The following is a 288,358-nucleotide window of genomic DNA, read 5'->3' on the forward strand; positions in this document are numbered from 1 at the left end:
AAATCTAAGACTACGGGATGAGTGGAAGGGCCACATTTGAGCAAATGTGTGTTTACTTACAACTTGTCCTAATGCAGAGCTGATCTCAGATCTCTGCCAGTGATGGGAGAGAAGAGCTAACACACTCCAGATGAGATTCCGTTCAAACTGTCTGGCTCAAAGCCTTGTGATGGAAATGAAAAACAGGCTGATAATAGAGCGCAAGCGGATAGTTAATAGTGAAACATGAACCTCTGTGGATCTGTACCCACCCCAAGCTGAAAGAAAGGAAGGAAGGTGGTCTGTCTACAAAGACTCTCCAGGGCCCTTGGTTGCTGGCCAAATGCACCTTTTATCCAGAACGTTGGGTTTTGTTCATACAGCACACAGTCTGTCCTGTTAGATTTGCACCTGGACTCCTGGCACGCTCTGGAGTAATAATTGGATTAAGAACGCATCTATCGTTAGTTACAGACCACTATGTGCCAAGCCTGTCTACAGATAACCTCATCACTTCTCCCAACAACCCTGTGAGGCAGGAATGGTGATCTTCATTTCATGGAGGATGAAAATTAGCTAGTAAGTGGATTTGAACCCAAGGCAGTTGGGCTCTTTCTGCTCTGCCCAGCTGCCTCTCTGGGGACAGCTGCCCTGAAGCTACTCAGATAATAATCCAGAGACTTCTTAGTTCATGCCACACGAATTGGAGTGATGCCTGCCAGAGCTTCCCAGGTCCCTTTACAATGTGCTTTCATGTTGTTTCAAGCCAACAATGTGGACTATCACTCTCATCTTGCAGATGGGGACACTGAGACTCAGGATGGCAGGTGAAGTGACCCAGCCATGGTCACACAACTTATAAATGGTGGAAATGAGATTCCATCCCTGGGAACTGGAATCATAAGACAGAGCTCTCAACCAGTGAATTATTCTGCTCCCATATGGTAGTGTAGTAGACATCTGTTTTTTGCCTAAATATTCATTTTACCTACCTCTGGTAACAGTATCTGAATTTTATTTGGGGAATCATACCCCCTTCACCCCACCACCCACCTCCTCAGTCCATGTGATTGGGGAAAAACTGATATGCCCTGTACTCACTTTACCCCAAGAAGGGGTGAGCAGTTGATTCCCCTGACCATAGTGAATGCATGAGTCCAAAGATATCCAATGAGACTCAACCCCACAATGCTAAAAGGCACCCTCTTTCTTCTGCAATTCCTGAGCTGGTAACCAGGAGCTGCTGAAGCCACATGTGACATGGCAAAGGGAGAGCCTATAAAAGAGTGAAGCTAACACAGGGAAAAGCAAGGACAAGAGAAAAACAGTTTCCTAAGGACATATTTTGAGACCCTGGATCCAGCCATGCCTGAATATATTCCAGGTACACAAGCCAGTGAATTTCCTTTCCGCTTAAACCAGTCTGATTTGTCTTTCCCATGCATCTAATAGGTTCCCAGTCAACAGAACCACCTTGCCACACTGAATTATCACTTGTTTCCTCTTGAAGGCAGGGACTAGGTAAAAGCCACCACTATGTCTCAGTGCCTGACTCCTACTATGCTTGATGAATATTTGTTGAATGAATAAAAATCCAACTTGACTCAATGATCCTTTATGAAGCTACAGGTATATTAAGCCCAAGAGAAACCTGCATTCTCTGGCCCAGCCCACCTTCTCCTCCTTCTCCACTTATACTTCAAGGCCTAATTCAAAGTCCACTTCCTCTGAAACTGGCCAGAACTTCCTCTGAATGTTTCTGCCTTCTGCAGTTTTAAGTGCCCATGCTTGACCTCTCCTACCAGATTGAGAAGTCCTGGGGACAGCGTCTGAAATGGATTCATTTTTGTATAAAGACAGCACCTGGCACCCTCCAGAGCTCAGAAAATATTTTCTGAATCCAAGGGATCATTTCATTTAGTAAACATTAGCCAACCCCTAATATGTGCCAGGCACTGACAATACATATATGAATGCAGCATAACAGTTAAAATAACGATGATAATAGCTACCATTTGCTGAAGTATTACTTTGTGCGAGGTACTGATCTAAGCATTTTACAAGTATTAACACATTTAACCCTCAGAACAAACCAGCAAGGTAGCTTCTGTTATTATCCCCCACTTTACAAATGAGGACTCTATGGCTCAATCATCAAAGAATTTTTGCCCAAGGTCACAGAGGTGGTAAGGGGCAGAGCCAGGATTTGAATCCAGGTCCAAATCCATCTTTTTACTAGCACACTATGCTGTGGCACAGGCTCTTTCATCATAACCCTGGCCTTATCCTTCCTAATGTCTATATGCTCCACTTCTGGAAAGAGGTGGGCTAAAAATGGAATTGATCATGCCCAATATTTCTGAAGGAAAGAGCTTGGATTTTGGAGTCAAACACAGTGGTTTGAATTTCTAACAGCACCATTCTTTGGTCCTATATCTCTTACTGTAAACTCCCTGAGCCTCAGTTTCTTCAGGATTAATAATACCTCATGGGCAGTTATGAGGGTTAATATATGAAAATCACTTAGCACAGAACCTGGCCACAGGTTCACACAATCAGTAAGTGGAAGTTACTGTCATTGGTACCTTTTATTATTATTATCAAATAAGGTCGATATACAGGGCTTAGCACAATGTACACCATCAAATATTGTAAACACGATCCCAGTTTTTTCTTTCCCTCACCACATTCTATGACCTTGAAAGAGCACCTGCACTTCTCTGAAATGATTTAACCAACGATGTTTAGCAGGCCCCTAAAAAGCCCTGCTTCCAGCCAGCTTTCAAAATGGATTAAGGATTTGGAATTTCCTTTTTCCTCCACCCACAGGATCAAAGGGTGCAGGCAAGGGCTGGGAAGTGGGGGAGGAATGCAAGATGGAACAGGCCGAATTTTGAACTGGCAGAAGAGCAACTATGGTTCCTTCTAGGCTTTGCTGGGTGGCAGGGAGCAGGCCCCCATGTTCTGCACCGCCTGTGCCCTTGAGAAATAAAAACAACTGCCAGAAAGCGGCTTTCAGCCACCGCTAATCCCAGGCCACAAGACAAGCAGGAACTCTTGCTCAAGAGGTGCCCTGTGATGCGAAGTGGTTTCCAAAAACATCAGCAAGTACACAGAGCAGGGAGGGAGAGGGTGGCCCAACACAAATACACGATCGGGCTTCAGAAGAGGGAATAAAGGCTGAAAGCACAGACCAGTCCCAACCGACAGGACACATGGCATTCCATCCTCAGTCTTGGCTCCACTGCCCTCTAGTGGCCATGCAGGGACCAGCAGGCATGTTTTAACCCAGTTGCAACTGGGGGAAGGAGGTAAAAATGTTCTCCAATGACAGATCACGGGCTTTGAGCCTCTGAGAAACCAGATCCCCTTCTCTCCATCCCTCAGCCACTGGACTAGTTCAGCCCTCTCCTTCATCCCTCCCTTGGACTTCTACAAGAACCTCCTCACTGATATTAATAAAAGTAATAACACAACCTTGTACTGAATGCCGACTACATACTGAATGCTCATACATACGCTGTACTGAATGCTTACACACATTATCTCATGGAATTCGTTCAACATTCTTTGGAAGTGAGTAGTATCCCACTGAGGAAACTGAGGGTCACACAGGGCAGAGGACTTGACCAAGGCCATATGGCTAGCTACATGTAGAAGATCGAAAGTTTAAACCTAGCAGCACCCTGGGCAGGACCCATATACCTAACCAGTTCAGCACCACCACTACCATCTACTTGGGAATCTGTTAAATTCAAATTCTCAGACCTCTGACTCCAGGACAGGGAACTGAAAACTCTGGGGGTAAGACCTAGCAACATTTGCCTTAACAGGCCTCCCAAGGGATTCAGATGTGCCCTAGTGTGAGAAGATCTGCACTACACTGTACTGCTTCAAGGAACTCTCAACCTTGAATCATTAAGTCTCCATGCTGCCCCAGGCAGTCTTCCAAAAACACAACTCTCAACTGCTTAAAGGCTTTAAAACCCTACTGGAAGTCCCTGGGTCTAACTCCTTAGCACAGAAGTCAGGCCCCTTCGCAGCTACTCCAATCTGCTTTTCTAGCCCCCCATCACCCCTCTCTTAAATCCTTAGGAAGCAGGCGCTGGAGGGAGACAGAAACTAACCAACTGAGTGCCTTCTGTGTTGTGTGCAAACTCGCCTAGTACTGATCGTACGGGATGACACTTATTCCTCACCTATGAGAAAATCCTAGTCTAGAATGGGAAGCCTTAAGCTCACAGAAGTGACAAGACGTGCCCACATTCATGAAGCCAGCTAGCATAAAAGCCAAGATTAGAGTCTGGGAACATCTGACACGGTAGCCCAAATACTTCCAAGCCAAACAGGGCCAAATTGGTTAGGAAGCTGGGCCAAAGTCCCACAACTGTGGACTCTGATGTCCAAATAGGCATAGGTTTCCTAGTACAGGTCTTTAATGGAGAGATTCAGACAATATCCAGCTGATTTCATCCAAAAAGCCCTCATGGGCAAATTCCAGTCTTGACCTCCTTCTCTGAAACCCCAATAATTGTGGGACAAGAGCTGGAAGATGCCAAAGCCTTGAAAGGTACCTCAAGTAACCATTTAAGATGGGTTAGACCATCACAGACAAGGTAGAAAAGTCCAAAGCTTGGGTCAACATTCAATCCTCAATGCAAGGACTGCTGAAGGAAAGCCCATCCCTACCCACTGCCTGCCACTACTGCCCTGGCTCCTTGTCTGCCACACCAGATCAGGATGCTTCACATCCCCATGCCTTTGCCTAGACCAGCCCTTCTGCCTCAAAACTCCTCCAAGAGCTGCCTGCCAGATTCCTATCCACCCTTCTAGGACAAGCTCCAATGCCTCCTTCAAGAAGCTTCTTTCTCCACACTCCCAGGTACTCCTGTGCCATTTCTATGACAACACTCACTTTTCTATAGACCAAAGAAACAGCAGGGTCTAGGAGAGTGGTTCTCAACCAAGTTGGATGTTAGAATCCCCTAGGGAGCTTGGTTGGTGCAGGGACTGAACATCAGGTGGTTTGAGTGGATACCCAGTATCAAGAAAAACTGACCTAGTGGAAAGGAACTGGGCCTTGGAGGTACACACAGAGGTTTAGATTCTGCTCCTCTGCCTGACAGCTGTTATCGCTGGAGCAAGGAAACAAATAACTCTAAGCCCGCTTCACATGGTATTAATTGGGGATTATACCACCCACCTCTCTGGGACACTATGAGTTATATGGGAGCCTGACTTTTCTCAGCTCATTCTGCCCTGCCTCTTTCCCTCCTCCTCTCCCAATAGCCCCTGCCAAATCAAGTGTCCACAGCCTGGTTGGCATTCTGCCCTAACTGGTAACTCCTTTCCCATGCATTAATTTATTTAATGAATATTTATTGAACACCTACTTGATAGTACTGAACACCATTCTAGAGACTGGGGATACAGCAATGAATGCGTCAGACAAGGTCCCCAGGACACTGCACAAAACAAGCAAATGAGTAGATTCTCATGGTAAGTATTCTTAATAAAATTAAAGTGGGTGAAAAAAGATTGAGCAATGGGGCAAAAGGAGGTGATACTGAAATTAAGGTTAGAGAGCACCACTCAAAGACAAGGTTTCTAAATTAAAATCTAAATGCTGAGAACTCAGCCTGGGAAGATAGATCTTAGGAGGGTGCACTGAGAAGCCAATGAAGTGTTGTAAGCAAGGGAGAGATGTGATCTGACTTGCTTTTATGAAATCACTATCACAAGGAATTGTCAGCATCTCCACACTAGGCAGTGGGTTTTGGGGCACAGACTGGCTGATCTTCCCATCTGTACACTCAGAGCTCTGGTCAGGCCCAACACAGGATAGGTGCTGAGTGACTGCTTGAATGAATGAATGTTCTTCCCTTAATAAGTTATTTCCCTTCAGTTCACCAAGCTAAGCTTCCATCCTCTCCAATTTCTGTCCATCAGCAGCATGACACCTTTGCCACAAAGAACCAGATGAATCCCAGTGTTGACAGACTCCTAAGCCTTTACCTCTGTGATATTGTTTTGCCACATCTACCGGAGGCTGAATTTAAAGAGCTGTGATTTCGGACTCAAGTGGAGGACATAACACAGTGGAAGGAGCATGGACTTCGAACTCAGGTCTTGGTCATTTGACCCTGGGCAAGTTCCCGAATCTCTCTGAACCTCAGTTTTCATCCATAAAATGGGTCCAAGGTGCAGTGGTCTAATTTATCCCTCTCTCCCTCATACAGTGCATAGAAGAGAGAGCTCAATTTTTGGTCAACCCAAAAGAGGGTGGGAGGGCCTCCTCTCTGAGTTGAGTGAAGCACTTCAGCCATCATTTTGGTGAAGACACAGTCAAACATAAATGTTTGATAAACAACCACAGCCCTGATCATCTTCAACCTGAACTCCAGTTGACATTAATCCCCATTCAGGTAGTTGATGACAAGTTAAAAATTGACCTGTGCCCACCCAGGTTTCCTTTGGTCCTCAAGGACATCCTGAGATGTTCTGACAGATTCCTTGCTGTATCTGTGCTGTTCCCTGACCTGTATTCTAGTAACCTTATCAGGAAGGTAAAAGGAAATAAGCTGGGCTTAGCAACTTGTTCTTGGCAGATCCATGGTGGCCCAGTGATCCCCAACAACATTCCAGCCATGGCAAGTAACTTACCCAGTAACTTTGATACCGTGACCCTGCTGGTCAGGCAGACATGTTTTCACACTCAGGCCTGCTTCTCCTAATGGTAAGAGACTGAGGTGCTGTGTGTTTTAAAATTCAAAAACTATGGCTCCATGGTGGCAACAATTTTGACTTGTAAATTATTAGTAAATCTGTAATCATCAGCTAACTGGTTTTCAACTTAGTGTCCCTAGGAGTTAACAAAGTGCATTAGTTCTATAAATGGGTACAAAAAAATAAGTGTTAAATATTTTTTTTCTGCAAATCTCATTCCCTTTTTACTAAAGGCTAAACTACATTATTTACAGTCCCTCCTTTCTGCACAAAATGTGATAAACCCAAGGGACAGTGAAAGCCCCTTCCTCAGGAAGGAAGGTTTACACAGCACATGCAAATGGTATTAACACCTACATAACAGTAATAGCTGCTATTTACTGAACATCCACAATGCACCAGGAATTTTACATATGTCAACTCATTTAACCCTCAGGCCCTACTGTCAATATGAACATTATGAAGATTAGCAAGCTGGAGGTAAAGGCTTCCAGTTAGCAGTGGAAGAAAGGATTTGAACCCAGGTATATCTGTCTCCTCCCTGCTCACCCGGCCACACTACCAGCCAGTCCAAACTGAAATCATCCAGAGCTTGACACCCCTCCCTCCCTTTTCCCTCCAACCCTATCTCATACTCCACCAGACCATCATCTCCACATCCCAGGACACTGCCACCACCTCGGCTGTGCTGTAAGCTGTCACACCCCTTCTCATAGGTCCTCTGCCCTATATTCACATCTGCCACGTTCAAGACTTGCATGAGCCCCCTCTTCTCCATCGAATCCTTTCCCAGTGGACCCAGCTAACAAGAACTTTGCCCTCTTATTTCACCCATTAGTATGCACTTCTGAGTTATGCCCTACTTGTTGACATACACACATAATCCAGCAGGGGCCCAATCACACTGTAAGCACAAAGCAGATGTAGTACTTCTCTGAACCTCCCACCATGCCCAAGGACTGGTGGGTTAAGTCTCCTCTTTTCACAGCACTTACTCCTGGAATGATTAACGTGGCTCACTCAACTGTGGCATGTGGAGCCAAGAAAGCTGATGGACTGATGACATGTCTCTGCAGGCAGCCCCTGTGCTCTCACTGAGAGCCGCTCCACCTCAAGCAAGGGAAGGGATTTATTAGGCATCTCCCATGTGCCAGATGCCCTGCTGGGCACATTACAAATACTTTATCTCATTTGATTCTCCTAACAACCTAAGGAGGAGATTAATGATCCCCACTTTACGGACGAGGAGAGTCGGTTCAGATAAATCACTGCTGGAGCTGGGTGATTATACTTTACCCAAGTGTGAAGCCAGTGTTATTTCCACTGCACCACAGTGCTTTACAGAGAAAAGAAGACAACACCTCACCTGCATATAGGTATTTTGAGTTTGCAGTGCACTCTATATATATGATCTCTACTCCCTTCCTGAAGATAAGGCTTAACTTTTAACTCTGTCTATGGGCTTTTTTCCTTCCAAAGAGGGTAGACATTTCAAGATCCCCTTTGTGGCTAAAAGCCTTAGAGACTAGAATTCATCTTTAAAACATGAAAAGGCTCAAGAGCATATCTATCCCATTTCCGTCCACTCTCAACTGAGCCCATTCACATATATCATACCCCAACCAGCTCCTAACATATACACATACATACACATAAACACGCACACGCACGCATACACTCTCTCTCTCTCTCTCTCTCTCTCCCCCCCCCACCCCCCTCTGGGACCTCCCAGGATTGGCCTCTTCCTGATTCCTCTGGCACTCTACACCTCAGTCTCCTGCTGAGGAGAGCTTAGTTGCTCTGGGCTTAGCCTGTACCTTGGATCTACCTGCCTCTGGCCAGGACACTCTGCTCTAACCTCCCAATCCCCTCGGCCAGGATGCCAGCTGCACAGCCACACAGGTTATGATGGGGTGAACAACCCACAAGGCACACACATCTACCTCTCATGAGTTTAACATGTGTCATGGCTCATCCTCTCCTACCACAGAGATACCAGGATCTCAAGGGATATCTTAACTCCCGGTTTCTTAGCCTGACCTGTAAATCTAGTCAACACAGCAAATGAATCATTGGTACAGCAAATCCCAGGCTTGCCCTGCCAACTAAAGTCTAGCTCATAGCTGACCTCACCACCCACTTCTGGCTTGCAGTGTGTGGAGTAGCAACTGCATGAGACACCCGGACTGACCAAATAACAACTGGCCACATGTGACTCTGAATGGCATCCTTCCAGCTCTGCAGAACTAGAAAACTCGCTCAAACCATAGGGAGTAAACCACAGACCTAGACCCAACCCTCCGCATCTGGTTCCAATATTAAGGACAGCAAAAGCCACAAGAATGACAGATCACTGCAAAAACAAAAAATAATGCATCAAAGTTTACTCCCAATAACATGAACATTGAACTTCTGACATAATGAGATGGCAAGTTGATTTGCAACTGAAAAGACAATTCTTCAGGGAAGATGGGAGATATAGGCTGTTTTGGGGGCTGGTGGAAACACTATTGAGACTGAAGATCAGGCTCAGTGAATCATTCCCTAACTTGGGCCAACAGTGAACTTCTCAGAGCCAAGGTTTACTCACCTGTGAAATGCGAACAGCAATATTTGCAGAAGCAGAGTAGCCCAAATGCAATAGAAGGCATATGGGCCTTTAAGCAAACTAGATCTGAATAGTCACTTGATGAGTAATATTGAGTTAAACTCCCTGAGGTAGTAAAACAGTGATAATACCCACCTCAGAAGGCTGCTGTAAAAACTGAGTAACAGCTGATGGAAAGTGCTTATTATAGTACCAGACATGTAGGGAATGCCCAATAACTAAAAATGTCTATTAAGACTCACTGAATGCTGGCTGGAGCTCAGGGAAGAGGAGAGACCTACAGAGTTCATGAAGGCAGGAGAAGCCACGATGAGAGAAAGGAAGGACCATTTCAAGCCCCAACCACTTTGAGGCTGGCCCTGGTGAATGCACAGAGCAGGAGCTGGCAAAAGCTCCTGCTATGCCCTTCGTATGAAGATGTTTGGAGGCTGCAGAGGAGAAGAGGGCCTTGGTGGCCCCCAGGCCAGCAAGACCATTTAACAGGGTTCCATGGACCCACATAGGAGCAAGAGGCCACAAACAACTGAAAAAAGGAGCCATTCAGAGGCTGGTGAGTCATTGCAAGGGACTAGTGCATGGCCCACCTCATGGAAAGTGTTTGGAGTGCAGGGGGCGGAGGAGACTGGCCCACCAGGGGAACACTGGGACACAGCATGGACAACTGATCTGCCCTCAAATCAGCACAGGCCCACTCAGTAGAGACTGGTCAGGAATACAAAACTGCAGGGGGTACAGTTTGCTGAAAACACTCAGGCCCAGACCAGAGTTTCCACACAACCCAGGTGTACTGGACCTCGCAAGACCTAGAAGTGCTTACAAGGTCAACAATTAAAACCTGAGCTGCACAAAAAGCCTTCCCCAGAGTATCAGCAGCAAAACAACAATTTAGCTCAACCACAGGGCTCAAGTGCTGGTTCCCCACAGGAAGTTCCCTCATTTCAGAAGTAACCAAAGGACAACAAATTAGATTTAGTGCAGAGTTTAAGTGGTGGGAATAATGAATACTCCAACACAGAACTGGAAGAAAAAACAAAAAACCCACAGATCAGAGACAAAGTTCTAATATTAACCAGTAAAGGTCTAACACCACCAAAGAACATCTATAAAACCTAGAAGGATCAGAAGCCCCCCCAGGCTCCCAAGCCAGGGTCAGGGGAGGGCCAAGGGCCTCAGCCATGCCCCTTGACATCCACGTGATGACCATCAAGTCACTGCCAGAAGCAACCTGGGTTCACAAACTGAGGCACTGGGGGACCGAAGGCCTCAGCCACACTCCCCTGACATCCACATCCGGCCCAGCAATGACCACTGAGTTGCTGCCATAAGCACTCTGGCTCCTGAGCCAGGGTGGGAAGGCCAAGGGCCTCAGCCATGCCACCCAAACATCTGCATCCAGCCCCGCAACAACCACCAAGCCACCACTGGAAGTGCCCCAGGCTCCCGAGCCAGGGCAGTGGCGGGCAGAGGGTCTCAGCCACGCCCCCTCAACATCCGCAGCTATGACTGAGCTACCACCAGAAGCCCTCAGGCTCCCCTGCCAGAATGAGGGGGATGCCTCAGGCCCCAACCACATCCCCTTCCCTCCTTCCTCTTCCTCCCACCCTATTTCCCTCTTCTTTCCCCCTCCCCTGCAACTGCTCCACAACATCTTAGAATGTAAAATAACAAAAATAATTAATTAATTTAAAAAGAAAAACACTTATGGAAAGTTTATAATATCATCCAACATGGTCCTGGGCACCTTGCCTAATTTATCTTGTCGTACTTGATTTGCCTACCCTTCATTATGAAGATAAACATGTTTTAATATATAAATATAGGCACAGGAAGGATATACACCAAAATGCTAATAGTATTATCTCTTGGATCTAGGACAATGATTTTTCTTTTTGCTTACCTGCTTTTTCCAAAATTCTCTACAAACATCACTTACTGAGGTATATTTATACTTTATATAAAATACAATAAAAATCAAAATATTGCTCTTAGCTAACAATCCCCTACGTGAGCCATTTCTTTAAGAGATAAGAACTAATAAAGCTCTGCTTTCCACGAGGTGCCAGCTAGTTTAAACCTTTGTAGAATGAGGCCCAGCATACATACACACTCATATAAACAACTGATGACTTTCAAGGATTGCTGTTGCCCATGCGCTTCATGCTTTGTCCCTAGATTTCACAGTTTTGGTTAGCATATTAAATAACAGAATTATAACATTTAAACTCTGTTTCCAAGATTTTTTAAAAGTACAAAACTGCAACATCTCCCTGTAATAATATAAGAACATAATACTATAATTCTAAAAGTCCTAGAAGTACCATAATAAAAAGTCAGTTTTATTTAACGCTCAATTCTCAAAATTATATATATATTTCTTTCTTCATCATTAAAAAACCTCATTCCCATCCCACTCTTTTTTATCCCTCCCTCCAAATTAGGTATTGTCCAAGCATTACCAAGCTCAACAAAGTCTACCACATACCCCAAAGTAAGGAAGATACGAGGTCCCCAGAAGGACAAGGTATGCTGGGGTCATTACCTTTACTGCAGAGTTTGCATTAACTACCTCATGCTGGGGGGAAAGAAGAGAAACAGCTAACACACACAAAAAAAAAAACAGGAAGGGAATTTGAATGCGCAGCCTAACAAAAAGATTTTTATAATTTATACCAATTAACAAATATTTATGGTGCCCACCAACTCCAAGAGAACAGACCAAACTACACAAAGGAAGGCCTCTGCCAGGGCCTCCTCTCAGGAATCATTAGGAAGCCCAAACAGCTTCACAGTTCCAGCTTCCCGACTACTGTCATATTTGCCATCTTTGTCATCACAGGCAAATGCCAGCAAAGGCCTTTTGGGGTGCCAAGCCACAGTGAAGGTCGGAGACTCACACTGCACCTCCCATAGCTTGTCTCCTATAGAAATAAATATAGAAAAACCAATTAATATGTTAATAATAAGAGGCCACAATCACTACTTACCTATATTAACTCATTTAATCCACTTAATAACCCTACAGTATAGGTGCAATCATTACCTCATTTTACAGAGAACACTGAGGCACAGAGAGTTCACAAGCCAGTAGGTGGCACTGTAGGATCTGAACACTGGCAGGTTAAGAGCCTATCCTCTGAACTCCTGTTCTATACTCCTTGGAAAGACAGTAATAGCAGCTACCACTTACTAAGCATCCTTAAGTATCAGATAGTTTATATTTTATTGAATGCCAATGACAACCCAGCAATGCAGATAATAATTTTAAGTCCCATTTTATAAAGAAACAGGTGACTTAAAGTTCCACTTGAATAAAGTAGCAGAGATAGCACATAAAATCAGTCTGTTTACAAAGCCACAGATCTTTCTACTAAACCACAATGGCTTGCAAATAGATTTTTTTTTTCCAAAACTTTTCTTTCTCCTACTTGCAGAAATTATACACAACTTCTCCAAAGCTGTTAACAGTCACGCTTTGCTTAACAACAGGGATATGTTCTAAGAAATGCGTCATTAGGTGATTTTGTCATTGTGCAAACATCATACCATACTTCCACAAACCTAGACGGTATAGCCTACTACAAACGAAGGCAATATGGTATAGCCATTACAAGGTTACAAGACTATCGTACATACAGTCCATCACTGACCAAAACATTGTTATGTGGCACCTGACTATATTTAGTTATGCTTAACTTTCTTTCAATCTTAGAGGTAAGATTAATGTAGCAAAATGCCTATAGTGTTGTGCTAATGTAAAAATGTAGGATATACTGAATTGTATGCTTCAAACTGGTCAACTACATGGTATCTAAGTTAAATCTCAAAAAAGCTATTAAAATATACATTTATATTCATATGCACATGTGTATGTATACATACATAATTTTTTTTTAAGTAATTCTACCTCAGGGACTGTTCACATTTCTCCTAATAAAAACCACTCTTTGTGATGTTAGGACCTGGCAGTCTATAGCTACATGTCTGAGCAAACTCCTGAGTTATATGGACACAAAGAATGGTTTCTGAAGCTGCTATGCCTGTTTCATTTCTCTTTAGGCCCTTAACTCCATGTCATTTGTTATAAAGAGATTTAAGATTTAAAGATTCAAAGATAAAAGATTTATACAGTTCAAGAAAAACAGAGTAGACATGAAGAAGAGGCCTTCTAAAATGTTTCCCAAACAATGATGTGGCTTCATAAACTTTAACACCTTGATAATTTATTGGAAAGTTTACTCTCTGGATGGTACATATGGTGCTGTGTGAGACAAACATTACTATTCCAAACCATCAAAGTTTAAACAGACTGAAAAGCTGAAACAACTGCAATGTATTAAAATTAAGTTCTGTTGTATATGCCATTAGGAATAAAACTGAAATTATTTCTTACTTTGTTTAAAATTTAACTATAAAAAATATGCAGGACACAAAATTTTATCTACTATATGATTCCAATAATATAAAAAAATACATATATGGGGGAAAAGACTGGAAGGAAATATACCAAAATGTTAGCAATGGTAATCTCTACATTATGGACCTATGAGTGAGTATTAATTTCTTTTTTACATTTTTAGCATTTTCCAAATATTCTATAATGAGCATGCATTACACAAACTAATATATGAAGATATGCTACTGCACAAAATTCAAACAATACAAGGGTACAGAACCGTACAACAGAAATTTCTGCAATGGAAATGTCCTGTTCTGCACTCCTGTACAGTAGTCCCTAGCCACATGTGGCTAATAAGTCCTTGAAATGTGCATAGGGTGACTGAGGAATTGAATTTTTAGTTTTAACTGATTTCAGTAATAATTAATGATTAAATTAACAATTTATGTTAAAATTCATCCTAATTTTCCCTATTGCACAGCCTTCTCCCAATCTTCTAAGCCTGATATAAATTCTTCTAAAAGTTTTTCTAACAATTTAGCTTTAGTTTCTTTACCTAAATAGGAACACATCCCATGAACAGACTGGCTACTTGCTTTGCTCATTCAGCAATATGACTTGCAGATCTGCCATTTCAGCACATACAGGGCTAACTCTTTCTCTTGGCACGCTGTAATATGAATTTAATATGAATTTAATTCCTTAAATTATTTGAAAAAAAAATTTTTTTTTCAAGTTTACATACAGGCAAAAGATAGAAATATTTAACATTAAAAAGGTTGTAGTTATATAGTGGGACCACAAGGAATGCGTTTTTCTTCCTACTTAAGCTTGTCTTAAGGAGACAATTTCATTTGTGATAATGCTGGTACAATGATGAAGACACATGACAAGAGAAGTCCTGATGGCCAGGGATAAAAGAGAACATTCTCATTAAGTTACCTGTCTCTACTTCAGCTATGTCAATAAAATGATCTTCTGATGCTGATGCCAGCATTTTCCCATCATGGCTAAAACTGAGAGTCCTCACAGGCCAATCCAGCCTATAATACAGGGTAGACATAGGGGTCAATAGGATTACCCAATAAGAGGAGTGTACAATTGTACCAAAGATGAAATAAAATTAATTTACCCAACAGGGAAACTGCTGGCAGAATCTCTCACCTGGAAAAGCACCGAACACACACTAACTCGTCCACATCCCAGAGGCTGACCAAAGCATCTGCACTTCCTGTAGCAAAGTACTTGCCCGTGGGGTCAAATTTGATGCAGATGCAGTTAGAAGGATGGGCATTGATAGACTGCACAGGCTTCAATTCTGGGTAGCTGAGAAACAAGACAGAGAGCAATCAAACTGCAGAAGAGGACTGTGATGCTAAGACGATATTAGAAGACACTGAAGAAGAAAACCAAGTGAGACAATAAAGCAATACCAAAAACTGTAATTCAAGAAAACTTTCTTGGGGCTGGCCAGATAGCTCAGTCGGTTAGAGTGCCACCAAGGTCAAGGGTTCAGATCCCTGTACTGGCCAGCTGCCAAAAAAGGAAGAAAAAAACAAAACAAACAAAAGCCAGGATTGACTAAGAAAACTTTCCTGAAATAAAAAAGATTTCAAACTACCTGTTGAAGAGCACAACACATACTGAGAATATGAACCCAGACCAACATCAAGACATAGAATAGTAAAATTACATCCAGCAAAACTGAATTTCAAATATAACGAATACAAATAATATGCACAATAAAGAATTATAAGTTTTATAAGTGTATAAGTAAGTTATACAAGAACTCAGGGACTAAGGGACTAATATTCCCATAAATGCTTCCTAAGGAATCTTAACTAGAGAATGAGCTCTGACAACCAAAATGACTAGAGATTTATGAACATAAGAGCTAATGATGAACATTAAATATAGTTTCTTGTAGAAATCAAATATGGTTAAAAGAGAGGGTATAATATGTAACAGCTGTATACACTCATTATATATGATACTATTTTTTCTTTTTGGTAGCTGGCTGGTACGGGGATCCAAATCCTCTGACCTTGGTGTTATAAAACCGTGCTCTAACCAACTGACCCAACCGGCCAGCCTAACTATTTTTTTAAATGGGGAAGAATGGGGAAAGCATATGCAAAAAGCAAAACATTTTTACTATTTTAAATAATTGCATTAGTGGTAGTGGTAGGAGTACTGTTATTCTGAGACATCTGTATGTTTAACATGGGATAAAGGGATAAACCTCTTCTGTATTAGAAATATATCTCTTTCCTTCCAAACTGAATATTCAGGTTCTCAAGAGCACAGAGAATTACAGAATTAAAATATCCCACGGTTACCTTTATCCCATGTTAAACATACAGATGTCTCAGAATACTACTACTACTTACCACCACAATGTGTGAATTCACAAGTACTTTATCTTTAAAAATATATGCATATATTTTCTAGTTCTGTCCATTGGAAAATCCTAGAAACAATGACCAACCCAGCAGCAATGAGCGTTCCTAGCTTCAGTATCATTTTCTAAGAATCTAGGACTTCTTAGAGAATTTCTGATTAAAGGTCTGGGGCAGGAAATGCATAAGATAAGGTTGGAATATCTTAAGATTCCAGAGAGAGAAAAAAAAAAAAAAAAGGATTATATGTCAAAAAAGGACTCAGGAATAAACCCGATGAGGCTCTCATTCGCCAAAAATGGAATAACTTGAGCTTCAATAAGGATAATCATTACAACAGACTGAAACACAACTATGTCTAAATACAAGAGTCCATAATGATCCTTAAAAAATAACCTAACTTGTCATCTTTAGAAGTGATAGGGAACTATTTCATTATCTGATGACAAAAGGAAAGAATCAAGAATTTAACCTGCCTTTCTTAAATTAATTATATTACTGGATAAACAAATAGTAAATGAGAGGAAGTATCTCTTTATGAAAGTATTCCACCAAATAAACAAACATACAGAATCAGCAAACTCCAGACTGGAAGAATCTCCACAGGTTGACAGTCTGGTTTTTCAAAAGCTAATTTATAAGGAAAAGAAAGGGATGGAAGGAGACCCTGTAGTTTAACAGACTCAAAAGACATCAAATTTTTTTAAGTGAGTAAAACTAAAGTGTCTAGCAATGTACTTAGGTAGATAAAACTGTAAAGAAACTATAAAAGTCAAGATAGTGTTTACTTCTGAGGGAGGGAGTTGTGATTAGGACAACACATGGATGGACTTCTGGGGTGGCCAGAAAGTACTATTTCTCAACCTGGGTGGAATTACACAGGTATTAGGCATATAACAATTCATCAAGTTATACATTTTTTTGTAATTCTCAATATCCATGTTTTATAATAAAAAGGTTTTTAAAAAAAAGTTATAGAATGAATCCCCACTGCCTACAAAATAAAATCCAAGTTACTAAGCATAAAATTCAATGTTTTGTATAATCTGGTCCCAAAGTATATTTCAACTTTATCTTTTCATTATCAGGCCCTCTCATATACATTATCTACCACCACTCCCCAAATCCTGACCTACTTTCCAAATGAGTCACACTCATTCACACCTGTTTTGTCAATTGTGCAGTTCCCTGTTGCTGATTCTTAAAATTCTACTCATTTTTCAAGATCAAGCTCAGAAGCTGCCTTCTTCAACCCTACAGTCAGTATGATATGCTCTTTCCTTGGGATTCCACAGCAAACTCCTGGCCTCTCTTAACACAGTATCTATCTCACTCTGCATTACATTGCTCACCCAGGATAGCAGAATGAATAGAGTTGAACAGATCTGAATTTCATTTGCACAGTTTCATTCATTTAGAGAACTGAGATCCTACTATGTACAGCAGGTACTAGAGTAGGCATTAGGGATTCAACAGTAAAAAAGGCAAACACAGTCCCTACCATTATGTAATTTACAGTCTAATGGGAGATAAAGACAAGTAAACATGCAATTACAATACAGTATGAGAAGTGCTTCCAACAAGAAGTACATAAAATAAGCCTCTAACCTTATTAGAGGGGGAAATATGGAGATGGCTTCACTGGAGCTTCACTTCTAAGTTCAAACTTTAAAGGTATGAATTAAACACAATTCAGGGTGCATCCAGTTCTAGTGCCCACTAGCTGACTAGTGACTTAACCACTCTGAACCTCAAATCCTTATCTGTCAAATGAGAAGCATACATTCAACCCCCTGGGATTTCTGTGAGGACTCATAAAATATAAAGTGTCTGGCTAAAATGTGCTTAACAGAGGTTAGGATTCTTTATTCCTATTTGCCTTTTAAGCTCCTTCAGGATAAGCTCACACCCAGCTCATCTCTGTATCTGCCAAGCACCCAGCCCAAAAATATGACAGTCCCCTAAGCTCAAACCCCCGCACCTGAGAATGTTGATACAACCGTTGCCATTTGTCAGGAAGAACATGTTGTTGTCATTGTTCCAGGATATTTCATTGACCTCAAACTTGAACTGCTCCTCTGCTTTGGAACGGTGTGTCTTGGCATCAATAAAGGTCACCACATCATCCTTGTTGCCTACGGCAATAGTCTGCCCATCAGGACTCCAGCAGATATTAATGTTTTCCCCTGGGAACACAGATATATTCAGCAAGATAATCTGTTTGCCCACATTCCTCCAGAAGTTTATTTTGCTATCCTAGAAAGAAGACCAGAATTATCTTCAGAGCTCATTCATTAAGGTCCTAGTCAATGGAAGGGAATCACTTATCATCAACTATGAGTCCAGCACATTCTTGTGCAAATCTCCCCATTTGTCCTCACAATACTTGTCTAAGGAACACTTTATTATCCACATTTTACAGATGAAGAAATGGAAAATAAGATGAGCCAAAGCATCAAAGCTATGAAGTCAGAGTCAAGATTTAAACCCAGATTTGATTCCAAAGCCCCTTATTCTCACTTACACCTGCATTTCTCAAACTCCAGTCATCCACATGCCACCTTCACAATTTTTTGTCCTATCCATGTAACAGCTATACTTTTCTTTATTCAAGATTTTTCTTAAAATTGATTCAAAAAAAATTTACTTAAATTTACCTTCAATCAAGCAATAGATTCTATGAGCTAATTCTTTTTCTTCTAGTAGACATTAAAATATTCATAACTGGTTTTTAATGTTCATCCATGTACCACCTAAATCACACATGACACTGAACTGATCAATTAAAAATTTCTATTTATCTATTCTAAAATGCATATTTTTTTTCTCATTTTAGTATCATGCTTCTTAAAATGTATCAGAATGCACCTCGTAATTTTTGGTGTATCATGATTATCCAGCAACTTTCTTTTCTAATGGCACATAAAATATTAGTGTATCTTACAATCAATGACATGTTAGAGTCAATCATGATAAATGGCCTCAAGATTAATACTCAATAAGAACAGAGCGTATAAATGCACTTCACAACTTTCTGGTCATTTTCTTCCAGACCACTTTCAACCCATTCTAACATATCTGAATTTCCCAAATTCTCCATGCCTTTCCACATGGTGTCCCTTCCTAGTACTACCCCCATTCTCACCCACTGCACCCTGACCACTAATTCCTACGGCTACTCTAATGGTTTGCTCACATTCTGTGAGGCCTTCTCTGTTGCCCCCAGGTAGACATAGACATTTCCATTCTGGGTATCTACGTTGTACACATCCCCATGATAAAATGAACCCTGTCATATTATGTTATTTTTATACATTTGTCTCTCTCCTCACACTAAACCATGAGGTCCTTGGAGTCCTTGGAGCTGGAGACTGTCTTATTCAGCTCTGAATGTTTCATATCTAGCAGAGTACCAGACAATGAGAAGATGTTTGGTTAATGGTCGATGAATGAATACAAGTAGCTTATCCTCCTACTGCCCTCTCTCTGAATAGTCACCTTTAGTGTTCACAGTAGCAATGCATTTTGTAGTCCTCACGTCCCAAATGCGAATGGTTTTATCTCCAGAGGCAGTGACAAAGAGGTCAGGATTACTCGGATGCCAACAAAGCTGGTCCACACTATCTCCATGTCCCCGATAATTGTTTTCTTTGACCTGAAGGAACAGAATCCACATGTTACTTCACACAGAAGTACCTACCTCCATATGTAACTTCTTAACTTTATTCAAACCAAGGTATCTTGGGACCAACAAAGATTTGGATAATTAAAAAGAAACCCGTCCTTCCAAGCCCCTTTTCCAAAACTCTTTCCAATATCTTCCCTTCCCTCCTCCTCTTCCCCAATCACTCTGAACTGTTCTCAACTTCTACACTAGAAGTGCCCTTACTTCTTTTCCCTCCCTGGCCTTCCACCCTTACTGTACCACAACGTCCCAACCCACCTGCTCATTCCCAAGACACTGTATCACTTTCAAAGGGGCCCTCCGCACCACCACAGGGAGCCCAGGCCCCCACCTCACCTTCATCCGATGCGTCCTCCTCACGTCCACCCCCCCCACCACGTCCACCCCCCACCACCACACCCACCTCCTTACTACCACGCTCCCTACACACCCCACCTTCCCCCACCACCAGTCCTGCTCTCCTCACTTCCCATGCTCACCCTTCACGACCTCAGCACGTCCACACCCCTCGTCCCCCCACACTCCTCTTTCTCCTCATCTCTACACTCCCTCCTTCCCTCTGCCCTCAAGACCCTCCTCCTTTCCACCCCTTCGACCCCCCCCTTCTCTCCCTCATCACCACACCTCGCTTCACCACAGCCCCTCTCCCTGGCCTGGGCCAGGCCCCGGCAGCTCACCAGCCGGTCCTTCTCCAGCAAGAAGACACTAGCCGTCTTGTCAAAGGACCCCGAAGCTAAGCGACGCCCGTCGCAGCTCCAGGCCACCGAGTGCACCTTGGCACTGTGCGCCGGAAACTCGCGCGTCTTGCTGTGGCCCCGGAACAGCTCCTGCATCCCGAGCACGTAGCGCGAAGGGCCGCTGCTCACTGAGCACCAGGGGGCCATCGAGCCGGGACCACTCTGGCCCAGCGCCGGAGGCCCCATGGAGGTGGCGGGCACAGCCATAGTGCGCTCCCGGACAATGGCGCGGCCGCCGCTGCCTCCTGGGCACAATCGGTCCTGGCGCCGCCGCCACACGCATGCGCTCGGTAGAGCGCCCGCTCCCTTGCGCAGCCGCGTTGTGATCCCCCCAAAGACTACAAATCCCAGCCTGCCGCGCGCGCGCTCCTTGGCCCTTTCGAATACTGTAGTGACAATTTGCTTTAAGTTTGCTTCACTCTTCACGACTCCGAGCATTTTAGGGTCCTTATTTCTCCTTTGCCTTGGTAGGTTATTTGAATCCCTGTTTAATCGAGGAAGGGGACTGACGCTAACCTTCTAAACAGTTTACCCATCAGTAAATACCTTTCTTCTGGAGTTGTTCACCACCCCTCAGGCCCCTCCATTTCTTGCTGGAGAAGGGCCAGCTGGTGAGCTGATCGTTAGGGGCTTGAGCGGGGAGGTAGGAAGTATTGAAGAGGGATCTGGAATTTTTTTTTATAAAAACAAATCCTTTGTTTTTAAAAGATATCACATGCACATGATGGTAAATTAAAAAAATAGAGTGAAAATTAAATGTCCACCTGTGTTTCCCACATCCCAGGATTATTCCCCACCTCACGCATTTCCCTTAAACCAGACAAGTGTTATGGAGACCCCAAAGGTCCATTTGCTCGCTGCTCAATAGTCAATAATCAAGAGACAAGAGTTGGCATAAGGAAAGGTAGCCTTTAATCAGGAAGCCGGCAGCCTGGGGAAATGGTGGGCTTACGTCTTAAAGACCATCTCTGCCTCTCCCAGGTTTGCCAAAGGTTTTATAGGGGTCTGTGATGGAAAGTTGATTCATGGTGACCAAGCAGGGACGTGCAGACATGCTTGAGTGTTTCAGATAATCATCAAGGAACTTTCTGGGTGGGAGGTGACCAGCATCATACTTCATTCTCCATGGGTTCAGTTCCTGTTATTCTCAACTAAAATCAGGTTAGTAAGTTAGTAAAGAATGGCCATCTGGGTTAATAATTTTTCTTGAATTATTTTGTGTACAATGTGAGAGCGAGAGTCATTGTGTCCTGGCAATTAGCTGCAGACTCTGTGGTTTCAGTTACAAGAGAGAACAAGTTTTTTGATTCAAAGGTTTAACAAAACGGGGTCATTTCTGTTCAGGCATTGTTACACAAGCAACTTCTTGCTGGAGAAGAAACTGGTGGCGAGCTGCCAGCATCAGCCAAGGCCAGCTGTGGGCTCGGGGATGTTTTTGGTGGAAGCAGTCATAAGTTTGTTTAAAAACGAATCCTTTGTGAACCTGCAATTATCTCAAAAAGTTTTAAAACAAATCTTTTGTTTTTGAAAAAGATGCATTTGGTAACAAATATAAAAAGTACAAAGGGGAATAGAGTGAAAAGTTTCCCTCTGTCCTGTGTCCGAAATTCCCCTTCTGAAAAATGTTAAATTCTTGTGTGGTCTTTCAGAGATAGTGTAAGCAAGAACCTTGGTACAGGAAGGCAGGTGTATAAACTCCCCCCCCCAAAATGGCAGCATTCTTACATAACTTGTTTTCTATGATATATAGAGAAAATTATTTCTTATCAGAATATGCAGACATCTCATTCTTCTTAATGGATTTAGTCTTTAATCATATGGATGTATAATACTTTATTCACTGAATCCCTTAATGAACTTGCTTTTAGAACAATATTGCAGTAAACATACCTATACAAATTTCATTGTGCACATCTGCACTTTTTCACTTGGATAGATATTGCCAAAACACCTGTGAAGAGGTTCTAACAATCTAAACCTCCATCAGCAGCATAAAGGAGTGTTATAAGGTCCTATATACCAAATGAGTCCACATATAAAGAACATGGCTCTGTGAAGGGCCTTAAGAAATGAGGGACTTTTCTTTCCTCAATTCTCTTCCCTACCCTTGCAACCAGAAATTCTTGAAAACTACAGAGCTTTTCAGATTCCAAAGAATATCAATGAGTCACTAAAATCTTGGAATAAGAAACTATTGGTCTCTATTTATTATTTATTATCTATTTATTATTATTTACTATTTATCCTTCTTTTTCAGGAATCATCTTCATATGCTAGCATGCATTTTTTTCCTACATATACTGAGGATTTATATTTCCCTGTCCAAGGTAAGGAAACTGAAGAACAAAGAGGTAAAATGTCCTGCCCCGGGTCACATGACTGGTATATGACAGAGCAAAGATTAGAACTTGGATATTAATGACTCCAAAATCTACACTCTGAAGCCATGTTGTAAATACGATTCTTTGTATTTCAGTAATAGTTTTCTATTTTTGTATGTTATATGTATTTTTTGTTTCATTTTCCCTTGTGTTTCCTTTTCATATTCTGTAAACACAAATGATAAGAACCTCAATTGTGATACTCCCACTGCTCTTGCCTGAAACGGAACTGATGGAACTTTTTAAGTTGGAATAGCACATGTCTAGGAACAACTGTGAGACTGAAGTCAGAGAGAATCTTAAAGGGGAAATAAAATTCAGGGCAACAGAATCATAGGCTATTTTTTAAAACTTTTTACTTGGAAAAATTCAAATACAGAAAAGTTGCAAGAATAGTAAAAAACACTGCTATTCCTATGACCCAGTTTTAGCATTTTGTTTCATTTGCTCTCTCTATATATACATCTACATTACTAGCCTTTTGTCTAAACATTTGACAATGGTAAGTTGCATGCATCATTACCCTTTACCCCTAAATATTTCAATATTTCCTTTTTGTAATTAATTAATTTATTTATTTTTATTTTGCTTCTCAATATACATTGTAGTTGATTTTCATGCCCCTTTACCCGTTCCTCTCCACCCCCTCCCCTCCCCCCCCACACACCATATCTGTTCACTTGGCTTAAATAGTTCAAGGAATTTTTGTGGTTATTCTGTCTTCATTCCCCTGCAGTGAGTATTTCCTAAGAACACAGATATTCTGTTTTCTACCTCCAATATAGATATCAACTTTGGTAAATTGAACAGTATCATGGAATTTTATCTAATCTACTGCCTGTATTTCAATTGTTTCAATTTAGCCAGTAATGTCCTTTATAGCATACTCTTCCTCCAGTGCAGGACCTAATCTGGGACCTAGTTTGTATTTAGTCATCATGTCTCCTCAGTCTCCTTGAATCTATAAAAGTTCACCAACATTTCTGTGTCTACTATGACATTGACATATCTGAGTAATACAGTTGATGGACTATTTTTCATTCTCTCACTCAAAAATTCTCTTTTAGAGTCTGATCAAATTCCGAAGGATTTTTTTACATATGGAAGTCTTGGGACCTTTAGGGTATTCAAGGCAGAATCGGGTCATAAATAGGAGTACCAGAGATAACAGAATGTGTAGAGGGGAATTTTCAGGGGGCAGGGGGATACATCTTACAGTGAAGGAAGTAGAAAAGGAAAGTGGGGGGGAGGAGCGGGGGGGCAGTACTTAAACTATAAGTCCTTTGGGGTAAGGGGACTTTAGAGAAGCTGTTGTTGCAAAAGAAAACAGGCCTACCACCTCTGGCAAAGCCTCAATGTATGGGTGTGTATCAATCAGGGTTCAACCAGAAAAGCAGAACCAGTAGAAGATACATAGTAAGAGATTTATTGAAAGGAATTAGCTTACACAGCTGTGGGGGCTAGCTAGTTAAGTCTGAAATCCATAGAGCAGCCCTTCAGAGGGGGCATGTTGGAACTCCCAGGCATGAGCTAAAGACCATATCTACATGCAGGATTTCTTCTCTCAGGGAAGCCTCAAGCCTTGCTTTAAAGGACTTTCAAATGATTGAATCAGGACCACCCAGATTACATAAAATAATCTCCCTTACTTAAAGTCAACTGATTATAGACTTTAATCCATCTATGAAATATCTTCAGACACATCTAGACTAGTGTTTGATTGAATAACTGGGGACTGTAGCCTAGCCAAGGTGACACATCAAAATAGCCATCTCAGGGTAGGAAGAGTTAGGGTCTCCTCGACACGGTAGATTAATTAGAATTATGAGGGAAGTGAGTAAATCAAAGTAAGGAAAGGATACAGAGTTTGATTTCAGCAGCTTAAAATTTTAATTATGAAGCTGATAGTATTACAACTCTGTTATATACCAGGCTAACATTAGAAACTGTGTTCTAATGTTATTGTGTTCTAATGTTATATGTGTTATTTGTAAAAATATAAATATATACTTATTTATATATTCATGTATGGTAATAAAATATATATAAAATACATAAAAATATTTTATTGAAAAAAATACCTCATTACTTAAAGAATTATTTAGAGGCCAATAGGGATTTTGGTGAAAAAACTAGAAAGGGAAAAATTAGAAAACCGCTTTTAGAGGATAGCCATAGGTGTAATTATAGCCATAGGTGTAATTCAAAACAAACCAAAGACATTGCTCTACAGAATTCCAACTGCTCCCTTAAATGTTTGGATATACAAAACAGAGGTCTTACCCACTCTCCATGTCAAGATGTGTTTAGGTATGCAGATTGACTGTGGACATGCTAGAGCTTAGTAGCTCTGTAAAAAACAAAAAAAATTATTTAAAATATTGTAGGGAGAGACCTAGGACAGAGAAGAGAGAAACCAGCAAAGTAAGGTATTGTATAGGTAGAAAGAGGAGATTTTAGGTTCCTCGGGGCCAAAGAGGCCCAAAAGGGACCTTAGAAGAAAAACAAAAGAGATTTTGAAATGATTTACCAGAAGAGTGACATCAAGAACATGGCAGACTAGGAAGCTCTAGGCCCTCATTCTCCCACAGAAACATCAAATAGACAACAGACTGATTAAAATACTTTTGTGGAAATTCTGGAAACCACTCAAGAATATGCAGCAGCTAAGCAAAACTAAGTCAAGAAAAATCCACACTGGAAATGATAAAAAATTTTTTCATGGTGTTTTCATTTACTCTTATCCCACCCCCTCCCCAGCAGGGCACGTCAAGAGGAATCCCCCAATCCCTGATTCCTCCCTCAAGATGGAAGAAAAACAGTGAAACTTGTCTGAAACATTCTGACCTATATGGGAGCTGCCCAAAGGACTAATTTTTGTTTCACTTGGCTCAGAGATTAAAGGGGAATGGAAGCATAGTTTGCATATAAGGTTGGAGGGCACTAAAAGCAGTGGAGAATGTCACTGCACATGAGAACTGCAGGGAGACTTAAAACCCAGAGGAGCCTTGAAACAAGAGATTACAGGCAGAAAAATATATTAGAACACCGAAGACTCTGAGAAGAAGCAGGGATGAAACTCTTAGGGGAATTAAGACATTTCAAGGTGAATGTTTATGTGGGGGAATTGGGGCGGGGGGAAGCACACACAAAGACACATGCCCAGAAAAGTCCTGAAAGGATGCTGAACCTTCATACCAGGCTGATGAGTATCTTCCCCTGTTAAGAGGATAAGCTGATAAGGTCTTCCCCAGCATGAAGCCAGTAAGCAAAGACTGGGAGAAGTGAATACTTTTTCAAATGCCCACTTTTCAGCAAAAGATCACAAAGCATACAAAGAAACATGGCACTATCAAAGGTTTTAAACTAAACCTAAAGAAATATAGGTTTCAGATTTATTAAACAAAGACTTTAATAAGCTGTCTTATATATGCTCAAAGAGACAAAGAACTAAAGGAAATCAGAAAAGCAATAGATGAACAAAATGAGGATATCAACAAAGAGACAGAAATCATATATAAAGAAAGAACCAAACAGAAACTCTAGCTGAAAAAATGAACTGAACTGAAAAATTCACTAGGAAAAAAAAGAAAGAAAAATTCACTGGAGGGGCTCAACAGCACAGAAGAATGGGCAGAGGAATCACTGAACTTGGAGAAAACATGATTTGAAAGTATCAAATGTGAAAAGCAAAAAGAAAAAACAATGAAGAAAAGTGAACAGAGCCTAAGGGACTTATGAGACAACATCAAGTGGACCAATATATATATTACAGGAATTCCAGAAGGAGGAGAGAGGAAAAAAGGGAGTAGACAGCTTTTTTGAAGAAACAATGACCGAAAAATTTCCAAATTTGAGGAAAACCACGGATATATAAACACAAAAAGCTCAATAGTCTCCAAGTAGGATAAATCCATACAATACACAGTGAGACACATCATAATCAAACTGTTGAAAGCTAAAGATAAAGAGAATCTTGAAAGCACCATGAGAGAAACAACTTGCAACATACAAGGGATCTTCAACAAGATTAACAGTGAATTTTCAGCAGAAACCTTGTAGGGCAGAAGGATAATATATTTAAAATGCTGAAAGAAAAACTGTCAACCAAGAATTCTATTCCTTGCAAAACTGTCCTTCAAAAATGGGGGAGAAATTAAGGCATTCTCAGAAAAACAAAATCTGAGGGAACTCATTACCGCTAGACCTGCCCTACAAGAAATGCTAGGGAGTCCTCAAGTTGAAATGAATGGACACTAGACTGTAACTCAAAGCCATACCAAAATACAAAGATTTCTGTGAAGGTAAATACATGGACATATATTTAAAAAGCCAGAATTATTATAATTTTGGTTCATAACTCCATTTTTTATTCTTTTACAGGATTTAAGAGTCAAAAGCATAAAAATAATTATAAATCTATGTTAATGGGTACACAATTTATAAAAATGTAATTTGTAAAAATGAATGAAATCAAGTGGGGGGGTGAGAGCTGTAAAGAAGTATAGTTTTTGTGATTGAAGTTAAATTGGTATCCATTTAAAATAGATTGTTATGGGCTGGCCAGTTAGCTCAGTTGGTTAGAGAGCAGCCTTATAACACTGAGGTCATGGGTTCAGATCACTTACTGCCCAGCAGCAAAATAAACAAACAAAAAAAAACCCATTAAATAGATTGTTATAACTTAAAATAGATTTTTAAGTAGTATGTTTTACATAGGAAATATCTATAGATCACATATAAAGGGAAATAAAAAAGGGAATGAAAATGTGTCACTATAAAAAAATCAACTAAATACAAAGGGACGTAATAAGGGAGGAAATGAGGGACAAAAATATATAAGACATAGAAAACAAATAACAAAGTAGAAATAGTAAGTCCTTCTCTATCATTAATTACTTTAAATGTAAAGGATTAAATTCTTCAATTAAAAGATATGGGTTAGGTACCAGAAGGGAGGGAAAAATAAACAGGCAGAGCACAGAGGACTTTTAAGGGAGTGAAACTATTTTGTATGATACTACAATGGTGGATACATGCCATTATACATTTCTCAAAACCCGTAAAATGAAATGTACACTGAGAGTAAACCCTAATGTAAACTATGGCTTTTGGGTGATAATGATGGATCAGTTGTAAGTTCATCAATTATAACAAATGTACCACTCTGGTGGGAGAATCTTGATAATAGAGGAGGTTATAGATATATGGGAAACTTCTGTACCTCCTACTTAATTTTTCTGTGAAACTAAAACGTCTCTAAAAAAAAAGTCTATTTAAAAAAATACATAGATAGGCAAAACAGATTTTAAAAAACAGGATCCAACTATATGCTGTCTACAAAAGACTCATTATAGATGTAAAAATAAACATAGGTTGAAAGTGAAGGGATTGAAAAGATATTCCATGTAAATAGTAGCCAAAAGGGAGCAGGGGTGGCTATATTAATATCAGAAAAAAATAGACTTTAAGTCAAAAACTGTTACAAGAGACAAAGAAGAAAATTATATAGTGATAAAAGAGTCAATTCACTGAGAAGATATAACAATTATAAACATTTATGCAATAAATATCAGAGTTCCTAACATATATGAAGAAAACCTTGACAGAATTAAAGGAAGTAATAAACTGCTTGGAAATAATAGTAGGAGACTTCAATATCCCACTTTCAATAATGGCTATAACAACCAGACAGAAGGTCAATAAGGAAATTGAGGACTTGAACAACACTATAAACCAAATGGCCCTAACAGACATTTACAACGCACTCCACCCAACAATAGCAGAATACACATTTTTCTTAAGTTCATATGGAAAATTCTCCAGGATAGATCATGTATTAGGCCACAAAATAAATTTTAATAAATTTTAAAAGATTGAAATAATACAAAATATTGTTTCCAATCACAATGGAAAGAAACTAGAAGCCAATAGCAAAAGAACACCGGTAAAATCCACAAATATGTGGAAATTAAACAACACACTCTTAAACAACCAATGGATCAAAGAAGAAATCACAAGGGAAATTAGAAAATATCCTGAGACAAATGAAAATAAAGCACAACATATCAAAATGTGTGGAATGCAGCAAAAGTAGTGCTAAAAGAGAAATTTACAGCTGTAAATATTTATGTTAACAAATAACCAAAATCAATAACCTATCTTTACATCTTAAGGAACTAGAACAAGAACAAACTAAACCCAAAGCTAGCATAAGGAAGGAAATAATAAAGATTAGAACAGAGATCAACAAAACAGACAACAGAAAAACAATAAAGAAAATCAATAAAAACGGGTTGGTTACTCAGTAAGATCAGCAAAATTACCAAATCTTTGACTAGATTGACTAAGAAAAGAGAGCAGACTCAAATACCTAAAATCAGAAGTGAAAGGAACATTACTAACACTTTTACAAAAATAAAAAAGATAATAAGAGAGTGCTATGAACAACTGTTTGCCAGCAAATTGAATAACTAGATTAAATGAGTAAATTCCTAGAAATAAACAACCAGGACTGAATCATAAAGAAACAGAAAACCTGAACAGAATTATAACTAGTAAGGAGATAGAATCAGTAATCAAAAACCTCCCAACAAAAACAAAAAAACCCAGAACCAGATGGCTTTACTAGTAAATTCTATCAAACATTTAAAGAAAAATTAACACCAATCCTCCTTGTACTTTTCAAAAAAATTGAAAAGGAGAGAACTTCTCCAACTTATTCTGTGAGGCTAGCATTTCCCTGATACCAAAGCCAAGCAAAGACACTACAAGAAAAGAAAACTGTAGACCAGTATCTCTGATGAATACTGATGCAAAAATCCTGAACAAAATACTAGCAAACAGAATTCATCAGTACATTAAAAGGATTAGGCACCATGACCAAGTTTATTCCTAGAATGGGAGGAGGGTTCAATATACAAAAACCGACCAATGTAATTCTCCACATTAACACATTAACAGAATGAAATACAAAAACCACATGATCCATCTCAATTGATTCAGAAAAAGCATTTGACAAAATTCCACACCATTTCATGATAAAAAGCACTCAAAACTAGGAATAGAAGAAAACTACCTCAGCATAATTAAGGCCATATGTGAAAAGCCCATAGCTAACATATTAAATAGTTAAAGACTGAAAGCTAGTCCTGTAGTATCGTGAACAAGACAAGGAGTCCTGCTTTCACCACTTCTATTCAACATAGTACTGAGAGACCAAACAGAAGCAACTAGGCAAGAAAAAAAAAAAACAAAAAGCATCCACATTGAAAAGGAAGAAGTACAATTATCTCTGTTCTCAGATGGCATGGTATTTTATGCAGGAATCGTAAAAAGTCCACCAAAAAAAAAAAAAACTGTTAGAGCAATCTCCGATCATTAGGAAAATACAAATCAAAATGAGGAGATACTACCTCATACCCATTAGGATGGCTACTTTCAAAAAACAAACAAACAAAAAGTGTTGGCAAGGATGTGTAGGAATTGGAACCCTTGTGTACTATTGGTAGGAATGTAAAATGGTGCTGCTGCTATGGAATACAGTTTGGCAGTTTTTCAAAAAATTAAAAATACAATTACCATAATAAACCAATTCCAATTAAGGGGATATACTCAAAAGAATTGAAAGCAGGGTCTCACAGAGATATCTGTACACCCATGTTCATAGAAGCATTATTCACCATAGCCAGAAGGTGGAAGCAATCCAAGTATTACCAATACGTAAATGGGTAGCAAAATGTGGAATATACATATAATAGAATACTACTCAGCCTTAAAAGGGAAGGAAATTCTGGCACATACTACAACATGGTTGAACCTTGAGCACATTTTGCTAAGTGAAATAAGCCAGTTACAAGGAGAGAAATAATATGATTCCAATTATGTGAGATTTCTAGAGTAGTCAAACTCATAGAGACAGGAAGCAGAATGGTGGTTGCCAGAAACTGAGGGAGGGGAAGAATTGGGAAGTTATTGTTTAATGGATATTAAGTTTCAGTTTAGCAAGATAAAAAGTGTTCTGAGATAGATGGTGGTGATGGTTGCACAACAATATGAATGTACTTAATGCCTCTGAACTGTACACTTAAAATGGTTGAGCTGATAAATTTTATGTTGCGTATATTTAACCACAATTTTAAAACTCAAAACAAGGATACATACTAAATTGTTCATTCTGGCTACCACTAAAGAAAAAGACAAGAAGTGTGAGGGAAATACTTTCACTTTTTACAGTTCTGAATTGTTAGAATGGCTTTTACATTATGTATATCTTGTTTTAAGGAAATAATTTTAAGTATAGAAAAACTTTATGTACAAAATTGTTCCCTACCACATTACTTAACAGTGATCAATTAGAAGCAACCTAAAAGTCCTATTGCAAAGTAATGGTTGCATAAACTACAACATATCCAATTAATCAAATATCATATAGCTATCAAAATCCTCAAAACACATTAAGGGGGGATTCATATCACAAGACATAGAAATGTTACTTTTCATTTTGATTGTTAAAAACTATAGCAAACCAATTAAATGGAAAGACACCAAAATATAAAACACAACTGTGACTGGATAATGGATGTCGTAATTTTTCTTCTTCTGTTCTGCATTTCCAATTTTAAAAATACAGATAGGTGTTACTTTATTAACCACATTTTAAAAACCTGTTACAACTTAGAAACAAATTGAGCAAAGTTTCAGGATACAAATTCAAAACAGAAAAATCAGTTCTGTTTTTAAACACTAGTAATAAACAATTCAAAAAGAAAACAATTACATTTGCAATAGTATAAAAAAGATTAAAATATTTAGGAATAAAGTTAACCAAGAAGGCAAAAGACTTGTCTGCTGAACATAGCAAAACATGTTTTAAAGAAATTAATGAAGACACCAACAAATGGAAAGACATCTCATGTTTATGAATTGGATGACTTAATATTGTTAAGATGCCAATACTACCCAAAGTTAGCTACAGATTCAATGCAATCACAACCCAAACAACTGTTTTTGCAGAAATAGAAAAAAAAAATCCTAAGGGCCGACCCTGAGGCTCACTCGGGAGAGTGCGGTGCTGGAAGTGCAGCGGCACTGGGAGTGCCGAGGCCGCGGGTTCAGATCCTGTATAGGCATCGTCGGTGCACTCACTGGCTGAGCGCAGTGCGGGTGACACCAAGCCAAGGGTTCCAGTCCCCTTGCCGGTCACACACACACACAAAAAAATCCTAAAATTCATAGGGAATCTCAAGAGACCCCCAAATAGCCAAAACAATCTTGAAAAACAACAATATTAGGGGGTTCATACTTACTGATTTCAAACCTTATTACAAAGCTACAGTAATCAAAACAGTGTGGTACTAGCATAAAGACGTGTAGAACAATGGAATAGAATAGAGAGCCAGACATAAACCCTTATGTATATGGTGTAATAATTTTTGACAAGGGTGCCAAGACCATTCAAAGAGGAGAGGTCAGTCTTTTCAACAATGGTGGTAGGAAAAATGGACATCCACATGCGAAAGAATGAAGTTGGACCCACCATTTACAAAAAATGAACTCAAAATGAAACAAAGACCTAAATGTAGGAACTACAACTTTAAAACTCTTAGAAGAAAACTTAGAGGGGAAGCTTTACCACATTGAATTTCATAATGATTTCTTGAATATGATACCAAAAGCACAGGCAGCAAAAGAAAAAAATAAATTAGACTACATCAAAATAAACTTCTGTGTGTCAAAGAAGACAATAAACAGAGTTAAAAAGCAGTACATGAAATAGGAAAAAATATTTGCAAATCATATATCTGACAGGAGGTTAATATCCAGAATATGAAGGTACTTCAAAAAGTTCATGGGAAGGTTCATATTACCTTTCAATTCTATTTTTCCATAAACTTTTTGATGTACTCTCATATATAAAGAACTCCTACAACTCAACAACAATAACAAAGCCTGTGAAGTTTAATTCTAGGTATCGACTTGGTTAGATGAAGGAATGCTGAGAAACCTGGTAAAGCTATCTTTTTAGGTGTGTCCGTGAGGGTGTTTCCAGCAGAGATTAGTATGAGAGTCTGAGTGGACAGGGTGGGAAAGACCCACCCTCGATGTGGGTGGGAACCATTCAATCTGCTGGGGGTCCAGAAAGAACAAAAGACAGATGAAAGAGGTGAAACTCTCTTGACCCATTGGAGCTGGGATAGACTCTTCTCTCCTGTCCATGGACGTCAGAGCTCAAGACTCTTCAGCTTTTGGGTTCCAGGACTTACGCCAAGGACACCATCAGCTTCCCTGGTTTTGAGGCCTTTGGACTTGGACTGAGGCACACTACCAGCATCCGGTTTATAGATGGCCTATCATGGGACTTTGCTTCATAGTCACATGAGCTAATTCCCCTAATAAATCCCTCTCACATAATTATAACATATCCTATTGATTCTGTTTCTCTGGAGAACCCTGACGAATACAAAGCCTGATTAAAAGACGAGCAAAGGACTTGAACAGACATTCCTCCAAAGAAGATATATAAATGGACAATAAACACATAAAAAGAAGCTCAACATCATTAATCATTATGGAAATGCAAATAAAACCATAATGAGATACCACCTCACACCCATTAGAATGGCTACTATCAAAAAAATTAAATCCCCATTCCACCAGCCACCAAAACAAAACAAAGTAAATAAAATAAAAAGTGTTGTTGGCAAGGATGTGGAGAAATTGGAACCCTTGTGCACTGCTGGTGGGAATGTAAAATGGTGCTGCTGCTATGGAAAATGGTATGGGAGTTTTTTTAAAAATTAAAAATACAAATACCATATTATGAAGCAATTCCACTTAAAGGGATATACCCAAAAGAATTGAAAGGAAGGCTTCAAAGAGATATTTGTGCACCCATATTCACAGCTACATTATTCGCAATAGCCAAAAGGTGGAAGAAGTGTTCATTGAGAGATGAATGGATAAACGAAATGTGGTATATCCATACAATGGAATATTATTCAGCCTTAAAAGGGAAGGAAATTCTGACACATGCTACAACATGAATGAACCCTGAGGTCATTATGCTAAGTGAGTTAAGCCAGTCACAAAAAGACAAATACTGTATGATTCCACTTATAAGATACCTGGAATAGCCAAATATGTAGAGACAGAAAGTAAAATAGTGGTTGCCAGGCAGGGAGGAATTAAGGAGTTATTGTTTAATGTGTACTAAGTTTCATTTCTGCAATATATGAAAAGAGTTTTAGAAATGATTTGATATAATTAATGCCACTGAACTGTACACTTAAATGTTTAAGATAGTGAATAAGGAAAAACCAACTGCTTTTCCTCTTTCTATATTCACACTCACTCTCAATATTTCATTTCTGGCACCAGATATGTGGGGGGGGGTCCCCCAACAACCAATTCTCCAACACCAACCAATTCTTTGACACCTACAATTCAATTCAATTCTGACACTAACCAGACTTAGCACAGACCCCACAGTCCCACAAAACTGCCTCCCACTTCAGATGCCAATCACAAGTCCCAGATTTTCACCTGTACTTCTGACTAGCTGTTTATAAGTCAGGATTCCCACGTTCTCCTCCTCGGGTTCAATAATTTGCTTGAACAGCTCAAAGAACTCAGAGACACTTACATTTACCAGTGTATTTTATAATAAAGGATAGTACAAAGGACACCAATAAACAGCCAGATGAAGAGATACATAGGGCAAGGTCTGTAAGGGTCCCAAGTGCAAACGTTGAAAGTTTTAGGTCTTTTACCCTGAGAAACAGACAAAGGTGCAAACATAAAACATTTTGCAGACCTCAAGGAGCTCATGGACACTCTTTGCTGCCTTTCTTGAGCTTCCCAGACATGCATCTTTGGATGAGTCTTTTTGTCCCTCTGAGCTGTCCTGATTTGCCCTTCCCTATCTGTGGCAAGGTGGGAAACAGACTCACCCGGTCTGGGTCCCAGGCTTGCCTCTCCCTTGTCCCAGCTTGTATGACTCTCAGACCCTCATTTTCTGTGAGCCTTAGGCACCCCACCAGGAAAATAAGATTACTGCTCGTTTAATGGAATGAATCAAATGAGATAGTGAAAGCCCTCAGGAAATGCTAAAGCCCTAGAAAAGTTTCCCAAGACATTCCCTCTGCTGCTGCAAACTGCTTTACTGTTTCAATTTCAGCTACAAAAAAGAGCTCTGCAGGTCCAGGCCTAAGAGTTCAAGGATAATGCGGGTCAAATCCCATTTCTCCAAATCCTATTACAGTGCCCCTTTCCGTGTACAAGGTTCCTCTCAGCACTTGACTGCAGCCTCCCAGGGGAAGCCCTGCTGCCTGGCCTTTGTCTCTGACCAGCCTAGCACAGAGCCTGGCACTGGGGAAGCTCTGTTGCCAAAAACTCCTTTCACCTGCACTCAAGAACTGCATGTAAAGAACTGCAGTCAAGAACTACACCGTTTGTTCTACATGATTTTTTTTTAATTAGATGTCAACATTTAAAGGTTGGGACATTTACATAAAAATAGAACTTCTAGCTTCCCATAGGAAGGGAAGTTGTTATTGGGGTAGTCAAACAATACCAGTTGACTCAATGATATTTACTATGCAGAATGTTATATAGGCACCTAATACTGTGTTTGGCATGAGTCTTACATACCCTGTTCTCTTGCCTCATCCCTCTCAAAATCTATGAAGCTGAGGGTGGGCCCTTCATATGAGTTCTGTCTAAACAGAATTCTGGCCCCCCATGAACATCTCTCTCAAAAGAACAAAGCACAGGGTGCTTGTGTGAGCCACCAGCTGCCTGAGCCTCAAATTCTGCACCTGTAAAATGTAATTAAAAGTAATACTTACCTTATGTGGTAATTGTGAGGATGAAATATGTTGATGCATGCGAAATGGGTTCCAAGCATTCGACAGACACTTAATAAATAGTAGCTATTATGTTCCATTCCACTCTACACTTTAAAAAACCCAGTCAAAAGGAAACTCACTAAAAATTAATTCTCCAAGAACATTTCAAAGTCTCCTCCATGGCCAGGAAAAGATCACATTACCTTCTTCCCAGGGAACATCTGCCTCAGGTGTCACCCACCAGCACCCCCACCTGCGACTCTGCATGCCCAGGCTGAGCCCCCTCCACCAGTTTCTCAGAACTTGCATCTGCACATGTGCCTCCCACCACCACCTCCCTGCCCACCCGCCAGTCATCTGTGCTGCCCACCCTGGCAATCTGTCTCCCTAACACCTCACCTACTCACGGCTTCATTATTTCATTTTCCCACCTTTCTCACTCAGAGGAACGGGGAGGAGCATGGATAATCACACAAACCAGGAGATGGGTGGAGAGGGGTAGAGAGCTGCCTGCACCTATGCCCCACACCTCAGCACGCTCCTGCCACAGCTTCCACAAATCTACCCTCTAACCTCTGATGCTCTCTCCTCCCCTTCACCCCACACCCTGACACTAAGCAGCCAGTAACTCTCCATTATCCCTCGTATTTCAGGGGTTTCAGACTCCAAACTCCACAACTAAGGCAAAAAAAAGCCTGATTCTCCTGTCTGGCTGGATGCATTAGACAGAAGACACACTCCTCTTCTGAAGTGGGCTGAAGCAGGGGGTACAGTAGGAAAACTACTCACAGAGATCCCTGACATTCTTCAGGATCCCAGATTCATCAGCCCTGTGACCTCAGAAATATTACTCTCAGAGCCCAATTATTTACCCTTCCTTCAAAAAAAAAAAACACTTTTAAAAATAAAAATAACACCAACCATTATTCCATGTGGCTTTATTTCCCCTCCTGGGAACTACAAGAGCAGTAGTGGGGACATGGGCTTAATCCTGGCTGTGCCTTATAGACCATGTCACTTTGGACAAGTCCCTTCACCTCTCTGAGGCTCTGTTCCCCTATCAGCAAAATGGGTATGATATGACATTCACCTCACAGGCTTGCTTTGAGAAGCAAAGCAATCACAGGACAATGGGAACACCCTTTGTCAAGCTGTTGGTGGTTGTTACAGAGGAAGGTTCCTTCCAATGTGGTGTCTGAACAAAAAATGATGTAAGAAAAGGTAATGAACACTTCTGCTTCCAGCAAGAAGATTAACTGGGTGTGAATTTACCCTTCCACTTGACACAACCAAAAAGCTAGAAAAAATATATGGAATAACTATACTATACAGTAACTATACAGTTACTATAACTGTAGTTTTTCAAGATAGTGGACATCAGGCAATAAAAGATAATGATCCCTGTGAGACAGAAAACAAATGAGGTAGCCCTATGACTGCCCCAGCATACTGCCTTGAGCAAGTGTACAGGCTCAGGGAGAAGAAACAAGGAGGAGGGCAGGCTTCCTGAGTTGAAGAGCCAGAGCTGAGCAGCTGGGGAGACTAACACAGCTAGTGTTCACAAGATAGAGTAATAGGGAGGAGAAAGCAGAAAAGAAAACTCCAGATCTGTGGAGGGTCTGCCTTGAGTGTAATGACCAGTGCAAGCAGGTGAGAAAACCACCAGAGATCACAGAAGAAATTATCTGAAAGGAATAGCGAGAACAGCACCTGGGCTCACAGAGGACTGAGAAGAGCACCTGTTTCTATAAGCCAGACTAGAAAACCTGATAATTCACAGGACAGTGAGTAATAGAAGAAAAAAGGTCTTCCCTGAGTTATAGAGAATAATTAGCCATAGAAAAGTTGTTGCTCTGATCCAACATAACAAATCTAAGCAGCAAGAAAAGATCAAACTGGGATGCCACTAAGCTGAACAAAGGTCAAAAATACAGGAGTAATAAAATATCCAGCAACACAACAAGGTGAAATTCATACCATCTGGCATCCGGTTGGATTGGATGCACATAAGTATCAGGAAAAGATCACTAATAAGGAGAAAAATCAACTTGAAATGACCCAGAAATGACACAGATGTTAGATTAGGAGAAAAGAACATCAAAACAGTTACAGTAACTGTAGTCTATATGTCTAAAAAGTTAAAAAAACATGAATGATATCCTCAAAAGACACAAATCAAGCTTCTAAAGATGAAAACTGGTCTCTAAAATAGAAAATACAGTGGATGGAATGAATGGCAGATTAGACACTGCAAAAGAAAGATTAGTGAACTTGAAGACATAGCAACATATATTACCCAAAACGAAACAGAAAGAGAAAAAAATAATTTTAAAAAATAGCATCAGTGAGCAGGGACAAAGTCAAACAGTCTAATATATGTGTAAATGGAGTACCTGAAGGAGGCAGCAAGGGGGACAGAAAAAATAGGAATTGAATATTTTTCAGATTTTGTGAAACTTATAAACTCACAGATACAAGAAGATTAACAAAACCCAAGCACAAGTAATGAAGTAAACTGAACTAAAGCACATCATAATAAAATAACACAAAATCAATGATAGATAAAAACATAAAAGTAGCCAAAGGTGTATTGAAATCTTCAGTTATAATTGTGAATTTATCTATTCTCTGTGCTGTTCTATCAGATTTCTCTTCATATATTTTAAAGCTCCATTATTAGATGTGTAAATATTTAGAATCGCTACATTCTCTTGATTAATTGAACCCTTTTATCATCATCTAATGACCTTCTTTATCTCTGGTAATATTCCTTGCTGTAAAGTTTATGTTGTCTGATATCAAAATAGCCACTGATATTATGTTTATGTTGTTATATTTATTAAGTATATGTTGTCTGATATTAAAATAGGCAAATTCACAATTATAACTGAAGATTTCAATACCTTTCTGGCTACTTTTCTCTATGGTACATATAGAGAAACCAGAAAAGGGTGACAGAAGATTAGTCATCAGAAACAATGCAAGTGATAAGAGAGTGGAGCAATATCTTTAAAGTACTGGGGAAAAAATTGTCAATGCAGAATTCTATACCCAGTATAAATATCTTTCCAAATCCAAAGTGAAATAAAGAGAGAGAAATCAGACAGAGAAATGCTGAAAGAATTTACTACCAGCAGACCTGCACTATGAGAAATGGTAAAGGAAATCCTTCAGGCAGAAGAAAAATGACCCTACAGAGAAATGCAGATAAATATATAAGATTGTTTTCCTATTATTTAAAAATGTGTAAAGGATGGATAACTGTAAACAAATATAATAATAATGTACTGTGGAGCTTATAACATGTGTATAAATAAAATATATGACAATAAGGGCATGAAGTCTGAGAGGGAAGAAATGGTAATAAGCTTCTTAAACTACATATGAAGTCATATAATGAAGGTAGACTGATAAGTTAAATAAGTATAGTACAAACACTAAAGCAACCACTAAAAGAACAAGAGAAACTATTATAGGTAATAAGCCAACAAAGGAGATAAAAATAAAAACATTAAAAAAAACTCAATCCAAAAGAAGGCAGAGCAAACATGGAACAAACAACAAAAGGAACTAACAGAAAACAAGTAACAAAATGGTGACTCAATCTTAAATATATGAATAATCATATTAAATGTGCATAGTCTACACATCCCAATTAAAAGGCACAGATTGACTGTCAGATTGGATTTAAAAAGCAAGACTCATTTTTATATTGCCTCTGTGAAATGCACTTCAAATATACCTATCAAAATAAAAAGATGGAAAAAGATATACCATGCTAACACTAGTCAAAAAGAGTGGCTATTTTAATATCAGACAACATAAACTTTATAGCAAGGAATATTACCAGAGATAAAGAAGGTCATTTGATGATGATGAAAGGGTTCAATTAATCAAGAGAATGTAACAATCCTAAATATTTACACATCTAATAATGGAGCTTCAAAACATATAAAGAGAAATCTGATAGAACAGCACAGAGAATAGATAAATTCACAATTATAACTGAAGGCTTCAATACCCCTATCTCAATAACTGATAGAACAAATAGATGGAAAATGAGCACTATATAGGAGACTTGAACAACATTATCAACCAACTCGACCTAATTGACATTTATAGGACACTCCACACCAAAACAGCAGAATACACATTTTTCTTGACTGCATGAGTACATGAGGAACATTTACCAAAATATACCATATTCTGGGCCATGAAACAAATCTCAATAGGTTTAATGGGATGCAAGTTATATACAGTATATTCTCTGACCACAATGGAGTTAAATTAAAAATCAATATCAGGAAGATATAGGGAAATTCCCCAAATATTTGGACACTAAGTAACACAATTCTAAATAGCCCATGGGATTAAAGAAGGAATCAAAGTGGAAATTAAATAGTATTTTTAATGGTATGGAAATGGAAATACAACATATCCAAGTGTGTGGGATGCTGCTGAAACAATATTTAAGAAGAAATGTATAGCACTAAATGCCTACATTATTAAAAAATAAGGACTCAAGTCAATGACCTCAGATACTACCTAAGAAACTAGAAAAAAGAAGAGAACACTAAACCAAAGTAAGCAGAAAAAAAAAAAATACTGGATATCTAAGCAGAAATCAATGAAATAGAATGTCAATAGAGAAAATCAATGAAGGCAAGAGCTGGTTCTTTGAAAAGATCAATAAAACTTATAAACCTATAGCAAAACTAACCACGAAAAAGGAGAAGATACAAATTACTAATATCAGGAATGCTGGAGGTGATATCCCTAAAGACTACATCAATTAAATGGATAAAGAAACATTATGAACAATTTTATGCCAATAAATTCTACAACTTACATGAAAGACAAATTCACTGGAAGTCAAAACCTACCAAAGTTCACTCAAGAAGGAATAGATAATGAGAACAGCCTCCATCTAATAAATAAATTGAATTTTTGGTGAAAAGCCTTCCCACAAAGAAAACCCCTGGCCCAGATGACTTCCCTTGTGAATTCTATCAAATATTCAAGGAAGAAACAATACTAATTCCATGAAAACTCTTCCAGAAAACTGAAGAGGAGAGACTACTTCCAAACTCATCCTTTGAGGCCAGCATTACTCCAACATCAAACCACATTAAAGGACAACTGCACATCAATATCCCTTATGAGGAGATGCGAAAATTCTAAAAAATTTTTCAATGAATCCAACAATATATAAAAATGATAATATTTCATGACCAAGTGGTATATATCCCAGAAATTCAGGGTTGGTTTAATGTTTGAAATCAAGTCGGTATAATTCACTATATTAACAAACTAAAAATTAAAAAAAATGTAATCAACTCAATAAACACAGAAAAAGCATATGGCAAAATCCAACACACACTCCTAATACAAACTCTCAGCAAACGAGAAAATGAAGGGAAATTCTGAACCCAATAAAAAGCCTTCTAAACATGCCTACAGTTAATATCACACTTAATGGTAAAAGACTGGCTGCTTTTCCTCTAAAATCAGGAACAAGACAAAAATGTCTGCTCTTACTACTTCTATTCAACATTGTACTAAAAATTCTAGGCAATACAGTAAGGCTATAAAAAGAAGTAAAAGGCATACAGATTGGAAAGGAAAAAATAAAATTGTCTTGATTCATAGACAGTATGATTGTCAATGTTGAAAATTGAATGGAAGTTACAAAAAACTACTTGAAGTAACAACTGAGTTTAGCAAAAAAATCTGAATGGATGAAGACACAAACGGATAGATCAATGGGTGGACTGAGAAAGAAGTTAGACTAATAGAAAGGAGAACAGATGATAGACAGGTAGGTGGGTAAATGGACTGACAGAAAGATGAATAAATGTGTGGACAAATGGACTGTGAGATGAATGGACAGAAACAAATGTACAAAACAAAGATGAATGGATGAATGAAGAGATAGGTAGATGAATAAATGGGTGAATGAATGAAGGGATAGACATGCATTTAGATGGGTGAAAGCATAAATAGATTAAAAGTTTGGAAGCACTTCAAGGCAGAGATTGTTTCTTGCTTACCTCTGATTTCTCAATGCCAACAAAAGGGAAGGGCATAATGTAGGTTGATACTCAGTACACGCTTTTTGAGGAAATGAATGACTATTTGAAGTACTGTGTTAGACTAGAAAAAAGTTTGAATGAAGAGTCAGAGATCCTGATTTCCAGCTTTGTTTCTTCAATTACCTATATAAATATAAGCAACTTAATCCAACATTTTCAATTTATTCTTTCATAAAATGGGCAGGTTGAATTAAATGACTTATAAGGTCTTTTCCAAACACTCTTTGGTTCCCTAATTTGAAGCTGCCCAAATCTATGAAGGAGCTATGGAGTAGGAAGAAGAGACCATATTTGAGCAAATACGTGTTTACTTACAACTTGTTCTATTGCAAAGGTGATCCCAGATCCCTGCCAGTGATGAGGGAGAAAGGCTAACACACTCCAGATGAGATTCTGTTCAAACTGGTTGAAAGTCTTGTGGATGAAATAAAAGACAGGCTGACAATAGAGACTGAGGGGTATTTAGTAGTGAAACATGAACCTCTGCGGGACTGTATCCACCCCAAGTTTAAAGGAGGGAAGGTGATCTGTCTACACTAAGCCTTTCCAGGGCCCTTGGCTGCTGGCCAAATGCACCCTTTATCCAGAACATTGGGTTTTGTTCATACAGCACACAGTCTGTCCTGTTAGATTTGCACCTGGACTCTTGGCATGCTCTGGAGTAATAATTGGATTAAGAACGCATCTATGGTTAGTTACAGACCACTATGTGCCAAGCCTGTCTACAGATCACCTCATCACTTCTCCCAACGACCCTGTGAGGCAGGAATGGTGATCTTCATTTCATGGAGGATGAAAATTAGTTAAGTTGATTTGAACCCAAGGCAGTTTGGCTCTTTGTGCTCTGCCCAGCTGCCTCTCTGGGGACAGCTGCCTTGAAGCTGCTCAGATAACAATCCAGAGACTTCTTAGTTCATGCCAAATGAATTGCAGTGATGCCTGCCAGAGCTTCCCAGGTCCCTTTACAATGGTGCTTTCATGTTGTTTCAAGCCAACAATGTGGACTATCACTCTCATCTTTCAGATGGGGACACTGAGACTCAGGATGACAGGTGAAGTGACCCAGCCATGGTCACACAACTTATAAATGGTGGAAATGAGATTCCATCCCTGAGAACTGGAGTCATAATCCAGGGTTCTTAATTGGTGAATTATTCTGTTCCCACATGGTAGCTGTAGTGAACATCTGTGCTTTTTGCCTGGTGACAATATCCGAATTTTCTTTGGGGAATCAAACTCACCATACCCCACCACCTGCCACCACAATTCATGTGATTTCAGCAGAACTGATACACCCTAGGAAGCGAGGGAGGAATGCAAAACAGAACAGGTCCCAAGTTTTGAACTGCCAGAAGAGCAACTATGGTTCATCCTAGATTCTGATGAGCAGCAGGGAGCAGGCTTACATGTTCTGCAGCCACTTGTGCCCTGGAAAATAAACACAGCTGTCAGAAACCAGGAGGCGTTAGCCATGGCTAATCCCGGGCCACAAGATGCAACAGGAACTCAGAGGTTACCCTGGAACATAAGTGTTTTCTTAAAAATTTCAGCAAGTACATAGAGCAGAGAGGGAGGAGGTGGTCCAACGCAAGCACACAATCGGGGGATAAAGGCTGAAAGCACAGAGCAGCCCCAACCTACAGAGCACACAGCATTCCATTCGCAGCCTTGGCTCCACTGCCCTCTAGAGGCCACACAGGGACCAGCAGGCACGTTTTAACATTTGCAACTGCTGGAAGGAGGTAAAAGTGTTCTCTGATAAATCGCAGGGCTTTGAGCCTCTGAGAAACCAGATCCCCTTCTTTCCATCCCTCAGCCACTGCTTCAGCCCTCTCCTTCATCTCTCCCTTGGACTTCTGCAAGATCCTCCTCACTGATATTAATAAAAGTAATAAAATGACCTTTTACTGGATGCTGACTGAAGGCACTGTGCTGAGTGCTTACACACATTATCTCATGGAATTCTTTCAACATTCTTTAGAATTGGGTAGTATCTCATTTACACATGAGGAAACTGAGGCTCATTCACACAGGTTAGGAATCTTAAGGCTACATGGCTAACTACAAGTGGAAAAAATGAGTGAATGCTGATGGGTATGGGTTTTCTTTGGGGGCAGCGGGTGATAAAATGTTCTAAAACTGATTGTGATGATAGTTGCATGACTCTGTAAATATACTAAAATCCACTGAATTTCATGACTAATGCACTAGTTTCCTATTGCTGCTGCAACAAATTATCAACACCAACTTATTCTTTTACAGTGTGGACTTCAAAAGCCTAAAATCAAGGTATTGGCAGGGCTGTGTTTCTTCTAGAAGCCCAGAGGGAGAATTTGTTTCCTTGCTTTTTCCAGTTTTCTGGGGCTGCCTGCATTCCTTGACCCATGGCCCCTTCCTGCACCTTCAAAGTTCATCACTTAGACCCCCAGTTCCAATGTCACATTTCCTTTCTCTCACTGACTTTTATCCTCCTGCTTCCCCTCTTATAAAAACCCTTCTGATTACACTGGGACCACCTGAATTATCCATGCTAATCTCTACATATCCAGATCCCTAACTTAATCACATAAGCACACTCATTTTTACCAGGTAAAGTAACATATTTACAAGTTCTAGGGATTAGGATGTAGATATCTTTAGGGGTCATTATTTGCCATGCTACGGTATGTGCATTATATCTCAACAAAGATATTTTTTTTAAAGGGGGGGTGCCTTCTGAATTAAACTTGAGAGATGAGAAGGACACATCTGGGAAGGATTAGATTTATGAAAAGTTCAATATGAAGCCAATGAAGTGTTGTAAACAAGGGAGAGATGTGATCTGACTTGCTTTTATGAAATCACTATCACACAGAATTGTCACCATCTCCACACTAGGCAGTGGGTTCTGGGGCATAGACTGGCTAATCTTCCCATCTGTACACTCAGAGCTCCACTCAGGCCCAGCACAGGGTAGGTGCTGAGTGAACTGGTTGAATGAATGGACTCTGTTGCTCTTAATAAGTTATTTCCCTTCAGTTCACCAAGCTAAAGCTTCCCTCCTCTCTGATTTCTGTCCACCAGCAGCATGACACCTTTGCCACAAAAAACCAGATGAATCCCAATGTTGACAGACTCCTAAGCTTCCTACGCCTTTACATCTGTGATTGTTAAGCCACGTATAGAGAAGGCTGAATTTAAATAGTTGGGATTTTGGACCCAAGTGCAAGGCATAACACAGTGGAAGGAAGATGGACTTCAAACTCATGTCCTGACCATTTGACCCTGGGCAAGTTCCCTAAGCTCCCAAACCTCAGTTTTCATCTGTAAAATGGGTTCAAGGTACAGTGGTCTGATTTTTCCCCCTCTCTCATACAATTCTTAGCACTCAGAGGGAGCTCAGATGTTTGGTCAATCCAACAAAGATTTATTTCTACAAAGACACCAAGCTTCCTCTGTAGTACATATTGAGCAAAGCACTTCAGCCCACAATATTGGAGGAAATGAAATCCATCATAAATGTTTAATAAATAATCATAGGCCTGACCGTGTTCAACCTAAACTCCAGGGTGATATATTATTTCAGGAGAGATACTTTTCTCCAAGTTGATGTTAATCCCCATTCTGGGTACAGTTGATGACCAGCTGAAAATTGACCTGTGCCAGCCTAGATTTCCTTTGGTACTCAAGGGCATCCTGAGATGTTTTGACAGATTCCTTGCTGTATCTGTGCTGTTCCCTGACCTGTATTCCAGTAACCTTATCAGGAAGGTGAAAGGAAATAAGCTGGGCTTACCAACTTGTTCTTAGCAGATCCATGGTTACCCAGTGAACACTGTTCCCTTTAGATGTAACACCTCCCAAGAGTAATTAATAACCAGTAGAAGGACTTTAGGCCATTCCAGCTGGGCAAATTGTGTCCAGTGACTTTGTTACTATGACATTGCTGGTCAAATGGGCATGTTTTCATGCTCTGGCCTGCTTCTGATAAGGAATGGAAACTCAGATGCTGGATATCTTGAAGTTCAACAGCTAATGGATCATTTAAACAAAAATTCAAACATGTAAACAGCAAGTAAATTTGCAATCACTGGCTGAATATTTTCAATTTAGTGTCCCTAAATGCTAACAAAGGGCCTTAGTTCTATAAATGGATACTAAACAATAACTGTTAAGCATTCATTTTCTCTAAATCCTGCCCCCCCCCCTTTTAAAGTACACTATCACTTTACAATCCTATATTCTTCCCTTTTATACACATGACGAGCCCAGAGGACAGTGAAAGCTCCTTCTAAGGCAGGAAGATTTATGCTCATGTATAGCACACACATGTGGTATTAACAGCTACATAACATAATAGCTGCTATTTACTGAACATCCACAATATGCCAAGCATTTTACATATGTCAACTCACTTAACCCTCCTAAGTCACTCTATTATTATGCACATTTTAAAGATAAGCAAAATCATGGCAGTGAAGTAGTTTGGCCAAATTCTCCCAGAACAAGGATTTGAAACCAGGTATATCTGTCTCCTCCCTGCTCACCCGGCCACACTACCAGCCAGTCCAAACTGAAATCATCCAGAGCTTGACACCCCTCCCTCCCTTTCTCCTCCAACCCTATCTCATACTCCACCAGACCATCATCTCCACATCCCAGGACACTGCCACCACCTCGGCTGTGCTGTAAGCTGTCACACCCCTTCTCACAGGTCCTCTGCCCTACATTCACACCTGCCATGTTCAAGACTACGTGAGTCCACCTCCTCTCCATTGAATCCTTTCCCAGCAGCCTCAGCTTACAAGAGCTTTGCCCTCCTCTTATTTCACCCATTAGTATGCACTTCTGAGTTATGCCCTACTTGTTGACATACACACATAATCCAGCAGGGGCCCAATCACACTGTAAGCACAAAGCAGATCTAATACTTCTCTGAACCTCCCACCATGCCCAAGGACTGGTGGGTAAGTCTCCTCTTTTCACAGCACTTACTCCTGGAATGATTAACGTGGCTCACTCAACTGTGGCACGTGGAGCCAAGAAAGCTGATGGACTGATGACATGTCTCTGCAGGCAGCCCTTGTGCTCTCACTGAGAGCCGCTCCACCTCAAGCAAGGGAAGGGATTTATTAGACATCTCCCATGTGCCAGGTGCCATGCTAGACAAATTACAAATACTTTATCTCATTTGAGTCTCCTAACAACCCAAGGAGGAGATTAATTATCCCCACTTTACGGACGAGGAAAGTCAGTTCAGATAAATCACTGCTGGAGCTGGGTGATTATACTTTACCCAAGTGTGAAGCCAGTGTTATTTCCACTGCACCACAGTGCTTTACAGAGAAAAGAAGACAACACCTCACCTGCATATAGGTATTTTGAGTTTGCAGTGCACTCTATATATATGATCTCTACTCCCTTCCTGAAGATAAGGCTTAACTTTTAACTCTGTCTATGGGCTTTTTTCCTTCCAAAGAGGGTAGACATTTCAAAGTCCCCTTTGTAACTAAAAGCCTTAGAGACAAGAATTCATCTTTAAAACATGAAAGGGCTCAAGGGCATATCTACCCCATTTCCAGCCACTCTAAACTGAGCCCATCCACATATATCACACCCCAACCAGCTCCTAACATATACACATACACACACACATACACACACACTCTCCCTGGGACTTCCCAGGATTAGCCTCTTCCTGATTCCTCTGGCACTCCACACCTCAGTCTCCCACTGAAGAGAGTGTAGTTGCTTTCGGCTTAGCCTGTTCCTTGGATCTACCTGCCTCTGGCCAGGACTCTCTGCTCTAACCTCCCAATCCCCTCTGCCAGGACCCCAGCTGCATAGCCTTATAACCAGACAGGTTAGGGTGGTGGGAACAACCCACAAGACACACAAATCCACCTCACACAAGTTTAACATTTAGTATGATAAACAGGTTCATCCTGCCCTGGATCACAGGTATCAGCAAAAAAATTAGGAGCAACAATAACAGAAAAGGAACAGATTATACTAGATACCTTCTGTTCTTTGGATGACACTGTAATCTTAACTACCACTTACCCTGGCTTGTAATGGCAATCCACATAGCAATGCGGCATTGGCACAGCCCATCTGAGTTTTTCCATGCCAACTGAATTAGCCCATGGCTGACCTCACCATCCCGCCTAGCTAACTAGTATTTAGAGGAGGGACTATATGATATGCTTGGACTGAAAAATTAATAAATGGCCAGATATGATTCTGGAGGAGCTAGAGAACTGACCAAACAATAGAGTTCTGAGTCTCAGGTATTGTATGAGGGGTCTTCAAAAAGTTCTAAGGGCCGGCCCATGGCTCACTTGGGAGACTGTAGTGCTGATAACACCAAGTCCACAGGTTCAGATCCCTATATAGGGATGGCCGGTTAGCTCACTTCGGAGAGTACGGGGCTGACAACACCAAGTCAAGGGGTAAGATCCCCTTACCAGTCATCTTTAAAAAGAAAAAGTTCTAAAAAGATTCGTATTATCTTTTAATTCTATTTTTCCACAAACTTTTTGAAGTATCCTTGTATGTCACTTCCCTACCAGAGACCCAAGCTCAAAACCCTCTTTCTTGGCTGCTGTCTGCAGCTGTATATCTAGCTATCTTGGGCTTTGTTGCCAAGGAAAGAAGGTGGAGGAATGTGACCTTCACAGTCAGCTGGGGCTGCTGCAAGCTGGGTCTTTCTGCACTGATGTGTGCATTAATTATCTTCCTGCTGCTACATTTGCTCTTTTTTTTTTTTTTTTTAACCCTTCCAAGATTTTTTTTTAATTTTTTTTTTAATTTAATTTTATTTATTTTATTTTATTTTTTTTAATTTTATTTTGTCGATATACATTGTGGCTGATTATTGCTCCCCATCACCAAAACCTCCTCCCTCCTCCCTCCCCCCCAACAATGTCCTTTCTGTTTGCTTGTCGTATCAACTTCAAGTAATTGTGGTTGTTATATCTTCTTCCCCCCACCCCCGGTTTGTGTGTGTGTGTGTGTGTGTGTGTGTGTGTGTGTGTGTGTGTGTGAATTTATATATTAATTTTTAGCTCGCAGCAATAAGTGAGAACATGTGGTATTTCTCTTTCTGTGCCTGACTTGTTTCACTTAATTTAATTCTCTCAAGGTCCATCCATGTTGTTGCAAATGGCAGTATTTCATTCATTTTTATAGCTGAGTAGTATTCCATTGTGTAGATATACCACATTTTCCATATCCACTCATCTGATGATGGGCATTCGGGCTGGTTCCAACTCTTGGCTATTGTAAAGAGTGCTGCGATGAACATTGGGGAACAGGTATACCTTTGACTTGATGATTTCCATTCCTCTGGATATATTCCCAACAATGGGATAGCCGGGTCATATGGTAGATCTATCTGCAATTGTTTGAGGAACCTCCATACCATTTTCCATAGAGGCTGCACCATTTTGCAGTCCCACCAACAATGTATGAGAGTTCCTTTTTTTCCACAGCCTCGCCAGCATTTATCGTTCAGGATCTTTTGGATTTTAGCCATCCTAACTGGGGTTAGATGGTATCTCAGTGTGGTTTTGATTTGCATTTCCCGGATGCTGAGTGATGTTGAGCATTTTTTCATATGTCTGTTGGCCATTTGTATATCTTCCTTAGAGAAATGCCTACTTAGCTCTTTTGCCCATTTTTTAATTGGGTTGCTTGTTTTCTTCTTGTAAAGTTGTTTGAGTTCCTTATATATACTGGATATTAATCCTTTGTCAGATGTATATTTTGCAAATATTTTCTCCCACTCTGTTGGTTGTCTTTTAACTCTGTTAATTGTTTCTTTTGCTGTGCAGAAGCTTTTTAGTTTGATATAATCCCATTTGTTTATTTTTCCTTTGGTTGCTTGTGCTTTTGGGGTCGTATTCATGAAGTCTGTGCCCAGTCCTATTTCCTGAAGTGTTTCTCCTATTTTTTCTTTAAGAAGTTTTATTGTTTCAGGGTGTATATTTAAATCCTTAATCCATTTTGAGTTGATTTTAGTATATGGTGAGAGGTATGGGTCTAGTTTCATTCTCCTGCATATGGATATCCAGTTATCCCAGCACCATTTGCTGAAGAGGCAGTCCCTTCCCCAGTGAATAGGCTTGGTGCCTTTGTCAAAGATCAGATGGCAGTAAGTGTGTGGGTTGATTTCTGGATTCTCTATTCTATTCCATTGGTCAGTGTGTCTGTTTTTATGCCAGTACCATACTGTTTTGGTTATTATAGCTTTGTAGTAGAGCTTAAAGTCAGGTGTGTTATGCCTCCAGCTTTATTTTTTTTGCTCAGCATTGCTTTGGCTATGCGTGGTCTTTTGTTATTCCATATAAATGTCTGGATAGTTCTTTCCATTTCTGAGAAAAATGTCATTGGAATTTTGATGGGGATTGCATTGAATTTGTATATCACTTTGGGTAGTATGGACATTTTCACTATGTTGATTCTTCCAATCCAAGAGCATGGGATATCTTTCCATCTTCTTGTATCCTCTCTAATTTCTCTCAGCAGTGGTTTGTAGTTCTCATGATAGAGATTTTTCACCTCCTTGGTTAACTCAATTCCTAAGTATTTTATTTTTTTGGTGGCTATTGTAAATGGGCAGGCTTTCTTGATTTCTCTTTCTGCATGTTCACTATTGGAGAAAAGAAATGCTACTGATTTTTGTATGTTGATTTTGTATCCTGCTACTGTGCTGAAATCATTTGTCAATTCCAACAGTTTTTTTGTAGAGGTTTTAGGCTGTTCGATATATAGGATCATGTCATCTGCAAACAGAGACAGCTTGACTTCATCTTTCCAATCTGGATGCCCTTTATTTCCTTCTCTTCTCTGATTGCTCTGGCTAGTACTTCCAACACTATGTTGAATAGGAATGGTGAGAGTGGGCATCCTTGTCTAGTTCCTGTTCTTAAAGGAAAAGCTTTCAGCTTTTCCCCATTCAGGATGATATTGGCAGTGGGTTTGTCATATATGGCTTTAATTATGTTGAGACACTTTCCCTCTATACCTAACTTATAGAGGGTCTTTGTCATGAATGAGTGCTGAACTTTATCAAATGCTTTTTCAGCATCTATAGAGATGATCATATGGTCCTTGTGTTTGAGTTCATTAATATGGTGTATCACATTTATTGATCTGCGTATGTTGAACCAACCTTGCATCCCTGGGATGAATCCCACTTGATCGTGGTGAATAATTTTACGTATGTGTTGCTGTATTCTGTTTGCTAGTATTTTAGTGAGGATTTTTGCATCTATATTCATCAAGGATATCAGCCTGTAGTTTTCTTTTTTGGTTATATCTTTACCTGGTTTTGGTATCAGGATGATGTTTGCTTCATAGAATGAGTTTGGGAAATTTGCGTCCATTTCAATCTTTTGGAATAGTTTGTAAAGAATCAGTGTCAATTCCTCTTTAGGATTGGAATGTTCTTGTTTTTCTAGTTCTTTAAGATGAAGTGTTAGGTTGTTCACTTGCCATCTTTCCATTCTTCTGAAGTGAGCATTTAATGCAATAAATTTCCCCCTTAATACTGCTTTTGCAGTATCCCACAGGTTTTGGTATGATGTATCATTGTTTTCATTAGTTTCAATAAATTTTTTGATTTCCTGCTTGATTTCTTCTTGGACCCATATGTCATTAAGTAGAATGCTGTTTAATTTCCATGTGTTTCTATAGTTTCCAGAGTTTCGTTTGTTATTAATTTCTAGTTTTAATCCATTGTGGTCTGAGAAAATGCGTGGGATAATTCCAATTTTTTTGAATTTATTGAGACTTGATTTGTGACCTAATATGTGATCTATCCTGGAGAATGATCCATGTGCTGATGAGAAGAATGAATATTCTGAGGTTGTTGGATGGAATGTTCTGTAGATATCTGCCAATTCCAATTGGTCTAGAGTCTCGTTTAGATCTTGTGTTTCTCTACTGATTCTTTGCCTAGATGATCTGTCTAATATTGACAGTGGGGTGTTCAGGTCCCCTGCTATTATGGTATTAGTGTCTATTTCCTTCTTTAGGTCTAATAGAGTTTGTTTTATAAATCTGGCTGCTCCAACATTGGGTGCGTACATATTTATGATTGTTATGTCTTCTTGATGGATCAGTCCTTTTATCATTAAGTAGTGTCCCTCATTGTCTCTTTTCATGGTTTTTAGTTTAAAGTCTATTTTGTCAGATATAAGAATAGCTACTCCAGCTCGTTTTTCTTTTCTGTTTGCATGGTAAATCTTTTTCCATCCTTTCACTCTTAGTCTGTGTGAATCTTTATGGGTGAGGTGGGTCTCTTGTAGGCAGCATATAGTTGGGTCCTCCTTTTTGATCCAGTCAGCCAGTCTGTGTCTTTTGATTGGGGAATTTAAGCCTTTTACATTAAGAGTTGTTATTGAAAGGTGTTGATTTATTCCTAGCATTTTATCGGTTGTTTGGTTGTCTTAGGTGTCTTTTGTTCCTTGCTTTCTGATTTACTGTTTGGTTTCTGTGTTTGTTGGTTCCTTAGGTTGTAGATAGTGTTTTTGTTTGCTTGTTTTCTCTTCATGAATGCCATTTTTATTGTACTAGCGGGTTTAGATTTTTCTTGGGTTTTTATGGCAGTGGTAGTTGTTTTTCAGGAACCAAACCCAGTACTCCCTTGAGGATTTCTTGTAAGTGTGGTCATGTGGTAGTGAACTCCCGCAGTTTTTGTTTGTCTGAGAAATATACTATTTGCCCTTCATTTCGGAAGGATAGCCTTGCAGGGTAGAGTATTCTTGGCTGGCAATCTTTGTCTTTTAGTATTTTGAAAATATCATCCCATTCCTTTCTAGCTTTTAGGGTTTGTGATGAAAAGTCTCATGTTAGCCTCATTGGGGTTCCCTTATAGGTGATTTGACGCTTCTCTCTTGCAGCTTTTAAGATTCTCTCTTTGTCTCTGAGTTTTGCCAATTTGACTATAACATCTCTTGGAGAAGGCCTTTTTGGGTTGAATATGTTTGGAGATCGTTGAGCTTCCTGGATCTGAAGATCTGTGATTTTTCCTATACCTGGGAAGTTTTCTGCCACTATTTTGTTGAATATGTTTTCAATGGAATCTCCATTTTCCTCCCCTTCTGGAATACCCGTGACTCGGATATTTGAGCGCTTAAGGTTGTCTGATATCTCTCTCAGATTTTCTTCAATATCCTTGATTCTTTTTTCTTTCTTTTTGTCTGCTTGTGTTATTTCAAACAGCCCATCTTCAAGTTCAGAGGTTCTCTCTTCAACTTCGACAAGCCTGCTGGTTAAACTCTCCGTTGTGTTTTTTATTTTGCTGAATAACTTCTTCAGTTCAGCAAGTTCTGCTACATTTTTTTTTCAGGACATTGATTTCCTTGTACATTTCCTCTTTCAGATCCTGTATACTTTTCCTCATTTCATCATGATGTCTAGCTGAGTTTTCTTGTATCTCATTCAGTTTCCTTAGAATTATCACTCGAAATTCCTTGTCAGTCATTTCAAGGGCTTCTTGCTCTATAGGATCTAGAGTTTGAGATTTATTAACTTTTGGTGGTGTACTTTCTTGATTTTTTGTATTTCTGGTATCTTTTCTTTGATGTTTATTCATTGTGGCAGGGGGTTTCACATTCCACCGGTTTGAGACTAATGACTAACTAGGATGTTGCTGTGGTTGCCAATTTCGTATGGCTACCTGCGTGACTGCTCAGTTGGCCTCTAGTGCCTTGTGTGTATGGTTGCCTCGGGTCTTGGGCCTCTCCATGGAGCCACCTTTCTGGTCAGCTTGGACTCTGCTGGGCTGGTGGATCACGTACCACAGGGTGTGTGATCTCTGTTGAGCTTTCACTTCCTGTGCAGGACTTCTCCCTGTTCCGTGTGCTCTGGCCCAGGCTGTTGGATCGTGCAGTGGCGACCCCACAGGGTGTGTGATTTCTGTCGAGTCTCCGCCTCCCTGGCCGCACATCTCCCCACTCTGTGCACACTGTGCTAGGCTGGGACGTGTCTTCTGCAACCCTCGTCTATCAGCTGGGCCTTTAAGACCCTGCTTGGCACCGCCTCGCCCAGGAAGTCTACCAGGTTTCTGGTAAGCAAAGGCGACTGGTCGCTCTGGGTGCCTTTGTAGCACTGTGTAGATCTTTCTCGGGACTTGTTCACCTTTGTATCCCCCCAGCATGGACCGAGTCTAGCGCCCGCCTACAGCCAGCTCTCTGGCAGGTTCAAGCGGACTTGGGAACTCTCCTACCACACTATTCCCAACCAGAAATTGGTTAGGCGTTTTTCCGAACTGGTGGCCGCAGAGATGGTATCTGCCTCCCAGTAACAGGAAGTTTACCGGGGGCCGGAGTCCAGGGTGTAGTGGAGTGACAGTTGGCCCCGCCTGTACTTCCTTGCCCTCCCGACACTGGCCGGGGACGCCCCACGCCACCAGCCCCGCCAGAGAACCGTGGAGGGAGTGGGAGGGGAGGCTGGCCCGTAGGCCCCGGAAAGCCCCGCGCTGGGGCAAGCAAGTGGGAAGGCTCCGTGAGGAGCTGAGCGGAGCTGGGCCGGAGCTGCCAGCACCTGGGAAAATGGAGGCAGCCCCGGGGCGGTGAGTGACCCAGTGATGCAGGCAGAAGCCGGGTGGGCGTTAGCCCCCCAAGCAGGGCTGGGCCAGGGGTCACTCACAGGGCTGTGCCAGGTCGGGCACTCACTCTCTGCCTCTGGTTTGTCACCTTCCCTGTTCTCAGCCACTGCCACCTTGGGCTGTTCAGTCGGTCCCGCCGCGCGGCTCGGGCGCTCCCAGGAATCTTCTTTAATGCCGGCCTGAAACCTCGAATCCTGAATAGGGCAGCTGGCCTCCTTCAGCGCAGCCCTGGCCTCCAGGATCCTGTCTGCATCCACAGCAGCCCTGGCGCCGTGTTCCCTGTTTAGAAACTCGCTTTTGCAGCTAAGAAACAGTTCTTTTCCTGCTCCACACTTCAAAGCTGTTGCCTGTAAATGAGGCAGCCTCTCCTGCCAGGGGCAAAGTGGCGGTCAGCCCCCATGACCGGCCAGCAGCAGCGGTCCTCCCTTAAGAGATGGCAAGAGGAAGGTCCACAAGTGTCCCGGCTGCCTGAGGCCCAGTGGCCGCCTTTTCCACCTCAGCTACTCTGCACCAACCGCCGCAGCCACCACCATCTTGAAACCCTACATTTGCTCTTTTAAAAAAGAAAAGAAGGGCCGGCCCCGTGGCTCACTCGGGAGAGTGAGGCTGCGGGTTCGGATCCTATATAGGGATGGCTAGTGCGCTCACTGGCTGAGCGTGGTGCAGACAACACCGTGCCTAGGATTGCGATCCCCTTACCAGTCGAAAAAAAGAAAAAGAAAAGAATCCACATAAATGAGAAGAAGGTTGTAGATCAGATAAATCCTTGGCATTTGGGCACAATGCCAAGGAGAATACATACAGAAATGGAGCAACAGCAACTATTAGAATAGCAGATAATTGCAAAAAGCAAAATTCAATACATCCAAGTTTATTCTCATTGACCTTTCACAGAAATCGTGAAAATAAGTGCTTCCCAGGCATTTGAACAGCAATATCCTGTTAACTGAAAGTGGTAGCACATCAGTTTGCAACATTCTTCAGGGAAGGTGGGAGGGGGCTATTCTCAGAGCAGGAACAAAGTCAGTACTCTGAGACTGAAGACCTGGCTCCATCTCTCACGAACCTAGGCTGACAGTCAACCTCTCAGAGCCAAGGTTTACTCATCTGTAAAATGCGAGTGGCAATTGTTGTGGAGAGAAAGTAGCCACATTGCAAGAGAAGGCATATGGGCTTTTAGACAAATCTGGGTCTCCATATTGTCACTTACCATGTAACCTTGAATTACTTTATCTCCAAGAAGCCATAAAACAGTGGTAATAACCCAGTATGAAAGGGATTTGTTGTGAAAATTGGGTAGCAGCTTATGTAAAATGCTTATTGCAATATTAGGTGCATAAAGCATGCCCAATAAATGAGAATGTTCTGTTAATGCTTACTGGGTTTTTGCTTACAATTTGCCTACAATATTGTATTAAGCATTTTCATGATTTATTTATCATACTTGCTTTGTCTTTCTCTCCAAAGATTTTTATGAAGATAAACAACACTAATATATATTTTATATGCAAATATCAGTATAGGAAAAGTCCTGAAAGGACACACACCAAAACAAAGTAGTTATCCCTTAGAACTATAATTATGGATTGTTTTTGTTTTATTTTTTGTTTATCTGCCTTTTCAACCTTCTCTACAAACTTCTCTTAGGTATATTTTGGTTTTATTTTCTTTTTTACGCCAAAAACATTAACATATACTTTAAAAAGTATATTGTTCATAAGTAACAACCCCCTTCATGAGCCATTCCTTTTGGAGGTAACAGGTAATAAAAGCTTTGCTTTCCCTAAGGAACTGAAATGTGTTTTTCTTTTTAATGAGAATTAACTAACTAACTTATCCCCTTCTTCACTTTGCCACGAGGGAGCTCAGAGCCAAAATTTAAGTTCAACGGTTCAATTAGGCCCTTATGCATATTTCTCTTCTATTTCATGGCCTGCCCCAGTCTTGAATTTCTATTGTAATTTGTATTTGTTTTATCCTTGTTTTTTATTTCTTATTTACATTTTACTATTTTTCTCAGGGTTTATCATAAGCCACCACAAATCCATTGCAGAATGAGGCCAGGCATACATACACACATACAAAAAACCGATGACTTTCAAGGATTGCTGTAGCCTGTTCACTTCATGTTTTTTACAGAGTTCTTGGTGACAATGTTAATGACAGAAATACAGTAATCCTTAAACTTTATTTCTGAGATTTAAGAAAATGCAAAAACACCAAATCTCCCTTAATAGCATAATTTTAAAAGTCCTAGAGGGCTAGCTGGTTAGTTCCACTGGTTAGAGTGTGGCACTGATAACAACCAAGGTCAAGGTTTCAGATATTCCTATGACCAGCAGCCAAAAAAAAAAAAAGTCCTAGGATTGGGTGACCATTTTATTAAATGCTCAATTCTCAAAATTATATATACAGTATATCTTTTAACTATAAACACTCCATCTCCATCACTACCCCTCTTTACACAGTCCACTGAATTTAATATATCCAAACAGAAGTAAAACCAACAAAGTCCACGATACACCCCAGAGGACAAGGTATGTGGCTGTCATTACCCACAACCTACAGCCCTCATGTTACCAGGAAACCTCCAGTAAATGAATGGACTCTGGAAGGCAAATGGAATCACACAGGCTTCATACAGATCATAAACTCCTACGGAAAGATGCTAGAGGTACTAACAAAATCAGTCTCTCAAAGCCCTGGAGTAAAATTTCAAGAGTCCCTCAAACAGAACCTAATGCTGCAGCCAGCCAATCAGCCTGCAGTAACTTTATGCCACTATTCTCAAATGCGGGGCCTCCCTCAGAGTGGGGAAATCTGCAGTTTTCTGCTGCTGGAAACAACTGGGCAAGCAGTCGATTTACAAATACAGTCATGCGTCACTTAAGTCCAGGGTTAGGTTCTGAGAAATGCATCGTCGCCATGTGGACATCATAGAGTGTGCTTACACAAATCCAGATGGTATAGCCTACTACACACCTAGGCTATATGGTATAGCTACCGTCATTTATGTGTTCTATCGTTGACCAAAATGTTGTTATGCGGCACAGGACTGCACTTAAGATGTTCACCAATTCCAAGAGAACAGACCAAACTAATTAGACAAAAGAAGGCCTCTGCCAGGGCATTAGGAAGCCCAAACAGCTTCACAGTTCCTGCTTCCTGACTACTACCACATTTGCCATCTTGGTCAGCGAAAGCAAATGCCAGCAGAGGCCTGTGGTGTGTCTACCCACGTAAAGGTTGGAGACTCACACTACACCTCCCCAGCTAATCTCTTAAAGACATCAATATAGAGAAAGCAATAAATGATGTTAACAATAAGAGAGAATATTCATTAAGTTCTTCCCTATATTAGCTTATTTAATCTGCTTAATAACCCTATAGTATAGGTACAATCATTACCCCATTTTACAGAGAACACTGAGACACAGAGCGGTCACAAGCCAGTAGATGGCAGAGCAGGATCTGAATGCAGGCAAGTTAATTTAAGAGCTCATGCTCTGAAACTCTATTCTGTAGTCCCTGGAAAAACAGTAATGGTAATTACTATTTGTGCTTATTCATAAGCAACCCTTATGAATCATAGGGATTATACTTTATTGAATGCTAAAGATAACTCAGCGAGGCAGATATTATTTTCTCTTTTAATTTTTTAATTGAAAAATAGTAAAATTTGCTTTTTTCCATATACAGCTGTATGAGATTTTAAACATGTATACATTATCATAACCATCACTACTAAAAGGATACAGAAAAATTCCAACCAGGAAAAGAATTCCCTGTGGCTGACTCTTTGTATTCAAAACCCCAACCCTAACTCCCGGCAACCACTGATCTGGTCCCTGTTCCTATATTTTTTCCTTTTCCAGAATGTTATTTAATGGACTAATATTATGTAACCATTTGAGACAGGGTTTTCCACTTAACACAATGCATCTGAAATTCATTCATACTGTTCTGTGCATCAATAGTTTATTCCTTTTTATTGCTGTGTAGTATTCCACTGTGTGGATGTACCAATTTGTTTATCCACTCACCTATTAACAGACAGTTGGGTGGTTTCCAGTTTTTTATTATTATGAGTAATAATGCAACAAATATATGTACACACACACACATGCACACACACACACACACACACACACACACACACAAGAGGTCTTCAAAAAGCTCATGGAAAGATTCGTATTATCCATTAATTCTATTTTTCTACAAACTTCTTGAAGTACCCTCATATACACACACACACAGAAATCTCTGAGAGAAAATAAGTTCTCGTTTTTCTAGGATAAATCCCTAGAAGTGGGACTGTTGGGTCATATGGTAAATATATGTTTAACTTGTTTAAGAAACTGCCAAGCTAGGGCCGGCCCGTGGCTCACTCGGTAGAGTGCGGTGCTGATAACACCAAGGCCCCGGGTTCGGATCCCATATACGGATGGCCGGTTCGCTCACTGGCTGAGTGTGGTGCTGACAACACCAAGTCAAGGGTTAAGATCCCCTTACCGGTCATCTTTAAAAAAAAAAAAAAAAAAAAAAAGAAACTGCCAAGCTATTTTCCAAAGTGGCTATACCACTTTGCATTCCTACCCGAAATGTATGAGAGTTCTAGTCACATCCACACTTGGTATTATCAGTATTTTTTAATTTAGCCATTCTAATGAGTATGTAATGATATTTCATTTTGGTTTTAATTTGCATTTCCCTAATTACTAATGATGTTGAGCATATTTTCAGTTGCTTATTTCCCATCCTTATATCCTCTATGTAGAAAAGTCTACTCAAATGTTTCACCCATTTTTAAAATTTGTTTGGTTAAGCTTTGTCAATTTTTGAGAATTCTTTATATGTTTCAAATACAAGTGTTTTCATTTATGTGTGGTTTGCAAATATTGTCTTCCAATATGGGGCTGGCTTTCTATTCTCTTAACAGTGTTTTTAACTTTTAGTAAGTTGAGTAAAGTTTGAGTAACTTTGAGTAACATTTTGAGTAACTTTGAATAACAAACTGTGAGTAACTTTGAGTTAAGCTTTTAACTTTGAGTAAGCCCAATATACCAACTTTTTTATTTGTGGACCATGTTCGTGGTGTCAGACCTAAGAAATCTTTGCCTAACCAACAGAAAAAAGATTTTTCTCATATGTTTTCCTCTAATAGCTTTATAGTTTTATGTTTTATACTTAGACGTATTATCCAGTTAGGGTCAATTTTCGTATATTACATGAAGCGTAGGTCAAGATTCACATTTTTGCACATGGATGTGTCAGCCCCATTTGTTGAAAAGGCTGTCCTTTGTCCATTGAATTGCCTTTGCACTTTTTTCATAAATCAGTTTACCCTATTTTTGAGGATCTGTTTCTAGATTTTATATCATGTATATATTTCATTTTTCTATGTGTCTATCTTTTGCCAATATCTCACTGTCTTGACATCTGTAACTTCACAGTATGTCTTAAAATCAGGCAATGTAAGTCCTTCGACTCAGTTCACTTTCTTCTTTGTTTTCAGTTTGCATTTTTCTGTATAGTTTGAATTTCTTTTTAAAGGATGGCACTTTCAAAAATATAAAGCTGCATTGAAAATAAAAGTCTGGGGGAATTCTTTTGTAAAATGAATGCTCTTCTCCCATTTTTCCATTTTCAAGTTCTGTTTTGTTTTGGGGTGTGATTTTGTTGGTTGTTTTATTTTTAAGCAAAGCATATATGTTTTGATTATTCCCTTAATCACATGAGAAACATATATTTTTAGGTTTACATCTAGTTAAAAGATAAAAAGAAATACATCCTGTTACTAAAGGTGTCCCCTAGATGATGGAACCACAGGTGACTGACTCTTTCTTTCTCCTGCTTCTCTATATTTAAAAAGCTTCTTTATAATGGAGCAATTAAGAGTTATTAAAATGTAAAATATTTTTCCTAAATAATTTTCCTTCAGACTTGCCACTTTCTTTTCTAACCTTTTGCTCCCTTAGTGTCAGAGACAGTCATAACATAAACTTGTCTTAAGAAGACAAATTCATCTGTGATAATGCTGGTGAAGTAGTAATGTGCAGAGATGAAAACACATGACAAGAGAAGTCCTGATGGCCAGGGATGAAAGACAGAAGATTATTGTTAAGATAGTGGGGGTTTTAGTATCTGTCTGTACTTCACCAATATCAATGAAACAATCTGATGCTGTGCCATCACAGCCAAAACTGAGGGTCCTCCCAGGCCTATCTAGGTTATAATACGAGGTAGAGAGAGCACACATTAGAATTCCCCAGTATATAAAGAATAAAAGGAGGGCACAATTTCACCCAGGATGAAATAACACTCATTTATCCAACAAGGAAAACATTGGCAGTCTTTCTCTCTTACCTTGGAAAAGCACTGCATACCACTAATTCATCCATATCCCAGAGGATGATCAAAGTAGCAAAGTACTCCCCCATGGAGTCAAACTTGATACAGATGCAGTCAGAAGGATGGGTGTTGATGGACTGCATAGCCTTCAGTTCTGCATAGCTGGGAAGAGACCTTTGGGCATTAAGGTAAAACGAGCAAATGTTTTTTGAGGGGGAAAAAGTGAAATTATCACCAGACCTCCCCCGCTCAGGTTGACTGTGAATATCATCAGACTTTTGGACAGCAACTCTTTATATTGCATATCTGTGCATCTAAAAGAATGGAGAAATAGTTAAGATACACAAGGTAGAAAATGTAAGTCAAGGATTTTTACATCCAGAGGGCTGTCCATCTAGCTCAGTTGATTAGAGCACAGTGTTATAACACCACGGTCAAGGGTTTGGATCCCCATACTGCCCAACTGTCAAAAAAAAGGGATTTTTATATCCAACAAAATTGACTTTCAAGTGTAAAGGGCACAAACAAACTTTATTAGCAATAAGGAAGAAGTCAGAGAACATTTTTCCAATGAGCCCTTCCTGAAGAATCTTATCTAGAGCTTAATTTGAGCTTCAGTAAGAATAATAATTGCAGTCAGCTGGCCGTTTTGCTCAGTTGCTTAGAGCACAGCCTTATGACACCGAGGTCATGGGTTCAGATCCTCAAACCAGCCAGCCGCCAAAAAATAAAAGAGCAATAATTGCAAAAGAATGAAACATATTGAATACATTTAAGTACATAATTTCATAATTATATTAATAAAAAAATTAACCAATCATCTTTTCATGTGAGAGAGAACAAATTTGTCTTGAGAACCAGTAAACAAAGAGAAAGAATTAAACATTTATCCTGCCTTTCTAAATGAAACATACCACTAAATAACCAAACAGGGGTAAGCATTCCAATGAATAAAAGAGAAATAACAGAATTATAATGTCACTATTTTATAACCCCAAATTAATTATCTAGGCAGTGAGCACCAATAGCTTCAAGCATCACACACACACACACATACACACAGGCAAGAGACGAGACATCACAAGCTTCTGTATACAACACCATCTAGTTCGCCAAGGGGATTAAACTAAGTTTGATCAAACTTCTAGATATACGTATGTAGGAGAGAGGCACGTGCGCAACAACACCAGGAGTATGGAATCGGCAAAGTCCAGACTTGGATAATCTCGACAGATCAAACGGTCTGGGTTTTTCAAAAGATAAATGATGAGGAAAATAAAGTGATAGAGAGGAACCTGTGGATTTTTTTTTTTTAAGTGTATTTTGTTATCTTAGGAAAGACCAGAGCTATCCTTCAGAGCCTCATTCATTGATGTCCTAGTTAGTGGAAGGGAACTACCATGTATGGATCACAACTATGAGTCCACACATTCATCTACAAATTTCCCCAATTGGTCCTTACAATAACTCTCTAAGATAAACTTTTATCCCTATTTTACAGTCAAAGAAACAGAAGATAAGAAAGCCTATCCACAATGTCAAAAGTAGTAAGTGGAAGGGCAAAGATTTATACCAAAGTTTAACACAAAAACCACTTAATGCTGTCTTTTACACCATCATTAATCATTCACAAATCATCTTTAGAATTTTTGTCCTATCCACCATCAGCTATACTTTCTCTTTTTTCTCATATTTATTGAGGTATAATTGACAAATAAAAATTGTATATATTTCAGGTGTAATGATCACCACAATCAAATTAACACTTCCTTTCACCACACATAGTTATTTGGGTAGAGGGGGGTGAATACACTTAAGATCTCTCTTAGCAAATTTCAAGCAAATAATACAGTATTATTAACTACGGTCACCATGCTGTACATTAGATCTCCAGAATATACTTTTGCTTTATTTGATAATTTTTAATGAATGCAATTTTTTACTTAAATAAATATGGCTTCATCCTGAACAATAAGTTCGTAGATGTCAAAATGCACCCCCATCCTCACCACAATCTGTCACACTTACTCACTCCTCTACATCTTCTCACTCCCATCTGCCCCTACTGCTAGTCCTCACCTCCCTCCCCCCACAACCTCTCTTCGTCCACACACACTGTCTCTCCCTCCTCCTCCAACTCACCCTCCCTCTGCCCCTTCCCCCCTCCTCACCACTAGTTTCTACCTGCCTCCCCACCACACCTCACTTCACCACAGCCCCTCTCCCAGGCAGGGCCAGGCCCTGGAAGCTCACCAGTCAGTCCTTCTCCGGCAAGAAGATGTGGCCATCTTGTCAAAGTACCCCAAGGCCAGGCAGGGCCTGTGGCAGTTCCTGGCCACCTAGTGCACCTTGGCACTGTTTGACAGATCCTCACCCACACATCTCACCGTGGCCCCAGAACAGCTTCAGAATCCCAAGCACGTGGCACAGCAGGCTTCAGGTCATTGGGTTCCAGGGGGGCCATTGGGCCCAGACAGCTCTTGAGTGCAACAAAGGACCCCATCGTGGCCTGGACTGCCAGGGTGAGCGCGTGGTCTATGAAGCCACCACGGGACCACAGCCCATTCTCCACCCAGAACTGAGGCAAAGGCATGGGAAACTACACTGAACCCCCACCCCAACCCCAACCCCTACATGCACACTGGAAATACCAGCATACAGCACGGGCCCATCATTACCCTTTCAAAGCCTTTTCCATCAATAGTTTTGCCTTAAAAAATTTTTTTTGATGTGGCATAATCTCTTTTTTTTATATAGTTCACATTCCATAAAATTCACCTTTTTAAAGCATACATGTCAGTGCTTTAATTATAGTCATGATGTTAGGCAACCATCACCACTATCTAATTGCAGAACATTTTCAGAAATCAGCCCAAGTAATCCACGCATTAGCAGTCATTTCCTATTTCCTCCACTCAGCAACCACTAATCTATTCTGTCTCTGTGGATTTGCCTTATCTGAACATTTCATATAAATAGAATTACACAATATATGGCCTTCTTTCACCTAATTTAATGTTTTCAAGGTTCATCCATGTTGTAGTACGTATCAGTACTTCCTTCTTTTTACGGTTGAATAGTATTCCATTATATATATGCCATACTTAGTTCATCAGTTAATGGATATTTGGCTGTGATAAATAACTTTTATACAATTATAAAAGTATTTTTGGCTTTTAGAAATAACTATGAGCATTCATTTTTCTGGGGACATATGTTTTCATTCACTGATTTGCAAATATTCTTTCCTATTCTGTGGGTTGACTTGCCACTTTCTTTTCCTGCATATTATATACCCTTATCAGATATGTGAAATCCAAATTATCTAGATTCTCTTTAGTTATTTGTGTTGTTGGTGTCATATCTAAGAAACCATTGCCTAATCAAAGGTTATTAATATATTTTCTTCTAAGAGTTTTATAGTTCTAGCTCTTACATTTAGGCCTTTGGTCCATTTTGAGTTAATTTTTGAGTATGGTGTGAGGTACAGGAACCAGATTCATTCATTCTATTGCATGTGAATATCCAGTCAACACACACAAAATATACATTATATCTTATATATTATCAATAAACAATTAGAAAATGAAAACAATTTTAAGTACCATTTACAAAAGCTCCCCAATATGAAATAATAAGTATAAACTAACAGAACATGTATAGGACAAAACTACAAATGCTGATGAAATAAATCAAAGAAGGCCTAAGTAAATGGAAAGACATACCATATTCATGGTTTGGAAAACTGAACATAATAAAGATATTAATTCTCCTCAAATTGACCTATAAATTCAACAGAATTCCAATCAAATTTCCAGCAGGATTTTTTGTAGCTAGAGACAAGCTGATTCTAAAATTTATATGGAAAGACAAAAAACTAGAAAAGCCAAAACAATTTTGAAAAACAAGTATAAGTTTGAAAAAGTCATACTACCTGATTTTAAGACTTGTGATACATAGAAGTACAGAATGGTATTGGAAAAACAGTGCAACATATAGATGGAATCACATAATATGGGGCTTCTTTCACCTAGCGTCATATTTCTAAAGTAGACCCACACAAATATGGCCAACCAATTTTGACAAGGGTACGAAAGCAATTTAAAGATGAAAGGACAGTCTTTGCAACAGATGTTGTTAGAACAATTGAACTTCCATGCAAAAAAAAAAAAAGAACCTCTCTCAACCTAAACTTCACACCAAAAACAAAATTTACAAAAGAAAAAATTGACAAATTGGAGTCATTAAAATTAAATGCATTTTTCTATGAAAGATACTGTTTAGAAATGTAAAAACAAGCTACAGAATGGGAGAAAATATCTGCAAATAACATATTCAAAAATAATGGACTTATACCCTGAAGATATTTAAAATTCCCTAAACTCAGCAGTAAGAAAACAACCCAATTTTAAAATGGACAAAAGACTTGAGCACTCAGTTCATCAAATAGGACATACAACTGGAAAATAAACACACCAAAAGATGTTCAACATCATATGTCATTAAGGGAAAATCAGTTTAAAACCATGATGTCATACACATGTACTAGAATGGCTAATATAAAAAATACTGACAAGTGTTGACAAGGATGCAGACGAAGTTGAACTCTCCTACATTAATGATGGTAATTCAAAATGGTACAGCCACTCTAAAAAACATTTTGGTAGTTCTTATAAATTTAAAAATATTTTTACCATGTGATCCAGCAATCTCATTCGTGGGTATTTATCCTAGAGAAATAAAAACCAATGTTTACACAAAAAAGCATATAGCAGCTCTATTTATAATTGCCAAAACAGATAACAACCCAAGTATCCTTCAGTAGCTGAATAGATAAAGTGTGGTACATCCACCCAATGGAATACTACTCAGCAGTATCAATAGTACTTGGGTAAATCTCAAAGGCATTATGCTGTGTGAAGATCAATCTCAAAGGATCAGAAGGGTATGATTCCATTTATATAGTATATGTAAAAAGACAAACTGTATTGATAGATATCAGTCCAGTGGTTGCCAGGGTTAGGGCCAGGGGAGGTTTTAACTATAAATGGAGTGTTTTAGGTATGTGTTAGTTTCCGAGGGATGCCATAATAAGGTACCATAAACTGGGTGGCTTAAAACAATAGAAATTTATTCTTACAGTTCCAGGGTAGAAGCCTGAAATCAAGATATTGGCAGGATCATGCTCCTTCTAAAACTTGTAGCAGAGGATCTTTCTGTGTCTTTTCCAGCTTCTGGTAGCCCCTTCCTAGCAGTCCTTGGTTTGTGGATGCATAACTCCACTCACTGCCTCCATCTTCACATGGCCTTCTTCCTATGTGTGCCTCTCTCTTCAGGTGGTATTTTCCTCTTCTTATAAGGGCACCAGTCATATTGGACTAAGGCTCCCCCTAATGGCCTCATCTTAACTTGCCTACATCTCTTAAGACCCTATTTCCAAATAAGGTCACATGCACAGGTATGGGCCAGCAGAGAGGACTTCAACGTTTCTTTTGGGAGGATACAATTCAATCCATAACAAGGTGATAGAAACTATTCTATCCTGATTACAATGGTGGTTACAGGAATCTATTTATGTACTAAAACTCACAGAACTGTGCATTAACGGGCTGGACCGTGGCTCCCTTGGGAGAGTGTGGTGCTAACACCAAGGCCATGGGTTTGGATCCCTATATAGGGAAGGCCTGTTAGCTCACTGGGTGAGTGTGGTGCAGACAACACCAAGTCAAGGGTTAAGATCCCCTTAACGGTCATCTTTTAAATAAATAAATAATAAAAAATAAAAGAACTGTACATCAAAAAAAAAGTTAGTATAAATTAAAAAACAAAACAAAACAAAACAGGAGAAGCACTGATGTAGGAATGTCAATTTTTATTTTGCCAAATAAGGACACTTAAAAAATATAAGCTGCTACCATTTACTATCCTCATCATTTCGTTAAAGAAAATATTATTGAATGCCAGAAAATAAGAGCATAACCTTAGAACAAAATCAGTCTATTAAATACTAAATTTAGATTAAAGATCAATTAATTACAAACAAAAGGGCTTTATTGGCCAAAATATATACAGCAAAAACTAAAAGAATTGAAGGGAGAAATAGGCAACTCAACAGTAATAGTTGGAGACTTCAATATTTCACTTTCAATAACAGAACAACTAGTTGGAAGATCAACAGAGAAATAGAAGGCTTGAACTACACTATAAACTAATAGATCTTACTTATGTGTAGAACACTCCACACAACCACGGCAGAAATACACATTCTTCTCATGAGCATAAGGAACATCTCAAGGATAAACCATATGTTAGGCCATGAAACAAGGTTCAATAAATTTAAAAACACTGAAATTAGAAATCAATAACAGAAGAAAATATGGAATTTACAATGTGTAGAAGTTAAACAACACATTCCTTAAAAAAATCAATAACTCAAAGAAGAAAATTAAAAAATACATTGATATAAATGAAAATGAAAATACAATATAACCAAAATTTAAGAAATGTAGCTAAACCAGTGCTCAGAGAGAAATTTGTAGCTATAAATATATTTAAAAAGAAGAAAGATCTCAAAAAAGTAACCTAAACTTCCACCTCAGGTTACTAGAAAAAGAAAAGCAAACTAAACCTGAAGTAAGTAGAAGGAAGGAAATAATAATTAGGGCAGAAATGAAGTAGAGAATAGAAAAACAATAGAGCAAATCAAGGAGACCAAAAGTTGGTTATTTGAAAAGACCAACAAAATTGACAAGCCTTTAGCTAGAATGACCAAGAAAAAAAGAAGATTCAAATTACTAAAATCAGGTATGCAAGAAGGGACATTACAGCTGATCTTACAGAAATAAAAAAAATTATAAGAGAATACTATACATCCAAACAAATTAGATAACCTAGATGAAATGAACAAATTCCTAGAAAGACAAAAACTACCCAAAAGGACTCAAGAAGAAGAATAGAAGCAATCCAAATGTTCATCATTGAGGAATGGATAAACAAAATGAGATATATGCATATACTAGAATATTATTCAGCCATCAAAAGGAATAAAGTACTGATACATGCTAACCATGGATGAACCTTGAAAACATTAAGCAAAGTGAAAGAAGCCATTCACAAAAAGCCACTGCTGGGTGATTCCACTTATACGAAATGTCCAGAATAGGCAAATTCAGAGACAGAAAGTAGATTAGTGGTTGCCAGGGCTGGGGAGAGAGGGAAATGGGGAGTGACTGCTAATGGGTATAGAGTTTCTTTGGGGGATGATAAAAATGTTCTGAAATTAGACAGTGGTATAGCACTAAATTGTATACATTAAAAAGACACATTTTATAGTCTTTAAATTATATTTCAACTTTTAAGAAAACGTAAGACAATTGGCAAAATTTTAATTAATATAAAGTGCATATTAGATGATAATATTGTATCAATGTTAATTTTCCTGAGTTTGATAATTATAATGTAGTTTATAAGAACATGCACTTGTTTTTAGGAGAAAAACACTGAAATATTTAGGGGCAGAAGATCATAATCTCTATAACTAATTCTCAAATTCTTCAACAAAAATAATAAAAATAAAATGGAATGAGTCATTTAGGCAATTAACAGTTTGCAAAAATATTAATTGGTGACTCTAGATGAAGGGAATATGGGAGTTCATTGTTCCATTCTTGCAAATTATTGCACTATTCTTATAAGTCTAAAATTTTTTCCAAATAAAAAAGTATTTTTTGAAGGAAAAAATACAGGAAAATCTGAAAGGCCTAAAACTATTCTGCAATTATGTAAAAGCTACATGGAAATACAATGTCAGGGTAGCAGTCCATCTATATATGTCAATACTTTTCCATTTGATATTGACAGAAACTTATGTACAAATAGTATATCACCAAAGGGTATTTATTAGCTCTCAGGATTGTCAAGTCCAGGAGTGGGTCTAGTCAGACATGGCTGGATCCACATATTCAAATAATATCCTCAGGAATTAGTCTTGTTCTCTTCATCTCTCTTCTCTGCTTTCCTCCATATTCATGTCATTATCAAGCAGTTTTGCCATTCCTGGTGAAAAAGTAGTTGTCAGCAAGTCCAGGCTTATACTCTATTCTCTTAGCAATTCCAGTTAAAAAAAAAAAAAAGGCGTTCTTGTTTAACAGCTCTAACAAATGTTTCATTGACTCTAATTGGTCTGTTTTATTGACTCTGATTGGCCTGACTTTATCTATATACCAGTCACAGAAGCAAAGGAATGCAAATTTGCTTGTTTTTCAACAGACAAAATAAAGTAAAACAGAAACATGTTCCTTGAAAGTAGACTCCCTTTCTTTCCTGTTGCCCAGTTTATCAGTTTTTCCCAGAGACAACATTGCTACCAGTTTTGGGCAGCCTTCCTGATAAATTATTTTAATATAACAGGCACATATGTGTGGATGCATGCACACACAGATGACAATATAAGGTGTTCTGCACCTTACTTTTTCCATGTAAATTACAGTAAATCCTGGAAATTATCTCATGTTATCACAAATAGATCTGCCTCATTTTTTTGGCAAATGCCTAGTATTATAAAACATGATTATACCATAAAAATTTTCCATTTCATTCAACAAATATAAGGGATATCTGGAAGTTTAACATCTTTTTCTTTCTTTCTTTCTTTCTTTCTTTTTTTTTTTTTTTTTTGATTGCTGGCTGGTACAGAGATCAAACTCTGGACCATGATGTTATCAGCATCACATTCCAACCATCTGAGCTAACTGGCCAGCTGTAAGTTTAACATCTTATAATTAGAGTTTGGATTATTTTTCTCTAAGATCATAAAACAGCCCTATTTTTCTGCTCTCCAATAATCTTGTAAACTGTTCCTGCAAGTTATTGCTGTATGATTTGAGATTGTCCCACCCAGAAAAATCTGTAAGTCCTGAAAATACAGATTTCACTACCCATTCACTTGTAGGAATCATTTCTAAATGTGTTCAATGATCTCAGTACTAAATTGATTGGGGAACAGGGAAAAGCTGTTTGGCTGAAGAGGGAAAGTTGGTCAGTTTCTCCATCCTGTTCCCCAATCAATTTATTCTTATTTACTCTCATTTCATAATGGAGGCAAGATATGCTGTTATTTTCGTGTTTGAATTAGAATGATGCACATTTGAAATAAGGCCACAGTTAAATATTAATAAGGTCTCACTATGTGCAGAAAACAGAAGCAATGTAATTACCACCCCACCCCCAATTTGAAAAATCCATCAAGAATTGCATAATTTCAAAACTAGTGGGCCAGGTGAATTGTATATTGTGTTTACATAGTTGCCAAATAGGGGCATTCTTCAGCTGATAAAAAGAAAATTATTGTTTTTATGTGCTTTGGAAAATTTCACCAAGTTAACATTGACGCTGTTGTGCTGTCCATTTTACATTCATTTGTTGTAATTTAAAATCATTTGCCTGTCCCCTAACAGCTTCCTTTAAATACTATGTTAGGTATTGGTTCTGATTCTGGAGTTGTGAAAGATGCGCCGAAAATGTGAGAGGTGATAAAACCTTATGAGAAAAGCCAATCACCATAACATATCATAATGCTGACAATTTGGAGAGCAAGTGCACTGTGCTCACAAATAGAGATCATGCTGAAAAATTAAAAATCAAAATTAAAACAAATATAAATGACATCTGTTATTAGCCTGGAAATAAATAATTTTTGGACTACATGAAATGTGTTCCTCACAAAAAGAGAACTGGCTTTGAAAATCTCTTCAAAGTTCTCATCTCTGCTCTGGGTCTTAATAGCTGCAAGACCTCTGCCAAGTGACTTAACCTCTCAAAGCCTCAGTTTCTTCATTGGGAAACTGGAAGATAATAGGATCAGACTCACAGAGCTCTCATGAGGATTAAATGAGAACATGCAAGTAAAGGGCTTTCGCAGTGCCTGGTACAGAATAAACAAGCAAGAAATGCTCACAGTAACAGTAGTGGTGGATTTTGTTGTAGCTTATTTCAAAGCATTGTTGGTGGATTACTGCCACCTCAGACCTGTCTTATCTGGAAGCTAAAATCATCAGTTTCAATAAAAAAAAGAACAGTGGTTGCCTATTGGGTAGGGGGGTTGGAGATTGACTATAATGGAGCATGAGGAAACTTTCTGGAGTGATGGAAATCTTCTATATTTTTATCAGGGTGTTGGTTTACATAAGGATATACATTTGTCAAATCTCATTGAATTAAACCCTTAAGATCTTACATTTCATTGCATGTAAATTATAATAATGTTTAAAAAAAAACCCTACATGTTAAGCCAATGGCTGTCCTCTTCAGGGAACAAAGGCACCACTCCTTAGTGTTTAGCAGGTGAGAGACAGAAATTATTTTTGAGGCCATGCAAACAGGGAAAACTGGTTTTTCTTCCTACCCCTAAAACTTGCAAAGTACCACAGATGAGAGAGAGGTAGGAGAAGACAAAAAAGATTCGAAGCAACGCAGTTGCTTCATGCTCACAGCTTCCCCATATCACGGTTTATGACAGAGGGAGAAAGCAACAAAATGCCGCTTGAAATTTGGGAGATCCAAGTATAAAGAGACTTGTGCACCATGTCCTAATTAGTATTTTAAGAGTGGCACCCCATATATGTCCCTGTACCACTGAACAGCAGCGTGCACTAAAGAAGACAGCATGCCAAATCCTGGCAAAGAGTCAGGGAGACCACCCATGTCTCTGAAGGCTCCCCAGAAGAGTTTTTCCATGTCTCAGATTGGTCAAGGAAAAAATAAAAACAACAATAACAAAACATTTGAAGGCCTGCTATGTGCCAAATACTTTTGTAAGTGCCTCATATGTATTATCTAAGTTAATCCTCTCAGAAACCCTATGTAAGTATGTAATATTATTTGTCCCTTTTTATAGATCAAGAAACTGAGGCTAAGGCTAAGAAATTCGATCAAGGATGCATAGCTAATAAATAAGTGGTGGAACTAAGTAGTGTGCCTGTGGAGCCCTGTATCCTCCCACTTAATCTTTTACAAAATTATTTCATTTTGAGTCCTTTTAGAATCAGCTTGTCAATTTCTACCAAAAACATGCTGGGATTAGGATTTGTTACATTTCTCTTGCTGTATAACAGAGACGCAAAAAGATTACTCAAAGCAACATGAATGCAATGAGAAACCCGAAGGTACTGCACCTCAGCAACTCTGTTAGAAAGAGAAACTGGGTACAGCCCCGAGTTGGTTTTTGCTTCAGTTTTTATTGTAAAGACAAGGAAATTACAGGAAAAAAACAGATGGTTAGTCAATCATAGTAAGAACATAAAGAAATTGGCGATATAACAGTCTTCATCCAAGCATGCATGGTTCAAAATAGTTTAAACAATATACCATCAAAACAGTCATAAATCTAAGCTATGTGACATGCAAAAGAAACAATAAGATAATCATTTAAGTGTCTGATTTCTTGAGAAATTCAAAGAAACAGCTTAAAGCAAAATGTGGAACAACCCCCATGTACTAACTAATCTAGCAGAATGTCCTTGGAAATCTTAACTCACCTATTTTCCTGTCATTTAAGTTTTGTTGTATTAAGGGTTATTGCCCTCAGAACAACCCTGGTTTTGCTTCACATTAAAGGCTTTAGACCTGTATGAGTTTCCTTCTCACAAAATCTTCTGATGAACCCATTATATTAACAATCAGTGTATATAATCCCTTACCTAAACAGTGATTAGAATTGATTTGGTGGGCTCTTGACCCCTAGCTGTACTCTTGCCTCCTATCCGAGGACTTTTGTCCCATACATGCATTACCTAAAAACCCTATCTGATAATCAAATAGGAATCAAGATTTCTAGCCCTCTATGAGGATTGCATCAATTCTATAAGTCAATTTGGAGAAAACTGACATCTTACTAATATTGAGTGTTCATATTCATGAATATGGTACATTTCTCCACTTATTTAGATTGTCTTTAATTTCTCAGAGATATTTTGCAATTTTCAGTGTACAGACCTTACACAAAAGGCTCTGGGACAATTAGGTATTCACATGCAAAAAGATTAATTTAGGTCCTTACTACACATCATTCATTTTAAAAAGCTCAAAATGAATCATAGATCTTCATGAAAGAACTAAAACTACAAAATTTTAAGAATAAAATACACAATCCTTGTAATCTTGGGTTAAACAAAAAGTCCTTAGGTAGAACACCAAAAACATAATCCACAAAAGAAAAATTTGATTACTTAAACTGTATCAACATTAAACATTTTTGTGCTCAAGAAGACACCATTTAGAAAATGAGAAGAAAAGCCACAGACTGGGGAAAAAAATTTGCAAATTATATCTCCGATAACAAATTTGTATCTAGAATATATAAAGAACTCTCATAACTCAATAAGACAAACAATTCAATTAAATATAGGTAAAATGTTTTTTATTATTTATTTTTATGTGTTCTTTTTTTTTATTTTTAGGTAAAATATTTGAACAAACATTTCACCAAGAAAGATACATGAATGGCTAATAATCACATGAACACATGCTTGACATCACTGGTCATTAGAAAAACGCAAATTAGGGCCGGCCCGTAGCTCACTCGGGAGAGTGTGGTGCTGATAACACCAAGGCCCCGGGTTCGGATCCCATATACGGATGGCCGGTTCGCTCACTGGCTGAGCGTGGTGCTGACAACACCAAGTCAAGGGTTAAGATCCCCTTACCGGTCATCTTTTAAAAAAAAAAAAAAAAAAAAAAGAAAAACGCAAATTAAAACTACAATGAGATACCATTACACATCCAGTAGAATGGCTATAATCAGATAAGGGGTTGGCAAACTACAGGGCCACCGTTTTTTGTAAATAAAGTTTTATTGCAAGACACCTGCCCTATTTGTTTATGTATGGTCTTTTGCACTACAATGGCAGAGTTGAACAGTTGCTACAGAGACCATAATGACCTGAAAATTCTAAAATATTACTATCTGGCACTTTATAGAAAAAGCTTGCCAATCGTGAAATAGACAATAGCAAGTATTAGTGAGGACATTGTAGGTAAATTATATCTCAACATTGCTGAGGGGAATGTAAAATGGTATAGCCACTTTAGAAAACAGTTTGGTGGCTTCTTAAAAGATTAATCATAAACATACTATATGATCCAGCCATTCCATTCCTAATTATCCAAGAGAAATAAAAAGGTCCATACAGACTTGCACAGCAGCTTTATTCATAACAACCAAAAAGTGGAAAGAACCAAATATTCATCAGCTGGTAAAAAGATAAGTAAAGTATGTTCTATCCATATAATGGAATACTGTTAAGCAATAAAAATGAATGAAGTTCCGATACAAACTACAACATGAATGAACCTCAAAAACAGTATGCTGAATAAAAGAAGCCAAACGCAAAAGATCACGTATTAAATGATTTCACATATATGAAATGTCCTAATAAAGCATTAAATCTTTAGAGACAGAAAGCAGATTAGTACTTACCTGAGCCTAAGGGTAGAAACAAGAATTAATTACAAATGAACATGATGGATCTTTTGGGGTGATGAAAATGCTCTAAAATCGGATTGTGGTGATGTTTATACAACTCTATTAATGTACTAAAAATCACTAAATTTTACATTTAACATGTTTAAATTTTATGGCATGAAATTATACCTCAACAAAGCTGTTTTTTAAAAAAAGATATAAATAATGACACATAACTTCTTAACTGTAAATTACAAAGACAAAGAGAATCTGGTTCTTAAGGGGAAAATGCCAAAGCAATAAAATAAACAAAACATTTGCACTAGCGTAAACAGAGCAGAAAAAGAGATTAATATACCACATAAAGAACAAAAAGAGGTTAAACCACAAATGTGATTTTTCCCCACAGTTATAACAAAATAGTTTGTACAGCTCTATCCTGGTAAATGTTTAAATCTCGAATGGGACATATTTTGAGTAAATACGAATTACTAAAACTGGCTCAGGAAAAAACCATAAAATCAGAAGGAAAAAAAAAACTTTGAAAAAAATTTAAAATGTTGAAAGCAGCATTCTACAAAAAGGCACCAGACTACAGAATTTTACGTGCAAGTCCTTTCAAATTTTCAAGGGATAATCAGTCCCTACTGTTCATCAAATTCCAACCAGGTATCAGGCCCTGTGCCAGGCACTAAGCTGCAACAGCGTGCAAAGGTAAACGCTCTCAGTGCTCTCACGGCTCTTACAGTCTAATGAGGAAGGGCAAATATTAATCAAAGGGTTTCTCCTCCAGGCCCAATTATTAACTTAAGCAATTATCTGTAGAAAAGGGCCCCAATTCTCTAGCAAGGTGTAAGAAAGGAATTTGATGTAGACTGAAGGTTTGAAGAGTCTCCCCTGATCCAGGGATGCTGTGTTGAGATCTACCACCAAAAAGCATTTCAGAGAGGCTCCTACAAAGTCCCTGGGGCAAGGGGGAACATGGCATGTTAGAAGGGTCAGTATGACTGAATTTCAGGGATCAGGGGAAATGGGGCACAATGAGGCTAGAGATGTAAGCTGTGATAAGAGGATTACAAAGACTGGCAGGTCATATAAAGATTTGAGGGCTTTATTCAAAGAGTGATGGGAGACCATTAAAGACTTTTAAGCAGAAAAGAAACATGGTCAAATTTGTTTTGAAAACATCCCTCAGGCAATAGTGTGGAGAATGGACTATACCTAGGCCTAGGCCTATGGTAGATGTAAAGAAACACGTTTGGAGGCTACTGTAATAGCCCTGGTGACAAAGAATGGTGGCTTGGGTGGCAGGGGAGATTTAAGAGATACACAAGAGTTAAAATAAACAAGCTTGGTAATGGATTAGATAAGTGGAGTTGGGGAAAGGGAGGTACATGGATGACCATAAGCAACTGCATAGATGGTGGAGGCACTAGTCACTGAAATAGAAAACACAGAGAGAGAGCCAAGTTTTGAGGGAAACATAGTTTGTTCTTGGAGTACAGACTGAGGTGCTTTGAAGATTACCAAGGATAATGCTGAGCAAGCAGTTTGATACATAGGCGAATTGTTCTGGGAAGAGGTCTGGGCTAAATGAAGAAATTTGGTTGTCAACTGCATATTTACTGGGAGGCCAAGTGAGAACTCTGAGAAAGATTAAATTGAAAAGAGAAGAGGGCCTATGACTGAATTTTAAGGATCTCAACATTAATTTGTCTATAAAAGAAAAAGAACCTGGAAAAGAAGGTCAGGGAGGTAGGAGAATTTGGTGTCATGAAATCAAAGGGAAGAGTGTTGTGCTCACTTTGGCATCACATAGACTAAAAGGGAAGAGTGTTTCAGAAAGGAAGAGGTTAACAATGTCAAACACTGCTGAGAAGTTAAAGCGTTCTTTAGACTTAATGACATCAGAGATTATATCAGTTATCTATTGCTGTGTAACAAATTACCCTAAACTTTAGCAGCTTACAAAACAAATATTTATTAACTCATTGCTATAGTTTGAATGTGTCCCCTCCAAAATCTAGGTGTTGCCAATGTGATGGTATTTAATGGTGGGGCCTTTACAAGGTGATTAGGCCATGAGGGCGCCTCCCTCATTAAGCAGAGTAAGGCCCTTATAAAAGAGGCTTCACACAATGTTTGGCTAGCTTGCTCTTCAACCATGTGAGGACACAGCATTCCTCCTCTCTGAAGGATACAGCAAGGAGGTACTCACCAGACACCAAATGCTGACACCTTGATTTTGGACTTCCCAGCCTCAAAAATACATTTATGTTCTTTATAAATTACCCAGTCTCAGGTATTCTGTTATAGCAGCACAAATGGACTAAGCAACTCCCAATTTCTGAAAATAAGGAATCCAGGAGCTGCTAACCTGGGTGGTTTGGCTCAGAGACTCTCACAAGGCTATAGTCATCTGAATGATGGGGCTAGAGTTTCCTCTTCCAAAATGGCTCACTCACACCTGGCTTCTCCCAGAGCAAACAATCCAAGAAAAGTTGACATGGTTAGTGAACTCAGATCCAGCTGCCCCGCCCCTTGAGAAGGAAAGAAAAAAAGACTCAGAAGTCAAATGATTGTTGTTAGAAAAGCACATGTATTCAGCTGAAGCAGATGGTAGGCAATCCCATCTCAAAGATTTAGATTTACTGAGGGGAACTTCCGGTCAAGATTGCAGAATAGATGGTCCCCACCATCACTCTCTCCCCCAAATCAACCAATTTACAACTATAAAAAAGCAACGACAGCCAAGCTGGGGCCGCTAGAGCTCAGGGGAAGAGGAGGAGAGACCTACAGAGTTCATGAAGGTGGGAGAAGCCACAATGAGAGAAAGAAAAAAACCACTCCATCTGTTTTGAATCCTGGCTGCTTCCAGGCTAGAGCTGCTGGGCGCACAGTGCAGTAGCTGGCAAAGGCTGCAGCTGTGCCCGTCAGATGGAGTTGCTTGGAGGCATCAGCGGAAAAGGGCCTTGGTGGCCCCCAGACCAGCAAGAACACTAATAGTGTTCCCATGGACCCACACAGGGGTGAGGAGCCACAAAAAGTGAAAAAAAGGAGCCACTCAGAGGCCAGTGAGTCATCGCAAGGGACCAGTGCACAGCCCACCCCATAGGAAGTGTTTGGTGTGCAGGCAGTGGGAGAGAAGGGCCCACTGGGGGGAATACTGGGGCACAGCAAGGACAGCTGATCTGCCCCAAATCAGTGTAGGACCACTCAGAGGAGACTGGTCAGAAATATAGAATTGTATGGGGTACAGTTTGATGAAGAGACTCAGGCCCAGACCAGAATTTCGGATCTCTCAAGAGCCGGAAGTACCTATAAAGTCAACCGTTAAAACCTGAGCTGCACAAAAAGCCTTTCCTAGGGAATCTGCAGCAATTTAGCTCAACCACACAGCTCAAGTACTGATCCCCACAGGAAGTTCCCCCATTTTAGAAGCAAGCAAAGGACAATAAATTAGTTCCAGCACAGAGTTTAAGTAATGGGAACAGCAAATAATCCAACACAGAACTGAAAGAAAAACAAAGTACCACAACCAGAGACAAAGTTTGATATTAACTAGTAAAGGTCTCATTTCACCAAAAAACACCTATAACACATAGAAGGCCTGGAAGTCCCCTGGGGTACCAAGCCAGAAAGAGGGGAGGGCTGGGGGCCTCATCAATGCTCCCCACCACCTGCAACCAATCCCAAGGGTGAGAGATGAGGGCCTTGGCCACACACACACACACACACACACACACACACACACACACACACACACACACACACACACACACACACACACACACACACACACACACACACCCCACACACCACACACACACACACTCAGCCAGCCACACACACACACACACACACACACACACACACACACACACACCACACACACACACACCACACACACACACACTCAGCCAGCCCAGCAGCAACCACCAAGCAGCTGCTGGAAGTACCTGGGGCTCTCCCAAGCAGGGGCAGTGACGTGCCTCAGGCCTTGGCCACACACCCCCAACACATTCAACCAGCCCAGAGATGACCACCAAGCTGCAGCAAGAATGGCCCCAGGTTCCTGAGCTGGGACAGTAGGGGGCCAAGGCTTTTCCACACCCCCCTTACATCTGCACCCAGCCCAACAATGACCAAGCCACCACTGGAAGCCCCCCAGTCTCCCCTATGGCATTGAGGGAGGGTGCCACAGACCTCAATCCTGCCCCGCCTCCACCCTCCTTCTTCCATACCATTTCTTTCTCCTTTCCTTCTCTCCCTCCCTCCCAACTGCTCTGCAAATGACATCCTAGAATGTAAAAAATAATATTAATAAAATTTCATTTTCTTAAAAAAAAAAAAAAAAAAGGTTTTTGGTTGAGTATGTTTTTAAGACAGGACAGACAATCATGTTTGCATGGGCAGGACCCAGTTGGGAAAGAGCAGTTACATATATAGCCAAGGGAAAGAGTAATTGAAAGTGTAAGATTTGAGGACAATGGGAGGAAATAGAACACAGTTGTAGGGATTGACCTTAGATGTGACAAGAAACAGCACTTCTGCAGCAGGAGGAGGACAGATGTGGCTGTAGATGCATTTGTAGTTTGATTTGGGGAAGATGAGGGAGTTCCCATCTGATGGCTCCAGTTTTCTTTGTGCAGTAAATGGCAAGGTCTTCTGACAGTGAGAAGGGAACTGGAAAAGCAGAGGTTTAAGGAGAGTAGAAAGGATGTAAACTAATTACAGAGAGTGGGAAATCAAATTGATCAGAAAAGTAGTGTTGAAGGCTGTTGTGATGTTAATAATCATATTAGTCTACTGGAACTATGAGGAAATCTCTGAAAAATGAAGAGCAAATTACCAGACTGAAGGAGAAAAAACATAACATATAATATCCAGAAGAGAAAACAAAAGGTGAGAGCAACACGAGAGATCTCCCACTTCAGAGGCAGTGGATAAGGGAAAGAGCAGTGAGCCCTGGGGCAACTAATATACTAATCCTCCCTAGGTTTTGCTAAGCAACTGGCAGCAGAGGCTTCTGCCTCCAGGCAAGAGCGATGAGTGTTAAATGCTCGCACCTGAGCCAGAAAGGCAGGGCACTGCCATACACATGGTGATGATGTGGTCCCCGGTCCCAGAAGACTGGATGCTAACGTGCCCCGCCCAGCAGCAAGTCCAAGTTCTTTTATTACTGGCAACAAGGTGCTATAAATAGATCCAGCACTCACAGGTGGGCTAACAGGGAACATCAAAAATTAAGATGAACACCCAACTAAGAATGGCAAAATATTTAAGGAAAATTCTAACACCAAAAATAAGAATCACCATCCACCATAAAAGAGACTTTTAAGGAAACAGAACTAAGAGAAAACAACGTGACTTACTCTGAGGGGGAAGAAACTGGCTCAGAATGTCTTCCATCTGAGCACCAACTTTGACATTCACAAGCCAAGAATTTGCCTCTTTTGTATTCTGGTTCTATTGTGACAATCTCAATGCAAAGAATGATTCAGTTTAGTAATCTGAATGGAAATAGTTACATGCTGGATAAAAACACATGGGTTTAAATATCAAAATATTTTCCCAACATATTAAACAAAGGATTATGTTATGCATGTTACAATATTAATGTAACAAACAGTAGAATTCAAGATGAAAAGTGCTAAAAGGGACAAATAGTAATATTTCATATCAATAAAATAACAATTATATAAAAATTCAATATTTATTATCTCACATCAGAGTTTGTAATACATAAAGCAAAATCTAATAGAAATATCAGACTTTTGATAGAGCAATTTTCTCCCTCAATACCTAAAGAAATGAGCGATAAATGCTAAACACACATTCTCATACATGCTTACACATTATTAACATCAGCCAAACTAGATTGGTGACCAAGAAAAGAACCAGAAGAGTCTAGCGCCAATACAGAGGTCCAATTTAGCTCAGCAACTACCCTCAACCTCACTGCCCCAATAGTCTTATTGGTGAATTGATAAAATCCTGAAAATACTTGATCAAACTTGGAGAGATCTAACCTGAATGGGAATCCTTATCTTTTACCTCTTCTAAGTAGTAGTACACATGGTTCCTAAAGAAGAATGGGAAAGGTAAAAAAATGAAACTCTCAGAAAAGGGAAAATTTCAGAACTACCCACTGAACTGGGAAAACATTCCAAAGAAGAAGAAATCCAAATGCACAATAAACTTTGAAAAGACTGTTATAAAGTCCACTGAGCAAAGGCCACCAGGAACATATCTATAGTAAAAAAGTATATAGTTAGGTTTATCTACTTTGCTGCAGCAAGAGGGAAAGTACTACAGAGTAACAGTAGAGGTCTAAGCAAGAAGTTGAAAGAGGCTTCTCATAGAATTTGAGCTTCTGCTGGAATATTGCCATAAAAGTTAAAGAAGTGAGGATCAGTTGTGGATTGAGGGTTGTCAATAAGTTGAGGCAACCCAGTGGCTGGGTATTTTAATTTTTATCTAGGAAGTAGGAAGGTTAAAGCAAGGCTAAAGTTGTCATTGGTAAAGGAGCCCCAGTAACTGAATTAGAAGTGGGGGATGTTTTACTGTTTTCATGGTCATGAAATGGCTTTGTTTCTGTCTTGCTCCAGACATGGTCACAGAATGGCCTTGTCTACATCTTGTTTATATTCTTGAAAGTGTTCTTTATGTTCATTTGGGAACACCGTGACCTGGATGTGAGCTGCCAAAAAGAAAACTTTACACTTTCTTAAGATGATTAACCTCGAATGCAAATTATAGCAACCTTTTCGTGCACATCAGACTGACAAAAATTAAAAAGTGGTAAGGAAATAGGTTTTGTCATACACTGAAGATATCGGTTGAATTTTTTCAGCTTTTTAAAATTAATATAGAGAATTTCAAACATATAAAAGAAGACCATGGTATAATGGGCTCCCATTACACCCATTCATGCTTCCATCAACTTCTCTACCTCAAGTACCTTTCTGAAGCAAATTAGGAACAAATTATTTCATCCACAAATATTTCAGTATGTATCTCTACCATTATCACATCTATAAAAACAGCAAATTCCTTAATTTACTCAGTGTTTAGCTTTCCAACTGTCTTATGTCATACTTCTTATTTTTCTTGTTTGTTTGAATTGAGATCCAATTAATGTCCACACATTGACAATGGGTAATACGACCTACAATTTTTTATAGTAAGTAATAGGGCCTTATACACTAAAAACAAAAGTATACATATCCTTTGATCTAGTGATCCTACTCCTAACAATCTAAGGATGAATATATGAGAATATTCATTGTGGCATTGTTTGTAATGACCAAAAAAACCCCATGAAAACAACTTGAATGTCCATCAATGGGAGAAGGGTGTGCCTCTGTAGCGGGGATAATTATGTCACTATTAAATCAAGTAGGATCTGTCGCTATTGACCTGGTGGCTGCCCTGAATTAAATAAGAAAAGATGTAGCTAGGAAATATGTATAGTTTATGATCTCACTTTTGTAAAGGCAAATAACAAATTCACAACCTTTTATGTATTATATATATTTATATATGTGTGTACATGTGTCTGTATATCTTTGTTGATGTTTACATGATTATGGAGAAAAATGTGTGGGCACACATACCTGGGCAAAAGACGTGATTTACATGGTGATGGTCAAGGGAGAATATCATAAGGCAAGAGCATAAAGGGAGATAAGAATAAAACAGATTAGAAAAATGAGAGGACCGGCCCATGGCTCACATGGGAGAGAGTGTGGTGCTGATAACACCAAGGCCACGGGTTCCGATCCCTATATAGGGATGGCCGGTTAGCTCACTTGGGAGAGCGTGGTGCTGACAACTCCAAGTCAGGGGTTAAGATCCCCTTACCGGTCATCTTTAAAAAAATAAGAAAGAAAAAGAAAATATTTGCAGTATATGTTAAATGAAATGTATAAATCAAAACTCGAGCCATAATATCATTACAAGTATGTAAAACTGAATATGTGTGTAGAGGTAACTAGGACAAAGGACAATTTAATTTGAATAGTAAATTTTTGTCTTGGATGTCTATTTTCACAAGAAAATAACATTGGGAAAAAAACAGATTAACATTTTATATATCCTTATTAATCAAATGAATATTAGAACAATAAGGACAAACCAGTTTTTACCTATTTGATTTTGTCAATAATATGAATGCAGAGAATGACTTCAGATAATTATGTTGTACAAAATGGCGCTAATAATTTCAGCTCTTTGCTAACTCAAGGCAGACCCCGTACTTGGTCAAAACTGCCCCAAGCAATTCTAGAATGCCTACTTTAATGCAGTTGTCACCCAATAATTTCTATAAAACAAAGGTCGGCATTGTGGTCATTAATGCAATTTGACTTAAATTGGTGTCTTAATACAATTATTAAAGTCACAAATATAAAAAGACTTCACTGTATATTTTCTACTACACTTACTTCTAATGAACAAGTTGTTAGGGTTTGTGCAATTCATCCTCCCCCAAATTGTTTCCCACCTTCTTCTAATCTAATGATTGCATCATGCACAGGTTTTTTTTCAGCTCTGCTTGCCCAGTAAGCTGACTCAATTCTCCCACTACTTCCCTCCATTCAATTAAGATTCACGAATTACCGTAGTGCCAAATGTTCCTTCGAACATTATGCACGAACTCAGACAATTATAAGCAGAAATGTAAAGCCAACATTGAAATTGCCATGTCCATAAAATGATTCAGAATGTACTTATAACTATTTCAAATACTGTTATTTACTTAAAAATTACAACTTTTTTTTCACCCTAGAATTTGCAGACTCCCAGGAGGTCTGGGCACTCAAATACAGAAGGAGATTTAGGATCTTAAGAAGCTTATTGATGAAACCAGTTAGGATGATAACATCATCAATTAGCCTGCTAGTTCAACTCTAATTTAGAGCTGATTGGCCTTGCAATTAGGAGTAACTATTTAATTCCTCTTTTTCTCTCTTACTCCCCAACTTGGATCACTCCCCCATCACACAGTGCTATTTTGAACATTTGGACAAAGAATTCAACTTTAAATCACTAATTCCACTTCCAGAAAGCTAACTTAAAGAGGTATTCGGTTCAGAGTACAAAGATGTATGTACAAGAAGGCTTAAAGCTGTAGGATAATATTGTAAACATCCTAAGTGTTCATTATTTGGTGTCTAGTTGAATAAATTATCCAAGCAATGTAATACTTTATAAATGGAAGCTACTCATATAAATTCTGACAGCTATTGAAAAAGATGAACAGCATAGAAGTCAATGTATATGAACAGTTTTAAAAAAATACAAATGGCCCATGAACATTTTTAAAGTATCTCAGCTTCACTCATTATCAAGAAAATGCAAATCAAAACAAGATACCAATCTTAAGTTATCTCATTGGCAACAACTAAAACGTATAATAATAACCAGCACTTGGGGAATTTGGGGAAACATGCACTCTTAAACACTTCTGTTGGAATATTATTTGGTGCATCCTGTCTGGATGACAATTTGGTAATTTCTATCTGTATGTAAAACACACATCTTTTCACCCAGTCCCTAATGCTTAAGAATTTCCCTGTGGATACACTGGCAAGACTTAAGTACAAAGTTGTTCTTGTAACATTATTGGTAACAGTAAAAACAATTCTATATAACAAATAAACAAAACCCTAGAAAAACAACCAAAATATCTGTCTTAGGGAACTGGTTAAATAAATTGTGGCATATCCTAACAAATGACCTTTTTATGCAGCCGTTAAAAAGAAAGATATATTTACACTGCAGTTAGAGAACATATCCAAGATATATCAAGTGAAAAAGCAAAGTAAATAACTTGTATAGTGTGATCTTTTTTGTATTAAAAAGAGATAGAAAGATAAGAAATAAGTTTATTTAGTAATTTTGTATGTTTTGAAGGATTCACAAGAAACTAATAAAAGTTTTTAACCTTGGGAAGAACTATGAAAGGAAGGATGGCTTTAAATTTTCACCTTTCATTTTGTAACTTTTTGTAGCAAGAATATTCTAATCTCACAGATATGTTTCTTTAATTTTACAAACCGTTCGATGTGAGATATCAGGGATGGGAGAATGTGGTACAGTTTTGTTTGCTTCTTTGTGCTTTTTGTACACAATAGGAACAAATGTCATACTATATTTAAAATATTGAGCCAATAAAATGGATTATATAGGTCCATATTCACTAACAGAAAACCATAAAGATATATTAATTTAAGAAAGTCAATTGCAATACAATATGCATGACATGATCCCATTTATGTAAAACTGTGTTTGCACATGTGAGTATTCAGAGATGCCTGGAAAGATGTTATCAAGGTGTGATGGGGTACACAGTCTGCTTTGTAACCATTCTGAATTGCTTTAATTTTCTCAAATGAGGATGTACCATCTTTGAACATAAGGGATAAAACATTTTTTACAAAGACTGACATCTACTTAATATTTCAGCAAATTAATAGCTGGAATGGAAGCAGGGAGAAAGGATTATAAAAAGATTTAAATAAACTGAGAGTCTGACTGCTAAAGCAATCCAGCGGAAGAGCTAGGAGTGCCCTGAAACTGGGAGATTATACCTGGAATCCAGCAGGAGAAACAAGAGTGTTCCCTACGGCAGGGGAGAAACCTGAGCTGCCTAGCTTTAGCATAAACAAAAGCAGGTCTGCAGGCACTGACCCTGCCATGTAATGAAAAGGAAAAAAATGAAAGAAAAAACCCTTTTAAAGATGTATCGAACCCCCCAAACTCCCCATTAATAAAGCAGGAAGCCTATTGCTTACACCATTTTTATCACAAATGATGGTTTCAAATCTCCATACTAAAGCAGATATGCTCTTGGATAAAGCAAAAAAATGTATGTTTTAATAAGCACATATGAATTGAGATAAATACACAGAAAAAGTTCTAGAGGAATAAACACAAAAGCACCGAAGAGTGAGAATTGGGGATTAGGATGGGGAGATGGCCAAAGGAACTTTGAGCCTTGTCTATAATGTTTGTAATTTTTTTATAAAAGGAAATTAGTCACATATTTTTATTGTGGTAAAATATACATAACATAAAATTTATCATAACTGTCTTTAATTGTACCATTCAGTGGCATTAGTACATTCACAATGTTGTGCAACTGTCACCACATCTATTTCTGGAACTTTTTTTTATCATACCCAAAAGAACTCTGTACGCATTAAACAATAACTCCCCATTCTCATCTTTCCCACCCCACAATAACCTCTATTCTACTCCCTGTCTCTATGAATCTGCCAATTCTAACCTCGCAAGTGGTTATCATAACTGGACAAATATCATACAATATTTGTCCTTTTGCTTCTGGCTTATTTCACTTTGCATAATGTTTTCAAGGCTCATCTATGTTGCAGCATGTACCAGAATTTCATTCCTTTTAGTGGCTGAATAATATCCTATTGTACATATATACCACTTCTTTAAATCCATTCATCTGCTGTTGGACACTTGAGTTGTTTCTACCTTTTGGGTATTGTAAATAATGCTGCTATGAAGATTGATGGACAAGTACTTGTTTGAGTCCCTGCTTCCAGTTCTTTGGGGCAAATATGTACGAGGAGAATTGCTGAATCATATGGTAATTCTATGCCTAACTTTTTGAGGAACTGCCAAACTGTTTTTCACAGCTGTTGCAGCATTTTACATTCCCACCAGCGATGTACAAGGTTTCCGATTTCTCCATACCCTTGCCAAAACTTTTCTATTTTTTTAAAAAATAACCATCCTACTGGGCATAAAGTGGTATCTCATTGTGGTTTTGATTTGCATTTTCACATTTGTTTTTCTCATGTATAACTTTTATATTAAGAATTATTAAAAAGAAAGTAAGGAAATAGAATTTTTTTCCCTTCATTCACAAATTAGGGATACCTCCTTAACTGCTAAGCTCTGTGAGGACAGAGCAATGGCTGGCTTGCTCCCTGCTTTATCCCCTACCATGGAGCCTAGCACTTAGCAGGCACTCAATATTCAATGGATGCATAAAAGATTTCATTAGTCTCTCAATTTACATGGGTTCAATATACAGTTTTGGGGAAGTAAGTCTATGAAGAAGTGTCACCTTAAAACACATACAAAGTTCTGGAAAAGACACCATCACTTTGGAAGTGTTAGGTAAACAGCATACATCAGGACAAAACCAGGATGGCTAAGAAAATATAAATGACATTACTTACAATTTTAAGGAAAGTTACTTCAGGGCCAGTATTTAATCCCATCTAGGTTGCTAAATAAGGACCGGTACTTTTCAGGTGTTCTCATATTACACCTGTGTTTCAGGCAGGATGGTTGATGAGAACACTATTGTACCCCCTAAAGTCATATCACTATTTTTTTGCTTGAAAGTCAGTTATTAATATTAATCACTCTATCATAAATTCTACAATGAAAATAGGTATTTGAAATTTTTCCAATTAGTTCATGTATCATGGATGACTACTACTTATTGTAGATGGCAACCACCCATTACCTCTCCCTAGCTGAAGGAAATGAGGGCTAGTCAGCTTGTTCCCCCACTCCCTTTCCCCAAGTTTAAGGTGCAACAAATTATTCCCCAAGCTGTGAACTTGTCTGAATTCACTAAACCATTGACCTAGCTGAGCCTTTGATGCCCTTGGGGGTGAAGGAAGGGAGGTGATGGTTGGTACTAAAAGAGGGGCACCAGGATAGAAGCTGCCTGCATTCCCTTCCTCCTTGAATTACGTAAGTTCTCCATATGTGAGCCCATTGGACAGCACAGATGGTGGCTGAGGCTTAAGGCTCTTGCTGTCACCCCTCAAAAAGATCCTCTTGACAAGGATCCCCCAACAACAAAAGGTTATATGTTAAATTATGCCTGGCAGGGACTGGTAGGGGTGTCAGTGAGAAAGAAGTTGAGGCTGAGCTCTCCTAGGTTAGGGAATGTTCAGGGGAGGCCCCCCAAGAGCAACAATGTGGACAGTCCAGGTAAGAGCTGGCATCTGGACACCTGATGTATTGGGAGGAGTATTATTGAAGTAGCAACAACCAGCAGAGAAAGAACAACCAGCTCTTCATGGACAATCTTGCAAAGAACATTCTTTCTCCCTCCTCCTCCAAGGGGAGAGAAGGGGAGTGACATCACCACTCCCTCCCCTAAGAGCTGTCATAGGCACAAGTCCACATGCAACAGGAGAACAGGAAGCGCTGTGAATTAAATATGAGATTAAAGACTTTAAATGGGCAGGCCTAAGTCTTAATACTTGGGATGAGACTGTTAATTACTGAAAGTGAATGCAAAGTAATGGGACCAGAGTGGGGTATTCTTAAGGGAATCTGCTATCCAGAGAGAAAGAGAATTTCTAGAGACAGTGGTAATAGTTATTGGGGAAAAATAAAACTGGTTCATATTTATATCATAAGCTGAGCTTTCTCAAACTGGTATATATTTGACAAAAATTATAATTGTTTATTTTGTCTTTCCCTTAAACTATAAGTACTATGAGACCAGGTACCGGGTCTATCTTGTTCACTATTATATCCCTTACGTATAGCATAGGTGCTCAACAACAATTTGTTAAGTAAAGACTCCTTATCCTTGAAAAGCAGTAACTAAAATGTTTACAGAATAAATAATGTGATGTCTGAGATTTGCTTAAAAATAATTCAGAAAGGTGTAAGTGAGAGAGTGAATAGGGATATAAATAAAATGAGATTGATAATTGTGGAAGCTGGGGTTCATGGAGTTCATGATATTCTTTTTTGTAACTTTTTTAAAATTGTGGTAAAATATACATAATTAACTTTTTAAATTTTACATTTTTTTCTCAATGTGTAATAAAAACATTCAAATATACGTAAGAGTTAAAAGTGAGCACCCATATAACTACCAACTAGATTTGACAATTAACATTTTGCTATATTTGTTTATATCCACCGATCTTTTTTTTTTTTTTTTTTTTTTTTTTGCAGCTGACCGGTACAGGTATCAAACCCTGGACCTTGGTATTATCAGTACCATGCTGTAACCAACTGAGCTAACTGGCCAGCCCACTATCTTATTTTTGATGTATTTCAAGGTAACTTGCAGACATCAGTACACTTTGCCCCTTCATATGTGCATATCATAAAAAATTTCAAAAAAACTCTATTCTTCCAATGGAATAGAGTTCAAACAAATTTCCATTTCTTTTTTTAAAGTTAAAATTTACTTACAGTAATATGTGCAAACCTTATGTATGCCATTTGATGGATACCAATAAATGTATACACCCCTGTAACCTAAACCCTATCAAGACACTGAACATCGGGGGGGGGGGAAGAAGATATAACAACCACAATTATTTGAAGTTGATACGACAAGCAAACAGAAAGGACATTGTTGGGGGGGAGGGGGGAGGGAGAAGGGAGGGAGGTTTTGGTGATGGGGAGCAATAATCAGCCACAATGTATATCGACAAAATAAAATAAAATTAAAAAATTAAAATTTAAATTTAAAAAAAAAGACACTGAACATCTCCATCACTCCAGAAAGTTCCTTTATGTTCCTTCCCAGTCAACCTCTACCCCACCTCTCCAAAGGCAACTGCTGTTCTCATTATTCTCTCTAATTTTGTATATGTATGAGGATTTTCATTGTAAAAAGATTTTTATAGGGCTGGCCCGTGGCTCACTCGGGAGAGTGTGGTGCTGATAACACCAAGGCCACAGGTTCAGATCCTATATAGGGATGGCCGGTTTGCTCACTGGCTGAGCGTGGTGCTGACAACACCCAGTCAAGGGTTAAGATCCCCTTACCGGTCATCTTAAAAAAAAAAAAAAAAGATTTTTATAAATTTGCTGAATGGTTGAAAGAGGGGAATTGAAGATGGTAAGAATGTTCAGTGTGAAATGGTATGAAGAAGTGTAGAGCTTGGTTTATTTTAAAAATGGAAAGAAATCCAGTATGGCTAGAGGATGAGTGAGAGGAATAAGAGGGCAACTTGTTTAAGCTGAAACTCAGAAACAGGAGAAACAGGAAAAGGCCACATCATTCGAAGCCTTGCTAGATTTATCTCTATGCTTATATATACAGTAATGTGTCACATAACATTTCAGTATATACAACAGTGGTCCCATAATATTATAATACCGTACTTTTACTACAACTTTTCTACATTTAGATACAGAAATACCATTGTGTTGCTATTTCCTACAGAGTTTAGTACAGTAACATGCTGTATAGGTTTGTAGCCTAGGAGCAATAGGCTATACCCTATGGCCTGGCTGTGTAGTAGGCTAAATTATCAAGGTTTATGTAAGTACACTATTATTCACACAATAATGGAATCACCTAAAAACACATTTCTCAGAAAGTATCCTGGTCATTAGGTGATGCATGACTATATATATTTACTATATATAAACATAATATTTATATAATCTAGAAAAATACGTATAAGTTTATATTTGTCTTTATATTTAGAAATTTATAGTGTTCTACAGGACTGAATGTTTGTGTTTCCCCAACCCTCAATGTGATAGTAGTTGAAGATGTGGAGTCTTTGGGAGGTGATTAGGATTATATTACATCATGAGAGTAGATGGGATTAGTAGCCTGATAAGAAGAGGAGGAGGGAGGGATCTTTCTCTCTCCCCCTGTGCACAAGCACTGAGGAAAGGCCACAGAAATAATTTGGCTGTCTGCAACCCAAGAGGACAGCAGGCCTCACCAGGAACCGAATCTGCTGGCACCTTGATCTTGAACTTCCCAGCCTCCAGAACTGTGAGAAAATAAATTTCTCTTATTTAAGACACCCAGTCTATGGTATTTGTCATAGACTGTCATAGGCAACCGAGGTGACTAAGACACAATGTTATTACAGCCACTGTAATAACATTACAATGTTATTAAAGCCACTGAAGGGGACATGATTACATACTTTCTTAAAGATCACTTTGGATGAGTGCAGAAAAAGAAATGAAAGAGGACAAGAATAGATTCAGGAAGACTGGACAAGAAGTTACTACACCAGACTCAGCCAGAGGTGGGATTAGCTTGGCTATAATCATAGCAGAGGCCAAAAGAAGTGAACGGAGGCAAGAGATATTTAGGAGGTAAAACACACAGGTCCTGGTGAGGAAAAGGTAGAAATCAAGCACAGTGCTCAGGTTTCTCATTTGAGCAATTGCCGGCTGGTGGTACCACCAATCACTGAGACAAAGAACACAGAAGGAAAGTGGGCTTTTTTGAGGGTAAGAATATATAGGGGTTGGGGGGAATGGAGGTGAGTTCAGTCTTTGACATATTCAACTTGAGATGTATTTGAGCGTCAATAGGCATTTAGATATATACAACTGGAGCTTTAAGAACAAGGCTGGGATAGAGATAAAATTATGGGGGTCAGTAGCATAAAATGATCATTGAACTCGGGCACCAGAGGAGACAAGCTGCAAGAGGCAAGTGGCCACTGGGACTATTTTGTTTCCATGTCTCTCCTGCTGGGAAATCTCTCCTGGAGTCCCTGGCCTAAATTCTGACAAGACAATGCTTTATTTTCTTTTACTCTCCCTTTTCCGTTCCTTTTCTCCTTTACCTTTCTCTGATTTTCTGAGCCCTCTCCTGCTGTTCTGTATCGGTGCACTCTGGAGGGCTCCTGGCTGTGCTTTGTTTCTCTGATTCAAATCTAGTCAGTACTTTTCTTCTTTGGGCCAACAACAGTGAGGAGAACTGCTTTTACCAATTACTGTATCAATGGGATAGGTTGGCCCCACTGATTGGGACTAGGATAAAGTGGACTACACTGTTCCTCTTTTCTCTTTGTTTGCTTGGTTAGACATTTAGTTGAGAACAGCAGGACAGCCATATATGACAAACCCACTGCCAATATCATCCTGAATGGGGAAAAGCTGAAAGCTTTTCCTTTAAGAACAGGAACTAGACAAGGATGCCCACTCTCACCACTCCTATTCAACATAGTGTTGGAAGTACTAGCCAGAGCAATCAGAGAAGAGAAGGAAATAAAGGGCATCCAGATTGGAAAAGATGAAGTCAAACTGTCCCTGTTTGCAGATGACATGATCCTATTTATCGAACAGCCTAAAGCCTCTACAAAAAAACTCTTGGAAGTGATAAATGATTTCAGCACAGTAGCAGGATACAAAATCAACACACAAAAATCAGTAGCATTTCTATTCTCCAATAGTGAACATGCAGAAAGAGAAATCAAGAAAGCCTGCCCATTTACAATAGCTGTGAAAAAAATAAAATACTTAGGAATTGAGTTAACCAAGGATGTGAAAAATCTCTATAATGAGAACTACAAACCACTGCTGAGAGAAATCAGAGAGGATACAAGGAGATGGAAAGATATCCCATGCTCTTGGATTGGAAGAATCAACATAGTGAAAATGTCCATACTACCCAAAGTGATATACAAATTCAATGCAATCGCCATCAAAATTCCAATGTCATTTTTCTCAGAAATGGAAAGAACTATCCAGACATTTATATGGAATAACAAAAGACCACACATAGCCAAAGCAATGCTGAGCAAAAAATAAATAAATAAATAAATAAAGCTGGAGGCATAACACTACCTGGCTTTAAACTATACTACAAAGCTATAATAACCAAAACAGTTTGGTACTGGCATAAAAACAGACACACAGATCAATGGAATAGAATAGAAAATCCAGAAATCAACCCACACACCTACAGCCATCTGATCTTTGACAAAGGCACCAAGCCTATACACTGGGGAAGAGACTGCCTCTTTAGCAAATGGTGCTGGGAGAACTGGATATCAATATGCAGGAGAATGAAACTAGACCCATACCTTTCACCATACACTAAAGTCAACTCAAAATGGATTAAAGAATTAAATATACACCCTGAAACAATAAAACTTCTTAAAGAAAACATAGGAGAGACACTTCAGGAAATAGGACTGGACACAGACTTCATGAATACGACCCCCAAAGCACAGGCAACCAAAGGAAAAATAAGCCAATGGGATTATATCAAACTAAAGACCTTCTGCACAGCAAAAGAAACAATTAACAGAGTTAAAAGACAACCAACAGAGTGGGAGAAAATATTTGCAAAATATACATCTGACAAAGGATTAATATCCAGAATATACAAGGAATACAAACAACTTTACAAGAAAAAAACAAGCAACCCAATTAAAAAATGGGCAAAAGAGCTAAGTAGGCATTTCTCTAAGGAAGATATACAAATGGCCAACAGACATATGAAAAGATGCTCAACATCACTCAGCATCCGGGAAATGCAAATCAAAACTACACTGAGATACCATCTCACCCCAGTTAGGATGGCTAAAATCCAAAAGACTCTGAACGATAAATGCTGGCGAGGTTGCAGAGAAAAAGGAACTCTCATACATTGTTGGTGGGACTGCAAAATGGTTCAGCTTCTGTGGAAAATGGTATGGAGGTTCCTCAAACAATTGCAGATAGATCTACCATATGACCCAGCTATCCCACTGCTGGGAATATACCCAGAGGAATGTAAATCATCAAGTCGAAGGTATACCTGTTCCCCAATGTTCATCGCAGCACTCTTTACAATAGCCAAGAGTTGGAACCAGCCCGAATGTCCATCACTGGATGAATGGATACGGAAAATGTGGTACATCTACACAATGGAATACTACTCAGCTATAAAAACGAATGAAATATTGCCATTTGCAACAACATGGATGGACCTTGAGAGAATTATATTAAGTGAAACAAGTCAGGCACAGAAAGAGAAATACCACATGTTCTCACTTATTGGTGGGAGCTAAAAATAAATAAATAAATTCACACACACACACAAAAAAAAAAAAAAAAAAAAACGGCGGGGGGGAAGAAGACATAACAACTACAATTCCTTGAAGTTGATACGACAAGCAAACAGAAAGGACATTGTCGGGAGGGAGGGGGGAGAGGGAGGAGGGAGGGAGGTATCAGTAATGGGCCACCATAATCAACCACATTGTATATCGAGAAAATAAAATTAAGAAAAAATAAATAAATAAAAAGTAAACTCAAAAAAAGAAAGAAAGAAAGAAAGAAATGTAAATTTTTTCGCCTGACTCCAAAAATTCATTTCCTCAATTAGAAATTCTGATGCTCGGCCCAGCAGTCTGTGTTTTAACAACCCCCTGGGTGATTCTGATACTCACCAAAGTTCGAGAACTACTGTATGAGACAGTGCTTAGATAGCACCTGATAACCATTACTTTAGGAACAAATTCCCTTTCTGCTAAACATTTTTCTTTGAATATGTTCGTATATTTTGCAAAGTTGTTGGAGCCTGAGAGGCAGGATTTTGTCAATATCCCACATTTATTTTAACAACAGGTACTACCTTGATTTTAATGTTCCTGCCTTACAACCAGGCACGTACCTACCACTTCCTCTATTGGGGTTATCTTTTTTCATCTTCACAACTTCAGCTTATTCATAACATCTAATTATTCATGGCTTCTGCTACCTCATGGCTTCCCTTCATGCACTTTTTCATCTTCTGATCCTGCTACCAGTTGAACAACTCTCAAAATCTCACAGTTTAAATTCCTAAAAGACATATTGTTGGTAAAACGGCAAATGGGTACAATTTAGGAGGGTAATTTGGCATCATTTATCAAAATGACAACAAAAACAGCCTTTGACCCAATAATTCCACTTCTAGGAATTCATGCTACAGATATATTTGCATATGTGCACAAAGAAGTGGGGTCTCTCCCCTGCTTTGGCCAGAAGCCAGGGCACCTACCCTCTGTCAGTCGAGGGCCCCCCTAACCCTTCAATAAGAGTCTGGGACACCCACCGCCTACCAGCTGGGGTCCTCCTACGCTGTCAGTCGGAGGCCGGGTCACTCAACCTCAAGGGACCCCTCTCCCTGTCAGTAGAGGCCCTCTCCGTCAGAGAGGCCGGTTCACACCTGGGCCAGGCAGGGGCTAGTCACAACTCGGTTCACACTTTCCTCAGTCGGAATTAGCTGGGGAAACCCCCGCAGCCTCAGCGTCTGCTGCAACTCGTTCTCTTTTTTTTTTTTTTTTAGCTCCTTGGGAAGGAAGGACGGGTATCGCAGCCAAGTGCAGCTACCACAGCCCTGACCCGGCCTCTCACAGGCTGCCGCCAGAGGGCGGGGTTCAGGGAGGCGGGCAGAGTGGGGGCGGGGGCGCGGCCTGGGCCGGGAGGGGCGGGGCCTGGCCCCGAAGGGGGCGGGGCTGGAGGGGCTATGGCCGGGCTTGTAGCCGCCACAGCCGCCGTCGCCGCCGCCGCCGCTGCCGCCTCAGAAGCGAGAACCGAAGTAGTCGCCGCTGCCACCTGGGTCGCCGGCCGCCCGCCCGCTGGCTCGACCGGGGCCCGCAGCCATGGAAGATTTCATCGTGATCTCGGACGACAGCGGCTCCGAGAGCTCCGGGGGGGCCCGCTCGGGCCGGGCGCGGAGGCTCCGCCGGGCCCTGTCCCGGACCCCCGGCGCGCTGCCCCGCCGGACCGTGGTGAGTGACCTAGTCGCCGCCCGCCGAGCCCCACTGCGACCGGAATGTCGCCCCGGCTCGGGCCGCGCATCTTTGCGACCCTCGGACCCTCAGCTGGGCCCGCGGGCCCGCCGCCCGCCCCTTGGCGCCTCACAGCTGCAGCCGCTTCCCGCCTAGCCGCCTTCCGGGCCTCTCCGGCCCGGAGGAGCGTGGCCGGCCTCCCGGGCTCGGCGCTCAAGCACATGGACGACATCCTGGCGCGCCTAATGTGGGATTGCCAGAGCCTGCAACAGGCGGCGGTCTTAGGCCGGAGCGGGGAGTCCCCAGAGCCTTGGCGGGGGCTGGGGGGAGGGGCTGGGGGGCTCCTTGCTGGGCCGCAGCAGCGACCCGGACCTCGAGGCAGGATCTCGGGAGCGCGTAATTGTTTGGCTTGTAGTGGGCACAGATGTATGCAGGGAGGTAACAGGAGCCCAGGCTGGGAGGGAGGGAAGCGCGGGCCTGGGCCAAATGGTGGCCGCGCTCCAGGGCCTGGCTGCCGAGCCAGGGGCCCGATTTTGGAGTTGTGCAGGAAGGTGATTTATTTCGCTTAACAAGCATTTAGCATGTACCAAGACCTGAGGGAATAGGGGGTCAAACATCTTGCACTATTTCCTTTTCCCTCAGGCCCCTTCACCTTTGTCCTTCTTCCTGAGGTGGTGAATAAAATGTGCATGGTCTCTGCCTTTCGAGAATCCTCCACAGATATTTATTGAATCTCTGCAATGGGCCGGATGTTCTAGGATCTGGGAATACAGTGGAGAATAGGCATCCAAGGTCCCTGTCATAGAAGGTGATATATTCAACAAGTGGTTATTGAGTACCTACTCAAGGGGTAGGTGGTGGACAGCTTTCTATCGGATCTTCAACAATCTCCCCAGCCTCTCAAAACCACACCCCAGAAATGAAAGAATGAACAAGCTGATGTTATGTGTATTGATAATACAGTTGAAGGAAAACATCAGGCTTCATATGTAGTCTCCTGGTTTCTGCTCCCCCAATTCCCTTTCCAGCCAGTTTGCAGTCCCTAAGCCTACACTGTGAACCCCTTCTGTGTTCCAGGTACAGTGATAAGCGGTAGGTGATCGCTATAGAATAAATGGCATGCAAAACTAGTTAACATATAGTGTTACATTGCCATAGTTCAAGCAAGAGGAACTCTCAGTACATCTTAGTGAAGAATTTAGTTGAGTTGGGCAGCTGATGAGGTGGACAGACAAGAGATTTTCAAGGTAGAAATGACCCGACTTCATGAGCAAATGAATGTACCTCTACTGCTGTGGCAGAGTATGTGGGACATAATAGAACCACAATAAATATTTGTTGTATGAAAGAATGATTTGGAGGAATGGGGGAGAGAGAGCACAGTTCAGGGGGATGTTTAATAAGTAAAAGCAACTATAAGAGTAGGAGCACACTCAGAGTGGAGGAGATGCTGAATTCGATTTGAACTTACTGGATTTAGAGTGCTATGGGAAAAGTAGATGGATGTGGCCAGTTCAGAGGAGTTGGACTCTGGAGAAAAGTCAGGACTGGAGAGATTTGGCAATCATCCAAATTGAAAGGAGTATTGAATTCCAAACAGTGAATGAGATTGTCAAGGAAAAGAGTATAGAGAGAAAAAAGAGTGGAGGAAGAATTACTGTGGAATAACTCAAAACTGCCTTTCCTCCTAGTTTCTCCACATTCCTATTGCCCCTTATCTCAGTCCCCATTTAACTTTGTCTTTCGTATCTGCTTTATTTCCTCCCAGGTATTGTCCGTTTTCCTTCATCCTGGTCCATCTTCCTTCTTCAGTGCATAGATGTCATCCTTATCCCAGCCTGTTTTGTGTGTTGTAGCCCCTCACACATACATGGCTTGTGTTCCCTCCCATATGACCACACAAGCAAGCATTTTGATCTTGAGCCTTTTCAGTTGAATAGAAATGAAGGGCAGGTTCCAGAGAGCAATACCCGGTTTAAATCTTGCTTCTCTGGATATTTACTCCGACTCTCTAAAAGCTCCAAACTTCTTTTATCTTTCCTGCAAATTAGATAAGGATAGTACGATAACGTAAAAATCAGAGGCATTGAGAGACTTGGAAGGTTATAAAGCCTAAAGTGCCTTTCTCTAGCTTTTCCTGAGGCTCTGAGGTCAGAGAGACTTCTGCTCAAATCAGGATCCCCTACATAGCATCTATGTGAGCTTTGGCAAGTTCTATCACATCTTTCAGCTTTTGAGCCTGAGAACATTAATGCCTACCTAGCAGGAGTTATCATGAGGCAATACAAGGAAAGTATCCAGCATAAATGATAGCTTTTGCTACTCTTTATGTTTCTAAACAAGGCCTGACCTTCTCAAGCTTGGCGGGCAATGACAGAAAAGAAAGAAGTGTTATGTGTTTTTTTCTTTTTTGTAAATATTAAACAAGGGGAAATAATTCACTTGAATTCAGGAAATCAGAAAGTCATCTCTCATATTGTAGTTGACACTTCTGAACTCCCAGTTCTTAACCTTGGCTTTAGTCTTCACTGAGTTAATGAGGTGTGTCTGTGTTTTCAGTAGTGTTTTTTTCAATAAAACATTTTTATTTTTATAAAAGTACAACATTTTCAGATAGTCAATTGATTTTGGTTGATCTAATTGTAAAAAATTTACAAATGTATAAAGAAAGTTAAAACTGCCCTTAATCTCACCATCCAAAGATAACCAAAGTTAACATTTTGATGAATGTCTGTCTAAACTTTTACCTGTAAATGCACGTGTACTCATACATACCAATGTGTCCCCCCCATACATGTTTTTACAAAAATGAAGTCTTGCTACCTGTGGGGGTTTTATTTTGCCTTTTTCTCCTAATATATTTTTGATCTCTTTCCATACCAATAAGTACGTATCTTCAATTTTTTTTTTTTTTTTTTTAAAGATGACCATTAAGGGGATCTTAACCCTTGACTTGGTGTTGTCAGCACCACGCTCTCCCAAGAGTTAACTGGCCATCCCTATATAGGGATCCAAACCCATGGCCTTGGTGTTATCAGCACCACACTCTCCCAAGTGAGCCACCAGCCGGCCCAATATCATCAATATTTTTAATGTATTCCCTTGTGCAGATTAATAGTTATATTTATGATCTCCTATTTATGGATACGATGTCTTTGTTTCTAAATTTTCTCCATCATAAATGACTCAGTGACAAATTCCCTCATAAATAATCTTTGTACCCTTGTTAGATAGGCTCCTCTTAGAAGTGAGATTGCTGAGTCAAATGGTATGCCCCTGCTTTCAAGGCTTTTGATATATATTGCCAAATCTCCTACAGAAATTGTGCCTTAATCCTATTCTCATCATATATCACTAATTATATATCTCATCAGTATATGATCAATCATACCCCTTTCTCAACTACTCAGTCACCCCTAGGTATTGTCAGTTTATTCAGTAAATATTTAATGAACATTTACTATATTCCAGGTATGCTTATACATCCTGGGAATACGTCTGTGAGCAAAACCAAGTCCCTGCCCTCGTGGAGATTTCATTTCAGTTGGGGAGACAAACAGTTCAAAACCATGTTAATGTACTATCAGGTGATAATTCAGAGTGTTAAGAAGAAAAATAAGATATTTGTGTCCTTCTAATCTTTGCTGATTTGGGAGCCTGTGATGTCATTGTGATTCTGTGAGCTGTGGTCATGGTTTTAATTTTTTTCTTTGACTGTGTCACCTTTCTCATTCATTCAATAAATACTTATTGAGCACATGCCCTGACCCTGGGGGCCAGAGGTGAACAATATGACAATGGAACTACATTCTATTGAGGAAAGATAAACAGTAAACAAATAAGTGAACAATATAGTAAAGAGTAACTTGGGTCAAGTTGGGAACATTAGATTGTGTTTTCAGAGAAGGCCTCTTTGAAGAGTTAATATTTAATCTGAGACCAAAATGACAGAATAAATTTGTTACGACAGTATCTAGGAGATTAAGCTAGCAGCAAGGAGAATAGCAAAAGCAAAGGTTCAAAGGTGGAAATGAGCATGACTTATTGGAGGAATGGAGAGGCTGGTGGGGCTGGTACATAATGAGTGAAGGACAGAGTCAGAAGATATGAGAAGTAGGTGGGTTAGGTTATAAGCCTTCTAGATCACAATAAGGAATTTGGATTTTATTCTAATGCAATAAGAAATCTTTGAAGGGTTTTAAGCAGAGCAATGACGTAACTTGATTTACATTTTTTAAAGGAGACTACTTATTTATTTATTTATTTATTTTGGTGGCTGGCCAGTAAGGGGATCTGAACCCTTGACCTTCAAAGGTGACTTTAGCCACTGTGGAAAGAAAAGATCATAAGGTAGGAAGACCATATAATCTATCCCGACGGGGTCCTTTTGAAAATGAAAGGGAGTGCTAACTGGACAGGGTGTCAAGCGACAGGTGAAAACTGGAACTGTCCTAAACAAACCAGAAATGTAGTCACCCTACTAAAAGGGGGCAAGAGTGGAATCAGAGAGATAAGTTAGAAGGTTTATCTGTTAGTTCAGGCCACAGATAATTGTGGCTTGGACTAGGGTGGAGGTATAGATGGGGAGAGTGGAGGAATGTGCTAGATATTTAGTAAGTAAAATCAACAGGTCCTGATAACTTGGATGTGGATAACAGGAGAAAGGAAAGAATCAAAAAGGATGCCATGATTTTTGACCCAAGCAACTGAATGCATGTTGGTGTCATTCAGTGAAATGAAGACTTGGAAGAGGGCTGGAGAAAAGTTTCAAGAGTTCTGTTTTTTTTTTTTTTTTAAGGATGACTGGTAAGGGGATCTTAACCCTTGACTTGGTGTTTTTTTTTTTTTTTTTTTTTTTTTTAGAAAAACTTAAGACAAGATATTTATAAGCAAAGAATAATTTATAAGATATTATTATCAGGATGATTAAATTGGCCACTTTTCAAGCTTTCCCATCTGCTAAATGGCATTTTTTTTTTTTAAGGTTCTCTCTTTTTTTTTTTTAATTTTATTTTGTCGATATACATTGTAGCTGATTATTGCTCCCCATCACCAAAACCTCCCTCCCTTCTCCCTCCTCCCCTCCCCCCCAACAATGTCCTTTCTGTTTGCTTGTCGTATCAACTTCAAATAATTGTGGTTGTTATATCTTCTTCCCCCCCCCAGTTTGTGTGTGTGTGTGTGTGTGTGTGTGTGTGTGTGAATTTATATATTAATTTTTAGCTCCCTCCAATAAGTGAGAACATGTGGTATTTCTCTTTCTGTGCCTGACTTGTTTCACTTAATATAATTCTCTCAAGGTCCATCCATGTTGTTGCAAATGGCAGTATTTCATTCGTTTTTATAGCTGAGTAGTATTCCATTGTGTAGATGTACCACATTTTCCGTATCCATTCATCCAGTGATGGACATTCGGGCTGGTTCCAACTCTTGGCTGTTGTAAAGAGTGCTGCGATGAACATTGGGGAACAGGTATACCTTCGACTTGATGATTTACATTCCTCTGGGTATATTCCCAGCAGTGGGATAGCTGGGTCATATGGTAGATCTATCTGCAATTGTTTGAGAAACCTCCATACCATTTTCCGTAGAAGCTGAACCATTTTGCAGTCCCACCAACAATGTATGAGAGTTCCTTTTTCTCTGCAACCTCGCCAGCATTTATCGTTCAGAGTCTTTTGGATTTTAGCCATCCTAACTGGGGTGAGATGGTATCTCAGTGTAGTTTTGATTTGCATTTCCCGGATGCTGAATGATGTTGAGCATTTTTTCATATGTCTGTTGGCCATTTGTATATCTTCCTTAGAGAAATGCCTACTTAGCTCTTTTGCCCATTTTTTAATTGGGTTGCTTGTTTTTTTTCTTGTGAAGTTGTTTGTATTCCTTGTATATTCTGGATATTAATCCTTTGTCAGATGTATATTTTGCAAATATTTTCTCCCACTCTGTTGGTTGTCTTTTAACTCTGTTAATTGTTTCTTTTGCTGTGCAGAAGGTCTTTAGTTTGATATAATCCCATTGGTTTATTTTTCCTTTGGTTGCCCATGCTTTTGGGGTCGTATTCATGAAGTTTGTGTCCAGTCCTATTTCCTGAAGTGTCTCTCCTATGTTTTCTTTAAGAAGTTTTATTGTTTCAGGGTGTATATTTAATTCTTTAATCCATTTTGAGTTGACTTTAGTGTATGGTGAAAGGTATGGGTCTAGTTTCATTCTCCTGCATATTGATATCCAGTTCTCCCAGCACCATTTGCTAAAGAGGCAGTCTCTTCCCCAGTGTATAGGCTTGGTGCCTTTGTCAAAGATCAGATGGCTGTAGGTGTGTGGGTTGATTTCTGGATTTTCTATTCTATTCCATTGATCAGTGTGTCTGTTTTTATGCCAGTACCATACTGTTTTGGTTATTATAGCTTTGTAGTATAGTTTAAAGCCAGGTAGTGTTATGCCTCCAGCTTTATTTATTTATTTATTTATTTATTTTTTGCTCAGCATTGCTTTGGCTATGTGTGGTCTTTTGTTATTCCATATAAATGTCTGGATAGTTCTTTCCATTTCTGAGAAAAGTGACATTGGAATTTTGATGGCGATTGCATTGAATTTGCATATCACTTTGGGTAGTATGGACATTTTCACTATGTTGATTCTTCCAATCCAAGAGCATGGGATATCTTTCAATCTTCTTGTATCCTCTCTAATTTCTCTCAGCAGTGGTTTGTAGTTCTCATTATAGAGATTTTTCACCTCCTTGGTTAACTCAATTCCTAAATATTTTATTTTTTTGTGGCTATTGTAAATGGGCAGGCTTTCTTGATTTCTCTTTCTGCATGTCCACTATTAGAGAATAGAAATGCTACTGATTTTTTGTGTGTTGATTTTGTATCCTGCTACTGTACTGAAATCATTTATTGCCTCCAAGAGTTTTTTTTGTAGAGGCTTTAGGCTGTTCGATATATAGGATCATGTCATCTGCAAACAGGGACAGTTTGACTTCATCTTTTCCAATCTGGATGCCCTTTATTTTCTTCTCTTCTCTGATTGCTCTGGCTAGTACTTCCAACACTGTGTTGAATAGGAGTGGTGAGAGTGGGCATCCTTGTCTAGTTCCTGTTCTTAAAGGAAAAGCTTTCAGCTTTCCCCATTCAGGATGATATTCACAGTGGGTTTATCATATATGGCTTTAATTATGTTGAGACACTTTCCATCTATACCTAACTTACAGAGGGTCTTTGTCATCAATGAATGTTGAATTTTATCAAATGCCTTTTCAGCATCTATAGAGATGATCATATGGTCCTTGTGTTTGATTTTATTAATATGGTGTATCACATTTATTGATTTGCATATGTTGAACCAACCTTGCATCCTTGGGATGAATCCCACTTGATCGTGGTGAATAATTTTACGTATGTGTTGCTGTATTCTGTTTGCTAGTATTTTAGTGAGGATTTTTGCATCTATATTTATCAAGGATATCGGCCTATAGGTTTCTTTTTTGGTTATATCTTTACCTGGTTTTGGTATCAGGATGATGTTTGCTTCATAGATTGAGTTTGGGAGATTTGCATCTGTTTCAATCTTTTGGAATAGTTTGTAAAGAATCAGTGTCAGTTCCTCTTTGAATGTTTGGTAAAATTCTGCTGTGAATCCATCTGGTCCTGGGCTTTTCTTTGTTGGGAGCCTTCTGATAACAGCTTCAAGCTCCTTTATTGTTATTGGTCTGTTCAGATTTTCTACATCTTCATGGCTCAGTTTTGGGAGCTTGTGTGTGTCCAGAAATTTATCCATTTCCTCCAGATTTTCAAATTTGTTGGTGTATAGTTGTTTATGGTACTCTTGAATGATTCCTTGTATTTCAGATGAATCAGTTGTAATATCACCTTTTTCATTTCTAATTTTTGTTATTTGAATCTTCTCTCTTCTTTTTTTTTTTTGTTAGCCATGCTAATGGTTTGTCAATTTTATTTATCTTTTCAAAAAACCAACTTTTTGATTCATTGATCTTTTGTATTGTTTTTTGGGTTACAATTTCATTAAGTTCTCCTCTGATCTTAATGATTTCTTTCCATCTGCTAACTTTAGGTTTGGATTGTTCTTGTTTTTCTAGTTCTTTAAGGTGAAGTGTTAGGTTGTTCACTTGCCATCTTTCCATTCTTCTGAGGTGAGTGTTTAATGTAATAAATTTCCCCCTTAATACTTCTTTTGCAGTATCCCACAGGTTTTGGTATGATGTATCATTATTTTCATTAGTTTCAGTAAATTTTATGATTTCCTGCTTGATTTCTTCTTGGACCCATATGTCATTAAGTAGAATGCTGTTTAATTTCCATGTGTTTGTATAGTTTCCAGAATTTCGTTTGTCATTGATATCTAATTTTAATCCATTGTGGTCTGAAAAAATACATGGGATAATTCCAATTTTTTTGAATTTGTTGAGACTTGATTTGTGACCTAATATGTGATCTATCCTAGAGAATGATCCATGTGCTGATGAGAAGAATGAATATTCTGAGGTTGTTGGATGGAATGTTCTGTAGATATCTGCCAATTCCAATTGGTCTAGAGTATTGTTTAGATCTTGTGTTTCTCTACTGATTCTTTGCCTAGATGATCTGTCCAATATTGACAGTGGGGTGTTCAGGTATCGGGCTTTAAAAACTAACGCCACCTTAAGTGACATCACAAGCAGCGCCATTATGGGCCCACAAGGGCATATTAATGTGGCAGCCTAAGACGGCGCCGGGAGGAAGTAGTGTGGAGGTATCTGCGGGAACCTTGCCTTAGCCCTTATTGGCCAAATACATACTTCTGCACTCATGAACACTGCGTGGTTGCAATAGCTAGGCATTGAGACAGGATGCATGCCCTTGACCTTTAAGCTGATTGGATTATGTTAAAACCTCCCCTCCCTATCTGCCTATAAAAGCAAGTGCTTGTGTGATAATAAATGGAACTGCTCGACAACCCCCCGCTGCGTCTAAATATCCTTTAACTGGGCTGTTTTGGGGGGGCCAGCGGGTGTGCTCACCTCTCTTCACGGCTCTCTTCCCCGGTCTCCTTCCAAAGGGGACAGGAGGGAAAGAGGAATCCCAGGCCGTTTGCTCGCCCACCGAAAGCAACGAGGCTAGGGCTGTATGGGTCGGCCGGCGGCGGACCCGACATTCAGGTCCCCTGCTATTATGGTATTAGTGTCTATACCCTTCTTTAGGTCTAATAGAGTTTGTTTTATAAATCTGGCTGCTCCAACATTGGGTGCGTATATATTTATGATTGTTATGTCTTCTTGATGGATCAGTCCTTTTATCCTTACACAGTGTCCCTCATTGTCTCTTTTTATGGTTTTTAGTTTAACGTCTACTTTGTCAGATATAAGAATAGCTACTGCAGCTCGGTTTTCATTTCTGTTTGCATGGTAAATCTTTTTCCATTCTTTCACTCTTTGTCTATGTGAGTCTTTATGGGTGAGGTGGGTCTCTTGAAGGCAGCATATATTGGGTCCTCCTTTTTAATCCAGTCAGCCAGTCTGTGTCTTTTGATTGGGGAACTTAATTAAGCCTTTTATATTAAGAGTTGTTATTAAAAAGTGTTGATTTATTCCTAGCATTTTATTGATTATTGTTTGGTTGTCTTAGGTGTCTTTTGTTCCTTGCTTTCTGATTTACTGTTTGTTTTCTGTGTTTGTTGGTTCCTTAGGTTGTAGATAGCCTTTTTGTTTGTTTGTTTTCTCCTCATGAATGCCATTTTTATTATACTAGTGGGTTTTGATTTTTCTTGGGTTTTTATGGCAGTGGTAGTTGTTTTTCAGGAACCAAACCCAGTACTCCCTTGAGAATTTCTTGTAAGGGTGGTCGTGTGGTGGTGAACTCCCGCAGTTTTTGTTTGTCTGAGAAATATACTATTTGCCCTTCATTTCGGAAGGATAGCCTTGCAGGGTAGAGTATTCTTGGCTGGCAATCTCTGTCTTTTAGTATTTTGGATATATCATCCCATTCCTTTCTGGCTTTTAGGGTTTTTAATGAAAAGTCTGATGTTAGCCTGATTGGGGCTCCCTTATAAGTGATTTGATGCTTCTCTCTTGCAGCTTTTAAGATTCTCTCTTTGTCTTTGAATTTTGCCAACTTGACTATAACATGTCTTGGAGAAGACCTTTTTGGGTTGAATACGTTTGGAGATCGTTGAGCTTCCTGGATCTGAAGATCTGTGATTTTTCCTATACTTGGTAAGTTTTCTGCCACTATTTTGTTGAGTATGCTTTCAATACAATCTCCTTTTTCTCCCCTTCTGGAATACCCGTGACTCAGATATTTGAGCGCTGAAGGTTGTCTGATATCTCTCTCAGATTTTCTTCAATGCCTTTTATTCTTTTTCCTTTTTTTTTTTTTTTTTTGGTCTGCTTGTGTTATTTCAAACAGCCCATCTTCAAGTTCAGAGGTTCTCTCTTCATCTTCCGCAGACTCCTGGTTAAACTCTCCATTGTGTTTTTTATTTCGCTGAATAAATTCTTCAGTTCGGCAAGTTCTGCTACATTTTTTTTCAGGACATTGATTTCCTTGTACATTTCCTCTTTCAGGTCCTGTATACTTTTCTTCGTCTCATCATGATGTCTAGCTGAGTTTTCTTGTATCTCATTCAGTTTACTTAGAATTATCACCCGAAATTCCTTGTCAGTTATTTCAAGGGCTTCTTGTTCTATAGAATCTAGAGCTTGAGAGTTATTATCCTTTGGTGGTGTACTTTCTTGATTTTTCGTATTTCTGGTATCCTTTCTTTGATGTTTATTCATTGTGGCAGGGGGTTTCACAGTCCACAGGTTTGACACTATTGACTGACTAAGATGTTGCTGTGGTTGCCAATTTGGTATGGCTACCTCAGTGACTACTCAGCTGGCCACTGGTGCCTTGCGTGTGTGGTTGCCTCGGGTCTTGGGCCTCTCCGGGGAGCCACCTTTCTGGTCAGCTTGGACTCTGCTGGGCTGCTGGATCACAGGGCAATACCGCAGGGTGTGTGGTGTCTGCTGAGCTTCCACCTCCCGTGCTGGACTTCTCCCTGTTCCGTGTGCTCTGGCCCGGGCTGCTTGGATGCGCAGAGGCACCGCAGAGTGTGTGGTCACTGCGGAGCTTCCCCTTCCCCTGCAGGGTGTCTCCCTGCTCTGTGCACGCTAGGCCAGGCTTGGGATGGAGCCGGGTGGTGGCGGTGAACCCTACCTGCTGCTGGATCATGCGGCGGTGGCCCCCCCACAGGGTGTGTGGACTCTACGGAGCTTCTATCTCCCTTGCCAGAACTGTGCTCCGTACGCATTGGGCCGGGCTGCTGGATCGCACGGCAGCAGTGTGGTCCCCATGGAGTTCCCGCCTCCCCTGCGGGATGTCTCCCCACTCCGAGCACACTAGGCCAGGCTGGGAATGGAGCCAGGTGCTTGCGGTGAAGCCTACCTCCTGGATCACGCAATGGCGGCGCCACAGGGTGTGTGGTTTCTGCAGAGCCTCTGCCTCCCCTGCCAGACGTCTCCCCACTCTGTGCGCACTGGGCTGGGCTAGGAATCGAGCCAGGTGGCAGTGGTGAAGCCTATCTGCCAGATTGTGTGACGGTGGCCCCGCAGGGCATGTGGTCTCCGCGGAGCTTCTGCCTCCCCTGCTGGACATCTCCCTATTCCATATGCACTTGATGTTATGTTTTTATAGTTTAAATCGGTTGATTTGTGGGAGAGAGTGACGCTAGGGACCGTCTGTTCCGCCAACTTCACCGGAAGTCTCTAGAGTTCTGTTTTGAAGGTGTGAAATTTACAATGCCTGTGGGATAGCCAACTATAGATGCTAGGTATGACATTTGTAGTGAGTTTAGAGGCTGAGGGAGAAGTCTTGACTAGAGACACAAATTTGGTGTCATTAGCACATAGATTATAGTAAAGTCATTGACCTGGATAAGATCATCTAGGTTGACTCTACAGAGGAAGAACATCCAGGACATAGCCCAATGGCTCACCACAGCGCCTAGCCCTGGTGCAGGCAAGGGAGGAAGAGCAGCTGGTGAGGTCGGTGGTCCAGGAGTGTCCTCGCATCTAGTAGAGGTGGACATATTGCATATATTTATTGGAGGTAAATATATAGTGTGTGAATTGCCTATTCTTGTCCTTGACCCATTTTTCTATTGGAGTGTTATAATATTTCTTACTGGTTCATAAATTTCTCTTATGTATTAAAGACCCTTTTATGGGTAGATTGTGTCCCCCAAAAAGATGTGCTGAAGTCCTAACCCCCATTACCTCAGAATGTGACCTTATTTGGAAATAGGGTCATCGCAGATATAATCAGTGAAAACAAGGTCATAATGAGTGGGGTGGACACTTAATCCAATATGACTGCTGTCTTTATAAGAAGACATGTGAAGACACGGGAAGAACCCCGTGTGACAGTGGGGGCAGAGACTGGAGTTATGTAGCAGCAAGCCAACGAACACCCAGGATTGCTGGTAACACCAAAAGCTAAGAAAAAGGCATGGAACAGATTCTCCCCTAAAGCCTGCAAGAAAACATGGCCCTGCAGAAAGGGATATATTTCTGTAAGGGGACACAGAACTGTAAGGGATATATTTCTGTTGTTTAACGCTACCCAGTTTGTGGTAATTTGTACTAGGGAACTAATGTAGCTCTCTGTGTCATATATGTTACTGTTTTATTTTATTTTTTTCCAGCTTTTGGTTTTCTTTACAGAAATTTTAAAATTTTATACTCAATTTTATCACTCTTTTACTTTATGATTTCTTTGTTCTTATGCTTATAAAGGCTTTCCTCACTCCTAAGATTATAAAAATATTTTTTTACATTTAATTCATTAATCTACCTGGAATTAGTTTCAAAAAAGGGATAAAATGGTAATCAAAGTTTTTTCCTCTCCAAGTGACTAGCTAGTTGTCCCAACATCATTTACTGAATAATTCATCCTTTTTGCCCATTGGTTTGAAATAGTACCTTTATAAATGGTAAACTTTTATATATTTTTACATGTATTTGTGAATTTTCTATTCTGGCCTGAATACATGCTGTTCTAATTACCACTGGAGGAAACTCTTCATTGCTCTTCCTTTATAGAATTTTTTGGACTACTTTTCCATGTTTATTCTGTAGTGGTCAGAAAGAGGTAATCCCTTTCCTCCCTATCATAAAGGGTCATGGTCAAAACTCCTAAACAAAAGACAGGTTAACAAAAGGAAAGCATTTCAAATATATTAACATGCGTAAGCACAGGATCCATACCAAAAAATATGAAAACTCACAGAAGGGTTAGATGGTTGACACTTTTTCATTGGGAAGAGAGATGGAGGGGGTCTGTAAATGAATGGGCCCAAAGACCAGACAGTGGTTTGTGAATGATTATCTTTGGAGGCTGAGTGGAACCAAAGGACAAAATAGCTTGTGGACAAGTTACAGGAAGGTGAGGGGTGGAACTGCACTGGGAACAAAGGTTGTATTATTATGCATATGTAGTCTCCCAGGTAATCTCTTGGAGCTTCCCACAGAAGAATAGGTGAAAAGTCTGTCTGGCCTGGTGCTGTGGGTATAGAGACTTTTAGTCTTTTCTCAGGTGGTTAATCTTTCCTGGTTATTTATTTATTTGTTTATTTTTTGGCAGCTGGCCAGTACAGGGATCAAACTCTGGACGTTGGTGTTATCAGCACTGTGCTCTAACCAGCTGAGCTAACTGGCCAGCCCCCTTTCCTGGTTATTTAAATTAGATTCCTAGGGAGGGGATTTTTTTTTTTTTTTTAAAGATGACCAGTAAGGGGATCTTAAACCTTGACTTGGTGTTGTCAGCACCACTCTCTCCCAAGTGAGTCACTGGCCAGCCCTGTAGGGAGGGGATTTTAAGACAATTGCATTTTTTCTAGTTTTCTCAGTCAGAAAAGAGAACTTGCAGAGAGAACCCCTCCTGGTACTTTGGAAAAGAAAGAGGATCAGAGAGACAGTGAAAGGACGAGTCGACACCAGTTGATGATCCACCAGAGAGGGCTCGTTTATTAGGCGGCACACACACACATATATATATAGGGCTTTTAGGGAAGGCTGATTGGCTTAAAATACAATCCCTACTTAGCATACCGCATGGGGCTTGGGGTGAGCTGATTGGTGTGCGATTCGCGCCGGCGGGAAGGAGAGTACGGAAGAGAAGGGCAACCAGCGCCATGATGGGGTGTGGCCGAGAAGGACTTATGTGATCAGGGTGTGATCCCTTGGGGCATTTGGGTTCTTACATTCCTCGGTGTGATCCCTTGGGGCATTTGGGTTCTTACATTCCTCACTTTTTCTTGTTTTAGGAAAGGGGACGCTGAAGACATCGAGCTACTTCCTGCTGAACTGGGGCATTGGGGGGGGGCAAAGGGAGGAAGGTACATAAATACCCATTATGAAACCCCAAAGGAGGGTGGAGAAACAAGTAATTTCAAAAAGGGGAAAAGTCCATAAACGTTCCTTGAAGCCACAAGTCGAATATGCACCGGTTCCATTGTTCGTAGTTGGAGACTGGAGGGAGCAGCCAGGCATCAGTGGCAAGGGCGTGTAGGAATGCGTTTCCTCGGTAAGGTGGTGTCTCTTCAGCATCGGCTGGGGCGCTCACGAGATGAGGCAATGGGTTCATCAGTACCTAGAAGCTGGTAGTTTCTAAGCAAAAGCTGGTTAAAGGCCTGATTAGAGATTTTTCCCACTTAGGTTTGAAGAAACCTAATGATGCAGGGCAAGAAAAGGCAGGTTATGAGGATAATGATTAGAGGTCCCAAAATGGGCCAAATCCAAGTTAGGATAGGGTTTAAGATAAAAGAAGAAAAGGGGTTAGAACTGGATGTGGTTCGTAGGCTGGAAGCTAAGTCGGTGAGTTTGATGATGTTTGTTTCTACCTGAGCTAAAGAGGTAATTTGTCTCTGTAGAGAGGAAAGAGATTCAGCAGTGGAGGTCAGAGCCCCTTCAAGTTTAGCATTTATGTCTTCGACCGCCCATAAACTGTGTCCTAAAGCTCCTCCCAACAGGCTGTCTCTGACCGCTGATGTTGTTAGGGAAATACCAACCATGATCGGGAGGAAGGCGGCCCTTTTTTGCCTTGAGGGGGGATGAAGAAGATGGAACAGTTCTGAACTGGCGTACAGAGTGAGTTGAGGGACGATGGTGACAAGAAGGCATGGGGCAGTAAGATTACGCAGGATGGAGGTAGAGAGGGTTCCATTGCACCAGAAGAAAGAGCCTGGTGGGGCGACAGTGTGGGCATGAATGGTTGTGTTAAGAACATTGAGAGGAAGGGAAGTGTTTAAGGGGACGGCCTCCAGGAGCAGTCGCATGAGAGAGGCGCAAAGAAAACAATTTCCGGGAGAGAGAGCCGGTGAGGTGTGGTTGAGAAAGATGAGTGTTTCAGAAATGATTTGTTGCCAGGTGTAAATGGGTGACCCTGGGGGGCTAGCAGAAAAGGAAGAGGATTGTTCTAGGGCAGAGGAATGTTGTTCTTCCTGATGTGAGATGTCCGTGGAGACATGGGACATTGGATTGTCGACAGGAACGTATTTTCGGGAAATTTCTAGACTTCCACATGGATGAGAGGCATAGCCGTTGCAATAGAAGAAGGCAATGATCCTGGTAGCCCATCTGGAGTTCCAGGGATCTGAAACTGTTAGGGAGTATTGCTGTGTCCCGCTGTTGAATGCAAACAACCTGACGCCCGTACCAATGAGTGGGTCATGGATCTTACAGGACCAATACGGACAGCCTCCGTAAGTGTCTGGCCACCATTTACAGTGGTCAGCAGTTTGGTCATAGAGAAAACATAGGTAGGGGCAGGTGGCTTGTTTGATTAACTGGGACGTAGCGAGAGGGATGTTTACAGTTTGAGAGCAACCGGAGATGGGGCAATCTGTGGTCCCAGCTAGAGAGCCGCTGGTCCGGGTTTGTTTATGAGTGTAGGTTTCTATTACCTCAAACTTCCATATATAGGAAGGGGTCTTAAGGCTCCCTGGGTGAAGTGAAAGGAACAGAAGAAGGCCAAGGAGAGAGTTCATGTCTCTGGAATTGGGGGTAGGGCTGAGGTCCGGAATAGGCGGAGTTTGAGAGGGTTGGTAGGATGAGGGATACACTTAAAGAAATGGTGTGTTAAGTTTCCTTGCAGCTTGTTACTGGAGTTCTCGGTGGCCGAGGGCGGATCCTGAGTGTAAGGCTTCAGCCTGGAAATATGAATCCATGGAGTAACATGATTACCTGGCAGGGCAAGTTTAGCAGCAGTTGGAGTGCAAAGGATGACAGGACATGGGCCTTCCCACTTAGGGGTTAGGGGGGTTTTAGGTTCTGAGGAAGTGTAGAATACTAATTGGCCTGGGCTGAGTGAAACGTTATTTTTGGAAAGTGACGGATCTGGAAGTAGCCAGTCCTGGTACTTCCATAGCTCGGTGCGAAGGTGGGAGAGCAAGGGTAAGGCCATGGTGGGTGGTATGGGTCCTTCAGTCGCTGTGATCCCCAGGGGTAGGAGGGGCCTACCATACATGACTTCAAAAGGGGAAAGATTGGAGGGCCTTTTTGGGAGAGCCCTGGTCTTGAGTAGAGCGAGAGGTAGAAGACAGACCCAATCAAGGTGTAATTCCAGAGACAATTTAGTTCCTTTAAGGTTCTGTTGGTTCTCTCTACCTTTCTGGATGCCTGAGGTCGGGTAAGGGCAATGTAGGTGCCAGGGGAGAGAGAGTGACTGGGAGAGTTTCTGTATTACCTGGGCGGTAAATTCAGGTCCATTGTCAGATTGAATGGAAGTGGGCATCCCAAATCGTGGGATGATTTGGGAAAGGAGAGTCTGGGATACGGTGGAGGCCTTTTTATTGGATGATGGGAATGCCTCTACCCATCCTGAAAAGGTATCAACAAACACCAAGAGGTATTTGATGTGCTGGACGGAAGGCATGTGTGTAAAATCGACTTGCCAGTCGGCCGCGGGTGTGAGACCTCTGGCCTGGTGGGAGGGGTATGGCCCAGGTTTGAGAGGGGTGTTAGGATTGGTACACTGGCAGATTGTGCATGAGGAGGAAATTTTTTGTAACAGGGCTTTGTCAGATGGGGTGACTGAGAAGAAGGCTTGTAAAAACTGGGATAAAGCTTGGGGGCTAGAGTGAAACAGGTCATGGCGCAAGCGAAAGAGAGAGGACTTATCATCATTAGGCGGTTGAGGCTGAGAAGGTGTCTGTGAACCTTGGGAGCCGTATGCAAGAATGGGAAGTTGGTTTTGTGTCTGTGGGTGCCGTGCCGCAGTGCGTGCGGCAAGGTCAGCCTTACAATTCCCGCGAGTGATTGGGGAATCGTCCCTCTGGTGGGATCTGCAATGAATGATTCCTAATTTACAAGGTAAATGGGATGCCTCAATTAATGTGGAGATTAAGGCTGAGTTGGTGATTGTGGTACCCTTGGTGTTAAGCAGACCGCGTTCTTTCCATATGGCATGAGAGAGAAGTATATGAAAGACATATTTGGAGTCCGTGTATAAGTTAAGAGTTTTTTCTTCAGCTAGAACGCAGGCTCGTGTGGCAGCGATAAGTTCAGCCTGCTGGTTGGTAGTACCCTTGGGTAAAGGTTGGGCTTCTATAACCGAATCAAGGGAGACTATGGCATAACCTGCGTAATGAGTGTTTCCTTCCTTGAATGAGGACCCATCCGTGAACCATGCGAGATCAGCGTGAGACAGGGGCCCCTCAGTGATGGAAGAGCGGTAAGGTATGAAATTCTGAAGGCTTTCTACGCAGCTGAGCAAAGGGGTGTTGGGGGAATCTGGTATAGGCAGTAGGGTAGCCAGGTTTAGGGGTGGGCAGGTATTGAAGGATAGGGCAGGATTTTCCAGAAACGAGGATAGGAGGGTTAGGATTCTGGAAGGTGGGAGGGATTGGAGAGCCTTATAGGTAAGGAGGTCTTTTAGGTGATGTGGTGAGAGAATGGTGAGAGGTGCCCCAAATGTTAATTTGGATGCCTCCTTATGCAGTAACTGCCCCGCTGCCAGGGCTCTTAAACAGGGTGCCCAGCCTTGTGCAGTGGGGTCCAATTGTTTTGATAGGTATGCTACAGGGGCAAAGGAGGGGCCATAATTCTGTCCTAGAACGCCCAGAGCTTGTCCCATATTTTCATGAACATAGAGGAAAAAGGGTTTAGTTAGATCAGGGAGATGAAGTGCAGGGGCTGTTAGAAGGGCCTGCTGAAGCTTGAGAAAAAGGGCGCTGAGATGAGGAGAGTAAAGGTTCTTCAGGAGGACCCTTACTCATATTATAGAGAGGTCGGGCTAGCAAAGAGAAATTGGGGATCCATGCTCTGAAATATCAGGCTAGACCCAGGAAAGATAGGATCTCTGTTTTGGTTTTGTGGATGGGCAGGTCAGTAAGGAACTGTTTCCTGTCCAGGGTGATTTCCTTCCTTCCCGGGGAGAGGAGAAAACCAACATAGGTTACAGACGGTAAGGAGATTTGGGCTTTGGCGGGGGACACTCGATATCCCTTACCCGCTAGGAAGTTAAGCAAATGGGCAGTGTCAGCTTGGGATTGTTCCCATGAAGGACTGCATAGAAGGAGATCATCTACATATTGTAATAAGGCAGACTCTGGATGGTTTAAGTGAAAAGATTTGAGGTCCTGTGCTAGGGTCTGCCCGAAAATATGAGGGCTGTCCCGAAATCCCTGTGGCAGGACCATCCAAGTGAGTTGTTCGGAGTGACGGGAGTGGGGTTCAGTCCATGTGAAGGCAAAAATGTCTTGAGTATCGGTTTCCAGGGGTATGGAAAAGAAGGCATCTTTTAAGTCCAGAACCGAGAAATGAGTAGAGGTCGCTGGGACCTTGGAGAGAAGAGTGTATGGATTTGATACAAGGGAGTGAATGGGAATGACAGTGGCGTTAACAAGGCGGAGATCTTGGACTAGACGAAAGGCGCCATTAGGTTTTTTTACAGCGAGTATGGGAGTATTGAAAGGGGAGCGAGTGGGACGGAGATACCCCTTTTTTAATAGGTCCTGAATGATGGGGCTTAACCTGAGGAGGGCTGTTGTGGTTAATGGATATGAGCCTGACAAATATATTTGGAGGGGTCTTTTAGTTTTATGTGTACAGGGGAACACTGGGCCAGAGCGGGGCTGGCAGTGTCCCAAACTGTGGGGTTAACAGGATGCGTTAGCATGGGTAAGGACTTCTTTGGAGGGGTGGAATTAGTAGGATCTTGGGCTTGAACTAGCACTAGGAGGAAGGAAACGGGGGAAGAGGAAGAGGACAGGGGCAAAGTAATGGAGACTTGAAGCCGTGATAGAATGTCCCGACCCAACAAGGGGACGGGGCATTGTGGCATGACTAGAAAGGAATGGGAGAAAACGGGTTGAGTGCCTTGAAGGCAGCAGGTTAAAAGAGGGGTTTTTTGGGGAAAGATTTGTTTACCTCCTACCCCGACTATAGGAGAGCTGCTGGAGGTGGTGGGGCCTTTATATTCCCTTAAGACCAAAAAGGTGGCTCCAGTGTCCAGGAGGAAAGATATTGGGTGGCCGTCCACAACCATGGATACCCTGGGCTCTTGCTTTGTTATAGAGATGGTCGGGAAGGGCCCAAGGCTCCGTCGGTCCTCCTCAGCGAGGCCCACCATAGGTGGTGTCCACGGTTTGGGGGACTGTGGGGCAGTTGGTCCCTCACCCCTTCGGGCAAGGGGGCAATCAGATCCCCAATGTCCCTTCTTTTTGCATTTTGGACAAGGAGTGGTGGGTGGCCTGGGGTTGGGGCAAGCCTTTGCCCAATGCCTTTCCTTTCCACATTTAAAGCAGGCTCCAGGTGGAGGCTTAGCGGTGGAGGCTGTGGGAGGGCGCCCAGGGGGTTTGATAAGCCGAGCCAACATCTGGAAGTTGGCATGGTCGGCCTTTTGTTTTCAACGTTCCTTTTTCTCCTCCCGATTATGAAAAACCTTGAAGGCCACTGACAGGATTTCGGTCTGAGGGGTTGCAGGACCCTGCTCTAATTTTTTAAGTTTAGTTTTAATGTCGGGGTAGGATTGGGCCAGGAAATAGGTCATAAGGACATGCCGGCTGTCTTCTGAGTTGGGGTCTAAGTTAGTGTATTGTTGAAAGGCCTGAGTTAATCTATTGAGGAACTTGGAGGGAGTTTCTTCCTTTTTTTGGACAATTTCTTGAACTTTTTGGAAATTGACGACCTTGCGAGCCGATTTTTTGAGGCCAATTATTAAGCAAGAGGCAAAACGGTCTCGAGCCTGGATTCCCTGGGCTGTGTTATAATCCCAATTAGGTTCCTGTTCTGGGACTGCTTGGGGGCCTGGCAGGTGATCCGGATTGGTACGATGGGTGTCACTGGCATGGGTTTGGGCTCTATCCCAGACCCTGCGGCGTTCCTCGGGGAGGAGGGTATTGGCTAGGAGCATGAAGATGTCATGATGTGTGAGGCTGTAGGCCTGCATGATCCATTGGAATTCTTTAATGTAGGTGGTAGGGTTGGTAGAGAAAGAGCCTAGTCTTTTTTCTAATTCTGTAAGGTCAGCTAGGGAAAAGGGAACATGGACCCTAACTACTCCTTCAGCCTCAGCTACCTCACGTAGTGGGGCGATTGTTAAAGGGGCAGGGGGAAGTCCTCGGGAACGGGTGAAAGGGGGGCTTAGTGGGTCAGGAGTAGGTGAGGGTAAAGACGGGGGAGTGGATGGTGCGGAGGTGCAGAAGGTGATGCGGATGACAGGGGAGGAGGAGCGGACGCCAGAGGCACTGGGGGAGGTGGAGGTTGGTAGGGTGGGGGTTCATCAGCAGGGTCGAAGGTGGAAGAATCAAGGGGTGACTGTGAAGATGGTTTACAGGCTAAAAGGACTTGAGAGGGAGCACAGGAGGAGCAGAGGGTGGGGTTCTGAGCCAAGAGGCGAAAAGCCTCGATGTAGGGGATCTCCTTCCATTTTTTAGGTGCTGGCAGTAGTTAAAGAGGTCTCGTAGAATGTTAGGATCTAGTGTGCCCTCAGGGGGCCATGTGTTTTGATTATCTAAAGGATAATAAGGCCAATCTTGTGTACAGAATTTGGTGAGGAGTTTGGGCTCAATATCCGGCCTGAGGGAAAGGTTGGTGTGGCTTTTCAAAAGGCATTGAATTGGAGAGTCCCCTAGGGAGGAGGAGGAAGCGCCCATTCTGGTCTCTTAATGGGAATTTAGACAGAAATCGGACAGAGATTTAGTGATAGGACAGATCCTTCCGCCAGTTTGGAAAGGCGGGATCCTAGAGGGCGTCCCCAGTAGGTCACGTCAGTCCCGGCAGGTTCAGGTATGAACCAGGAGGAGAGAAGGGAGGTGTGGGTCGTCACTCAGACCTCCACTTCTCTAGGGCAAAAGCCTGGTGCCTGAAGGAACCTAGCGCCAGGATTTTCTGGTCGGGTCCCGGACCCGGGAAGTGGAGAGAAGAGCGTGGTGGACAGGAGGGTGAAAGAGAGAAGGAGAGAACAGAATGGTGCTTTTAACCTCCAAAAATGAAAGTAAAAGTTTACCGGGGCTTTGGAACCTGTTATAGTTTGGGAATTTATGGTGGTCGTGAAGACCGTGGTGGGGTGGGGTGTGGGCGTTAGGGGCTACCGGACGATCACGGCTAGATTCCCTGTGGTAGCCTGAAAAAGGGCTGGTGCCCTTTAGGAAAGGGGGCTTACCTAATGATGAGCCGGTCGTGAGTGGAAGGAGCCAGCACCGAAAAGAATGGACGAGGGTGGACCGTCAATGGTGAGCAGTGGAAGGGAGGCTGGTCCTGGCGGGACGGAGTTCCTGAGGGGCGACTCGAAAAGTGCTGCCGCTGCGATTTGAAAAGTGTTACAGCTCGAGGGAGCCCTGAGGGGCGGCTCGGAAAGTGTTGCCGCTGCATTCGAAAAGTGTTACAGCTCGAGGGAGCCCGAGGGGCGGCTCGGAAAGTGTTGCCGCTGCGATCCGAAAAGTGTCGCCGCTCGAGAGAAACTCCGCCCCGGGTTTCAGCACCAAATGAAAGGACTAGTCGACACCAGTTGACGATCCACCAGAGAGGGCTCGTTTATTAGGCAGCACACACACATATATATAGGGCTTTTAGGGAAGGCTGATTGGCTTAAAATACAATCCCTACTTAGCATACCGCATGGGGCTTGGGGTGAGCTGATTGGTGTGCGATTCCCGCCGGAGAGTACGGAAGAGAAGGGCAACCAGCACCATGATGGAGTGTGGCCGAGAAGGACTTATGTGATCAGGGTGTGATCCCTTGGGGCATTTGAGTTCTTACATTCCTCGGTGTGATCCCTTGGGTCATTTGGGTTCGTACAGACAGGGAGGCAGGGGAGGGTCAGAGAGAGACCTTGAGGCTTCTTCTTTTATTCACATTCAAAGGGCCATATTTTAGGGTATCATTTTTGAGCCCCCAAAATTGTTCTAAATTCCAAATAATTTCTACTTTTAAAATTGGAGTTACATTAAATGCAGAAGTTTGAAGTTTGTGATGTTTTACTTAATGAAGTTTAACATTTTTATGTATGCATGTGTGATACTATGAAATATATATTTGGTCTTCTCCCCATTTCCTGGCATACAACTTCTAAAATCCTTGGAATCTTCAACGTGATGTGTGTCATCTTGTATGCTAGTGAGTTAACTGATGGCTGGCAGTCCCTAGGTAGCTTTAGGATTGGGGCTGGTCACTGGAAAGACCAAGTCAGGATTAGAGAGGTGGGACTTTCAGCCCCAATCTCTGATGAGGGGAGATGGATTGAAGGTTAAGTTGATAGTAACCAATGATTTAATCAATCATGCCTATGTAATGAAGCCTCCTTAAAAACCCAAAAGGATAGAATTTGGAGAGCTTCCACAGAGCAGAACACTCAGAGGTTTCTAGAAAGTGGCACACCCAGAGAGGGCATGGAAGCTCTGCACCCTTTTCCGCATACCTCGTCCTATGCATCTCTTCCATCTGGTGTTCATCCGTATCTTTTGTAATATCCTTTATAATAAATCAGTAAGTGTAAGTGCCATAAGTGTTTCCCTGAATTCTGTGAGCCACTCTAGCAACTTAGTTGACCCTTGAGGAGTGGGTCATGTTAACCCTGATTTGTAGTCGGTCAGTCAGAAGCACAGGTAAAACAACCTGGGGCTTGCACCTGGCATCTGAAGGGGACAGTCTTGTGGGACTGAGCCCTCAACTTGTGGGAACTGACCCTGCCTCCAAGAGGAGTATCAGAATTGAATTGAACTTGAGGACACCTAGCTGGTGCCCGCTGCTGAAGGACTACTGCCTTGGTATGTGAGGAAACCCCCCACACATCTCAGGTCACAGAATTATTTTGTGGTGTAAGAGAAGAGGAGAAACTGAATTTGTTATTCCTATATTATCAGAGTGTGTATCTTTTCTCTTTATGATTTTTGCCCTTTGTTTGTTTTTATGTTTAGAGAGATCTTACCTGTCCTGAGATTTATCCTATTATTTCTTTATTTTTTTTTACCATCTTAACATTTAGTTTTTTAATTCATCTGAAGATTTTATATGGTATGAAGAGCGGTTACCATTTTCCATATACAGTGTTCTCTTATTCCTAAGATAGTACCAAATCTAATACTTGCTGTCAATTTAATAGCAGCATTTCTGAAAAAAAGAAACACCACATGAAATGTGTACATTAATAATAAGATGCATTTTGGGGATCCAATCAAGATGGCGGAATAGACGGTCCCCAGCGTCACTCTCTCCCCCAAATCAACCAAATTTACAACTATAAAAATGTAATATCAGCCAAGCCGGGGCCGCCGGAGCTCAGGGGAAGAGGAGGAGAGACCTACGGAGTTCATGAAGGCGGGAGAAACTACAATGAGAGAAAGAAAAAGCTACTCTGAGCATTTCGGCCGCGGCTGCTTTAAGGCTTGAGCTGATAAACACATGGAGCAGGAGCCAGCAGAAGCTTCAGCTGTGCCTTTCTGATGGAGTTACTTGGAGGCAGCAAGAGAGAGGCCTTGGCAGCCCCCAGGACAGCAGGACTGCTAATACGGTTCACGTGGACCCACGCAGGAGCGAGGGGCCAGAACAACTGAAAAAAAGGAGTCATTCAGAGGCTGGTGAGTCATCGCAAAGGACTGGCGCAGGGCCTGTCCCATGGGAAGTGTTTGCAGCACAGGAGGTGGGGAGACGGGCCCACCTGGAGAACACTGGGGCACAGCAAGAACAGCCAATCCGCCCCCCAATCAGCACAGGACCACTCAAAGGAGACTGGTCAGGAATGCAGAATTGCATGGGGTGCAGTTTGATAAAAAAAAACTCAGGCCCAGATCAGAGATTCTACTGAACAAAGATCCACCGGGTCTCTGGAGAACCGGAAGTACCTATAAGGTCAACCATTAAATGCTGAGCTGCACAAAAAGCCTTCCTAGGGAAACAGCAGCAAAGTAGCAATTTAAACAACCACACAGCTCAAGTACTCGTTCCCACAGGAAGTTCCCCCATGTTAGAAGCAAAGGAGAAAAAATTAGTTCAGGCCTAGGCACACCACCTGCACCTTGGGGCCTGCCTGGGAACTGGAGGCTTGGATCTGGGGACCGGACCCCACTCGCACCCCCAGACAAACTGTACAAGTGCCTCGGGGCCAGCCTGGGGACCTGAAGCATGGAGAAGGGGACTGGACCCACTCCCACAACCAGGCTCACCACGCCAGCAACTTGGGGCACACCCAGGGACCCGAGGTATGGAGTTGGGGACCAGACCCTCCTTCCACAACAAGGCACACCACGCCAGTACCTCGGAGCCCACCCACAGACCCAAGGCAAGGAGAAGGGGACTGGACCTCTCTCCCACAACCAGGGACACTGTGCCAGCACCTCGGGGCCTACCCGGCCCAGAGGCATGCAGAAGGGGACTGTACCCTCCTCCCACACCAGGCACAAAACGCCAGCACCTCAGGGCCCACCTGGGTACCCGAGGCATGGAGAAGGGGACCGGACCCTCCTCCCACAACCCAGTACACTGCGCCAGTACCTCGGCCCGCCCAGGGACCTGTGACATGGAGAAGGGGATTGGACCCCTTTCCCACAACCAGGCACATGGCGCCAGCACCTTGGGGCCTGCCCAGGGACCAGAGGCATGGAGAAGGGGACCAAACACAGCCCACAACCAGGCATACTGCCAGTGCCAAGGAGCATGCCAAAAACAGCACCTCTACGTGGGTGGCCCACCACAGCCACCACAATAACCATGGCTGCTGCAAAAGCAGCTAGACGCCACACAGATGGTCTGCCAACCACTGGAGTGCATTCACACAAGAAGAGTCAGCAGCAGAGACAAAGAAAAAAAGAGGATCTCTTTCCACAAAACCCATTTCAGAGTGACAGAAGAAGCATCTGCTCTATGATAATATTGGGGGACCTGATCACATTTCTCAGCATTAGACAGATCATCTAGGCAACAAGTTAATAGAATAACCATTATTTTTTCAGAAGGAGGGGGGGGAGGGGGAAGAGAATGGGGGATGGGGAGGTTGGACAGGGGCATAAAGAATAATTACGATTTGTAACAATATATATGCTAGTAATATTGATTTAATCGACATATCTCAATGTTCAACCCCCAAATTATGTATAATTGGTTTTGATTCAATAAATAAAATAAATTTTAAAATAATAATATAGTAAGATGCATTTTGATTGCACATGTATGGGGGAAATTCTGGGTATTAGAATTTATAAAATATGGTATTACCAATTTTACCAATTATTTCTTAAATAATTAAATTATTTCATCTGCTTGGGTCTCTTTCTGGGTTTTATATTATAATTTGGTTTCTCCGTGCCATAACTTTACTGTTTAGTTTTTGTGGTTTGATAATATCTTTTGATGTTTAGTAGAGCAGTTACCTCTCCTTACTTCTCCCTCCACCAAAAAAATTTTTTTCTTAGCTATTTGAGTCCACTTATTCTTCCAAATGAATTTTAGAATCATCTTATCAGAGACTGCATTAGATAAGGTTCCTCTGAGCCACTTAATTCTTCGTTGCATGAGGTTTTCTGTTCATTGTAAGGTGTTTAACCACATCACTGGCCTCTAACCACTAGATTCCAGCCAGTAGCAGCTCCCCAACTTGTGACAACCAAAAATGTCTCTAGACATTACGAAATATCCTATGAATGGGATAGTTGGGTGGGGGGAGGAGGGGTAAAATTTCCACCAATTCAGAACCTCTGCATTAGCTTTCTAAGTTGATTAAAGGAGATTTAATATATTTAAAACATTGTCTCCTAAATCAGAAACATAGTATAACTTTCATTCTATGAGGTTTCCTTCTTGGCAGTCAGTAAAACTTTAAGGCTTTCTTTGTTTGGGTGCTGTGCCTTTCTTATCAAGGAACTAGTGTTTTGATTCTAAATAACCATTTGCCATGTTGGGTTGAGCATGTTAATTACGGTGAGCATCACATAGTAAGATAGCTGGTATTTATGCCAGGTGCCACGTTAAGTGCTTTACTTGGGTTATCTCATGTAATCTTCACCAACCCCGTGAGGTAGGTATTATATCTGTTTGATAGATAAGGAAATTGAGGTAGATTTAACCACGTGCTAACTGGTAGAGCATGTTTTCTACCACTAGCCTCAATTTTGAAAGTCCTGTGGCAAACTTGCAAACCTCCACCAGGTTTCCAAGAGAACATTGGGTGGGGATAATAGAAATAAATGATTAAGTGGAAAAAAGCAAGTTGCAAAATTAATTCTTTTTTTTTTTTCAAGATGACCACAGTAAGGGGATCTTAACCCTTGACTTGGTGTTGTCAGCACCACGCTCTCCCAAGTGAGCTAACCAGCCATCCCTATATAGGGATCCGAACCCGTGGCCTTGGTGTTATCAGCACCACACTCTCCCATTGATCCACAGGCCAGCCCTTAATTCTGTTTTTTAAATGTATGTTTTTGTAAGAATAAATCCACCAGGGGTTTGGGGGTTTTGTTTGTTTGTTTGTTTGTTTGGTGGTGGTTTTGGTGGCTTGCTGGTACCACACTCCCACCAGGGTCTTTTAATCCAAAAATTATTTTTTTTAAACTCTTATCAGGTACTTTAAAACGTATGTTAAAAAATTGCTTTCTCTTTCTTATGTCCTTCCCCAAAATATTGTATTTATATATTCCACCACTGTACACAGCTGTATCCCCAACAACTAGCTTAATGCCTCGAATATAGTAGGTGCGTAGTATCTTTGTTTAGGGAGAAACAATTCTTACTATTGGTTTTCTAAGGAATCCTTTTCTCCTGATAAGTTACAGTTGTCAAAATACCCTGTGTGATGGGCAAGTGAAGAGATAAATATGTCACCTGTCCCAGGCTAATTTTTTATGAAGATTTTGGAACCAAAAATGTGGATATATCATGGAATAGAAAGCAAAATTAACCTACATTTTGAATTTAAAACATCAGATGTGAAATTAATTTTAATCTTAAATCAAGGTCAGCTCCCTTGCAAACCTACTGATCACTTTCCCCATCCCTCATTTATCCTGGGCTGCTACACATGAATGCAGGGTGTTCTCTTCTGTCAGAGAGGAATTTAGTTTTGTGTTTTTGTTTTAGCTAATTTGTAAGGTGTTACTTTATTCCAATGAGTCTTTTAATAATAGCTTTATGAAGGCATAATTCCATACCCTACCATAAAATTTACCCATAAGTTTTCCTGAGTTGTGCAATCATCGTCACTATCTAATGTTAAATCCTTTACTTTACTCCAAGAGGAAACCCTCTACCCTCTCTGGTTTATTTGTCTGTTTAAGGTACACAATCATATCATTTGAAAAATAAGTTTTCCCCATTTTTAATTGCAAACATTATTTTAAAATTATAAGTGGAAGTAAGAAATTCAGGACATAAGTAAGAACCTGCCCCTGTCCTTTCCACTTTCTAGATAACTACAGTTTTGTGTATTGCTATAGAAATTTTCTGTGTGTATGTGCACAAACATATATAAATGTCTATAATTCTTTCCCAATGGGATCATACAGACTTTTTAAAACCAAATTTTAGACACTTAAAAGAAACTAGTACCTCATTCAGACTGTCATCCATTTTATTCACAGTGGTATTCCCAGTGCACAACATGGTCCCTGGGACATAGTAAGTATTCATTTAATAAATATTTTATCAGCTGTGTGTTATTCCAATTTTTTTAAACAATTAATTTAACCAGTCCCTTATTGATTTTAATATTTTTGCTATTAAAGACTATGATATGAACTCTCTCACATGATCATAAGAATATGTTTGTAGGACAAGTTCCTTGCAATAGAATTTTGGGGATAAAGAGTAATATATGTTTATGACTTTACTATACACTACTGTTCTAGACATTATGTCATTCTTTGTGGGATCCTAGTATCTGAACCTTAGAACTTTCAGAGGCATAATCTAATTTTATGTAAAGAAGCTGAAATGGCAGATGCTTATTTTTCCAGGCTCCAGTGCACCTAGTGTTCAGACATAGGACCTAGGTTCCACCAATCAGATGTACTCATTCGAGGCATTGGATTGGAAGCTGGTGACAGGAGAAGCAGGGCCCAGGTGAGCCCCATTCTAGTTGAAAATGGTAGCAGCAATGGCAACTACGTGCAGCAGTAGTAAAGGTTCTAGTAGCCAAGTACAGCATTGGTGGTACTGGCCATGGAAGCTGGGATATTTGTGCCCAGTGGCAGTGACAATGGAGTCTTCAGTTGTGCAACATGGTTTTGGGCTCCAGCTTTGGTTCTCAGGCTCTCTTCTAGGTTCTAGGAACTACCCATTATTCTTTAGTAAGTTCCTTTTGTGCTTAAGTTAGTCAGAGTTTTGTTTTTTGCTTGCAACTAAGATCTCTGATTGATATATACCACCAAGTTATACTTTAGAAAGGTTGTAGCATATATTCTTATACTGACAGTGTATAAGAATGTCTATTTTCTCATACTCTGGCCAACCTGGATGTTATCAGACTTCTTAGATTTGTGCCAAGCTAATAGTCTTAACTTTTTCCAACAGTCTGGAATTTTGCTGAAAGGAGAAACTCTTCTCAAATGCTTAGGTTATCTAATACTATTGAATGAAATACCCAATGATACGAAAAACTACCTGTGTCATAAACGGAGTTTCCAGGTATTTGGGGGCCTATTTCTACACTCTATTTTCCATAGAATTAATATATTAATATGTTAATATACTTTATGCATAATTTAATCACTATAGCTCTCCAATTTGTCCTGATATTTGGTAGGATAAAGTGTCCTTACTTTTGTTTTCCCTTATAGTTTTCTTTGTTGTTCTTGAGCTTTTTCTCTCTCAGATGAACTTTTGAATCATCTTATACTTTACTTTTAATAATCCCATTGGAATTTTGCTTGGAATATATTAAATTTATATATTAATTTGGGGAAAACCAATGCTTTTTAAACTTTAAATTTTTTGTTATAGTGTTCGTATCCCCATAGTGGCCAGCCACCAAACAAAACCTTTTTTTTCATATAAAAGTTATATAAATAGACAATCCCAATTGGCCTATATCTATTAAAGAAATTGAATCAATTATAACCTTCTAAAACAGGGAGCACCAGGCCCAGATGAGTTGACTGATGGTGAATCCTATGAAACATTTAACAAAGAAATTATACCAATTCTCTACAATCTCTTTCAGAAAATAGAAGCAGAGGGAATACTTCCTAACCAATTCTATGAGACCAGCATTACACCAATACATAATACCAAAAACAGACAAAGAAATTACGAGAGAAAACTACAAACATGAGAAATCTCTCATGAACATAGATGCAAAAATTCTCAACAAGGTATTATCCAATTATCCAGTTACAAGAACATCAAATCCAACAATGTTTAAAAAGAATTATACACCACAACCAAGTGGGATTTCTCCCAGTTCTGCAAGGTTGGTTCAACATTTGAAAATTAATTAATGCAGTTTACCACATCAGTAGGCTAAAGAAGAAAAATTATGTAATCATATCAATAGATGCAGAAAAAGCATTTGTCAAAATCCAACGCCCATTCATGATAGAAACTCTCAGCAAACTAGGAATAGAGTGGAACTTCCTCAACTTCATAAAGAACATCTCCAAAAAAACCTACAGCTAACATCATACATAATGGTGTGAAACTTGAAGGTTTCTGCTAAGATCAGGAACAAGGCAAGGATGTCTCTTCACCTCTGCTTTTCAACATCATAGTGGAAGTCTTAGCTAATGCAACAAAGTAAGAAAAGGAAATACAAGGCATACAGATTGGCAAAGAAGAAATAAAACTGTCCTTGTTCTCAGAAGACATGATTGTGTAGAAAATCTGAAAGAATCGACAAAAAGACCTCTTGGAACTAATAAGTGATTATAGTAAGGTTGCAGAACACAAGATTAACGTATAAAAGTCAGCTGCTTTCCTATATACCAGCAATGATCAAGTGGAATTTGAAATTAAAAACATATTACCATTTACATTAGCACCCCCCAAAAATGAAATACACAGGTATAAATCTAACAATATGTACAAGATCTATAAAGGGAAAACTACAAAACTGTGATGAAAGATATCATAGAAGAACTAAATAAATAGAGAAACATTTCATGTTCATGGGTAGGAAAACTCAATATTGTCAGCATGTCATTCTTCCCAACTTGATCTATAGATTCAATGCAATCCCATGAAAATCTCCGCAATTTATTCTGTGGATATCAACAAGCTGATTCTAAAGTTTATATGGAGAGGCAAAAGACTCAGAATTGAGTCAACTCAATATTGAATGAGAAGAACAAAGTCAAAGGACTAACCCTACCCAACTTTGAGACTTACTGTAAAGCTACAGAAATCGAGGCAGGGTAGTATTGGCAAAAGAAAAGACAAATAGATCAGTGGAACAAAATAGAGAGCCCAGAAATAGGCTTACATAAATAAAGGCAACTCATCTTTGACAAAAAAGCAAGGGTGATAAAATTGAAGAAAGTCTTTTCAATGTTACTGAAACAACTGTACATCCACATGCAAAAAAGTGAATCTAGACACAGACTTTACACCCTCAAAAAAATTAACTCAAAATGGATCATATACTTAAGTGTAAAATGCAAAATTGTAAAATTCCTAGAAGATAACATAGAAGAAAACTTAGACAACCTTGGGTATGGCAATGACTTTTTAGATACAACACCAGAGGCATAATCCATGAAAGATGTAATTAATAAGCTGGACTCCCTTAAAATTAAAAACTTTTGCTCTGTGAATGACAATGACAAGCAAATGAGAAGACAAGCTACTTGGGAGACAATATTTGCAAACAGCATATTTGATAAAAGGCTATTATCTAAATTATACAAATATCAAGCAGAGTCCTATGGATAATGTATTTATATACATGTATACAAAGAACTCTTAAAACAATAATAAGAAAATGAACAATTAAAAAATGGGCAAAAGACTTAGACAACTCACCAAAGATATACAGATGGTAAGTAAGCATATGAAAAGATGTTTAATATCACATGTCATTAGGGAATTGCAAATTAAAAGATACCACTACTCACTCAAAATCCAAAACACTGACAACACCAGATACTGGTAAGGATGTGGAGCAGCAAGAACTCTCATTCATTGCTAGTGGGAATGTAAAATAGTATAGCCACTTTGGAAGATATCTTGGTAGTTTCTTACAAAACTAATATACTCTTACCATACAATACAGCAATTGCACTCCTCGATATTTACACAAATGAATTGAAAACTTATGTCTACACAAAAACCTGCACACAGATGTTTATAGCAGCTTTATTCATAATTGCCAAAACTTGGATGTCCTTCTGTAGGTGCATGGATAAGTAAACTGGTTTCTCATCCTTCTTAATTATAAAAATACTTAAGGTTATTGGTCAATTTTTGTGAATAGCTTTTGGGACAACTATTGTGTTTTTGTTTGGTTTGTGTATTTGTCCATTTTCTGTTGCTTATAACAACACCTGAAACTGGGTAATTCATAAAGAAAATGAAATTTATTTTTTATGGTTTTGGAGGTACATCTGGTGAGTCCAGGGGACACATCTGGTGAAGATCTTCTTCTGGGCAGGAACTCTACAGGGCCCCGAGGTGATGCAGGCAATCACATGATGAGGATGACAAGAGTTCTGTAATGTACTCACTTGCTCTCCTTATAAATCCACAAGTGCCACTCCTGTGACAACCTACTAAACCATTAACCCATTACTGCTCGAATGGATTAATCCATTCACAAGGGCATAGTTGTCATGATCCAATCACCTCTTAAAAGCCCCACCTTTCAACACTCTGCCATAGTCTGATTTCCCACCCTCTTGACACTGTTATGATGAGGATCAAGCTTCACTGAGTTTTGGGGGGGGACATTCAATCCACAGCAGTTTGGTTTTACAATTCTAACTTTATTCTTGACAGGTAATATATTCCTAGAGTTCAAAATTCAAAAGGGACAGAAACATAACGACATTTCCTCCACCCATTTGTGTCCTGAAGTTACCCAGTTTCTCTCTCTAGCTGTTTTCCATTTCTTGAGTGTGCTTATGGAGATACTCTATGCATTTGCAATCTAATACATGTATATTCTGTTCCTTTTTTCTTATTTTCTTTCTATGACAAATAATAGCATATTCAACACCATTCTGCATCTTGCTTTTTCTTTGATGTATCTGGGATATTATTTCATATCTATCAAAAAGAGATCTCTCTTTTCCCCTCCCCCCATTTTATTTTGGGGGCAGCTGGCTGGTATAGGATCAAACCCTGGACCTTAGTGTAATCAGCACTACCCTCTAACCAACTAAGCTAACCAGTCAGCCTCTCCTTTCTTAAAGCAGCTGCACAATATTCTGTTGTATTGAATATCATAATTTGTTTAACCAATCCCATATTGCTCATCCCATAGGGTTTTGAAAAATGAACTCATCATTAATTTCTAAATAGTCTGTGATTTAGTTTTGAGTTCTTTGACCCTGGAATTATTTAGGAAATTGTTTTTTAATTTCCAAGTAGATTTGTTTTGTTCAGTTTTTATTGCTGTTTTCTAGTTTTATTACTACATTATCTGAAAATGTGGCTTGTAAGATTTTTCTTTTTTGCACTTCATTAAAATTTTATTTGTTGTATGATAATCAAATTTTGTAAATCTGTGTATCCAGCTCTATGGCTATTAAAGCAAGTTTGTAATGCTAACTCAAATCTATGATATTTATATATCTATTCATTCTGAGAGATCCAGTAAAGTCTCCCATTCTGATTGTGGTTTTTTCCAAATTCTTGTATTTTAATCAGTCTTTTCTCTTTTGCTGCTATATTATTGTTATGATTGTGATATCTTTGAAAATTGTACCCTTTATCATTATAAAATAGCTGTTTTCTCCTATTGAATTCTTTGCTTATTGATATTCCTACCCTTCTTTTTATTTATATTTGCCCTTTCACTTTTTTATCTCTGTATCTTTTAATTGTGTGTCTTTGCTTTTTGATAATATTTAATGTCAGACAAGCAAATTTAATATTAAATCAGATAAGTCCAAAACCTAATATGACTTTTTAAAAATTGATTCTTAAAAATAATTAATAGGCTTTTTTCCCCCCTCATATTTGACTTCTGAAGTTGGTGGAGCACTTTAAGCAGTTAGATCTTGGCCAAGTCTGATTAGACCATTGATTCCTGTGCCCCAACAGTGGTAGAAATTTTATAATTAAAACAGGGGAGGAAAACACTAGGCACTTTACCGTACCAGCTGGTGAATCAGTCGTGAGATACAGTGAAATATTAACACATGAGCATTTAAATTGAAATAATTTTAAATTCACAGAAAAGTTGCAAGACTAACACAAAACCTCTCATATACTTTTTTACCTCAGATTCACAAATTCACATTTTGCCATATTCATCATATTCCCCCATCTGTGTGTGGGGGGGGGTGTTTGTGTGTTTGTGTGTGTATTTTCTCAACCATTTGAGAATAACTTATAGACATCATGCCCCATTACCTTTAAAGACTGCCCTGTGTATTTCTTCAGAATAAGGACATAAAATCAGGAAATTTAACACTGAAACAATACTATTAGCTAATCTATAAGCCTTATTCAAATTTTGCTGTGCTCACTTCGGCAGCACATACACTTACTCATATTTTGCCAATTGTCCTAATAATGTCTTTTATAGCAATTTTTTTCCTGATTTAGGATCTAGTCTGAGAATGTATTTCATTATTTGTCATGCCTTTTTACCCTCCTTTAACATTAAACCTTTTGCCTTTCATGGCATTGATAATTTTGAAGAGTTTAGGCTACTTATATTGTAGAGTCTCTCTCTATTTGGCTGTGTTTGATGTTTCCTCATACTTGGATTCAGGATATTCATTTTTGGCAGGAATACTACATGAATGAAGTAATGTTTTCAGTGTGTCTCATCAGGAGCAACACGATGTCAGTTTGTTTCAGTGTGAAGGATGCTGACATTGGTTACTTCATTAAGGTAGAATCAGCCAGGTTTCTTCACCATGGAGATAACTCTTTTTCCCTTGATTAGTAAAAAATTTGTAAGGAGATGCATTGAGACTACTAAAAGTTCTAATCCTCATCAAATTGCTACATTTACTTTCAGCATCTATTGATGATTCTTGCCTGTATCAATTATTACTATGATGGTTGCAAAACAGTGATTATATTTTCCTAATTGTATTACATTTCCTAATTATATTAATTAGAGTTCTACGGTAAAGAAGAATTTTTTCTTCTCTTGCCTATCTCTATGTATATTGTTAGCATGGACTCATGGATTCCTATTTTATTTAGTGGATTAAATCATTTCTGCTACTATGTATTTGTTTTTATTGAAATAATTATAAATTCACATGCAGTTGTACGTAATACAGAGATCCCATGTATACTTTGCCCAGGGTCCTCCAATAGTAACAGTTTGCAAAATTGTAATGTAATATCACAACATGAATATTGACATTGATTCAATCTGCTTGTGTTATTCAGATTTCCCCAATTTTACTTGTACCCATTTGTGCGTGTGTGTGTTGTGTGTTAAGATGTACACAATTTTATTACCAGTGTAGGTTTGTAAATACACCACCACAAGCAAGGTACTGAATAGTTCTAATATCACAAAGATGAGGGGTTATACTGTTTTTAAGTACACCAGCCTTGCTCCCACAACCACCCTACCCTCATCCCTAACCCCTCGCAACCACTAATCTGCCCTTTATTTAAAATTTGTCCTTTTGAAATGTTATATAAATGGAATCATTTAGTATATAATTTGGGGGGATTAGCTATTTCACTCTGCATAATTCCTGGGAAGTTGTTGGATAACACCTTACATAGAAATATTTCATTTATAAATATTTATAAGTTCATTTCTTTTTATTGTTGAATAGTATCCAATTGTATGTATGTAATATAGTCTATATAAATATTCACATCTCTGTAACTATGGACATGTATAATGATGGACATTTGGGATGATTCCAGTTTGGGGCTATTATAAATAAAGCTGCTATGAACACACATGTACAAATTTTTGTGTGAATATTTGTTTTCACTTTTCTAGAATAAATGCCCAGGAGTGTGATTGCTAGGCCCTGTTGTAGTTGTATGGTTAGTTATGTAAGAAACTGCCAAACTGTTGCACTGAGTGTACCATTTTACATCCCCATTGGCAATATATGAGTGATCCAGTTTCCCTGCATCCTCACTAGCATTTGGTGTTGTCAAATGCTAGTTATTTCAGTAGCTGTGTAGTATCTCATTGTGGTTTTAATTTGCATTTCCCTAATGACTATTGATGTTGAACATCTTTCCATGTGTTCATTTGCCATCTGTATATCATCTTAGTGAAATGTCTGTTTGTATCTTTTGCCTATTTTCTAGTTGGATTATTGTTTTTTACTGTTGAGTGATGAGAATTTTTTTTTTTTTTTTTTTTAAAGATGACCGGTAAGGGTATCTTAACCCTTGACTTGGTGTTGTCAGCACCACGCTCACCCAGTGAGCTAACTGGCCATCGCTATATAGGATCCGAACCCGTGGCCCTGGTGTTATCAGCACCGCACTCTCCCGAGTGAGCCACAGGCCGGCCCAATGAGAATTTTTTGTATATTCTAGTTACTGATTTTTTGTTGGATATGTGGTTTGCAAATATTTTCTCCCAGTCTATAGCATGTCTTTTCATTCTCTTCACATAGGCTTTCACAGAGCAAATTTTTAATTTTGATTAGGCTTCGTTTATATAGATAGTGCTTTTAGTGTTATCTGAAAACTTCTTGCCTAAACTTAGAGCCCAAAGATTTTCTCCTGTTCAAGGGTAATTTTTTTTTTTTAATTTTATCTTGTTTTGTCAATGTACATGTGGTTGATTATTGTGGCCCATTACCAAAACCTCCCTCGCTTCTCCCTCTAAGGGTAATTTTTAAATAGGCACTGTTTGTCTTACTGGTTTACTTCAGAACCTAATCCCTAAGAAAGATGCATCTATACTGTAATTACTATTTTAATGTTGGGGATGAGTTAAGCTTGAGTTCTGTGAGATTTCTCTAACTGTGGTGATGAAGGGAGGTCACCTGCTTTAGAATCCCTTAGATTCTGTTATTCTCATTCAATTTTTAAATTTCCCAAAGTTCTAAAAGCTAGTCCTATTTATTTAGAAATTGAAAACTGACTCTCTCAGCCTGGGAGAGATGAGTCACTCTTTTTGTTATTCTTAGCTAGTACCTCCATAGGCCAAGAACTGGATTAAAACTTTCAATAGACAGTTGGTACTTCACCACCAACAGCATAATATATGTTCTGTTCTATCATGCATGGAACATCTACTAAGATAGACCATACCTTGAGATATAAAATTTAAAAGAACTGAAATTATAAAAATTATGCCTTTTGACCATAATGGAATGAAACTAGAAATCAGTAACAAAAAAGAGTAGAAAAATTTCCAAATACTTGGAAGTTAACACACATCTAAATAATATGTAGGTCAAAGAAGAAATCTTGAGGGATATTTAAAAATATATCGTATTGATTTAAAGTGAAAATACAGCCATCCTTGCCATGTGATGACCCTGAAGAGAAGTAAAAGAATGAAAATGAAACATACCAAAATCATTGGGACACAGCTAAAGCAGTGCTTAAGGGGGAAATTTATTGCACTAAATACTTACATTTAAAAAGTTTAAAAGTCTCAAATTAATAATGTAAGTTTACATTTTATGAAACTAAACAAAAAAGCTAGGAAATAATAAAGATTAGAGCAGAAATTACTGAAATTGATAACAAAAACAGTAGAGAAAATGAATCAAATTGAAAGATTTTTTTAAAAAGATCAATCAAAAAACCTCTAGTAAGAATAATAAAGAAAAAATGGGAGAAGAAACAAATTAACAATATTAGGAATGAAAGGGAATATCACTACAGATCCCACAGACATTAAAAGGTTAATAAGGAACTACTGCACACAACTCTAGGGTTATAAATTAGTCGGCAGTTTAGTTAAAATGAATCAATCCCACCAAACCACAAACTAACAAAACTCACCCTGAAAGATTAAATTAAGTTACCTGAGTAGTCCTATAACTCTAATATAAATTGAATTAATAATTTAAAGCCATCCAAAAAGTCTCCTGAACCAAATGTTTCACTTGCAAATTTTAGCAAACATTTATAGAATAACACCAATGCTATACAAGTTCTTCCAGAAAATTGAAGAAAAACAAACACTTCCTACCATATTTTATAAGGTCAGCAATACCCTGATACTGAAACCATACAACAGCAGTACAAAAAAAGAAAACTATAGAACAATATCCTTCATGAACATAGACATAAAAATTCTCAGCAAAATATTAGTATATCAAACTCACAATATATAAAAATGCCACAACCACATGGTATTTATTCCAGGAATTCCAGGCTGGTTCTTTATTTGAAAATCAGTTAATATAATTCATTATACTAACAGTCCTAAGAAGGAAAACCACATGATTATATTAATTAATGCAGAAAACCCATTTGACAAGATTCAACACCTATTAATGATTTTAAAACTCTTGGCACATTAGGAATAGAAAGGAATTTTTCCAACCTGATAAAGAGCATCTACAAAAAAACAAAAACAAAACAACAAAAATCTATAGCTAACATCATACTTAATGGTGAAAGACTGAATGCTTTCCTCCTAAAATCTAGAACAAAGCAAGCGTGTCTGATCTTACCACTCCTATTCATTTTTTTTTTAAAGATGACTGGTAAGGGGATCTCAGCCCTTGGCTTGGTGTTGTCAGCACCACGCTCAGCCAGTGAGCCAACCAGCTATCCCTATATAGGATCTAAACCTGTGGCCTTGGTGTTATCAGCACCACACTCTCCTGAGTGAGCCACAGGCCGGCCCTTACCACTCCTATTCAAATGGTACTAGAATCTCAGCTGGTACAATAAGGCAAGAAAAGTGTCCTTAATTCCAGATGACATTATTGTCTACATGATAAATCTCAAGGATTATCTACCAAAAAATTAAAATAAAAATCCTCTCCCAGAACTAGTGAGTCTAACAAGGTCAACATACAAATTCAACACAAACCAATCATATTACTATATGCTAGCAATAAACAATTAGAAACCTAAATTTAAAACAATGCAACTTATAATCGCATTCCCCAAAATGAAATACCTAGGTATAAATCTAACAAAATATGCATAGGATCAGTTCTGAAAGAAAGATTACCTAAGTAAATGGAGAGACATACCATGTTCATCAATTAGGAAACTCAACATACTAAAAATGTCATTTTTCCCCAAATTGATGTATAGATTCAACTTGTCAAAATGCCTGCACGATGCTTTATAAATATAGATAAACTGCTTCTAAATTTATGTGTAAAGGCAAAGGAACTAGATTGGCCAAAACAATTTTGAAAAAGAAGTACATAATTGTAGGAGTCTAACTCTCTGATTTTAGGATTTACTATTTAATTCTGGTAATCACAACAGTGGTATTGGTAGAGGAATTGCCACATAGATCCATGGAATATAATAGTCCCAAAATAGACCAACACAAGTATGGCAAACTTTTTTACAAAGGTGCAAAAGCAGTTCACTGGAGGAAAGAGATAGTATTTTCAACAAATGATGTTAGGAAAATTGGACAGTCAAATGCAAAAAAAAAAAAAAAAAATTAACCTTGAAGTAAACTTCACACTTTATACCAAAACTAACTCAAAATAGGTCATAGATATAAATGTAAAATGTAAAATTATAAAGCTTTTATAAAACATAAGTGTAGATTTTCATAATCTGAGGATAGGCAAACAGTTCTGAGATATGACACCAAAAGCACAATCCCTAAAAGAAAAAAATTGATAAAATGTATTAACAAGTAAAAAGTATTGCTCTGCAAAAGGCATTAGAGAATGAAAAGACATTATAAACTGGGAGAAAAGATTGTAAATAACGTACCTGACATAAGACTTGTATTCAGAATATATAAAGAACACTCTAACATTAATAGTAAGAAAACAAATAGTGGCAACACCAAGTGCTGGTGAGGATGCAGAGAAACTGGATCACTCACTCACTGCTTGTGGGAATGTAAAATGGTAAAGTCATCCTGGAAAACATTTAGCAGTTTCTTACAAAGTATAACATTACCATAAGTATAAACTTATCATATGACCCAGCAATTGTACTCCTAGGCATATGCCCAAGAGAATTGAAAACACAGGTTCACACAAAAACTTGTACACAAATGTTCATAGTATTATTCATAATAGCCAACAGTGGAAATGTTCCCAAGAAATGTCTATCAACTGATAAATAAATACAGAATAATGGTATCTCCATGTAACAGAACCATAAAAAGGAATGAAGTATTTATACATACTACAACATGGATGAATATTGAAAACATTATGCTGAGTTAAAAAAGCCAGACACAAAAGGCCACATATTTGATGATTCCATTTATATAAATTGTCCAGAAGAGGCAAATCCATAGAAACAGAAACAGGACATACAAGTCAAATAGATGGAGATTGATATAATAGTTATGTGACTGATAATACCTAGTTATTATAATCAGCTTCATGGATCTAAAATGCCATTTAGGCTCCCTATAAATCTATAAATTAAACTTACTGCCCCTTGCCTCCCACTCTTAACTGCCCTAACAAACTGCAAGAGCAGGGCCTGCATGGTAACTTTACCTAAGGAAAAAGCAGATAGTGTATTTAGGGTAGGAGGCTTGAAACAGAAAAACGGACTGAGCCATTCTGGATTTAATCCTTGATTCTGGTTTCACTAGATAATGAAGCCATTCCTTTTTCCTTGTGGAAAAGAGTAAATGATAGGTGGAAAGAAGCCTGAAGTATCTATTATTTTCAGTCTCATTGAATGGAAGTTCCATATGTCAGGTGTGAAAGATCAGTTTTCCCCCTCAAAACTATTTCATTCAATTCAGCTGATATTTCTTGAGAACTTTGCCATATGTCTGATCCTGTGCCAGTCACTGACACTGTAGTAGGTTCCAGTGGGAAAGTTAAGCAACTAAAAATGGTATATTGTAAAGAAGCATGGACCAGAAACTTCTGCCTTCAGCAGTATGGCCAACTTTGAAGTTCTCTCCACTAAAAAAACAAAAAAACTAGATTCCAATGAAATTAATTTTTCCTACTTGTTGGACTGGCAGGAATTAACAGAAATCTCCAAGAAGAAAAAACTAAACCAAAAAGCATGAGCTGAAACTGGAATGGTGAGTAGCAAATCCTGTTATCAACACCCATAAGTGCGAGATAAGCTTTGGGCCCACAGCTTGCTGGTATAGATGAATCTGAAACTTTCCATTTAAACAAGTCAGAACCCCAGAAGAAAAGTGTTCTGCTTTCTGAGCTTTAGTTTTTTTAAGCTATAAAATGTGAATAATATTTACCTCACAGGGTTGTTGTGAGGTATCAAGGTCTATAAATAGGGTTAATTGGGAGAAAGGCCTGATGGACTTATTGCCTAGTTTTATTGGCAAATTTAAATGCTGGGGAGCCTTAGTCATCTGTATTTCTCCTCCCTCTGGCAATACAACTATTAAAATTAGAAAGATAATTTGTTATCTGTGAAAGCTTACTTAGAGTAATATATGATAGAAATGCAAATTATTTAACTAGGAGTTGGGACTGTGAGAGGACAATGAGATAAGAGGATAAATTAACAAATATTACTAGATTGTATTTATTCATTTATTGTTTGTTGAGTCCAAGATACCATATAAATACCACGGATACAAAAAAAAAAATTATTGTCTAATGGGGAGAACATAATCAAGTACTCTGTAAAATGCTCTGTGATATGTGCTAAAGGAATATTAGTATTTACAGTGTGCTGTGGAATCATCAAAGAGGAGCATTTAACTCTCTCCAAGGGTTGGAGAGCAGTGCAGTTGGACTGTACCTCTAATCTGTGAAAGTCCTTACTATACCTATTAAAATATGTCCTGAGAGCCCAGTGAAAAATCAAACAGATACCAGAGAGAAATCTACTCTTGAAAGATAGCATGCATGGGACAATATCTGTGACTTTGCTGCTCTTTTAACTGACTGCATTCCACAATCATTCACAACTTGGGTGGCAGAAAGCTGAAATTTTATGGACTTGAAATGTCAGGGGACAGAGGTCAAGGCTGGCAGAGCAGCAAGAAATTGAAGAGGAATTCCTGAAAACAAGAAAAACCACAGGAAGGGTGAACTCCAAAATTTTAGTATTTTCTCTGCCCAAATCCTTGGTTGACAGCCAAATTATGCAGGCCCAGTGGAGAACCCCCCTCCCCCAAGAGGCCAGGTAAAAACAGCAGCAGCCGGAAACCATAAGAAAAAAGATATCAACACCTACATTGTGCAAAAGAGACAAAGTTTGCAGTTTGAGTTCAGGCAAATTAAGTATCTCTTAGAACAACAAAAAACCCATGACAATTCTTAGAAGAACACAATTAAACCCAGTGTTTAGATGTGCAAAGGAACACAGAAGTGTGACTCATACTAAGGGAAAAAAGGCAGTCAATAGAAACTGACTCTGAATGATTCTAAGTGTTGGATTTAACAAAAATTCAAAGTAATTATAAATGTGTTCAACAAGTTAAAGGAAATATGGCATCAGTGAGTGAACAGATAGAAAAGCTGAACAGAGAAATGGAAACTTAAAAAATAGAAATTTAAGAGTTGAAAAATACAGTAACTGAAATTAAAAAAAAATAAATGGGCTGAACAGCAGATTGGAAAAGAAAGCAAATTGGCAAAAGAAACAGTGAAGTTCAAGATCAATAGAAATCACCCGATTTCAAGAATGGGTCTGGGGGAGATGGAATAAAACCAAGCAAATTGGCAAAAGAAACAGTGAAGTTCAAGATCAATAGAAATCACCCGATTTTAAGAATGAAATTGGGTCGGGGGGAGATGGAATAAAATTGGACAGAACCTCAGAGATATGTAGGGCAGTATCAAACAGTCCAAAATATGTATAATTGGAGTCTTAGAAGGAGAGCCAGGAAGAGGTTGTTGAAAAAACTTCAAAGAAATAATGGCTGGAATTTTCTCAGATTTGGTGGAAAAAAATTAACTTACAGATCCAAGAACTGCAACAAACTCATAGCAAAATAAACATAAAGAAACCCACTCCTTGACTGTCCAAAGAAAAATATGTTATATAGAACAACAATGCAATTAACAGTGACTTCTTATCAGAAACAGTGGAGGCCAAAAGATATTGGTCTGGCATATTCAAATGATGGAAGAAAGAAACTGTTTAGCTAAGAATAATATATGTGGCAAAATTATCCTTCAAAAATAAGGGCAAAATAAAGACATCTGCAAATAAACAGAGACTGAGAGAATTTTTTACTAGTAGATTTAACCACAAGAAATTTAGACTGAAGGGAAATGACACCAAATGGAAATTTGGATCTATGTAAAGGAATAAAGAGCACTAGAAATTGTAAATATGTGTGTAAAAAGAAAATAACAATTTTTTGTTAATTTCTTTAGAAGACAAGTAACTATTGAAAACAAATATATTAATACTGTATTGATGCATTCACAGTGTATACAAATACATATGACAACAAAAATACAGAGTGAGGTGCAGGTTAAATGGAATATTTTGTAAGGTTCCTATATTTATAACTTAAGTAATTCAATATTTTTTCTAAGTACACTGGAATACGTTGCTCTGTAATCCCAAGAGCAACCATTAAAAATATAATAAAAAGACATATGGCTAGAAAACCAATAGAATTAAAATGGAACACCAAAAAAATGTGTGATTAGCCTAAAGGGAGGTGGGAAAGGAGGAACAGACAAACAATGAACAGATAGGACAAACAGGAAACAGATGGAATGATTGTAAATTTAAAAGCAAACATGTCATTAATTAAATGAAAGTGGACAAAAAACTCTAATCAAAAGGTAGCAATTGTCAGACTGGACCAAAAAAGCAAGAACTAACTCTGTGCTATCTGTATGAGATGCACTTTAAATACAAAGAGCCAAATAGATCTGGAGTAAAAGGATAGAAAGAAATATACCATGCACAAAGTTTGCATAAGAAATTTGGAGTGGCTCTATTAATACCAGAAAAAATAGACATCTGTACAAGAAGGTACCTGCTTTGGTATCTAAAAAAATTTTTAAATTTTTTTGAAATACAAGGATTTCTGGAGACTAACAGGGATCCTTCATAATGATAAAAGAATTACATTAGGAAGATGTAACCATTATAAGTGTACATGCACATAATAAACGGTTTCATGAATACCTGAAGCAAAATCTAACTGAAATAAAGGGGGAAATGGTTAAAGCCATAATCATAGTTGGATACTTCAATGCATCTCTCAGTAATTGATAGCAGAGCTAGATTCCCCCGAAAGTAGAGAAATCAAAAATCTGAAAAACACTCAGCTACCATGACCTACCTGATATTTATAGAACTAGAACCAACTTCAGAATACACCTTTTTTCTCAAGTGCACAAGGAAGATTCAGCAAGGTGGGCCATGTGTTAGAACATAAAACAAGTTTCAGTGCATTTCAAAAGTTTAAAATCTTATAGAGTATGTTTTCTCACCAGAATGAAAGTAAATCTTAACTATGTGATAATAAAGTGACTATATATTAAAAATTGTATAAAGCAGTACTTACAGTGAAATTTTTAGCTTTAAATTCTACTGTTAGAAAAGAAAAAGGTCTGGGCCCAGCCCGTGGCGCACTCGGGAGAGTGCGGCCCTGGGAGTGCAGCGACGCTCCCGCTGCAGGTTCGGATCCTATATAGGAATGGCCAGTGCACTCACTGGCTGAGTGCCGGTCATAAAAAAGGCAAAAAAAAAAAAAAAGAAAAAGGTCTAAAATGATCTAAGCTTCCACATTAGGAAGCTAGAAAAAGAGGGGCAAGTTAAATCCAAAGTTACTAGGAGGAAGGAAATAATAAAGATAACAGAAATAAATGAAATAGAAAACATATTTTTAAAAAACCTGGTTCTTTGAAAAGATAAGTGAAATTGATAAACTTCTAGCTAGACCGAACAGGGACAAAAATATACAGAGAATACAGATTACCAATATGGGTGATAAAAAACAGGAATTGGGAATAAATAATCCTGTATAGTGTATAGAATTACAAAGATGATAAGGGACTATTATGAACAACGTTATGCCCCAAAATTTGACGAATGAAATGGATAAACTCCTGGAAAAACACAAGGCACATAACTAATACAAGAAGGAATAGAAAATTTTAGTATTCCTGTGTCTACTACAGAAATTGAATTTGTAATTTTAATTTGTAACTTTTCTACAAAGCAGAAAAGTTTCAGGTGCAGATAGCACTGGTGAATTTTATTAAACATTTAAGAAAAACATAGTACCACTCCAACACAACCTAAATAGAAGGGGTAGGAATAGTTCTCAAGTAATTTTATGAAGCCAGTTTTACTCTGATAGCAAAACCAGAAAAAGAAATTATAAAAAAAGGAAACTATAAACTAATATCCTTCATGAACATGAAAACTTCTTAACAAAATATCAATACATTAAAGTCCAACAACATAGAAGAAGAATACATCATCACCAAGTGGAGTTTTGCCAGGATTGCAAAGTTAAAATAACGCTAGAAAATCAGTCCATATAAATTCTGGTATTAATAGAACAAAAGAAAAGTCATGATCATCTCAACAGGTGCAGAAAAAGCATTTGACAAGATGTGACAACATTCCCAATTAAAACTCATTAAACTAGGAAAAGAAGGGAATTTTCTCAGTCTGATAAAGGGCATCTTATGAAACGCCTCAGCTAATATTACACTGAGTGATAAAAGTCCAAAATTCTTGTAAGATCAAGAACAAAGCAAGATTGTCTGATCTCAGCACTTTTATTCAGAATTATACCAGATGCCTGAGCCATTGCAATAAAGCAAAAAAAAAAGGTATATAGATTGGAAAGGAAGAAGTGAGACTTCTTTATTTGCAGACAAAATGATTGTTTATATAGAAGACCCTAAGGGATCTACAAAAAAAGGTTTACTCAAACTAGTATGCGATCTTAGCAAGGTTATAGGATACAGAGTTAATATACATAAGTAAATCATATTTCTCTATGCTAGCAGTGGACAATTGGAAAATGAAATTTAAGATACATTTCCATTTTCAATATCATTAAATTCTTGGAGATAGAGAGGTTTGTATAGGTGCAGTGGGAATTTGAGGAAGGAAGTGGTTAATTTAACCTGGGATGAGAAGTGATCTGGAGGGATATTACACAGTGATATCTGTGTTGACTCTTGAAAGACAAGAAACTTCCAAACAAAGGGATAATAGTCATTCTAGATAAAAGAAAGGACATAAGCAAACATTACAAAGATAGAGATACTTGAGAAAGCATGCCACATTTAGGGATCTGTAGTAGTTTTGGGTGACTTATGTGAGGAGAAAGAGTAGTCAGAGAGGCCAGAGGTAAGCAAAGACCTTATTATGAAGGACAGTAGCAGCCTTACTAAGGCATTTGACCTTTATCCTATAGCTCATATGCTGATGGGTTTTAAAGGGGAGAGACACGGTGATATTGCTTTTTAGCAGTTGGAAGAGGAGTTGAGTTCAGACCTTTAATGGCCTTTCTGCTATTTATGTTTAGTTCAGCTAGCAGTCAAGAGCCACCAAAGGCAGAGACACTATATTCCCTTCCAAGGAATGAGACATTAGGTTTTACCAAGCAATCCCTATTCCAGGATGAGGTACCTGTCAACTTCTCACTTGACTCACTCAGAATCCTGTGTCCTGCTTTGGTGCTGTTGACAGTGGTGACCATCACATCTATTAAGAGAAATAGCATGGTAGCTGTGGTAGAAGCAGTAGCATTGCCAGCCCCAGTGCCATAATGTACCATTGGTAGTGGTACCCAACCAGGTGAAAAGATACGTGGAAGTTAGAGCAATATTGTTCCAGGCTTGTGGCACAAGGATAATTACAGTACCACTAACTGGCATCATCAGGCTTTATGAACTGCCTGATCAATTTGTCAAGGAATGGAAGTGGAGATAGGTTTTCCATTGATTAATCTAGACTTAACACTATTGGTTTCATAACACTTATTGTATTATCTTCTATATCTGTTTCTAGGCTGATTGCATATTAAATGAAGTTGTACATTCTTAGGCCCTAGCAGGGAAAGGAGTGAGATCTGTGTTTGAATGTCTGGCTCTGCTACTTAGCTATATGATCCTTAGGTAAATAACCTACCCCCTCTGACCTCTAGTTCCCTCATCTATATAATGGCAATGATAATGCCTACCTTATAGGGTCATTGTGGAAATTAAAGATATCATGTGAAAGCACTAAACATGTTCCTAGCACATAGATTCTCATTTATTAGCTTCCCTTATTGTTTAGCTTCTGTTGTAGGTAGTCCTGTGTATTTGCTTTACCAAACAAAGGTTGCTTTTTACTTTGTGTCTTAAGGTTAGAATATCCCCTACTACTCCCTTGTCCTCCTTGGACCAAAAAAAATTTCTCCGTATGCTTCCTCTTATCTGCATGTGGCATTTGGATAATTTAAGAAGGTATTCAAATTGACAGCTCTGACAGGAGCAAAATGACCAAAAAAAACTAATGCTTATGTTATAAAAGATGTATAAATTCTCAGTGAAGTGAAAAGGCAAAATAATGCCCATCCTTAAATGCTAAGACTTTAACTCTTCTTAGATAAAGCTGAGGTCAGCTCCTTACTTGACCTCTTCTCTTCTCACAATCCCTCAACAGGACTTCATTGACTTAACTAGAGAAACCAGACCAAGGGTGAAGGATCGCAATGGACTCTGTGTGATTGACCTGACGGGAACTGAGGAAGAAAATAAACCCATTGCCACTCTTGACTTGACTTTAGAACCTGTTACTCCTTCCCAGAAGGAGCCAAACAGTCTTCAGACATGTGCCAGCCTCTCCAGCAAAGAGGTGATAGAAGGGCGGGCAGATAGAAGTTCTCGGCCTGCAGTCCGGAGAATCATTAACAGTGATCCTGTGGATTTGGACCTGTTAGAAGAAACCACATTTGGAGATCCCCAACCCCCTACATCCATCAGCAAGGACTCTGTTTATCCAGCAGAGCCAAACTGTAGCTCAGCCACATTCAAAGGTGACCTCAGCTTCTTGGCAAGCCTACAGCTGTCTTCAGATGTTAGCTCCCTCTCCCCAACAAGCAGTAATGGTAGCAGCAGCAAACAAAGGGCACCCTTGCCACGCCCACAGCAAGATGTGCCTTGCCCACTGAGAGCCTCACCATGTCCACCACGAGCCTCCTCGTGCCCACCTCGAGCCTTGTCATGCCCATCACAAACCACACAGTGCAAACCACAGGCTTTGCTTCACCCACCTCAAGATGTGCCATGCCCTCAGAATGTACCATGCCTTCAACAGAATGTGCCAAGCCCACCTCTAGACTCACGGCATACTCGATGCTCATCAAGCCCACCTCGAGACTCTCTGGGCCTCCCTCAAGATGTACCAGGCCCATCTCAAAACATATATTCACAAGATGTGGCACACCCACAAGACATGCCACAGTCACTGGGAAACATGCCACAGTTACCAGGAGTAGTTCCACAATCACCAAATGTCCCACGGTCACCAGGCTATAGTCCATGGTCACCAGGGCATGTTCCACTGTCACCAGAAGATGTGCCACAGTCACCACGAGATGTGCCACACTTATCAGGAGACATGCCACACTCACCTGGAGACTTGCCTTACTTACCACAAGACAGGCCTGACTCTCCCCAGAATGATACACAGAACCGTGACACTCCTATGGATATCTCAGCTCCATCCTCTTGGAGCTGTTCTCCCAATCCACAGTCTCCACAATCTGAAACTTCCTTAGGGAAAGTTCCTTGGCTCTCAGTCAAGGAAACCCCAGCCAGAAAAGAGATATCACTATCAGAGTCTGCCTGTCCTGGGTCTACCCAGGTACAAGCACAAACACCACAAGGTGGGTTGTACAACAAACCATGCCTGCATAGATTGAAGTACTTCTTACGACCTCCAGTACATCACCTTTTCTTCCAGACACTAATACCAGATAAAGACGCAAGAGAGGTGAGTTAACATATCTTTCCGTAGAAATTAGGTATTCTTTCCATTGACACAGAATAAGCTTAGTATGGCTGGAGTCCATGCATGAGAACACGGGCCAAGCATAAATGAAATTATCTTTCCCCCACTTGTGGAGATCATTCGGTGTAGAGTTAGATCTGGGTTCAAATTTCAGCCCCACACTTAAAAGCTGGCCCTATATGAGTCACTACCTTTCTCAGCCTTAACTTTTTTTTTTTTGGAGTCCAGACTTTATGTTTCAAAACAATAAAAGAATTTCAAGATTCTTATGAAAAATTCTCTCTAAATGAAAAAAAAAAAACCTCATTGGTCATAGAGCATGTTGGTTTCTATTAAAAATAAAATTCCCCATGAATTAAAGAGTATATTAAAATATACATATTAAGGTGTTTTATCTCACATATTAATATATAAAAGAAAATTGTGGGTCAATGGCTATTCATTCAAGTTTTTAGATATTAGGCACTTCTCCTTAACAAGTTGTACTTGTATTAGAAATAGTATATCAGAACTGAAAAAAATGCAAATAATTATTATTATGTTTTACAGTATTAATTTTTCTCTGGGTTCAAACATGAATAAATCATATTCTATCTATAAAACCTATACAGTTGATTAGAATGAAGTTTATTCATATTCATATTTTATTTTTAAGTCAGTTAATTCACTTACTAAAAATATACTCATACTGTTAATATCAATTGCTTTTAAGCATCTTATAGTAATATTTCTTTGACTCAAAAGAATGATCCTTTCTTGAGGCTGCTTTAAGGATACAATGTAAATAAGTATTTTAGAAAGATGATCTATATAGTTCTATTTCTGAATTTCTGTGTTAACACAATATGTCACTAATTTTGATGTAGTTCATAAATGTTGAAATACACAGATAGCTGAAAGGGTATCACAAATTAAGACACAGTGAAACCTATATCCACTAAGTTCAATATAGATAGAAAGTTCATGACAACTTATAGATTTTCATTTTTTGGTTGAGTGATAGCAAGTAACAGTATATAACTGCCACAAGGTTATTCACATACAAACTGAGGAGAGACTACTTTTGATTTGCTAAAAAATAAATTTTCTTTTGTAACTTTAAAACTTATTCTTGGGCGGATGCTATTCCTTATTTTATCTATTTATTTATTTTAGCATTCACATTTTTATTTTTATTTATTTTTATTGATTATGCATATTCATGGGGTACAAAGCTGACCATCACCACCTGTGCCCAGGATGTAATGATCATATCAATGCTATCAGCACGCCCACAAATTGCAATTATTCCGTGTCTCCACTCAACTTCTACCTTATCTCCCTCCCCCACCCTCCCTCCAGCCCCAGCAACCCTAGGTATGTTCTCTTCATCTGCAAGTCCAAAGCACCACTGTGGTCTTTCCTTCCTTCCTTCTTTCTCTCTTTGCTGCCACTTATGAGTGAGGACATGTGGTATTTTTCCCTCTATGCCTGGCTTATTTCACTAAACATAATTTCCCCCAAGCTCACCCATGTTCCTGCGAATGGCAGAATTTCATTCTTTTTTATGGCTGAGTAGTATTCCATAGTGTATATATACCACATTTTCCTTATTCAGGAGTCCATTGATGGACATTTAGGTTGGTTCCATACCTTGGCTATTGTAAATAGAGCTGCAATGAATATGGGAGTGCATGTATCCCTTCAACATGATTATTTCCATTTCTTTAGGTATATACCCAGAAGTGGGCTTGCTGGATCATATGGAAGATCTATCTGGAGTTGTTTGAGAAACCACCATACTGTTTTCCGTAGCAGCTGTACTAATTTACAGTCCCACCAACAGTGTAGGAGCGTTCCCCTGTCTCCACATCCTCACCAGCATTTGTTATTTTCATTCTTTTTGAGCCTTAGCTTTCTTATCTGTAAAATGGAGATAAAAACATACCTCACAGGATCATTCAATGAGGTAATACATGTAAAGTGCCTGTTAGAGTCTCTGGCTCATCACAGGCTTTCATCAAATTCTTGTCTTCAAATCCTATGCCTTTCCTTTCTGACGCCCTATTATACCTCCTATATCACACAGATGATAATATTCTTGTCATTTCAGTGCCTCAAAGAGTATTACTCTTTGACTTTAGGAGAAGAAATTCCATTTTAAGACTGTAGTGGGAATGTTACTTCCCATTAGTCTTGATTGATCTATGAGAACTAAGCTAGATGTGGAAGGGAAAAAAAATTTGTGGCTAAGTCCCTGTATTAGTCCATTTCTGTTGCTTATAACAAAATACCTGCAACTGGGTGTCTTATAAAGAAAAAGAAAGTTATTGCTTACAATTTCTGAGGCTGGGAAGTCCAAAGTCCTTCTGGTGGTGGAGACAGTGACCCAGGAGTCTCATATTGCAGGATGGTGAAAGCAGAGAGAGCAGAGCTAAGCAAGAGAGACAGACTCTCCTCTTCTTTTAAAGCCCTCAGAACCACACCCCTGACCGCCATTATTAATCCATTCACTACGGCATGGTCCTACAATCCAATCACCTCCTCAAGGCTCCACCTTTCAATTACCATAATAGGATTTCCCACCCTCTTAACAGTCACAATGGGGACCAAGTTTCTAATACATAAAACTTAGGGGACCCAATTCAAGCTTCAATGAGTTTGGGGGGGGGGGAACATAATTCAATTCACTACAGTCCCACAGTCTGAAGCTATTTTTTTGTTATACACAGCCCCATCCTCAACATTAAGAAGACTGGCTTAAAGTACTCTGTTTGAGAAACCACCGTACTGTTTTCCATAGTTGCTGTACTAATTTACAGTCCCACCAACAGTGTAGGAGAGTTCCCCTGTCTCCACATCCTCCCCATGTTGGAGCGATCAGTGATCCAGCTTAGCAGGTGCCAGGCATTCACACTGATTTGGCCTTGGAGAATGATTTTTTTTCCTCTTGTTTTAATTAATGTTGTCTTCCAATATGTTTCATGTCTTCACCTTCTGAATGACTCCACCTGACCACTAGCTCATTCTCATTTTCCATGTGGGTTTGCTTCAGGTTAGTGATGCATCTGTCCATTATCAAGAGCACTCTTGGGGGACTCCCAAGAGTTTATCAGTTTCCATAGTCAAAGCTGTGGTGCTTTGCAGGTGCTACACTGATAGAGCAGCTGTCCCCCTTTTGGGTTCACATAGCTCGGATTATGAGTTGTCAATTAGCCTAGACAAAGTGGATTTTTCTTCTTCATCTTTATTTCTTACCTTTTTTTTTAAAGAACATTAGACATCTAGAATATATCTGTAATCTTTTCTGTCTCTCCTATGATTTATTTTGGGCTTTTAATATAAACTTCTCCAACAGGTCATTTTCCTCCCAGAACTACTTCAGCTAGTCCCCACTGCTGTCACTTACCAGTCATTGGCCTTAACTCCTCTGAGTCTGTCTTTTTTAGCTCTAAAATAAGAGTCAAACTGGCCAGTTAGCTTAGTTTGGTTAGAGCGCAGCCTTGTAACACCAAGCATTGGTTCTGATCCTTGTACTGGCCAGCTGCAAAAAAAGTAATAAAATAAAGTAGGAGTCATACTATGATTAATAATAAGTTATTGGATATTTTCAAATAGCTAGAAGAGAGGATTTCAAATGTTCACAATACAAAGAAATGATAAATGTTTGATGTGATGGCTATGCTAAATTACTCTGATTTGATCATTATACATTCTATACATGTATTGAAACATCACTCTGTACCCCATAAATATGTACAATTAGTATGTATCAGTTAAAAAAATTCTTTAAATAAAAATTTAAAAATAAGAGTCATAATGCCCATATCAGAGTTGTTGACCCAAAGATAAACACACAAAGTGCATAGCCACCTTTTGGGGCCTATAGTAGTACACTATAAATATTTGTTCCTTTCAGGATATGGGCATCAAAACAATTTATAAATGTTTCTCTGTTTGTTGATGTCCCTGTTTGTAAGCAAAAAATTAATAATACAGGTTGAAGATTCTAAAGTGCATCACATGTAAAACCAGTCATCAAAGCAAGATTTTTGTTCTTTTGTCTTCTCTCCATTTTAATTCTTATTATATGCCATATATAGTTATGGTCTCTCATCAGCGAGCTTAGGGTAAACCTGCAGAAGGTTCTTCTATGGTCTTCTCTCCTCCAGAAGATTTTCTGGAAGGGCAATTTCAGCTATCATGGTTTTACTCTATTAACATATGCTGTGTCAGATCTTTGGTTAATTGTTTTGAAATTAATACTTATTTTCTGCTTTTGAAAATAATGCTTATTATAAAACAGTTTTTAAATATTGGAAAGTCACCCATGGTGCTAACAGACAGTATTTATTATTGTGAATAATTTGGTGTATTCTTATTTTTTACCCTTTAAGCTTTTTCCTATGTCATTAAAAGATTGTTAGATAAGGATTTCCTGTCTCTCTGTTTTCAAATTATGGACTATTTCAAACAGGTGGAAAACTTTGCTGTCTTCAAACTGTTCTAGAACCTCTGGTTTTTATGTACTGTAGAGAGCCATCCTAATTTCTTTCTTTTTATCCCTACAGAACAAGGGTCAAAAATTAGAACCCATTCCTCATCGAAGACTGAGAATGGTGACGAACACTATTGAAGAAAATTTTCCCCTGGGGACTGTGCAGTTTTTGATGGACTTTGTGTCACCCCAGCATTATCCACCCAGAGAAATTGTGGCTCATATCATCCAGAAAATTCTGCTCAGTGGCACTGAGACTGTGGATGTCCTAAAGGAGGCCTACATGCTTCTCATGAAAATTCAACAGTATGAGCCATAACAGTTAGCTGTTGACAAATCTTCTAGGGAACCTGGACTCAGGGCACAGCTTTCTCTTGCCTAAGCTTTATTCACCTAACCATTAGGGAGGGTGACAGTATATTAGTGTTATTTGGATTGCAAGTGACAGGAAACCCAGTACAAACTGGCTTTAACAGCTGGTAAAACAGAATTTAATGACTCATGTAAAATAACTTGTTAAATGACTTGCTTTAGTGTTCAAAAATAGTTACCAGGATGCATTTTTCAGTTCTGCTTTGGTTCTGTTTTTGGGCTCCACATGGTAGCCCTCTCAGCCTCTGGCTTTTATGACACTCCTGGTGTTATAAAATTATCTTGTCACACAAGAGTTCTGAAACTGAGTCTTGTAGGATTTAATTGGCCTAACATGAGACACAAGCCCCTTTTTGAGCCAATCATTGTGAATTGAGGGGTAGGATATCATGATTGCTTGACAAGTCACATGCGTCATCCTGGAGTCCTGGTAGATAAAGCCAGTTGACCAAGAGTAGTAAAAAGTTGGTTTCTTCAAGACAAAATTAGAGTAGTGATGCTTCCCAAAAGGGGAGCAGATACTAGGTAGCATAAAACAGTGAAGTTCCACTATGCTCAGACTGACATGGTATGGTACCAGACAAGAGCACTGAGAAAAAGGGGAGACTTCTTTCTTCTGTCATCTTCCAGATCTCATCTATTTTTCCACTAACTTCTCTCGATTTCTAATTGATGTCACTTGACTTTCAGGCTACATCCAGCCAATGCCAAGACAGTGGAGTGGGACTGGAAACTGCTCACCTATGTCATGGAGGAAGAGGTAACATAACAGTTATGAGGGTGTACTTTTGCAAAGGAAATTGGGTTTTTTTGTTGTTGTTGTTTGTTTGTTTGTTTTTAAAAGATGACCGGTAAGGGGATCTTTACCCTTGACTTGGTGTTGTCAGCACCACGCTCTCCCTAGTGAACGAACCGGCCATCCCTATATAGGGATCCAAACCCATAGCCTTGGTGTTATCAGCACCACACTCTCCCAAGTGAGCCATGGGCCAACCCTGCAGAGGAAGTTTTAACTTTAAAGAAAAATAACAGCAAATCTGGTAGTAAAGTCTGCATCATTATTCCCTCCTGATATTCCCACTCCTGCCAAAAAATTTCTATTGAAATGGTATGTGCTTTTGCAACTACTACTGTAGAGCAGAGGGAAAAAAAGAAATAGTAAATGCTATCTTCCAATTCAAGATTGAATATATTCACTATCACTCTCCTTCTTGAAATTCCATTTAAATAACAGTAAATGATAGAGAAAGTTATAAATCTGTTGCTATGAAAACAATAGGAAGAACAATAGATTTTAATGAAGATTTGGAAGACCTAATTAAAATGTAAGAATGATGACTGATGAAGCTGGGCAGAGAATGCCACAGGCTCGAATACATGTGGAAGAAGCTGCAGCCAAGGAGAGAGGAGATCTTCCCCTCAGAGCACCAGAGAGGCTTTGGACTCAGAAACACAATATATAGTAAAGGGTGGGAGTCAAATATGAGCTGTAAATGAATATTTGTTGAAAGTCTGTAGATGGAACAGTCAACCTCTGTTCTGGAGCACTGAAAATTCAGTAGCCAGGTTACCTACACTTAAGGCAAAAAGCCAAATGATTCATTGTCTAAAGAAATTGAATGAACCATGTTTAGAAAACAAAGACAGCTAGTATAAGAGTTAATACTCCAGGAAAAAACTCTTCCACATTCTGATCTTTAGGAATCCCTACGCTTAATTGCCAGCCTGTCTGCTCACCCTAACACAATTGGATGAAACCAATATTTTTAACTTAGAATTCTGTCTTCAACCAAACTATTAGTTAAGTGTGAGGGCTGAATAAGGACAATTCTGGATATGTAGGAACTTTAAAATATATCTCCACGTTCTATTTGTTAGGAAGCTACCTGAAGGTATGCAGCAAAGGAATGAGAGAATAATCAAAAAAGGGAGTCACGGGATCCAGGGAACACTAGATCTAATCCAGGAGAGTATTGAGGTTCCAAGCTTAACAAATATCGGACTAAAGGTTCACTCAGTCTAGTTTGGGGTAAAATAACAGAGTGCTTTAAGTAAGAATGATCTGGGAGACATTAGCAAGATGGCAGACTAGGAAGTTCCTAATCCTTATTCCTTCATGGAGACACTGAGTTAACAACGATATATGGACCAGAATAACTTGGTGTGAACTCTAGAGACCAGTTGAGAAGCTGCAGTGCTCAGGCCGATGCATAACCAAAAAGGTACTCCATTGAAAGAGGTAGGAAAGTTTGTGGTCTCTTACATGCCCATGCCCCTCCCCCTACCTGGCATAACATGACAAAACGAAGAGGAAACCTCCCATACCATGGCTCCTCCCTTGGGACAGAAACAAAAGAGTGGACCATGCATCCATTATGCTGGCTAGGGGGCTGCCCAAGGCATTGGTTTCTTTCTTTTTTTTTTTTAATTTATTGAAGCAAAATTGATTATACATATTTTGGGGGTTGAACATTTAGATATGTTGATTAAATCAATATTACTAGCATATATATTGTTACAAATCATTATTATTTTTTATGCCCCTTGTCCAACCTGTCCCCATCCCCCATTCCCTCCCCCTCTTCCCTCTAATTGCCCTAGATTTCTTCTCTCCTGAAAGAATAATGGTTACTGTTAACTTGTTGCCTAGATGATCTGTCCAGTGCTGAGAGATGTGATCAGGTCCCCCAATATTATCATAGAGCAGATGCTTCTTCTGTCACTCTGAAATGGGTTTTGTGGAAAGAGACATCCTCTTCTTTTCTTTGTCTCTGCTGGTCACTCTTCTTGTGTGAATGCACTCCAGTGGTTGGCGGACCATCTGTGTGGTGGTTGTGGCGTCTAGCCACTTTTGCAGCAGCCATGGTTATTGTGGTGGCTTTGGTGGGCCACCCACGTGGAGGTGCTGCTTTTGGTATGCTCCTTGGCACTGGCAGTATGCCTGGTTGTGGGGTGTGTTTAGTCCTCTTCTCCATGCCTCTGGTCCCTGGGCAGGCCCCAAGACACTGGCGCCATGTGCCTGGTTGTGGGAGGAGGGTCTGGTCCCCTTCTCCATTCCTCAGGTACCCAGGTGGGCCCCGAATTGCTGGCATTTTGTGCCTGGTGTGGGAGGAGGGTCCAGTCCCCTTCTGCACGCCTCTGGGCCAGGCAGGCCCCAAGGTGCTGGCATAGTGTTTGTGGGAAAGAGGTCCAGTCCCCTTCTCCTTGCCTCGGGTCCCTGGGTGGGCCCCAAGGTACTGGCATGGTGTGCCTTGTTGTGGGAGGAGGGTCTGGTTCCTGGCTCCATGCCTCGGGTCACTGGGTGGGACCCAAGGTGTTTGCTTGGTGTGCCTGATTGTGGGAGAGAGGTCCAGTCCCCTTCTCCATGCCCTGGGTTGCTGGGTGGGCGCTGAGGTGCTGGCATGTTGTGCCTGGTTGTGGGAGAGAGGTCCAGTCCCCTTCTCCATGCCCTGGGTTGCTGGGTGGGCTCCAAGGTGCTGGCATGTTGTGCCTGGTTGTGGGAGGGTGGTCCCGTCCCTGACTCCATACCCTGGGTCCCTGGGTGGGACACAAGGTACTGGCTCAGTGTGCCTGGTTGTGGGAGAGAGGTCCGGTTCCCTTCTCCTTTCCTCGGATCCCCGGGCAGGCTCCAAGGTGCTGGCATGGTGTGCCTGGTTGTGGGAGAGGGGTCCAGTCCCCTTCTCCATGCTTCAGGTCCCCAGGCTGGCCCCGAAGCACTTGTGCAGTTTGCCTGGAAGTGGGAGTGGGGTCCGCTCCCCAGATCCAAGCCTCCAGTTCCCAGGCAGGCCCCAAGGTGCTGGTGGTGTGCCTGGGCCTGAACTAATTTTTTGTCCTTTGCTTCTAACACAGGGGAACTTCCTGAGGGAACCAGTACTTGTGCTGTGTGGTTGTTTAAATTGCTACTTTGCTGCTGTTTCCCTAAGGAAGGCTTTTTGTGCAGCTCAGTGTTTAATGGTTGACCTTATGGGTACTTCCGGCTCTCCAGAGACTCAGTGGTTCTGTGTTCTGTAGAATCTCTGATCTGGGCCTGAGTTTTTTCATCAAACTGCACCCCATGCAATTCTGCATTCCTGACCAGTCTCCTCTGAGTGGTCCTGTGCTGATTGAGGGGCAGATCTGCTGTCCTTGCTGTGTCGCAGTGTTCCCCTGGTGGGCACGTCTCCCCCACCGCCTGTGCTGCAAACACTTGCCATGGGATGGGCCGTGCACTTGTCCCTTGCGATGACTCACCGGCCTCTGACTGGTTCCCTTTTTTCAGTTGTTCTGGCTCCTCGCTCCTGCGTGGGTCTGGGTGAACCCTATTAGCGGTCCTGCTGTCCTGGGGGCCGCCAAGGCCCTCTTCTCTCTTGCTGCGTCCAAGTAACTCCATCTGAAGGGCACAGCTGAAGCTTCTGCCGGCTCCTGCTCCATGTGCTTATCAGCTCGAGCCTTAAAGCAGCTACGGCCCGAAATGCACAGAGCAGCTTTTTCTTTCTCTCATCGTAGTTTCTCCCGCCTTCATGAACTCTGTAGTTCTCTCCTCCTCTTCCCCTGAGCTCCAGTGGCCCTGGCTTGACTGATGTTTCATTTTTATAGTTGTAAATTTGGTTGATTTGTGGGAGAGAGTGATGCTGAGGACCGTCTATTCCACCATCTTGATTGGATCCCAAGGAATTGGTTTCTGTCTTGACAGACTTGGAACACTGACAGGAACAGTGGCATAGTTTGGAGGCTGCTGAAAACAGGTGAGCACTGCAGCATATTAGAACTGCAGACAGTTCGCAGTTTCACCAGCAGACACCAGAGGGAGCAACAGGTGTGTCCTCCTGAAAAGAAACAGGGACAAGCCATTTGGGAAATTAACACAGTTAAAAGTACATGCATAAGCCCAAAGCAAACACATCACCAGAAAATGTCTAGAGGTTCAGAACCCCTAGCCAAGCTGATTTGTGAAGGTCTTCCCCTGCATGAACCCAGTCCATAAGGACTGGTAAAAATGGTTATTTTTTCAAATGCCTAAATCAACAAAAGATCACAAGGCATACAAAAAAAAAAAAAAACAAGAAAACATGGCCCAAACAAAGAAAGAAAGCTTCAGAAACTAACCCAAAAGAAAGAAAAAGAGAAAGGAAAACAAATAAAGCTGTAGAAACAAAACCTAAGAGAAATCTTCCAGATCTCAGAATTTCTGACAAAGAGTTTAAAATAACTGTCTTAAAGATGTTCAAGGAGCTAAAGGAGAACACAGACAACTAAAATGGAATCATGAAAATGATGCATGAACAAAATGAGAATATTAAATAAAAACTATAAAAAAAATCCAAACATTCTGGGGCTGAAAAAATATGTGAATTGAAAATTTCACTAGGGCTGGCCAGTTAGCCCACTAGGTTAGAGTGTGGTGCTAATAACACCAACATCAAGGGTTTGGATATCTGAACTGACCAGCCACAAAAAAGAAAAGAAAAGAAAATTTACTAGAGGGGTTCAATAACAGACTTGATCTAACAGAGGAAAAAAATCAGTAAACTTCAATAAAGATCATTTGAAATCATTGAGATAGGACAGCAGAGATAATGAAGAAAATTGAAGAGAGCCTAAGAGAACCATCAGTTGAACCAATATACACTTTTTGGGAGTCCCAGAAGAAGAAAGAGAAGAAGGAGTAGAGAGTTTATTTGAAGAAATGGCCACAAACTTCCCAAATTTGATCAAAGAAATGCACATACAAATTGAAGAAGCTCAGCAAACTCCAACTAGTATAAACCTAAACCAACCCACACCAAGATGTTGTAATTAAACCATCAAATGTCAAAGCCAAAAGAATCTTAAAAGCAGCAAGAGAAAAATGACTCATCACACACAACAGGGCTTCTATAAGATTATCAGTGAATACTCCGCAGAAAACTTGCAGGCCATAGGGATGATAAATTCAAAGTGCTGAAAGAAAAAAACAGTGAGAAATACTGTATCCTGCAACTGTCCTTCAAAAATGAGAAATTAAGACTTCACCAAATAAACAAAAGCTGAGGGGATTAATTATCATGAGATCTGTCCTACACAAAAATGGTAAAGGAAGTCCTTCAAGTTGAAACAAGAAAACATTAGATAGCAACTCAAAGCCATATGAAAATATAAAGTTCTCTGGTAACAGTAAATACATGGGCAAATAAAGTAACCTATATTGTAATTTTTGATGCATAAATCTACTTTTAATTCTTGTACAGAATTTAAAAGACAAAGACATTAAAAAACTGAAAATATAAGATACAGGTATATATCAGTAACATCAAGGGGAGGTGGAGCTGTAAAGAAATAGAGGTTTTTTTGTAAGCAATTGAAGTTGAAGTTAGATTGTTATCAGTTTAAACTACGTAACTTTAAGATGTTTTATACATTTGCAGTGGTGACCACAATTAAAATATCTATAAAATATACACAAGGGGCTGGCTGGATAGCTCAGTTGGTTAGAGCACAGTGTTATAACACCAGTCAATGGTTCCGATCCCCAAACCAGCCAGTTGCCAATAAAAAATTTTTAAAAAATAGATACAAAAGGAAATGAGAAAGGAATCAAAGCAGCATGTCACTACAAAAAATCAACAAAACACAAAAGAAGGCAGTAAGAAAGTAAAGGAGGGACAAAAAGCCACATTACATATAGAAAACAGTTAACAAAATGGCAATAGTAAGTCCTTCCCTATCAGTAATTACTTTAAATGTAAATAGATTAAAGTCTCTGTATTAGTCTGTTTCTGTTGCTTACAACAAAATACATAAAGAAAATGAAATTTATTGCTAATAGTTTCAAAGGCTGGGAAGTCCAAAGTCCAGGAAACACATCTGGTGAGGGTCCTCTTTGGTGGTGGCTTTACATTAGTGCAGGGGTTTCACATGGCAGAAAATAGCAGAGCCAAGAGAGAGCTACAGCTCCTCATGCACTCTCCTTTTAAAGCCCTCAGAACCATACCTGACCACCATTAAACCATCAAGTTAATCACCTCTTCAAGGCCTCACCTTTCAATTTCCTTAAAAGAATTTCCCACCCTCAACAGTTACAGTGGGGATTAAGTTTGGGGGGAACTTTCAACCCAAGGCAGTCCCTAATCAAAAGACATAAATTGCTTAAATGGATTAAAAAACAGGATCCAACTACGTTCTGTCTACAAGAGACTCACTTTAGATCTAAAGAAATACATATATTGAAAGTGAATGGATGGAAAAAAGATATTACTTCTAAGTATTTTTTGTTTTGTTTTGTTTTGTTTTTGGTAGCTGGCTGGTATGCAGATTCAAACTCTTGACCTTGGAGTTACAACACCACACTCTAACCAATGGAACTAACCAGTCAGCCTTACTTACAAATGATAACCAAAAGAGAGCAGAAGTGGCTATACTAATATCAGACAGAAAAACTTTAAGTAAGAAAAAAAGAGAGAGAGAAGGAAGGGCATTTTATAATGATAAAAGGGTCAATTCACCAAGAAGTTATTAACAGTTATAAATAGATATGCACCAAACATCAGACTACTAAATATAAGAAGCAAACTGACAGAATTGAAGAGAAATACACAGCAATACAATAATAGTAGGAAACTTTAATACCTCCCTTTTAATGATGGATAAAACAACCAGACAGAAGATCAGTGAGGATATAGAGAACTTAAGCAACACTATAGGCCACTTGGACATAGACATATATAGAACATTTTACCCCAAAACAGCAGAACATAAATTCTTCTCAAATGCACAGGGGACTTTCTCCAGATAGATGTCATATTGGGCCACAAAGCAAGACTTTCAAAATATAAAAAAGTTGATGTTATTCCAGGTGTCTTTTCTGATCACAGTGGAATGAAACTAGAACTCAGTAGCAAAAGGAAAACTGGAAAATCCACAAATATGTGGAAACCAAACAACCCATTTTTAAACAATGGGTCAGCAAAGAAATAACCTGGGAAACTAGAAAATATCTGAAGACAGTGTTATTGAAGACAAATAAAAATAAAAACACAACATACAAATACTTATGAGGTATGACAAAAACAATTCTAAAGGGGAAATTATACCTAAAAATGCTTACATTAAAAAAAAAAAACCTCAAACTGATACCCTAACTTTATGCCTCAAGGTACTAGAAAAAGAAGAAACTGAATTCAAAGCTAGAAGAGGGAAAGAATAGTAAAGAGTAGAACAGATATAAATGAAATAGATAATACAAAAAAAATGAACAAAACTAAAGTTTGGGTTTTTCAAAAGATGAACAAAATTGGCAAACCCATAGCTACTTTAAGAAAAATAGACAGGGCTGGCTTCTTAACCACTTAGTTAGAGCATGGTGTTGGTAACACCAAGGTCAAGGGTTCAGATTCCCTTACCAGCCAGCCACCAAAAAAAAAACCCAAAAAGAAGGCTTTAATTACTAAAATCAGAAATGAAAGAGTGAACATTACAACTAATGCCACAGTAATAAAAAGGATTATAAGAGAATACTACAAACAATTGTACACTTAGAAGAAATGGATTAATTCCTAGAAACGTAACATACCAAGACTGAATTATGGAAAAACAGAAAGTCTGAACAGACTGATAACTGGTAAGAAGATTGAATCAGTTATCAAAAACCCCCCAAAAGGAAAAGACCAGGACCATATGGCTTCACTGGAGAATTTTACCAAACATTTAGAGAAGAATTAATACCAATTCTCCTTAAACTCTTCCAAAAAATTGAAGAGGAGGGAGCATGCCTTAACTCATTCTGAGGCCGACATTAGTCCACGGCCATCCCACCCTGAAGGCACTCCATCTTGTCTGAGGCCGACATTACCTGGATACCAACACCAGAAAAATTACAAGAAAACTACAGACCAACAAACCTGATAAACATTGATGCAGAAATCCTCAACAAAATGATAAAAAACACTCGAACTAGGAACAGAAGGAAACTACTTCAACATAATAAAGGCTGTATATGAAAAGCCCACAGCTAACATCATACCCAATGTAGAAAGACTGAAAGCTTTTCCTCTAAGATCAGGAACAAGACAAACATGCCCACTCTTGCTACTTCTATTCAACATAATACTGGAAGTCCTAGACAGCAATTGGACAGGAAAAAGAAATAAAGTGCATCCAAATTGGAAAGGAGGAAGTAAAAGTATCTCTGTTAACAGATGACGTGGTCTCATATGTAGAAAAAAGATTTCACAAAAAAAACTAGTAAATTAATTAACTTTTTCAACCAAGTAGCAGGATACAAAATCAACTCTTAAAACTCAGTTGCATTTTTGTGAAATAACTATGCAAAATCCAAAAAGGAAGTTAAGAAAACAATTCCATTCACAATATCACCAAAAAGAATAAAGTGCTTAGGAATAATCCTAACAAAGGAGGTGGAAGACTTGTACACTGAAAACTACAAAATGTTGCTAAAAGAAATTAGACACAAATAAATGGTGAGATATCCTGTGTTGATGGAATAGGAGACTTAATATTGTTAAGATGTCATTATTACCCAAAGTGATCTATAGATTCAAGACAATTCCTATCAAAATCCCAATGGCATTTTTTGCAGAAATAGAAAGATCCATCTTGAAATTCATATTGAATCCCAAGGGACACCAACTTTTCATCTCACAAAAGTTGGTGTTTTGCAAGGGATACCAAATAACCAAAATAATCTTTTTTATGCACTTTTTTCATGTATTTTACTTATACACATTAGAACCCCCACAGTATATTATTTTGTTGTTGTTTACAGTCATCTAGCTTTTACGGAGTATCAAATAATAGGAAAACAATCATATATTTACTTATGTGGTTATTGCTTCTGGTGTACTTCATTCCTTTATAGATCTGCATTTCTCTATAGGGTCATTTTTCTTCTGCTTGAAGGATTTCCTTTAACATTTCTTGGAATGCAGGGCTGTTGGTAGTAAATTCTTTCAGCATTTCTTTGTCTGATAAAGTCTTTATTTGACTTTGGATTTGGAAAGAAATTTATACTAGGTGTATAAAATTCTACACTGACATTTTTTTCCTCTGTACTTTAAAGATATTGTTCCACTCTCATCGCTTTCATTATATCTTTTTTTAAACTTATTTACTTTTAATTGACAGGTATTACATCTTTATGGGGTACAGAGTTATATTTCAATACACATATACAATGTGTGATGATCAAATCAAGATAATTAGCATTTAAGTCATCGCAAAAATTTATCATTTCTTTGTGACAAGAGCATTTGAGCTCCTTTCTTTTAGCCAATTAAGAACATACAATAAATTATTGTTAATTAGAGATGCCTAGCACTACTGTAGACCAGTGGAACTTGCTTTTCCTATCTAGCTGTGGTTTGTGTCCAGTAACCATCCCCTTCCTGTATACTGTCCCCTTCCTCTTCCCCGCCTCTAGTAACCACAATTCTTCTCTTTACTTCTATAAGCTCAACTCTTTTTTTTAGCATCTGCATATGAATGAGAACATGCAGTATTTATCTTTCTGTGCCTGGCTTATTTCACTTAACATTATGTCTTCCAGGTTCATTCATGTTACTGTAAATGAAAGGAGTTCATTCTTTATTATGGCTGAGTAGTATTCCATTGTATATATATACCACAATTTCTTTATTCATGCGTCTGTCAATGGATACCCAGGTTGATTCCATATCTTGGCTATTGTAAATAGCCAATGATAATAACAATAAACATGTGGGTGCAGGTATTGCTTTGGTATACTAATTTTCTTTCATTTGGATAAATACCCAGCAATGGGATTGCTGAGTTATATGGTAGTTGTATTTTTAGTTTTTTTGAGGAAACTCCATACTGTTTTCCATGACGGCTACACTAATTTACAGTCCCACAAACAGTGCAGGAGGGTTCCCCTTTCTCCATATCCTCACCAGCATTTGTTATTCTCTGTCTTTTTTATAATAACCAGTCTAACTGGGGTGAAATGATGTCTCAGTGTGGTTTTGACTCGCATTTCCCTGGTGCTTAGTGATGTTGAGCATTTCTTCATGTACCTGTTGGCCATTTGTATATCTTCCTTTGAGAAATGTATATTCAGCTCTTTTGCCCACTTTTTAATCAGGTTACTTGTTTTTTCGCTGTTAGTTGTTTGAGTTCCATATATATTCTGGATATTAATCTCTTTTTGGATGAGTAGTTTGCAAATTATTTTTTCCATTCTGCCCATTCCCTCTACACTGTATTGATTGTTTCCTTTGCTGTGCAGAAGCTTTTTAGTTTGATGTAATCCTACTTGTCGATTTTTGCTTTTGTTGCCTGTGCTTTAGAAGTCTTCCCCATAAAATTTTTGCCCTGACCAATGTCTTGAAGTATTTCTCCTATGTTTTCTTCCAGTATTTTCATAGTTTCAGGTTTTACATTTAAGTCTTTAATCCATTTTGAGTTGATTTTTGTATATGGTGAGGGATAGGGGTCTAGTGTCTTTCTTCTACATGTGTATATCCAGTTTTCCCAGCACTATTAAGAGGCTTTCCTTGCCCCAATATATGTTTTTGATGCCTTTGTCAAAAATCAATTGGCTATAGATTCATAGATTTATTTCTGGGTTCTCTATTCTGTTACATTGTTCCATGTGTCTGTTTTTATGCCAGTACCTTACTGTTTTTTTTTTGTTTTTTGTTTTTTATTTTTGTCGTTCTTTCGTGACCGGCACTCAGCCAGTGAGTGCACCGGTCATTCCTATATAGGATCCGAACCCGCGGCGGGAGCGTCGCCGCGCTCCCAGCACAGCACTCTACCGAGTGCGCCACGGGCTCGGCCCTTACTGTTTTAATTACTATAGGTTTGTAGTCTATTTTGAAGTCAGGTAGTATAATGCCTCCAGCTTTGTGCTTTGTGGTCAGGATTGCTTTGTCTATTCGGTATCTCTCATGGTTCTAGATGAATTTTAGGATTCTTTTTCTATTTCTATGAAGAATGCCATTGGTATTTTGATAGGGATAGCATTGAATCTGTAGATTGCTTCGGATAGTATGGTCATTTTGACAATATTAATTCTTCTAATCCATGAACATGTGATGTCTTTCCATTTTTGTGTGTTCACTTTAATTTCTTTCAACAGTGTTTTGTTGTTTTCATTGTAGAGATCTTTTACTTTGGTTAAATTTATTTCTAGGTATTTTAATTATTTTGGTAGCTATTATAAATGGGATTATTTTCTTGATTTCTTTTTCAGCTAATTTGTTGTTGGTGTATAGAAATGTTACTAATTTTTATATGTTGATCTTGTGTCCTTCAACTTTACTGAATTCATTTATGAGTTCTAAGAGTTTTTTGGTGGAGTGTTTAGGTTTTTTTATTTATAAGATCATATTATTTGCAAAGAGAGACAGTTTCACTTCCCCTTTTCCTATTTGGCTGCCCCTTATTTCTTTCACTTGCTAGGACTTCTAGTACTGTGTTGAGTAAGAGTGGTGAAAGAGGGCATCCTTGTGTTATTCCTGTTCTCAGAGGAAAAGCTTTCTGCATCTATTTGTCCTTCATTTTGTTGGTATATTGTATCACATTTATTGATTTGCATATGTTGAACTATCCTTACATCCCTGGGATAAATTTCAGTTGATCACAGTGTATAATCTTTTTGATGTGCTGTTGAGTTCTGTTTGCTGATATTTTGTTGAGAATGTTTGCATCTGTGTTCATCAGGGATATTGGCTTGTAGATTTTTTGTCATTGTTGTCCTTGATAAAGGGATCAACTCAACAAGAGGACATAACAGTTGTAAACATATATACACCCAACATCAGAGCACTGAGATATATAAAGCAAATATTAGTGGATCTAAATGGAGAGATAGACCTCAATACATTAATAGTTGGGGACTTCAACACCCCTCTCTTTGCATTGGACAGATCATCTAGGCAGAAAATAAAGAAACATTGGATTTAAACTGCTGTAAACCAAATGGGCCTAACAGACATTTACAGAACATTTCATTCAACAACTCTAGATACACAGTCTTCTTATCAGCACATGGAACATTCTCCAGGATAGACTGCACCTTAGGCCACAAATCAAGTCTCAACAGATTTTAAAACATTGAAATATCAAATATCTTTTCAAACCACAAAAAATAAAACTAGAAGCCAGTAACAAGAGAAACTTTGGAAACTGTACAAACACATGGAAATTAAACAACATGTTTCTGAACAACCAATGAGTCAAAGAGGAAATTAAGGGGATCAAAAATTTCTTGAAACAAATGAAAATGGAAGCATAGTATTCCAAAACTTATGGGATACTGCAAAAGCAGTCCTAAGAGGGAAGTATATTGCAATAAGTGTGTACAACAAAAAAGTAGAACTATTTCAAATAAACAACATAATGTTGCCCCTCAAGGGACTAGAAAAACAAGAAAAGTGCAATTCCAAAATTAGTAGACAAAAAGAAATAAAATCAGAAGAAAATTCGAGGCCAAAAAAAAAAAAGCAGAAGATTGATGAAATGAAAAGTTTTTTTGAGAAGGTAAACAAAATTGATAAACCATTAGCTAAACTAAGAAAAAAAGACAAAAGAATAATTACGATTTGTAACAATATATATGCTAGTAATATTGATTTGATCAACCTATCTCAATGTTGAACCCCCAAAATTTGTATAATCAATTAATTTTGATTCAATGAAAATTTAAAAATTAATTAATTAATTTTTACAAAGACAAAAGACCCAAATTAATAAAATCAGAAATGAAGAAGGAGACATTACAACTGATATCACAGAAATACAAAGAATCATTAGAGACTATTATGAAAAACTGCACTAACGAATTGGAAAACTTAGAGGAAATGGATAAGTTTATGGACTACCTACCAAGACTAAATGAAGAAAAAGTAGAAAACTTGAACAGGTTTAGTCCCTGCAGCCACTGCTGCTGGTGGCCACTCCTCAGCCAGCAATTCCAGTGCCACCTCGGGCCAGCGCCTCCAATGGGTGGGAACAAGGCTGCTGATGGCACAGCGAGGGTGGCAGGGACACAGCAGCAGTGAAACCAAGCATTCCTCCAGCTCCAGCTCAGACAGTGGCATCTCCATGGGGCTGGCACATGGTGCCCGGGTGCTCTGAGAACATTTCCACTGCTGCTGTGAGGACATACATAGTGGGATTTGGAATTCCTAGAGAATTGCCTTTGTGAGAAGCTGAAAATAATTTCTTTAAATTCCATCTCTTTGTTTTCCATTTAGTTGCATTTCAGAGGAACATCAAAAAACCATGAACTTTGGTAGTGAAGAGTTTGACTGCCACTTCCTCGATGAAGGCTTTACTGCCAAGTGGACCAAAAAAATTAATGAAGTTTCTTCTGGTGATGATAAGTATGCCTTCTATATCACAGACCTTGGAGACATTCTAAAGAAACCTCTAAGATGGTTAAAAGCTCTTCCTTGTGTCACCCCCTTCTATGCAGTCAAATGTAATGATAGCAGAGCCATAGTGGAAACCCTAGCTGCCACTGGGACAGAATTTGACTGTGCCAGCAAGACTGAAATACAAGTGGTGTGGAGTCTTGGGGTGCCTCCAGAGAGGATTTTCTATGCAAATTCTTGAATCAAGTATCTCAAATTAAGTATGCTGCCAATAACTGTTCAGATGATGACTTTTGATAGTGAAGCTGAGTTGATGAAAGTTGCCAGAGCACATCCAAAGGCAAAGTTGGTTTTGCAGATTGCCACTGATGATTCCAGAGCACTCTGTCACAGTGATAAATTTGATGCCACACTCAAAACCAGCAGACTTCTTTGGGAACAGGCAAAAGAGCTGAGTATTGATGCCATTGGTGTCAGCTTCCACGTGGGAAGTGGCTGTACTGATCCTGAGACTTTTGTGCAGGCAGTCTCTGATTCCCGCTGTGTCTTTGACATGGGAGCTCAGGTTGATTTCAGCACATATCTGCTTTGGCAGTGGCTTTCCTGGATCTGAAGCTTAAATTTGAAGAGATCACCAGTGTAATCAACCAAGTATTGGACAAGTATTTTCCATCAGACTCTGAAATGAGAATCGTAGCTGAGCTAGGCAGGATTATGTTGCATCAGCTTTCACATTTGCAATTAATATCATTGCCAAAAAACTCATATTGAAGGAACAGATGGGCTATGATGATGAAGATGAGTCGAGTGAACAAACCTTTATATATTACATGAATGATGGAATATATGGATCATTTAATTGCATTCTTTATGATCATGCACAGATAAAGCCCCTTCTGCAAAAAAAGACCCAAACCAGATGAAAAGTATTATTCATTTAGCATATGGGGACCAACATGTGATGGTCTTGATTGGATTGTTGAGTGTTGTGACCTGCCCGAAATGCCTGTGGGTGATTGGATGCTCTTTGAAAACATGGGTGCTTGCACTGTTGCTACTGCTTCTACTTTCAATGGATTCCAGAGGCCAACCGTCTATTATGTAATGTCAGGACCAGCATGGCAACTCATGCAGCAGTTCCAGAACCATCACTTCCCACCTGAAGTAGAGGAGCGGGACATCAGACCTCTCCCTATGTCTAGTGCTTGGGAAAGTGGAATGAACATCACCCAGCAACATGCTTCTGCTAGTATTAATTTGTAGATACCATTCTGGTAGCTGTTAACTATGAGTTTAGCTTGAATTAAGGGCTTTGAGGGGATCATTTAACTTAATTACTGCTAGTTTTGGAAAGTCTTTGTAAGACTAGGGTTGGCACAGGTGCAGAAACACGGAAGACTAGGAGATAGAGTTACACTTATCTGTGTTCCTATGGAAACTATTTGAATATTTGTTTTATATGGATTTTTATTCACTTTTCAAACATACTACTGAAGAGTGCCCCTTGGCTGCTGAGCAAGCATTTATAGCTTGTACAATGGCAGAATGGTCCAAAAGCTTAGCACTGTGACCTTTTTTAAAAATTGAGTATCTTGAAATAATTAGGGGAAAAAAAAACATGAACAGACCAATAATGAGTAATGAGATTGAATCAGTAATCAGCAGTCTCTCAACAAAGAAGAGCCTAGACCAGATAGCTTCACTGGTGAATTCTACCAAACTTTTAAAGAAGAAATAATACCAATTTTTCTCAAACTATTTTAAAAATTTGAGGAAGAAGGAATTTTTCCAAACTCATTTTATCAGGCCAGCATCACCCTGATACCAAAATCAGACAAGGACACAAGAAACCAAAACAATCTTAGAGAAAAACAAAACAAAGCTGGAGTTCTCACACTTTTTGACTTTAAAACATCTTACAAAGCTATGGTAATCAAAGCAGTGTTGTACTGTCATAAAGATAGACATAGAGACATACCGAATAGAATAGAGAGCCCAGAAATAAATATACATATATATAAAACATTTGCATATATGGTCAAATGATCTTCATTAGGGTGCCAAGACGTCTCAGTGGCAAAAGGATGGTCTCTTCAAGTGGCACTGGGAAAACTGGATATCCATATGCAAAAGAGTGAAGTTGGACTCTTATCTTACGCCATATACAAAAATTAATTCAAAATGGATTAAAGACCTGAATGTAAGACTCAAAACTATACAAAACTCATATAAACTCATAGAAGAAATCATAGGGGAAAAACTTTATGACACTGGATTTGGCATTGATTTTTTGAATATGACACCAAAAGTACAGGAAACAAAAGCAATAATAGACAAGTTGTACAACATCAAACTATAAAGCTTATATGCATCAATAGAGTGAAACAACAAAAATAGAAAATAGAAAAATAGAGTAATCAATAGAGGGATAAGGCAACCTATGGAATGGGAGAAAATATTTGTAAATCATGTATCTGATAAGGGTTAATATCCAGAATATGTTAAGAATTTTTATAACTCAAGAACAAATAAACTGATTTTAAAATGGACAAAGGACTTGAATAGATATTTCTTCAAAGGTGATATACAAATGACCAACAAGCATCTGACAACATACTCAATATCACTAGTTATTGGAGATATGCAAGTCAAAACCACAGTGCAGTATCACTTCATACCCAGTGGAATGGCTACTATAAAAACAAATAGAAAATAAGTGTTGGCAAGGATGTGGAGAAATTGGAACCCTTGTGCATCTTTGTTGAGATTGCAAAATGGTGCAGCTGCTATGGTGGCTCCTCAAGAAATTAAAAACAGAATTACCATATGATCCACCATCCCACTTCTGGGTATATATGCAAATGAATTGGAAGCAAGTTCTCAAAGAGATATTTACACAGCCACATTCATAGCAGCATTACTTAACAATAGCCAAGAGGTAGAAGGAATCCAAATGTCCATCGACGGATGAATAGACAAACAAAATGTGGTATATTCACACAATGGAATATTCTGTGTTAAAAAGGAAGGAAATCCTATCACGTGCTATAAACATGTATGAACCTCTAGGACACTATGTTAAGTGAAATATGGTAGTTACTAAAAGACAAATACTGTGTGATTCTACTTATATAGGTATAAAAAGTAGTTAAATTCATAGAAACAGAAAACAGAATGGTGGTTACCAGGGGCTTGGAGGGGAATAAGAAATGGGAAGTTATTGTTCAATGGATATAGACTTTTAGTTTTGCAATATAAAAAGTTATGGAAACTTTTTTCACAACTATATGAATATACTGAACTGGGGTTTTTTTGTCACAAATTTAAAAATTTTTTTAAGGAAAAGAAAATAGACAATACAAACATTGGCAAGAATGGAGAACAGTTAGTCTTGTACATTGCTGATGGTAATATAAGTGGTACAGCCATTTTGGAAAACAGTTTGGCAGTTTCTTAAAAAGTTAAACATAAATTTATCATACAACCGAGCTATTCCACTTTTAGACATAGACCCAAGAAAAATAAAAACAAGTCAACCGAAGTCTTGCATGTGAATGTTCATATCAGCATTATTCATAATAGCCAAAAAGTGAAAACAAACCAAATGTCCATCAAGTGATGAATGGATAAACAAAATGTACTATATTCAGTAGAATGCTATTCGGTAATAAAAAGGAATTAGTTATTGATACATGCTATAACATAGACAAACCTCAAAAAACATTAAGCTAAGTAAGAGAAACCACACACAAAACATCACGTATTGTATCTATGTATATGAAATGTGCAGAAAAGACAAACCTAGAGTAGTTGCCTTGGGCTGGGGACTAGAAAGGGAATTTACTGTAAATGGGTGTGTGGGATCTTCTTGGGGTAATGAAAATGTTCTAGAAATAGAACTTGGTAAGTTTCCCGCACATCATTGAGTTGTACATTTAAAATTATTGAATTTTATGGTATGTCAATAGAGTTGTTTTTAAAATTAAAAAAAAAAAACAATTTGGGAAAGAAGGGTATTCTCAAAATTTAACACCATTGTTGAGTAGTTGAAAGAAGTATGTTTTATGTGGGTTTTGTTGACGGCTGGCCAGTATAGGGATCAGAACCCTTGACCCTGGTGTTCAAGGCAGCATTCTAACCAACTGAGCTAAACAGCCAGCCAACAATGAAGGGAAGGAGGAAAAAAAAAAACTCTACAAAAAATAAAAAACTTTACAAGAAAGGAATGATTTTCTGAGTATACTGTATGGATTTGCAGTGTGGTAAATAATTTTAACATAATTCTAATACTGTAAACAATGCTTAGTAATTACATTTAGAATCAATTTATATACAAAGCATAGGAGACAATTTTATTAGCCTTGACAGTGTAAAATGAAAAGTACAGAAGATAATATTTGGGAGAGGAAAAAGGGACAGGATCTCTGAAAATAGTAGGGCTGATATCGTTATCTTCCAAAGTGGGGAGTCAAGAGATACTGTCTGTAGATGATGGAATATAAACAATGTCTGTAGTTGATGGAGATATACTTGTTTTAGAAAGAGAAGGGGGGGTAGACATAAGTAAGTTAAATTCTTTGCTAGAGCAGCAGAAACCAATAGATAATGTGTGATGTTGATAAATCAAGAAATAGCAGTAAAAGTCTATATTTTTAGAAATGTTTAGGGTGGGGCCAGCCCTGTGGCTCACTCGGGAGAGTGCGGCACTGGTAGCGCCAAGGCCGTGGGTTCGGATCCTATATAGGGATGGCCGGTGCTCTCACTGGCTGAACGTGGTGTGGACCACACTGTGCCAAGGGTTGCGATCCCCTTACTGGTCAAAAATAAAAGAAATGTTTAGGGTGACTTTCAGAAGAAAGTTAAAAATTATTCCCTCTAGGGTACACAAGAAGTGGTGGGAAGTGGCATCAGTAGGTGACTTTCTCTTATTGTAAGTCTAGCACAAGTAGGTGATTTTTAAAAAACCATTTGTCTCAGCTATTAAGGGTTAGAGAAGAATATACATAGTTGGAAGACAAAGATATCTCATCATCACTTCCTCCCAAAAATAAAGAAATGGTTTTTGCTTGGAATGGTCATTCTGTTTCCTGCTGACTGAACCATAACCTGGTCCATGAGTTTATTGTTCCCAGACAATATACCTACTCCTTGGAGTTTGAAAGTTCCCTGGAACAGAAGTTTGGTGCCTTCTTCTTTGAAATTTCAAAGCCTGAGCTCCTGAGCTCCCAGTGCTTGTCTCCCAGTAAAGGGAAACCAACGAATTATACATGTCTGCCTGCTATATGACAGATACTTACACTATTTTTGGCAAGGTTAGAATTAGCCCCATGTAAATTATGAGGACACTGAGACTCAAAGGGGTAAGTTAAATAAGGGAAAGAGCTAGGTTTAAAACAAACAGCATCAATAAAAACATAAGGCCTGTGTGTCACCAAAGCCCATGCTCTTCACCTGTGTCAGGATCATTTGCCCTGTAACAGAATCCCCAATGAGACTTACTTAAACAATAAGGATAGGCATCAGCTCACATTACTGGAAATTCAGCAGTAGGGTGGACATCATGGTTGTTTGATCTGTCAGCTCAGAAGAGTCATTACAGAACCGGTTTCTCTCTGTTCTGTTGTCCACAGTTTTGGGTTTATTCTGAGGTTGATAGGTACAGTGAGAAAGACTGACTTCCCATGGCTGTCTCTTAAAATCGAAAGGTCTACAATTCTAGAGATTGCAGCAGAACACTGGGTGCAGCTTAGCTGTTAGGACATTCTAATAAATTTAAGGTGTGTACATCTTTTGAATAAGTAAATTATTCTTAATCCCTAGAAACCAAAAAAATGGGTCCTGAGATCTTATTAGGTATGATTCTTTTAGCAGTTGCCCTATTTGTCCTTTTGTAGTGACACAGACTACCTGCTCTCTCCCAGGAGCCTCCTTTTAGGTACAGACATAATGGTTGACTCATGGCCTTCTCTTGGGCTTAGTATTCATAAGAGCCCAATGCTTACTGTCATCAGGAGACTGAGAAGAAAGATTGACTTCTTGTTCTTTCTCCCATAGGGGCAGACTCTGCCTGGACGAGTCCTTTTTCTGCGTTATGTAGTACAGACCCTAGAAGATGACTTCCAGCAGATTCTGAGGCGGCAACGGCAGCACCTGCAGCAGTCCATTGCAAACACTGTGCTGTCCTGTGACAAGCAGCCCCACAATGTAAGGTAACCAGACACCTGAGCCCTGGGATGACAAGTGGTAAGGGCTATAGGTGGGCATCTACTGAAGGCCAGGGAATATCAGATGGATGAGTTTTCTAGTCACTAGATAGTGTAACAGGGATAATTATTAAAACTATAGATAATCATTAAAGAAACTCTGCACCAGCAATGTGGCAGACACCATAGCTTGGGTGGTTTTTCTCTCAAGACCATAAGATTTCCTTTGGTCTACTTCAGTATTGTCCAAACAACCTTGTGAGATCCAGAGGAAAACCTTAACTTGTGTACTGTTTCATAGCTTTTATAAACCTAGAATTTTTCCATCACTCTCATGAACTCAATATAAACTCATTTGATATTACTAGTTTCTGAAAAGTAATATTATGTATGACAATAGGTCATGTAGCTGACAATAAGGTACAATAGGTAGCAAGCATGTATTCTTTTTTTGTAGGCTCGGTCAGAGCTTCTGGAAGCTTCAGGGTGTGGAACTACTATATTCTTATACTGTACCAAGGTGGGGAAATGTGATTTGTAAGGGAGTGATCTCAGCAGGAATTTTCTTCCTGGAACTACATCCCTTGCTTTTATGGAAATGGTTCTCTTTAGAATAGTGTACCAGCATCCCTTTTTTCAGAGCAGCTTTGAAACTCTTCCTGTCAAATGTTTACATTCTCATATGTTCTTAGATATTTGTTGAGAATAGTTTTCACAGACCAATATGGGATATTGACTATTATAACTTCTCTAATAAAAAAAGGAGGATGTTTCATTATGTTTGGGGCATTGGTCAGCTTCTCTCCCTTAGTTTGCATGCCCATATCCATTTCCCTATATGTGGCATTTTATGTGAAGTTTAAGTGTTAATAATTGTAGGGGCAGAAAATCCATAAGTAGAGAGTCTTCAAAGAGCATAGTTGGGTTTTAAAGTGAAAAATAACAACTTAAATGATGAGACCAATTCTGTCTATCATACTTTGTGAGTGTAGCCATTGGAGTGAGCAGGAGAACGAATCCACTGTTCTCTCAGTTGCTTTCATTTCCATCTCACATGGTGTGAGCCTCTCACTATATGGAGTTTGATTCTTGGGTTTAAAGACAGGCACTTGGGGGGTGGTATTTGGCCTCTAAATGCAAGCCTGCTCCTCTATTTTGTGGTTACTCATTTAAAAAAATCATTTGTTCCAGCTGGAAAGAAAATAAGCTATCTTTGGTTCATTAAGAGATGGAGATAGTAGATTGAGATGGTGATTAGGCACATGTATGCATGTATTTATCTAAACTCATCAGACAAAACCTGTATAATTTATTGTATGTAAGTTATACCTCAAAGAGGAATTTTTAAAAGGAGAGCGATGGTAAGTCAGTCTCCATATGATCCCCTCTTATGATACTTTCTTTGCTTTAGTTTTTAACTATGCATACAATGAGTAAACAGGTTCTATAAGGTTTTAAGAAAAACACTAGTCTCCAGGTCCCTTAAGCTGCATTTCACTTTCCCATCTCTTTGGTTTAATTGATCCTTTGGCATTTACCTCAATATGGCTAAATAACATGCTTGTGTTGCTATTCGTTTCCCAGCCCCTATACCATCCATATGGTTACAGCATAATTTTATTTAAATCAGTATTTAATGTTTCTATTACTGTGACTGTGTATGCTAGTCAGAGGTTAGCCAGGTACTAAACTATGACTTTTCCTTTCATTCATACCTTTTTTGTTTTTCCTAGAGTTAATAATTGTCTTATTTTTAGCTTCCTTGTTTTCTTTGTGCATATAGAAATCAACCCCAAGTTCTCTTCTATTTGGTCTCAGTTCCTCTCAAGATGTTTGTTTACACCAGGAAATCTTATCAATTTCTTCTTTTCGAAGATTTGTGGTTGAACATTGTGACTTCCTTCATTCTGGATTGGTTGTCCTTTTTTTTCCCCCCCTTTTATTTATTTTTTAAATTTTATTAATTTGGGCCGAGCCCGTGGCACACTCCCGAGTGCGGCGCTGGGAGCGCAGCGACACTCCCGCCGCGGGTTCGGATCCTATATAGGAATGGCCAGTGCACTCACTGGCTGAGTGCCGGTCACAAAAAAGACAAAAAAAAAAAAAAAAAAACTTTTTATTAATTTTTTTTTTACATTCTATGATGTTGTGGAGCAGTTGGGAGGGAGAGGGAGAGGGGGAAAGAGGAAGGAAATGGGATGGAAGAAGGAGGAAGGAGGAGGCGTGGGATTGAGGCCTGTGGCACCCCCCACATTCCCACAGAGGAGACCAGTGAGTTTCCAGCGGTGGCTTGGTTATTGCCAGGCTGGGTGCAGATGTCAAGGGTGTGTGGCAATAGCCCTTGCCCCCCACCACCCCAGCTCAGAAGCCTGGGGCCCTTCTTGTTGAGGCTTGCTGGTCATCGCTGGGCTGGTTACTTGTGCCGGGAGGGGAGGGATGTGAATGAGGCCCTTGGGCCCTTGCCACTCTGGCTCAGGAGAGGCTGGGTTGCCTCCTGCTATGGCTTGGTGGTCACTGCTGGGCTGGTTGCTCGTGCAGGGGGCAGGGGGAGGATGAGGCCCTTGGCCGCCCACCACCCTGGCTCAGGAGAGCCTGGGGCATTTCCCCTGGTGGTTCAGTGGTTGTCGCTGAGGTGGTTGCACTTGTCAGGGGGGTATGGCTGAGGCCCAAGGCCCCCATCCTTGGCACTGGTTGTGGGTATTGGGGGACATGGCCAAGGCCCCTGGCCCTCCCCGCTTCCTGGCTTGGTAGCACAGGGGATTTCCAGTCCTTCTAGTTGTTATAAGAGTTGTTTGGTGAAATGAGACCTTTACTATTTATAAAACTTTGTTTCTGGTTGTGGGTACTTTGTTTTTTCTTTCAGTTCTGTGTTGGATTATTTACTGTTTCCACCGCTTAAACTCTGCACTAGAACTAATTTGTTGTCCTTTGCTTACTTCTAAAACGGGGGGACTTCTTGTGGGGACCAGTACTTGAGCTCTGTGGTTGAGCTAAATTGCTGCTTTGCTGCTGATTCCCTAGAGGATGCTTTTTGTGCAGCTTGCGTTTTAATGGTTGACTTTATAGATACTTCCAGATCGGGTGAAATCCGGTGCACCCAGGCTGTATAGAAACACTGGTCTGGGCCTGAGTCTTTTCATCAAACTGCACCCCTTGCAGTTCTAAATTCCTGACCAGTCTCCTCTGAGTGATCCTACAGCTGTCCTTACTGTGTCCCAGTGTTCTCCCAGTGGGCCTGTCTCCCCCACTACCCATACTCCAAACACTTCCCATGGGATGGGCCGTGCTCCAGTCCCTTGTGATGACTCACCATCCTCTGAGTGGCTCCTTTTTTTCAGTTGTTGTGGCTCCTCGGTCCTATGTGGGTCCACAGGAACTGTGTTGGTGATACTACTGGCATGGGAACCACCAAGGCCCTCTTCTTCCCTGCCGCCTCCAAGCAGCTCCAGCCTTAAAGTGGCTATGATGCAAAACGGTCAGAGTGGTTTTTTCTTTATCTCATTGTGGCTTCTCCCACCTTCATGCACTCCTTAGGTCTCTCCTCTTTTTCCTCTGAGTTCTAGCGGCCCCAGCTTGGCTGTCATTGCTTTTTAATCATTGTAAATTGGTTAATTTATGGGAGAGAGTGCCGCTGAGAACTATTTCCACCATCTTGACCAGATTGTCCTCTTTGCCAGTTGCTATCATAAGTGTGAGAATTCCCTTTACCTCTTTCCAGTGTCGCATCTCTTATTTATTTGGTTTTTTGTTTGTCTTGTGTATTTCTCTGTTGTGATTTACTCCCTCATTTTGAAGAATCGGGCTCTAGTAGCTTCCTAAGAAAGGCATGTGGGAAGTAAAGTTTTTGAGATCTTATATGTCTGAATACGCCTTCATCTTCTCACACAATTTTATCTAGCTGAGTATAGAAATAACTTTTCTATAGAACTTTGAAGGAAATCTTTCATTTTCTAGCTTCCAGAATTGCTGTTAAGAAGTCAGAAGCTATTTTGATTACTGATTCTTTGTATGTGCCCCAGTTTTGTCCTCTGGAAGTTTGTAAAGTCCCCTTTTTGCCCAGTGTGCTTGTTGTAGATCTATATTCATCCATTGTGTTGGGCATTCAGTGGGCCATTTCAGTCTGGAAAAATCTTCATTTCTAAAAATAGGGTTTTTCATTTTTATTATCATGTTTCTAATTTCTAAGAGCTCTTTTATTCTTTTCACTACATATTCTTTATTAAAATTAATAAGTAGTATTCTGTTCTTGTTTTCTTCTTCTCCAGTGCACACTCTCTAAACCTTAGTTATTAGCATAAATAAACAATATCTAATAATAGAGAGCCAGCAAAGACTTTTTGGTCATCCAGTCCAACTTTCTACCTGGTTAAAGAATATTCCTGGTCAGTAAGCCACAGATTAAGCCTCTTTGACCCCAGAGGTACCTTTCAATAAGTATAACGAAAAGAAAAATGTTGATATTTCAGTTAGCTTTTATAGCCTTACTGGAATTAAATGTGAGGTTTCCATTAGTTTTGTTTAAATGTTGAAAATTGCCCATAAGGGGGCTCCCTTTGTTGCCTTTGGGGAAATGTAGGGGCCTGGAGCCCAGGTTAAGGCTGCAGTCTTGAGCATCACAAATATGACAGAAGTTTAAAACTTTTCTTTCTGATCTTTTTTCCATTGCAGGGATGTTATCAAGTGGCTGGTCAAAGCAGTAACTGAAGATGGATTAACTCAGTCCCCAAATGTGAATCATCCCTCTTCAGGAACAGGAATCTTAAAGGCCAGCAGTAGCCATCCTTCTCCCCAGCCTAACCTGACAAAGAACACCAATCAACTGTAAGGGGCAGGCAGAAGTTGTCCTTCCCAGCGTTGTTGGAATTTCGTGTTTTAGCGAACAGCACCATTCCCTAAGAGCAGCTTCCCTCAGATTAACGAGGTCTTGTAACATAGGCTGACTCTTATTAAAGATTTACCTTAGCTAAAGGCTAAATTTCTAATTCCAAAGGTAGAACAAAAGCAGGTGCTTTCACCCCTAGATGAATGGGACTTCACAAAGTGAATACAAACTCACAGAGCAGAAGTGAAACAAAAGCTGGGGCACACTGCCCTCCTTTTCTTAGATCCCAAAAATCAATAAAGGGTTACAGCTACTCATCGCTTCAGGTATTCACTGACATAGAGAAGGAGTGGTAGGTAGTGGGTGTTCTGGCAACCTCAAGTCCTCAAGGACCTATGTTTCTCTCCCACAGTCATGGAAGGAAAAATAGCAGTTCAACCTGCAGGTTCCAACAGGTATAACAGCAATGGCTCAGACCAGGGCAGGCCCCATTACCTCAGATTACACTGTAATGAGATTCATGGCTTTTCTTTTATGGAGTTGAGAGCAGTCTTGGCATTTTTTGAGAGGCATTTATTGGGGGCTGCCCTTGCACCAGTAACGTGGTATTCCATGTCAATCATATTGTTAAAAGCCAATCATGCTTGACATTTCAAATATAGCATTTGTATCTAAATTCACAATGCTGTATTATAAACTAGTTTCACCAACCTGATTTTCATATAAGCCTACAGATTCCAACTAATTTGAGACAATCTTGAATCTAAAAGGGGAATGTTTTAGAACAATGAAGCGTTTGCTTGGGTAGATTGGGGAAAGCCCTAAAGTGAGATTATCACAGAGGTTCTGTATACAGACCCAAGAGGGAGGCAGATATTGTTCCTTCAATGGAAGTTAATCTCATATAATAATGATCATAATAAATTTGTTATAAGTAAATATTATGAGAAATAACAATAGGGCTCTCTAAAAGTTAACTTTATCATAATCTTATCAGCAACAATAATAGGCACTACCATTTACCATTAATGAGTGCCTTTCTTCCAGATGTTTTACATGTCACTCATAACTTTATGAAATAGATAGTATTTTTCCCCTTTTTTATACATAAGAAGACTTGGACTCAGAGCAGTCTAGTAACTTGTTGAAGGTTGAACAATTTGTCATTGTAGAGCCAGAATCTTATGCCAAAGCCCCAGGTCCGCCTATTGTGTCACTAGCTGCTGATTTTCTGAAAACAACACCCTATCGCCCATCCCAAAGAATACATGTTAGAAAAGGCTGACGTCAGGCCAGGCTCACCTTTCTGAGGGGTTGCCGAGATTCTAATGTTGCATCAGGCTGGCTGTCTCCCACAGTTAGGTCTGATGGGAGACAGAGTCAGGCTCTACCAGTGGAAATTCTGAGACTGAATTTAGTAAGAAACTGTTGTAGAGGAACTTAGTAACAGGAGAAAACTGTGTGGCACATGCATGTTTTCTCCTGAATTAAAGAAACTTAAATAAGTTTTAGTCTCTCTGGACCTGTTCCTGCATCTATAGAATAAGGAAGTTACAGATTAGAGAAAACTTTAAGTTCTCTAGATCCTTAAGACTGTATGGTTCTATTTTTCAATTTAAAAGCAGCTTGCTTTTGCAGCTCAACCCCAGGTTCTGAGAGGTTCAGATAGTATGATCTGGCAAAGGGGATTCAGGTAGGTAAAATGGCTAAATGAAAGCATGCTGATAGCTTGAATAGTTCTCCCTGACTTTGTGTATGGGTTCCAGTATCCTTTAGTAGTCTCTGTTCTCGATGTACACTGGTGGGGACCTCCTCCCAGCCACAGGGTAGCTCCTTGCCAGACCCAACCACTCATTTGTGTCCTATGTTCTGGACTCAGGATTGTGTGCCAGCTTCAGAGGATGCTGTCCATAGCCGTAGAGGTGGACAGGACCCCCACCTGCAGCTCCAATAAAATTGCTGAAATGATGTTTGGGTTTGTGCTGGACATTCCTGAGAGGAGTCAGAGGTGAGTCTCAGTTTTGTTTTTCTTTTTCATTAAAAAAAAAAAAAACTTCTAGGACATCATTTTTCTTAAATTAACTTTTCTATCTATCCTATCTGCTGGGAACAGAATTTCAAAAAAGAAAGTCGCCAAAACAAAAACAAAGAAAACAACAACAACAACAAAAATCAAAAGAGAAAATCCCAAACCATAGTTAAAATAGGAAGAAAGGGGTAGAGGCATTGTTCCTATCTCTTTGACCTTTTCAAAGAAGTAAGTTCTAAACTAATTATTATTTGCAACTGAGGCATAATTTCTTGGGAAGAGGCAAGATACCCTAAATGGAGCCTAAATTTCCCTACCTTATCCATTTGGCTAACGGCTTTACTCATCCTTCATGATTCAGCTATTCAGCTTCTTCTCTGACCCTCACCCATAGGGCCTGGAATAATTGTTCACTAAAGGTTTCATGAATTATTGAAATAGATACACAGCTAATATTAGGGGAAGAACTTACCCAAGAATGAAGAGATTTGGACCTATAGAACCAGCCCAGATATCAACATGGATGAGTCTGGAGAAAATTATGTTAAGTGAAATAAGTCAGACAAGGAAAAAGAAATACTGCATGTTCTCACTCATAAGGGAGGGAGGGAGAGAAGGAAGTAAGGAAGGAAAGAAGGAAGGAGGGAGGTAAGGAAGGAAGGACAGAAGGAAGGAAGGAAGGAGGGAGGAAGGGCGGAAGGAAGGAACCACAACAATACGTTGAACTTACAGAAGGAGAGAACAAACTTAAGGATGCTAGAGATGGGAGGGAAGGAGGGGGTTTGGGGAGTGATAGGTCAGATAAAGGTCATAAAGAAAAATCACAATTTATAGTAATGAATATGTTAATAATAAATAATAAAAATTTTTATTTTTTTATTTTTATTTATTTATTTATTTTTTTAAAAGATGACCGGTAAGGGGATCTTAACCCTTGACTTGGTGTTGTCAGCACCAGGTTCACCCAGTGAGCAAACCGGCCATCCCTATATGGGATCCGAACCCGTGGCCTTGGTGTTATCAGCACCACACTCTCCCGAGTGAGCCACAGGCCGGCCCTAATAAAAATTTTTAAAATGAGCCCAGATGGTGAGAATAAGGAATTCAGTCTCCTTAAGCATGAATTAGTAAAGCATTTCATTAGAAGGAGATAGAGAGGGTTGGCCAGTTAGCTCAGCTGGCTAGAGTGCAGGGTTATAACACCAAGGTCAAGGGATCAGATCCCCACATGAGCCAGAACCCCCCCACCCAAAGAAAAGAAAAATAAAGAAATGGAGTTTTTGGCTAGGGCCAATGATTCCTTTCTTGAACCAGTAATTTTAAAATCCAAAGGAAGAAAAATAAACTGGAATGAATATGAATTCATGAACAGTTGCTGGAGCAGGTAATAACTATGAGAACCATTATATGGTGACCTTTAGGGAAATGATGGTGTATGTTTGTCTGCAGTACATCTTCATTAGCTCTGTGGCTGCTTCCCATCCCCATCACTAAGCTCCCACCTGGCAACCAAGATTACTCTTGGGCAGCTCTGGCTTTCTTATATTAGAAGAAAATATCATACCAAATAGTACTGTAACAGGACTTAATTAAAATACCCCATTAAGATTAAGATAAACAGGCCTGGCCAGTTAGCTCATTTGGTTAGAGCACAGTATTATAACACCAAGGTCAAGGGTTTGGATCCCCATACCAGCCAGCCGCCAAAAAAAAAGATTAAGACAAACATTTATTAAGTCCTTACAATGTGCCAGTCATTGTCACATTATCTCATTTATTTTTATGAAACCTGATAATGTTATGCCTATTTAATGAATGAGAAAAATACTCAAAAAAATGAAATAACTAGCCCGAAGCTATACAGCTAATAAGATTCAGAATCCAAATTCAAACCCAGGGCTGCTTAATCCCAAGTTCAGTATTTAAAGGTGGCAGTATGTTGTAGGGTCAAACAAAAGAAAGCACACATGAATGCCATCCTTGCTCTAACACTTTGTCAGGAGTATTTCATTTGGGTCCTCCTCCCATACCATGTATTCATTTAAGCCCGGATTCTGGTGAGAGATGGGAAATCTAAGGAATGGGTAACTATAAACAAATTTAGACTTAAACCAGACAAAAATAATTTAAATAAAACCTGGCATACTTTAAAATTCTCTCAGAATGAGCAAATTGACCACCCACCCAAATTATACTAGAAAATTTCTTTATTTGGCCTTTACCTTCATTTATTTTAATCGTTTAAAGTTTGGGTATAATTTACATATAATTAGATTATATAAAAAGTATTATTCAGTGAGTCTTGACAAATGCATACACTTGTGTAAACTATCATTTTCCAGTGGTTCATTGGTAATATGTAGAAATCCTGCAGCTTTGATAAATTCATTGATTCTAATAGGATTTTCTTGTTGTTGTTTTCTTAGGATTTTCTATATACCCAATCATGTTGTCTGCAAATAAAGACAATTTAACATATTCCTTTTCAACCTGTATGCATTTTGCTTCTTTTGCTTTCCTTATTGTATGGGCTTAGTACCTCCAGTAGAATGTTAGAGAAGTGGTGAGAGCAGATATCCTTGGAATGTCATTCCTGATCTTGGGGAAAACATTCAGTCTTTGACCATTAAATATGATAGCTGTAGAGGTTTTCATAGGTTTCATAGGTACCCTTTCTCAGATTGAGCAAGTTTCCTTCCATTTCTAGTTTATTGAGTGTTTTTAAGCAAATATGTGTTTTGCATGTATTGAGATCATCATAATTTTTCTACTATATTCTGTTGATGCAGTGAATTCCATTGATTAATTTCCTAATGTTAAACCAACCTTACATTCCTGGAATAAAAACCCCACTTGGTTGTGATATTTTATACTTTTTATTGATGGATTCAAGTTGCCAATATTTTGTTAAGGGTTTTTGCATCTATGTTTACAAGGGATATTGATCTGTAATTTTATGTTCAACCTCACTCATATGTGAAGAAAAGTAAATTAAAAAGAACAATAATACACTCCATTAGTGAGGCTATGAGAAAGTGGGTACTCATACATTGCTGATGGGAATGCAAAAATTGTACAAGCCTTATGGAGGGGAATTTTGCAATATCTAACAAAACTAAGTGTGCATTTACCTTTTGACCCAGCAATCTCATGTCTAGGAATTTACCCTGAAGACACACTTCTAACAATGCAAAAATATATATGCACAAGGATGTTCACTATAGCAATGTGTATAATTGCAAACTATTGAAAGCAACCCAAATGCTCATACATAGGACACTGGTTGAATATCTGTGGTACATCTACATGATGGAGTATTATGCAGCTATAAAAAGATAATAAGAGAAAAATTTCTATAAACTTATGTCTAAAATATATCATTAAGTAAAAAAAAGTAAAATACAAAAGAGTTTGTATGGTAATATACAGTCATGCACCAAATAGCAACATTTTCATTAATGGTGGACTGCATGTATGATGATGGTTCCATGAGATTATAATACTGTATTTTTACTGTGCCTTTTCTATGTTTAGATATGTTTAGATACACAAATACTTACCATTACGTTACAATTGTCTACAGTATTCGGTACAGTAACACACTGTATAGGTTTGTAACCTAGGAGCAATAGTCTGTACCATATAGCCTAGGTATGTAGTAGGCTGTACCATCTAGGTTTGTGTAAATACATTCTGTGATGTTCACACAATGACAAAATCACCTAACAATGCATCCTGTGGTTAAGCAATGCATAACTGTACATATCTTTTTGTAAGAAAGAAGGAGAAATCTAAAAATATACAATTCTTTGTTTTGTTTTGTTTTCATTTAGTTTTTTTATTTTGTCTAATTTTGTTTATCTTTTTTTTTTTTAAATATACATGATTCTGATCATTTGTGAAAAAAGAAACAAAGTTAAGGTTAAACCACAGACTAATGAAATTGCCTACATACATAGCATGGTTGGGAACAGGATAGAAAGGAGAAAGAAATGGGATGGGATGGTAATGGTGGTGGTGGTGGTGGTAAAAACTTCCCTGAGTATGCCTTTTTTGTATGGTTATAACTTTTAAACTTTTTAGAGCCATGTTAATATTTTACATACTCAAAAAAAAAAAAAGAAGAAGAAATCAACAAGGAAGTTTGGGGGACAGAAAGGGGTGCCTAAAATGGAATACAAACAAATAAATTAACCTAACTATTTTAAATTAATAAAATAGTGAGGGCAGGGGTGAAGGAACAAGCCCAAGTAACTTTTTTAAAACTTTTAATTTTTAATAATTATAGATTCACAGGAAGTTGCAAAAACTATTAAACAGGTACTATGTACCTTTCAACCTATTTTCCCCAGTGATTACATCTTGCATAACTATAGTACAATATCACAAGCAGGAAATTAACATTGGTATACTCCAAGACTTTATTCAAATTTCACCCATTTTACATGCACTCATCTGTGTGTAGTTCTGTGCAATTTTATCACGTGAAGATTTATGTAACCACCACCACAGTCAGGGTACAGAACTGTTCCATCATCACAAGGATCTTTCATGATGCCCTTTTATAGCCCTAACTATCCATCCTGCCCAACCCCTGGCAACCACAACTGTGTTTTCTCTCTCTGTCCAAGTAACTTAAACCATAGGATTTGGACTAAATGCCCTCATACTAAAGACAGAATTAACTGTAACTAAATATTGAACTCTAGTTAGTAGATTTCTTTTTCAGGGAGGTATGAATTGACAATTCAAAAACTAAGGCTGGCCAGTTAGCTCAGTTGGTTAGAGTGTGGTGTTGTAACACCAAGGTCAAGGGTTTGGATCTCCTTACTGGCCAGCCACCAAAAAAAAAAAAAGAAAAAAGAAAAAACAGTTCAAAAACTATCTTATGTGTATTCTAGGATTAAACACATAAATGTATTATGGATAAGAGAGTTATACATATGAAGAAGGATAGAAGGAACCCTGTGGTGCTGGATTGGAATTGGAGGTATCAATATGAACTGTGGTTTCTAATAAATATAGATAGATATAGGAATAGATGTAGATGTGTGATGGTGTATTTATATAAATTATATACACACATACGTCTGTTTGCTACCTCTGTGCACTGAGAGCATAGAAGCAATTATAGCTTAGTAGTTGTGAGCACACTTTATACCCAGATCTTTGTTTCTAACAACAGTTTACACTAAAAGGAACCAGAGTTCCTTGAGAAAATGGCTGATTCCAGAACTGAAGTAGGGAAAGTATAAGATAAGCCTGGAACATCTTGTGCTAGAAAATAAGGAAATGTTCAGAGAATGTTTAGAACATGTCAAAAGACACAAGAGTCAGCTTAAAGGGGCTTCGCTGACCAAATCTGGGATCATTTGAGCTTCAAAATGAATATTGTCAGGAAAGGATTATAACCTATTGAATAAAATAGGAATCCGTGATTCCAATAATTATAGGAACAAAGAAAGAAAGAAAGAGAAGGGACCATCTTCCTTAGAGCAGAAAGCTAAATAATAATGTAAGAAGAAATTATGAAATAGGGGAAAATGCCGTTTGACAACCATAGTAATAATAATTTAGGCATAAAATGGATACTAAAATGGCAAAAGTTTGTGGAGTAAAACATTTTTGCATAGTTTTAAACTATATTCCCAGGAGATACTAATTTATTACAAAGGGGAAAATACCCTTGCAATGGAGATACTACCTTAGTCAGGTGATCAAATTGTCATCCTGTGCCTCTTGATATGATGCACTAAGAATAACAAAACATTGTTTTTGCAGTACTTCTGCCAAAAATGCATAACCTTGATCTATTCATGGGGAAAATGTCAGACAAATGTCAAATGAGAGGCGTTCTGTGAAAAATTGGCCTGTGCTTTACAAAAATGTTAATATTATGAAAGACAAAACAAGATTGAGGAACTGTTCCACTAGTTGGCTCAGTAGGTTGAAACATGGTGCCTATGATACCAAGGACTGGGATTGGCCAGCAAAACAGAAAAAAAAAGAAAAAGACAAATGAAAAAGACAACTAAGTTCAACATGTGATCTGTGATTTTCTTTTGCTGTTAATAACGTTATTAGGACAATAATAAAAATCTGTTTAAGGTCTGTGGATAATATACTAGTATGTGTAAACATTAATTTCCTAATTTTGATCATTGTACTTGGTCATCTGAGATAATGTCCTGGTTTTCCTGGTTTTTAGGAATTACACACTTAAGTAGTTAGGGATGAATGGTGCATTATATCTGCAACTAACTCTCAGATAGTTCAGGGAGAAAAATAGAGAGAAAGATAAAGAAGATGTGGTAAATGTTAACATTTGGGGAATCTAGGTGGAAGGTATTAAGGATATATGGAAATTCTTTGTACTGTTCTCGCAATTCTTCTGTACATTTGAAATTGTCAAAACAAAAAGTTTAAAAAAAAACTTTACTGTAAACAGTATATAGTTAGTATTTGCTCTTTTTAGCCAGCTGACAATCCCTGCCTTTTATTGATAGTGTTTATTTCCTTTCCATTTAATTTAATTATTGGTTTTACACACATCATCTTGCTATTTGTTTCCTGTTTGTCATCCTGTTTATTCTTTGTTTATTGTTTCTTCCTTTTCTGGCTTCTTTTGGATTAACTAAGTATATTCTATTATTCCATTTTATCTCTCCTATTGGCTTTTTATCTCTTTTTAATTAAAATTTTATTTTTATATAATTGAAGACTCACATGCAATTGTAAGGAATAATACAAAGAGATCCTATGTACTCTTTATATAATTTCCCACAATGTAGATATTGAAGACTTATTACAGTATCACAACCAGGATATTGAGATTGATACAAGTCAAGATACAGAACATTAGCATCACTACAAGGATTACTCATGTTGCCCTTTTATAGCTATGCTTATTCCCACCCTTTTTTTCTTTTTTAACTCCTGGCAACTACTAATCTGTTCTCTATTTTTATAATTTTTTCATTTTAATGTTATATAAATGGAATCATACAGTAAGTAACTTTTTTGGATTGGCTTTTCTCATTCAGCATAATTCTCTGGAGATGTACTCAGGTCATGTGTATTAATAATAGTTCATTCGTTTATATTGCTTAATAGCATTCCATGGTATGAATGTACCACAGTTTGTTTTTTAATCATTTATCCATTGAAGGTATTGTTTACAGTTTGTGGCTATGATGAATAAATCTTCTATAAACACTCATGTACAAATTTTAGTGCGAACATAAGTCTTCATTTCTCTGGAATAAATGCCCAGGAGTGCAATGTCTGTGTCGTGATAGTTGCATGTTTAGTGTTTTAAGAAACTGCCAAACTTTCCCTGAGTGGCTGTACCATTTTACATTCCCACAGGCAATATATGAGTGATCCGGTTTCTCTGCATCCTCGCCAACATTTGGTATTGTCACTATTTGTTTATCTTAGCCATTCTGATAGGTGTGTAGTGATAGTTCATTGTGGTTTTTATTTTCATTTCTCTAATGGATATTGAACATCTTTTCATGTGCTCAACTGCCATCTTTATGACTTCTTTAAAGTTCAGTTGGTTAGAGCACAGCTTCATAACCCCAAGGTCACAGGTTCAGATCCCTGTACCAGCCAACCACAAAAAGGAAAAACACTTCTTTAGTGAAATATTTCTTTTCCCATATTCTATTTTTTTCTCTTCCCATATTTTAAATGGATTGCTTTTGTTTTGTTTTGTTTTGTTTATTTATTTTTTTTTAGTTTTGTTTTCTTTTTTACCATTGATTTTTCAGTGACTTTATGTATTCTAGATAGTAGTCATTTGTCAGATCTGTGGTTTGCAAATATTTTCTCCCACGATGTAATTTGTCTTTTTATCCTCTTAACAAGGTCTTTCACAGAGCAAAAGTCCAATTTTTATGGATCATGCTTTTTTGCCAAAAGGTCCTTGGGATTTTCTATGTAGACCATCATGTCATCTGCAAATAGGGATAGTTTCATTTCTTCCTTTCCAATCTGCATGTCTTTTATTTTCTTTTCTTGTCTTGTTATGCTGGCTAGAATTTCCAGTACTGTGTTAACTAAGAGTGGTAAGAGTGGACATCTTTGCTTTGTTCGTGATCTATGGGGAAAATATTCATTCCATTAATTAATTAATTGCATTTTGTAACACTTTTATTAAGAGTGCACCCATGTCAGTATTCCTAAACTGTAAACTATGGGGAAATGAAGTGTCAAAGGAAACACATTAGGAATCATATATAATAGGCAAAAACCCTTACATTTTCTTATTGCCTTTATACAATCAATGCATAATATTTAAGCAAAATTGAGTCCTTACTATGCAAACATTTTTGCATATACTGCTTTCTCTTTATCTTTCTGTGCCTTTATCTTTTATTTGACTTTCAGCAATTCTGCCTGGATAGCTTTATCTTCTGGTGCTATCTCCTGAGCTTTCTTAAGGTCAGCCAATGCTTGATCATATTCTTTTAATCCTTGCCATTCCTGAGCTCTGTAGTACAGTACTTTTGGTATTCAATGGGTCTATTTCAAGACCCTTCAAACAGCTGTTGATTGTTCCCTGCCAATCTGACATCTTCAGTTTACAAGCACTAATATTTAGTACACAGCTTAAAGCTATAGTTTGTAGCTCGGATCTATCTGCATTCATTATAACGGCCTTTGAACTGTCTAAAAATCTTAAAACTTTTGCATATTTTTTTAATGGCCATCTCCCAGTTCTGGGATTTGAGAAATGTATTTCCAGTGTTTTTTAAGTCTTCTGTTACTAATAAAATTTTGTCTACATCTTTCAAATCTATATCTGTATCCTCAGGGAAATTGGGCTGACTATCTCCAGAGCCATCTTTGGGGAATATTCCTCAATCCTCCCCTTCCTTCAATTTTCCACATTGTGCAATAATGCATAATTTGGCAGGTTTTTAACCTTTCATTTCTACATTTTCCAGTATCTTTGCCACACCTATTCCTTTAATTACTTGGCCAAATACCACATATTTCCCATCCAAGTGAGGAGTTGGAACTATTGTGATAAAGAAGTGAGAACCATTTGTATTGTGGCCTGCATTTGCCATGCTCAATAAACCCTCCTGCTCATGCTTATAACCAGAATTCCATCTTCAAATTTCTCACCATAAATATTTTCTAACCTGTCCCATACTGATATGAGAAGTCTCCACCCTGAATCATAAATTTCTTAATAATGTGATGGAAAGGGCATCCTTTGAAATGGAGCGGTTTCCCAGTTATGGGTACAATATCTTTTTCTCCTATACACAATATATGAAAATTTTCTGCAGTTTTTGATACAATATCTGCAAACAATTCTGAAACAACGAGACCAACTTGCTCTCCTCTGATGTCTACATCAAAGACCACTCAGGGGTTATTGGGGTTGGAGGGCTTAGCTTGTGGGGACGGCTGCAATAGCTCAACTTGCAGACACATTTGGAAACAGGATCTGGACACCTTGTGGCCAACTAGCAGCTTAAACTTGAGGGCATCCCTCTCCACAGAAAGCCAGCATGGCACTTATTAATTAATTATTTATAAACTAATATATCAGTTCACTATTAATTATCATGCTAACTATAGGTTTTCTTTTTTTTTTTTTTTTGTAGATATTTATTAACAAGTTGAAGAAGTTCTCTTCTATTCCTAGTTTTCCAAGAGTTTTTATCATGAGCGGGTATTAAATTTTGTCAAATGCTTTTTCTTTGGTTTGGTTTTCTTGTTTGTTTTTTGGGGGGGGGTTGGCAGCTGCCCAGTACCACCAAGGTCATGAACCGATGACCTTGGCATTACCAGCACCACATACAGCTAACTGGCCAGCCCCTCAAATGCGTTTTGTGGGGAAAAAAAATTTTTTTTTAATTGTTGCTCTTGGAATTACAATGTACATCCTTAAGTTACTACAGTCTTCCTTGAATTAATGTTATATTACTTAACATATAAGAATCTTTCAACTGTATATTTCCATTCACTCCATTCCCATCCTTTGTGCAGTTGTCATACATTTTACTATCACATATGTTATAAGCTTCAGATGAAATGTTACTATTTTTGCTTTAAACATTTAGTGGTTTTAAAAATAAATTTAGAGATGATGGGGTGAGTCTTTTTTATATTTACCCACTTTTAACCATTCCTAATGTTTTTCCTTCGTTCTTGAAGATCCAAGTTCCATTTGGTATTGTTTCTATTCCACCCAAAGAATTTACTTTTAATATTTTTCATAGGGCAGGCGATGATTTGTCTCAGTTTTTATTTATCTGGAATTTTTTTTCTTTCACCTTTATTTATGAAGGGTGTTTTTGTTTGACTTAATTCTAGGTTGATAGGGGTTTTTTTGTTGTTGTTTTTTGTTTGCTTTAATTTTTTGACAGCTGGCCAGTTCAGGGTTCTGAACCCTTGACCTTGGTGTTATAACACCATGCTCTAACCAACTCAGCTAACTGATCAGCCCTTTATTTTAAAGATGTTCCATTTTCTTATGGCTTGCATTGTCTCTGATCAAAAGTCATTAGAATTTTTTATTGTTATTCCTTTATAAGTGTCTTTTTTCTCTGGCTGCCTTATTTTTTATTTTCAGCAATTTCGTTATAACACCTACGTGTGCTTTTCTTTATGTTTATTCTGCTTGGGGTTTATTGAGCTCTTGAATCTGTGGGTTGATATTTTTCATCAAATTTTGAAACATTTTGGCTATTTTTTATATTTTTTTGCCCCATCCTCTCTCATCTTCCTCTGGGAATCCAAATGTACATATGTTAGACTGCCTGACACTATTCCACAGATCATTGAATCTCTGGTCTTTTCTGTTGTGGTGATGGTTTTGCTTGTTTTATTTTGTCTTATTTCCCTCTATTTCTGTCTGAATAGTCTTCAAGATCCCTGATCTTTTCTTTTGCAGTGTCCAACCAGCTGTTAAGACTACTAGGTGATTTTTCTTTTCATTTCAGATATTGTATTTTTCAAATCTAGAGTTTCCATTGGTTCATTTCTATAGTTTCCATTTCTCCTTGCTAAGAGTCCTCGTCTAGTCACTCATTATATACATCTTAGTTTGTTTTCTTGCTTTTTAAAATCTTGAACATATTTGTCATAGCTATTCTAATGTTCTTGTTTACTAATTCCAACTTATGTTGTCACCTCTTGGTCTGTTTCTCTGGACATTTTTTCCTGGTTATGGATTACATTTTTCTGCTTTTTCCCTTGTCTCATAGTTTTTATTGTGTGCCGGACATTGTCAGTACTACATTGTTGAGAGTATGAATTTTTCTGCCTTCCTTTAAAGAGTATTGACTGTTGTCTTGCAGGCAGTTAATGTGCTGGCAGATTAGCTTTCTCCTATTGAAGCTTGTTTCTAGAATTTGTAAGGGTGGTTCTAACGCAGCCCTTATTAAAAGGCTAGAGTCTTGAGGCTTAGTCTTTCTGGGGTCTCAACTGAATGCCCAAGATGTTCAGTGAGATCACCTCATTCTGGCTCATTGAAACTCCAATGTATCTCAGCACTGTGAGATCTCCAGAATCCCTCCTCAACTCACAGTCCCCCAATACCTGTTCTCTGCTGGGCTTTTAGAGTTTCTCCCTGCACATGTACCAACAAATTCCCTGTATTAGTCCGTTTCCATTGCTTATAACAAAATACTTAGAACTGCATAATTTATAAAGAAAATGAAATTTATTGCTTACAGTTTCTGAGGCTGGGAAGTCCAAAGTCCATCTGGTGGTGGTGACAGTGACCCAGGAGTCTCACATTGCAAGAGGGTGGAAGCAGAGAAAGAGAGAGAGAAAGACAGACTCTCCTCTTCTTTTAAAGCTCTCAGAGGGGCCAGCCTGTGGCTCACTTGGGAGAGCGTGGTGCTGACAACACCAAGTCAAGGGTTCAGACCCCCTTACCGGTCATCTTTTTAAAAAAGTAAATAAATAAAATCCTCAGAACCACACCACTGTCCACCATTTTTAATCCATTCACTACTGCATGGTCCTACAATCCAATCACCTCTTTAAGGCTCCCCCTTTCAATTACCATAATAGGATTTCCCACCCTCTTAACAGTCACAGTGGGGGCTAAGTTCCTAATACATAAAACTTTGGGGACACAATTCAAGCTTCAGTGAGTTTGAGGGGGACATGATTCAATCCACTACATTCCCTTACACACATTTCTTAAGTTCCCTCTTCTCTGACGCAAATTTGAGCCACCTCAGCTCTGAATTCCCATCTCTGTCTGTTCTGTCCAACAAGTCCATTATTTCTTGTTTAGGCCCCACATCTAAGTTCACCACCTTTTTTTCTCTCCAGAATCACAGTCCTTTGCAGTATGTTGTTCAATGCCTGAAAATAGTTGCTTTGTTTATTTTGTTTGGTTTTACAATTGCTTATGATAGGAGGGTGAGTCTAATACCTGCTACTCTGTTAAGTCTGGATCTGGATGTTGGCCTTGCTTTATACCTCGTTTTTAAAATTTGAATTTGAATTGCTAATAGGTAATTCTACCTCCAGCTCCTACCATTGAAAATACCCTCTTGTCCTGTGTAGATCTCTGAGATTACCATCTGTAGATTATGAAGCTGGGACAGTGGCAGGCCCTAGCATTAAAATTGGAAGAACTGAACAAAATTGTCTTGTGAGAGTAAAAGGCCAAGAACAGAGTAGAAATTATACTTTAAAAGAACTTGAGGAATATCTTGCAAATGTAATAACACTGAATTCTTTTTTTGAAAAAAGAATTTTTCAGAGAAGATAGAGAAAAGGATAATACAACACATTAAGACATAAAAAGGATTTTCAAAAATATTTTGTACTTTTTAAAACTTTTGAATAGTAAGAAGCAAAGTATAAAAGTAAAATTCTGCTTTTTTTGTTTGTTTGTTTGGCGGCCGGCTGCTAAGGGGATCTGAACCCTTGACCTTGGTGTTACCAGTACCACATTCTCCCAAATGAGCTAACCAGCCAGCCCTCATTCTGCTTTTTGAACTTTTTTTACACAAATAATTTATGGGTCTGGTGGAAGAACAAATATAAGGAGAAAAAAGAAAATAAAAATGAATAGATTCTTTTTTATTTATCGTTTTTTAAAAGTGGCAGTGGCACAGGGAATTCCCTATTTTTCCTGATGTTGCAAAACTGCAAAGGGGCAGGGTGTTGTAAGAAAAAGAACCCTTGGAGCTAAGACTAGCTCTGTTGCTCATTGACTAGGCAAGTCATGCTCTCCCTTCTCGCTGCCATCTCCTTATCTGCCCCCAAGCTGTCAACCTCTCAGAATGAATGACTTGCACACCTAGCGAGGACTACCAAACAAACAAAAACCTTCAGGCAGTCCAGAAAAGCACCTTGTGTATCTGAGATTCAGAGCCTTTCTTGGAAGCTGACGTGCTCTTAGAACAATGAGTTTCATTTACCTAACTAAGGCACAGCTGCAGTTTTTTCACTCCCTTGCTCATAAGCTTCTGAAGGTGCTCCAGCCCACCTTTGCTACTGAAACCCTGCACTATGTAGAGTGGAAAAGTCAAGGGCAAAAGTCCCTCTGGGAGTCTCAAGTCCCAGACTCTGAAATTTAAATAGGCACAATGCCACAGTTGTATATTTTTTACTTCTTTGCTTTTGCCCATGTTTTTCCTTCCGTTGAAATGCCTCTTGCCTTGAGCCCTCGTTCCTCCTAGACCGCTGTCACCAGTGCCGCCTCCTCCATAAGACCACTTCCAGTTCCCTGACCAAATGTGCTCTCCCTTCTGTGTATCTCTGGAGCATCGCTAGCAATTCACATATGTGTACACGGGCCCTGCGCTTTATTTAAGCTCTTGTTGCATACCTCTTGCCCCTGTTCAACTCACCTTTTTGAGAGCGAGAGCGATACCTTGTTTTATTTATCTTAACATTCTTTTTTTTTTCTTTTTATTGATCACCCCTATTTATCTTAACAATCTTGATGTACCAAACAGTATCTGGGATATTCCAGGCATTCAGAAATATTTATTGTCATGAGTAATTCTCATAGTTGCAGTGTGAAGTAATTCTTTTTTTAGTGTCCATGCTAATCTTCTCTGTATCGTTTCAATTTTAGTATATGTGCTGCCAAAGCAAACACAGTAATTCTTTTTAATGTGTCCTAAACTTGTCTTTTTCAAAGGTCAAAGACTTTTCCCTCATTCTGGCAGTTGTTAAGTCGTGACCAAATTCATTTCTGCTCTGTCCACAGGCTTTGTGATTCTGTAGGCCTCCATTGTATTACTTCTTAGCTTTTTTTTTTTTTTTTTTTTTTTTCTTTTAGGGCAAATGTTAGAACATTCAGAGTGAAATGTGGTATATGTTCTTTGGAATATAGTTGTAATGGCTAACTCTCTCTTCCTCTTCTCCACATAGAGAGATGTTCTTTACTACAATGGAAAGCCACCTTCTACGCTGCAAAGTGTTAGAAATCATATTCCTCCACAGCTGTGAGACTCCCACCCGCCTGCCCCTGTCTCTGGCCCAGGCCCTCTATTTTCTGAACAATTCCACATCACTGCTCAAATGTCAGGTACTTTTTATGCTTTAATTCCAGGCCTAGAACATCTTTCCTTTAATCCTGCCTATGGGACTTTAGCTTGAAACACAACTGTTTGAGCGTTATGTAAAAGTGATTTGAAAACTGTACAAAAACTTTATCTGGGGAAGGTGTTTATTATCCATTACTTTTGCTATCTCTGCAGTCAGATAAAACACAGTGGCAGACTTGGGATGAGCTGGTTGAGCATCTGCAGTTTCTGTTGTCAAGTTATCAACATGTCTTAAGAGGTAAGGAGCATTTGTCGACAAATAGGTATTGTGGGAGGTCTCACAATGGACCTTATTATAAATAATAGCTACACAGAGGATTCTAATTTATTCACTTAAGTAAAGCATTGTTCCTTGGTTGTAAATAAGGGACAAGGAATGACATAGCTAGAGTCACTGCTATGAAAAAGAAGAATTCTCATATTTTTGTTATGGCTGTAATACAGTGGTCCTCATAGTTACAAGGTTGTGTAGGTAAGCAAAAGTTATCATAACATGAGAAGTATTCAGTAATGACCTGATTAGTCCTGGTATCTTACCCAGCCTATCACTGCAACATCTCTGTTAGATCAATTGCTCATTGACAAGGGACAGTGTAAGCATCTGCCAATACAATGCAAATACAGAGCAAACCAGAGGCAAGGTGAACATGTACATCTTGCAAAACATGTAAGATACCTTAAAGTCTATGAAAGTGGCTCTTGAGAGCTGCTCAAATCACAGGCAAAGCCATTGACCACTGAGGATCTGGGAGAGTTAGCCCAGGTAACACTCAGGAGGTGAATGTTGATGAGAGTAATGATGGAATAACTGCTTCAACTGAAAATGGGTTTATTAACCAAGGATTAATGAGGCTTTGGGGAAAACTGCAGAACTGGTAAATTATTAATTACAAAGGAAAAAATAGTAACTTGAGAAGTGAGAAACCTGGCATTCCTCCCAGATGTGATAGACTGAAGTCACATCATCATGTATGTAGCATTCTTGCCAAAAATTCATGACCTGAATCTAATTGCAAGGAAGCATCAGACAAAGTCAGACTGAGTGACCTTTTACAAAATAACTGACCTGTACTTTTCAAAAGTGCCATTGTCTTAAAAACAAAGAAACGACTGAGCTACTGTTCCAGATTAAAAAGAAACTAAAGCACATGAATACTAAATGCAATACATGATCCTAGGCTGGATCCTCAGTCAGGAAAAAAGAAGTCATAAAGTACATTATTCGGACATTTGGTGAACTTTGAATAGATTACAAAATAGTATTGTATTACAGTACTATAAAATTCCCTATTTTTTGATAATTATACTAGATTATAATAATAAATGTCCTTGTTCTTAGGAAATCCATACTGAAGTATTTGAGGGTTAGAGGGGAACAGTGTCTATAACTTATTCTCAAATAGCAAGGGGAAAAAGTGTATGTATAAAATTTACCTGCCCATGATCATGTCGGGTTGATTTTAATTCAGTAACGGAAAGGTAAAATAACCCTTAGACCCTCTCAGGCCTGGAACTGAGAAAGCTATTGTAGAAACATTTTTAAAACTGAATAAATAAAGCACTTGATTTAAGACAGAAGGTCTGGGTTTAAATCCCAACTCCACCACTTACTCTGTGTTGAACAGCTCACTATATGTCTTTAGGCCTCAGTTTCTTCATTCTATAGGATGGGGATGATATATACAAGTATAACTTACAAGTATTATTAATGGGTGTGATTTTTTAAAAAAGTAGTAAGTATTCAATGAATGTTAATTGAATCTCAGTCTGCCTGTTTGCCTGGCCAGGGGTAGGCTACAAGGGTCTTCTCTATGTTTCAGACTTTTGTAACTGAAGTTTAAAAGAGTGCATTGTCTTCCCAGAGAATAGAATGGTACGTCCAAATTGCCTGTGACATCAACAGTTTCTTCTCTGGGAACAGTTAACTGTTGAAATAAAATGATCAGCACACACACAAAATAGTGGCGCATTGCCAAGTCCACGATATATGGTTGTATAGTTGTGCATTTTTAGCACCCTCAAAGAAATGCCCATGTCCTTCTCAGAGCAAAGCCCCAAAGGCAAATTCCACATGTACTTAGCCTCATCTAGGTTTACATAATTGTTCCTTTTGGAGCTCAAACAGAAAGTTTAATATTAATGCATCTTGTTTTTGTTTAAAGTTTACCTTTAACCTTTAACAATTCTTGTTCATTTCTGTTTTGATTCCCAAGGAATACACCTATCACGGACAATAGTGACTTAAGACAGATATGGCATCCGCTTTTATTACAGGATATTTCTATGCTTTGATAAGGGAAAAGCCTCAGACTAGTGTATAAGTAGGATGTGTTCCAATGCTGTTTTATCCTTAACATCCCTTCCAGCTTCTTTGGAGACCAAGAGTTAAGAAGGAGAAAAATTTATTTAAAACTAGTAGTTTGAAAACATTGTCCTACAAAGATCACAGCTGAATGTACCCTGAAATGGAGTGTCCTTGGCAGTCAATAAGTATTTTACTGTGAGGGCCCCTTAGTTGTTTCTGCCTTCTTCTAGGAGTCTGAGGATGTTGCTGAGGGCATTTTGAGATCAGCCTGAATTGTCTAACTCCAAGGATAGGGAAAGAAAGGAAAAGGTTAGAGAGCCCAAGCTTGCCCTTTGTTTAGGAAAACCTCTTCGTGTAAAGGAAGAAAGGAGAGGTAAATTCACAGACACTGAGTTATATATTTCCAGAACCTTGTGAATTTACCATCCCCATTTTACAGATGGGAGAACAACAGCAGAGAGACTAGGAAATACAGAACCAGGATTCAAATTTAGGTCTATTGCCAAAGTCAGTGTGCAATGAAAACACACTAGAAGGAATTACTTTTCTATGAAATTACTGGATGAGATTAGAAGGTGAGATTCAAAAGAATTTCCTACCCTTCATTTTCTAAACTCTCTGTACATTGTTAACGTACTTTTCTACAGACCTCAGGGAATAGTATATTCTGAACCCCCATTTTACAAACATTTCCATAGAAGGCAGAGCAGCCCTGCTGAGACATGGATGCTGGGCTGTCAGCCGAGCTCATGTTCTCTGGCTGAGAGAATCAAACCCCCACACCCTGGTTTCATAGCCGTGTGATTCGAGTTTGAGCCTCAGCAAACTTGCAAATTGCTGTCTGTCATGTAGCTTTCCTGATTCTTGTGAACAGTCAGGACTTCATATTTTGAAACTATGAATCCAAGGAACTTAAACATGTAATATTTAAATGAACAAAATACATGCTTTTCCTGAATACCACTCAGCTGGATAGCTTAGGCAGGGCGGGCCACAGATGTCGGCCACCAGTCATTCCAAGGAGGAGAGAGAAGAAGAAGCAGGCAGCATCAGTTCAATTCATACATTCATCCAGGCCACAGATATTTACTGAATGCCTTCTCTATGCCTGGCTCACTGGGAAAACCTCAGTGAATAAGACCAACATGGCCCGCGCCCTCATACCACTTACTGTCTAGTGGAGAGATTCACCCTAAATAGATAATCACACAAGTAATGTATAATTATGATTGAAGTAAATGCTGTCAGGGCCGGCCCGTGGCTCCCTTGGGAGAGTGCGGTGCTGATAACACCATGGCCACGGGTTCAGATCCTATATAGGGATGGCTGGTTAGCTCACTGGCTGAGCGTGGTGCTGACAACACCAAGCCAAGGGTTGAGAACCCCTTACCGGTCATCTTTTAAAAAAAAAAAAAGTAAATGCTGTGAGGGAAAGTTCAAGTAGACGAAACAGGAGGACCTAATCTGTTTTAGAAGGACTTAGGAAGGCCTCCCCAGAGAAGAGATATTTCAGCTAGTCTGATATGAGGTACTGCCATGCAAATAGGGAGGGGAGAGTTTTCCAGAAAGAAGGAACAGCATGTCCAAGGACCCTGAGGCAAGAAGTTGCTTAGTGAGAGCAAGGAACATAGAACAAGCTCATAGGGCTCGGATGTAGTGAGCAAGGGGAGAATAGCATGAGATGAGACTAGAGTAGTAGATGGACAGGGTGTGAAGGGCCTTCTGTTAAGGAACTTCAGCTTAATTCCAAGAGTGGAGGGAAGCCATCAAAGTGGTTTCAAGTAAGGGAGTATCATGATCAGATCTGCAAATTTAAAAGTTTGCCCAGTGTGTGGCAAATGGTTTGGAAGAGGGTCAGAGAGGTCAGATGGTGCTGTGGCTGTGGGTAGTGCAGTGGGGAAGGCAGTAGATGCAGCAGAACCTCTTTGAAGATCAATTAGACAGAGCTTGAGTGACTGCATCTGAAGGATGACTCCCAGCATCCTGCCATTACTGACATGGAGTAAGGTGGAGAAGGAGCTGCAGAGAAAATAAAGAGCTTAGTTGATGTGTTAGGGTAGAGATTCTTCTAATGATGATAAAATAACAGTAGCTAACTCCAGTATTGATCCAGAACTAGTAACAGTACTGTCAGCTAAAATGTCTTGAGCCAGGCATTATGCGAAACTCTTTTCATAAATTGCCTCATCCAGTAAACAACCTCTGATGTAAGAATTCTCATCCCTACTGAAGCATGAAATCCAAGGCCTTGCCAACTGAACCAGAATGGCTGAAGTCCATTGACCAAGATTTCCTCCCCCGTGGGCCATGCTTAGATGGCCACCACTAACATTTGCTTCTTTAAATTTCCTGCATTATTTTAATAAACTCCTAATTCTTCTTGCTCACACACTAAGTTTTCCCTATTCCACCCTATCCAACCAATTTTTCTTTCCATTTTTTCAAAATCATTTTTGCATTTTTCAGAGTAGCACATGCCTTGTTTAAGAAAATCAAATTCTACTAAAGGGCTTTTGCCTAAGACAATTCTACACCAGCAGCAAAGTGAAATAGATCATATCTCCCTACTTAAAACCCTTAGAAACCCCTTTGCTCACAAAGGCCAAACTCCACATTGTAATGTGGCCCAGTCTACCATCCAATTCCATTTTCTACTCTCCCTCTTACTACCCTGATTTTATCTCTAGTTCTTAAAGCAAGCTTTTCCCGCCTCATGGCATTTGTGCTTGCTGTTCTCTCTACCTGGACTGCTTTCCCCTAGACCTTTGCATAGTTGGCTCCTTCTCATCCTCACGACTCCAGAGGCCCTCCCTGGCTAGTGTGGGCTGCTTCCTTCATTCTCCCCAATGTTACTGTTTATCACAGCATCCAGTTTCTTGGATTGCACTAATGCCAAGCTATAATCACAATATTTTTGTTGGTCAGGCTTCCTGCAACTGTATCCATCCACAGGGACTGGGCCCAAGTCTCTGATTCCACTGTGTCCCAGAGACTGGCCCAGTTCCAGATATGAAGTAGGTGTATACCATAAATTTTTGCTGATTGCATGTGGAAAGGGCCCTGCAGTTGCATCTTATGGCAGCTTTGTTTCCTGTGTTTCGAGACTTTTTGAACACGCTGTTGCGTATTTACTGTATTTTCTTTTTGGATTGCAATTAGGCCCATTGATATAAGTTTAGAGACTTTACTTTTCAGTAAGTAGTACAATGAACACCCATATACCCTTTAATTTGATTCACCAGCTGTTAACATTTTGCCACATCTGATTTACCTATTGATCCATCTGTATATGAAGGTATTTCAAAAAGTTCATGGAAAAATTTTTTTAATAAACACAAAAGAAAAAAAAGTTCATGGAAAGATTCATATTATCTTTTAACTCTATTTTTCTATGAACTTTTTGAAGTACCCGTGTACTTTTTTTTTCTGAACCAGTTGAGAGTAAGTTGCAACATCATAATCCTTCTGTTTAAATACTGATTCTCCTAAGAATAAGGGTATTCTCCTACATACCACTGTTTATCATCATACTCAAGAAACTTATTCTTGACAGAATGTTATCTAATATTGTCCCAATAATACCCTCAGGTGGTTGGTTTTGTTGTGAGCCCAGATCCAGTCAAATATCAAGCATTGTACTCTTTGGTCTTTAGTCTAGCACAGTTCCCAGCCTTTATTTGTCCTTCATGACACACATTTTTGGAGTCCAGGCCAGTTATTTTGTAGAATGTCCCATATCTGGGATTGTCTAATTTTTTCCCCACGATCATATTCATGTTAAATACTATTGACAAGAATACTGAATAGATGACGATGTATCCTCTGCACTGCATGACATCAAAAGGCAATGTCATTTTGGTTCCATTAGTGGTTAAGTTTGGTCATTTGGTTAGGGTGATATCTATCAGATTTCTCCAGTGTTTCCCCTTTATTTGTAAGTAATCCACAGGGTGTAATTTTGAGACCGTGAATATCCTCTTCAGCTTTTCGTTTGATGGTTTTAGCATCCTTTAATGGTTCTTACAGGAATCAAATGTATTAGTAAGTTTAAAACTGGTGACTTTCTACTTCTACATTTAACTGGCCTTCTTCTGGAAAAAGGACTTTTCCCTCCTCTGCCACTTCCTTCCCCCTTTCCCATTTTTTAAAAATTATTTTGACTATGCACTCAGAGCTTTTTAAAGATTCAATGACTTTTTAAAAATTCAAGAATCCATTTTTGTCATTAATTTTTATGATCACATTGTTTAAAATGTGGCCAACGGGAGCCTCTTTCAAGTTGGTTCCTATGTCCTTTTGACAGTTCCCCATCAGTTTTTAAGCATTCCCTTACTTTCATACAAAAGATGTTCTAGATTCACTTTGTAATTTTTTTCTTTTGGGGGAGGAGGGGAAGTGGCCAGTACAGGGATCAAACCCTGTATCAGCATCATGCTCTAACCTATGGAGCTAACAGCCATACTTTGTAATTTTCTTGCTCTGGTCCTGAAATCAGCCTTTTCTCCAAAAAATTCTTGTTTCTTTTAGTGGAGAATGGGGATCAGTATTTAGAAACAAAGATCTAGATGCTAAGTGTGCTGATTGATATTGGGGTGTCTCTGCTTCAGGCCCTTTCTGATGACAAAGCTAGTAAATTATATAATTTTCCAAAAATACAAGTTCATACCAATACAATTTCCACTCCATTACCACAGAATTCTTCCTCTCTTCACATTCCATACCTGAATCTCTCTTCTCCTACAGTAAGAACCCTGGTTCCCAACAACATGAATATATTGATTCATTTGATCTATCCTACAATACATGCAAAACAGCTTCAGAATAACTACAATAAATCAATACCACACCAAACTTACTAAGTTCAATATTTCTTTAATTCTTTTCATACTTAGGAATCTCCCTATTCAAAATTCACTTCAATTTTTTTCTATAGTTGTGTTAATTTGAAATATAGTTTAATATAGGTGCATTGTTTAGATTAACAGAGGGAAAGAACTAAAATGGAATACAATTTTTTTATATGTAAAACTTCATGGGGGCCAGAGAGAACCAAGAACAAAGGACCTTTTGGAAATGGAGTTACCAAAGGCACTCACATGGCCATTGACTTGTATCCCAGTAGCTAGTCAACAAGTGTTTGCTGAGACCCTACCTACTAAATCATAAAAGAATGAAAAGCAGTTCAACTGACTTTTCCTCTCTTGCAGAGCACTTACGGAGTTCAGTGATTGATCGGAAAGACCTAATAATCAAAAGAATTAAGCCCAAGCCTCAGCAAGGAGATGACATCACAGTGGTGGATGTGGAGAAGCAGATTGAGGCCTTTCGCAGCCGCCTGATCCACATGCTGGGGGAGCCTCTTGTCCCCCAACTCCAAGACAAAGTGCACTTGTTGAAGCTCCTGCTCTTCTATGCTGCAGATTTGAACCCTGATGCAGAGCCCTCACAAAAGAACTGGAGCAGCCCCTGCATACCTTCTAAGCACTGAACACCAAGAATACCTCCTGAACTCATTCTCCAATTACTTAGAAGCTCTAAAAGTATGAAAAGTAGTTAAAAATCTTACAGGACCAAACCTTATTTATCTGTAGGTTGTAATAACTTCCTAACTCCTTAGTAAATATCTTTTTTTTTTTTTTTATAATTCTATCCTAAGTTGTTCTCAAAATAGCTTAAATATACAAGGTGTAAATATTTTTTAATAAATTATTTATCTATACTTTTTTTTGAAATAGCTAATACTATATGCACTATATGTTTAACATTTCTATTCAATATGTGAGAGAAGACTCCCTGTACTGAACAAACTCTGTACGTCAGTTTTGTTATTTAAGGTACTGACAACCTGTTTCTGGAGAGAAGGACATTCATTTTTCTCTAATGGAACACAAACATTCTATAGTAGACTTTCATATTGCCTATGAATCTGATTTTATGGCCAGTCTGTTAAGATCTAATGTAATGAAGTGGGTAGAAACAAAAGGACTGAGTGTGTTACAAAACATTTGATGTTAAAAGGATATAATAAAAAGGCAATAGTTTTTCAAAATACCAAGTTTTCCGTGCTTAGGTTCCCTGATTGTGGGTAGGCAGAATGGAATAGCTATTCTTGACAGGACAAAAAATAGACACCCACATATGAGAAAGTAGTAAGGATTTTTATTGTCAAAACAAGAGATCGTAACAGAAGACACAAATAAATTAATTGTTCTGATAATTTTAGGTTCCAAGGCCTCTCTACAGAAATGTCAGCTCCTTATACAGACAAGATACTATCTAAACCAAAAAACAGCAGGTATTTGAGACATGTTCAAGACAATGACCATGTACACAGTGGGGAGAAATAAAAAGGCAGTCTCCCTAATTTCCTTTCCTCAGTAAAGTATGTGTTGCATAAATAGGTGTGAGGCTCATTTTGGTAAAAAATGCTTTTGTATAGAAAAATTTTGAATTCTTCCACCTTACCCCAAAATTTCAAGCCCTGACCTGAACAAGGAAATCAAAATAAGGTGACACTACTTTCACGTGAACCTCAAGACTATAATCTAACTGTAGTTACCATCCTCCATACTTTACCAAATCAGTAGACTAAATTTTCTCCCTTAGGAAGTTTGCAACCAAATTGAAGTTAAATTAATCTCACTTTAAAGTACAAAGAAGGACATGCAACACTAGTGTTTGTTCTGTGACAGATAAAAGAGAAAGCTCCCTCCAACAGCACCAGCCCAAGAGCCACCACAAAAAGAACAGGCTGGAGAACAAAGAGACCCATCAGTTCCACCAAAAAGCAAGGTGATTCCAGTTTCAGCCTAGAAAGGGGGGTCCCTGCCAAGTCTGGCTTTTAACTGTATCCAAATCTCGAACAGATCTTAGGTCCCCCTGATAAGGCTGGAGCACAGCACCAGCAGTCAAGAGGGCCAAAGTTGTCTAGACTACTCAGTGAGCACCTCTATGCCATGATTTGTCACTGTTCATGCTGACAATGGCAAAAGAATCAAGAAACTTGGGTTTTGGAAGAGCACAAACATTATTTACCTAATAAGCAATGATCAAAGTTCTTGTCTAGGGTAAATGATACAAAAATAGATCATGAGGTCCCCCATACATCACTGCTGAGATGATCTAATCTAACTTTAAAGCACTACAAAATGGCTTCTTTCACAGAAGGACAAGCTTTACACTAATGTGTCTCAAAAACCAAATGTTTCCAGCTCTACCCTCAGTTTAAGAGGTTTTTTCAAATATGCCTTTCCTATGTCAGAGCCAAGGTAAAGGGGGGATGAGATAAACCCTCTATCCAGAGTCCCTGGAAAAGAAAGAGCTCTAGAAGCCAGTGGGTGTGAGCACATTCAAGTCACGGGGTTTGAGCTTATGGGTCCGTGGCAGTTGTTTCTTCCCTTCCATCACTGGAATGTCCATTTTGGGTGGCTTGAAGTTTGCTGGATCTTCAGCCATTCGAGTGGCCTGGGCACTGATCACTTCCATTGGAGAGGGCTTCTGGGCTCCTCCGTAGGCCTGGGCGGCAAAACCTCCTACAGAAGAAAATCAGAGCAAATGATTTTGAAATCAGTAGGCAGCACCCAATATACAACAAAGTAAAATCCCTGCCACTTTGCTTCTTTTTTGAAGGAGCTGCCTTACCTGAATCATACTTCTGGAGGGATTTTGGTCCAAAGAAGCTCCATTTATCTGACGAGTTTCTGTCCTTATCCCCACTTCCAGGATCCATGTTGCTAGGATTTGGGCCTGGTAAGGCTGTGGAAGAACCAGAAGTGAACCAGCCTCTGAAAGAGAAAGAATAAAATTTATATATCCTAGCATATCCTCTTCCTACACCTCTAGAAATGTCTCACACCAAAAGATTAGGAGCTGGGAACTAGCCCTTCTCAGTCTGAAACCACAGGCTTCAATCCAACTTCGTCTGCAGCACTAGCTTTCCTGGAGCACAGTAATGATGTGCAGAAAGGTCGCAAGGAAGGGCTCACCTGGACTTCTGCTTAGGGGACGAATGGGGGGTGCTGCTCGGGGTGGACTGGGCTGATGGAGGCTGCTTCTCTTCTTTTGTTATTTCTCCACTCTGGAGCTTTAGTTTCTGTTCAGATGGGTAAGAGGAAAGACAAACAGCTAAGTCTGGGCATAAACAATTTGGTTTACATTCTAACCTTACAGGCACAAAGAAAAACATTTATAACAGATTATCAGACTACTCTGGAATAAGGAAGGAAAAACCAACAGTCTGTCAGTAGACTTGTTGAGTTCAGGTACTACGACTGGCTAAAACATGACCTTGGACCTCATTCCCTTCACTTATAAAATACAGAGAATAGTATCTACCTCAAAGGATTAATGTGAAGATTAAGTGAATGCAAGTGCTTCATGAGTCACAGAGCACTATTCAGTATAAAGTGCTATTCTCCGAAAAGAAAGTCATTTGAAACTATTTTATTCATTCAAATATTTGGTCTTCATTAAATTAACCCTTACCAAAATTCTTCATTCCAATTTTAGTAATGAAAGAGCAAAAACATTCCAATCCCCCATTTGATTTTAATTTGTTAAAAATTAAATAAAGAGCATGATCTTCCTTTCCAGCTAAACTGTTACCTCTGTTGAAACTGCCTAGTTCTCCTCTCTCTCCCTCAAAGTCAGTCACTCTGGGACACAAACCAATCCGCACTAGCTTTATGGTTCATAAAGTACTCACACATATATGTAGGCTGAGAATCTCATTTGATACTCCTAACCAGAAGTAAGCAAAACAGATACCCCCACTTTATAGATAGATAAGCAAAAACGAGGCTGAGCTCCAGAGCCTTCAACCAGGAAATATCACCACAGGTAGGAATAATCCAGTAGTAAATTCTATTGCCCAATTCTCTTCCCACCACGCTCCATAGCCCCCAACTCGGTGAGCTGGTAACTTCTAAACCACAGCTACACTTCAAGCCACAAATGATGAAGGTTTTGTTTTTTCACAAGTTCCCAAGAAACAAGCTTACGTGGAGTGCTTCTGCCACTCGAAGGTACTTGGTCTCCTCGGTGGTGAGGCCCTTGTGGGGTGTGTAGCCAGCATCTCTCAGCCCTGCCTGTTGCTCAAAACGCTGAATGCTTTCCTGGGTCTGTTCTGGGAACAGAGGAGATGACAGTCATGCCCCTTCCCCTCTCCCATCACAATCGGGGAAGGACAACACAGATATCCACTGTTCTCCCCAGGAACAAGAGACCACACTAACAAGGAGAAAGGTTCTCTCCGAAGGACGTTATAGTAGTATCTCTCAACCTCACACAAAGGTTCTCTAACCAGAAGGAAGCGTTCCTCACACCACCAAGCTAAACAAAGAACAGTTTATTCCTAAAGGGACAGCTGAAGAACCTCTAGGTAAACACTCCTTACCCTCTTATTTGTACACTGTGACATTTTCTTGTATTTAGAAATGCAAGATGGAGCAGGTAGCTGACAAACAGTAAAAATTATACAAATATAGTTTTCTAAAAGAAACTCACCACCCTTGTCACCCACACAAAACCTTTGTCAAAGAGAAACAGGCCACATTCGTGCTAGGTGGTACAAAGGTACCGATCAGATTCAAACTACAAAGAACCCGCTTTGAACTAGCCAAAGTCTACTGATCCGATGTTTCTCACATATGAAACGATCTATCACAGTGCCTGACAGCTGGTGCTCAACATTGGTTGAGTTTCACCTGATTATCTCATAATCAGTATGTCAGTTATACTGTGGAAAGAATGACAGCTGAGTTTTTGCTTAGTCTGCACACAAACTACATCATACACTTGTAAAGGAAGGTGGCAGCTGTGGACCAAAAGTCTAGACACCAGATGTCCTATGTGACTTAGTCATTCCTCTTCTAAGGAAGGATTTCCATCAGAATAGAAGCAAAGAAAAAAAACCTAAATGCATAAAGATTTTCAGGTAGTCACCTGAAAATCTAAGAAGTGAGAAGGAATTTAATGAATTGTAAGCACACCAATACCAGGACTTTAAATGCAGCTATTTTTTTAAAATGTAAGACCATAGCAAAATCAAAAGTTCATGGCTTATTTTAAAAAAAACTGAAAAAAGTAGAATGGTATGCCTACTATATCTGCACTTATATAAAAATATGCATATATTGTAAAAGTAAATAAGACAAATAACCCATGTGAATGACATTAGTATACTGGGGTATTATACTACTATATTACACAGCATGATACTGTGCTCAAAGAACAATGACTAAGCTTTCTAACACTGCTAGAACACATTCTCAAGCTTGCAAAATATAAGTAGTAGTTGCTAACTCAAATAGTGCATCTATGCATGAATAAGAGAAAACCAAAGAAAGAGTTTGGACTTTTGGTTCTTGGGTGAATTCTCCAGAAATTGGCCAAGACAAACTGGTTCCTCCCGGAGAAGATAAACAAGGACTTCTGACTTCAAAAATGAGCCAACCAAGGAGAACTTCTATGTACCTTACCCCTGGTAGAGGCACTACTGCTGACAAGCAGAGCTATGTATCCAATAATTGTTAACTTCCCACAGCAAACAGAGAGGCTCTCCAGAGTGAAATTTAGTTAACTTGTTATAAGATTAACAAAAAAAAATCAACCAGTCCAGCAACGACCACCAAGCCGCAGCAAGAAGGGCCCCAGGTTACCAAGCTGGGGAGTTAGGGGCGAGGGCTTTTCCACACCCCACCCCCATGAGATCTGCACCCAGCCCAGCAATGACCAACCCACTGCTGGAAGCCCCCCGGTCTCCCCTGCAGGAACGAGGGGGGTGCCACAGGCCTCAATCCTACCCCTCCTCCTCCCTCCTTCTTCCATCACATTTCTTTCCCCTTTCCCTTCTCCCCTTCCCTCCCAACTGCTCCACAACAACATCCTAGAATGTAAAAAATATTAATAAAATTTCATTTTCTTTAAAAAAAAAAGATTAACAAAAAGAAGGCAAGCTCTCTTATGTCGGGCTTCATGAGGACAACAAATCACATTCTTAGGATTAAATAGGCTTGACACACCAACCCTAGTCCTCTTCCTGGTGGACGAACTTTAAGCTGTATAATTTAAAAAAACAAAAACAGAAACACAGGGAAAGTGGGAGATGCCCTGGTGTGTTGCCTTCTCCAGCAGTAGCTCCCAGCCACTGAGCATTGGGCCATCTAACCTTCACCTCAACCTGCCAGCTAGATTCCTATTAAGGGAGAAACAGTCTCTACAGTTAAGTAACTTACCCAAGACCACATAGATAGATATGGGAAAATGGGATTGTATCAACAAAGCAGCAGGAATGCACCTAAATCAACTGACACGCTTAACGTTTGGCAAATCTTCCACCTAAAGGGGGCGTCAACACTGATGTGACTGAGCAGCCAAACTGACATTTGTTAGGACCTGCTAAGGCAGGCATCTGTTTGCACAGTCATCCACAGTTAGGCTGAGGAAACCTACACTCTTCCCCAACTCCTACTTCGCTCTACTCTGAAGGTGACAAGTGCTTACTTGTGATCAGAGAATTCATGATGACATGGGTGGCTCTAGCCTTCACCACTGGGACCTTGTCCATAATGTCAGTGGCCGATGACAGGGTCATGGCAGGGGAATCTCCTTCCTCCACCTGTTCAAGAGAGGTAAGGAAGCACTTGAGCATGGAAAGGGAGTCACACGCCTAAACATAACTCCCTTGGGGAAAAAGTTAATGAAATACCTTTAATCTGGTAAGTGATGAAATATTTGAAGGGGGTGGTTGGTCATCTCCACCCAGCTGTATAGGTACTATCCATAATGACAACAGATAAAGATTATGTGAATAGCTTAAATTTATAAAAGTGGGAAAATCACAATTTGAAGCTCTGAGGTCTACTACCTTCCCAGCCTATGTCTTTCCAACAGCACTAAGAATGCATAAGAAACACCTATTAACTAAGCACTGACCACATGCCAGGCACTACGCTAGATTTTGCTTAATCAGAGCATTTGCTAAGTGGTTCTCAGTCTTTGCAGAGCATCAAAATCACCTGGAGTGTTTGTTAAACAGACTGCTGGACTCCACCGCAGGGTTTGTGATTCAGTAGGTCTGGGTTGGTCTGAGGTGCAGCTCAAGAATTTACATTCCTAACAAATTTCCAGGTGATGCTGACGCTGCTTGTCCCAAGACCACACTTTGAGGACCACTGCTCTAAAGGTTCAAGTAATGGTCTTTTAAAACAAAGAAAAAAATCTATTAAGCTCCTAATCTTTAATGTGCAAGAGCTGGGAGCATCCACCTTCTGTAATCTAAACACCTGGTACCATGATCAGGCCTAACAGGGAGGACAGAACTAGGTTTATTCTTTGTTCTCTGTTTCTCCAAAGGAATTGAGGAAAAAGTAAGATGGTCAAAAAGGAGGGACATAGAAGAAAGTATTGAAATGTTGTTTCCCTATTACAAAATAGGATTTATATTTTTCAGCTGTGACCTTACTCGAATAAAACTAGAATCTGTTTCCTGACTTGGAAGTTGGTTGATTCTTAACATGTGGGTAGCTGGGGCACATGATAAATTGCATGTTAATGAGTCAAGCTGAGCGCTCCTTCCAGAGAGCAGGTGTTCCAAACTGTCAGCTATTCCAGCTGGGGTGCAACAGAAAACCGGAAGCCCATTTCTTTGCCTGGTGAAGTAATCAGCAGCCTTTCTAAGTGGAAAGGATGTGCTGCCCTTAAAAGCACGATGTCAGAAGCCCTGCTTATTCTCTGCTCTAGTCTCATGAGTCCACTGCTTCGCCACTGCAGGCAGGCTGCAAGGGTCCTTTACTCCTACTATTTCCACTATTTTTTACACAGAATGCTTTTTCCTGAACAACTGACTGGGTCAGATTTTAGGAGATAATTGATACAGATAATTTTCCACAGAGCTGTAGGGGACACTTTCTTAGAAAGGAGCTTCCTGTTCAGAGAGAGTAATGAGAGGAAAAAACTCATCAGAAAGAAAGGATCAAATATGGCTCACTAAGTGAAAAACTGGGAGCCAGTAATCACAGTATCAGCTACACACCTAATACGAGGGTACTTCAAAAAATTCATGGAAAATGGAATTAAAAGATAACACAAATATTTCCACGAACTTTCTGAAGTACCTGCATATGTGCCAACCCTTTAAATCCTCTTTTACTTAATCCCTATAACACCTCCATGGTAATAAAGTACTCCCATCTCTCAGATGGCAGCACTGTGGCTCAGGGGTAAAGCTGTGTGCCCAAGGTCACAGCTAGGACTCAGAACATTTGGAATTCACACCCAGGTCTGTTTCAGTAGACCCTTACTGTGTACTTCCTGTCAGGCCCTGAGCTATTGTGCTGTTCCAAGTCTGGTGAAACTGTAGCTGCAGGTTAAATGGCCTTATCTGCACGTGGCAGGCCTAGTTTATTCAGGCAACAGTATAAGCTTTCTTGTATTCTTGGTGGTTGGAGAGTCAGAGGTGAGAGAGTTAGTCCGTGAAGTCAGGAAGGACAGGCTTCAGTAACACGCAACAAGAGTGCAAGAACCTATGAAACCAAACTGCACACAAGGGTTGTGCGAGAGATCAAGGTGTATGTCAGAAAGGGCCTTGGGAGGAGGCAGCTCTTGTAAAGGATAGCAAAGGCACTGCAGCAGGCAGAAGAGTATGTGTTCAAGAAAGAGCCAATTTTTCCCCTAATCACAAAATGAATATTTTTTTGGAATCTACTTTATTCCAGGCCCTCTGTCAGATACCGCAGATAAGCACACAAACTTAGATATGGGCCCTGCCCTCAAGAAGCTAATGGAAGATGATAAAGTAATGTAGGGATTATGACGGGGTCCATGGCACAGCAGAGAGCTCAAAGGGAGAGGCAATAGTCCTATTGGGAGGATGGAGATGTCAGGAAAATTCTCACAGAAGAGGTTTTTGAGCTAAGACTTAAGGAATACCATTTAGCAAATGGAGTGGGAGGAGGGGGTGAGAGAACAGGATGGGTAACCATTCTAAGCAATTGGAGCATCATGAAACAAGGACTTAGGGGCATAAAATACCCTTTTAAATGCAAGAAATCTTGGGTAACTTGAATGATTGGATCACTGACTAAGGGGGCTGGGGAGAAGCAGATAGGATGTGATCACACAGAACTTGGATCATGCTAAGGAGCTCAGATTTAACGTTGTGGAAAATGGAAGAGGAGGAAAAAAGTCACACCCACCATAGCTGAGACACAAAAAACATACACAGAGAGTGGTTGCTGAGCAGTTCCATGGATACAGGGAGTCCCTGAAGGCTTCTGGAGCAGAGGAAGGAGAACCAAGGGGCTGGTTTTTTCAGAAGCAGTGAGCAGGGTCAGATACCTGGGTGAGGTGCTGATATTTGCGCTCTGGAATCACTGGCTTCCAGGGGATGCTGCCCATGTCCGATGGAGGAGGAGTCATGGGCGTAGGGTCCTCGAGGGCATCATCATAGCTGAATGCCCGGCGGCACATCCCGATAGGCAGAGACATCTTGCCTAGAGGCCCACTAGGCTCAAGAGCTAAGAACAGAGACACCTGTCAAGATGGATCCAGCAACTGAACATACTAGTAGCATTCAATTAATCTGTAAGAAGAAAAGCTCTGAAACACTTATTCTGGAACAAAGCAAGGATAGCTTGTTCCAGAATAGCTAATCCATTCAAGGAAAAGTTAAATATGAAATACTAATTCCTTCCTCTATGCCTGACACTTTGGATTCTCCACTTAACCCACTCAGCAGCCCTAATCTATTTTTATGGTGAAGTGATTTGCCCAGTTCATAGAGAAAACGGCTAGCTGGGGTTCAACCAAGGTCTGATTGCAAATTCTCTGCCTTCCCTACCTCACCAAAGACAACCCTGCAAAAAATATTTAAAACAACAGTTTCAAGTATTCTGTATGATTTAAACAAAAGAACCAATTTCCATCACAGACTTTAGGCAACCACTCTCACAAAACACTGCCAACTGATCCTGCCATTCATGTCCACTGGATCTGACTGCCAGAATGCCCCACTGTGACACAGGTACCCCACTTCAAGGGCACTCTCAGCTGTGCCAGACCAGGGAGCAAAGTTCATTTTGTTTGGTTTGCTGATCCTTTCATGTCAGAACTATGGCCAGAGCCTGCCTTCAAGGTGACATGTCCCTGTTGCTAAAATTATGTAATCACACTCTCTAAAAGACATCAACTTGCCTGGCAATTAAGTCCAAAACCACCAAAGACTTCATTTCAACAACAAGGGACCAAGAAGCTATCAACATTATTCCTACTAACATTAATAATAACTACTAACAGACCCATAGAAGGAGAATGAATTAGTGATTGCCAAGGGCTGGGGAGAGGGCAGAATGAGGTGTGACTGCTAATGGGTTTCCTTTTGGGGTGATACCAATGTTCTGCAGTTACACTGTGGTGAGAGCTGCACAACAGTGTGCGTATACTAAAAGCCACAAAATTGTTCAATTTAAATAGGTGAATTTTATGGTATGTGCATTATATCTCAAAACAAACATAAAAGCAAATAATAATTACTAAGTAATCCTCCTTGCTAGGCACTTTCATCCCTCATCTTACCTAATCCTCATTAAGCAGATATTCCTCCCATTTTCCAGATCAGGTAACTGAAGCATAGATCTTAAGCCATTTATGCAATATAATCCAGCTAGCACGTATGGGACTGGAACACAGACCTAAGCCAAAGCCCAAACTCTGCATGCGACACTCCATGCTCCCCACACTACAAAGCATGAACCTAATGTATGCAACTGTATGGCGTGGATGGTTACAGGGAGTTTATAGCAACCACAGCAATAGTGAAAGACAAACTAAAACACAAGCTGATGACACAAGTTTATGATGTTAGAGACCTAGAAATGGATCTATACTGGGGGACACTGGGAGATGTCTATTAATCCACCTGATTTGGGAGCAATTTCAAAAACAACACATTTTCACATATTTTATGTTTAATTTTCTCAACAACCCTGAGAGATGAGCACCATCATCTATACTTTACTGAGAATCAGAAACTGAGTGATCCAGAATTAATTAAAATCACCTTTCCTTCCAATAAAACAGTTCAAGGAGGGTCCAATGACTTCAGTAACCCAGAAATTATTGCCCTACCCAGACCCAGATTCATTCAATGTTGCTGTAAGCATTTCCTTGACTAAGTTCAATTTGCCATTAAACCAGGCTGGTACCCTTTTACCCAGGCCTCCACCCTCCCCCTCCACCCCCCAAAAAAGTGGGTGAGTTTAGTCACTTTGATACATACTACAATACAAGAACTATATGACTTATTTTGAATTCTTATTGGATATCTGTAGGAAAAGTAACAAGTTTGTCATACCTTTAAGTAAAATGATTGTTCTCTATTAAGTTAGGTTTTGGGTTCATACCATGGCTGAGTGGTTAATAAGATAATATTTAAATAATGCCAAACTATTAAGTCTAAATACTTGCCTAGTGGCAGAAGTAACCATTAATATATTTCAGATAAAACTGGTTTCTGTCGAGCTCAAAACAAAGGGCAAACATGACTTTACCAAAAAGAATTAAGTTTACCAGGTACTTCTGGTTGTCTTGAAGCCATTGAAAGAAAGACTGGGATCCAGGTGCTTTTTCTATATAAAATTCGGAGCTGAGTCCCTGCCACCTAATAAAAATAACAAAGGGCATTTTCTTATGGTGAACACCAAAGAATAACTCCAATGCTGTTCTTCTGACAGGCACACAGTTTTATGGCTTGTTTACAAGGTGGAACATACATACAAGAACCAATAGGAGACAAACATGCCAATGGGAGAAAAAAAGGATAAAGTCAAAGGTCTCACCACACCCATGATCTTAACATCTGCAAGATGACAAAACACTATACATGGTGAAAAAGTCACCTTACCACAGTGAAATGATGTGACGACTATGCTGACAAACAGATGTTAATGAGGAACATTGTCCAGCTGCTGCTAATTAGCAAAGCTTCCCAGGAAGAGTCCATCCAGAGGTTCTAATAACAACAAACAACCAGCATTGGTACAGCCATTCAGAGTCTGCCTAACACTTTCCCATACATTCATTTACTCCCCATAACAACCTTGCAAGAGGTATTTCATTGTCTTGACTCACAGCAAGGGGTTAGATACCATACTAGGTAAATTCATTCTTTTTTTTCCTCTTTTTTTTGCGGCTGGCCGGTACAGGGATCCAACCCTGGACCTTGGCGTTATCGGCACCATGCTCTAACCAACTCAGCTAACTGCCCGGCCTGGTGAATTCATTCTTTATTTTTAACACTGACTAATGTTTATTACCTTTTAATCAAAACTTATCTTTTAACCCTTACAGCAACACTGCAAAACAGGTATTATTTATCCCAAACTTAAAGACAAGGAAACAAAAATCAGGAGGTAATTAAGTGATTAGTCCAAGGTCACAGATAAGCGACCCATCTGCCGGTAGTCCCATTCCCATTTTACAAGTCCCTGAGAAAGTCAAGTTGCTAGCTTTTCAATTTACTGCCCCCTCTGTCCGAGAGAGCTACGAGAGCAAACCAGTTTGTTCTTCACTAAAGAGCATCGCAAAAACAAAGTTCAGCCATCATCCCAGTCCAGGGAACACTCCCGCCCCAGAACTATCCCCTTCCCTTCTCCTTTTCCCCGCCCCACTCTAGAGCTCACCGTCCCTCAAGCCTCTCGTCCACCAGATACGAAACAAAGCCACCCGAACCTGAAAGGCCAGGCCTGACCCAACCGCCTCTCCCACTCCTTGAGGCTAAGAAAGACTAAGGAGATAGGGCCAGAGCCTGGCACGATCAGGAGGCTCCCCGAGCGTAGGGCAGGGCGGGGACGTGAGGAGTGAGGGTCCTGGGCTCGGCGGGTCCGACAAAGCACAGAAGCTCCGCGTCAGGGATGCAGGGGCATCATTAGAGAGAAGTCCCATTAGGAGAACTCCAACCGGCGGGGCGAGTGAGACCAGGGGCGATCAGGCCGAGCTCTGAGCCGGGGTAAGGGGAGGGAGAGGCATGCAGGGGCCCCGACCCGGGCCTGGATGGATGGGCCGGGAGGGCACCCCTCCCGACGGGAAGAGGACGTAGCCCCAGGGAGGGCCCAGACCCGCCGTCTGGTAACCTGCTTTCCTGCTGCCGCCGAGCTGCCTGCGGCCCAAACTCCGGCACTAAAGAGGCTTCGAGGACCCACGTCTCCCGAGAGGCTGTGGCGCAGTCCAGACCCAAGCCATGGTGAGAGCGGCGGCGACACCAAAGGTCCCCAACACCGAGAAGAGAACATTGACTGCCGGGCGGCCGGCAGCCGGTGATAAAGCCTCTCGAGACCGTGGAACTTCGCGCGAGACTTGGCCCTGGAGGCGCTCGGGGCATGCTGGGAATTGTAGTTCACGATCTAGTGGCCCCATGCCTTTAGCTGTCCTGTGGGTTGCGGGGAGCCACCGCGCCGAATGCGAGTGTGCGGAACCGTCAGCTCGGAGAGATGGGCCACGTTTTACCACCACTTTTTCAATGCCTGTTCTGTGCCTGGGTCCGTGACAGGCTGAGGGAAGATGGAGATGGCATAGGAAAGTGACATCCTCAAACCCAAGCCCACCCCAGGAGGACTATAGAGGTTGGGAGTGGATCTCACATTTCAATTTCAGCAGTTGGGGTTGGCCAGGCATACTGGCAGGATTGAGAGGCTTTGCTCAGGCAACTTTGAACTTGAGTGCCATTTCCAGAGCAGAGCGCTTGAGTGAGCCACAAATTATAGAATTTTATAAATTCTATAATTAGCTTATAAATAAATTACATTGCAGTGTGATCTGTGTGTGTGTGTGTTAAAAGCGTTACTTTGTTAATTTGGAACTTTTTAAATATGCCATATTTTTTATCCTCTGTGGAAGCGAAGCTGACACCTTGCCCCTCTTCTCCCACAAGGGAGGGGTGCATATCACATCTCACAGTCAGAGAGGAAGAAACAGCACTTTGCAATTGCACCCTCATACAAATCATAAGGTAGAATCTCCTCATTTAGTTCTTATAAACAAATTCATAAAAACTTCAGCCTTTCTATTAAAAAAAAAAAAAACTTAAGCCTTTCCTGGAAGTTACTGACTCGCCGATTAAAACAACTTTTTCCCTGATTTTTGTGGTACCAATGTCTGAAGCTATGTCTTGACCTTGGCAGGTAGGAGAAACTGATGTTTTCCACAAACAGCAGACTGTGAATCTTGGCAATCTCATGGGATTTCCCCTTTAAATGGGTGTTCGGGGGGGGGGGGGGGGGCAGGTAGGGGGGATCTAATGCTTCTAAAGCCTAGACTCCCTTACAAGCCTTCTTTGCAAGTAAATTGCTTTGCTAAATAGTTTGGTTGCCTAGGCTTCCTGTCCCAGCTATGGCAGATTCAGTCAGTCAGTCGTGACTAAATCGTGAGGCCCAGGAAGGGCACCTACTGAGCTGTTTGAGGTCAGGCCATCTTTCTCAGCTCCTGGGATAGATCTCTTGTGGTAATAGAGCTTTCCCCCACCCCCTTTTCTGTGCTTTTTTTTCTGACTTTGGTTTTGGTTCTCAGCCAAGCATGGGTCCAGTTCTGTACACAGTTGTTTTATTTCCCCAAGAGTGGCAGCATCATTGGGAAGGTGGTCTTTGAGGTCTGACTATATACATGGTTCTTATCTGATGACAGACAACAGTCAAGGGTCCCTGTGTTGGCTGACCAGGGAATCTGGTTGCCTGTTACAACATACACTTACCAAGAAAGTAATTTTCTAAATGCTTTTGTCTTTGAGTTGTTTTTTCTCATTTCTGTGGGCATTTCATACCTTAATAAACTTGGAGCCTCAGAAATTGGAATTGCCCAGGATCTCTCTTCCATACTCAGCTATGAGTCCTGCATTCTAGATGCCCCAAATCATCCTGCATTCCTACTTCATGAGGCAGGGGGCAGAGAGTGGGACAAAATTCTGCCTACCTGCCTTCCTCTACACATCTGCCCCCTCTGACCAGTCCAACCCCTCAGAAATGTCCACTCCCTAGACAGACCTGCCAAAGCTTTCATGACCCATCAGCAGACAGGAACTTGGTCACATGGTTGGTTGTAAGTGAGGCATTTGTATTTGGGGGATGTATAGGCTGGTGCTCTATCTGGAAACCTGTCCCCTGTATCATTATAGATGAGGTACTCCAACTAGTAATGCTCAGGAATTGCCCACGTCCGCTGCCCATTCTGCAGCAGAGGAAACTAATACTCTCAAGGGGACCTTGGCAAAAGGAAGCTCAGCCAGGAAGTGGCAGAACTGAAACTCAAATCCAGGGTTGAGTGGCCGGCTAACAGTTTGGCTTCTGAGCACTATGACCAAGTGCCCAGCTAAGAGCTGATCTAGGCAGCTGGCCTCAGCTTCTCCACTTTAACTTCCCTGGAGCAAGAGGTTTGAAGTCACAAGTGGAAGAAACACATCCCTCTGGTGATAAAGAGGAAAGACTTCACTGAAGAAATTAACTTAAGGATGCTGGGCTAGAACTGTCAGACTGTCCTTAGAGATCAACTTCTCCAACCTGCTATTGCAGATGGTGCAACTAAAATGCAAAGAACAGACTGAACCAGGCCAATGTCATGCAGCTAGTCTGCAGCAGTTGGTTAGATAGAAAATACATTCTTGTGTCTTACTTTGTGTCAAGCACTGTGCTTGGTGCTTGGGGTACACTGGGGAGAAAGACACAGTCCCTGATGTTATGGGCTGAATCGCATTCTCCCAAAATTCATATGATGGAGTCCCAACCCCCAATACATCAGAATTTAATGGTATTTGGAGATAAGGTCTTTAATGAGGTGATTAAATTTAAAAGGGGTCATTAGAGTGGGACCTAATCCAATATAACTGTCATCCTTACAAAAAGAGGAAGAGGCCAGTAATGCATACACACAGAGGAAACATGACAACTAAATACAATAAATGATACATGATTGAATCATAGATTTTTCCGTTAAAAAACAGCTATAAGGGCTGGCTAATTAGCTCACTTGGTTAGAGCATGGTGTTGATAACACCAAGGTCAAGGGTTCAGATCCTCATACTGGCCAGCTGCCAAAAAACAAAACAAAACAAAAAACAGCTATAAAAGATATTACTGGGGCAGGGGGCTAGCTGGTTAGCTCAGTTGGTTGGAGCACAGTGCTATAACACTAGAGTCAAGGGTTCAGATCCCCTTACTGGCCAGCCACCCCCACCCCCACAAAAAAAAAGATATTACTGGGGCAATTGAGGAAATTTTAATATGGGCTGCATATTAGATAATAGTATCATATCAGCATTAAAATTCCTGCTGGTTATTACTATGGTTATTATGAAGAAGCATGTTCTTGTTAGGAGATACCTTCTGATGTATTTGGGACTGAAATGCCACCATGTCTGCAACTACTTCTCAAAGAATTCAGAGACAGAGAGAGAGGTGTGCATGTGTGTCTGAAAATATATATGGGGCTGACAGGTTAGCTCAGTTGATTAGAGCGTGGTTCTAGTAACACCAAGGTCCAGGGTTCAATCTCTGCATTGCCCAGCTGCCAAAAAAAAAAAAAAATGAATTTATATATGAGGAGATGACTAGATAACTAGATAAACAGACCAGATATCTAGTTTATATAGATAACTAGATAAACCAAATGAGGCAAATGTTAACAGTTGGTGACTCAAGGATTTGCAAGTGTTCATGAAGCTATTCTTAAATTTTTTTCTGTAGATTTGAAATTTTATAAAATAAAAAAACTGGGAAAAATCCAAATGTAAGGTGATTTAGTAAGGAGTCATTTAGTTGAGAGGAGAGAAACCCAGCTCCACTAGCTTAGCTCATGGAATCTCTCATGAATACCTGAAACCAGAGACTCAAATTTCCTCTTTCTCACCTTTTAATGTTATCTTCATTTTCTCTCACCATCTCTATGGAATTCAAAAGCTGATAACTTTACTTTCACCAAGAAGAGACTGGCTCCATTTCTCAATCTCAGTTTGAAAAACTCCAAGGAAGGCCTGGCCTGGCTTGGATCAGTGCTCCCCACCACCCTGACCAGTCATCTGTGGCCAGAAGGACATGATAACATTAGAAAATGTCAGCTTCCCTAGGAAACTCACATTGGGATGGAGAAGCATTTTCCATAGGAAAAGGAGGAGAGGCCAGAAAGAACTGTAGGTGTCAGCACATAGTAGATGCAATCATCACCTTCTCAACAGGATTGACCAATATTTAAGGGACAGGAATTATGCTAGGTGCTGGGGGTATAGCAGTGACACAGTCCCTGCCCTCATGGGGACAGTCCCCTTCTAAAAGAAAGAGGCAATAAACTGATACTTATCCAAATTGCTAATTAAGCAAATGGGAAAGGATATAAACAGAAAATTCACAGAAAAGAAAAACTGAATGGTGAGTAAACACCTTAAAAGGTGCTCAACCAATCCAGCAGTCCCACCTCTGGGTATTTACCCAGAAGATTTGAGATCAATTTGTCAAAGAGATGTCTACACTCCCATGTTCACTGCAGCACTATTCACATTAGCCACATTACAGAATCACCTAAGTGTCCATCAGTGGATGAATAGATAAAGAAAATATGATATATATACACAACGGAATACTATTCAGTCTTTAAGAAAAAGAAAGTTGTATCATTTGCTACAACATGGATGAACATATATTATACTAGGTGAAATAAGCCAGGCACAGAAAGACAAATACTGCACGTTCTCAATTATATGTGGAATCTAAAACAATCGAACACATTGAAGCAGAGAGTAGAATGGTGGTTACAGAGACCAGGGGTAGGAGAGAGAGATGGGAAGATGATGGTCAAAGGGTATAAAATCTCAGTTAGACAGAAGGAATATGTTTTTTTTAGTTCTCTTGCATAGCATGGTGAATATAGTTAATGACAGAATACATCTCAAAGTTGCTAACAGAGTAAATTTCAAATACTCTCACCACAAAAAAATTAAGTATTTGAGGTGGGGAATATGTTAACTAGCTTGTTTTAATTACTCCACATTATATTCATAGATCATAACATCACCTTGTATGTCATAAATTTATGCAATTATTAATTGTCAATTTACAACATAAAAGGGGCTCTGCCCCACTCAAAATCAGAAAAATACAAATGAAAATAAAGGGACATAAGTACATTTCTATAAGACTGCAAAAAAATTTTGTCTGGTAATACCATATGTTGACAAGGATATGGGGAAATAGAAATTGTTAATGTTTCCAGAATGGATTGTAAATTAGGACAACCACTTTGGAGAGCAATTTAGCAACTGTAGTGGATTGAATTGTGGCCGCCCAAAGTTTAATGTGTTAGAGGCTTGGTCCCCACTGTGACAGTGTTAAGAGGGTGGGAAATCCTATTATGGCAATTGAAAGATGAGACCTTGAAGAGAAAATTCGATTGTAGGACCATGACATAGTGAATAGATTAATAATGGCGGTTATGGGTGTAGTTCTACGGGCTTTAAAAGAAGAGTACATGAGAGCTTCTCTCTGTCTGCTCTGCCATTTTCTGCCATGTGAGATCCCTGCATTACTGTAAAGCCACCACCAAAGAAGACCTTCACCAGATGTGTTCCCTGGACTTTGGAATTCCTAGCCTCTGAAACTGTAAGCAATAAATTTCATTTTCTTATAAATTACCCAGTTCCAGGTATTTTGCTATAAACAACAGAAATGGACTAAGACAGCAATATTGAATAAAGTTGAAAATACAAAGAGAATGATCCAGCAATTCCATTCCTTGGGATATATCATAGAACAGCTCTTGCAAATGTGCTCAAGGAGACACATATAAGAATCTTCATTGCTAAGAAGAAACTGGAACAAGACAAGGATGCCTACTCTCACCACTCCTATTTGACATAGTTCTGGAAGTCCTAGCCAGAGCCATTAGGCAAGAGAAAGAAATAAAGGGCATCCACATTGGAAAGGAGGAAGTAAAATCATGCTTGCTTGCAGATGACATGCTTTTATAGAGAGAGAAATCTAAAGACTCTACCAAAAGACTTTAGACCTGATAAATTTGGTAAAGTTTCAGGATACCAAATCAACATACAAAAATTATTTCTAAACACCAGTAACAAACTAGTGGAAAGAGAAAACAAAAAGGCAATCCCATTTACAATGGTGACAAAACTAAAACAGAATATTTAGGAATAACTTTAACCAAGGAGGTGAAAGATCTCTACAAGAAAACTATAAAACACTAATTAAAGAAATGATAGAAGACACACAAAAATGGAAAGACATCCCATGTTCATGGATTGGAAGAATCATTATTGTTAAAATGACCATACTACACAAACCGATCTACAGTTTCAATGCAATTTCCATCAAATTACCAATGATACACTTCACAGAAAAAAAAATCCTAAAATATACAGAACAACAAAAGAGGCCAAATAGCCAAAGCATTCCTAAGCTAAAAGAACAAAGCAGGAGCCATCACACTCATTGACTTCAAAATACACTACAAACCTGTAGTAATCAAAACAGCATGGTATTGGCACAAAAACAGACACATAGAGGAATGGAACAGAATAGAGATCCCAGAAATAAATCCATGTACCTATAGCAAACTTATTTCAACAAAGGTGCCAAGAACATACATTGGGAAAGGACAGTCTCTTCAATAAATGCTGCTGGGAAAACTGGATATTCACATGCAGAAAAATAAGACTAGACCCCTATCTCTCACCACATACAAAAATCAACTCAAAATGGATTAAAGACTTAAATGTAAAACCCCAAACTATAAAACTACTAGAAGAAAACACAGGTGGGGCTGGCCTGTCAGCTCAGTCTGGTAAAGCCTGGTGTTGGTAAACACCAAGATCAAGGGTTCAGATCCCCATACGAGCCAGCCATCAGAAAAAAAAAGAAAGAAAGAAAAAAAAAGAAAAGAAAAGAAAACACAGGGGAAACGCTTCAGGACATCAAACTGGGCAAAGATTTTGTGAACAAGACTTCAAAAGCACAGGCAACAAAAGCAAAAATAGACAAATGAGATTATATCCAACTGAAAAGCTTCTGCACAGCAAAGGAAACAATCAACAGAGCAAAAAGACAAGCTACAGAATGGGAGAAAATATCTGCAAACTATTCATCCATCAAGGGATTAATATCCAGAATATATGAAGAACTCGAATAACTCAACAGAAAACAAACAAATGATCCAATTTTAAAATGGACAAATGACCTGAATAAACATTTCTCAAAAGAAGACATACAACTCAAGAGCTTATCTATGACTGTGAAATTGAAACATCCAAGAATCCAACTCAGGAGGTTTATGAGAGACTTCAGAACCAAGCCCTGAATTTCATGCTATCAGAAGAAAAGTCTGATACAACAAGTGGACTTAGATTCCAGTATCTGAAAAGGAGACTCCAGGATATTAAAACCATGATTTTGAGGTCTTAAGGACCTAGTTCAAACCCTAGCTGCATCATTTACTCACTATTCGATCTTGGGGAAGGCACTTCCTCTCTCCAGATCTGTTTCCTCTTCTATGACATGGAGATAAGCTGACAAGATAATAGACTAGCACAAGCCCCTGTTACCTCAGGAGATACCTGAGAGTGAAAAATAAATTGACAAATCCAAGAAATTAGCGTAAAAGCTGTGAGAACTCTGTATACCTACCAGAAGAGGGCTGGGTCTGGGGGTAGGGAGGGGTGGTAGCCCAGAGCAGAAGAGGACAGAACTCCGAGGATCAGATAAATGTGCCCTTCTTCCACATCTTGTCCTGGGCAGCCCTTGGCTAGCCCTGTCACTGTTGCCACACCATTACTGTAGGCTGAGAAGGCTTTCACTGGGTGGGGGGGTGGCCTAGAGCCTCTGGGTGGGGGAGTCAGTAACAAACCACATAGCAGTAAACCCGCCTGCACCTTGGCAGCTCTCTTCTACCACTCCTCTTCCCTCCTCCCTATATTCTAGGCACTAGGTTTGGCTGGCAACTGTGGGTGACAGCTTCTAGTAAGAGACTTACCTGGGCAGAGAAAGGTACAAGGAGTTCTCCAAGGATGTGGTTGTCCACCCAGGAGAGTACAAACCAGAGGTTGTACAGTCTAGACTATAATGCCAGAGACTCCCCTCTCCTAACTCAACAGGAAGAGCTCAAGCTACAGCTTGGGCATTTTCCCCTCCCCCAGGTACTCAGTACTGGCCCGGGGAAGCTGGTCCCCAAATAAATAGTTCACAGAGGAATACAAGACATACTTGAGGGACACACACACTACAAAAGAAAGAACATATAGGATTACCTTATAATGGACTGGGCAGAACAGGAATTTAAAATAAACATCTTAAATATTATTCTAACAAGAGAAAAGAGGATTTTTGGAAATATGAAGGAGAAATAAGAAATCATAAAGAAGAGCCAACTATAGAACCAGATATAAAAGATATTGTAGATGAAACAAAGAGCTCAAAGGCTGGATCGAATAGCAGAGTGGACCAAATAAGCCAAAGTATGAAAATTAGGTTGAGGAAATTTCCTAAAAGGCATGAATAACTGGTAAGCAGAAGGCTGAGCCAGCATTGTATGATCATAGCTACTTCTGGATGGTGTGGTACATGATATAACTAGTGGATCCCTTTAGCCAGCGACCCACTCCTGCACCTCTTCACTTTAAAGTGGGCCCCCTCATCAGATGCTGTGTTGTTTGTGACTGCATCCTGTGGATCAGGCATTCCGTAAGCCCCCAGAAAGTGGTGTTGGCTGAGACTCTGCAGGCATACCCGGAATGGGTATCTAGCCCCATGAGGATAAACCACTGGGCCTTCCAGAATGGAAGATGTCCAGTGTAGTAAACATGCTACCAAGAGGTGAGTTGGTCTACTCAAGGAATGGAATAAGCCATATCAGGGGACTCAATGTCGGTCTCTGTTGCTGGCAGATTGAACATTTAGAGATGGCAGTAGCTAGATCTGCCTTGATAATGGATTCCCATGTTATTGGGGCCAATACACAGCCTTCATCTCTGTCACCGTGGCCATTCTGCTCATGTGCCCATCAGGCCAGTGCTGGAGTGGATGATGATAGAGACTGGCCATCATAAATTGAGTCATTTTGGCTACCTGTCTCTCCCATGGTGGATGCTTTCTGGTGGGTGTTAACATGTAATACAAAGATCTTCACTCTTTGTGCCTACTCCCATATGTTTATCCAAATACCTCTACCCCAGACGTCTTCATCTCAATATTTCAGTCCTTTTTCTCTGGGATCCCAACCATACAGCCAGGCCATTGGCCACTGGCCAGGAATCTGTATATATATTCATCTCAGGTGACTTCCCTTCACAAAATGGATAGTCAGGTGCACTGCTTACAGCTCCACCCACTGGGAAGATTTTACCTCCTATTCAATGGAGCCCAGGAAGTCCTAGCTAGTGCAATAAATCAAGAAACAGAAATAAAAGGCATATAGAATAGAAAAGAAGAAATAAAATCATCTTTGTCTACAGACAACATGATTGTGTAGGAAATCCCAAAGGATCTACAAAAAAATTTCTAAAGCTAAGAAGTAAGTTTAGCAATGCTACAGATACAAGGCCAACATGCAGAAGTCAATCATACTTCTATATATCAGCATTGAACAACTGGATTTTGAATTTTTTAAAAAAATATACAATTTACAATAGAACTAAAGAAACTAAATAGGTATAAAATTAATAAAATATACGCAGGATATTATGCTGAAAAATATAAAACACTCATGAAAGAAAAGACCTAAGGAAATGGAAAGATGTACTAAGTTCATGGATTGGAAGAGTCAATATTGTTAAGATGGCAATTTGCCCTAATTTAATCTACAGATTAACATAACCCCAGTCAAAATCCCAGACATCTTTTGTGTATTATCAACAAGCTGATTCTGAAATTTATTTGAAAAGATAAAGGAACCAAACTAGCCAAAACAACTCTGGAGGAAAAAAAAGTTGGAAAACTCACACTACCTATTTCCAAGACCTACTATAAAATTTCAATAATCAAGACAAAGGTACAGTTTGGATCTCCATACTGGCCAGCCACCAAAAAAAAAAAAAAAAAGACCAAGGTACAAAGGCAATTCAATGGAGAAAGGATAGTCTTTTCCACAAATGGTGCTGGAGCAATTGGATGCTGACATGCATAAAAATGAACCTTGATACTTTTTTTTTTTTTTTTTAGAAAACAACATTTTCAGTGTTTTGACTGTATACTCTGACAAAGGTATGGTTAGCAATTCTGAAACTACACGTCTACTAGAATTAAACAAATAAGTAAATACATTATAGATACTGAGAGCCAGGTTTCTCACTGTCAGAGAAAAAAGTTACAAATAAGTAAAGGGGGAAGGCTAAAATGAGTCTTGTGGTACTGGACTGGAGTCATAGGTATCAGTATAAACTCATGTTTATTTTAATATATATACAGATAAAAAATAAAAACATGTGTGTATACACGGACTAGTGCTATAGTTTGAATGTTTGTCCCCTCCAAAGCTTATTTGAAACTTAATCCCCAATATGGTATTTGAAATGTGGAGACTTTAAGAGGTGGTTGGATCATGAGGACTACACCCTCATGAATGGATTAACCAATCCATTCGTGGACTAACGGGTTAATGGTTTAATGGATTATTGAGGAGTAGATTGGGGCTTTATAAGGAGAGAAGAAAGCATGTGGAAGTGCTCTTGCTCAGTCCTTGCCATGTGACACTCTGCATTGCCACAGGACTCCATAGAGAGTCCCCACCAAGAAGAAGCCCCTAACCAGATATAACCCCTAGACCTTGGACTTCCCTGTCTCCAAAACTGTAAGTAATAAATTCTTCCTGCAATTTCTCAGATGGGAAAAGAAAAAAAGAAAGAAATTCCATTTCTTTATAAGTTACCCAGTTTCAGGTATTCTGTTATAAGCAACAGAGAATGGACTAATACAGCTAGTATACATACATACAAGGGTACCTCAAAAAGTCTGTAAAACAATGGACTACTACTAAGCCATAAAAAAGAATAAAATTCTGCCATTTGCGGCAACATGGATGAGCCTGGAGAAAAATGTTAAGTGAAATAAACCAGACAGAGAAAAAGAAATACCACATGTCCTCACTCATAACTGGGAGGCAGGGAGGGAGGGAGGGAGGGAGGGAGGGAGGGAGGGAGGGAGGAAGGAAGGAAGGAAGGAAGGAAGGAAGGAAGGAAGGAAGGAAGGAAGGAAGGAAGGAAGGAAGGAAGGAAGGAAGGAAAGAAAGAGACCACAGTATGTTGAACTTTCAGAAGGAGAGAACAAACCTAAGGATATTAGAGATGGCAGGGGAGCAGGAGGGGGGTTGGGGAGGGATTGGGTGGGTAAGGGGCATAAAGAATAATTACAATTTGTAATAATGAATATGCTAATAAAAAAAGGTTGTGGGGCCGGCCCGTGGCTCACTCGGGAGAGTGCGGTGCTAATAACACCAAGGCCCCGGGTTCAGATCCCATATACAGATGGCTGGTTCGCTCACTGGTTGAGCGTGGTGCTGACCACACCAAGTCAAGGGTTAAGATCCCCTTACCGGTCAAAAAAAAAAAAAAAAAAAAAGGTTGTGAAAAAATAAAATTAAAAGATAATACAAATCTTTCCATGAACTTTTTGAAGTACCCTTGTACATTTCCTAGCTCTGTCCACTGAGCAGTCCTTGAAACAGTGACACCCAGTAGCAATGAGCACACTAAGCACCCAGATCTTGGTCTCTAAATACCATTCTCCAGTAAAAGAAACCAGGACTCCTTAGATAAATCGTTGATTCCAGGGCTGGGGCAGAAAAAAATACAAAATAAGCCTAGATCAGTTTGCAATATCAGAAAGTAAGGAGAGGGCTGGCCAGTCAGCTCAGTTGGTCAGAGTGCAGTGTTATAACACCAAGGTAAAGGGTTTAGATCCCCATCCAGGCCAGGCACCAAAAAAAAAAAAAAGAAAAAAAAATCAAGGAGTGCTAAAAAATGGAGGGAGAGTCTGTCAAAAACAGAGAGCTCACAATGACCAAAGCTGGAACACTCTGAGCAACAAAGTAAACAATGACAGTATTGGGTTATAAGCCAAATTAAAATAAATATGCCCGAGTCCATACATATATGATGATAATAGGGCACATTACCTCTGTAGTCTTCTTCCCCAAAATTCATTACCTCAGTCTAACCATGAGAAAACATCAGACAAACCCAAATTGAGGAACAAATTTTGAAACAAAAGTGTCAAAGTCAAGAAAAGACTGAATAACTGTCACAGATTGGAGGAGGCTGAGGAGACTGACAACCAAATACCACATGTAGTATCCTAGACTGGATACTACAGAAAGAAGGTAGTGGGAAAACTGGGGAAATCTGAATAAAGCTTGTTTAGTTAATAACATTATTCCAATGTTAATTTCTTGGTTTCTTGGTTTTAATAATTGTACCATGATTATGTAAGATGTTAACATTAGGGGAAATGAGGTGAAGGATATTTAGGAACCTCTGTACTATCTTTGTAACTTTTCTCCAAGTCTAAAATTATTTCAAAATAAAATGTTAAAAATAAAGTTGTTGTGATTACCATGTTGAAGTCTCTTCTTTGATTGCAAGAAACAGAAATCCAATTAGAACAAAAGAGAGAAGGACAGAAAGACAGGAGAGAAGTAGAAAAGGAAGGAAGAAAGGAAGAAAGGCAGGAAATTAGTTATAGGAGGTGTATTAGTTTGGGTTCTCCAGAGAGACATAAACTATTGGTTTTATCTATACATATATAGATACATGAAAGGGGATTTATTAGGGGAATTGACTTACGTGATTACAGCAGCTGAGAAGTCCCACAACAGGTCATCTGCAAGCTGGAGAGCCTGGGATGCTGGTAGCGTGGCTCTCAGTCCAAGTCCAAAGGGCTCAGAACCAGAGGAGCCAATGTTATAACTTAGTCTGAGGACAAAAGTCTGAGAACCTGGGGGGTGGGTGCTGGTATAAGTCCTGGAGTCCAAAAGCCAGCAAGTCTTGAGTTCTGATGTCCAAGGCAGCAGTGTCTATCCAGCCCTCTGAAGAGACCAATTTGCCTCCTGTACTTGTTCTGTCCCAGACCCCAGCTGATTGGATGGCGCCTACCCATTGAGGGCTGATCTTCCCCACCCAGCTCACTCAGACTGACATGCTAATCTCCTCTGGAAACACGCTCACAGACACACCCAAAATAATGCTTTACCAGTTTCTAGGTATTCCTTGATCCAGTCAACTTGACACCTAAAATTAACCATCACAGAAGGGTTGAACAAAAATAAGCCCTAGACCTTAGAAAGAAACATATCCAGGGATGCCAATGGCACCAAAATTCCAGTTCTACCTTCTATGTCTTTACTTTTTCCTGCTTGATATCAGCCTCTGACCGCAAAACATCTTCTTTATGAATGGGAAAATTGGCTACCAATGGCTTATGAGTTTTACATCTTAAGCCAACAGAGACTGATTGATCTCAAGACCCTGGGGCAGTGTTGTAACACCAGATCAAGGGTTCAGATCCCCATACTGACCAGCACCTAAACAAAACAAAACAAAAAGGCCCTGGGTACTCCTGATATTTTGAAATACAGTATATATACATATTTGTTCTTCATCCCGTTCCTGGCACAAAACTCCTAAAATTCTTAAGTCACCAAAGTGATGACTGTCTTTTCATATACTAATAAGATGGCTGATCGCTGGCAGCCCCTGGGTAGCTTCAGTTTCTTTGGTTTTGTTTTGTTTTGGGTTTTCTTTTGGTTTGTTTTGTTTTGGCAGCTGGCCAGTACAGGGATTGGACCCTGGACTTTGGTGTCAGGACCATGCTCTAACCAACCGAGTTAACCAACCAGCCCTCCGCAGGGGTAATAGTATTATAATTACCATTTAACAGATGAGGAAAGTGAAACACAGAGAGACTTAGTAACATAATTAGAGGGCCCTCACTCATGCAATTAGTGGCTGAAAGTGAGCCGAAATGCCGGTTATCAATCTAGCTTTACTAAAGGAAAAGAATCTGCCGGCCTGCGCTCAAAATGGAGGACAGCACCAGGTGCAGGGGTGGGAGAGCTTATATAGACTGTAAGGAAGGCTGACATAATCCGGGAGGAGTTTGATGCTGGTGTGGAGGAGTTTCTATTTCTTAGAAACCGCGAGGTTTCTCATAAGGGAAAGGCTGGTAGCCTTTTTGTGCTGAGTGTGTGTAGGATGGCGCCGGTCACGTCCAGAACTTCAGTGGCTAGCACAGATAATAGGAAAATTCATTGCCGTTCCCTTTCATAATACACTTTCGCACAATGACGAAATTGCCTGACACATTCCCCAGAACGTATCCCTGTCGTTATTGGCTCAATAAACCCTATGCTTTATATTTGGCTCAGTTTCCTTTAGGTCAACACAGCCAAAGGAGAACAGAGACTGAGGGGAGTAGAGGCCCGGGTTCTAGTCTCACCTCTGCCACTCCACAGCCCTGCGATCCCAGGCTCTTGCTTCAATTTCCTCCCTGATATCTCGAGGGATGCCCAAGAGACAGATCTCTTGGGTTCAAAGGCAGCCTGCACCAGTGCAGTACGGTGCGACACTGGACAGGTTACTTAACTCCTGGGTCTCCGTTCTCCCTTCTGCTAGATGGTTTGAAGGGGTAACCGAGAAAAGCTGTGGGATAACCCCGGGCACCCAGGAAGTGCTTGGTAGATGCTAGCAAATATCGTCCTCCCCGAACACAGCTTTTTGCTCCACACCGCACCTGGCAGAGACAGCGGGAGGTCTCTACGCATCGCCCGTGCCCCCAACTCCGCCGCTGGGTCGCGGGCAGCCTGTCGCGACAGCGGCGGTGCATTGTGGGGCCTGTAGTGCGGGACTGGGGTTGGGTGGGTGGGTGGGCGCTGCCGCAGCAGTCTCAGCGGGGCCATCTTCGGCGGGCGGACTGCCTCAGCCTGCGCAGCCCATACCTGCGCCCCTCACCCGGCCCAATGGCGCCGCGGCCGCTGGGCCCCTTAGTGCTGGCGCTGGGCGGCGCCGCGGCCGTGCTCGGCTCGGTGCTCTTCATCCTCTGGAAGGCCTACTTCGGACGCGGACGGGAGCGACGCTGGGACCGGGGCGAGGCCTGGTGGGGCGCGGAGCCTGCCCGCCTCCCCGAGTGGGACGAGTGGGACGTGAGTGCGGGGCCGGGGCCGTGGAAGGGATGGGTAGGCCGGGGCCTGTGCTTCCGCACGTGTGGCCGAGGGGTGTGACCGCGGTCCTGCGAACGCCAGAAGCGCTGGGGTTGGGGGCTTGGCCGCCGCAGCCCGCAGGCCCCGCGCGGGTGGGCACGCGGCGGGCAGCCAGGCAGTCGTGGAGTCCGAAAACCGAAGAGTAGGTGTGCGTGCTTGGGTGTGTGTGGCGCGGCCGTGCGACGTCGCAACACTCGTGCTTCCCTGCCGGCGCCGCAGATCGGAGTGCGCGTCCTGGGAGCACCGCGGGGCCCGTGCCGGCCCGGCTCGCGCCCGCTCTGCGCCTGCGCGGTGCGGGAGGTGGCGCGGCGCCGGGGATGCCGGGAGCAGCCCTCCGCCGCCTCCCGGGGCGGTAGCGAGTGGGGCGTTTCCCCGACGCGGCAGTCCCAGTGGTCCTGGGACGTGGGGCTTTTAGACTGAGGAATCTGAGGCTCCGCGAAGGGAAGGAATTTGCCGAGGCTACTTAGGGAAACGAGAGCGGAGTTTGGAATGCAGGACTCCAAAAGCAGAGCTCGTCCCACTCCTCCAAACCATGCCTGCCTGTCCCCGGACGGGTGGAGGGCGGGGATGTGCACTTCGGTGCTTTCGGTCTTCCCTCGGGAAGGGCCAGGCGGGAGGTGGCCGACCGCAGCCTGACCTCTGCTCCTCAGCCCGAGGACGAGGAGGACGAGGAGCCGGCGCTGGAGGAGCTGGAGCAGCGCGAGGTGCTGGTGCTGGGGCTGGATGGCTCGGGGAAGAGCACGTTCCTGCGCGTGCTGTCGGGGAAGCCACCGCTGGAGGGCCACATCCCCACCTGGGGTTTCAACTCCGTGCGGCTGCCCACCAGGAACTTCGAAGTGGACCTGCTAGAGAGTGAGCAGACACCCCCACCCTATTTTCCTATCACGTCTGCTGAACCAGGCCTGGATTCTTTGGGGGTTTGGGGGGAGGATAAGGGGCTCCAAAATGTGTATCTAAGCAGTACACTCCCCTCTATGAAGTCCTTGCCACGCTTACCGGAGGCACAGGATATAGTCCAAGCTCTTATTCTGGCATTTAGGACCTTTCATGATCGGGTCTCTTCAACTGGGTCACCTGCCCCTCACCCCTACTGAAGATACTAACAGCTAATGGTTTCCTATGCCAAGCATTTGACAGGCATTGCTTAATAAAATCCTCCCAACAACTCCATAAAACTAGAATCGTCTACTGCCCTCATTATATACGTGAGGAAACTGAGGTGCCACAAGTTAAATCATTTATCCAGGTCACACGCCTTTGCAGTCTTCTGTCTGGCTCTAGGCACTTACCATAGTACATTGCTTTTTTTTTTAAGCACCATGCTACATTGCTTTTTTCTGAAGGGTACTTGCTAGTCTCTTTTATCTCCTGTCCTGTCCTTCACATGCACTATTCCCTCAGTCTGGAAAGCCATTCTTCTCTTGAGAAGCTGCTACTCATCCTTCAAGATTTAGTTCAAATGTGACATCCCTGTAAAGATTTCCCTGACTCCCAGACTAGGTTAAGGACTCCTCTGGGCTCCCTTCTGCTGCAGTATTTGCCACATACCAGACTGTGTCCCTGACTAGGCCACAGGCACCTTGGGCATAGACAGATCTGATCCATCTCTGACCCTGAGGGCTCAGTGCTGTTGGGCAAGTGATCAGACAGGGTCTGAGGAGGCCCCTGCTCTCAGTCCCAAGCTTCTTGGGATTTTAGAAGACGATGGCAGAGAGGGTTCTGGGAGGGCAGCAGTGTCTAGCCATGGGCTTGGTGGGAAGGGACAGGTGGACTTCCTGCCAGCCAAAAGACCTGAACCATAAAGACTAGGTAGATTTAGTTAAGTGCTAGGTGGTAGGATCAGACTCTGAGGGCCTGAGTGGGCTCAGTTCCTCTGGTCTCTGGCACTTGCCTGCTGGCCTGGCCATGTCTTTCCTCCCTGATTGTAGCAAACATTGATATTCACCTAGAATTGTGGTCCTTTCAACAAGCTTTCTCCAGTTCCTCCTCTTGTGCCAGGGCCACAGGTCAAGAGGGAGCTCTGCACTTGAGGCCTTTTCCATCTGGCAGAGACAATATCTCTCTTCCCCCAATCCTGGGAGAAGGGGGTGGGTATTTTTGTGTTACTTGGGGGTGTGATAGGTAAATATCCAGGCTCAATAGGGTCACTCAGCCTGGATTCAAACCCAGATCTCCCAATCAAGTCCTGGGGCTTTCCTCTCCCACAGCAGTGGCTTCACTGCATTCCCCTACAGCTCCTGGCCTGGGGCCCAACAGAGAATGGGCCCTTTGTGGATAATTGATGACCGAATAAATGAATTTGACACTTTGATGACTGTTCCCTTCCCCCCACCTCCTAAATCCAGTTATTTTCTGAGTCTGTCAACTGTATCCTCCAATAGATTCTGTTTCCGTCCACTTCCCACCTCCACTACTGCCTGCCTGGTCCAAGCCACTGTCATCTTTCCTCTTGTTACTACAACAACAACCTCCTCACTGGCCTTCCTGCTTCCATCTCTATCTTCAGTGTCAGCCAGAGGTATCTTTCAGAAACCCATGTCAGAACATGTTACTCTTGCTTAAAACCCTTAAGGGGCTCCCCAAAGTCTCATTGTGGCCTAAATGGTTCTTTGTGGTCCACCCCTGGCCAGCCTCACCAGTCTGTCTTCTTCCTCTCCCTCTAGTGGTATCTCAGCTGCCCTGGCCTTCTTTCTGTTCCTCAAACACATCGAGCTGCTCTTCCCTCTGCCTATAATGTTTTTCTCTGCCTCTTGCCATGGCTAGCTCCTTATCATCATCCCAGACAGCTCACATGCCATCTTCTTGGGGAGACCTCCCCAGATCACTCGGTTCAAGGCCACCCCCAACCCACCCCACCACGCCTCCCAGCCACTTTCCCCTTTTGTGTTTTATTTCCGTCCTTTCTGAAATGTGTTTATGGTATTGCTGTGTCCATCCTGGTTAGGGAGGGAGTTCCTTGAGACCAGGGCCCCTGACTGCCTTGCTCACCTCTGTATCCCCAGCACGTAGAGCAGTGCTTGGCACCTAATAAGCACTTAGTAAATACTTGTTGAGTGCCTGCTATGTGCCAGGCATTGTGCTGAGGGCTTTGGGTGGATCCAGAGGTAAGTGCCTCTAACTCTCACAGCTTAGAGTCCACAAGTATCAGAGCATATCCAGAAACACTAGGATGCAGGGTGACCAATGGGGACTGTGCAGAAGGGCAGAGAGGAACCAGGTTGGGGGCACTATATGGGCAACCATGTGTTGGTAGGATTGACTATGGTGTTTCTAAGGGAAGAGAATGGGATGACAAGACTGAACGGGAGAAACCGAGTAGAGAATGGCTGTGTATAGGCAGGGTAGGGGGTCCTGACTTTTCTAGACATTGGGACTCCTGGCTTCTGATCACAGCTATTACTGATGGGAAGAAGCTAGGAATTGGCAAGAGGCAAGGAGGTAGACTAGGAGAGAGGACTGAAGAGTATCATTTACTGAGCACATATGTGCCAGTCCTATGAAGGGTGCACTGCATATGGTACCTTTGAGTTTTACTGCAAGATGTTCAGTGAGGAGGAGACTTAAAGGGAGCGACTTGCCCTGAGAGACCCAGCTGTCAGAGCTATAGCTAAACACTGGTCTCATTAGCTCTTTTCCTTGCCCCTGGCTGGTGGAGTTTTGGGAAGCTGGAAGTGGAATGGGGTTGGGGATATGGCTAGAGAGCCAGGGCCCAGGAACAATCTGAGCTAGCCCCTGACCTCTCCTCAGTCGGTGGCAGCCAGAACCTACGCTTCTACTGGAAGGAGTTTGTGAATGAGGTGGATGTGCTGGTGTTTGTGGTGGACTCGGCTGACAGGCTGCGGATGCCATGGGCCCGACAGGAGCTTCACAAGCTGCTGGACAAGGACCCTGACCTGCCTGTCGTCGTGGTGGCCAACAAGCAGGTGAGGGCCCTGTGAGCCTGGCTCAGGCCATTTGGACTTCTTCCCACAGATGCCTGGGCAGGGGCAGGGAGTGCAGGGTGACTTGGGCCTGGGCGCATGGCCTGGAGAGCTTGGCTGAGATATTCTCCGCTACCTTTTCTACCTATGCTCTTTCCTTGCCCCTTCCTCTGTCTTCCTGCTTCTTTGCCTCCTTATCATCTGTCATCTGGAGAGATGAGAATTATTATTAAGTACCTACTATATGCCAGGCATGGTTCTGAATGACATGTTTTATTTTGCTTCCATTGATCCTACAAGGTATGGGATACTATTCCCATTTTACAGATGGAGAATCTGAAGCTCAGAGAGGTTTTGTGATCTTCCCAAGGTTGTACTCCTTGAGAGTAGTGTAATTGGGATGTCTAACTCCAAAGCCTACACCTTTTCCATTCTGCTCTGCCCTTGCAACTTCTGGCTGTACATCAGAGATCTAAAGCTGGGAAGTACTAAGAAGTAGAACAGGTTAAATAATAACAACTATCATTTATTGTGTACTTACAGTATGCCAGACAGTGCTAAACACCTGACAATCATGACTTCACTTACTACTACAAAAAACCCACTATAGGCCTTGCTGTTATCCCTAAATGCCTGAAATTATGGCTAGTATGTGGCAAAGCCAATACTTGAACTCAAAGTTCCTGCTCTTAACCACTGTGCTATCCCTTTCCTGGATGCCAGAGAGCTGCTCTGGGCCCAGCAGCCCTCAACATCACAGACTTAGGTGCCATACTCAATACCATGTGAAACTGCCACAGTACAGAGCCCTGTCATTTCCTATGGTCTATCCCTATGCATCTCCGAGAGCTGTGGAACATGTTTCCAACCTGGCTTAAATAGAAGCTGTACGTCTTTGATCTCATATTCCCCCTGCATATCAGGAAATACTTGACAGTCATTTATAAATAGGGTGACCATATGTCCTGGTCTGCCTGGGACAGTCCCCATTTATGCCTGTTGTTCTGGTATATCTATTTTAATTTTTATTTATTTATTTTACTTTTTTTTTTTTGGTGGCTAGCCAGTAGAAGGATCTGAACCCTTGATCCTGGTGTTATCAGCACCACACTGTAAATAAGTGAGCTAACTGGCCAGCCCAAGGTAACTATTAATAGTGTCCATTTTGAGCCTTAGAAGTACCTTGGACAATGAATTCTATCATCATCCTATTTATAAACTAATCTATAGCAGTTTTGAACTTACAAGGGACAACATCTAAGATCCTTGCATTCTATGATTGCTCCAAGAATTATTTTAACCTTAGGCCAGTGTTGAAATTAAAATGTACCACCACCAGCCATGCTGTGTAGTGTCCTCTTTTCTTCCTCCATCTAGTTTCCAGGGGTCTTGTCTGGAAGTAACTACTGTAACATCTTTTCACTATTGAGTTTAGGAAACTGAGCTGGGATTCCTATAAGGGTCAAAAGGGTGGGAGTATATTGGCAGACACTGTCAACTGTCTTCTGACCAGCTTCTGTTTTACCCCAGGACCTGAGTGAAGCCATGAGCATGGTGGAGCTGCAGCAGGAGCTGGGCTTGCAGGCTATCGATAGCCAGCGGGAGATTTTCCTCTTGGCGGCCAGCATTGCCCCTGCTGGACCTGGTTTTGAAGATCCTGGCACCGTGCACATCTGGAAACTGCTCTTGGAGCTTCTCTCCTAGGCTTGCTGCCCAGCCCTGGGGACTACAGCTCTGCTGCTGCTCCTACTTCTTCATTGCCAGCCTGCACCTGGGGCAGGAGCCATGTGTCAGCACTTCCCTTCTCCCATCCTTGCCCTCTCAAGAGCAGGGCCCAGGAAAGGCCAAGAACTGTGCAGAAGCCTTCCTGGTGAAGTGGCCGTGAAGCTGAAGCAGGGAGGTGGGTGAGGCAGGGAGTGGAAGAGAATAGTGTCTGGCTCATTCCAGCCTGGAATGTGGATCGATCCAGCTTTCCCTTGTCTTACCTGTACAGTGAGATGCTCAGTGGGCTCAGTCCTCTCCTCCCTGCAGGTCCCAGTGGTTTAAGAACCAGTGTGGATATCAGAAGTACTCCTGGAGCCACAAGGTCTCCCAGTCTAGACTGTTCCCTCCTGGTGACTTTATGCCCTTCTCATGTGGGCAGGTTCTGGGCAGTATGAAGTGAGCCCTTGCTCCCAGTCCTACATTTTACTGCAGCCCAAGCTCTGCCTAACTGGTTTGTGGCCTTGTGCAATCTCTGCCTCTCTGGCCCGAGGGTCATTTTTAAAGGGAGGTGGTTTCTGTGATTTTTTTTTTTTAACTTGGAAATATGAAGTGCTAGGATGAACCTGGATATCCTAGCAAGGAGCTTTCTGAAGACCTCTCTACTTCCTCCCAAGCCAAGGGCTGGCCTGCTAACCTCTCTTGACTTCAGTTTAAGTGGTATTCACAAACCAAACAGAAAAAGTGAAGGCTATTTTTCCCCCCTAATCAGGAGACAAGCTGCTGCTCTGTACTAAATGTGCCAATGCTTGTGTTTACATAAGTCTGGGGAAGGAAGGAGCCTGTGTCCGTGGGAAGAAGACTGTCAGCTGGAGCTGGGCATTGGCCTTGGAACTTCATTTTATTTATTTATTTATTTATAAAAGGAACAGGCCAAAATTCTAGGCTCTGTTTCTAGGTGCTTTTATCAAAACCTCAGATTGTCCTAGAAAAATTGGAACTTTGAGGAAAATAGCTAGAATTATGAATGACAATGAGATAACCTACAGGTGTTATTGGAAACAAACTGTAGCCTTCCCCCCACCACCCCTGGCCTCTGGGGCTATAATTGATGTCATAATACTTCACATTGCTTTATATTAATTTAAACTCCATCATTTTGCCAGGTATCTTGAAAGGTTGCACACCCCTTCTGGGTAGATAATAAATGACTCTGAGAGAAGAAATTTCCATCATATGAAACCAGGTAAAAAGATAAGGAAATTTTTTCATCATATGAATCCAAAGGACAGGAAGAGCAGACCAGCCAACAGAGTGACCTTGGTCATATCACTAAGCCCTTCTGGACCCGTTTATTCCCCAGCAAAAGCAAAGTTAGACTGAATTTCAGGTGTTCTCTCCAGTGCACATTCCATAATTCTCTTGTGCTCCATGATCAGCCAGTTTAAGGATGATCTCTGTATTGACATTTCTTGTTGGTGCAGACAAAGAAGAAATGTGATGTGTCAGGCCACTGAGTAATCAACAACCACAAATGGACTTTTTTTAGAGGAGCTATCAAAGTCAGTTCGCTTTCTAATTGAGAGTAGAGATAGTGTGCCTTTGTTTCATTTGACATTTACCCAGCATGCTACAGTTCCATGTTAAGTCCAGTGCAAGAAGAGGCATGCAGAGGGATGGTGGGTTGGAAGCTTCAAAGTCCAGAAGTGAGTGTGATCATTAGGAGAGTGGCCCACTGTGCCCCTGGGCTATGGGTACATCAGAATAGAATCGCTGTTCTTTGAAATGCTGATTCACTTTCTACAGTAAGAAGTGATTTATCTGCTTTTATATTTAAGAAATGGCTTGGGTTTTAGAGTAGCCTTTAAACTTTGCTGGGAACTTTCATTTTGTCATTAGAAGAGAGAAACTTCTTTGTTCTATGAACTCCCCCTTTTCTCCAGTGCTTGAAGGTGTTAAAAGAAAAACCTTAGACAAGCTAACTTTAACAGTTTAATTGAGCAGGAAAAGGGTTCATGAACTGGGTAGCACTCAGGACCAAAAGTAGTTTGGAATGCTCAGTCACACAAATGTATTTACAGTGCAGGCTGTATCAGTAGCCATAGAAATGGAAATGAATACATAGTTAGCCCGATTGGCTGCAGCCTGGCCTTATGTGGACATGTTTTGACAGCCTTCAGGCCATGATTGGCTGAGACTAGGACACTTGTTACAAGAGTGCACTCTTAGGTTGCAAGTTGTTTACACATTAAGTTAGGTTACAGTTCATTATGAAGTGAGGCAACTTTAGGCCAATTATTACATAATTACCTTTGGTCAGCCTCAATTTTGAGAGATTGATCAAAATCATGGGCACTGACACCATGTTCTGTCACCATCATGATGGACTTGTTTGATCTCAGAGTGGAATTCACAGTTTACAATGTTAAATTTGTTAGATGATTCTTTATGTCTTCTCCCTGTTTTTTAAACCATAATGGGACCATTTGAGATACAAAGGATGACTGCATACAAATATGTAAGACTACAACACATCAGTGAGGCTGTTATGATGGCTATCAGGAGAGTAATATCAAGAAACTGAAATGCATTCCTTAACTGGAGTCTCCACAAACTGAACTGATCAGAAGCAAACAAATCCAATTCAGACGATATGATTCAACAATATTCGAGTCCAAGGCCACCCTGTTGGCAGACCCTTTGGGGAATAATAGTCATTAAGGACCATAGTTCACTGTAAAGCAGCCTGACTTAAAGAAGTATTCATTTTTGTGGTTAATCTGGTAACACAAGTCATAGTGACCTGGAGACCCACTAAAAGAAACAAAGATAAGAACACCTTCAAATAACCAAGCTTGCCATCCACAATTCAGGATAACCATAGACCAACTGCTAGCTGTTATGCAAACACATATGTTTCTTTCCCCTGAGAAATTTCCTTAACGTATTCCAGTGGCAGTATTTAGAGAAATAGCAATATCAGCCACCTTTTAAAAGAAGCTTCCTGGGCCTGGCCAGTTAGCTCATTTGGTTACGGTGCAGTGTTATAACACCAAGGTCAAGGGTTCAGATCCCTGTACCTGCCAGCTGCCAAAAAAAATAAATTAAGCTTTCTATTGTAGTAAAATCGGAAAAGATAAGTGCAATGTTCAGTTTTGTTCAGCACCATATACAAGCCCCCAGTATGGGCCAACAGGAGATCTAAAACTGTGTGATATATTTCGTTAAGTGTTTTTGTTGAACATGAATGTTCTCATCTGTCAGGATGGCCTCTAGGTATTTGAATCCCTGGGAGGTCTAACTGGCTACAGAAACCAAAATTTTCCACAATTTATGCATTAACTTTTAATTCTATGCAGCCAGCCCCTTCTGCCACCAAGAGTGAGTCCCCAGGAACCCCACTGGAACCTTTTCTCAGTGGAAGCTAACAATGTTGTTACTTGTATTTCTGTTGTTTATAACAGGATATCTGTAACTAGGTAACTTATAAAGAAACAAAATTTATTTTTTACAGATTGTAGGCGGGGAAGTCCACAGTCTAGGATGCTCATCCATTGAGGGCCTTCTTGGTGGTGGTCACCAAGGATGACACAGAGTATCACATGGTGAATGGGCTAAGCAAGAAAGCTAACTTCATTGCTCTCTTTTAAAGCCATCAGAACCACGCCCATATCCACCCATTAAACCATCAATGGATTGTGAGGGTACAGTTCTCACAATCTAGTCAACTCTTAAAGGTCACATGTTCATAACACTGTTTCAGTGGGGATTAAGTTTCCAATCACGAACTTTTAGGGGACACCTTTGACCCATAGCAGTACTAATTTCAGTTACTGACTGCTTTGACCTCCCATTATGACAAATACAGGAACTCTCAGGGAAAGCTATTTGGAAGGCAGGAGTGAACCAGGCTGAGTAGCAATATCTGAACCAGTGAGGAGGTGGAACAGAGTAAGCAAATTCTCCAGACCCAATAGTGGCTCTTGGGGGCTGGAAAAGGAGGCCACTTGGTGGCATTTGAACAGGAGTCAGTTATATCTGCTCACCCATAAGTCTGCTAGCTCCTGAACAAAGGCCAATGAGAAACTTATTCATGTGGTTGCCTTTATAGCATTCTGTAAAAGTGCATAACCAGGCTAGCCAGTTAGTTAAATTGGTTAGAACATGGTGTTGATAACACCAAGGTCCAGGATTTGATCCCTGTACCAGCCAGCTGCCTCCCCCCGCCAAAAAAAAGATGAAAAGATGCACAATCACACTGAGTGGAAATGGAGTCTGCTGGATTTAATTTAGTGAGATTATATAAGCAATTGCTCACAGCCACCTAGGTAGTTCCCAGGAATGAGTACATGATGCCTGGAAGCACAATATACCCTGCGCAAGTAGCACCCAGACAGGTTTTCCACATTTGGCAGCAATTATATTATTAGAAAGGTCAGGGTACCACCTCCAAGTGTAGGAAAGCAAGTAGTGATGTTCAGAATATCAAGGATAGCTTTCCACGCTTCCTTTGGTATTTCAGGGTGACTCTCATTGGGAACACAGAAAACCACTGGCATTAATGGAATTGTTCCCTGAGTTTGGGGCATTAATTCACAAACCCTACAATCACTCTGGTTTCTTGCTAAAGCATTAGCCTTTGCTAAAGCCATCTAGAGGTTATGATCTCATGGATTTTTTTGAGGAAAGGGAAAGGATTAGGACAACAGGAAATAGGAAAGAGAGGAAAAAAGATAAGGCTTTCGTGATGGCAGAAAAGTCTTGATCTGTGATCTTGGGAAAGCCGTTCACATCTAAGATGCCATCATCTCCTGGGGAAAAAACCACCTCATCAGCTTAAAGTCTCCAACAGGTGTACAGTTCCAGGACTCTGGAGGGGCCCTTTTGAGCTGTGAGATGTGGACCAAATGTTCAAGGTGCTGATGTTGTACTGTAGTGTGGAGACACTAGTCTCCAGCTTCTAGATTGTTGAGAGTTTGATTGTCTTCTGTGTTTCATGGGAAGCTGGTGAAAATATCCTTTGGCATAATTCATTAAAGCCTTGCAGTATTTAGTCATATCCGAGTTTAAGAGAGTAGGAGATACATGAAGTTCTCTTACCAGGGTCATAGACCTTCCAATAACTATTTCATCAGGGGTCAATCTGTGTTTCCCAGTGAGAGTGGATCTGATTGCTGTCAAAGCCAATTGTAGTACTTTGGGCCAAAGCAGTCAAATTGATTTAGTTAATTTTGTGAACTTTGGTCTTCAAATGTCATTTGTCCTTTCAACCTTTCCAGAAGACTGAGGGTCATAGGGACAATAGTAATACCATTGTGTTTATAACACCTTATTTAACTATTTTATAATTTGTTCAGTCAAGTGGGCATTATCATTGGGGATTTTCCCAGAGATGCCCCATAAAGGCAACACATTTTCTAATTTTCTTAGCTTCCTTCATACCATCAGCTTTTCTACATGGGAAGCTTCTATCCAACCAGAAAAATACAAAATATTACAAGAACATATTGATACCCCATTGAGGGTAGCAATTGAGCGAAGTCCATCTGTAAATGTTCAAATGGCCCATCAGGTGGTGGAAATATATTTTGCTTGTTCCATGGTGAGTTGGGGAGTGCAGAGTTTTTAACTATGGAAGCTTCAGAGACTCAGGAAGGGTCAGGTGGCCAACAGGGCCCTCTGTGAGTCCACACTTAACATTAAATTTATATCCTTCCAGATACTAATTTTGTTTTTCCAAATCAGATGCAATGCACTGCTTGTTAGATAGGTAGTTGTTAGATAAGACAGTTGACTTTGATCAGTCTTATGGAGTTCATTCAAATTACACATCCTAACCGTTTCAGCACTAGCTGACTTAGCATAAAAATCTGCCAGGGTATTCCTTTGATAATCAGGTTCAGTTTTGCAGACATGGGCTTCAATCTTAATAAAGGCAATTTGTGATAGCAACAGGATAGCAGAAAGGAGTTCATCCACTTGGATTCAGTTTTTAATGGGAGTTCCAGTAGCAGTGAGAAACCCTCTTTGTTTCCTTCCATAGCATGCCAAAATCGTGGACTACTCCAAAAGCATATCTGCTAATTGTATAAATATTTGCTGACTTGCCTTTAGCTGCTATATGACAAGTTTGGGCAAGAGCAAATGCTCTCCAGGTTGAGCCAACTTAGGGATGAGTCTCCTTTTCAGTTAACTTTATTTTGGGTTGTAACAGCATATCCTGCCAAAGAATAATTTCAAATGATGTTAGTCTACTTGTTTAAAAATTCATTTAATAGACTTTCTACAGCATGTGGAACTTGCAAAGAAAGTTTATTCCCTAAAACCAGCTCAGATGAAGCCTCTAACTGGTCTGGCTGCTGCCACCAGTGCCTTTAAACAATTAGAATATGCTTTAGCTACTGAGTCTAATTGAAGGTTATAATATGAACTATATAACATAAACTGTATGTGTACATTTTCCCCCATGCTATTGGGTAAAAACTCCTAATGCCTGCTTGTCATACTTATGAATGAACAAGGTGAGGGGTTCAGTATAATTTGGAAGTCCTGGATCGGCTGTATCTGTAACTTTGCATCCTGGTTTATGTTTCCTAATTAGACTGCTAAGTTGAGAACTAAGTCCATTTATGTAGAGAGCAGGTAATGCCATTGCTGTCCCTGTAGGTTTCACAAATAGTGTTTCTAAACAAGCTGTACAATCTGAAACTGATTTATCTTTTTTTTGTCTGTGAGAATGTATAATTGATCAGATTTTTGTGGAAAACCTTAGAGATTGAATTTAAAAGATTTTCTGCAATTCTAGCTTTTTTATGCCCTTCTTTTGAGGTTTTGGAGGGGTCTTTAATATCCTCAGGTTCTCTATATTCTTTTTTTTTTTTTTTTTTTTAAAAAGATGACCGGTAAGGGGATCTTAACCCTTGACTTGGTGTTGTCAGCACCACGCTCTCCCATGAGAGCTAACTGGCCATTCCTATATAGGGATCCAAACCTGTGGCCTTGATGCTATCAGCACCACACTCTCCCGAGTGAGCCACAGGCCGGCCCTAGGTTCTCTCTATTCTGTTGTTGCCATTCATTTTTGAGCTTTACCAGGTCCCAATATCATGTGGGTAAATTGGTAAAGGTTAGGGATTACTGGATTGTAAGATCCCATTAGGATTCCAAATTCCTTGGTAAATTTCTGAGGATTTTTTCTTGGATTAGGGAAGTCTGTCATAATGGCTCTAAGCTCAGTTCTAGACAATGGAGTGAAAGTGGTTACAAGAGGCAGTCCTGGTTGATCAGAGGGTCTCACTTATGTAAGGCACTTGTCTAACTTGCCCTTTTTGCATATCCTCAAGGTGAAAAGGTAATTGAGCAAAAAGGTTAGTGGACTCAGCTTGTTGAGGTAAAGGTGGATAGAGAGACAAAGCAGTCGGGGTTCAGTAAAGGTACAGTCCTCTTTTGCCATGTCCTCAGAGTGCTGCTATGCCTTTCACTGGCTTTTTGTAAAGAATCTTTTGGGGGGAACACTTACTCTATTTTATGGAATAACATGTTGCCCAATTCTAGAATCACTATAAAGTCAATTGAGATCTTTAAAAAATAAAAAAAGAATCTTTTAGGGAGGCAATCGTTGACTAGTTTAATCTTTTAGATGCTTCTGCATGCCAATTAAAAATGCATCCCATTGTTTTTGTGGGTTTTTGATCCTTTCTTTTCTAATGTGCCCCACAAATAAACAGTTTTGTCTAAATTAAAACTTCCATATTGTGGCCATTTAAATTCTTAAGTTGTTTCTAGTAAGGTTAACCCATTTTTCTAAAAATATACAAGTTCTGGGTCTATAATTCTTATACATAAAATTAGCTGGAGTCTCAGATTCCTTGGATTGAGACAAATGCATTATCAAAATGGTATATACCCAAGGCCTCTTAACTGAATCCAGTCAATTGTCAGACCCAATCAGAGTGCACTAAAGGTCCAGGTGCCACCCCCTCTGATACTTGTATAGGTTATAAGCATTCTAGTGGTCTATGGGTGTGCCTCACTATGTTTCTGGTCAACAGCTGCACATCTCTGGTGGAGCTGCTGGCCTATCCTCCAGGCAGTGTGCCAGACAGTGCTTGTCTGCTCTGTTTTCTACCATGCCTAGACTGGGCAAAGTGGGGAAACAGGCCTTAACAGCATCACCTAACTATCTGGCCTTATGCTTTTACCTAGCTGCTTCTGAATATGACTTTCTGATTCAGGAGCCCAGATCGCTTGATCTTAGGAACCAGTCCAGTTACCTGAAGCTTCTCGTCTCAAAGTGAGGTCCCTTATCTAACCTGGGTGAAACTGTATTTCCCCCACTGCTGCAACCTCATAACTGTCATAAGCTGAGCTTGGGAACACAGGGTTAAATGTCGGGGCAGCTCTCATGTTCTAATGAAGACGGCTGGAAGGAAGGCTCTGGATCTGAGAGCAAGTGGCACTGGCTATGCAGTGTCCGCTTTTCACAGGGAAGGGAAACCTCCACTAAACTTAGCAGTAAAGTCTGTACCTGGATCGTTCACTTGGCACTTTTCCTGTTGCTCTTCCTTTGGGAAGAAGCCACGCTAGCCCAGAGTGTAGACATTTGGATGGTTGGGGTAAGATGGTTCTTGACGCTGCTGGGACCAACACCTTGGACTGACTGCCCAACCCAAGAAGCCACCTCTGGTAACTCTTGGTGCTCAGAACTGCAGGTTTTAAGTTTGTGCAGATGCAGTGGTATTTGGCTAGAAGGACTGGAAAGTAGGTGAAGTCAGTCTGTCCGTCACAACCTCTCAGTGTTCCATGGAGAGGTGCTAAAGAAATCTGACAGTGCTTGCCTGTCTCCCTGAATGAAACACCGCATTCTCAAAAAAACATTTTTACTGACCTTTGGAAAACATTTTGTTGATCATATGCTAGTTTAGGAGGAATTGCCACCATTTAAAACCAGCTGCTGAAGCTTGCCTGTGGTGTCTGTCCTCATGCAGCGGCTGCCCAGACTTCAGACCTGAGGTCGCCTGAACAGACCGCCCTCTCTCATTTGCTATCTGCTCACACATCATCAGAGTGTGTGATTTTGAATACTAAGTCCTTTCTACTAGCTATGAAAAGGAGAACCTCCAACTTTTCCTCTGCTGCCTCTGGAAGATTTACCCATTAAGGGACACGGGGATTTCCATCAAAGGTCTAGAAGTAAGGGGGCCTTGCTCTCTCAGCCCATGTCATGTAAACCCAGACCCACAGGGTTGCCAAGGACAAACTGCATAAAATGGAGTGTCAACGGCTGTTTGAGGTACACAATAAATGCCAAAGCTCTGATATGGTTTCATTTGAATTCTCATTTTGAGGATGGTGTGCTGAGTGCTTACAGTTCCTATGAGAGGCAGCTATGGAGGGTGGTCCCAGAACACCTCCTCATGATGCAATAACTTGTCAAACAGCAAGGCCCAGTTCTCTAGCCCTTCAGCCCATGTAGAAGTGGGAGGGGGGTGGGAGGGAAGGAACATCAGCTTGGCCTAACTCAGTACCTATTGGGAGGTATCCAAACCCTTCTCCCACCCCTTGGGAGTTCTACCTAGGAGGTGGAAGGAAGTCTTCTGCTTCCACCCTGGAAGGCAAAAGAGAGGCCACAGAGCCATGTAGTCCATTCCACAAGCATTCCCAGCACCTGCCTTGGGCCGGGCTCTGGATTCCCAGGCAAGGTCACTGCACTCAAGATCAGTCTGGCAGGGTTGTCAAGCAAATTAAAAATGCAGTTGTGGTTGTGGAAGGTATTGCTACAGGAAGTCTGGGGGGTGGAGACTACAGAACACTTATATGGCCTGAGGACAGGGGATAGCAGCAAGGAAGGCTTCCTAAAGTTGGCACTTTAACTGGGTAAAGAAGGTAAGGAGATGGCCTAGTCAAAGACCTGAATTTGGGATCCTGTGGAGGAAGATGTAAGTTATGAGGCTATATATAAGGTCCTCAGAAGCTCTGCTACATAATAGATCCTAAAGACTACTTTCAGTGCTTACAGTGGCCAATCACTGCTGAAGTCTAAGACTGGGGACAATAAGGGGGGTTAGGGAAACTTCCCAGCCTTCCTTGATAGTATGGATAGATGGGCTGCCTTCAGAGGTCAAGGGGAAGGACAGCAAGCAGAAGGCCAAGGCTTAGTTGCTTAGACTTTATGTCAAATCCCACTCTGACACCTCTCCAGCCTGTTTCCTTAACCTGTAAGATGAGGATAAAATCATGCACCTTACAGGGTTTCACATTAAATGATCTGTGTAAAATCACCAAGCCCTTCTTTTTTTTTTTAAAAAGATGACCGGTAAGGGGATCTTAACCCTTGGCTTGGTGCTGTCAGCACCACACTCAGTCACTGAGCGAACCGGCCATCCCTATATAGGATCTGAACCCATGGTCTTGGTGTTATCAGCACCGCACTCTCCCGAGTGAGCCATGGGACGGCCCCACCAAGCCCTTCTTTTCAAGAGCAGTGAGAAGAGAAATATTATAGGTGCTTCTAGGAGAAACCTTGGGAATGACAGGATTTTTGTATTATTAATGGTTGGGGATAAAGTATCAGGACTTAAGAAAATGCCCAGTGACTACCCCACACCCTGCCTGTGATCCTGCTATGTAATAAGCATCACCTCACATGCAACTGAGTCAGGCAGGCCTGGCCCCAAAGGATGGCCAAGGTATATGTACCCCTGTACTTGGCACACAAGAGTGGTATTCAGTAGTCCACCATAGTCCTAGAAGGCAGATTTGGGGGGCCTTGGATTCACTTCAGGCCAAGGCCAACACAAACAATCCAAAGAAAAGCAGAGATGGCAGGTCACTTGGAGGGCAGACCAGTTCACCTCCTTACCCTCTGGCAGCCAAGCCACAGCTGGACTCAGGCTAGGGCCATGGAGAATCAGTCTACCCGCCCCCAGCCTACAGGTGGGACCATGGGTCCCAGCAAGTTTCTGTAGAAGGGTTAATGGAACTGCTATGCAGAAAACCAATGCAGAGAAAAATACAGAGGAGGAAGGAGGCTGTGCCTACAAGGGCAGGTGAATGTGGCACATGCCACTGGGATGAATGGCCTCTCTGCCCTGATAGTAGATTTTCCCTGGGGCAGCCCCAGGGCTTGTTGAGAGGGGTAAATACAAAACCACCAGAGAAATAAAATATCCTTGTTTTATTATGTATAGACTATGTTCAAATAAACCCCCCACTCTGAAAATAGGTTCTGGCTTTTCCATGAGCCCCCAGAATATGAATTGGAGCCTCAAGAGATAGCTCTTTTCCCAGAAGGGGAGTGTATGAGTGTGTGTGAGTGTGTGACTGCTTGATTACATGGGATTTGACCAGCCTCTTTTGAAGCCACACACAAGTCCTTGCTATATACCCCGACTCCAGCTTCAATGGTCAGGAGGAAGCCTCAACCTGGGGCAGGTGTAAGTCACTCAACTTCCATATTATTCTTCTGCAAAGAATCGATGAAAGCTTGCCACTCTGCTGGGTAAAAGCGTTTGTAGACGTTGATCTTATTCCGAATCTGTTTTGGGGTATCTTGATAGTAATTCTTCTCATCCCGGGCCATGGCCTGAGAAGGAAGAAGGGTCATTTGAAGAGGGCTGGACAGGTAAATGTTCAAATCTAGCTCTGCCTGAGTTGGACAAGTCATTTCCAGACCCCGAAGTCCAGATTCCTCACCTCAAAAGCCATGGTGCAGTATTGTAGCACCAAGGTCAAGGGTTCGGATACCCATCCCAGCCAGCCATCACCCCCCGCAAAAAAAGCCATGGTATATATGGAGCCCTTCTGCACTGAGGGTCTGGGGAAATGGGTGCAAATGCTCTCAGAGACCAGGCAGGCCTGAGAGTCCAGTGAGCTGGGCAGGAGATGGGCCCAACTGAGGAGCTCATGCTCCATCTGTAGCCAACTAATCCTACCTGGACACACGAGTTCAGTGTAGGCAGATCTTTCAATTTTTAAAAGCGGCCAAAAATATGGACTTCTATTTGAATCCTCCCATAATTAAAATGGCAACTATTTCAAGCTCTTTAAAAATACCATGTGAGCAAAGTAACATACCTGTGAATGGGATACAAACCGCAGGCCATTCAGTTTATCCCTGCTGTAAGCACTCTGTTCATATTAGATCCTCATCAACGGGATCTATATCCTAGAGTCTCTCTTTCCTCCCTTCCTTTCCACTCAGCCCCAGGAAACAGGCACTAGGCAAGCACATCAGGCCATGAACAGTCCAGAGTACCTTCAAGAACCAGCCCAAGGGCCGGCCTGTGGCTCACTCGGGTGAGTGCGGTGCTGATAACACCAGGACCACGGGTTCGGATCCTATATAGGGATGGCCGGTTGGCTCACTGGGTGAGCACGGTGCTGACAACACCAAGTCAAGGGTTAAGATCCCCTTACCGGTCATCTTTAAAAAAAAAAAAAAAAAAAAAAGAACCAGCCCAAGTGGTTCTTCCTGCCAGGCTTAAACCACTCACCTTATAGTCCTCTCCATGGTTCTCCACCATGTAGCGTACATAGTCAATGAGGTCCCGGGACAGGGTATTTCCTTTCTTTTCTGGGAGGCTGGCTTCTGCTTCCAGGTCTGGGGTGAGAGATGCCAGGAGACAGGAATGAGGCTTTGCCTTCTGCACTATCTGAGCTGTCCAATCACCCCTTCACCCAGTCCCAAGACCTAAGAATTGCTGCACCAACCACCTGGTGGTCTTTGCCTCCCCATTCCAAAATTCATTGCTGGAACCTTCCTCCTCAGCCCCTCTGATCCCAGGATCTGCCTCCTGTGACCCAACCATCTATCAGTGTCACAACTATCTGGAAGGTAAATCTCTTCTCTCCAGGCCTCAGATGTATTTAAGAGGAAGGCACCAAACTAATAACTCTGCTTAGCGCCAGGTCCTGGGGATAGAGATGAAGATACACTGCCTGCACACAGGGCCGGACTCCCTTCCAGCTGTAAGACTCTCAGAGAACCTCTTTTCTTGAAGTATTACACCAGCACATGAAATGGAAAAGTCTGAATAAATGAGAACTAGAGCTGGAGGAACCAGGGCCTGAAGCTGGGCCCAAGCACCTCACTGCTCCATGTGAGGGAAACATCCAGGCTGTGGAGCTAATAATGGTGTTACTTTTAAAATAGCTAGGCAAATACTTCCTCATTTCTCATCTATGAGGGGAGAAAAATATCTACCTCATAGAAATGAGGTAGTCAAATCTTGTCCAGGGGTTAGGTGCTCACATTGCTTTTAATCAAAATTATCTTTGATATGGTTGCCAGCGACTAGAGGTTGGGGAAAATGGGGAGTTGCTGTGTAATGGGTATAGCTTCAGTTTTGCAAAATGAAAAAGTTTTGGAGCTCTGTTGCACAACAATGCGAATATACTTAACATTATTGAACTGTACACTAAAAATGTTTAAAGGGGCTGGCGGATTAGCTCAGTTGGTTAGAGCACATGTTGATAACATAAAGGTCAAGGGTTCAGATCCCTTTACCAGCTAGCCACCAAAAAAAAAAAAAAAAAAGAAAGAAAAGGTTAAGATGGTAAATGTTATGTAATGTATTTTTTTTACAATTAAAAATTTTTTGTCTTTGACTAAAATACACATGGCTTTTTATATACAGTCCTGTGCAGTAATCCTTATGAGTACTGAGATAAACTAAAGACAGGAATTCTATATTAAATGTCTAGCCATTCAAATCCTTTTAGCTTCAGGAGAGCTGTTAAAAATCCCCAATAGGTAATGGGAAGGATGGGTGAAGAATTCCAGAGAATTCCTGCTTTCCTGCCAGGGTTTACTCTGTTCTGTTTGAACGTTCAATCTCTATAGCTTTAATACATGAAATCAATTTTTCATTGGAAAGATTAGATGAGATGGTGGACTCCTTAAAAATCGGTTGAGGGCCGGCCCCGTGGCTCACTCGGGAGAGTGCAGCGCTAGTAGCGCCGAGGCCGTGGGTTCAGATCCTATATAGGGATGGCTGGTGCACTCACTGGCTGAGCGTGGTGCAGACAACACCGTGCCAAGGGTTGCGATCCCCTTACCGGTCAGAAAAAAAAAAAAAAAAATCGGTTCATCCTCAAATTCATGAGAAGCCTAACACATGCTTGTGACTTCATGGTTTCTTTTCTAATCATTTCAGGCATTTTGCTACGTCCTCCCTGAACATCTCTGACCTTAGTTCACACACTTCAGTTTAGTCAGTAGACTGAAACGTTCCAGGAGGGGGCACGGTCCCAATTCTGTGAACCCTAGACCAGCTCACTTCTCTCCTGTCAACTTTAGTTTCTCCATTTGTAAAATGGGGACTTCTGAGGGGCTTTTCCAGTTCTGACAGTGCAGGATGGTGACCTACAGGAATATGGCCCACACCCACCATTTAGCACATAGGGCTTCCGCACAAGCTCCTTAGGCCTTTCCTCTACATCCACGTCCACGGCCTTCACCTGCAGAAACAGAGACTGTGAAACCAGTAGACAGAGGAAGGATCGCTGATAAGGGAAAGTTCTAGAGGCTCCTGCCCATCCCAACACAACTACATTACCCATAAGAATCCCTACCCAAGGTCAGAAAGAACGAGGTAGCAAGGAGAACCATCACCCTGGAGGATTCAACAACTAGAATCCATGGTTCCCAAAAGAAACACAAGGAAGAGGCTAGTCAGTTAACTCAGCTGGTTAGAGTGCGGTGTTGTAACACCAAGGTCAAGGGTTCGGATCCCTGCACCAGCCAGCTGCCAAAAAGAAAAAAAAGGAAACACAAGCAAGCAATTCACTTTTCTGTGCCTTTCTATAAAATAGGTATAACACTCCTTGCTTTCCTCACTTGTTTTGTGATAATTGAGTAAAACAATGCACATGAAAGCGCCTTATGATTTACAATGAAGAGGACAGGTTGGGTATCTTCTCTTTGGGGAGGAGCTACCTGACACTGGCTATAGCTTCACATTTGTTCAAGAAACAGTAGAGCTACAAAGGAATAAAAAGAAACTTGCCTAACGGCAATGGGACAAATTCATTCAGCAAGCCCATTCACTAGGTTAACTATTTATCGTGTACTTGTCACATCCTAAACATGCTGGGGATTTAGTAGAAAACAAAACACAAAGTCCTGTCATCAAGGAGATTATGTTGGGGGTAAGAGGCACAGACAATAAACAGGTAAGCAAATGAATAAACATACAGTATGCTATATGTACTTACAAGTGCTATGAGTTAAAATAACGCAGGGAAGAGGTTACTGAATAAAGAAGGATGCTATGTTTCTGAAAGTTTGAAAGAGTGGTCCAGAAAAAGACTTATTTGGGAGAAACTAAACCTAGGGAACTCTCAGACCAAGGATGACTGAACGACTGGGGGAAGGTATAAGAAACAGTAAAGATCCCAAACTCTGGGGAGTCCTTGTTAGTAAAGTTAAGGGCAGAAAAAGTAAATTCTGGAAAATACCACGGGATGCCAAAGGACCAAATAGTTTAATTTCAGAGTACAAAAACTGAGTGGAGGAAGAAAAGGAAAGCCCCAACCCAGGTCCAAATGCGTGCTGGGGAGGGAGTGTGAAGAAGGTCGTAAAGGGACCCCTGACCACAGTTAGTGCAGGCTGAGCGGGCTGACCGTGGGGAGGTCGCAAACCTGGGAAAGACGTGAGGGAGGTAATGGGAAGGATCAAGTTCTGAAACCCAGCTAAATACAGCAAGATGGAAGCGGGGGCAAGAGCCGGTACCCTGTCACGTCAGTACCTTTCTCTTACGGAGGGGCACCGCCTTGTTGGGGTCCATAGCCAACCCCATCTCGGCCAGGTTTTGCCGCACAGATTTGGCGTGGTCCCAGGCATGTCGGATATGAGAGCTGCCGACAAACAGAGAGATTGCGGATCCGTCATCTCCAGGGCCGTCCGGGTCGAGACGCCCTGCCTCCCGAACCCCGGACTCCTCACCACTCGATCCTCGGCGCTGCCTTCCGTCGAGCATTCCGGTTCAGACGCTTTCGGTTGACATTATAACCGAACTTCTGCCTTCGGGTCTTGCCCTTGGCCTTGGGCATCGCGCTGACCACAACACCAGCAGCTCACACTCGGTGCGGCTCACTCTCAGAACCTCGTGTAAAAAACTTCTTCCGGCCGGTGCGCGCATGGCTTTGCAGGCTTTTGGGGAAATGTAGTCCTATCAGCCTCGCTACCGTGCTGATTACTACGACTCCCAGAATGCAACGAGCGCTTGCGCCTGCGTACAGCGTTCAGCATATTTACTTCCCCCGCCTTTTGATGACCTCATCAGGAGGCGGGGCTCAGCATTCTGATTTTCTCAGAGCGTTGTTGTCCAAGTCATGGCGACTCCTGGCCCTGCGACTCCAGAGACATCCTTTAAACCATCGCAGCCTCCAGTCGTTGAGGGCTTTAGCCCCAGTGTCTACAGAAATCCAGAAGGCTTCACGGAAAAGTTTCTTCGCAAGACCCGTGAGAACCCAGTGGTACCAATAGGTAAGCGGGTGCTGTAGGAACTATAGACGGAGAGGACAGTGATGTCCGGGGCAATGAAATAGGGGAAGCCCCGGGACGCCAGGGGGTACTGGAATGAGAGTGGACCAGCGATGTGGCGAAGGAGCGGGTGTTGTGAGGCGGTGAAACTGATTGGAGCAGGAGCAGCAGCTGGGCTTGTGGGAGATTGGAGGGCTGGCGTGGGGCGGGGTCTGGAACGAGGAGGATCTCTCCTCCCCCAACCCCTAGCCTTCTCCTCGCTACTGGTTCTGGGGGGAAGGAAGTCCCGGAGAAGGGAGGCACGAGCGGTGCCTGACCTGCTCCTCCCCAGCTGCTTTGTCCTCTCCTCAGGTTGCCTGGGCACGGCGGCCGCCCTCACCTACGGCCTCTATTGCTTCCACCGGGGCCAAAGCCAGCGCTCCCAGCTCATGATGCGCATCCGGATTGCCTCCCAGGGCTTCACTGTAGCAGCCATCTTGGTGGGTATAGCTGTGTCTGCCATGAAGTCTCGACCCTGAGCTCCGGGGAGATCGTTCCAAGACCCAGGAGCAACCACTGACCCTGCCACGGGACTCATTCCCTCCTCTCCCCTGACAGGGCCCTGTGTCGTTAGAGGAGTAAGTGGCCGATTGTGTAACCGTAACCGACAGATTTTTTTCAGAAATCCCAGATTCGGTTCAGTTTGATTGCTGCATACTTCTATTTGTGCCACATCCTCTTCATTCCCTACTTAATAAACTCTAATTCACTTGTACTTTGCATCTGTTTCTCACCCCACTGTCAGCTCCTGACCTAGACCATCTTGGCTCTTTTTTTTTTTTTTGTCTTTTTCATGACCGGCACTCAGCCAGTGAGTGCACCGGCCAGTCCTATATAGGATCCGAACCCGCGGCGGGAGCGTTGCCGCGCTCCCAGCGCCGCACTCTCCCGAGTGCGCCACAGGCTCGGCCCCATCTTGGCGCTTGACGCATATTACAGAACAGGAAACTGAGACTCAGAGAAGCAGCCTAATGTAGTGGTAAAAGCATAGTCCCAGAGCTCTCCAGCAGTTTGTGTATTTAGTGTTTTAGGATTTTGGAAGAAGAGGCTGGGGTCCTGAGCAAATGCTAGAAGAGAGGTGACCTGTGGGGCTGGCCTGTGGCTCACTCGGGAGAGTGTGGTGCTGATAACACCAAGGCCACGGGTTTGGATCCCATATAGGGATGGTCGGTTAGCTCACTGGGTGAGCGTGGTGCTGACAACACCAAGCCAAGGGTTAGGATCCCCTTACCGGTCATTTTTAAAAAAAAAAAGAGAGGTGACCTGTGAGTTCTTCATTCATGTAACATCTCAAACAGATATTCATGGTCTGGTCAGCTCTCCTCAAGTGTTGATTTGGGTACCCAGGATCCTCCCATGTGTAACTCCACTATTTTCTTTTTTTTTTTTTAAATATGACCGGTAAGGGGATCCTAACCCTTGACTTGTTGTTGTCTGCACCACACTCTCCCAAGTGAGCCAACCAGCCATCCCTATATAGGGATCCGAACCCTTGGCCTTGGTGTTATCAGCACCACGCTCTCCCAAGTGAGCCACGGGCCTGCCCTGTAACTCCACCATTTTCAACACTAGCTTCAAGTTGGCAGAAGGGAAAAGAGGGAGTGAAGAAGACACACCCCTTCCTGAGCCCCCTGTCAGAGTCTAGATTCCTGAGTGGAGGGATATAGGACTAGAGCCAGCTAGGTTTCTTGCTTCCACCATGGTCTCTCAGCTGTGAGGCAGAGATTACAAACGTAGAGCAGTGCATTGTGGTGACCCTTGGCCTCAAGATACAAGGAAAGGATATGGAGTAGTACTTTTAAAGAGGATGGCCACTGCTATGGGTTAAGTGTGTCCCCCAAAAGTTCATGTATTGGAAATTTATTTAACAGTGTTAAGAGGGTGGGAAATCCTATTATGGTAATTGAAAGGTGGGGCTTTAGAGGTGATTAGATCATGACGGATCCATTCATGGAGTAGTGGTTGATAGTTTAGTGGGTGGTCATAGATGTGGTTCTGATGGCTTTATAAGGAGAACTAGTGAGCAAATTAGCTCTCTTGCTCAGCCCATTTTCACCATGTGATACCCTGTGTTGCTATGGAGAGTCACCACCAAGAACAAGGCCCTCACCAGATGTGTTTCCTGGATTTTGGACTTCCCAACCTCTGAAACTGTAAGAAATAAATTTAATTTCTTTATAAATTGCCCAGTTTCAGGTATTCTGTTATAAGCAACGGAAACAGACTCATATAGTCACTATTTGTAAGTGTTGGTGTTATGGTGTCCCCCACAAAAGATAAGTTGGAGTTCTCACCCCTAGCTCCTTAGAATGTGACCTTATTTGGAAATAGGCACTTTACAGAGGTAACCAAGTTAAAATGAGGTCACTAGGGTGGGCCCTTATCTAATATGTCTGGTGTCCTTATAAAAAGGGGAAATTTGAGCACACGGAGGGCAGACGATGTGAAGACAGCCATGTGATCACAGAGGCAGGATTGGAGTGATGCATCTGCAAGATAAGGAACATCCGAGGCTACCAGAAGCTAGGGGACAGGCATGGAACAGATCCTTCCCGAGCTCCTTCAGAGGGAGCATGACCCTGCTGACACCCTGATTTTGGACTTCAGGCCTCCAGACTGTGAGACAATAAATTTCTGTTCTAAGCCAGCCAGTTTATAGCAGCCCAAGGAAACTAATATTGTTGGCAATTACTCAAATCTTTTTAAATACCATGCAGGTCACAATGGCTTGAATATGGCCTATTTGCAGCCTTTGCTGAAGGAGAAGGTATAGTTACTGGTGGTTTATCCCAAATCCACAAAGGGGCACAGCTAAAGGACGGAGTGAAATACGCAGAGCAGTGGGCCTTCCACATCCAGAGGGGCCTGGCCAACCCCAAGGAAGGGAGTCTAGCAGAGGTTGCCTTCACCAACCTCCCACCCAGGCTTAGAGGAAGCCTTCTTACCAGGAAGCCGCCACCAGGAACCTCTGGTCTTGCCTCTTCCCTCCCACCGCAAGCCACTTCTACTCCAGGAGACTTGGTGTCCTTGGTGCGCTCTTTCTCTCATATATATATATATGTGTGTGTGTGCGCCTGGAGACTCTCTCTCTCTGCGTGCACGTGCACACACACACACACACACACAGAATCCCTACCTCACAGCCTTGTTAAAGAGTCAGAAAAGGGCTGGCCTGTGGCTCACTTGGGAGAGTGTGGTGCTGATAACACCAAGGCCACAGGTTCGGATCCCTATATAGGGATGGCCGGTTAGCTCACTTGGGAGAGTGTGGTGCTGACAACACCAAGTCAAGGGTTAAGATCCCATTACTGGTCATCTTTTAAAAAAAATAATAAAAGGGTCAGAAAGATCAAGGGTTTGGATCCTCATACCAGGCAGCCACCAAAAAAAACAAAGGATCAGAAAGGATCAAGGTTGCAAAAGTGTTCTGTGAGAGGCAGTCTCCTCCTGCAGATGGAGGCAGCAGGCATAGACAAGTTGGGGCTCCCACTTCTGCCTAGGAGTTCCTGGGTTTCCAGGGGAACATCCTCACCTTCTCTCAAGGCCATGAAGCTGGGAAAGTGCTAGGCAGAAACTGAGCCCTGACACCAGTTGTGGCTTCCAGAGAAATAAGAATGATAATAAATACGTGTAAAAAGAGTTAACAACACACCCTTTAAGCCAAGAAAAAAATACATCAGGAGGGACAGTCACAATTGAGTGGACTGAGGAGGTGGGAGGGGCTGGACCACAGGGCCAGGAGGGAGTAAGGGGCAAAAAGGGTGAGGATGCCCCTTCCCAGCCCCAGAAGATGGGGAGGAACGCAATAGGCTGTGCGTAGCAGCTGCTGGAGGAGATTTCCACCCTGGCCAGAGCAGCTGCTCCTCCTCTGCCCAGGCCCAGCCCATGCTTTGTGGCCATGCTTATGGGAGGCACCTAGCGGGACAGCGGCGTCTGCTTTAGGGACATGAGCACTGAGCGCAGGCGGGACACATCTTTGCACTGCTTGCTGCTCTTGGGGTTGAAGTCACACAGCTGGGCCACCTTCTCCCACTCTGTGCCTGGGGTCTCCTCCTTGGATTCCTTCACAAAGGCCTCCTCAGATGCCCTGCAGGTGGAGATAGAACAGAGGTTTCACAGCTGTCTGCCTTTGCCCTGAGTCAGTGATACTCCACTGAGCAAGGCTGCTTTGTCCAGCCTACTCTGGGGCACTTTGTCCAGAGGTCTCCTCCCCAGCCCTGTGGCCTGTGACCTCAGCTCTCCAGGAATGGCCTTGTCATAAGAGGAAGCCTAGCTGGGTCCTGCCTCAGGACCTTTGCATTTGCTGTCACATCTTCCTGGAATGCTCTTCCCCCAGACCTACTCATGGCTTGCTGCTTCTTGTCATTCAAGACTCAGTGCAGGCCTCACCTCCTCAGAAAGGTCTTTCTGGTCTAGGCACTTTCTGTACCTCTCTATCAGGATTTCCCAACCTGGGGCTCTTGACACCTAAAGGCCATTGAAGGAACTAATGCAGTATCTAAGCTATTTTCAACATTCCCAAAAACTTAGCAGAGATAGGACATTGACTGACCACCTAACTGAAGCGCCTAATTCAGCACTGCCTAAATGTTCTGTATAAGTGTTCTCCAGGAAAGGGTTGTGGTCAGATACATATGGAAAACTCAGTTAAAGAGGATCTTTATAGCAAGACTTTCAAAGACTTTCATGCGCTAATGTAACTTATGGACCTCCAAGGTGGAGTATATGATGGATATAGAATCCATTACATTGCAAGCATATTTGACTAGAGCCTTTCTAGCCCAGAACGACTGTTATCTCTATGGAGCCACAGTCTGGGCGGATGCTCCATTGAAGTCTTTGCTTTTGGTTGGAATCAAGTCAGGATGAAAACTGGCAGTCTCATCATAAGTTCTGGTTGACAGTTATAGAAGCCACTGATTAAGGGACAATAGGGAAACAAAATATAATAAATGCAGTTTAGTGGACAAAATCTAAATGGGGAATCTAAAAGAAAGACGATGAAGGATTCGTAGGTGGGGAGAGCTGGGTCTGTGTACTGTTTAGCCAGCAAGGGTCCCTGGAAAGCCCCTTTCTTTTCTGGAAAGCTCCCTCTGCATCTCAAGCAGGACTGGTTCTGCCACATGCCAGGCACTGGCCAATAGCGGGAAGCTCTCCAGGTGATCCTCACGGGCTGTGCCAAGATAGAACTGGCTGGGGATCAGGTGACCTGGCCACTCCCTAGTGATGTTGCTTATCTGCTGTGTGCTCATTTTCTAACCTATAAAATGAGGATCACAGCTTCCACCTTACCAATTGTTTCATTGGCCTGAGAATCCAGTGAAGTGGTGAGTGAGTGCAGGCTTGGGCAAACGTGACGTGATGTGTGGAGTTGGATGGCAGGTGGGGATGAGGGGAGCTCTCCCAGGAGCCACCCTTCAGGATCAAGAGGCTCCCTCTACCCGTGTGGCTCAGAGTGTGGTCCATGGTCCAGCAGCATCAGCATCACCATGGAGCTTGTTAGAAATGCAGAACCGTGAGCTTCACCTCATCCTGCTGAATTAGAATCTGCATTTTCACAGATCCCTGGTAATTCATAGGCACATGAAAGTCTGAGAAGCCCAGAGCTAGACTCTCCCTCTCTTCAGGGCTCTCTTGGGTGCTCCCTTGGCCATTTCCTTGGGCACAACAGGAGCACTGAACTTGCTGTGGTAGTCCACAGCTCCCATGCCCATCTGACACCCTCTCCCCTCTGTGGGAAACCTCCCATGGCTCCCCACTGGCTTCAAGATCAAGTCTGAGCTTCTTAGGCTGGCACAACAGGTGCTTTGCAACTGGCCCCAAACTGACCATCTCCCAGCCTCAGCTCCCACCCATCCCCCCACCCCAGCCCCCACATTGCTCCAGCTGCTGCAGGCAGCTGGGTGTTTCCTGTCTCTATGCCTTTGCCCCAGCTGCATCTCCCACCAAGAATGCCCTTCTCTTCTTCCCACCCTTCCCACCCAGCAAACTCCTTTTCACGCTTTAAGGTCCAGCTGAAGGTCTTGAATCTCTGAAGCCTTCCCTGGCTCCCCCAACAGAGGATGGCTCCCAGAGCTCGCTGTGTCCTTCATGAGGCTCTTATTACAACATGCTCCAGATCATGAACAACTTGGGGGATGGACTGTGTCTTATTCCTATTTGACCAGAGACTAGCATAGGGCAAGTACTGGACAGATGGGAGAGTGGCTGGACGGAAGAAGACAACCCTGGTGTGCCTGTGCTCTGTAAGAGAAGGGTCGGCCTAGACAACATCAGAGGCCACGAGAGCACACACAGAACAAAGAACAGGTACATCAGGAACAGCAAGTACTTGGCACACATGTGTGGCAGACTTCACTCATTAATCACTGCATTTTTTCCTTCAGCTTCAGAATCCCCAACACTGTCCTCCAGGTTTTCACTCCGATCAACTGGGGTTGGCATGAGATGAAATCTGTTTGCCATTCCAGGTCTAGATTAGTCATGGTACCAACTAGACCCCAAACTAGCAACATGTGAGAGGGGCCCATGGTGGTCTGGGCAAGGGCTAATGGCTGCAGCTTTAAGGAGCCATGCACTTTGAGGGGAGGGTGATAAATGTACACATAAGAGCATCTCTCCCTCTTCTTTATATATCTCCAGCAACCTCTTCACCCCATCCACCCTCAAGAGGTATCTCAGAGGGAGGGAGTTGGGGCTGCTTTGTCATTTGCCCCTCCCACATGGGGATGGCCAGCACATTCTTTTCTCCGCCTCCACCAGGCATGGCTCTGATTTAGCAAAGCTGCCTCCAATTTGCTGGAGGGATGGAGGTGAGAGTTGGTCGCCCAGGAGTTTGCCTCCTGCTCTGATCATTGTGCATGCCCAGCCACACTCATTTACACCCTGTAAGCAGGAGACTCAAGAAACCGTGTGCTGACCACACACAGGGGCCCATGCCCTCTCCAGCTCCCCCCAGCGGAGGAGCAAAGGAGACACATACACGTAGCCGATGATATCAGCATCTGGCTGCTGGTAGAATGCTTTGTCAGCGATCCTTCAGGGAAAGGTTAGGGGAAGGGGGTAGGTGCACAGAAAGACAGGTAGGTAGAGGGTTAAAGAGAAAGAGAGACAGCATTAGTACCTTCAGTGGGAGAAGTGTTAGGAAGCACAGTTCTGGAAGGCTCAGTAACTATCCACAGCTCCTGAAAGGAGAGTGGGGATCCTCTACCCTGGCCCCAGTGTCTTTTCTAAAACCCAGTCCTGATCATAGTACTCCTCCTGTTCAAAAACCTTCAGTGGCTCCCCATGGCCTGGCCAGGTTCTCTGGCCAATCCTATCACCCAAGGCCCTCACAGTGTGACTCCCCCCGCTTCCTGCCTTCTCTCCCATCACTCCCTGACTCCCTATTGCCCAACGCACCCCATCCTTTCTTTTGTATTGTACCACACTGTTTCCAGGTCTACACTGCCCTCTCCTGCCCCCTGCCACCTTTTTCCTGGTGAATTGCTAGTCATCCTCCAAAGCCCAAGTCCCCAGCACAGAGCTTCCGCCCCCACCTGCTTCTTGCTTCCCTTGCTTCCATGCCCTTCATGCAGTGGCCCTTCTGTACTTGAGGTCAGCTGTACATGTGTGTTTCTCTCCTCTGAGCTCTTTGAGGGCATAAGACAGAGTTCTCCTTATCTCTGTCTCTAGTGCCCATCCCAGAGGCTGGCATGCAGTGGTTTCTTGGACAGAAATGTGGCAGCTGCCCAGACTACACCTTTCCCTTCCTGGAAGACCCTGTGCCTTGAATGGCACATTTTTGAAGGCAGGGGCCGCTGGGCAGCATCCAGTCTGAGACCATTTCCATGAAGAGGTTCTCTGGTGGGCATCTGCTGTCTTTGCCAGCCCAGCATCCATCCCTCTTCTTCCAGAAAGGGCACCTTGATTGTCCCCTGCTGGACCAAGGTTGCTCCCACTTCAGTCCCTGTGGTTTGGGTGGTCCTGACCCCATGCACAATCCAAGGAATGGGTCTATTACCCAGACTGGTTCCATCAGAGCATCCCTCCTGTCTACAGCCCCTGGGCCTGGCATGGACACATGACCCAAGCCATACCAATGAGGGCCAGGCCGATGACTTCGGCTGGAGCTATTAGAAGCAAGATGTTTTCACTGGGGTTGCCAAGAGAAAACGGCAGAAACCTGGAGCTGCTGGCATCTTTGCCCCCATACCAGAAGTGTGTGCCCAAGAGTGGAGACAACATTGAGAAAAGCAGAACTGACAGTATAAGTGGTTGCTACTTTTCTTCATCTGAGCCCCCGATGCCCCTCTAACTACAGTCCTACCCCTGGCCTTTTCAGTTATACAGGCGGCTAGTTTCCTTTTATCCTCTGGCCACTCTGGACTGAAGTGTTGTCATTTCTACAAGCACTAAAATCCTATACACAGATGGATTCTTTGCTCCCAGGCGGGCCTGTGTTCTCTCTGACCCTGACCCTGGCCACAGAGGGCCCAGGCCTAGCTGTTGGCTGCTGGGCCCCCAGACAGTCTGGCTCACATCCCAGGGCCCTGGGACCTCTTCAGCTGGCTGACAGACCCTGCTCCCGCTCTGTGGTGGGGAGGAGGCAAGGGCTCAATGGAGGACCAGCTCTGAAGAACTCTAAACACCACACAAAACCAAGGAGGAGCCCTGGGGGTTGCAGCTTCTCCTTCCTCTGTGCTCTTGCTATCAACTCCCCGTCCTCAGGACAGTCCCCATATCATAGCTCCTCTCTTTGTCCACAGCTTGCCTCAAGTCCTCATACCCCCTCATGTCCCCACAGCCCTCCCATGAGTCCATAGCCTCCTCATGCTGCCATATCTCCCTCATCTCTCTCTATAGCCTGCTCATCTCCCTGTAGCCCGCTCATCTCCCTGTAGCCCTAACACGTCCCCAAAGTCCCCTCATGTCCCCACATCTCCTCCTCTCACCGGTTGTTGATCTTATTCTTCTCAACTTGTTCACTCTGGCGCTGGTTCCACTCCTCCAGGTCCTTCTTGGCTTTCTCCCGCCACTCCTGTTCTGTCACCTTAGAAGCAGCATCTGCGACCGCAACAGGAGAATGAGGGGCATCTTTTCAGTCAGGATGTGTGGGTACGGCTGCCCTGTCTGCTCCCCCGCATGGCCCTGCCATGCAGCCCCAGGGCCCAGCCTCACCCAAGTCCCACATTAAGCCATGCAGGGCTCCTTATACTCTAAGGCTTCCCCAATCCATCCCCCACCATGTCCCAAATAGCCGACCCAGCTGGGTGCCCTGGCAGGGGGCAGGGGGACTCCCGGCTCAGCTCCCAGCCTCAGCCCTGCCCTCACCCAGCTCTTGCAGCCGCTTCCTCTGCTCCTCTCTCCATTTGCGGATGCTCTCGGGTTCCTGAGTCAGCCTGTCAGCCTGGGCAATCGCAGAGTAGCCGTCGGCGGGACCGTTAGCCTCCTAGGACACAAAGACGTGGCAGTGTACCCAGCCCACTGTCTCTGCTGCCCCTGCTGAGGACCCCGCATACCAGGGCACCCCCTTCACATCTGGACACCTCACACCCACGGTCTCCTGTAACCGTACCCTCCCTTTGCACTCGCTGTTCCTTCTGCCAGCAACACTCCTCCCCCTGTGTGACCCTGGGCAAGTTACTCAACGTCTCTGTGCCTGATCATTGCCTCAAGCCCAACCACACTCGTTTATATCCCACAAGCAGAAGACTCAAGAAACCATGTGCCAGCCACTTTCCTCATCATAACATGGGCTAAATAATAGTATGCAGCCCACAGAGTTGATATAAGGATGAAATGAGTTTAAAAACATAGAGAACTTCAAACACTTCTTGGCACACAGTGAGTCTGTTGGGTTATTATTATTAGTCACTCTTTATTAGAGTTGTATTAACTCTTAACACTTATACAGTTTGAAATGTGTTTCACTTTATAATTTGCTTGTCCATTATCTGTCTCCTCCATCAGAATGTCACCTTTGTGACAGCAGGACCTTGTCTGTCCTGTTCACTCCTGTGTCCCCAGAGCCCATCACTGTGCCTGACACATAGCAGATGCTCAATAGATGTTTGTTGAATGAGCAAGCAGCTCTGAGACATGCAGGTCAGCCATGGCTAAGATCGCACAGTAGTGACAAACTTGGACTCTGCAGCCAGACTACCTACGAGATGCATGTAAAGCCTGGGGCAAGTTACTTCAACCTTGCCCGGCCTGTTTTCTCATCTGAAAATGGGAATAATAGTTAAGACAAACTCTAAGAGCTATTGTCATGATTTAATGCAACAATATTTGTAAGACATTTAGAAGAGTGCCTGGCATGGGGATGGCTCAACAAATGGTAGCTAGAACCATTACTTTTGTTATTTATTCCCGTTTTACAGGGGAGAAAACTGAGGCAAGGAGAGATGGCACAAGATAGTGGCAGAGCCAGGGCCATAGTCCAAGTCTCCTAACTCCCAAGCTCCCAGACTCCCAGTTCTCACTGCTGCCTGCCAGAACTGGGGACTTGACGCCTTGGAGGGGGTGCAAACCCTGCCCAGTCAGGATGTGGCACCCTCTGGTCTGGCAAAGCTGAAGTCCCTTTCTGATTCTGCAACAGGTCCTGCCACGCCCCCTCTGGCACTCTGCACGACCTCCACATTCCTGTCTGCACACATCCCACACACTCAAGCTGCCCCACCTTTTGGCATGCAATGGCCTCCCCTCCTTTCTCTAGCTGGTGAAATCTTAGCCCATCCCATGAGTTTCCAGCTCTGGGATATTTCCCAACCCCCCCGGGCACCTTTACCACCTCTTCCACTCTGTGCTCTCTGCCATAGCCTTCACCTTCTACTGTGAATCTCCCCTGCTGGACCGTGAACTCCTGAGTGGCAGGGCAGGACCTTGTTCATAGCCATTCCATCCCTTTGTGGCTCCTTGTCCGCCTCCTTCAAAGCACTTATCAAAACTGTCATGATCTGGGCTGGCTGCTTAGCTCAGCTGGTTAGAGTGTGGTGCTGATAACACCAAGGTCCAGGGTTCAATCCCTGTACCAGCCAGCTACCCCCAAAAAACTGTCATGATCATCCATGTTGTTTAACGTCTTCTCCCCACAGGACAGTGCCTGGCATGCCCTCTGTCCTACGGCGCCCTCCACTATCCTCAGAACATAGCAGGTGATCAGTAAGCAGAGGCTGAATGAGTAAAGAGTGGCGGAGCCAGCATGTGCCTGTTTCAGAGAAGCTCCGTAAGCCTTAGCCCAAAGGGGTGTTGGCCACCAGGGAAAAGTGTTGGAGTAAGCAGGATTGAGCCAGGGAGATGGGTTAGCCTAACATGTCCTTCAGGTTGCTGGCATTCCTGAATAAAACTGCCTTCCCTTTTCACCAACAATGACTTTTAAGTCTTTTGTTTCTGTTTGGCAGCAGGCAGCCACCTTGGGTTTGGTAACAGAAGGGGCAGACAAACGGAACATCAGGGCTCCTGTCTCCAGCTGTCTGGGGAGTGAGGGAGGGGTGTAGGTGCGTGCTGCAGCCTGGCTGCTCAGATCAGGCCGGGTGAGGCAACTGGGACAGAGCCTTCAGTCCCCTTTTCTGCACAGCACTGCACTTCAGTTTAGAGAGTCTCTCCCAACACCCAAAGTGGCCTTTCCAGGTCTCCTATCTGGAGAACACAAATTAATCTCATCCCTACCCTGCTGCCTTCTGGGAACAGCCCTACCCTAAGACCACTCCTGCCAAAACCAATAGAACTTTCCATATGCAGACAACTACACTTTACTTTGTGTATAGAATCGGCCTTCCATATCCATGGACTCCACATCTGCAGATTCAACCAAGCTCTGATTAAAAATATTTGGAAAAAAAATACCAATACAACAATTAAAAAAAGACAAATTTAAAAATAGAGTATAACGGGCCAAGCCCGTGGCGCACTCGGGAGAGTGCGGCGCTGGGAGCACAGTGACGCTCCCGCCGCAGGTTCGGATCCTATACGGGAATGGCCGGTGCACTCACTGGCTGAGTGCCGGCCATGAAAAAGACAAAAAAAAAAAAAAAAAAAATTAGAGTACAACAACTATTTGCATAGTATTTACATTGTATTACATATTATATGTAATCAAGAGAGGGTTTGTTTGTTTATTTATTTATTTTCTGGTCAGCGGCTGATCAGAGATGATTTAAAATATACTGCAGAATGTGTGTATGTTATATGTAAATACTATGCCACTAAATATAAAGGACTTGAGCATCCATGGATTTTGATATTAGGGGGGATCCTGGAACCAATGCCCTGTGAATACTGAGGGACAACTGTATGTGATTATTCAGGTGCTCTGTTTAATTTTCTTCACAGCACTTATTTCCATCTGAAATGACTTGTCTGTTTCTGTGTTGACTGTCTCCCCCTCTAGGAAAGTTACTCCATGAGGTCAGAGAATTTTGATTGAAAATAAAAGTAGGGCTGGCCAGTTAGTTCAGCTGGTTAGAGCGCCACCTTGTAACACCAAGGTCAAGGGTTCAGATCCTCATACCAGCCAGTTGCCAAAAAACAAAATAAAGTCAAGGCATCCATCTGACCAGCATTCAATCCTCCCTCTGTTAGCAAAAACGTACAGAGCCCCGTCTCTGTGTTGGCCTACGTGGGCGTCCAATGGGCATCTGAAACATCACTGGACTTTTCACTCTCTAAACTTTTACCTCTCTTCTCTCCCCCCACATTCTTCCCCCATCCCAGTAAAAGGCACCAGAATCCGCTCATTTGCTGAGACCGAAACCTCATATTTGTCCTTGATTTCTCCCTCCTTCCTATCTCACATCCAATCCATCAGCAATTCCTGTGGGCATTGTCTGTAAAATGTGTCCCCTATCAGATCACCTCCCACCTTCTCCTCCTCCAGCCTTCGTTGCCGCCTCTGGCCTGGTCCACTGCTCCCCGCAGCCCTTTCTCCACACAATACCAGATGACCCATTTGAATCCTAAATCAGATTATATCATGTCGAGCTTAAAAATATCTGAACACTTTCCACCATGGTTAAAACAAGATTCAAGTGATCCAGTCTCTCCGTGCTCCTCTGATTTCTGTCCTTGATCAGTGCACTCTTGCCACACTGGCCCTTGAGCAAGCTCCTCTTGTGCCTCCTCGGGGTCTCTATCCGGAACACTCTTCCCCTAGAATCTAGGGCTTACGTCTTCTTAGGGCCTCCCTGTCTCCTGATTCGGGCTCAGCTCTGAGAAAGGCCTCCCTGAGCACCATGACCACCTCTCTAAGCAATTGCTCTCTTTCATTTTCTTCATAGCACATATCACTATCTGAGATGACTTGGTTTACGTGTTTAATATCCATCTCTCCGCTGTCCAAAGTAAGTAAGCTCCGTGAGGACAGAGCCTGTCTGTCTCCGTATGGCATGCTAAACAGGGAGGGCCTGGCTGTAGGAGGATTTCAAGAATATTTATTGAATGAATTCATAGGTGTTCAGGCGTGGGGACAGTCCATCTTCCAGGAGCTTGGTAGGGAAGTCTGTCACAAATGAGGACCGTGGCTGGAAAACGTGCTGTACCACAGGCCAGGTAAAGTGGGACGATATGGGAGGGCTTGACCATTCCTGCCTGGGGGCAGAGTAAAGTAAGAAGAGATGAAGAATGGGCATGTCCAGCCAAGAGCCAGCAGGTGGGGCTGGTGCTTTGGGGAAACTAAGAGTCCATGGATGCCACTAGGTGTGGGAGGAGATGAGCGGGGAGAGGTGGGCTGGGCAAGGGCCCTCTGGGTCTCTTCCCATCTGTGTTCTTCAGGGCCCACCATCTCCATAAAGCCTGCCCTAAAATTAAGACTCCAAAGAACTCGCAATTAAGTGGCTTTCTTTGATCTTTACAACTCTACGTGGCAGGTTTTATTACCCTTGCTTTACAGGTAGGGAAACTCTCTAGCTCCAAAGTGCCAAGGTCATCCAGCCAGGAAGTGGCAGAGCCAGGATTCAATCTGAATTACTGGGGCGTGAACCACACAGTAGCTCAGAGAGACCAAAGTCACTGTGTGTCACATGCTTGTGTGCCATTTTTTGTCTTTCTGATAAGCCTACCTTCCCAAGATTGGAGACTGTGTCCCCCTCCTGCCACTGTCCCTGCTCCCCATGCCTCACCTCTCTCTCACACCCACACACATACCACCCCTCAGCTCACTTAGTGGCTGGGTTTCTAAGGAATTTCTAAGGAACTTCCAGGGCTACAGAGCACTTTTTTCAACAGCCCTGTGGGGGCAGCAGGGAAGAGCCTCTAATCCTTATTTACAAATGAGAAATCAGGCTCAGAACAGTTAAGCAACTAGTCTAAGGTCATCCAGCTAGAAAAAGCTAGAAAACGAAGCACAGGTCTTCCGACTCCATCCAAACTTCCGCTGCAGCCTGCAGTCTGGGTGTGGGGGCAGCCTTGAGGACACATTCAGATCTCGTGGGTATTTCTCTCCTCCCCTGAAGCAGCAGCACTGCATATCCAGGGTCACCACTCAGTGTGTTCCACAGCACCTGGTGCCAGGAGGTGGCTCTGCCCCAGGCCCAGGTGCAAAGCCTGCCCAGGCTGAACTTGCCTCCTCCACCACTTGCCCACCTGCAGTGAGGTCCACTAATGCATCCTGGCTGGTAGCTGTACAGTCCTGCACCTTTGACTTCTCCAGGCTTTCCTGGCATATCCCTCTGTGCAGCAGGCCCCAGGCTCTGGGTGAGCCCTGGACTGAGCGACTCTGTGCCTTTGCACATGCTGTTCTCTCAGCCAGGACTACCCCCTTCCCCTTGGGCGGCCTTGAAACCCACTTCCAGCATCCCCTGACTTAGGGCAGGCTCTAGCACCTGTCTGGATTAAAGTCCCATCTCTTATTAGCTGTGTAACCAGAGCGAGCTATTAAAACTCCTCATGTAAAATGGGGATAATGACAGAATATATATCATGGGGTGTTGGGAAGATTAAATGAATTATGCAAAGCTCTCAGATGATGCCAGGTACATAGAAAGAACTCAAACTGTTAGCTCTTAATAATACCCCCACATCTGAGCCCTTACCATCCTGGGCCACCAGTACTTCTTTCCAGGTCTCTGTCCTCTATTAGAAGAGAGCTTTTTGAGGACAAACACCCCAATGGGTTTGCCTCTACATCCACCACCCTGAGCACAATGCGTGGCACTCAAAAAACGTGAGATGACTGAATGAATGAATGAGTGACTGATTACTAAGTAATGTGGAGGGCACAGGATAAGCACTGGACACAGCTTCAGAAGGACTGCGCTTTAAGTCCTCCTTCTGCCACTCCCTGGATGCATGACGTTTGAGAAGTCCTTTCCCTTGGCAGCATGGATAAATGAGTGACAACATCCCACTGAAGGTGCAAAGTGAGGCTCGCTCACTCTGTGGCCCGTAGAGGATGTGCACAAGTGAGGGACAGCATAGCTGTGCTGGTTCACTGTTGCCACATGGCAAGGGCCCCATACATGCTGGCCCTCGTGGCACCATGACCGGGAAGAGCACAGTGGCCTTGCTGGCAGGCAGAGTACCGAGAAGTTTGCTGGCTCCTCTTCTCCGGGATGCTCTGGGCTTATTTTCCTGTCCCTGCCCCTCCTCCTGCCTCTGACAGTGAGTGCTGGGGGCCACAGCTGGGCTCTTCTTTAATCACTTGAGCATCCCAGTGGGGAGATTGGGTCAGTACCAGGAGGGCTGGTAGCCCAGGAGAGCTCACCAGTGGCTACAGAAATGTGCTGAGTCCCTCCCAAACTCCAGAGAGGGAAGGGATCAGAAATGGCCAGGACCAGAAGGCAGGAGGCTACAGTCAGGCCAGGCTTATTTCAGCCCAGGGGGCTGGACAGCATGTGCTGTCACTCTAGGGATGGCCAGGAGGATGAGGCATATCCATCTCTGGGATTGACCAGCTAAAGCTAAGCTAAGCTGAGCTGTTGATTCCTCTAAGTAGCTCAAGAGAGGATGACGGGAGTGTGGGGGGGAGATGAGAGAGAATTTTTGCGGAGGAGAGGGAGTCCTGCAGGGACCTTCTGTGCCTCTCCTGGTGGTGCCAAATGGAACTGGAATCAATGTGGGCAGGCTTATTCTTAGACCATCTTGGGGATCAGGTTCGTAGCTGGACCCCCTAGTGGCCCACAGGCTGCAGAAACGAGCAAAAAATGGAGCACAAAAGCTCTACCCAGTACTCTTGAAAGTGTTGGCCTGCACAGGCCAAGGTTTCTCCTCCCGCTGCAGGTGCAGGCCAGACCCGGTGATGCTCAGTCCTAAAGAGTGTTTGCCAGGGCTTTCCACCTGTGACCCAGCCACTGTGGCCAGCCAGTTCCAGCAACAGAGGGTAGTACAAAGCACACCCAATCAGGAGTCAGAAGATGTAGGTGAGCTGGAGCCTTGCAACTAAGTTTCTGAGTGACTCACCTCATCTGTGACCCCTCCTCTGCCTCTAAGGATTCTAGGGCGGCACTGATGTGAAATGATTTATAAGTAAACATACCTGGGGTTATTATTAGTAGGAGTGAGAATAAGAATCCCTGCTAAGATTGGGAAGGAGCCCCAGGGTTCCTTAAATTCATCAAAAGCAAAGCAGGGACTTCCTGTCAAGGTGGTGGAATAGACGGTCCCCAGCGTCACTCTCTTCCACAAATCAATGAATTTACAACAATAAAAATGTAACAAGCTGGGGCCGCTGGAGCTCAGGGGAAGAGGAGGAGAGACTTATGGAACTCATGAAAGCGGGAGAAACCACGAAGAAAGAAAAAAAACTGCTCTCAGCATTTTGGGCCGCGGCCGCTTTTTTTTTTTTTTTTTTTTTAAAGATGACCGGTAAGGTGATCTCAACCCTTGGCTTGGTGTTGTCAGCACCACACTCAGCCAGTGAGCCAACCGGCCATCCCTATATAGGATCCAAACCCGTGGCCTTGGTGTTATCAGCACCGCACTCTCCCAAGTGAGCCACGGGGCAGCCCCCCGCGGCCGCTTTAATGCTGGAGCACATGGAGAGGAGCCAGCAGAAGCTGCAGCTGTGCCCTTCAGATGGAGTTACTTGGAGGTGGAAGAGGAGAAGAGGACTTGGTGGCCCCCAGGACAGCAAGACCACTAACAGGGTTCCTGTGGACCCACGCAGGAGTAAGGAGCCAGAACAGCTGAAAAAGGGGAGACACTCAGAGGCCGGTGAGTCATCACAGGGGACCGGAGCAGGGCCCGTCCCATGGGAAGTGTTTGGAGTGTGGGCAGTGGCAGAGACAGGCCCACCAGGAGAACACTGGGACACAGCAGGGACAGCCAATCTGCCCCCAATCAGTGCAGGACCACTCAGAGGAGACTGGTCAGGAATGCAGAATTGCATGGGGTGCAGTTTGATGAAAAGATTCAGACCCAGATCAGAGTTTCTACACAACCCAGGTGCACCGAGTATCTGGAGAGCCAGAAGTACCTATAAGGTCAACCATTAATCCCCAAGCTGCACAAAAAGTCTTCCCTAGGGAAACAGCAGCAAAGCAGCAATTTACCTCAACCACACAGCTCAAGTACTGGTTCCCACAGGAAGTTCCCCCGTTTTAGAAGTAAGCAAAGGACAAAAACTTAGTTCCGGCCCAGGCACACCACGAATGCCTTGGGGCCTACCAGGGGACATGAGGCATGGAGCCAAGGGTAGGACCCCTGCCCACAACCACTCACACCACCAGCACCTTGGGGCCCCACCCAGGAACCCGAGGATTGAAGCCAAGGACTGGACCCCACTCCCACATACAGGCACACCACCAATGCCTAGGGGCCCGCCCGGGGACCAGGGCTAGCAGCCTGGGACCAGACCCCCTTCCTACAACCAGGCACACCACACCAGCACCTCAGGGCCCACCAAGGGTACCAAGGCATGGAGAATGGGACCGGATCCCCCTCCCACAACCAGGCACACCATGCCAGTGCCTCAGGGCCTGCCCAGGGACCCAGGATAAGGAGTTGGGACTGGACCCACCCTCCTACAATGAGGCATGCCAGGACAGTGCATCAGGGCCCACCCAGGGGCCAGAGGCATAGAGAAGGGGACCAAACCTACCTCCCACAACCAGACACACCTTGCCAGTGCCTCAGGTCCCAACTGGGGACTCAGAGAATACAGAAGGAGACCAGACCCCCCTTCCACAACCAGGCACGCCGCACCAGTGCCTCGGGGCCTGCCCTGGGACCTGGGGCATGGAGAAGGGGACCAGACCTCCCTCCCACAACCAGGCACACCTTGCCAGCACCTCGGGTCCTGCCCGGGGACCTGGGAATGGAGAAGGGGACCGGACACACCTCCCATAACCAGGCACCCCATGCCAGCACCTTGGGGCCTGCCCAGGGACCTGGGGTATGGAGCCAGGGACTGGACCCCCCCCTCCCACAACCAGGCACACTGTGCCAGCACCTCAGGGTGTGCCTAGGGACCCAGGGTAAGGAGCTGGAGACTGGAACCCCCTCCCACAACCAGGCACACTGCCAGCACCACAGAGCAGGCCAAAAACATCTCCTCCATGTGGGTGGCCCACCACAGCCACCATGATAACCATGGCTGCCGTGAAGGCGGCTAGATGCCACAACCACCACGCAGATGGTCCACCAGCCACTGGAGTAAGTTGACACAAGGAGAGTCACCAGCAGAGATAAAGAAAGGAGGAGGAAATCTGTCTCCACAGAGCCCATTTCATAGTGACAGAAGAGACATCTGCTCTATGATAGTATTGGGGGACCTGATCACGCCCCTCAGCATTGGACAGATCATTTGTGCAGCAAATCAACAGAGTAACCATTATTCTTTCAGAGGGAGAAAAGAAATCTAGGGTGATTACAGGGGGGAGGGGGAGAGGAAGGGGGATGGGGCAGGATTGGACAAAGGGCATAAAGAATAATTGCAATTTGTAACAATATATATGCTAGTAATATTGATTTGATCAACATATCTCAATGTTGAACCCCAAAAATATGTATAATCAATTTTGATTCAATAAATTTTTTTTTAAAATTAAAATAAATAAATAAATACATAAATTATTTTTTTAAAAAAGAGCAAAGCAGGACAGGAGTGGGGGAGGGGAGGGAGAAGGCAAAGGAGCCAAAATCAACCAAAGGAGGAAAACTCTAGAACTGGCTGCTTTCCTGTGTGACTTTGCATAAGTCTCTTCACCTCTCTGAGCCTCAGGTTTCTAATCTATAGAAAAAGAAAATTATCCTGCTCGTGGTACCTGGGTACTTCTGTGGTTCCAAGTGTGTCCACAGCTCTAGGTCCACTTTAAGACATAGATCTTTTGGGTCAAGAAAAGTCCTTTTGAGTGTGCCCAGGGCCTGGCAGTCTAAGTCTCAATGATCTACCAAACTATATAGGAGTGAGTGCTCATTCCTTTTTTTTTTTTTTTCTTTGGCTCTGGCCAATATAGGGAAATGCTCATCTTTTGGCTGTGTCGGGCCCACCCAGACAGGAAGCTGCTCAGGTTCTAGAGATTGACTTTCTTAGCTTGCAGATAGTTGAGTAATTTTCCAGAAACAGGACTTGGCCAGTTTCCTTGCATAAGGTACCAGCCTATCCCACTTACATAAGAAAGTATTGTTTATTCTCCCAGAGGATTCAGGAAGCCAGTTCCTCAGGGCAGGACTCAGGAGATCCTGCAGCTACAGCCCCAGAGATCAATGGTCTTTTGACCCAATCTGAGTGGGAATTAAGGCTCATGTGGAGGTTTAACCCCACCCAGGCATCTGGGGGTGGGGAGTGGGGAAGAGGAGTGTTGCATCTGTGGGGTCCTGGGGTTGCCGTCTGTGGTCTGAGTTCTCTCATTCTAAGTACTCCCAAACTGATTTGTATGTATATAAGGGGGTGGGGGGAGACAGAGGAGTTAGGTGGGTGCACAGAGAAGCAGTCTTTAACCACAATTATCCTTACTAGGTTTTCCCCTTTTTGTGGAATAGGATCACTGTAAAGAATTTTTAAACAATCCAGTGAAAGTGAAAGCCCTTTTTTTCTCCCTACCCCACCCCATCCTCAGGGTTAACCGTTGTTAACAGTTGGGACCATCCTTTCAGATATTTTGCACAAACAAATTTTTAAAATAAAAAACAGGACCATGCTGTGCATATTATTCTGCAAGCTGCTTTTCCAATTAATATATTGTGGGCATCTTTTCATGTCAATGCAGAGAGCTCAGATTGCCTTTTTTAACAGCGTGGTTTTCCAGTCTAGTCAGTCCGCTGATACTGGACATTTAGGTTGTTTCCAGTTTGTGTATAATCCTGCAAAGAGTCTGGGTGTTCTTGTCCAATTATTTCCTTAGCGAAAATTTCAAGCAGTGAATGTCTGGATCAAAGGATCTGCCCAGTTAAAGTGCTCACATGCATTGGGGATGGCCACCCAGTGCAGCCTCCCACCAGTGATGCATGCTCAGGCAGGACCTTGGGCTGTCTTCATTCCATGCCAATGTGGGCCACTTTATCTCTCCCTGCAGAAGCTAGACATCACCATGGTAACCTGAGGCTACTCCCCATCCATCCCTGCCTCCTACATGTCAAGAAAACATGTCAAAACCTTTGCTATGTTCCCATCCCAAAGTGTCAGACATAACAAACAGAAGAACTTGGAGCCCTAAGCCTACTAAGGATGGGTCCATAAGTTACTGAGAACCAGGCTGTCGGTCCCCACCACTGCTGAGACCAGAATCTTGCTTACCTGAAACACATCTCCATTCACCGTGGTCCCCATGTCCTCAGAACCAGCTAGAAAGAGAACAAGGAGACAGCTTTACTTGCTGTTCAGTTTATAGCAAGCACAGAACAGTCCTACATTAGCACCCCAGACAACTTCTATATATGCTCATGTATATATTGACCCCCACACACATAGACATAATGAACACATGAATAACTTGGGCTCAGTCCTTCACTGTTCACAAAGATTCGCATAGCCATGACCACATTTGATTTTCACCACAAATGTGACAAAGTTGTTATCAACTCATTTTACAGATTCTCAAGCTGAAGCTCAGAGAAGCTATGTTATTGCCTAAGATCACCCAGCCAGCAATAGCTCCTTACCTCCCTGAAGTTAATTGACCCACACCCGCCACTAGAATGGCCTGATTGTCTGTGGAGCCTGTGCCTGGTGAGTAGGCAGATTCTCAAGCTGAAGCTCAGAGAAGCTATGTTATTGCCTAAGATCACCCAGCCAGCAATAGCTCCTTACCTCCCTGAAGTTAATTGACCCACACCCGCCACTGGAATGGCCTGATTGTCTGTGGAGCCTGTGCCTGGTGAGTAGGCAGAGGTGCTGTAGACTTAGGGCGGGGGCTATGAGGGGTAAGGCAGAGAGGGGCCTACACATCTCTGCCTGTCCCTGCAGTGCCTTGAGCAACTTTTCCATCTGGGAGAGCAGGAATCACAGTCCCCACCAGGTAGCACCCGGCCTCTTTTTTCTCTTTCTGCCCCTCCCAGAAGGATTTTGTTTTGCCCTCAACAGTGTCTCCTCCCAGTCCTTTCCCCTGACATCTGATTAGTCACAAATTCCTGTGGCTTCTGTTGCAACAGTGACCCTCAACGTTGCCCTCCACTCTCTTCCCACTTGCCCAACCCCAGCCCAGGCCTTCATCATCTCTCACCTGCACAACCGCTTTGGGCTGTCTGCCCTGCTACTGGCAAACCCCTGCAAAGGCATAACTGTGTCTCTTCCTCCTCTCCACTGTCTTCCCCAGAGCCGTGGTACCTGCATGGTACCTGATTAAAAATATCATGAAACAGACCAAAAAGAAATCTACTTCCCATGGACCACAGTGGCCTATAGGGCCTGCTCCCGTCTTGGGGACTTTGCAGGTGCTGTTCCCTCTGCCTGGAAGGCTCTCCCACACATTCCCATCTGGGCCGCTTCCTCACTCTCTTCAGCTTCTGCTCAAACATTGTCTCATTAGCAGTCTTCCCTGACCACGCCCCTCATCTGCCCCTTCAGCACCCTTCTTCTGCCCCCAGCAGTGTTTTCTCTATAGCACCTGCTGCAGCCTGCTATGTTTATTTGTGTATGTGTTTGTTACCCACTTGAACAAACCCTCCATGAGGGCAGGGACTTTGCTTTGTCCACAGTGAGGCCCAGCACCTGAAACAGTGGCTGGCACAACAGGGACTCATTAAATATTTGCCAAATGAGTACATCTAACCCTGGAGCACAGTTCACAAGGATCTTTACAATCTGGCCCTGCCCATTTTTACTGACTTACTTTCCAACAGTCCCTCCCACAAACCCTAAATTCTGGTTTCCTCCTTCCCCAAATACACCACTCCCCACCCCCATGCCTTTCTTCCTGCTTCCCTCTCAAGAGAATGCTTTTTTGGATCCATTCAATCTCCAAGGTCCAGTTCTCAAGTCATCTCCTCTGGCAAGCCCTCCCCTACTTCTTCTAACTTCCCTAGGCACTGACGGAAGGTCTTGCCTCCGGGATATCCCAGAATATTGTACAGCACTCCCACCCTCTTGTGCAATTATGTGTGACCCCCCCAAGGGCCATGTACTCCATTACCAGGCTCTGCATCCTACTCAGCTCCTAGAGGATCCTGCACAGAACAGGTGAGCAATAAACTGTTGGCTAAATGCAAGTGGATTTGTTCTTTGGGGGCCCATTGTTATCTGCAAGGGCTCTCAGAAACTGCAATGTGTTCTAGCAAAGAGCCATAGGAGGCCACACAGGTTACCACAGATGGACACATATCCCTCTACCGGACAGATAGGGCCATGAGCAGCAGCGAAAATGCTTTCAGCCTGGGGACTGAAGGGAGGAATACCTACTCCTATGGAAATAATCCCTGATTGATATAAACTATAATTGACTTTGTTTTCTGAGTCAGTGATTAATTCTGACCAACTACATCAGCTGTCACCCCCACTCCTTCAGATAGAGTTTCTCCTGCATGGGTGATCAGGTCCCTAAATCAGGGTGGGACCAACAGGGTTTCAGTGGCAGTACCTTCTGCAAAGGGGCTTCTTCTCCTGAGGCATCTCCTCTACCAGGGCCTTACATTACCAGGGTTATTCACAATGGTGCCAGTCTGTCTGCTTGACCTTCTGGAGCAGGTACACTAGCCCATTCCACCCTGACCAGCCCGGTCTCAGACCCCTCATCTGCAGGCAGCTACCTGGTGCCCACCTTGGCCTTCAGAAAGTCTCTCTGCCCCAGCCTCTCAGTCCTGTGAGTGTTCCTCTGGAGATGTGATTTCAGCTTCTTTGGGAATCCACACACTCCCGCAGACACAATTGTGAGTATCTGTTCCACAATGCTCCCTGAGTAGTCTACTGCACATTTATCATCGTGTGTCCACAGGCAAGAGGCTGGCAGAAGAGCAAGGCAGACCCAAGTCCCATAGATAAACCCCTGGGTGTGTTGCTTCCCACAGACGCCTGACCCATTTTAGAACACAGGCAGAGAGGGTCTAGAACATTCCTGCAAGCTTACTGAGGCTCGGCAGGGGAAATGGGCTTGCCCAGAACTGACAGACAAGTCAGAGCCAGGCCTGGCACTCAGAAAACTGGGTGTGAAAGTGCAAACCTTTGGGCCCTACCCAAGGCTGATAAATGGAAACAAAGTGTCTGTCACTTAGGCTGGCCAAAGATCCAGCCCAAGAGACTTACTGTGGCTCAGGCCAAGGCCTACACCAGACATCTCTTTCCCCAGGGGCACCTAGGAGCCCAACGTCAGGGCACTCAGCACAGGGACTGCTAATCTGAAGACCCCATCAGCTAAGAGAAGGTGACTCGGAGTTGCTGATTGGCATCTGCTACTGGAGCCAGCTTCAGCCCAGCTCCCAGCAGGCCAATGCACCTCCCCACCAACACATACACCATCCAGGCGCCTGGCACTCATCGCTGGTCAGGGGAAGATTACCTGTTCAGGTTCAGCCTAGGCTTAGAAGAGTCAGATCAATTCTATCCTGTCTGGCCACCCATTGAGAAGCCATCCAACAACATCTCCCTGTTCCCCAGACCCCCACTTAGTAGGGCAGCTGAGCATTTGCAGCTTCAGTGGGTGTGAGTCTCAGAGACCCTCAGAGGGCTGTCTCCCCAGCAGCTCCTTGGAAGAAGAGAGCATGTTGCTGTGCTTCTCTCCGTGACACTACAGGTCTAAGGTGGACCTATGCCCCACTCCTGACAAAGAGAGAACCTCCCATCCAAGCTGTAAGTGCCTGGAGCCCCACTGTCCTAGAAGAGACTGTAACTTGCTCAACTCCCAGGTTTCTCTGGCTGCCCTCAGCCTGAATTCCACCTGCCCTTGTCTCTCTTGAGGTTCTGACAATGGCCTTTCCCAGCAAGGCCTTCCCAAGGCCAAGCCAGACTGGGGAAAGGGGCAGTCTCGAGGAGGAGTTGTGGACAAATGAGTACTGGTGCATGAACTTGGGCAGGCATTTCCTAGGAATTCTCTGGGACATGGGAGGGACCATGCTGAAGTGCTGGGAGCAGTTGCTTCAGAAGACCTCCATCGCTGATTGGGTCAGATAGCAAAAGACCCCCGCCTCCTCACCCCCACATTCCATCACCTCCCAGAGAGACTGCCACAGCATTTGAAAGAGCACGGAGCCCAGAGTCGGGAGGCCTGGGATCAAGTCCCAGATCTGTCATTCATGACTGCATGACTTTGGACAAGATACTCAGACTCTCTGGGCTTTCAGCTTCTTATATGCTACAAAAGGCGTGTTCAATTTTCGCATCAAGGGGATACACAGTTGCTTCTAACTCCTCTGCCATTCATTCACTCATTTATGTATCCCCAGTGAGCCTGGCACACAGTAGGTGCTTAGCAAATGTTGAATGAATACAAACATGACTGTGATGAGCCTTGAAACACTTACATGTAAGTATGTAGGTATATATATATATACCTACATATACATATATATATATATACCTATATATCTATATATATATACACCCCTACATACATATATATCTACATACATATGTGCCATATGTACATATGTATATTTGTGCCAGCACTTATTCCAACAGGTCCCTAAACCCCTCCAAAATGACAGTATTAACAGGAAGCAAGGTTTCTTTCGGATATACCTATGAAGGTGATATCTAGTTTTTAGTAAATATTTTAAGAAACTCTTCCTTCATTCCAGAACCAGAGCAGGACAATCACTGATAAATATGACACTACAGGGACCAGGCCCTGAACCCTGAGGTCTGAAGCTAACCACAATAGCCCTGGACAACTTTTGGAAAACCATTGAGTAGACAGTTACAAACCCCTGAAGGGCAGGAACACATCCAACTGATGCCCCTTTGTGCCCCTGCCCCCACCCCAGTGTCTAACTCAGAGGCATGCACATGGAAGACAGTGTGGCCAGGAGAGTGGGCTTACATTCTGACAGAAACAGGTTTAACTCCTTGATTTGACACTTACTAGTTGCTTCAGTAGTGCCCTGTCTCTGAGGCAGGTTCGATGATGTCTACGAAAGGGTCAAATGTAACACGCTTAGTCCAGTGGCTGCAGGACGGCAGCGGTCCCCAGGGAGCTTTGTGAGTTCTCAGAGCACCCGGTGTCCCCTGCTTTCCCAGCTGTGTGAGGGAGCTAAGCCTGAGGGGCCAGGAGGTCTGTGTTCTGGCCACACCTGCACCACTTAGCTGGGAGCCTGGGACACCAGGGCTTTCAGGAGGCTCAGGAGGGACTCTCAGCTGGGGTTGGATTCCAGAGCCAGGCAAGCTGGCCTAGGAATGAAATGTCATGACAAAATTCTTGTCCTGGGAGTCACCAGATCCACAGCCTCAGGCAAGGCCTCAGCTCATCTCCAGCTCAGAGGTCCCAGATAGCCAAGAAGATTCCTCCCCATTTCCTCCAGGCCCCCACTCCTGTACACACACACAGCCGCAGGCCTGCTCCTGGCTGCCTTACATAGCAGGCCCTTCCTCACTCTCTGGCAGGGCTCCTAGGCCTGGCCTGTTCGGGCCGGGGCCAAGGTCCCCCCGCAGCAAGCCCCGAGACCCCAGCTCCCAGGCCACTGCGCTGACTCACCCCCACTCGCGAGTCCCAGCTGCGCGGAGGCCACCTGGCTGCCAGCAGGTGCCCCGAAGCCTTCGTCATTCTCTATGCCTGCGATCTCGCTCTCCTGCTGGGCCAGGAAGGCAGCCGCTGGGTCCTCGTCGGCCGCCTCGGGGACCGCGCTCTCCGACGAAGAGAAGAAGCCAAAGTCATCAGCCATTTTCCCCGCGTCTCTGCTGAAGCCTCTCCCTGGCGCTCGGCTTTGCCCGGCGGCCGCGACACTGTCACCCGAGCCGACCGGGGGAGCCGGCCTCGGCGGGGACGGGCTCTGCGCGGCGGCCCAGCACTTCCTCTCCGCCACCAGGCCGGGATCGCCTGTCACTGCGGCTGCAGGCGCCGCGGCGGGAGGAGCCGGGAATGGGAATGTGGTGATGTCACTGGCCGAGGGAGGTCGCCTCGCAGCGGCCACAGGAGGGCGGCAGCAGGACGGCGCGCAGCCCAAGGGTCCGCAGGCCCGGGACAGCGCTCCCCAGCTGCCTCCGCAGCAGCGCTCATTTCCAGGACACCAGAAGGCACCGCTCCCGCCTGGTCTGGAGGCGAAGCGGACTGGACAAGTGGCCATACTGTGCCCAGGGCCACGACAGGCAGACCGACAGCTCGGGCCTCGGGAACTCGGAGTGGGTGGCAGCTGTGCAGATCTTGCTTCTAATCATTCTGTAAAAGTTTCTTCACCTAAGCTGAGCGGATATTATGAACCCCATTATATAAGCCTCCTTCCCCTGTAAGAGGGGGAAACCGAGACGGAGAAAGGCTTCGCTGCATCTTTTCATGCAAGTTCAAGGCCTTTTTACTAGGCCATATTGCTTTAATGCATTTCTTGTGTTTTTCAGAGTTCCTACGACCCAGCTGGGCTCCTACCTAGAGACTGGTCCCCTTAAACATCCTCTAGGTATGAACCTGCCAGAGAAAGGCAGACCAATACCCCTGGCGGGTTAGCTTAGTTGGTTAGAGGGTGGTGCTGATAACACCAATGTCAAGGGTTCCGATCCCCTTACCGGGCCAGCAGCCAAAAAAAAAAAAAAGACAGACCTAATTTATCCAGGCTGCCTGACACTCACAACCCGGCCACCCTTACGACCTTCCTGGCCGCACTTTGCCAAGCACGAGGGCAACAACATTTAGTAAAAGCCAGCCTTGGCCATGGGGAGATTACAATCTAGAGAGACCAACAGATGGCAAATGGCCAGTCAAAACACTGTGTGTGAGGTGCCCTGGCACTTAAGTACAGAGTCCTGGGAGACCCGAAGAACCACCATGAGATTTGGGCTATTTTCTATTTCTTTTTTTTTTTTTTTTTTTTTTTTTTTTTAAAAGATGACCGGTAAGGGGATCTTAACCCTTGACTTGGTGTTGTGAGCACCACGCTCAGCCAGTGAGCGAACCGGCCATCCGTATATGGGATCCGAACCCGGGGCCTTGGTGTTCTCAGCACCACACTCTCCCGAGTGAGCCACGGGCCGGCCCTCTATTTCTGATCTGAGACTCGAAGGTCAACTATGAATTATGGACTGGAAGAGAGAAAGGAAAGATGCACCCAAACTATGGGCAGTGGAGAGTGGAAGTAGAGTCAGGGTGAAGGGGACTTTCAGTATTGCTTTGTATTTACTATTTGCAATAACTTGGTTATATAATTAATTATTTAATATTATTTATTATTTATTATTTAATAATTTAGTTAGCATCTGTAATAATTCTTCGATGTAGGTTTCAATCTTATAATGAGAATATAGTCATTTATGAGTAGTATGAAAAAGAAAGGAAGAAATTTAAGGCCCTGCACAACCTGGTCCAAGCCCACCACTCCAGCATTATCTCACACCTCTTCCTCATTCCCCCAGCAGTAGGTTTGGGTGCCAAAAAGACCTAGAAAGTTAGCGACTTTAACAAATCAGCCATAGATGTTAACTCCGGGTTCTGTGGAGACAGACGCACTAGTGAAATTGCTACGTGCGTGCTGTGACCTCCATGGGATGTCTTTATTTGAGTTTCAGAGGCTTCAGTCAGTAATTTAGGCAGCATATACACATGCAAATCAAATTTTCCCTAAATACTTCCTCCTGCTTCCTAATTTAGCCATCAGCAGAATTTAGCTCCATGTTTAATTGATATAAGTTAGTAATTATTCAGATTATTCTGCAGCCATATTCCCATACATTACTCTTACTCTTACACATTAATATTAAAAATTATTGTTAAGGTTTGAACCACTTAGCACTTATATGTGCCAGAGATTCTCAATTTCTTGACATCGCTCTCTAAATATCTTTGTAGATGTCTGAACAGTATTGTAGTTTCCTAATTCTCATTTTTTTTCTTTTTGATTGGTTGATTTTATTTTCCAGGTTTTCTTTTCACTTTTTTTTTCAACTTTTTATTTTGACATCATGTCAGACTTGCAGAAAAATTGCATAGAATTCCCATATGTCTCTTACCTAGGTTCTCCAGATGATAACATTTCATCACATTAACTTTATACTTTTTTTTCCTTCTCTCGTTTCCTCTCTCTCTATTTTTTCCTGAACTGTTGGAGATTAAGTTGCAAACATGATGCTCCTTCACCCCTAAATAAGTATTCATTGTGTGTTTTACTAAAAATAAGGACATTCATATATATAACCACTATACAATTATCAAAATCAGGTTATTGGGCCGGCCCGTGGCTCACTCGGTAGAGTGCGGTGCTGATAGCGCCAAGGCCCCGGGTTCGGATCCCATATACGGATGGCCGGTTCGCTCACTGGCTGAGCGTGGTGCTGACAACACCAAGTCAAGGGTTAAGATCCCCCTACCGGTCATCTTTAAAAAAAAAAAAAAAAAAAAAATCAGGTTATTAATATTGATACAATACCATTATCTAATCTACATCACTTACTCTGACCTCACCAAATGTCCCAATAATAAAGGAAAAGAAAATTCCAGATTATGCATTACTTAGGTTATCTTATCTGCTTGATCTCCTTTGATCTGAAACCGTTCCTCTCTTTGTCTTTTGTGACATTCTTGTTCTTGACGAGTACTGGCTAGTCCTCTTGTCCCTCAGTTTGACTTGTCTTATGTTTCCTCATGGTTAAATTCAGGTTAAACATTTTTGGCGGGAATACCACAAATGCGATGCTGAGCTCTTCTCAGTGCAATGCAGTGCATATCAGGAGGCACTTAAAATGTCAACTTGTCCAATTACTGGTACTGGTGATATTAATTTTGATCATTTGGTTAAGGTGGCGTCTGACAGTTGTCTCGACTGTAATATTAACTATTTTTCCCTCTATGATGAATAAGCATCTTGTGGAGAGGTGCTTTGAGGCTGTATAAATTTCATGCCTCTCCTCAAATTTTCACCCATTTGTTCATTTTAGCGCCTATTAATTTTTCCATGGCTCAGTTGATAGTTGCCAAATGGTAATTTTCTAATTTCATCATTCCTTATACATTTATTAGTTGGCTTTCTATTATAGGGACAGTATTTATTTATCAGTTGGTTGGTTTGTTGGTTTGTTTATTTATGTTCTCATGGACTTGCAGATTCTTATATATCATTATTTGTTTTAGTGCTCAAATTTTCCAAGATAAGGGTCCGCGGATTCCCTTCAAACTGGCTCCCGTGTTCTTTGATATGTTGTTGGGAAAATATTTTAAAGTATGGTCAGGGCCCCTCAGATGTTCAGAGGCTTGCCCAGCATCTGATGTAAATATGCACGTGCGCACAGGTGTTCCTTGTTATTGTCTAATGTAAGTGCGCGTGTGCACGCAGGAGTTTTGGGTTATGGACTTCAGTATAAAGACTAACTTCTCTAAAGCCGGAAGCTTCTCCCGACCCCGGGAAGCCACTCGAGCAGCTGCTCCCAGCTCTGAAAAAAGCCTGTTGTTTCTTCGCCCACAGCTCCAAGGACCTTTTCCTATTACCTAGCTTGTAGACCTGCATGTGGAGGGTTTGTGACTGTAGAGCTAGAGCTAGGGTCTGGAGCTCACAGACCCCTCGAGCCCATTCACAAACCCTTCACACGCAGGTCTGTGAGCTAGGTAACCCGCAAAAAGGTCCTTGGAGCCTTGGTTGAAGAAGGAATAGTCTTTATTCAGCACACACACATCTAGGAGCTAAACAGTCCAAAGGAGAAACTCCAGAACTCAACTGCTACTGGCAAAGTCTGAAGAAAAACTGAGCAGCTGCCAGCAGAGTAAACATGCTCTATTTTTAGACGCAAGCTCTGCAGGCCAGCTTCTGCTTCACAAACTGAAGAACACACAATAGCAATAAAACTAAAAAGATACATTGGTGCACATGTTCACTAACTCCACCCACACAACTTGTTTACAAAGAATTCACAATGTGCTGCTCAACCCCCAACCAGACCTGAGCAGAGGGAGCCTGACTAAATTATCCTATTTTCCCCACAGTGACCCAGTATGGATAACAAGCTCCAGAGGTCTGTGAGCCCTAGCCCTAGCTTTACATATGTCTAGATCATTCTTTAAGCAACTTTCTTACTTTCTGGCACAACAAAATGCTCCAAGCTTATTAAGCCATTTTTCTTTTTCTTTCTTTTTTTTCTCTTTGGCTGGCCAGTGCACGGATCAACAACCTCCAGACCTTGGTGTTATCAGCACCACACTCTACAACTCAGCTAATCAGCCTGCCAAGAATAAGCCATTTCTGCGAGAACCCACTGGTACCTTTTCGTGGAAAATGAAGAAACCAAGATCTGTGGGCTAGGTGTAATTATTGCTGCAGCTGAGACTGGCTCCTCCTCCTCCTTTATCTTCCTCTTTTTTTTTTTTTTTTTTTTGGCAGCTGGCTGGCTGGTCGTGGGATACGAATCCTAGACCTTGGTGTTATCAGCACCACACTCTTCCAAGTGAGCTAACTGGACAGCCCTACTTACGTAAAACATAACCATGGAACTATTATAACATCAAAAAAATTCTCCTCAAAATTTCTTAATGTCACTCATTATCTAGACAGTATTCAAATTTCCCCAATTGTCTCATAAATACCTTTTGATTGCGGGTTTATTCAACTTAGGATCCAAAAGGTCAACACATTGCATTTGGTCAAAATGACTCTTAAGTTCTGAAAAAAATATTTTTATTATGGTCAATTTCAAACAATACAAAAGTAGAGATAACAATATAATAAATATAATAATATACAATATTATAATAACAAATTTATAAGTATAATAATACAAATAATAAACTCCAATGTGCCTATCACTCTGCTTCAATAATAATATTTGGCCAAACTTGTTTCATCTACATTCTCATCACTGCTCCGTGCTCTAATTCTTTTTAAAAAAATCTCTCATGTTATATCAATTTACCCAAAAAAAAACTTCTTTAAAAGAGAAGGACTTCTTCCCCCTTTTTAATATAACCACAATATAATTATCACATATAAAATTTTAAAAATAATATCAATATCAGTGACTATTCAGTCAGTATTCAAAATTTCACGATTGTCTTATAATCTTTTTTGCAGTTGGTTTGTTAGAATTAAGATCCAAACAGTGTCTCCACCTTTCATTTGTTCCTGTCTCTTAAGACTTTGGAAAATCAACTTTATTGAAGTAAAATTTATGATCAATAATGTGAGCCCATTTTAAGAGTGCGATTCTGAGTTTTGACACGTGTGTACCTGCATAGCTAGCAACACAATCAGGATATGAAACATATTCATCACCGCAAAAAGAAGTCTTGTGTAACTTCTCAGCCTCCACCAGGACAATCTCCAGCCCAGGCAACCACTGATCTGCTTTGCATTACTACAAATTATTTTTTAATTCATTCATGTTGTTGCGTGCATCAATGTTGATTGGTGTGCAGAATTCCTCAGTATGAATATAACATGAATTGTGTATCTTTTCACCTGTGGATGGACATTTAGATTGTTGCCAAGTTTTTGCTATTATGCATAAAGCTGCTATGCATGAAATGGTCTGTGATCCATTTCAGGATTTTTTTTTTTGGCATCTGGCCAGTATGGGAATCAAGATAGTTTTTGTGTATGGTGTGAGCTAAGCACTAAGGTTAATTCTTTTTTCAGATGAACGTCCAGGTGTTCCAGCTTCATTACTGAGGCAATTCAAGTAATGAATTACCTTAGTAGCTTTGTTGAACATAAGTTGACCATATATATGTAGATCTACTTCTGGACTCTCTGTTTTATTCCATTGTTCTGTGTGTCTATCCTTATGCCAGTACTATGCTATTTTGTTTACTGTAGCTATAAGTAAGTTTTGGAGTCAGAGAGTGTAAGTCTTCCACCTATACTTTTCTATTTCAAAATTATTCTGGTTCTTCCTGACCCTTTGCATTTCCATATACATTTCAGAATCCACTTATCAATTTCTAAGCCCCATCCCTCCAAAAAAAGAAACAAACTGTCATGACTTTGATTGGAAAGGAACTGAATATATAGATCAATTTATGAAGAATTGACACCTTGACAATATTGGGTCTTTTAGTTAATGACCATGGTGTATGTCTTCATTTATGTAGGTCTTCAATTTCTTTCAGCAATGTTTTGTAATTTTCAAGTATAGGTCATGCTCATCTAAATGTTTCATAGTTTTTGATGCTATCATAAATGACATTTTGAAAAATTTTACATTCTGATTATTATCTGCTAGTATATAGAAATCCAATAGATTTTTTTATGTTGACTTTTTATCCTATGGTCTTGCTAAATTCACTTATTCTAATAGCTTTTAAAAATAGGTTTTTTAAGATTTTCTAGGTACGTAATTTTCTGGTTATTGTTTGCTGGAAAATAAATCACTCCGAAACATAGTTGTACAAAATAACACTCATTTTATTATTGCTCACATTTTCTTTGGTACAGGAATTTGTAAAATGCTTAGCTGAGTTTGGCTCAGGATTTCCAATGCAGTTGCATTCAGATGGTAGCTAAAGCTGAAAGAGTAGGGGTGCTAAGGTGGAACATCTCTCTCTCTCTAGTCATGCAGTCTCTGAAACTCTTCGAATGATCTTACAGTGTGGCATATTTTGGGCTTTTTACTGCATAGCATCCTCAGGACAGTCAGAGACTGATTACATGGTAACTGAAAGCTTGAAAAGCAAGTACTACTGTGAGCAAGGCAGAAGCTGTATCACCTTATATGACCTAGCTTTAGAAATTTCAGAGTGTCACTGCCACTGTACTTAATTGGTCATAGTAGTCACAAAAGCCCACACAATTTCAAAAGAAAGGATCATAGATGCCATCTCTCAAGTGAAGAAATGCCCAAGTCACATTGTCAGAAGAGCATGTGTGGTGGGCAATATATGTGCAACCACCTTCGGAACATACAATGTGTCACAATGATCATGTCACCTGCAAACATGAACAATTTTGTTTTTTCTTTCCAATGTGTACAACTTTTTTCTTGCCTTGTGGAACTGGCTAGGACCTCCAGTACAATGTTGAATAGAAGTGGTAAGAGTGGACAGTTCTTGTCTTGGACCTAATCTTGGGGCAAAAGCTTTCAGACTTTCACCACTGAATATGATGTTAGCAATAAGTTTTACATAGATGAACTTATCAAAATGAGGAAGTTCCCTTCTATTCCAAGTGTAGTGAGAGATTTTAATATAAATGGGTGATAAATTTTGGCAAATGCCTTTTCTGCACTATTGAGAAGTTAACTAAAAAATCATTGATTTTTTTTTTTTAATTTTATTTTGTCGATATACATTGTGGCTGATTATTGCTCCCCATCACCAAAACCTCCCTCCCTTCTCCCTCCCCCCCTCCCCCCCAACAAAGTCCTTTCTGTTTGCTTGTCGTATCAACTTCAAGTAATTGTGATTGTTATATCTTCTTCCCCTCCCCCCCGGTTTTGTGTGTGTGTGTGTGTGTGTGTGTGTGTGTGTGTGTGAATTTATATATTAATTTTTAGCTCCCACCCATAAGTGAGAACATGTGGTATTTCTCTTTCTGTAACTGACTTGTTTCACTTAATATAATTCTCTCGAGGTCCATCCATGTTGTTGCAAATGGCAGTATTTCATTCGTTTTTATAGCTGAGTAGTATTCCATTGTGTAGATGTACCACATTTTCCATATCCACTCATCTGATGATGGACATTTGGGCTGGTTCCAACTCTTGGCTATTGTAAAGAGTGCTGCGATGAACATTGGGGAACAGGTATACCTTCGACTTGATGATTTCCATTCCTCTGGGTATATTCCCAACAGTGGGATAGCTGGGTCGTATGGTAGATCTATCTGCAATTGTTTGAGGAAACTCCATACCATTTTCCATAGAGGCTGCACCATTTTGCAGTCCCACCAACAATGTATGAGAGTTCCTTTTTCTCCACAACCTCGCCAGCATTTATCGTTCAGAGTCTTTTGGATTTTTAAAGTTTACATTGAGTTATCTCACTTGGTCATGATGTAGTATCATTTTTATATATTGCTAGATTTAACTTGTTAGTATTTTGTTAAGGATTTTTGCACATATGTTTATGATGGGTATTGGTCGATAGTTTTGTCTACTGATAAACCTAAACCTTTTTTGAGTTTAGCATCAGGTAAATGCTAGCCTCATTATGTGAATTGGGAAATGTTCCCTCCTCCTCTATTTTCATGAAAGCATCTGTATAAGATTGGTATTTTTCTTCCTTAAATGAATGAAAGAAATCACCAGTAAAACCATCTGGACCCAGAGTTTTCTTTAAGGGAAAGCTTTAATTATGAATCCAATTTTTAAAAATTTCCATAGGTCTACTCAGTTTGTAAATTTCTGCTTGGGGCAATTTGGAAATTTGTGCCTTTCAAGGAATTTGTTCATTTCAACTAAGTGGTGGAATTAATTGGAGCAAAGATATTTATAATATTTTCTCATTATTCTTTTAAATTTTTAAATTTTTTTTATTATGGTAAAATACACATAACATAAAATTCACTATCTTAAACTTTGCCTTTTGGTGGGGGGGGAGCTGGCCAGTACAGGGATCTGAACCTTTGACCTTGGTGTTATTAGCACCACGCTCTAACCAAATGAGCTAACTGTCCAGCCACCATCTTCACCATTTTTAAGTGTACAGTTCAGGGGTATTAAATACATTTATCATGTGGTGCAACCATCACCATCACCCACCTCCATAACTCTTTTCATCTTGCAAAACTGAAACTCTCTACACATTAAACAGTAACTCCCTGTTTCTGCCTCCCCGAGCCCTGGCAACTATCAACCGTCCTTCTACTTTCTTTTTTTTTTAAAATTTTTATTGTGGTCAAATTTTTCTTTCTTTTCTTTTTTTTGGCCACTCGCCAGTACAGGGCCTTTTACTTTCTGTCTCTATGATTTTGACTGTAAGTGGAATCATACAGTATTTGTCTCTATGTGACTGACTCATTTCATTTAACAAGATGTGCTTAAGGTTCATCAACAGTGTCACATATGGCAGAATTTCCTTCTTTTTTAAGGCCGAATAATATTCCACTGCATACGTATATACCACCTTTTTTTTTATCCACTCATCCATTGATGGACATTTAGTTGCTTTCTGTGTCTTGGCTATTGTGAATAATGCAGCAATAAACACAGGAGTGCAGATATCTCTTTGAGACCTTAATTTCAGTTTTCCTGGATATATATCTGGAAGGGGGATTGCTGATAATATGGTAGTTCTATTTTTAATTTTTTGAGGGACTATCATATTGCTTTTCACAGTGGCTGTGCCGTGTTACATTCCCACCAACAGCACACAAGTGTTTTAATTTCTTTATATCCTTGCCAACCTTTGTTATTTTTTGTTTCATTGACAGTAGCCATCTTGTGTAAAGTGGTATCTCACTGTGGTTTTGATTTGCATTTCCCTAATGGTTAGTGACGTTGAGCGTCTTTTCATATGCTTATTGGCATCTGTATGTCTTCTTTGGAGAAATGTCTTTCAAGGCTTTTACCCATTTTCCAAATTGGGTTGGTTTTTGTTGTTGTTGAGTTGTAGGAGTTCTGTATGTATGCTGGATATTAACCCCGTATCAGATATATATTTGAAAATTTTTTCCCATTCTGTGCATTCCATTTTTATTCTGTCGATAGTGCCTTTTCATGCACAGTTCTAAATTTTTATGAAGTTCAATTTATCTTTTTTTTGCCTGTACCTTTTGGTGTCATATTAAAGAAATCATTGCCAAATCCAATGTCATGAAGATGTAGCTCTATATTTTCTTCTAAAAGTTTTATATTTTTAGGCCTTACATTTAGGTCATGGATACATTTTGAGTCATTTTTTCATATGTGGTGTTAGGCTGGGCTTCAGCTTCATTATTTTGCATGTGGATATGCACTTTTCCCAGCCCCATTTCTTGAAAAGACTGTCTTTTCCTCATCAAATAGTCTTGGCAAACTTGTCCAAGATCATTGGGCGATACATATGAGGGTTTATTTCTGGACTCCCTATGTGTCTGTCTTCATGCCAGTACCACATTGTTCTGATTACTGAAGCTGTGTAGTAAGATTTAAGATTGTGAATTGTGAGTCCTCCAGCTTTGTTCTTCCTTTTCAAGATTGGCTATTTGGGGTCCCTTGAGATCCCTTATGTATTTTAGAATGGGTTTTTGTATTTCGCAAAAGTGTCATTGGGGGCCGGCCCGTGGCTCACTCGGTAGAGTGCGGTGTTGATAACACCAAGGCCCCGGGTTCGGATCCCATATACGGATGGCCGGTTCGCTCACTGGCTGAGTGTGGTGCTGACAACACCAAGTCAAGGGTTAAGATCCCCTTACCGGTCATCTTTAAAAAAAAAAAAAAAAGTGTCATTGGAATTTTGATAGGTATTGCATTAAATTTGTAGACTGCTTTGGATTGTATTACATCTTTACAATATTAAATTGTTCAATAAACACGAGATGCCTTTCCATTTATTTAGGTCATCCTTAATATTTTTCAGTAATTTTTTTTTTTTTTTTAAAGGCACTTTTTTTTTTTTTTTTTTTTTTGTCTTTTACATGACCGGTACTCAGCCAGTGGGGGCACCGGCCATTCCTATACAGGATCCAAACCCGCGGCGGGAGCGTCGCTGCGCTCCCAGCGCCGCACTCTCCCGAGTGCGCCACGGGCTTGGCCCTTCAGTAATGTTTTGTAGTATCTATTGTACAAGTCTTTTGCCTCCTTAATTCACTTAAATTCCTAAGTATTTTCCTATTTTTGATGCTATTGTAAATTTTTTTTTTCTTAATTTTCTTTTTTAAAGGCTAGTCAAAAATTTTTGTGGATTGTTCATTGTTAGAGTATACAAGTCAACTGATTTTTGTGCATAGACTTTGTATCCTGCTACTATGCTGAATTCATTTATTAGTTCTTACAGTCCTTTTATGAAATCTTTAGAGTTTTTTTACACATAAGAGCTTATCATCTGCAAACAGAGATCATTTTACTTTTTCCTTTCCAATCTGGATGTCTCTTTTTTCTTTTTCTTGCCTAATTTCTCTGGCCAGGTCTTTCAGTACTATGTTGAGTAGAAGTGGTGAAAGTGTACTTGTGTGAAAGTTCTCAAAATCAAAATGGAGTCACTTATGCCAAACTCTAGCAAAATGAAGTTGGAAGGCCATAAAGGAGGGGCTCTCATACATACACACCTATGATAAAAATTAATACAAGAACTCTCTGAAAACCACAACATTGCACAAATAATATCTCTGTGAAGATGCCTGCCCAGCAACTTTCTGTTCAACACTGGACTGATGCTACACTTGTTATTAATCCTTGTAGCCAAGGATGATTATTTCTTATGTAACCTTCTTCATTTTGCCTTTAAAAACCCTTGCCTTCCTTTGCCTCCTTGGGAACACCTGTGGCCGCCCATGGTTCACAACAGCATGTGTATTTCTGGATTGTAATCCATCATTTATCCTGGAATTAACTCACATTTTTATAAAGCCACTCTCTCTGTTGTTATTTTAGGTTGACCTAATCTGGTGTTAGAAGTGAGATCTTCTTACACCTCTCGCTGTGTAACAGAGATGCAAAAAGATTACTAACAGGAACATGAATGCAAGGAGAAGCCCAAGGGACTGCACCTCAGCAACTCCTCTGTTAGAAGGAGAAACTGGGTACAGCCCCAAGTCAGTTTTTACTTCAGTTTTTATTGTAAAGACAAGGAAATTACAGGAAAGACCCAGATGGTTAACCAATCATAGTAAGAACATAAAGAAATTGGCTATGTAACAATCTTCATCCAAGCATGCATGGTTCAAAATAGTTTAAACAATATACCATCAAAAGAGCCATAAATCTAAACTATGAGACATGCAAAAGAAACAATAAGATAATCATTAAAGTGCCTGACTTCTTGAGAAACTGAAAGAAACAGCTTAAAGCAAAATGTGGAACAACCCCCACGTACTAACTAATCTAGCAGAACATCCTTGGAAATCTTTTTTTTTTTTTTTTTTTCCTTTTCTGTGACCAATAAGGGGATCACAACCCTTGGCTTGGTGTCACCCACACTGCACTCAGCCAGTGAGTGCACCGGACTCGCGGCGGGAGCGCCGCTGCGCTCCCAGCACTACACTCTCCCGAGTGAGCCACCGGGCCGGCCCCATCCTTGGAAATCTTAACTCACATATTTTCCAATCATTTAAATGTTGTTGTATTAAGGGTTATTGCCCTCAGAACAATTCCTGTTTTGCTTCAGTTCTATTGCTCACATTAAAGGCTTTAGACCTGTGTGAGTTTCCTTCTCACAAAATCTTCCAATGAACCCATTATATTAAGAATCAGTATATATAATCCCTTACCTAAACAGTGATTAGAATTGATTTGGTGGGCCCTTGCCCCCTAGCTTTAGGCTCTTACCTCCTATCCAAGGACTTTTGTCCCATACGTGCATTACCTAAAAACCCTATCCAATCATCAAATAGGAATTAAGATCTCTAACCCTCTACATTTCCCCCTGTTTTAGTCCATTTTGTGTTGCTATAACAGAAATACCTGAGACTGGGTAATTTATAAGGAAAACAGGTTTATTTGGCTTACGATTCTGGGACAGCTGCATCTGGCACGGGCCTCAGGATGCTTCTACTCATGGCGGAAAGTGGCAGGCAGCTGGCGGGTACAAGCAGATCACATGGCCAGAGGAAGCAAGAGAGAGAGAGAAAGTGCCAGGGTCTCTTTAAACAACAAGCTTAGCAGGAACTAATAGAGCGAGAACTCACTCATTAATCGATTCATGAGGGATCTGCCCCCATGACTCAATCAGTTTCCAACACTGCCACATCGGGGATCAAATTTCCACATGAGTTTTGGAAGGGACAACACATCCTAACTCTATCACCCCCTTTTAATTATTTTAAAAAATCAGAAGAAATCAAGGAATTGGAGTCAACAGTAGAAACAAAGATATTTTGGTGAAGAACAGTCAGCATTACCTCAGCTCAATGAGTCTTTTGGAACATGGAACATAATAGTTTAATCACTATAAAAAAAAACCCATAAAACACATAAGATACTAATTCCAGCAATAATCCAAATTTTTATGTTTAAACCAGGAAACCAATTAGTCAGGTTAAGCCAATGAGCCAAATCATTTAAATGATCAATAGTAATTTGTTGAGTTTCTTCTTGAAGCTGTGTCATTTGCTGTTGAAGTTGAGTTTTTAAGTTTTGAATATCTTCAAGTAAGTCAGAATGAAAGGCTCCATGTAACATCTTTTGTACATCCTCCCAAGAGGTGGAGGAATTAAAGGGAAGGGAAGTGACACACATGGAGCTATATCCTGCATCACAACTAAGTTGATTTCAAGTCCAGAGAGCTTGTTGGTGTTCACCAATCCAAGATATAGTTGCTTCTAAGGCATCTAATCTTTGTAGAATTTCTTGGTTAATTTTAGTTTGAGACAAAAGCTTAAAAGTTACATTTTGAGTGCTGGCTGTGACTCACTTCGGAGAGTGTGGTGCTAATAACACCAAGTCAAGGGTTAAGATCCCCTTACTGGTCATCTTTAAAAAAAAAAAAAAAGAAGTTACATTTTGAAAATAATCATTCATTGTTTGTGTTGTTTGAATAGAATGAGTTACAGTGAAAATGGCAGTTGCTGCCATGGCAGTGGTTGCTGTGGCTGCAATTATAGAAGCAATGAGAATATCCAAAAACCTCTTAGGGTGAGCTCATTCAAGAGCAGAAGTGACTTGTCCTAAAGCTGAATTTCCCATCCATTGTCATGTAAGGTTAACAGGTAACCAAGCTTCTGCTCTTTGTTTTAATATGAAAATATATGATATATTAAGAGTAGTAATATTAAAGTGAGTGATGCAAGGAGTGAACCAAGTAAAATTAGCTGGAAGGGTAACATTAAATTCTGAGATAAAGGAAAAAGAGAGATTTGTAGATAACATAGCAAATATATAAGGATGAGAAGTACAAATCATAACTGAATCGACATGGTCTTGAGCTATCCAAAGTAATTTATAATTGGTAATTTGAAATTGTCTTTGTCTCACTATGTGAGGGAAGAATGGGATAGCAAGACACCAAATTGTCTTTTTAAGAGGGGAATAATAAGAATCATATTTTAATCTTAAAATTGGACCAG

At 41.2% G+C, this 288,358-nt stretch overlaps 7 protein-coding genes, 1 non-coding gene and 2 pseudogenes across 15 annotated transcripts; 4 read left to right on the forward strand and 6 right to left on the reverse strand.

Annotated features, from left to right (window-relative positions):
* Window positions 1-11,941: 11,941 nt before the first annotated feature.
* On the reverse strand, window positions 11,942-20,797 carry THOC3 (THO complex subunit 3). The gene is made up of 6 exons (XM_063086622.1): window positions 20,471-20,797; window positions 19,607-19,763; window positions 18,090-18,294; window positions 14,874-15,035; window positions 14,652-14,752; window positions 11,942-12,231 (listed from the first exon to the last, which is right to left on the reverse strand). The coding sequence occupies exons 1-6, from the start codon at window positions 20,735-20,737 to the stop codon at window positions 12,068-12,070; spliced, it is 1,056 nt and encodes a 351-aa protein (XP_062942692.1). The 5' UTR covers window positions 20,738-20,797; the 3' UTR covers window positions 11,942-12,067.
* Window positions 20,798-94,486: 73,689 nt separating this feature from the next.
* SIMC1 (SUMO interacting motifs containing 1) lies at window positions 94,487-198,456 on the forward strand. Its single transcript, XM_063085285.1, has 10 exons — window positions 94,487-94,754; window positions 142,024-143,355; window positions 147,924-148,156; window positions 148,913-148,982; window positions 168,589-168,743; window positions 173,406-173,558; window positions 175,439-175,567; window positions 189,962-190,118; window positions 190,291-190,375; window positions 197,650-198,456. The coding sequence occupies exons 1-10, from the start codon at window positions 94,626-94,628 to the stop codon at window positions 197,928-197,930; spliced, it is 2,724 nt and encodes a 907-aa protein (XP_062941355.1). The 5' UTR covers window positions 94,487-94,625; the 3' UTR covers window positions 197,931-198,456.
* On the forward strand, window positions 162,420-163,797 carry LOC134369124 (ornithine decarboxylase-like; annotated as a pseudogene).
* On the reverse strand, window positions 183,911-185,041 carry LOC134369487 (peptidyl-prolyl cis-trans isomerase D-like; annotated as a pseudogene).
* LOC134371345 (U6 spliceosomal RNA) lies at window positions 189,583-189,686 on the reverse strand. Its single transcript, XR_010022778.1, has one exon. It is a non-coding gene; the product is annotated as a U6 spliceosomal RNA (small nuclear RNA).
* Window positions 198,457-198,599: 143 nt separating the features above from the next.
* On the reverse strand, window positions 198,600-210,739 carry KIAA1191 (KIAA1191 ortholog). Of its 7 annotated transcripts, none has more exons than XM_063086241.1 (9): window positions 210,571-210,658; window positions 209,343-209,450; window positions 209,009-209,099; window positions 206,780-206,958; window positions 203,945-204,059; window positions 201,442-201,566; window positions 200,428-200,534; window positions 200,084-200,226; window positions 198,600-199,974 (listed from the first exon to the last, which is right to left on the reverse strand). In XM_063086241.1, the coding sequence occupies exons 3-9, from the start codon at window positions 209,034-209,036 to the stop codon at window positions 199,766-199,768; spliced, it is 906 nt and encodes a 301-aa protein (XP_062942311.1). In that variant the 5' UTR covers window positions 209,037-209,099; window positions 209,343-209,450; window positions 210,571-210,658; the 3' UTR covers window positions 198,600-199,765. The 7 variants fall into 7 exon arrangements, with proteins under 7 accessions (XP_062942311.1, XP_062942312.1, XP_062942310.1 ...); XM_063086242.1 differs by having other exon boundaries at window positions 209,338-209,450; XM_063086240.1 differs by lacking the exon at window positions 209,343-209,450 and having other exon boundaries at window positions 210,571-210,739.
* Window positions 210,740-225,427: 14,688 nt separating this feature from the next.
* ARL10 (ADP ribosylation factor like GTPase 10) lies at window positions 225,428-231,566 on the forward strand. Its single transcript, XM_063088106.1, has 4 exons — window positions 225,428-225,610; window positions 226,318-226,519; window positions 229,415-229,590; window positions 231,118-231,566. The coding sequence occupies exons 1-4, from the start codon at window positions 225,428-225,430 to the stop codon at window positions 231,289-231,291; spliced, it is 735 nt and encodes a 244-aa protein (XP_062944176.1). The 3' UTR covers window positions 231,292-231,566.
* Window positions 231,567-242,462: 10,896 nt separating this feature from the next.
* NOP16 (NOP16 nucleolar protein) lies at window positions 242,463-247,455 on the reverse strand. The gene is made up of 5 exons (XM_063086416.1): window positions 247,235-247,455; window positions 247,038-247,146; window positions 245,679-245,748; window positions 243,783-243,889; window positions 242,463-242,872 (listed from the first exon to the last, which is right to left on the reverse strand). Exons 1-5 carry the CDS (start codon window positions 247,339-247,341, stop codon window positions 242,729-242,731), a joined length of 537 nt encoding a protein of 178 aa, XP_062942486.1. The 5' UTR covers window positions 247,342-247,455; the 3' UTR covers window positions 242,463-242,728.
* Window positions 247,456-247,568: 113 nt separating this feature from the next.
* Window positions 247,569-248,528, forward strand: HIGD2A (HIG1 hypoxia inducible domain family member 2A). The gene is made up of 2 exons (XM_063086417.1): window positions 247,569-247,777; window positions 248,126-248,528. The coding sequence occupies exons 1-2, from the start codon at window positions 247,624-247,626 to the stop codon at window positions 248,290-248,292; spliced, it is 321 nt and encodes a 106-aa protein (XP_062942487.1). The 5' UTR covers window positions 247,569-247,623; the 3' UTR covers window positions 248,293-248,528.
* A 2,920-nt stretch (window positions 248,529-251,448) lies between these two features.
* CLTB (clathrin light chain B) lies at window positions 251,449-274,170 on the reverse strand. 2 transcript variants are annotated; one of them, XM_063085775.1, is made up of 6 exons: window positions 273,790-274,170; window positions 268,467-268,513; window positions 257,126-257,243; window positions 256,747-256,858; window positions 254,796-254,849; window positions 251,449-251,900 (listed from the first exon to the last, which is right to left on the reverse strand). In XM_063085775.1, the coding sequence occupies exons 1-6, from the start codon at window positions 273,974-273,976 to the stop codon at window positions 251,729-251,731; spliced, it is 690 nt and encodes a 229-aa protein (XP_062941845.1). In that variant the 5' UTR covers window positions 273,977-274,170; the 3' UTR covers window positions 251,449-251,728. The 2 variants fall into 2 exon arrangements, with proteins under 2 accessions (XP_062941845.1, XP_062941844.1); XM_063085774.1 differs by lacking the exon at window positions 254,796-254,849 and having other exon boundaries at window positions 273,790-274,167.
* Window positions 274,171-288,358: the final 14,188 nt, after the last annotated feature.

This window comes from Cynocephalus volans, chromosome 2 (assembly GCF_027409185.1).
Source record: "Cynocephalus volans isolate mCynVol1 chromosome 2, mCynVol1.pri, whole genome shotgun sequence".
NCBI lineage: Eukaryota > Metazoa > Chordata > Mammalia > Dermoptera > Cynocephalidae > Cynocephalus > Cynocephalus volans.

Coding starts and splice junctions, on each gene's coding strand:
- THOC3 (XM_063086622.1), bottom strand. CDS start 20,737: ATGGCTGTGCCCGCCACCTCCATGGGGCCTCCGGCGCTGGGCCAGAGT. Junction 19,764..20,470: donor TGCTGGAGAAGGACCGGCTG/GTGAGCTGCCGG, acceptor CTGTTCCTTCAG/GTCAAAGAAAACAATTATCG. Junction 18,295..19,606: donor TGCTACTGTGAACACTAAAG/GTGACTATTCAG, acceptor CTGTGTTCCCAG/GGGAAAACATTAATATCTGC.
- SIMC1 (XM_063085285.1), top strand. CDS start 94,626: ATGGAAGATTTCATCGTGATCTCGGACGACAGCGGCTCCGAGAGCTCC. Junction 143,356..147,923: donor CAGATAAAGACGCAAGAGAG/GTGAGTTAACAT, acceptor TTATCCCTACAG/AACAAGGGTCAAAAATTAGA. Junction 190,376..197,649: donor TTATCAACATGTCTTAAGAG/GTAAGGAGCATT, acceptor CCTCTCTTGCAG/AGCACTTACGGAGTTCAGTG.
- KIAA1191 (XM_063086240.1), bottom strand. CDS start 210,729: ATGTTCTCTTCTCGGTGTTGGGGACCTTTGGTGTCGCCGCCGCTCTCA. Junction 209,100..210,570: donor CGGCGGCAGCAGGAAAGCAG/GTTACCAGACGG, acceptor TATTTTTATTAG/GTGGCAGGGACTCAGCTCCG. Junction 206,959..209,008: donor AAGACAACCAGAAGTACCTG/GTAAACTTAATT, acceptor CTCTGTTCTTAG/CTCTTGAGCCTAGTGGGCCT.
- ARL10 (XM_063088106.1), top strand. CDS start 225,428: ATGGCGCCGCGGCCGCTGGGCCCCTTAGTGCTGGCGCTGGGCGGCGCC. Junction 225,611..226,317: donor CCGAGTGGGACGAGTGGGAC/GTGAGTGCGGGG, acceptor TCTGCTCCTCAG/CCCGAGGACGAGGAGGACGA. Junction 226,520..229,414: donor CGAAGTGGACCTGCTAGAGA/GTGAGCAGACAC, acceptor ACCTCTCCTCAG/TCGGTGGCAGCCAGAACCTA.
- NOP16 (XM_063086416.1), bottom strand. CDS start 247,341: ATGCCCAAGGCCAAGGGCAAGACCCGAAGGCAGAAGTTCGGTTATAAT. Junction 243,890..245,678: donor GAAGCCCTATGTGCTAAATG/GTGGGTGTGGGC, acceptor CTCTCACCCCAG/ACCTGGAAGCAGAAGCCAGC. Junction 242,873..243,782: donor ACCATGGAGAGGACTATAAG/GTGAGTGGTTTA, acceptor CTTCCTTCTCAG/GCCATGGCCCGGGATGAGAA.
- HIGD2A (XM_063086417.1), top strand. CDS start 247,624: ATGGCGACTCCTGGCCCTGCGACTCCAGAGACATCCTTTAAACCATCG. Junction 247,778..248,125: donor GAACCCAGTGGTACCAATAG/GTAAGCGGGTGC, acceptor TCCTCTCCTCAG/GTTGCCTGGGCACGGCGGCC.
- CLTB (XM_063085775.1), bottom strand. CDS start 273,976: ATGGCTGATGACTTTGGCTTCTTCTCTTCGTCGGAGAGCGCGGTCCCC. Junction 268,514..273,789: donor GCTGGGACTCGCGAGTGGGG/GTGAGTCAGCGC, acceptor TTCTCTTTCTAG/CTGGTTCTGAGGACATGGGG. Junction 254,850..256,746: donor AAGAATAAGATCAACAACCG/GTGAGAGGAGGA, acceptor CTTTCCCTGAAG/GATCGCTGACAAAGCATTCT.